A 288358-nucleotide genomic window follows, 5' to 3' on the forward strand; every position below is an offset into this window, starting at 1 on the left:
CCAGAGAGCAAGAGCAGGTACGTGAAAAGGAAGCGCTGGAGCTAAAAATCAAGTTGCAAGAACTACAAAATCAGGGATCGGCCGGATCCACCGCCAGCGTTGTGCGAGAAGTAACCCACACATTACCCGTTACACCTCATCGATGGCTCGCACCTTTCGACGAAAGGCGTGACGACTTAGACGCGTACTTGATGCGTTTTGAGCGATTAGCAACAGGACAGCGTTGGCAGAAAGACCAATGGGCGACAGCACTTAGCGTATGCTTGAACGGCGACGCGTTGGGAGTCTTTGCAAGGCTGACTCCAGAGGACTCCGCCGATTACGATAAGGTCAAAAAGGCGCTTCTGCAGAGGTTCCGTCTGACAACGGAAGGGTTTCGGGAGAAGTTCAGCAGCGGAAAACCAATGGACGGAGAAACCGGCACTCAGTTTGCGGCGCGCCTGAGCAGTTTGTTTGATCGCTGGGTTGACATGTCCGAAGTAAAACACGACTATGACAGCCTACGAGATCTACTGCTAGTAGAGCAGTTCATGAAGGGTTGCCAACCGAAGTTAGCCATGTTCCTGCGGGAAAGGAAGGCAGGCTCCTTGACAGATCTAGCCGAACTCGCAGATCGATTTTTAGAAGCTCAGTGCCAGAACCACCTGGGGAAGAGTGGAGGAGATGATGAGGATGCAGTTGAGGAACCCCGACGTGGAACGGTCACAAAGCAAGCGCGTGAAAGGAAAGAAGCACGAGGTCCAAAAAGGTGCTTTCTATGCAACAGAATAGGACATATTGCGCCCGATTGCCAGTGGCGGCCGGGAAGACAAATAAACGTTACGTGCTACGTATGCGGCAGGGAGGGACACAAGGCAAGAGACTGCCCCGAGAAGGTGACGACACTGTCGCAATCATCATGTATGGTAGCACCAAGATGTGAAGAGAAACACCCGGCGGAAGCGCGGGAGAACGACAGGTACGTGGAGCTGAGGAACGGCGTAAAGGTGCCGATAGTGAATGCTTGTGTGTCCCCTGACACACAGTTTCGGGTAAAAGGCATGCCCGTGGCAACAGGGAGGCTGGGAAGGCACGATGTGACTGTCCTGCGCGATACAGGGAGTGACACAGTCATCGTAAGAAGGGCACTGGTGAAGGAAGAGGATATGACTGGAAAGTTCAGCCCCGTTCAACTTGCAGATGGAATTATGAGAAATTTACCGGAGGCAATAATTTTCGTGAGTACTCCATTTTACATTGGACATCTTACGGCGAAGTGCATGGAAACGCCACTGTACGATTTGATAATCGGGAATGTCCCGAATGCACGAGGACCAGAGAATAGGCAGCAGAGGTACACTCATCGTCGAATTGCGGCTTGGCAGAAGAATAGCCGGGGTTGGAGCAAGACGCATTTGCTTTCTGCCAACCACTTCAAAAGACGCGACGACAGGGGTTCTTCGTGGTCTTCGTGGAGAGAAGAACAAAAAGGAAGGCCTGCAGATATACCGTGGAGGAATGGTGAATGGAGACGGAAGCCGTACCGATGTCAAAGAGCCAGCGGCAGTAGGGTGGCGTCGACGTATCTGTTAGGAAATCGGGCAGAACAATGGAAATAAGAGAGTCCGTAGCAAGAAAGGGCTAATTGCATAGCAAACTGTGGTTGAGAATGTATTCAGTGGGAAGAGTTTTTCGGGAATGGGCCCCGAAGTGTGGCGGCATTCTATGTGTTTCGGTAAAGTTGTAATTGTACACGGTAGTGTTGTGAAAGTCTGGTACTGTTATGCGATGAGTCCAGCGTATAACTTTTGGTTTGCATTTCATGGTGCCTTGGTAGTATTTCTTGCATTGAGTGCATAAGTGGAGAGAGATCACTTCGGAGAGGCAATTTGATGGACGGGTACGTGAGTCAAGTGAAGAACCGTGAAAGTTTTGCGTTTGTGTGCGCGCGTGTAATAATTCCACAGAGATGTACTGTGCATGATGGCGAAGTGGAAATCATGGGAGGCACAGTGGCGAATATGTGTATACCGGACGCATGAAGTCGGTTTATGCTGGAATGTTTGTCGCTAAATATGTATGTCGGGATGATGGTGGAATATGAGAAAGGAAGACATAATGTCGGTGTAGACCATTTGAGCCGCATGTGAAGAGCGGATTGTTACCGTAGGGTTTTGCCTTTGACCGTATTTTCAATATACGGTTACATCTGTGGAAATGAAAAAGCCAAAGGTAGTGTGCTTGTTGTTGTTGCTATGCGCGGTGATGTAGTAGCGCAGTGATTTGTGTTCGCATCTGCTCTGTACCCCTTAGTCGCTGTGTATGTAACCGAGCGTATATAACTATGGTTGATATGGCATGTGGTTATGATACGTTTGTATTACATCTCTTCTGTCGGTGTCTTAGTGTTGGTTAAATTGCGAGTGTGGATTTTTGCGGAGTGTGGAATTTGTGTCAGGTATTATCCGCAAAACTTTTGTCTGCCCTGTTTTTGGGTTTTGGAATATTATGTTATAATATTCTTAGCGATGGGGTCGTGTCACAGGGCAACCAGTTGTTGTGCGAGTTTGCGTTTAAACATGTTTCGGTTCTCCGTTTTTGCGAGTTAATTTAGACAAGAGTTAGAACGGGCACTTGTTCGGCTGGCCATGACAGTTCGGGGATTCCAGAATTTACTACCTCCAGATGTTTTGTAAGACGCGTTGGAGGGACAGTCCGAGTAAAGAAACCGGACACTTCAACGCAACTATGTGTGCGTACTCCGGGTTGTTCTCGACCCCCTGCGGCGAGGCCAGGCATGGCATTTTTGGGTCGGTCGCACCGTTTACAGTAACCCGATACCACGTGTTTTTCGTCCAGAATCTTTTGGCTCCCAAATTCTGGGAATTGTCTCCAGACTTTGTCTTTTGGAAAGTGGAAAAAATACATTATCGTTTTTTATGTTAAGGGGCCAGTCGTGTTGGGTGGCAGGGGCGTGGTGACCCTTTTTCCCGCCCAAGAAAAGAGGGATACCCCGTGAAATAAGTTTTGGAAGCCCCGTTTAACGAGGTTATATAAGGAGAGAGTTGGAAGAAATTGGGGGGGTCCGGTAGTCGATTTGGGAAGGAGAAGAAAGACAACGCGAACGGGGTAGCAGCGGTTTTCCCGCCGGGGAAGTTTGGGAAGAGTGGCGGCGACACTAAGTTCTGTTTCAAGTAACGGTGTCGACGATCGGTTTGTAGTATCGAATGCAGGGTGCTGCATAGAAAGTGGTTGATTGATGTGAAGTGTGCAAGAGTTGTGTGCCACGGTGTGACGTCGAGGGAAACGCAGAAGACAAGCCGCCGCAACAAGAAGACGTCTCAGGCTCTTCGAAGTTTCTTCGGACTTCCCCACCCCTATACAGCTAAGTGATTTCTACGAGACTGGCGTAGTGCAATTTTGTCGAGTAGTCTGAGTAGTGGTTTTGATTGTAAATGTAAGAAGCCGGGATACATTTTGTGCATTTTGGTTGGTGCCTGGGTGACGAGTGTGATTTTAGGATCATTGAGCAGAGAGTATCGTCGGGAAAGTTGTAGGATCGCAGAGGTGGAATGTTTTAGCGTGTGATATACCTTCATTTCTGTGTTTGTTGTGAAGTATTCAGTAAAACTGCAAGTTTCATTGTTTGTTGAAAATGAGTATGGGTTCATTCATTACCGCACTGGCCACAGTCCCTCCACTAGCCGGGTCCGAATCTATACATTGATCACTGGTGTAGGTTTATTCCACTCATTTAGACTCGAACCCGTGACAATTAACTGGCGTCCGCGACAGGACTCGGCAGTAGCAGTGGAGAACTGAGTACGTGCGTGGGTGAGTGGGCTGATTGTGAGACTCGGAGTTGAGTGTGCGAAAAACGTTAGAGTAATGGATCTGCACGAGTTACTTGCGATCGGAAAGGAGTTAGGCCTTGAGGGCGGTGCTTTGAAAGAATGGATAGAGGTAGAGCAAAGGGAGCGCAGAGCGCGAGAAAGAGAGCTGTTAAAGGAGCAGATGGTTGCCAGAGAGCAAGAGCAGGTACGTGAAAAGGAAGCGCTGGAGCTAAAAATCAAGTTGCAAGAACTACAAAATCAGGGATCGGCCGGATCCACCGCCAGCGTTGTGCGAGAAGTAACCCACACATTACCCGTTACACCTCATCGATGGCTCGCACCTTTCGACGAAAGGCGTGACGACTTAGACGCGTACTTGATGCGTTTTGAGCGATTAGCAACAGGACAGCGTTGGCAGAAAGACCAATGGGCGACAGCACTTAGCGTATGCTTGAACGGCGACGCGTTGGGAGTCTTTGCAAGGCTGACTCCAGAGGACTCCGCCGATTACGATAAGGTCAAAAAGGCGCTTCTGCAGAGGTTCCGTCTGACAACGGAAGGGTTTCGGGAGAAGTTCAGCAGCGGAAAACCCATGGACGGAGAAACCGGCACTCAGTTTGCGGCGCGCCTGAGCAGTTTGTTTGATCGCTGGGTTGACATGTCCGAAGTAAAACACGACTATGACAGCCTACGAGATCTACTGCTAGTAGAGCAGTTCATGAAGGGTTGCCAACCGAAGTTAGCCATGTTCCTGCGGGAAAGGAAGGCAGGCTCCTTGACAGATCTAGCCGAACTCGCAGATCGATTTTTAGAAGCTCAGTGCCAGAACCACCTGGGGAAGAGTGGAGGAGATGATGAGGATGCAGTTGAGGAACCCCGACGTGGAACGGTCACAAAGCAAGCGCGTGAAAGGAAAGAAGCACGAGGTCCAAAAAGGTGCTTTCTATGCAACAGAATAGGACATATTGCGCCCGATTGCCAGTGGCGGCCGGGAAGACAAATAAACGTTACGTGCTACGTATGCGGCAGGGAGGGACACAAGGCAAGAGACTGCCCCGAGAAGGTGACGACACTGTCGCAATCATCATGTATGGTAGCACCAAGATGTGAAGAGAAACACCCGGCGGAAGCGCGGGAGAACGACAGGTACGTGGAGCTGAGGAACGGCGTAAAGGTGCCGATAGTGAATGCTTGTGTGTCCCCTGACACACAGTTTCGGGTAAAAGGCATGCCCGTGGCAACAGGGAGGCTGGGAAGGCACGATGTGACTGTCCTGCGCGATACAGGGAGTGACACAGTCATCGTAAGAAGGGCACTGGTGAAGGAAGAGGATATGACTGGAAAGTTCAGCCCCGTTCAACTTGCAGATGGAATTATGAGAAATTTACCGGAGGCAATAATTTTCGTGAGTACTCCATTTTACATTGGACATCTTACGGCGAAGTGCATGGAAACGCCACTGTACGATTTGATAATCGGGAATGTCCCGAATGCACGAGGACCAGAGAATAGGCAGCAGAGGTACACTCATCGTCCAATTGCGGCTTGGCAGAAGAATAGCCGGGGTTGGAGCAAGACGCATTTGCTTTCTGCCAACCACTTCAAAAGACGCGACGACAGGGGTTCTTCGTGGTCTTCGTGGAGAGAAGAACAAAAAGGAAGGCCTGCAGATATACCGTGGAGGAATGGTGAATGGAGACGGAAGCCGTACCGATGTCAAAGAGCCAGCGGCAGTAGGGTGGCGTCGACGTATCTGTTAGGAAATCGGGCAGAACAATGGAAATAAGAGAGTCCGTAGCAAGAAAGGGCTAATTGCATAGCAAACTGTGGTTGAGAATGTATTCAGTGGGAAGAGTTTTTCGGTAATGGGCCCCGAAGTGTGGCGGCATTCTATGTGTTTCGGTAAAGTTGTAATTGTACACGGTAGTGTTGTGAAAGTCTGGTACTGTTATGCGATGAGTCCAGCGTATAACTTTTGGTTTGCATTTCATGGTGCCTTGGTAGTATTTCTTGCATTGAGTGCATAAGTGGAGAGAGATCACTTCGGAGAGGCAATTTGATGGACGGGTACGTGAGTCAAGTGAAGAACCGTGAAAGTTTTGCGTTTGTGTGCGCGCGTGTAATAATTCCACAGAGATGTACTGTGCATGATGGCGAAGTGGAAATCATGGGAGGCACAGTGGCGAATATGTGTATACCGGACGCATGAAGTCGGTTTATGCTGGAATGTTTGTCGCTAAATATGTATGTCGGGATGATGGTGGAATATGAGAAAGGAAGACATAATGTCGGTGTAGACCATTTGAGCCGCATGTGAAGAGCGGATTGTTACCGTAGGGTTTTGCCTTTGACCGTATTTTCAATATACGGTTACATCTGTGGAAATGAAAAAGCCAAAGGTAGTGTGCTTGTTGTTGTTGCTATGCGCGGTGATGTAGTAGCGCAGTGATTTGTGTTCGCATCTGCTCTGTACCCCTTAGTCGCTGTGTATGTAACCGAGCGTATATAACTATGGTTGATATGGCATGTGGTTATGATACGTTTGTATTACATCTCTTCTGTCGGTGTCTTAGTGTTGGTTAAATTGCGAGTGTGGATTTTTGCGGAGTGTGGAATTTGTGTCAGGTATTATCCGCAAAACTTTTGTCTGCCCTGTTTTTGGGTTTTGGAATATTATGTTATAATATTCTTAGCGATGGGGTCGTGTCACAGGGCAACCAGTTGTTGTGCGAGTTTGCGTTTAAACATGTTTCGGTTCTCCGTTTTTGCGAGTTAATTTAGACAAGAGTTAGAACGGGCACTTGTTCGGCTGGCCATGACAGTTCGGGGATTCCAGAATTTACTACCTCCAGATGTTTTGTAAGACGCGTTGGAGGGACAGTCCGAGTAAAGAAACCGGACACTTCAACGCAACTATGTGTGCGTACTCCGGGTTGTTCTCGACCCCCTGCGGCGAGGCCAGGCATGGCATTTTTGGGTCGGTCGCACCGTTTACAGTAACCCGATACCACGTGTTTTTCGTCCAGAATCTTTTGGCTCCCAAATTCTGGGAATTGTCTCCAGACTTTGTCTTTTGGAAAGTGGAAAAAATACATTATCGTTTTTTATGTTAAGGGGCCAGTCGTGTTGGGTGGCAGGGGCGTGGTGACCCTTTTTCCCGCCCAAGAAAAGAGGGATACCCCGTGAAATAAGTTTTGGAAGCCCCGTTTAACGAGGTTATATAAGGAGAGAGTTGGAAGAAATTGGGGGGGTCCGGTAGTCGATTTGGGAAGGAGAAGAAAGACAACGCGAACGGGGTAGCAGCGGTTTTCCCGCCGGGGAAGTTTGGGAAGAGTGGCGGCGACACTAAGTTCTGTTTCAAGTAACGGTGTCGACGATCGGTTTGTAGTATCGAATGCAGGGTGCTGCATAGAAAGTGGTTGATTGATGTGAAGTGTGCAAGAGTTGTGTGCCACGGTGTGACGTCGAGGGAAACGCAGAAGACAAGCCGCCGCAACAAGAAGACGTCTCAGGCTCTTCGAAGTTTCTTCGGACTTCCCCACCCCTATACAGCTAAGTGATTTCTACGAGACTGGCGTAGTGCAATTTTGTCGAGTAGTCTGAGTAGTGGTTTTGATTGTAAATGTAAGAAGCCGGGATACATTTTGTGCATTTTGGTTGGTGCCTGGGTGACGAGTGTGATTTTAGGATCATTGAGCAGAGAGTATCGTCGGGAAAGTTGTAGGATTGCAGAGGTGGAATGTTTTAGCGTGTGATATACCTTCATTTCTGTGTTTGTTGTGAAGTATTCAGTAAAACTGCAAGTTTCATTGTTTGTTGAAAATGAGTATGGGTTCATTCATTACCGCACTGGCCACAGTCCCTCCACTAGCCGGGTCCGAATCTATACATTGATCACTGGTGTAGGTTTATTCCACTCATTTAGACTCGAACCCGTGACAATTAACTGGCGTCCGCGACAGGACTCGGCAGTAGCAGTGGAGAACTGAGTACGTGCGTGGGTGAGTGGGCTGATTGTGAGACTCGGAGTTGAGTGTGCGAAAAACGTTAGAGTAATGGATCTGCACGAGTTACTTGCGATCGGAAAGGAGTTAGGCCTTGAGGGCGGTGCTTTGAAAGAATGGATAGAGGTAGAGCAAAGGGAGCGCAGAGCGCGAGAAAGAGAGCTGTTAAAGGAGCAGATGGTTGCCAGAGAGCAAGAGCAGGTACGTGAAAAGGAAGCGCTGGAGCTAAAAATCAAGTTGCAAGAACTACAAAATCAGGGATCGGCCGGATCCACCGCCAGCGTTGTGCGAGAAGTAACCCACACATTACCCGTTACACCTCATCGATGGCTCGCACCTTTCGACGAAAGGCGTGACGACTTAGACGCGTACTTGATGCGTTTTGAGCGATTAGCAACAGGACAGCGTTGGCAGAAAGACCAATGGGCGACAGCACTTAGCGTATGCTTGAACGGCGACGCGTTGGGAGTCTTTGCAAGGCTGACTCCAGAGGACTCCGCCGATTACGATAAGGTCAAAAAGGCGCTTCTGCAGAGGTTCCGTCTGACAACGGAAGGGTTTCGGGAGAAGTTCAGCAGCGGAAAACCAATGGACGGAGAAACCGGCACTCAGTTTGCGGCGCGCCTGAGCAGTTTGTTTGATCGCTGGGTTGACATGTCCGAAGTAAAACACGACTATGACAGCCTACGAGATCTACTGCTAGTAGAGCAGTTCATGAAGGGTTGCCAACCGAAGTTAGCCATGTTCCTGCGGGAAAGGAAGGCAGGCTCCTTGACAGATCTAGCCGAACTCGCAGATCGATTTTTAGAAGCTCAGTGCCAGAACCACCTGGGGAAGAGTGGAGGAGATGATGAGGATGCAGTTGAGGAACCCCGACGTGGAACGGTCACAAAGCAAGCGCGTGAAAGGAAAGAAGCACGAGGTCCAAAAAGGTGCTTTCTATGCAACAGAATAGGACATATTGCGCCCGATTGCCAGTGGCGGCCGGGAAGACAAATAAACGTTACGTGCTACGTATGCGGCAGGGAGGGACACAAGGCAAGAGACTGCCCCGAGAAGGTGACGACACTGTCGCAATCATCATGTATGGTAGCACCAAGATGTGAAGAGAAACACCCGGCGGAAGCGCGGGAGAACGACAGGTACGTGGAGCTGAGGAACGGCGTAAAGGTGCCGATAGTGAATGCTTGTGTGTCCCCTGACACACAGTTTCGGGTAAAAGGCATGCCCGTGGCAACAGGGAGGCTGGGAAGGCACGATGTGACTGTCCTGCGCGATACAGGGAGTGACACAGTCATCGTAAGAAGGGCACTGGTGAAGGAAGAGGATATGACTGGAAAGTTCAGCCCCGTTCAACTTGCAGATGGAATTATGAGAAATTTACCGGAGGCAATAATTTTCGTGAGTACTCCATTTTACATTGGACATCTTACGGCGAAGTGCATGGAAACGCCACTGTACGATTTGATAATCGGGAATGTCCCGAATGCACGAGGACCAGAGAATAGGCAGCAGAGGTACACTCATCGTCCAATTGCGGCTTGGCAGAAGAATAGCCGGGGTTGGAGCAAGACGCATTTGCTTTCTGCCAACCACTTCAAAAGACGCGACGACAGGGGTTCTTCGTGGTCTTCGTGGAGAGAAGAACAAAAAGGAAGGCCTGCAGATATACCGTGGAGGAATGGTGAATGGAGACGGAAGCCGTACCGATGTCAAAGAGCCAGCGGCAGTAGGGTGGCGTCGACGTATCTGTTAGGAAATCGGGCAGAACAATGGAAATAAGAGAGTCCGTAGCAAGAAAGGGCTAATTGCATAGCAAACTGTGGTTGAGAATGTATTCAGTGGGAAGAGTTTTTCGGTAATGGGCCCCGAAGTGTGGCGGCATTCTATGTGTTTCGGTAAAGTTGTAATTGTACACGGTAGTGTTGTGAAAGTCTGGTACTGTTATGCGATGAGTCCAGCGTATAACTTTTGGTTTGCATTTCATGGTGCCTTGGTAGTATTTCTTGCATTGAGTGCATAAGTGGAGAGAGATCACTTCGGAGAGGCAATTTGATGGACGGGTACGTGAGTCAAGTGAAGAACCGTGAAAGTTTTGCGTTTGTGTGCGCGCGTGTAATAATTCCACAGAGATGTACTGTGCATGATGGCGAAGTGGAAATCATGGGAGGCACAGTGGCGAATATGTGTATACCGGACGCATGAAGTCGGTTTATGCTGGAATGTTTGTCGCTAAATATGTATGTCGGGATGATGGTGGAATATGAGAAAGGAAGACATAATGTCGGTGTAGACCATTTGAGCCGCATGTGAAGAGCGGATTGTTACCGTAGGGTTTTGCCTTTGACCGTATTTTCAATATACGGTTACATCTGTGGAAATGAAAAAGCCAAAGGTAGTGTGCTTGTTGTTGTTGCTATGCGCGGTGATGTAGTAGCGCAGTGATTTGTGTTCGCATCTGCTCTGTACCCCTTAGTCGCTGTGTATGTAACCGAGCGTATATAACTATGGTTGATATGGCATGTGGTTATGATACGTTTGTATTACATCTCTTCTGTCGGTGTCTTAGTGTTGGTTAAATTGCGAGTGTGGATTTTTGCGGAGTGTGGAATTTGTGTCAGGTATTATCCGCAAAACTTTTGTCTGCCCTGTTTTTGGGTTTTGGAATATTATGTTATAATATTCTTAGCGATGGGGTCGTGTCACAGGGCAACCAGTTGTTGTGCGAGTTTGCGTTTAAACATGTTTCGGTTCTCCGTTTTTGCGAGTTAATTTAGACAAGAGTTAGAACGGGCACTTGTTCGGCTGGCCATGACAGTTCGGGGATTCCAGAATTTACTACCTCCAGATGTTTTGTAAGACGCGTTGGAGGGACAGTCCGAGTAAAGAAACCGGACACTTCAACGCAACTATGTGTGCGTACTCCGGGTTGTTCTCGACCCCCTGCGGCGAGGCCAGGCATGGCATTTTTGGGTCGGTCGCACCGTTTACAGTAACCCGATACCACGTGTTTTTCGTCCAGAATCTTTTGGCTCCCAAATTCTGGGAATTGTCTCCAGACTTTGTCTTTTGGAAAGTGGAAAAAATACATTATCGTTTTTTATGTTAAGGGGCCAGTCGTGTTGGGTGGCAGGGGCGTGGTGACCCTTTTTCCCGCCCAAGAAAAGAGGGATACCCCGTGAAATAAGTTTTGGAAGCCCCGTTTAACGAGGTTATATAAGGAGAGAGTTGGAAGAAATTGGGGGGGTCCGGTAGTCGATTTGGGAAGGAGAAGAAAGACAACGCGAACGGGGTAGCAGCGGTTTTCCCGCCGGGGAAGTTTGGGAAGAGTGGCGGCGACACTAAGTTCTGTTTCAAGTAACGGTGTCGACGATCGGTTTGTAGTATCGAATGCAGGGTGCTGCATAGAAAGTGGTTGATTGATGTGAAGTGTGCAAGAGTTGTGTGCCACGGTGTGACGTCGAGGGAAACGCAGAAGACAAGCCGCCGCAACAAGAAGACGTCTCAGGCTCTTCGAAGTTTCTTCGGACTTCCCCACCCCTATACAGCTAAGTGATTTCTACGAGACTGGCGTAGTGCAATTTTGTCGAGTAGTCTGAGTAGTGGTTTTGATTGTAAATGTAAGAAGCCGGGATACATTTTGTGCATTTTGGTTGGTGCCTGGGTGACGAGTGTGATTTTAGGATCATTGAGCAGAGAGTATCGTCGGGAAAGTTGTAGGATCGCAGAGGTGGAATGTTTTAGCGTGTGATATACCTTCATTTCTGTGTTTGTTGTGAAGTATTCAGTAAAACTGCAAGTTTCATTGTTTGTTGAAAATGAGTCTGGGTTCATTCATTACCGCACTGGCCACAGTCCCTCCACTAGTCGGGTCCGAATCTATACATTGATCACGGGTGTAGGTTTATTCCACTCATTTAGACTCGAACCCGTGACAAAGTACATGTTACAAAAAGAATAACTATCCCACCAAATCGCTACGAAACTCCATAATTACTGCTCCATACAATCAACAATCAGTTAGAGGGCAAAGCACTACTCATATATATAGCAATGACACAAAGCTCTGCACTATCAACCCAATTGATGGTGTTACCATTCATCTATCAGAATACCTCTCTAATATGTTGGGTTTTGCACCACTTAGAACCTTTGCAAGCATTGCGAATGGAAACACGCACCTCAGGCTGACACCCTTATTCCATCATTTTATAGTTTATTGCGACATTATCGAATCATCACATTTAGGTGCAAAGAAGTTTCACATATTAAAATTAGTCCCATACTCTGCAAAGGAAGACAATATCATTCATTATGCATTCCAAAACATACAATATTTTAAGCTATTGCATAATGAAATAAATTTCATTTCAATGAAGTTGTGTGACGACTCTGGTCGACCTCTCCACTTCAAAGGTCCAGGCAAAACAGCTTTAGCTCTACACTTTAGACATGTTTCTTAAAGAAATCCCAGAAATCCACTATGGGAATGGATTTGGTGGCCTTACGCCACACTCAGGACCAATGTTTCAAAGGGGTAGTGGATTCTTTAAATCATTGCACAAGTTTGCATTACCACTCCTGCACCGAGCACAACCATATGTTACTAAGATCGCAGTGAATGCTGCAAAAAATCTCGCACGGAAACTATCAGATGGACAACATTTGAAAGAAGCTATTAGAAACAGTGCATCTGAGCTTAAAGCACAAGTCTTAAAAGATTTCGCCGGAGACGGCAGACGAAGAAAAAGAAGAAGAAAAGATGTCTGTGACAAGCAACCCGATTGGAGTGCGGAATAAATATTTTCGTCAATGCAGTTGTCCATTGTTTGACTAGGAAAAAGGAGCCGTCCAAGGCTTGCAGTGGGGGCCAAGATATGGCAACACGGGAAATAAGGCAAGATAACTGATTGCGGTGTGTCGTTCGCGACAACTTTTACAATCGCATTCGGGTTCGGTGCCTGGGAGATAATACGAAGCCTTCGCGAAAAGCGGAAATAAGAGTCATATAAGTGGTCTGGCAAGCCCTGAAAAAATAAAACAAAGGAGATGGTGATACTTGTATTCAGTCGCAAACATGTCACTGGTCAATGTATCCACGCCCAGTCCGAACTGGTTTTGAAGGGAGAGTGTGAGCTACTTCAAACCCCGCCAACTCAAATCTATAGAATCATGTGAGAATCAATTGTTCTACCCTATATCGACAATTACCGGCGGTGAATCTACAACTGAATGGAATATAAGCAATCTTTCTGATCTCTATCTTGATGTTTCTAGCATGTACATTAAACTAACTATGCAGATATTGAGAAGTGATGGAAGTGATCCATATACAAGAACTGCAGATGGTGTAGTCAATGATGTTGTATTCCCTGTGAATAACTTGGGAACTGCAATGTTTAAGTATATTAATGTATATATCAATCAGCGATTAGTATCGTCAAATTGTCTGAATTCCTATCGATGTATGCTTGACACTTTGCTCCACACAAATACTCATTTTCAGAAAACAGTAGATGATTGTGGTTTGTATATTTATGATTCAGGTGAATATGCTGCAAGTGATCCAAATTCCAAAGTTGCTAAAGCACTCATTTCTGAAACAAGTGGTGGTAAACTATTCGAAGTTGTCATGCGTGTTAATACATATTTGACAGATCAAATTCAGCTATTATTACCGGGATTGGATGTCAGGGTATCAGCCGTGCACGCTAGCGATACGCATCCCTTATTGACTGGTCCAGGAGAAACACACCAACATCAAATCAAGATACACAATGCAGTATTGTCATTACGTAGAGTCAAAGTCACTAATTCGACTTTCCTCTCTCACCAGTCTATATTAAGGTACTCGGGCACCAAATTTTTTTTTCGTTTGCAAATCATGAAATGAATTATATTTTGATCCGAAATGATATATACACATATAGACATCACTCCAGAGCTGAGAAAAGTTCAGATTTAATTCTGAATTTTTTTTAATGAACAAATTACAATTCAAATTAATGCTGATGCTATGCGCAATAACAGAAAAACTATGGAGTCAATCCCCGTGAAATTTACTAGGACGGTGGCTAAAGACTAGTTCTGTGCAGTGAACTAAAATAATGTTCATCATGCAAAAAATAAATTTTTGGTGAATTTTCATTTGTTTTGCAGATAAATTTAGGAAGGTCATTCTAATGGAAGTGACTACCACTCATGAACGCATGAGTAAAATTTGAAGATTTTAGTTCATTGCACAGACCTAGGACGTCTTAACAAGTATGCAAAAAATTATTGCATTGCGGCAAAAACTTTTCTAGATATGTGGTTTACCGTGATGTAAACGTGCCAAAAATCCACAACAAAGATAATTCAAATTTAATACTTCATAGTGAGATAACACACCAAAAAATATGTTTATGTTCTTAAAATTCACCACATTTGTAGTGGTACCCTCCCGGTACTCGTCATTCTCGTATTTCTTCTTTCTTTTTGCCCGTAGGATCTTCCTAGCCTTCTTAGCCAACGGAATCGAGCAACGGAAACTGGTTGACAGTCTTTCATCATCCAACTTCCTATACCCCATGCTAGTGTAATAACCCGGACTCATTCCTAGAAACTCAAACACACGTAACAGTCCCATAAATCCATCGTTGAACTGAACGACAGTATCAGCCACAGCAAATTCCAGGATTTCTCGGCCCAGAAACGTGCTTTTTGGCACCCGCTGCCACAGTACTCCATTGAAACATTCGTTGTTGTTCTGGGTCTTCCCATGCAGGCACTTAGAAAGCAAGTCATCCTTGCACAGCTCCATGTATGTTGGCTTCACCTTGTTGATAATGTCCTGGGGGAGCCCAGCCTTTTCTTTGAACTTCCCAGGTTTTCCGTCAGCGATGCACTTCTGGTAGCGACACCAGCTGTCCTGCCCTTTGGGACACTGGCCATGCATTGGCTTGTCTATTGATGAACAACAGTGAAAGAAGGATGCTATAACAGCACTCTTCATGCCAGTCAGGTTGTTGGGGTTGCTGCGAATGGCGATCCCATAATAGTTCTGGAGCCGATCGATGAGGGAATCAGTCAGCTTCCCTTTTCCTCCAAGCCCAGCTACATTCTTCTTCAGTTTGCGAAGCCTTGCTCCCACTCTCTTTTGCACATGTCGAATGCATTCAAGCTTCTTCACTGTAGTCTTCTTGTAGATATCTTTGACCTTCAGGAAAGTTTTAGAGTCCCCGTCTCCGTAGTACTCGGTGTACATCAGACCCCTATTGTCCACAGACCGTTCAAATATTCTATACACTCCAACTGGCTCCATATTCGGTGCTGAACCATTATAATTGGACGAACAGACGTGATCTTTTAGCAGGTCATAGTCTACAGAGTCCTTTGCCATTTTCCCCATCTTCTTGCAGACTTGGCAGAACGACGACAAGGCCTCAACGTCAAGCACCTTGTCAGTATCGACAGATATCACGCTGACACATCCATTTAGTGATGTATGGCCTCTTTTCTGCCAGGTCCCATCAACAGAAACACCACACTTGGTGGTGTCACCATCAACTTCATCCTTCAGTGATTTCACATCTTCACATGCACGAAGCATCGACTCTTATGCTGCACGAACTGTTGCACTTTTCACCTTCTTCACATGCGACCCATACGACTTCTTGCTCAACGGGGGTGGAATGTTCATTGTGGCGCAGAAACGTCGAGCACCGCTTCTTCCCTTTCCAATTTGTCGCATGACGTAGACAAACCGTGTGTTTACATGAGCAGCTTTGCCGACCTTCCTCGATGTCATGAATGAGGTCTCACTGCCACAGCTGTCACAAGTGAGGTACAACTTCGAGGACAGCCCTTCCTTGCAGGTTTCACTGAGCCGCAATCCGGTAGAACCGCAGTTTACACAAGCCACTGCTTCGAATGCCTCTTCCAACAGCCTGATGTCCATTATGCGAAAGCCGGAAAGTGCGGTCTCTGAAGACTGGCTGGCAGTACGCAACGCACCTTTCAATTTCGATGAGCTCGCGGTGGCTGCACAATCCGGCATTGCAAGAACATGCTGCAACTTCGGCACTTTGTTGCAAGTCACATAGCCATTACCCATAAATTTGCGTTTTCTGGGTCTTCCGCTCCTGCACTTGGCCATTTCACGTCACTGCACGATAATAAAATCACTTACTGGAGCAATGCAACTCGGTTATGATACGAAACGTGGAACATCCAACGCAGAATGTTCGACTTGCAAACGTGAAGAAAACAACGTGGCGCAGTTTCGGACGGTTTCGGAGGACAAAGACTGTTGCCAGACGTATGTTCGATCGCAGTTCATACAACTATAAGCATTTGGCAGAGTTCGCGACCGCAAAATATGCAACTTCTGGTGCTACTTCCGGTATGTGAGGTGTTTGATAGGAGCAATAAAACACCCTGTAACTTCCTTTCTACGCATAGTACAACAATATTTCTTGCGTGAGAACGAAGCGTAAAGATCATAGTTTCGGTTTCGGAATAGAACCAAAGTTCGATTTTTTTCAGAAAATATTGAAATTTTTGGGTGCCCGAGTAAAACATCCAGCATGCTATACTATGCGAGGTTTAGAGAGCAAAATTAAGACATTAACTGCCGGCTCGGTGGATGGAGTTTTTGATAATCTATACACTGACCGCATTCCAGATCGAGTCTCAATGGTTATGACAGGAACTGGAGCCTATCAGGTTGACTTCAAGTTGAGTCCATTCAATTTGAACATTTCAATGTGAGTTCAGTAACGCTAACTATTGACGGACATAGAAACAACTCTCATACGATTGGGACAATGATCTATGCAGAGGGACCTATTATGAATTCCTATCTGAACTGAATTATAGAAGCGTCGAGCTACGTTATCAGAATTATAAAACTAATTCATTCATATTGCATTGGGATCTCAGTGCAGACGAGTCTGTGGGTGGTTATTTTAATCCCATACGTAAGGGAAATTGTAGAATTGAACTTAAATTTGCAAAACCATTGCCTCACGCGGTGTCGATTATACTTATAAGTGAGAGCCCCAAGATATTGACCGTCAATGCCGACCTTGCAGTTCACTTGGATTAAATCATGGACGTTCTAGACCTTGAATTATTGTTTTCAATGAATCCTCAAACTGTGACAATGTATCAAGGAACCTACGCTGTCGACAGAGTTTCGCCACTTCAAGAAGAAGGTTTCATTGTCATTAATACGCATCCACACGACGGCCCGGGAGAGCATTGGTTGTTGTACATGATGGATCGCAATGATAGATTCATCTATGTGGACAGCTTTGGTCTACCACCAATTGAAGAAGAATTGCTAGATCTACCTGTTCACGAATATTGTGACAAGTGTATACAGAGTCTCTACAGCTCCCACTGCGGTCTCTTTGTTTCCGTATTTGCTTCCCGTTTTTGCAAGAATTATTCACTCAAAAGCATTATGTCATTATTTGACAATAACGTTGTACATAACGATCGCAAGGTAATAAAAATGACTGAAGAGGAATACCTCGTTTAAAAATTGTTTTATTCGTTCATTGTACAAGCTCTTTGAAGATAATCCTCCAGACTCACTAGCTTGCGAGAGCCGTCTTCATTTCGCTGGACGATGTAGTGCGAATATTGAATGGAATAATTCTGAAGTATTGGTCTTATCAAACCGGCATTTATAAGGGCCGGTGAAATCTGTTCGCCATCGCGATAGCGTCTTAACAAGTCACATTTCACAGCGACAAACTTTTGCAGTCTTCCTTAGTTCTCCACGTCTTGTTCTGAGTTGGTACGGTGAACTTCGCAAGATGAGTTTGAAGTCACTTTCAGGTCCGTTGCAGTTCAAGTATGAGTTTAATTTCAAAAGGTCATTGTACATCATCCACTGTATTGTCAATTGAAATCTCTCAGCCGAGTTCATGCTGATTCCGAGTTGGGGTGGCATTCAAGATATGGCCTGATATTACGATCTAGCCAGTCTGATGATTTTGTTGAAATCAATCCACCGCAGCGACATCTTCTCAGATGGTCACCATTTTGTATAAAGAAGCGTCTGGGTGGTGTCTTCAATGTTTGAACAATGAGCAAATCGCCTGTCAGTAGGCACTCGTAATCTAAAACAAAAAATCTCCTAGAGTAAGTGGAATAAAGATAAGAAAGCCGTAAACTCACAGTCCTCCAGGGAGAGTGAATAGCACACGTCTGTTTCCATTGTTGACAATAGAGAGAATGCGATGGAAAGGATGCTTATTGGTTATCTGTAGTATGCCATTGGTTATCGATTTTCTATACACAATTTTCGAGTCCGCCCACACTTGCTATAAAATAGTGGCCGATGGCTTGTTTTTCCCACCAAGTTCTGCTGCCCTGGTTGCTTGTTTAATTTGTGCTGCTGTTGAAATCTTTGAAGAGTAAGTCTGCTTCTTGCGTATTATTCCTATTTTAATTTATGGAATATTTGTTCTAGTGCCTCGCTGTGGAATCTGTGGGCACGATTGTGTTGAGGAGGTAATTCGTCGTATGGAGGAGGAGGAAGCTAACGTTCCAAATTTAGATCCTGCTTTGTTTGACGAAGAGCGGAGTTTAGAATTTGATTAGGTTTTGATGGATGGAGTTTTTGATAATACGCCGGCAGATGCCGTGCAAAATCCGGATACTCCAGAGCCTGTTGTGAACGATCTCGCGGAACACGTTTCGGTGGCTCATCCTGGTGTTAACGTACCATACTTCCCATTCTTTGAATCCGCTGCGGCCTTTGAAGGGTACCTTGGACGTTACGTCCTGTTGGCGTCACCGTATGACGACTTTGTCGAGGATCCATTCGAATACCTGGTACATTACCAGCACGATATAGTTTCTACATTACAACAGCACCCCATACCTTTTAAATTTTATATGAAAGTATTGATGGTGAAGCAAGTTGGCGATTCGATGAGCAGCCACTTTGCTTTTCTAAGTGCCGTGTCGCGAGAAATTCATAGTCTCGCGGATATAATGGTTGCGCTAAATGAAATGATTAGCGAGTTAGCGCACAACCTTGAAAATTATCAGGCTGAAGGTAGCGGTTATGTCTCCTGAGACGTATCCGAAATCGAATTGAATGTAAGCGTGATTGAAAAAAAGAAGATTGTATGTGACACTGTAATTCCTGCCGAATTGAAAAAAAAAAAGAAAGAAAACATTCACAAATGTAAGATGCCTCGACAACGAGTGTTTCAAATACAACACTTTAGCTATATTGCATCCTCAAAAAGCGCATGGAAATGATTACAAAACACATCGCAAGTATCTGGTTGATCTCGATTCGAATCCATTGGCACGAGTCAGATGGTGGCCCGACGGTCCGGTATCGTATTAGGAGATTGCAGAACTTGAAGAACGGAACCAAATTGAAGTGTATGTGTACTCATATCAGGATGGAAGTATCCACACTGCTCGTGTTCCGCGTCTCACATTTAACGATAAAGTGCAACTATTGGAATTTGATAATCACTTTTTTGGGATAATGAACTTCAGTACCTTGTTTGGACGCAAAGAAATGTTTTTTTTGTGAAAAGTGTACGAGGGGATTTAAAAAAACAGGAAAACCTAGTGTCACATAGGAGAGTGTGCAGGAATTTTGAGGAGCTTTTGTTGGAGTTCCCTGAGCCAGGTAAGAATGTTCTAAAATTAGACAAGTTTGGTCACATGTTTGCATTTCTATATATTATCGGACTCGATACAGAGTCTGTCCTCGACCCTAATACGAATGTGAAAAGTGCTGCGCAGAAGCATGTTATGAGTTCCTTCTGCTGCATTCTAATCAGAACCTATGATTCGAAAATACTCGCAAATGAAAAATATTTAAGCCCAGATGCCGCTTCCAGATGTGTCGACTGCCTGTTACGTTTTCATAGCAAGGTGGTCGATATCAGTCGCTGCCTCCATTAAACTAACAGACGAAGAAGCTCGTAAACATGTCGCTGCAATGCACTGCGAGTATTGTGGTGTGTTGTTTCGTGTTTATAGGGAAAAGGTGCGTCATCACGATCACAGTCGTGAAAGCAGTGTCAGCAACTTTTTGGCTACCATTTGTAATGAATGTAACACCAGTTGCAGCAATCATGGCAAAATTCCTGTGCTCATCCACAACCTTCAGTACGACATCAGCTCCTTGTTGCATTGCTTCATGCTTTGAAGTGGAAACACCCACCCAAGCTCATCGCGACGAGCTCGGAGAAGATTCGGAATTTCGAATACGGCAATCTCATATTCAGGGACACCACTCAATTTTTAATAGTTCCCTTTCTTGCTTGGTGGATAGTTTGAAGGTGTCGGAAGGAATTGAGGCATTTAAGTGCCTACAGCAGGTGTATGGTAATGACTTTGCACGTTTAACCAGGAAAGGTGTGTACCCTTATTCCTGGATCAAAAGCTTTCAAGTCTACAATGAAGAATGCCTGCCAACAAAGGATGGTTTTTATGATGATTTGAATGGAACACACATCAGCGACGATGACTATGCTTTTGCTCGGGAAACATATGATCATTTTGATTGCAAGTCATTAAAAGATTATACTTTGATCTATTTGGAATGTGATGTCCTACTCCAGTTAGATGTTATGCAGCATTTTAGATAGCTTTCTATGAAGACATATGTATTGGAAGTGCTGCACTTTGTCAGTCTACCCGGATTCAGTTGGCAGGCTGCACTCAAGTATACAAAGGCCGAGATTGAGCTGCTTACAGATGAAGATATGTATCGAACCATCGAGTCTTCTATTAGAGGTGGTATTTGCCAACAAGGGTCGAGGTATGCTGCTGCCAGTAACAAATATTGTGCAAACTTTCATCCAGAGAAACCACCTAGTTATATCTCCTATTGGGATGCAAACAGTCTGTATGCCAGTTGTCAAACTTTGCCATTGACTATTGGAAGATTCGAGTGGGTGTCCGAATCTGAATTTTCGAGTTTGGATATCATTAACCATCCTCAGGATGCAGAGTATGGCTACATTTACGTGTGCGACCTCGTCTACCCGCCGGAGCTACACCAGAAGGTTAGGTATTTCCCACTAGCTCCAATGAAGCAAAAGGTTGACGAGAGCTGGTTGTCGGAGTATCAGTTGGCTCTAAAAGACCAATTGAATTACAAACCTGCAGCACAGGGAAAGTTACTTCTCACTTGTAATGATAAAACAGAGTATGTTGTACATTACCGTTTGCTGAGTCTATATTGCAAGTTAGGTATGCGGGTGGGCAAAATTCATAGTGTTGAAATTTCGTCAGGGTACGGTCTTTGGCCCGTACATTGAAATGAACATTAAGCGACACATTGCAGCGCAAACGGACTTTGAGAAGCAGATAGCTATCCATAGATAGCTAGCCAAAGATATAGCTCCTCAAACGAGTGCATTCGATTTGAAATTTTGTCGGAGAATTGTGTGTTGTATGAGATGAAGAAAACGAAGGTAAAGCGTAACTTTCCATTGCAGATTGGTTTTTGTATTTTAGATTATAGTAAGTTGGTAATGTATGAATTTGTCTATTGCACTCTATTGGAAAAATTGAATTGCCCTATCACCATCATGTATTCGAATACCGATTCTATCATTGGTGTGTTTCATACGTCAGAGTATGAAGAGGAAATAAAAAAGATTGCAGATGATCACCTCGATCTTTTATCCTATCCCCCTGATCATCCACTCTATAGCAATAAAAATAAAGGGGCATTGTTCCGCTTCAAGGATGAGACTGGAGGTAGGATAATTGAAGAGGTGGTGGCTCTGAAAGCAAAAATGTATTCTATCTGATTGAGTGACGACAGTCAAATTGCTAGAGCGAAAGGTGTTAAGAAAAGTATTGCTCGTAGGGAATTGCATCACGATGTATATAAAGATGTTTTGTTTAATAGTGTGAAGGTAAGTCATCCACAAAGGACCATATGTAGTAAGCGCCAATGCACGTATACAGTAGAAACAAGTGAGCTTGCACTCATGATGTTAAGAGGTACCTCTTTAATGCAATTGAGTCCTACCCATATGGAAGCTGTGAAATTGGTAGTGAGTAAGTATGTTCTTTATTATCTGTATTGTGTTTCTTCTGTTACAGGTGGTGAAGGTTTTTCGGCTGGGTTTCCTCCTTCACCTGATTGGCATCACAACTGGCACAATTCCCAGCACTATTGGCTTTACAATTGGCAACTTGATTGGCATTACAATTGGCATTAATAAATATATTTTCACTCGTATTTTCTGTGTATGACCCTTCTTTGCATGTCTCTGCATGTTATAATCGCGCGGACAACCCTCCGCTTACGCGCCGCGCGGGGGAAAATACGCGCAGGGCTCAAGGCAGGGCCCAGGGCTCCATGTTGTAGTTTAACATTGTTGTAGTTTCTCATCGTATACATACCACTTACCGCTCTGTGAGTTTCTGCAACATCGATAAAATTCACGGCTGCAATAATAATATCGCCTTCAAAATCTCCCTTCACATTGTGCTAAAGGTTGAATGTGAACCAGCCGATTCCGAAACCGCTAGAAAAAGTGTTCACAGACGGCGTCTTGCAACACTGTGCCACGTTGTTTCTCTGGTGTGTGCACTCTGTGCATTTGCTTTGTTCGTTGTTACGTTTTCGTGCTCTTTGTCGTGTTCAGATGCGGGTGTGCGCCGTGTTGTGCGGGACTTTTTAAGCGGGACAAACTGCGGGCGCTAGTCAAATACAAGGAAGATAAGATGACAGCGGTTTTGCCTGCAAGCCTGATCGACCAGTTCGAGCCAACTGACATAAAGGACTTTACACCTCTGTCCTGTCTGCGCACTGGATTGGAGAAATGGAGCAGGGGTTCTAGTTAGTTTTTCGTAGTTTTCATGCTGCACAGTATGTTTTTTCTTTCTTATTTCTGTTATCCAAGTACTTGACAGTTTTAAGCGCATTCGTTGGGTAGAGGAGATGTTGTCGTGCACCAGTGTCATCCATTGAACTGCTGATGTCTTATGATTTCTTCTTTGCTACTGTTTCAGATGCATTAAACAAGTATATAGACAGTGTTGTGCAAGATGAGAAAGAAAAAGCAACAATGAAAGGTTCGTTCCGTGCACAGCATGTGTGGGATGCTAAATGTCCTCAATAAAAAAATCTAATGTAAATACTTCAAATATGTGCACTGTATGCTTTCACATCATCCCAAGGTGCTCTGCTGCTGCTGCGGTGTCAAGTCACGGGCATGCTATTATTGAGACGCATATCTGTTACGGGAAACGTGAGACCCCACAAAATATCGGGCCTACGTGGATGTGGGATCCTACATCAATATGGGTGTGGGATCTCACATGAATATCAGACGTGGAATCCAACATGGATATGAGATCCCACGTCACTATGAGATATGAGATCCCACATCAATATGAGATCCCATATCAATATGCGATGTGGGATCTTACACCAGAATCCCACATCGAAGTTTTGTGGGATTTTTCAACAGGGTAACCAAACTGTGAGCAATAAAATCGTTAGCAACGCGAACTTCGCTCCGTGTATTTCCAATAAGACATGGCAGTGGAGCACAGTTGCATCGCCCTACCACTTTGGGTGCCACTCGCGCAGAAACAAACGACCCTTGGTACGCCTAGCGGTAGTTAGATGCAACTGTGCCATGACTGCCACATTGACGTCTGCATAGGAAAATCGGGACGCACGAATAACAACGTTTACATAGATAACTTTTTTTGTTGCGCAGAGTTTGGCTACTACGATTTTATTGTTCGTTTTCATATGAGAAATACGTCATCCCGGGCCACCGGAAGTTCATGCGGTAAGCATGCAAACGCCATACGTGCAAAAGTGTTGGGCTACTTTATTTGGGCCCACCCTGTACATGTTGTCTCGTGCTCGTGAGATTTTCATTAGCCAAACTGAAAATTTTGCAACCCATCCGTATTATCATGTTATCTTAACCCCCCCTCCCCGCCCCCGAAAAAAAGAGAAATAAATATTCACTTATCATTTTCTTGTCAGACTACATGCGCCGAATCATACTGTGCCATTCCGGCATTCACTAGCGTCCTTTATCCATGCCGCGAAAATTATTTTAATAATGCGAATTAATATTGATTCGTAGTTTTATGTCGCAGGCAACTGCAAAATTGCTTTAGTCCAGCTTAAGCTTATCTCAATCTCGCGCTGCCATATTTCACCCTCCTACCATCACTACATCGAGACTTATGCGTAACGCGTTACTAGCAATTACGTTACTTGCAATCAATTACTTTTTGAGTAATGTTTCGAGTAATCAGTTACTTTACTGTCAAAGTAATTTTTCGAGTAGTGAATTATTTTTCGGAGTAATCGATTACTCAGTAATTTATTACTTTTCCGGCAGAGATTGACTTATCTTTCAGATGCTATGCCCCAAGTCAAGCCACTTGTGCCATCAGCATTTTGGGGATCGTTCTACTATACAGGGTGTCCCGGAAAACGTGTCATTGAATTATAATAAAAAAACTACGCTACCTAGAATCATGCAGTCAACAGCATTTGTTCTTATTAGGTTTTTGCCACATCCTAATGTGAATGTCATGTACTCAAATTTTAATTATGTAAATATTTGCGAACTCAACTCGGAAATTTGCCAAGTAAAGGTCACTTTTTTACCCCACCAATACGAAGAGCGTGCCGAATTCACTCAAATTCATGATAATTCACAGTGATATTCACGAGCTATCCCATCGGAAAAAATAGCCGAATATCATGCTTTTCGGAGCACCGGACCATAGCGCGCGATGACATTTTGAGCGCAATCGCTCTCAGTGCGACGAAAGGAGGTTCCGACGCCAGCCCACAGAGTGATTGTAGAAAAAGTAACAGTTTCTAAAACTGGGAGAGGGAAAGCATTATCAAAGCGAAAGTAGGACGTGATAAGCCGTGCCTGTTTTATCTCTTTCTGCGATGTCGGGGAGGGCTGGGTTTCCAACCTCCTTTCGTCGGACTGACAAAGATTGCGCTGAAAAATACATCTTGCGCTATTCTGTGCGACCTCCGTAGAGCATGATGTTCGGCTATTATTCCCGAAGGGACAGCTCCTGAATATCCCTGTCAATTATCATGAATTTGACTAAATTAGACAAGCTCTTCACACTGGCGGGGTAAAAAAGTGACCTTTACTAGGCAAATTTCCGACTTAAGCTCGCAAATATTTACATAATTAAACTTACGTTACACGACATTCACATGAGGAGGTGGCAAAAACCTAGTAACAACAAATGCCATTGACCGCATGATTCTAGGTGGTGTAGTTTTTTATTATAATTCAATGACACGTTTTCTGGGACACCCTGTGTAGCAAGCGTAGGTCATCTATAAGGCTCTGGAATTTCAGGGTCTCTCTCCCTAATCTCTTCCTACACAAGTGTGGTGGTACCTGAAGCTTTGGAGGCTTTGTGACTCACCGGGAAGTTCGTCTTCCACGACCGCGTCAACGTCTTCCCGGGCGATAAATACAGTAGACTAGATCTACTTGACCTGCATGTCTTTGTTTTTCGGGTTATTTGAGCTGTTCAACTCTTGCCTTTTTATTATTTTCTTTTTTTTTCTGATGCACACAAAGACGGGTATAATTTGAATGCAAAGTAACGACCGGAGTAACTGGCTACTTTTCTAATCGTTACTCAATTATATTTGAAGTCGAGTAATTGGTAATGGTAGTCAATTATTTTTTTCGAGTAACGGGCACAAGTCTGACTACATCTGATTGCTGGGGCCATGCAACTTTTGATATTCGGACGGTGCGTCTAACGATGGCGTGCTTGAATCGCAAGGTGCACCGCACGAGCAAGCGAGTTGTTTGCAACCGATGTCACGTGATGCGTGATGTCACGTAACGACGGCATAGAGAATTTCGTATTTTCTTGCCTTCTAAACGATTCGCTTGTGAACGACGATGTCGGCAATGTGTCGGTGCACGAGCGGTTGCTCGGACCCAGTCGTTTGGCCTGTCGATTAGCCGAGAGCATTCAACGGAGATGGCTGCAAGTTACTTCGCGTGGCTGCTATCGAGGCCAACGCGGTCGGAACCTATGTACAGGTCGCGGGATAATGCGTTTGAACTCGACGAGACATCTTTTATTGAGCTGTTCTGTTTGTCGAAGTCCGCAGCGCGGGAGCTATGTGAGGATGTACGTCCATACTTGAGCGCATGGTCGCAGATGCTTACCAGCTTGTCTCCGGAAACAAAAGTTGGCATATTTCCGTCCCTTTATTGCCGCAACTTGTGCTAAGTAGTACTGCCGATATCAGTTGTGCGTTATGGGTTCACTATTTCCTAAATGTTCCTTCTCGTTGACAAATAGGTGCTATGTGCCTTAAATTTTTTCGGAAGCGGTTCCTACCAGCGACCTGTCGGGAACCACATGCGGATCGCTATATCCCAAGGAATAGTCAGTAAATGCCTGCATCAAGTTACAGAAGCTATCCAGACGCACGTTGTCGAGAGGTGGATATGGTACCCAGTTGATGTGGTGGGCCTTCAGGACATCAAGGAGGGCTTTTATGAACGGAATCGATTCCCTGGTGTTGTGGGTGCCATTGACTGCATCCATGTTGCCATAGTGGCGCCTCCAAAGGACTTGTTCCTCATCTGAAAGGGCTACCACACTCTAAACGTGCAGTTGGTGAGTAAGCCTCCAACACGAAATAGGAGCAAATGGCAGAACTACTGCTACTTTATTGAACACGGATTACAGCAAAGTTGAAGAGGTTCAATAGTCTCCTCCCGTTTTCGGACTGGGTATCTGGAAACAAAACAATGTAGGTCAGTAATGAGATATTAGTGGAGACGTGGAAAGACCGCATTTCGTTGGTTAAGCACCTAACGCAGTTAGAAACTATAGTCGAGATGCACTAATTCGGACGACACGAACGGTATAGACTACAGTCGTTCACATCGAGTCATCACACTGTGACTTTGCATATCAGTGACTTCCCTCAATCCTCTCACAGGTATGCGATACGGATCTCAAGATATGGAGCATTAACGCGAAATACCCAGGGAGAACCCATGACGCACATATCTGGCGGAACAGGGCCCTCAGGAGGGCATTTCCTGCCGGGATGATACTACAGACAGGGTGCTGGCTCATAGGCAGGTTTACACTTATATATAATACTTGCACTTATTTTTAACATAACTAAAAGGGGGATGTGAATTATGTTTTTCCATACGGTATATACGGTGCGGCTAAAAGTTTTTTTATGTACCAACTTGCTCCAATCTCCGCCTTAACTCAGGAAATTTTATGGCCGTGAGTGCGCACGTACTCACGGCTTCTTGGTTTTGCTGCCTTATTTGCATGCGATTCGCGATGGCCTGCACAAGAGAGCGTATGCGCGTTTATAAAGAATTTACTATGTGATAAGAGGGTTTCTGAGGCTATCTCCGACCTTTCTAAAACCGTTAATTAAAGCTTAGTTAACATTTTTTTAATTATTTGTTAGACATGCGCGTACTCGCTTAATATAAACTGAAAGCACCTTCTTTATGTAACATAACAGAGCAGTTAATCATTTCTTCCCTTCTAAGGAACTTCCTGACCCAGGCAACAGCGGATATCCACAGGAGCCGTGGCTTATGGTGCCATACCCCTCACCTAGCGGGACTGACGGGGACATCGCACGGTACAATCGAGTACACCGGTCGGCAATAAGCGTTATAAAGAGGTGCAACGGCGCACTGAAGGCTCGGTCAGATGCCTTCTGAGACACAGGGCACTCCACTACCGCCTTACGTTTCCTTCAAAGATGAAAGCCCAGTGCAAAGCCAGTCAAGTGTATAAGGGGGAAAAAATTAGCAGGAGCTCTTTGGCTGCACGTATAGCCTATGTTCGTAAGTCAAACGTCGCCATGCCAGTACTGGACAGCTGTTTCGGCCTCCTTGGCCCTCATCAGGCAGTCAACGTTTGAGCGGATGGCGTGCTGCTGATGGGGCCCAAAAAGGCCGAAACAAATAAATAAATAATTGAGGGTTTACGTCGCGAGACCACTGAGATCGTGAGCGACGCCGCAGCGGTCGGTCTGTGGATTGCCTTTACCCACCTGAGGGTTCTTTAACGTGCGATGAAAGCTCACCATATGGCACGCCGTATTTAACGACCCTCGCGGAAGACGCCGTGTCGTCTAAGCAACTTGTACCTTGCCACCAAGTTGCTGGCGTCCTCGGCAGGGTTCGAACCCGCGATCTCGGGATCAGAGGGCGAACACGCTACCGACTGAGCCACCAAGGCCGACAACAGTCATTATTACGGTATATTTAATAGGTATTAATTACACTACCGAAACCCTACACGGTATGATATGTTCTTTGTACGCCAAAACCTGGAATGGTGAATGAACCTGGAATGAATTTGGAACCTCATGATGATCCAAAGCGGCAAAATGAATTATTTCTCTCGAATAGTCTTTGTGAAAAAACGAAAAAATCGAGAAAATGTGGGCCTGAATTCGAGTATTTCGCTTTTGCCGTTTTTGCACGCGTATATCCCCTTTAGTTTTAAAAGGTATTATTCTGCAATTTTTTTACGCTTTAGCATGTTTACTGCGCAACAGCCCGAGCCCAAATTTTGGCGCGCAGATGCAACGCTCTGTGAAATAAAAAATGATGAACATGCTCTAGAGCGCAGTTTTGTTTCAACTTTGACGCGTGATTTCTCTCGCTGTAGATGTTCCTCATTACCGCATTTGGTATCAGTTTACTCAGCTTGTAATGTTCTTTTATTTGATATATCTATCGCAGTTGTACCTTCTACCGGTATCTACTGAAATCGACAAGCGTTTAAGCATATTTCGAGAAAACAATGATTTTGCCCGTCAGCTTCTCAAAAAGACTTTTGATTTCATTTATTTTTTGCCAGGACATGGCCTGATCTTAGATCTTTCAGCTGATATAAAAAAAAATAAAAATCTGCTTCAAAGGGTGCGCACTGGATCCTAAAGGGTTCTGTCTATCTGTCATGATGATGATGATGATTAGGAGTTTAATGGCGCTTTGACAACAAAGATCATAATGCGCCATAAACTGAGGTACGGTTGAGACAGTGGTGATGTTATGGTTATTTAAGAGTAAACACGATGACTAATAAAAGATGAGTGTATACGTGTAAGACTACAAAAGGCTAATAACGCCAACGTCTCTCAAGAAATCAAAGACGCTCGTAAAAGGGACGAGAGCCTCGTCACCAAGCAATAGGGCTGGGTGAAGAGGTAAAAAGTGTTTATAAAATTCCTTGAAGTGATGTTTGCGATGTATTTCATGATGTGTACATGTGATGAGTATGTGTACAACAGACAGGAGCTGACCACAGTGCGCACACGGGGGTGGCTCCTCTCCCCGAAGTAAGAACCCATGTGTAAGGAACGTATGGCCTATACGTAACCTTGCTCGTAAAGTGCACAACAGGCGGTTTTCCAGCCGGTCTCCTGTATCATGAATGTGAGGTTTAACCAAGTGGAGCTTGTTATTTGTCTCTGCGTTCCAAAAGGCTTGCCACAATCTGTGCAGTGATTTCTTGAGTGCCGATCTCATATCTTGCACGGACATCTCAAAAGGCGTGATGTCATTTTGGAGAGCAGCTGCAGCTGCTTGATCTGCCAACTCATTGCCTTTGATGCCTACGTGGCTGGGCACCCAGCATAGGATGAAGGAGTACCCCTTTGTTCTTATCAAACTGGCTAAAGATCTTGCTCGCTTCACAAGAAAGTTCTTTGTTGAGTGCTGACTACAAATTGCGTTAATGGAACTCAAGGAGTCTGTATATATAACAGAGGACTTTATGAAATCTTGAAGGATGTAGTTGAGAGCCAAGATAATCGCGTAAACCTCGGCAGTAAAAATTGATGCAAATGTTTTTATACGATGAGACCTTGTGTGCGCGCCACAAATCATGGCACAAGTCACTCCTGCACTAGACTTGAACCCATCTGTGTAAATTTCAGTATGGTTATCAAAGCTGTCTTTCAAGTGTACAAACTCTGATGAGACACTGTCTTGTTTCTTGTACTTTGCCAAAGCGGTGTCAGACCTTGGAGGTGGTTCCCAGGGTGGGAGCTTTCTCCTACACTCTACAACTTGTAGGCCACAGGGAGAGAAACCGTGGCAATCAAACTCTGATGCAATCAATTCGCTTAAACAGCTGTTTAAAGCGTGTGTGCTTGACGCAAGTCGAGGCTGGATTTTGGGGTAGACTACATATTCTAACTGCGTACGACGTACCGAGGTAAGAACGCCGTCTTTTCAAGGAGCATTCCTTTGATTCAACATATAGACTCTGTACTGGAGACGTTCGGAAGGCGCCAAGCACGAGCCTGAGCCCCTGGTGATGGACAGGGTCCAGGGCTTTCAACACCGACTCGCGAGCAGAGCCGTAGACAAAGGACCCATAATCAAGTTTCGAGCGAATACATGCAGTATACACTTGGTGCAGTGTTTCCTGGTCTGCACCTCAAGATCTGTGAGAAATGATTTTTGGAATGTTTAGTGACTTGACACACTTTATCTTTAGGTTTTGGACATGAGCCTTGAAGGTCAGCTTCGAGTCGAAAGTGATGCCAAGAAATTTGGCTACTGGTTGAACAAGGATGTCTTGTCGGTTAAGCTGCAGCGTAGGTGGTGAAAACAGTCCTTTCTTAGGACTTCTTTTCTTAGCTGAAAATGTAAATCCATTTGATGAAGACCACTTGGCCATATCGTTAATGGCAACCTGCATCTGTCGTTCGCATACTGACAGGATCGCGGAGCAACAAGATATTTGAATGCCATCCACGTACAAGGAGAAAGATATGGAGGGCAGGATGACATTGGTCACAGAGTTGATTTTCACAATAAATAAAACAACACTGAGAACGGATCCCTGCTGGACACCATTCTCTTGTACGAAGGGGCGGGATAGAGTGGTTCCCAGTCGCACTCTAAAGGATCTGTGCAGGAGGAAGTTTGAAATGCATCTAAGGAGTCTGCCCTCCACGCCAAAAGAGTAGACATCCTGCAGAATACCGTGTCGCCGCGCAGCGTCATACGCTTTCTCTAAATCAAAGAAAACGGATAGGCAATGTTGTCTTCTGACGAAGGCTTCACGGATAGTGGTTTCTAGCCGAACAAGGTGATCCATAGTGGAGCACCCTCCTCGAAAATCAGATTGAAATTCAGAAAGGCAACTATTTTCTTCCAAATGATGAACCAGCCGGTTATTGACCATTCGCTCAAGCGTCTTCCCAATACAACTCGTAAGGGCGATAGGTCTGTAACTGGCTGGATTCGATGCTTCCTTTCTTGGCTTGAGAAGGGGAATGACAGTCTTCCATAATAATGGTAACGTTCCCTCTGCCCAAACACGGTTAAAGAAAAGGAGCAACAATTTTTTTGAGTCATCAGACAAGTGGCACAGCATAGAGTAGGTTACTGTGTCTGGGCCCGGGGCAGTGGCTTTAGCAGCGAATAGGGATCGCCGAAGCTCCACCATCGTGAATCGCTGATTGTACACGTACTCATCACCACCACTCATTGGAATTTTTCGCTTCTCAGCGTTTCGTTTTACTCTAAGAAATTCAGGAGTGTAATGGGATGAACCAGAGATGCGTTCAAAATGTTGTCCGAGCGCATCCGCCTGTCCTTGTAGGCTTCCGCACACCTGCCTGTTGACTTCTAAAAGAGGGATTGTATAACTGCGGTGTTCTCCTCTGATTTTGCGAAGTCTGTCCCACACTACTTTGGAGGGGGTACTGGGAGATAGAGAAGGCACGAAGTTGTGCCAAGATGACCGCTTTGCTTATTTCCGCGTCCATCTGGCCTTGGCTCTCGCCTTTTTAACAAAAGAAGATTTTGTGATGTGGGGTACCTCCGAAATGTACCCCACGCACGATTTTCAAGTTTACGGGTTTCCTTGCACTCGCTGTTCCACCATGGCTTCGGTCGTTTCGGTAGACGACCGGAAGTCTGGGGAATGGATTGTGTTGCTGCATCGAGGATGACGTTGATAATTACATTGTTGGCCTCTTCAATCGTCATCCTCTCCACAGGGATTAACGACAGGTCACATTTTTTAGAGAAAGCATTCCAGTCAGCATGTTGGAGCTTCCATCTAGGGGGCATGCTGTCAGACTATTGACTGCACACATATATTTCAGGATTACTGGAAAGTGATCGCTCCCAAGTGGGTTTTCTTCCACGCTCCATTCTATATCTTGATAGAGACATGGACTGCAAAGTGATAAATCTAAGACCGAGAAAGACTTGAACAGTGGACGTACGTAGGTGCTCCTGTATTTAAAAGACAGATGGAGGTTGATAACAAGACCCTTTCCAACATTTTCCCTCGGCCGTCGGTTCTTGTACTGCCCACAGCGGATTGTGGGCATTAAAGTCGCCTAAGAGTATAAATGGAGTTGGAGGTTGGCTGATTAAGTGTTCTATATCCCTCTGTGCAAAATTTCCTGATAGTGGTACTTGTCGAAGAGACCGTTCATTACGTCTAAGTTAGAAAGTAAACCACGGCAGTTCCACTGGAGGAAGTGGTTCATAATGGTCACACTAAAAAGGAGGAAAAGGAGGAAAAGAAAGCGCAGCAGTTGGTGACACCTACTAGAAAAGACTGTACCATTTAGGGGGGTTGGACCCTTCGCGGGGGTTGTTTCTGTTGGTCATTCCCTTTGAAACCCCTTCCTCGTCCTTTTTCTCGTTTTTCCTTCCCTTGTGAAGGAATGCTGGGGAGCCTCGACGATGACCTGTGCGACATGCAGTCGTCATCGTCGACCTCCATACTTTGGGTGCCTTTTTGGGAAGGGCCTTTTACGACCCCGTCCCAAACTGACTGTATGCCATCGACCTTAGAGGAGGCCGTGGCTGTTTCTTTGTGGCCAGTTGAACGGCTGGCCTCCGTCACGGCAGAAGGCATCGGAGTGTCTCCAGCCTTCTCAGGTTGGGGAGTGTAGAGTGGAGACTCAGAACCCAAAAAACAGGTCTGTGTCTCCACGGACTTCCTCGGTGGGGCCACTCCCCTACGCACCACGTCGGAAAAACTTCCTTTCTTTCTGAACTCGAGCTGTGCTCGTGCATCTTTGTAGTTTAAGTTCTGTTCTGTTTTCATTTTCAATATTTCTTTTTCTTCTTTCCATCGTGGGCAGGACTGAGAATAGACCGGGTGCCCCCCCCCCCCCCCACAGTTAGCACAGTGGAAGTCTTTTGTGCACGACTCGGGAGTATGTTTTTTGCCAGCACATCTGGGACACACCAACTGTCCTCGACAGACTTGGGAGCTGTGCCCAAACCGCTGGCATTTGAAACAGCGACGAGGATTACGAATAAACGGCCTCACATGGCAATTGACATAACCGGCTTTGATGGTAGAAGGAAGTGTGTGCAGCTTAAATGACAGGATGATGTGCTTTGTCGGGATCTCCTTGCCATCTCTCTGCATAATTATCCGTTTGGCAGAGACGACGCCTTGCTCTTTCAATCGCTCTTCGATTTCAGATTCGCTGCACTCGATTAACTCTTCGTCGGAAATGACTCCCTTAACATTGTTCAGAGTTCGGTGGGTTGTAACTGAAACAGCTATCTCCCCGATGTTCTTTAGAGATTGCAGTGCTGTACTTTGTTGTTTATTGTTGACCTCTACCTGAATGTCTCCTGAGCTCTGTTTCTTGGCCTGAAACGACTTTACTATTACGTGTTCGAGTGCCCTAGCAATAAGAAAAGGAGATACTTTAGATAGTTGTTTAGTCTCGTCATCTGAGTGAAGAATCAGGAACTTGGCAAAGCCAAGGTTCCGGATAACTTAGGTCAGTGAAATTCATCGTTTGTACTTCGGTGCGGCTCCTCTTCGGGCGCCGATCGGGTTTTTTTAGGTGATTGCGTCCATAGAAAATCATGAATTACATTCGGTGCAGACATCCTGCCGCCCACCACGGAGCCCAACCAGGGGACCGCACACCACGCAGTAGCAGGTACCTCTGCATGATACCCAAGTGCAGCTTTCTGGAGAGTGAAAAGAACTGCCGAAGGTTGACCCTTGGCGCCAAAGAAGGTGAAAAGAGGAAGGGAGCGAGGAGGAGAGAGGATAAGGAGAAAGCAATGAAAAGTGAGATGGCGACTGGCTGAATAGTCCTGGCCGGGCCTTCCAGGACCACCCGTCTATATGGGAAGCAGGGGCCAAAGCAGTGTGTTGTTTTCCCGGAGGGGCCCCGAAGGGTCAAAACCAACCTCCTAGTCCACTCAACTGCCAGGATCCCCCTTTCGCCAGACACGGGAAAGCCACGCACAGCTACACGTGGGGGTCTCCCTCCTGCGGCGAGCCAACCGTGAGTGCAGGAGGGGGCTACTGCGGCTGCTGCCGGGCGATGGGGGGCGCCAAGTTCCCGACGCCGGGTGTCTATCTGTCAACGAAGCATCGCTGGTGTGTGAACACGACTATCTTTGTCATCACTGTTTCAAGTTCTATTATGGTGAGCTATCTATGGTGAGCTCACCATAGTTCTATGGTGCTTCCATCGTTCAAGCTCTCTCTCAACAATCTTCTTCTTCGTCGTGTGCGAGTCAGGCGACATCCGTTGATCAACCGCGTCTAATCCAGCTTGATGCAACTGATGACGTAAACTGTAGTGTTGTTGCCGCAAATATTGATGTTACGCCTTTGAAGACCCTTGGTGCAGTGAAGCAACAGCTACGAAAATTGTACGTCAGAAGAAAGAAGGCGGAGATCCAACAGCAGATGTCACAGAAAGTTAAAGCAGCCTATGACGTTGAGACATCTGAGCAGGTCGAGTGCAACGTCTGCTCCCACTGGGTAGAGGGCTCCCGTATAGCCTGTAGCGATCACCGCATCTTCAGCACACGAGTCATCACCATCAATACCTCCTGCGCACCTGCCCCCGCGGCGCGAGGTTTCGTTTTCGACTGCATCGCCATTCCCTGTCATTAAACCGTCATACACCGTAGAGCTCACTCGTCTCTTTCATAGCCTCTACAACTGGTGACCGGAGATGTACTACCTTCACCACCTGCGCCGCTACCTCTCCTGCCATCAACGCCATGGCCTGCAGAGGTGACCACCCCGCTCTACCGGCGGCGGTGGAGCGGGGTTTGAGCTTCAGAAATGCACTTCGTATCAAGATCGGTGCCGACCGTACACGCTGCTTTCTAGTTCCCTCAGCAAGGAAGATATTCAGCGCTTGGTCCCAGAATCCGTGAAGCATATGATTGGAAAAGCGCGCAAGCTGAAGGATAAGGCAGGAGTCTGGGCTGTTCCGGACACTTACGAGGGAAAAAAAGGCTAGAAAGGAATATGTGGACGATGCCTTGAAATACTACACAGACGACGACTATACATGCTCTGTGCAAAGCCCGAACATGAAGGACGTGCTCACGGTGGTGATCAACGACGAAAAGGTCCAAGTTGTCAGGCGTTACACGACGCGAACAGTGCGTGAAGCGTACCAACTTTTCAAAGATGATAACCCAGGTACAAGTCTCCGCCTCGCGAAATTTTACAGGCTACGTCCAAAGTGGGTGAAAATAGATACTCGACAGGACGTTTGTTCTTGCATTTACTGCGCAAACTTCCGAGTTATGTGTGTGTACCGTACAAAATAGTGGTCGTTCTACAATAACAGCCCAGGAAATCAAGTCATATATGATGTGCGAAGTGAATAATGCATCTTGTTTTCTTAGGCTTTGTCAGTGTTGTCCAGGAGAAGATGGTTTATCTCTTGATAAAGTCGGCATTGACATGGACGATGATGTGAAAGTTGCGGCCACGGCAAAAGTGCGTGCGACGAGATCGGTGGAATAATCAAGCACCATGCCACGACACATAACTTGCGTTCACGTGAGCAAGACGCCATCCTAGGATCACAAGATATGATAACATGCTTGCCAAAATACCTAAAGCACGTCCATTTCCTGCATCTACGCGCAGAGGGCCTGATTTCTGGGCTACCTGGTCAACCTGGGATACAAGGTTCGCATGTGTGGCAAAGCAAGACACGGACTGAAAGGAGACGGACAGGACGGAAACTGGAAGCCGAGAAACATTCATAGCTCGTACCGCGGACAGTGAATGCAGAAAAGTGACATTTTCATAGAAACTCAGTGAAATCATTTCATTTGTCACTGCCATTGCGAAATGCTGCCTCTGATTTCGCAGTCTTGTAAATACGTCTATATCAATTACCACTTTTGATTACACAATGTTGATTACACAATTTTCTTTTACGACATCGACAGAGCGCCGACACTCCGCGGTACCGCCAGCCCCACTCCGACGCTACGCGCGCGGAGTACGGCCACGCTTTAACGCGCTAATCGCCAGTGCACACCTTTTGAAGCACATTTTTTTATATCAGCTGAAAGAAGATCACGGGTTATGTCCTGGCAAAAAAATTAAATGAAATTAAAAGGGGCCTTTTTGAGAAACTGACGCGCAAAATCCTTGTTTTCTCGAAATATGCTTAAACGTTTGTCGATTTCAGTAGATGCCGGTAGAAGGTACAACTGCGATAGATATATCAAATAAAAGAACATTAAGAGCTGAGTAAACTGATACCAAGTGACATCTACAGCCAGGGAACTCACGCGTCGAAGTTGGAACAAAACTGCGCTCTAGAGCATGTTCACCATTTTTTATATGAGAGAGCGTTGCACCTGCGCGCCAAAATTTGCGCTCGGGCTATTGGTCAGTAGGCATGGTCAAGCGTAAAAAAACTGCAGAACAGTACCTTTTAAAACTCGGGAGATATGCGCGTGCAAAAACGGCAGAAACGAAATACTCGAATTCAGGTCCATATTTTCTCGATTGTTTTTTTTTTTTTTTGCACAAGAACTACTCGGTAGCAATAATTCATTGTGCCGCTTTTGATCATCATGTGCGCTGAGCTTCTAAATATAAAAAAAATAATGAAAATCCAGGAGGTCGACGGGACCTCCCTGCCTGAACTGACGTGAAACCGGCCAGCTTCAAAATATTCATCTTGCGCATCTAGACACTGCTTCCATCGCTGTGGCAACACCTTGATGCATTTGGCGTAGACGTGGGCTCCTGTCGTAGCCACTGCAGGACATCTCCGCCTGTTGGTTTCGAGGAGGGCTTCATCTGTGCTGAGCGCATTTCCTCCAAGGTGCTCTTTATGGTGCTCAAACAAATGGTAATCGCTTTAGGGATCCGTCGGGGCTGTAAAAGGCATGGGGCAAAATCTTCCAGCGCATTTTGGCTAGGGCAGCTACCGTCAAATTCGCCGTGTCAAGCTTTGCATTGTTATGACTACGAATGACTGTTCAGCACAGCATCCCAGGTCTACACTCTAAATACTGTGACGGACATGTGCCAGTTAAAAAAGTTCCCTCAGAAAGTGCAGCCGGTACACAGCCGTAACCGTCTGGAAGCAGCCCTAACGGTTATCAAATAGTAAGCACAGCGATCCTCATCGCCAAATTTCAACAGGTGGAAAGCCGTCACGTTGGTATGAAACGGCTTTGTGCCCGCTGAATAATATGTGTGCCTCCTGAACCTTGTACTCGTGTGCTTGTTGAATAATGCGTGTGCCGGCTGAATATGTGTGCCTTCGTTGCATGGAGGAAGGAAACACAGGAGCGGCCCTTCCAATTTTTTGCCATTGGGACGGGCGTGCCAGCTTCGCACTGCATGCTGGGATGCTCCTGTCTACCATGTGACCGCTCACGTGACCCCAAGAGCATGCGCAGGCCAGCTCCCAAAGCAGACGACGGGAGTCGTGGTTGTCTTGCAGTTCAGATATCTGCATTGTGATGAACGCCGCGCGTCCATCTTTATTTGTGTGTGTTCGAAGATTTACTCTTGGTTTAGCCTTATACTACAGGACCGGCCAGGTTCTGCAGGGCAACCACGCAGGACTAGAAACATTATTCGCGGTAGCGATGTTTGTGAGACGACGTGGCCTCGCGTTGTGTGTTGCCGAAGTGGTAAAGCATGCCAGTAATCAAATTTGTACAACGATGGAGGAAAGCAATTGAGTCTGCAGCTGTAGCACAGCGCAGGCTTGCAAAGGAAGGGTTCAAGATGACCCTCTCACAGACAGGGGTACGCCGAAACAGCCGGTCAAGTACGGGCTTACAGGAAACGTTATTCCCGTGGGAGAGCTGCTTTCTGTTGAACGACAGCCGCAACCGCGGTTAGAACACGTTGACAAAACGTTGTTTCCGCAGTGGTGCTCACATTTTAAGAGTAAATGACTTTGGAAAAGCGTAAAGCACGAAAAGCAGCGAGAGCAACAAAGCGCTGCCAAACCGAAACTTTAGAGAGGATCACGTGGTGGACAGGAAGTAATGGCGGTTTTGACAGGAACGACCGCCAGAGGGGTCCCACGGAAATCTGCTCGAAACGACCGCTCCTCTGTTTCCTTCCTCCATGCTTCGTTGGAGCGTACTACGTTGTTCCGCGCTCCGCAGGTGTGGAGTGACATGGCACAACGTATTCTCCCGCAGTACGTTCCTTCCCGCTTCCCGTTTTCTTGCAGCTTTCTGCGTTGCAACCTCGGTTTTGAGAAGGATGACACCTTGCTTTTTAAGCACAGGTCTAATGTTTGCTTATGGTAAGCCAACCTAGCTGTGACGCATCGTACGCCGCCTGCGTTTTACTCGTGTTTAACAATCGAAGTACATTCTGTTGCAGACGGTGGACGCATTGCAAATGGCGGGAGGAGAGGATCGGCTGCATCGGTGAAGCGACGATGTACATTACAAGCGAGGTTAATTGTATTCTTTCATTATAGGCGACCGTGGGACTGTATCGATTGCGAGGAGGTGAGTTACAAAATGGAGTACTATTCCAGCATTAACGTTGGAGCAGTACCAGCGTGATATTCACTTCGGTTTCTCTACAGGTTGTTTGCTGTCTCAACGGTCACACATATGCGTGCAAGATTGCAACTGCCTCTCCCACGGAATTGGTGTCTGTTGCCACTTGTTGGACAATTCTTCCTCGGCCATTTCGTTTGAGGAACCGTCGTGTTCGTCACTAAGGATCTCCATTGAGCTTTCAGTGCCAGCCTGTTCGAAGTTTCGAAGATTGTGTGTTCGGCGTTTGGAGGACTGCCTGGTGCATCGGATCATCGGACGGGTTGTGTGTCCGTCCAATGCGTGCTCCATATGTGTGTGTTGGGATTAGTGAACCGTGTATGCTTTCCATTCGGCAAACGATGATGTACTGGATGCAATTTAAAGGCATGTGCAAGTCAATAAAATTTGGTGTTTCATGTTCGATGTGCTTGGAGCATTTTCTTCCTTTCTTCTTTTTTTTTTTTTTTTTGCGAAACGTGGAGGTAATTTTTCTGTTAGGGAACTCGAGAGGCGCAATGTGTTTCGCGTATTAGTGGGTGTGCTGCCACTTACAAGGCACGGGTTTCGTTTCTTTGCTCTGTATTCTTAGCGTGTGAATTTCTTGTACTCAAACCAAATGATATCAGTCGAAGTATACACGGAGGGGCAGATTGGAGGGAACCATAACATGCCACCCATCTCGAAGCGGGATCCCCGGTGTTGATACAATTCGAAGAACCCCTGTCTGACTCCACAGGCCATAACCACAACAAGTGTCGGGTTTAACTCGGTTGCGTTACAGCGGTCTGGCTGGACGAGGTGGGTGGCTTCGGTGTGTTTGTGGTTCGCTCCGTTTTCTTTTCTTTCCGTTTGTGTACAACGCTTTGGATCTCTGTACCACGTGACATTTCTTCTCTCCCTTGTGTCTTATGTAGACCAACTGTTGAGCTCTCGCTCTCGTCTGTCTGAACATGTAACTCAAGGTGAAATACAGGAACGTTTTTTCACCTCTCCACGAGGTTTATCTATCTGACGAGTCAGTTTTCTTAATCATTCTGATGAGGTCAGAATAGTGAAAAAACGCCTTCCAAGGATTGTTGGATATACGCTTGCTGATGGACGTCTACCATGCGGACATATGCGTCAGCACCAGCCTCGAGCCACACCGTCCTTGGATGAGACTTTACGCTTGACACTGTCGCCGGAAGACCGTGCGCCGTCTCGAAGCAGCGTCGGATACACCGTATCTCGCCTACAAGCAACAACGGCAGATATAGGATACATCGAGAAGCTTCGACGTCTCCGGCACCTGTCCTTCCACTCCGTGAACGGCGTTCGAGGAACTACGTGAACGACAGCCTACATCGCCATGGCCGGGAAGGACACAGGTGAGCACTTTGCAATCCAAGAGGGAGATAACTCGGACATAGCGGCTGCGGCGCAGTCCGTAGATGAACAGGACGCTAAGCCGAAACGTAGAGTAGCCCTCTCGCAAAAGGCTCAGCAGAACTACGAGCTCGAAAGAGATGAGCATCATGCGAAACTAGATAAAGCTTGGGAAGAAACAGCGCTCGAGCTGGAGAAGATCTGTATACCAGAGGCGTCGTATCAAGAAGTCGGGAGACTGAGCAACTCCTACAAACGGTACAAGCTTCACGCTGAAAGGTTCTCCTCCTTCCTAACAAAGACGAATGTGAAGCAGAGCTTAACGGAACGAGACGTTCAAAAAGCAATCGATAAGGATCGGGACGATCTTGTGCGAGATATAATCACCGAAATTGAACACCGGCTCGACAGCCAGCGAGAGACGGGCTCTCGGCGCTCCGATGGTTCTGTTCATTCATCCTTGTCGTCACGAAGTTCCACCCATTCCAGTTTGGACTCATCAGTAAGCTCCGCAGCGACTAGAGCTAGAGCCGTTGCCGAAGCAGCTCGCGCTCGCACGTCTTACAGTCAACAGGAGACTGCGATGAAACTGGAGAAAGCTCGTATAGAGGCCAACCTAGAAGTACTTCAAAGAGAGAAAGAAGCTGCTGTCGCGGAAGCGCAAGCCAAGGTTCTTGAGGCGGCACTTGAACAATACGACCCACGGCTTACAGAAGTCAAATTCGTCGACACGTCGGAAAGGACTAGGGAGTACGTTTTACGTCACGGAGTACCCCAGAGCACGCACGCATTTCCTGGAGACAGTCATCGATGGCACGGTGTAAGGGGTGAACAGACGGCTGCCGCGGCACCTGGCGCGTCACATTATGACAATGTCTCTCGCGCTTCCGCTGGGAGACTTTCTGAGGGGTGTGCAGTTGGTCTGGGGGGAGAATCAGAACCAACTGCACTCCAGAATCCCCTACCCATTATGGGTGACGTCGCCAGGTACTTACTTCGCCGGGAGCTGGTTACTACGGGTCTCTCGAAGTTCAGCGACCGTCCGGAAGACTATAGGTCGTGGAAATCGGCATTTCGTAACGCTACTAAAGACATTGGAATATCGGCCACAGAAGAGATGGATCTCCTGGTGAAGTGGCTGGGAACCGAATCGTCCGTGTACGCTAGAAGGCTAAGAGCTGTACACATCGGAAACCCGGATATGGGACTTCAGGCGATCTGTGAACGATTAGAAGAGGCCTACGGTAGCCCGGAGGCAATCGAAAACGCGCTAATAGACAGGCTTGAAACGTTTCCGAGGAGACAAGGTAGTGACCGAGAGAAACTGAGGGAGCTGGGAGATTTACTCCAAGAACTCGAGTCAGCAAAGGCAGATCCACACTTGCCTGGGCTCTCCTACCTGGACACGTCACGTGGGGTCAACCCCATTGCAGCGAAACTTCCTCTACATTTGCAAGAAAAATGGATCGCTCTAGGATCGAAATACAAGCGGGAACACCGTGTGTCTTTCCCACCATTCTCTGTCTTCTCAGACTTCGTCCGAACCACGGCGAAGACAAAGAATGATCCAAGTTTCATAATCGGGCCCTCAAGCGATAACACAGGCAAGAAGGACAAGACATCCTCGTCGACAACGCAATCCTCTAAGAAATCGTCTGTATCGGTGCACAGGACCACGATTACCTCTCAAGAAGACAGCTCAGCGAGTCAAGTGGAAAGAACTCCAAAGAACCCGGAAGGAATGTGCCCCTTGCACAGGAAGCCACATATACTCAGCAAGTGTAGGGCATTCCGTCAGAAAACTCTCGCCGAGCGAAAGCGCTTGCTGTCAGAGTTCGGCGCATGCTTCAAATGCTGTTGCGATGACGCACAACGCGAAGAGCTGCGACTCAACGATACATTGCACTGAGTGCAATAGCGACCACCACATTACGGCACTTCATCCAGAGAACGTTACCTCGCAAGCTCGACGCACCGCGGTAGTCCCGTTGGCTGAGGAAGACGGTTTCAGCCGAGCGTCCGCAAAGGTTACATCAAGCTGCACGGAAGTGTGTGGAGATGCCACTTCGAGAGTATCCTGCTCAAAAATATGTCTCGTCAAAGTGTACCCAGAAGCTCAGCCAGAACAAGCAGTTCGGATGTATGCGATCATTGACGACCAAAGCAATAAGTCATTGGCCAGACCCGAATTCTTCGAATGCTTCAACATTCACGGGTGCGAGTATCCATACACGCTAAGGACGTGCGCCGGGGTGGTTGAGACGTTGGGACGACGAGCTACCGGCTATGTTGTTGAGGGCATCGACAGTGGCATACGTCTGCCTCTACCAACGTTGACGGAGTGCGACCAGATTCCTAATGACAGGAATGAGATTCCAACACCGGACGCTGCTCGCAGACATCCTCATCTCAAGGCACTGGCAAATGTCATTCCGCCACTCGACCCCAATGCACAAATCCTACTGCTCTTAGGAAGGGATCTCGTTCAGGCGCACAAAGTGCGTCAGCAGCGCAACGGTCCCAACCACGCTCCTTTCGCCCAGAAGCTGGACCTCGGGTGGGTCATAGTTGGGGACGTCTGTATCGAACGATTGCGCACTCCACAGGTCTGTACCTTCGCCACAACCGTGTTGCAAAACGGTCGTCCTTCCTACTTCACGCCCTGCATCAACCACATGATTGTGAAAGAAAAGCCCTGCGTTGAGCATTCTGCAAAAGAAGTCGTCCAGTCTTCCCCGCCGCTAAGCAACGACCTAACTGATCCCCTGTTCCAGATCACAAGAGATGACGAGAAGCTTGCTCCGTCGATAGAAGACAAAGAATTCCTGAGCTTGATGGACGGAGAGTTCCACAGGGACACGTTAAACAACTGGGTAGCCCCTTTGCCTTTTCGTATGCCCCGACGTGAGCTCCCTGACAACCGAGAACAGGCGTTTTATCGGTTCGCTTCGTTACGTCGCACTCTGGAAAGGAATGCGGAAACGAAGAAGCACTTCGTTGCCTTCATGCAGGATATGCTCGAAAACGGCCACGCTGAGCCAGCACCGCCAAGAAAGGAAGCCAAGGAATATTGGTACCTCCCCAGCTTCGGTATTTACCACCCGCAGAAACCGGGCCAAATCCGGGTAGTTTTCGATTCAAGTACCAAGTACCAAGGTGTTTCGCTCAACGACTTGCTCCTTTCGGGACCGGACATGACAAATAGCCTGATCGGTGTGATTCTCCGTTTTAGAAAAGAGGCTGTGGCGGTAACGGCTGACATCCAGCGAATGTTTTATTCCTTCTTCGTACGTGAAGAAGACAGAGACTACCTGCACTTCTTGTGGTTCCGAGACAACGACACCAGCAAGGATGTCATTGAATACAGGATGTGTGTACATGCGTTTGGCAACACATGCTCTCCCGCTATTGCAACCTACGGCTTAAGGCGCACCGCACAGGAGGGAGAGCAGGACTTTGGTGCGGACGTTCGACACTTTATCGAGAGAGACTTCTACGTCGACGACGGCCTCAGGTCCTTACCGACCGAAGAGGAGGCTATTGATTTACTCAAAAGGACACAACACATGCTGAAAGGAGCAAACCTGCGGCTTCACAAGATAGCCTCTAACTCTGTGGAGGTCATGGGCGCCTTCCCATCCGATGACTACGCCAAGGGCCTTAAAGACATGGACTTCGACGGAGGTCACGTACCGATGCAACGGAGCCTTGGACTAAACTGGGACGTAAAGGCAGATACGTTCACCTTCAAAGTGCCCGTAAAAGACACCCCGAATACACGACGCGGCGTACTATCCACTGTGAACAGCCTATACGACCCCCTAGGATTCACAGCCCCAGTGACAGTACAAGGTAGGCTGTTGCTGAGAGATATTTCTTCAGAAACGTCGGATTGGGATGCCCCTCTCGACCTGAATGACAACTGGCTAACGTGGCGAGACTCCTTACATCATCTTGAACGGCTCAAGATACCACGCCAGTACACTGCAATCTCTCTCTCCGACGCCCGTCGACGGGAAATCTGTGTATTCTGCGATGCCTCCGAAAAGGCAATCGCCGCTGTGGCGTACATCAGAGTCACAGATGCTGATGGAATGCAACACGTCGGTTTTGTGTTCGGAAAAGCAAAGCTAGCACCACGCCCCGAGCAGACCATTCCAAGACTTGAGTTATGTGCCGCAGTGCTCGCCGTCGATATCGCCGAGTTAGTCGTCAGCGAGATCGATGCTCACATCGATGACATTAAATTCTACACGGACAGCAAAGTTGTGCTCGGATACATCTTCAATCAATCGAGGCGTTTCTACGTCTATGTCAGCAACCGTGTGAATCGCATACGAAGATCTACGAAGCCCGAACAATGGCATTACGTTCCTACCGGTCAGAACCCTGCAGATCACGCCACTAGACCTGTGGCTGCAGATGCTTTGGCTGGCACGACTTGGTTGACAGGACCGAAATTTCTTCGGGAATGTACGGACGCGCAGAGGGAGGGCACAGCCTTCCCGCTTTTTGAACCAGATCAGGACAAGGAAATCCGTCCTCAAGTGTCTGTCTCGGCAACTCGCGTAGGAAATCAACAACTGGGGGCTCATCGCTTCGAGCGCTTTTCGACATGGACATCCTTACTGCGGGCCGTGGCATGCCTGGTGCATATCGCTCGTTCCTTTCATAACCCTTTGGCTGATTGTCACGGATGGCATTACTGCAGCAAACCTCGAAGCGCGGATGAGCTGAACGAGGCGAAGAAAGTAATCCTTCGTTGCGTCCAACACGAAGAATTTCCAGAAGCCGTCACATGTCCCCGTGCGGACGCAGCTCAACAAAGTCGCATTTCGCCCAGCAACCCTTTGTGTGAGCTCGACCCGTTCGTCGACAATCAGGGCCTGTTGAGAGTTCGTGGACGCCTATGGAACTCCGACCTCGACGAAGCGGAAAAGCATCCAGTCATCGTTCCGGGTCGCCATCATGTAGGCTTATTGCTGATACGGCACTATCATGGAAAAGTTAAACATCAAGGGCGACACTTCACCGAAGGAGCTATTAGAGCTGCCGGGTTTTGGATTATCGGCGGAAAAAGATGCATCGGCGCCATGATTCATCATTGTATCACATGCCGCAAACTTCGAAGAAAATTGGAGCATCAGAAGATGGCCGACTTGCCTGAAGATAGGCTAAGCGCGGACCCTCCGTTCACCTACGTGGGACTGGACGTTTTCGGCCCTTGGATGGTCGCCTCACGTCGCACAAGGGGCGGTCTCGCCCACAACAAAAGGTGGGCAGTCTTATTCACGTGCATGGCCATTCGTGCAGTGCACATAGAGGTCATTGAGTCAATGGATACGTCAAGCTTCATTAACGCCCTGCGAAGATTCCTTGCGCTCAGAGGCCCAGTGAAACAGCTCCGTTCAGACAGGGGCACGAACTTCGTTGGTGCCTGCTCTGAGCTCAAAATGTCGGCTGTTGGCTTCGAACTTCGTAAAGTTCAACGCTTCTTGAGCGAGCAAGGCTGCACCTGGATTTTCAATACACCTCATTCCTCCCACATGGGTGGCGTGTGGGAACGCATGATAGGCATGGCTCGCCGGATCCTGGATTCAATGCTTCTGAACGACGGCTCTCCTCGCTTCTCCCATGAGGTCTTGACCACATTCCTAGCAGAAGTGACCGCCATTATAAACGGAAGACCATTGGTTCCAGTCTCCTCGGATCCCGAATGTCCCTCAGTGCTCTCCCCTGCAATGATCCTGACGCAGAAACCTACGTCGTCAACAGCACCTCCAGGAGATTTTAAAAGTCTTCATGTGAAGCAGTGGAAACAAGTTCAAGCTCTTGCCAACAGCTTCTGGCATCGCTGGAGAACACAGTTCCTGCCCACCCTTCAACGCCGTCGCAAGTGGAAAACCGATCGACCTAACCTTCAAGTTGGCGATCTTGTGCTGCTGAAAGACGTGGGCGCTAGACGCAACGAGTGGCCAATGGGACGAATCACCGCTGTGCGGCGAGGGAATGACGGTAAGGTGCGCAAGGTGCAACTCCAGACAGTTAAAGACGGCAAGAAGAAAACCTTTGAAAACCTTCGCCGGATCAAAGTGACTGAACTCGTTTGTGTGCATGATAGTGCATGATAGTATCTGGTATCCTACGGGACACCAGCCGGGGGAGTGTGCTGCCACTTACAAGGCACGGGTTTCGTTTCTTTGCTCTGTATTCTTAGCGTGTGAATTTCTTGTACTCAAACCAAATGATATCAGTCGAAGTATACACGGAGGGGCAGATTGGAGGGAACCATAACATGCCACCCATCTCGAAGCGGGATCCCCGGTGTTGATACAATTCGAAGAACCCCTGTCTGACTCCACAGGCCATAACCACAACAAGTGTCGGGTTTAACTCGGTTGCGTTACAGCGGTCTGGCTGGACGAGGTGGGTGGCTTCGGTGTGTTTGTGGTTCGCTCCGTTTTCTTTTCTTTCCGTTTGTGTACAACGCTTTGGATCTCTGTACCACGTGACATTTCTTCTCTCCCTTGTGTCTTATGTAGACCAACTGTTGAGCTCTCGCTCTCGTCTGTCTGAACATGTAACTCAAGGTGAAATACAGGAACGTTTTTTCACCTCTCCACGAGGTTTATCTATCTGACGAGTCAGTTTTCTTAATCATTCTGATGAGGTCAGAATAGTGGGTACAAGTAACCCTTCGATACGTCCGGTACACTGTGGCTCCTGGCGTCAGCAGGGATGTCGTACCAGTTGCTCCAGGCGGCACATGGCACCTGCAGCTTTCGTAGGCACCGCGTGCCCCTTGAAGTCATGTGGCACATTTCTTAAAAAATGTGCCAATTGATCAGACGCACTGGGTTTAGAGTGTATTCTTGCGAATCGCGCTTCGCACAGCACCCTTTACCAATAGGGAGTAGTACTGGGCATTAATCGCGAACCCTTGCTGCACGAAGTGCACATGAATTCTACCCCGCATGTTGCAGAATGCAGTTCGAATTGACTTCCCAGCACACCACTGCATCTTGCTTTTCTTTTGCGGAGGCGAGCCTGATGTCCCCATTTTATGCTCATTCTTCTTGTCTATGTGGTGAAGTGATTCATCCAGCTTTCTATCTTTCCTCCTTTCTATCTTATCATCCAGCTTTCATCTAATGATTCATAGAAAAAATTGTCCCCGGCACTGAAGTCGATTCAGCAGCTGCGCAGAGGCTGCCATGCACGCTACCTTCTGGTAAGAAGTGAGGTGATAGGGAGTCCACCTGGCATGGACTTCACACATCAGTAACTACACGTGAATGATTGTCTCCACACTCCCAAAACTAACATTAGGGCTGGGTACGCTGAGCTGCAGTGTCCAGAACTATAACTGGACAGTTCATGGGGTTGGCTTGCACAACACCTGCGGTGATCACCCGCACTCGCTCACCCGCAGTCGGATGAAGTTGTCCATGTCATTCATTCGTCACCGTATCCCGTCCTTCACCAAAATGTCTGCACCATTCGTACAGTCCTCTCGCTTCACACGTTTTGTTCCCATAATCTGCCTGAGATCTTCGCAAAATCACAGCTGGTGTGAAGTTCTCATTCCCAAGGAATTTCATTATTCATTGCTGCTCTACAGCTGCAGACATAGTACTCACCGGCATGACAGCTGCCACTAATCCGTCCTCGTTCGTCGTCCTTCGACATACGGTAGTTTTATTCAATTACATTTACTCACTGATTTTTCACGAGCAAAAGTCTTTTTCAACATTGAAGGCTCTTCTACAGTCTAGAATGCGCTAGAAGATATCGAACCTGCCGCCTGTTTCAAAGTTACTCCCCAGAGTTCTCGATAGGTACCTTTTACAAGCTACATTAGCGCACAACACAACATTCCATCGCGAAGGTACAATTCTACTGTTACAGAAGCTACTGTTCAACGGAAAACGGATGGAAATTACGTTGTTGCTGAAACTGTTCGAAATATTTCCGCGCCGCTGGTAAATCGATATCAGATGTCTACACAGTGTCTGGAGCGACGAAATATTCCTGGAAATAAAATTAACGGTCACACTGTCAAGAGATTATGCATGCCAGTTAGCCTTTCAACTAATCTACTCATTTTAAAATGCCTTGAGGAGCGAAGAGGAGCCGAAGAAGAACGAGTCCATACATTGAAATATATTTGAAATTACGTTACGTCATCCCTTACCTGGCCCGCAAAACGTAAATTCTTCCTCAGCGTAGAATATAGGCTCGGCATCTGTTTGGCCGTTTCGTACGGTGTGGGAATCTCTTTCTTTCCCACCTGAACCGTGACACGTGTCATCATGGTCAGGAAATCCATGCGGTGGAAATTTTTCTCCAGGACTTCACAGAGCGTCTGAATGAAGGATAATCCGTGATTTTCGTCTCTCCACGCGTGCAGACCTGCAACATAGCAGACAACATGTCGAACATCAAATCATTCCGTAGGGAGAGCAACATTTTTACGATCGGCGTAGTGTGAAAGGAGTACGAAAGCGACACCTTTGTGTGGGTAGAAGTTAGTATGTTCCTTAGAAACAAGTCGAGCGATCCTCCCCACGACAACGGGATTGGTCTTCTTTTCAAGGTATCCCTTTACTGCAACCTAAATAGCATATGTGGTACTTGTGGTAATGCAATCCACTCCATGAGTGCTTGCACGCTAATAAACGGTAGTGTCAGTGCGTTCATCTTTTCGTGGCATCTTTTCGTGGCAGGACGCAAAACGATGAATGCTTGATAGGGGAAGAAGTTAAAGCTCGACGTAATCCTAAATATATGGGTATATTTCCTTTACATTTTATTCGCGTGGGTATGCATGTATGTGTGTGGGCAGCTTAGTGGGGAGTTAAAAGAGCATGAAAGTGGCACTTGACATGGCTCGAAACCCTGCCCCCATCTGTCGAGCTGCCTACCAGGAGTCACCACGAAAAATATTTTCGCTGTGCGGTGTATTGTCATTGCGCAATAAAATTTACAAAACATTGCCGGAGGAAGCAGTCGCGGGCGAGAGACACGAGCCCCGCGAGACCTCGAAACTGCTCAGTGCCTTTTTTTGTTGTTGTTCTTGTTGTTGTTTTTTTCTTCTCAGCTCACGCGCCGCCAGGGCTGGGCATAAACCCAAGCAGCACAATGTACTGAAAGTCGAGTGCAATAGGGGTGGACGGGTAGGTGGAAGGCCTTGAACAGACTTGTGAAACTAAAGAACATTCATAAAACGCATACCGGCCACCCCTATTGCACTCGACTTTCAGTACATTGTGCGGCTTGGGAATACATTTTTTTGAGCGCTTAATATAAATACAAAATACTTCCTTGAAAGGGTATTTAAATGCTCCCCATAAATACTTGTTAATATCAGTATTTAAATACCGTAAGTACTACTATAAAATATGTGAGGAAGATGGCATCTGGAATTACAGAAATAATGATTATCATACCAACAAAACTGCAAGCAACAAGAACATTTATTTGTTAGATTATCATTGCGATTTTAATACTAGAAGTTCCCCGAAGCCTCCATATTTTAAGCATCTTTTGTTCAGCCGTACAATCGCATTCGCAAAGGAGAATAGCATCTCCACATGTGCTGATGGCTCGTATTAAATTTGACGAAGGTGCTTCGTACAACAAGGTAATCGGATAGTCGTGACCGTTGTCTGCAACAACAGTGAAAAACCCGCCATCTAAAATGGTTGTCGCATGCGGATGCTGGCGCAAACACAGTATAACTGCGCCCCAAACTCGCCCGTCTTCCCGAAACGTCAAATGTAGGAAATTTTAGGATATGAGTCAGTATATTCTATATTTAGGAGTATTTACAACAATAACTACTCGAAAATTGGTATTTAACCATAGTTATAAATACATGTTTTTGAGACTCTATTGAAATACAAAATATAAATACATGTATCTATATTTTAAATAGCATTTTAATTACAATGTATTTAAATACTGCCCATCCCTGCGCGCCGCTTATACATTCTCTGGTCACGAGCCGGATACGTCGCCCGTGATACGTCACGGTGTCTTCTCCACTGATCTCTATAGTATAGGCTGGATCGCGCATAGGGTGCTCCACAGCGTGGTCACCGGCCTCCATATTGGTGGGCCCAACGCACTCTGTCGTCTACATTTATTTCAAGCGAGGCTGCCCGTATTTTTTAAGATTTACTTTAAACTAAAGGGGATGTCATGCCAGTTTGTTGCAGCTTTGAGTACACTTCACACGGACAGAGAAAGAGGGATAATTTTTCACATGTAAGCTCTTTATTTTGAGGAAAAATCTGTTTATTCGTATCCCATGCATCTGACAACTCGGACTTGTTTGCATTGCTACTTCGCTGGTGCCATTGCGTACTAAAAAGTATGTGTGACTGCTCCTACAAATCTCAAGACCATGTATTTTCTATAAATAAAGCGCTTGTGCTTGCAGGTTCCCCTCACAGTCGCTGAGCTGTGCCGACGAACCGGATGCAGAACCTACGCCAATATGCCAATTTGTTCCACTGTTCTTCTAATCTGTGAGGTACGGTGGAACTAAATAAACTGCTGTGTTAACCTCGTATGTGCAGTCGCTCCTGCAGCGTGTGTGAAAAGTCATGCATGTTCACGCTCTTCGTGCGCAGCGCTTCGAATTTCTGTAATTGAATACGCTGACAGCTGAACAACTGCAAAACACTCGTGACAATAACGTTATTTTAAGACGAGGAATGGGGAGTTTCATCGCCAGGGTCCATACTCCACCCCATTGCTGATGGTGATGTGGTGAATAAAATAATGATCCCGTTCAGAATAAGGATCGAGGTTGTGTGTTCTGTAATACACACAGAGACACTCGTAGAACATAATACGATAACGGAAAAAGTCAAACGAGAACCATACAACACCAAACCACACAATAACGAACGAGCACCGCGAAACACCACACGAAAACCGAACAGAAACGAAAAAATATATATATATATAAAAACGGAAGTACCTCACCATAACAAGCAGTGTGAAATCTTTCTGAGCAAAGATAATGAATTTTACAGGTTGACATTCACCGAATTTTCTTCATGCGTATGCTCCCTGTGCACAACACTTACGGCCCCCTATTCGGAATACAGGCAGCGGAGAAGGAAAAGAAGGCAATTACCATTAAAAACTACAGGAACACGGCTGAAGCACGTTGAATACATCAGAACACTGATTCCTAAGAAAGACGCGTGCTAATCAGCAATGCGGAGCGTTTAAAGCGCAATACATACTCCAAATCAAATTTCTTCCCATTGTTTTTTATGGGAGCAGCCGGCGCCAGTGGGCCCTCCACATGGCGGCCGGTTGCCGCACCTCTCTCCCACGCGCCTCTCTCCTATGCGCAATCCAGCCTTTATACATAGAGATCAGTGGTCTTCTCGTTCACCGATGCGCTCTTTGCATGTGGAGAGAGTTTCTTAGAGGTGCGCGGAACAGAGCCTTGCGCGCCCTCTGTAGGCCACCTGCGCTCATCGTTCTTTCCCAGGAGCTCATTGTATTCGTTGCAGAAGACGTCGCTAGCGAAAAAAAAATAAAACAGGAAATTGAGGTCGCTTCCACGCCCCTCTTAGTTTAACATGTGCGGTGTTATGATATAGAGGAAGGAACGGGTGTCTACGACACCTGTAGTTCCATAAAGCTGAGAACTGTTGCTCATGAGGCGGTGCCCTGAGAGGCGTTCTACAAAAGCTGGAGTCTCGCTGCGAGGTGTAAGAAACACATGATCACTCTCAGTTTCCCAGCAGAATAACATTAGTCTCTTTTATAGCTGATTCTGAATAATAGCTGAGCAGCTGATTGACATCGTATAATTTTTCCATACTTGAAATAAATATAGTTACAATACCGGGGCTTGTGGCGTAGAAGACAAATAAATCAGCATAGCTGGGAAGCGTTTTTGTGAAGCTCCACGCGTCAGTATGAGCTGGACCGTCTTGTCGGACCCCAATGTCCACGTCATCACCGCGGCAAGCCTGGAAAGAAAGCGGAATTCCACATTACTGAAAAGAAAGCACAGAACTCAACCTTCGATACAGTCGTCAGTTTCCAATGTTTTTCACATTTCGGGGTATACTAAATGGTCCCCGAGTAGAAAGTCGATAAGGAATGCAAAAACGATTCCACATGTAAAAATGAATGCGCTAAAAGATCGTAGTTTCTGTAAAATCAAGCTTTAAACACTGGAGTTAATTGGGCCACTACCGCACCAAGCATCAAACGGAGGAACCGTATGCACATACAGAAATGTCGCATGGGCACATGCAATGCGTGACGCCAAAGGCTCAGCCACTACCAGTGCAGAGCGCCGTCTGAAAGTATCACGTTGTTATGCAACACATCGTCAATTATATGCATGAAACGAAATTTCCACGTTGGTATTACAACACGTAAAACAGGAACTGCACACACCACTCGGCGCCTGCGTTATTATTTATGACTTCACTAATCTAATAAGCCCCTCAACTGAATATGGATGTCGGAACTAGGACGACCTTCGCATCCCGAGCGCTCTTTCACTGAGGTTTGCCCTGGAGTTAGAGTGAGCATTTGCGAGATTTCTTCCTCCAATCTTCCGAACATTAGACTGAATGATGATGGTGTACAACTCGAGTTCGCTAGAAGTGTCTGTCACGGTGCGCTGTAAAAATGGCCACGAGACACGCTGACGTCGAGCCACTGCAAAGAACGCTGCCTTTGTAACTTCTGGTGGAAAGCACGAGGCGTACGCCTTTTCGCGATATTTAACGTAGCTACAGAAGTGTCGAAAAAACCTACTGTCTTCAACATATCAACATTGATAACGGTATCATCCTGTGCAATAGTCGACCTTCAGCATGCAATGTGGTGATGTTCTGTAATTAGTGTGTATTATTGAACGCTGCCAAACAACAACCGCCGCATAGGCTGTTTCACCTAATGCCATGCGATGTCAGGCATATGTATTAAGAATTAAGAGGGCAAATACACTGCAGCAGCAATGTATGGAAGTCCAACCTTGTCAGCTGCATTCGAAGGGAATACAGTACGCGTGGGACTCGGTTGTAGTGATTCGGATGGGTTTTAGTACCAGTAATCCCCGCCAGCAGACAGCTGTAAATTCGTTAGATAACCCTTGGTCATGCGCTGCGTACGGTAATGATGAGGTTAGTATGTATTCGCCTGAATTTTTTTTTTTTTTTTTCAGTATCCGAATTCGCCTAATTGCCATGCATAAGTGTGAATATGGTCGCATTATGCTACGACGAAATGTATTTTTACAGTGTATGTGAGATTTTAGGAGTTGTATCTTAACTATTCACTTTAATCAAACCAGTTTCAAACCACTCTCTAAGCATCACATTCGCAAGTTTTAGAAGCAATTCATATGCATGCTACATGACAACCGAAACCTGGGAAGAGACTCATCCATTGGTTCATGACGAAAGGATTTTTCCAGAAACATGTGACGCCTGAAGAGACAACGCGCCGCTGCTTGCTCTCGGACTACCACACTGACCGATGATATCAAGAGAATACAAAACGGGCGAAATCCAACGAGAGAAGACATCGAACCGAAGCTTTCTTTGCTTTACGGCTAAAGCGACAATCCTGACAGAGATGGGCCATGAAATTGCAGGTACAGGAGAGGATGAGGAGATCGACCGCGAAGCACAGAGCTGTGACCAGTATATGGAAATCACCACTCAGGCTAAGCTAAGTGCGAACCGTTATCGGTCTACGCCTGCCCTATCCTCCAAGCCTAATGACGATACAAGACATTCCAGAACCCGATCGTCAGCTCCGCACGTGAACATTGCAAAGCTTCCCGAACTTCAAACTGAGCCCTTTGTGGGAGAGTTATCTTGTTGGCAATCATTCTGGGACCACTTTGAATCGGTGATACGTAACAACCGAACACTTTCCGTCACTGCCCGAAGTTCCAATATGTCCGATCTCTCAGCAAGAGCAAAGCGGAACTCGCCATCAAAGGGTTGACCCTTACGGTTGACAACTATCAAACCGCAATCATCATCCTACGGCAACAGTTTGGCAACAAAGGGTGTATCCTCTGAACACATGGATCACCTTCTATAATTACCCACCATTCATTCCTCTCATGATGTGGTAAAGCCAGCGCAAGTTGTATGAAAGCTTAACCGTAAGGATGAGTAATCTAAAACGTCTACAGGTTCCTGACAGTGCCTACTATATTATAGTCCTCACAGCATTACGGAAAAAGCTCCCGCCCGACCTCGAGCTTGAATGTCACTGTCAGGAACGTCGTAATGAGGTCAGCTCATCAGCACCGTCACCCCCACCAGTTTTCGCCCAAGACCCGTTGCCCCAGCAGAGTTCGACTGGTTCGACTGATCTCATGTCACACCTGGCTTTCCTACGGAAGGAGATTGAATACCGGGAACGAATGATACGCCGCAAGAAGGAAACTGTATCACAATACGATTCTTCTCCTGAACCTTCATCCCGACTTCCTTCCGCCTCTGCCTTGGCGACCCGCATGGATCCTCAAATTCTCAAGTGCGTACTTTGTGGATCCACACAGCATTCCATTCAAGAATGCAAGGCCCCACTCTCCTCCGCAGAAAAGCTTTCGAAGTTGCGGCAGTCCGTGTGTTGTTTTAAGTGCGGCAAACGACAACGTATGGCCAAGGAATGCAGGTCTGCGGCACGGTTATCTTGTACACACTGCAAGGGCCAGCATCTCACGTCTTTTTGTTGCAAGAACGTGCAGACCTCGAGTACTTTCTCCATCGACTCAATCGAGAACGTCGGTTCTGGTGACATCGAAAGTGAGAGCCCCGCCGCAAACAGGCCATTCAACGACACTATGCCACAGTCACATTTCATTGCAGTCAACGTCTCTACTCTTCATGATACTGCATCCGTCCTCCCAGTAACCGCTGGCTCCTCGGTACAGATCCAGAAAAGGGCCAACGTGAAACACCGAAGGCATATACCATGGGTGATTCGATCAAGAACCCAGTGCTCGCCGAGCGTGTGCTCGGGACTGTAAAATGGTGCAACTTGAAGAACGGCTATGGATTCATTAGCCGGAACGATACCTATGAGGATGTCTTCGTTCAGACGAGCATCACTCGCAACAACCCGCAAATACTAAAGCGCAGCTTAGGCGATAGGGAAGTGGTCAAGCTTGACGTCGTTCTTGGAGAGAAAGGTCGCGATGCGGCCAACGTGACTGTGCCCGATGTAGAAGCCGTTCCAGGACATCCGTATGATGCAGGCCGCTGTCGTTTACATCGGTTGGTCTCCAGACCACGTCGCTCGATGTCCCACAGAGGTCCACCACCCTAGGAAACGTAAGACCTTCCCGACTTCAGACGTCTCCTGCCGCAGCGTCGAGGACCCATACTGAGATCTCTTAACCAAGGGTTCTACCGTCGCCCTATAGAGGTCTCTACCCTGTAACACCCTTCATGTTGAACTTCGCAGGGCGTATGAGTAGGAAGAGCATGACAACATCACAGACCAGCAAGTAAGACTCAGACCACAAAGAAGGTACTCTGACATGTATTTTAAACGTCATCGCAGACGATCAACGAGCGAGCATGACAACGTAGACCTATAGGGATAACGAACCACGGCTATGACACAAGACGGTAAGGCCGTCATTTACTCCGCGTCCGCCTCTCAGCAGAGCCTAGCCATTGAGACAGTCGAGGTTAAAGTGGCTACACGGAAGAAACGACTCGGTAGGATGAGGGGGACCCAGAAACGAAGTGGCAGCGTGACCACATTGTGATGTTTCGTTCATTTTATCGTTTGCAGCACACAGGCAGCACAAACAATCTAGCAGTAGGTGGTGTGATGCTGCAACCCTCATCCGGTTTTCAAGCATCTCTTGGCAGGCCACCTCTCGCTCGTGGATTTCCGATGAACCCCCAGGACACGACAGCGCTACTGGAGCATCCAAGGTGGCACTTTCAAGCGGAACAATCATTCGATGGCCCGTCCAGCATTTACGAACACTCTATACTCCAATTTCTGCATAAGCAGTAGCTGTAATATCGTCTACACCACGTCACCATTTTGGGCATTACGTGCATCGATCCCACCATCCTCATTTCGCCGATGGGGAGTATAAGGAACTGAAGAAGAAGAGGGCTGGGGATCACGTGCACCATCTGCGAGCGTGTTCTGTTTCGTTTTCCTACACTGAGCATTTAAGTTTTCTGTTCGCATCAAACGCTCCCTTTGTACAGGTCGGGGAATCATCCTTGTCCTACACATGTCTTCCACTTCTACATCAAAATGAGCATTTGTGACGCACGCAACATAAAACATCCGGTACCGAGGAGCATTGGAAGATGAAAATGCCGAAAGGAAGAAAACATCTTATGGCATGCTCTGTAAGAGAGAGAGGATGCAACACCACATTTCTATGCTTTCAAACCATACTCAGTCACTGCAGAAAAGAAAGAATTGCTAAAATCTGTGTCGATTTTGTAGTTTCCTAGTCTCGAGAATGCTACAGTTTTACAGTGTTGTTCGGAGGTCACAGATATTTTCTCGCTGCTCTCGTTTCCAAAATCACTTGTGGACGCATAACCCCAAATACAATCCCGCTATCAAAGCAGCGATTCACGTCCTCGGTATCCAAGAGAACCTCTGTTTCCACTTAAAGGACCTTGAAGTAACCATGAATGCAATGACACATTTCTTTTGACTATTACATATGAAGGTTACAAAATAGTATCAACAACTTTACTGTAAGATAATTAATGATGAGATTCATCACCAGGAGCGATACTATACCCCATTGGTGATGTGCGGAATGAAATAACGAGCCCCTTCACAATAATGATCGAAGCCCGATTTTGGCCAGGTAGGTTAAAAAGAGCTTTGAGCGCATAGCGTTCGTGGGCTGAATTTTGTCCAGGGACCAAGCAATAGAAGCGATTCTGATAAGGAGAAGAGGCGAGAGTCTAGCGAACTCCAAGAGACCAAGAGAGTCTAGGAGACCCGGAGAGTGCGGTTGGAAAAATGTTTGTATTGCGGGCAACGAAAAACAATGTGCTCCAGATCCTCTAGAGCACCGCAGTGACAATAACTGGGAGAGTCAACTTGTCTCAAGCGATAATACCACTGAGCTGTAAAAGCAACATCGAGTCGCATTCGATGGATTAATGCTGCATCTTGACGAAGGGTGTTTTGTGGCATACGGAAAGCGAGCGTTGGATCAACTCTGCTCGGCATAGAGCGGGAGGGGGAAGAATGGCGGTTGTCAACTAGAGGGAAGCCATGGTTATCACGAGGCATCGCAGGATAGAGCGGCGGTTTCCTCGCTGCTGCGATGAAACCGCTGCTGGTGCAATGCTGGTCCGCTTCCGATACGACAGAGACCTGCCTCGGTGCGCTGTCCGCCAGCTCATTCCACTCGGCACCACAATGGACTGGAACCCACTGGAGAACCAGCGTGCTGCGTACATATTTGGTAAGTCATTCACACATCCGAGAGTAGGGATACAGGATAGTAGGGGAGATGAGCCTCGTATGCCAGCATTTTCAATAGCTTCCAGTGCAGATTTGGAGTCGGTGAAGACAGCCCATTCCCGGAGGTAAAATCAACGATGTCCTACAGAAAGAAAACAATGGCATAGAGTTCTACAGCTGTTGATGAGGTTACATGTGAAACACGTCGCATGTGTACTACGCGAGCGGATGGTATGGCGGATGGTATGGCGGATGTCAACGAGGAGTTGGCGTTTCTGGACGCGCCATCTGTATATGTTGCTGTAGACATAGACAACCTCTCGTCTACCAGAGATAATTTTTTTTTTGCATATCATGGTTTCAGAGCAACTGTGTTTTTCTTTTTATAGGTGCTTGGGCTATCTTGGGCATCGGTGGATATGAAAATAGTGGTAACCTACCCTAAGAAACATCTCTTTGCACATACGCTCGACTGTAGCCCTCTGCAGTTCCCTGTGAGGTAAGGGGAAGCAGTTCTCGCTGATGTGTAACTATGTTGTTCTCCAATGTTCCTGATGTTCTGCGTGCTTCCTAATCTTACTCTAAGTGGGAGCCTCTTCAAATTTTTTGTCAACAAAGTACTGTAAATACAGTAGGTAGAGGGCTCGAACTGTTTTCCAATCACACGCTTGTCGTGTGGTTAACGAAATCGAACTTTTTTGCAGATGCTGCTGTGAAAGTCAGTAGGCAAGTGTGATGTAGAACACAGGGATGCCAGAAGCTTGCTAGAGAACCGCACAACATGCACGAGCAGCAGACAAAATATTCTTCAAAAGGTACAGAACGAGCATTTCTGTGCTTAGTCGTTTTGAAACATTCATGGTATTGTATGGAGAACAGTGTGACCATGTCATTCCGCCATACGTCACCCAAACAGCTATCTGGCAATGTTGCAAGATTTACTATAAGGTTTATTCACTGACGTCACCTCAGCGCCATACTAAAGGTCCAGCAATGTTACGCCCTTGCATTCGTTTGCTGCCATATACTTTTTACGTGACTATTAGCGTCGAAAACGTGGAAATCGCTTGGATATGCTACAAATCACAAAAGAACAAGTTTCACACACCAGATGTACGGTGAGTATAATATGGGTAACGGCTTGGATGGGACCTACTATATGGTGGCCGACAGTGGCGGTCTCTTCCGGATGACGTCATGTGAATAGAGCTTATAATTTGACGTGGTGATAGAGCTCTTGCTTTGTAATGCCTTTTATAATATAGTATACACAATGTTTATCGTTACCCTGTACATAATTTTTGTATCGAAGTCGTGAGAGCAGCGCAGATGTTGTTTTTACATAATGCAATGACGGAAGTGCTGCGCCAATCATGGAGTGCTTCGCAGTCGCATGCTGGACCAATCGAGGACGCACCCGTCACGAGAAAACGCCTGTCGCATTGATGTATTAACGACTGCGCTCTTCAGTTTGTTTTCTCCGGTTCAGGGACATGTTGCCAATGTACACCACCTCGCTTGCATTTTGCTTATATGTTCATCGCTATCCGAACTGAGAGGCACGAGGTGATTTCCACGCTTAGACTGATTTTCGATTCCCAGGGTAGCTTGCCGTCTCTGTATAGGTATTGCTTAAACTAATTTACGACTGCCACTGTAACTTGCTACCCTTGAGAATTGCTCAGCCCTTAGGCAAAGAAACACATTGCGTATGTGGACACGAAGTTCGCCCCCACTATGCACAGGTTCCTCAGAAGCAGGTCAGGCTTGTGAGTCACCAATCTCACTCCTCTATGTTGAATTGAAAAATTTCCAAGACACAGCGAAAATGAAATTAACTTGGGGAGCGGTCATTCCACATTTTAAATTAGTAACTGTACAGACCCGGAGCCCTGTGATGGTGGATCGTGAAACTCCGCTGAAACGCTAGTTTTTCCTGGGCGAATGGTTGTGACAGAGGGCTTCGAGGCACTTCCATCACTGATAATGACAAACTGTAGGAAGAGACGCGACCAGCAGTATGCGGTTTGTCATCATAGAATATAGTTAACTCTTTAATTAGGGAATTTTGAACAAAAGCAAGATAGTAGAACTGGAAACAATCCTCGTTGAAAGCTATTCTGTCCCTTGAAAATAATCAGCCCGTGTTGTATGAGCTGAATTCGGTATGCAAACGAGCCAAAATCAAAATGGCGCACATCATCTACGACGACAGACGCTAATGTGGACTGGAGAGCTGTTTATCTGGCTAGCTGATCGGCACCTACTCCAAATCGTGTGGCCCGCAGAAATCAGCGCTGGGCTTCCTATCTTCTCGGTCAAAGCGGTTTTAGGGATGGGTATTTTAGCTCTTGTATCTTTCGGGCTTTGTTAAACGTGAAATGGAACGAGACGAGACTCTTATTCCTGAGATCCATAATTAAAAAATTGGTTCATAAATCATAGGGAATTAGTCACCGTGTAGTTGTGTATTTCTTTCGAGAGAAAGTCCACCTAGCCGTATAACTCAGTTGCAAAAGCGGCATCCATGCTGCTTTTTTTTTTCTTTTTTTCAACTAAAAGTTCTCTAAAGGATAAAATTAATTACCCCATATACAGCTTATTTTCACAGCGACAGCTATTAGAGTCTCGTTTCCCTGGGGTCCCGGCATCGTCCACATGAGGTAGTCACGCACAGATTTTCAGCTGTTGCTGCAATTCGTGTTGTGTGACTCTAACGGTTCTGTGATTTTTGTACGTGCAGCATCTTTTATTTATGGGTCTACCAGATCAGTGTTGATACCATTTTTGCTCTTATGTGGGCGTAGACAAGCATTCCGTGAAAGAGTGTGCATAGCCAGTAAATAAACTAGTTAGAACTAGCAGGCTACATGATGCTTCCTGGCGTGTTTTGTTCTATTTTCTATCCACAGTGAGTCACTGGAGGCAGCGCTCCAGCACCAACAATCGCTCATCGGAAAAAAAGGAATGAGGTGGCCTTCCAACACCCTGCTGCCAATTCAACACTCATCAGTCAAAACACAAGACACCTGTTTGGCAGCAAAGTCAATCCAGTTTTTGACTGAGTTTTGTACCATATACTTTGTGTGTGGTTTGCTGTGAATAAATGTTGATGCTCAGATCCTTGTTTGCTATCAATACTATCACATTTCTGCATGAATGCATGCCAGGATGGTAGCAATGCTAGTCATGGTCTAACGTAGTCTAAGGTTGGCTAAAGTAAGGTACAGGAAATGTATAATCCTAGGCCTGTCGCCTGAATGAAGGGAAAAAATTGGTCTAGCTGTAGACTTCATGTATAATACACGGTTAAGTGTCTGACCCTGTTCCAGACATCAGGTCAAAAGAATGTCTAAATCTCGGCTAGGAGCATATACCTTGATGTCTAAGGCTAGATGGATAGGTGGCGTAACGCTAGACGTGTTATTTGACGTCTAGTGGACGGATAATTGACATTTGGTCTAGTGCCTAGACATTCTATAAACATTCCTTATCTCTTTTTTTAGACTTAATTCAAACGTCTACTAGCCCACAATGTGCTCCCTGGGTACCTGCTATCACCAGGACAAACACCATGTGCAGTCCGTTTGGCTTTTCATCGTCCGGTTCCTCCCCGTACGCATTGTGCGTCCTCTTAACGTCGAACATTCTTCCAGGATATCGAAATTTTTTTCACCATGAGTGTTGTCATTGGATTGTCTTAGAAAGCATAATGCAACATTTGTAAAAACAAAGAGGGCCAAGTATATTGCAGATGACATTCATGATATCTGCCACAGCAATCCGAGACAAGACCGACTTACTGCAACGCTGTCTCCTGTTACAGCTGCCACTGCCTCTCGCAGTGTTGCCAGGTCACTTAGACAGAAATTGACGAAGTCGGCATCAGAAAATTCAGTAGAATTCAGTAGATGCACTAAAAACGAGGTCGAAACGCTCCACGACGGCCAAACTAGTGGGCCATATGATAAATAAACATGAACTATCACGATATGAAAGAACTGAAGTTCTGAGGCTCGAACAACATAGAAAGGACTGGTAATCCAGAAGATGTGGGTTGGAGTCCTACAGCTGGCTTAAAATGCTGCTGGCAGTTCGCAGTTCAAATGCTACTGCTGGCAGTAAAATGTACTTTTTATATCGTGTACATAGCAAGCACACACTTGCATATTGTCATTCCATCACGTACCCTCGCTCATATTGTCGGGGATTAAGAGGGAGCAACTCAGCGGGACAATCGAGAGGTTTATTCTGACCAGCAAGAAGAAGCAGGCACGCGCGATCATTCAGATGCGAGCACGATCAGGGCATCGTCTTCATTATCTTCACGACATTACCCCCCCCCCCCCCTCCTTCGGAAGGCTGGGCTGGGGGTTCGGCCGGCCGGACGAAAGGCTTCATACGCAATACGTGAACAACTTCTGTTCCACGTGAGCGGCGGTCATGCGGCGGTACAAGGGGTGTGACCTCATAGTTGAGAGGGGAGAGCTGCGTAGTCACGCGATACGGGCCAACGTAGCCCTTCAAGAGTTTCGTGGAACGGGCAGGAAGACGAGTTGGTGTCCACAGGAGAACTTCATCTCCGACGCTGTATTCCACAGCGCGGTGGCGGGCGTCATACCGGGAACGGTCTTCGTCTTGCGAAGCGAATGTGCGTAGGCGAGCCAACTGACGAGCTTCTTCAGCGTTAGCGACGGCGTCGTCCACCAGGACAGGCGGAACGGCCTCGGGAAGAGAAGGCAGCAGGGTATCTAACAGAGTTGTAGGTTGCCTGGAGTAGAGAAGATAGTAGGGGCTATAGCCGATAGTGCGCTGTCGTGCGGTGTTGTAGGCATAAGTGACGTATGGTAACACCATGTCCCAGTTGGCGTGGTCGCAGGAGACGTACATCGAGACCATATCGGCGAGTGTGTGGTTGAAGCGCTCAGTTAAACCATTCGTTTGTGGGTGGTAGGACGTCGTGAGGGCATGGACCGTGTTGCAGGCGTCAAGGAGGGAACGAACGACAGCGGACAAGAAAGGGGTACCGCGGTCACTGAGAAGGGTACGAGGCGCACCGTGTCGACGGACTATGCGGTGGAGGAAAAAGTGGGAGACCTTGTCCGCAGTGTCTACAGGGACGGCTTTGGTCTCGACGTATCGTGTCAAATGATCTACAGCAACCAATATCCACCGGTTTCCACGAATAGAAGGCGGGAAGGGTCCCAGAAAGTCAATGCCGAGCCGGCCAAACGGTTGAGACGGGCAAGTGGTTGGAGGTGCGCGGGAGGGAGTCCAGTAGGGTGCTTGCGCCGTTGGCAGGGTGCGCAAGAGCGAACGTGTTTCCAGACGGAGCGTTACATGCCGCGCCAGAAAAAGCGATCGGCGAGTCGAGAATATGTCTTGAGAAACCCGAGGTGTCCAGCAGTTGGGTCATCATGGCACGTGCGGATGATGTCAGTTTGCAGAGATGCCGGCACAACAAGCAGCCAACGGTTGCCGTCGGGGCGATAGTTCTTGCGATAGAGAATGGAGTCGTGCAAGGTGTACAGCTTGGCTTTTCGCTGGAGGCGTCGTGGTGCCGGTCGATCTGTGTCCTCTAGCACTTGTATGAGAGGGAGGAGAAGAGGATCGCGACGCTGTTCAATGTCAAGGACCACAGTGGAGAGAGGGCAAGTCGTGTACAGAGCGGAGGTGACGGAATCGTCATGGGTATCTGGATGTAGGCGAGAAAGAGCGTCCGCGTCGGAGTGTTGTCGGCCAGACTTGTAGGAAATAGTAATGTCGTATTCTTGCAGCTTGAGCATCCAGCGGCCAAGGCGGCCTCCGGGATCTTTCAGATTGGAGAGCCAACATAGGGAATGGTGATCTGTCACGACACTAAAAGGTCTTCCGTAGATATAGGGACGAAATTTGGAGATTGCCCAAACAACGGCCAAGCATTCTTTCTCGGTGGTCGAATAGTTACGCTGTGGTCGAGAGAGAGTACGGCTGGCGTAGGCGATGACACGTTCCACACCGTTAACTTTTTGGACGAGGACAGCCCCCAATCCCGTGTCGCTAGCGTCGGTATGGAGTTCAGTCCAGGCACCTTCAGCGAAAAACCCCAGTCCGTCGTAAGATGTTGCTTGAGGACGAGTAACGAGTGGTCTGCAGCCTCCGTCCAATGATATCGGGCGTCTTTCTTGAGCAGGCTGTACAGCGGTTCGGCGATGTCAGCGAAGTGAGGTATGGAACGGCGGAAGTATGAGCATAATCCAAGGAAGGCGTGCAACTGTTTAAGTGACGTGGGACATGGAAACTTCTGGACGGCTTCGACTTTCTTGGGGTCTGGATGTATACCGTGGCGGTCGACGACATGTCCCAAAACGGTGATGCGGCGACTACTAAAGAGGCACTTCTTCGAGTTTAGCTGGAGGCCCGCACAGCGGAATCGGGAGAGGACCTCAAGCAACCGGTCCACATGATCCCGAAATGTGGAAGAGAAGATAACAACATCGTCTAGGTAGCAAAGACACGTGTGCCACTTGAGGCCCTGGAGGATGGTATCCATCATTCTTTCGAAAGTTGCAGGCGCACAGTCCGAACGGCATTACCGTGAACTGAAATAGACCGTCCGGGGTGATAAATGCTGTCTTTTCACGGTCAGGTCGCGCAACTGGGATCTGCCAGTAGCCACTCCGTAGATCTAAAGAAGGACTCTAAAGGACTCGGACCCGTTCAAACAGTCCAGAAGGTCATCGATACGTGGAAGGGGTACACGTCTTTCTTCGTAATTTTGTTCAGTTTGCGGAAATCGATACAGAATCGCCAGGTGCCGTCTTTTTTCTTCACTAGGACAACTGGCGAGGACCAAGGGCTCGACGATGGTTGCACTACGTCACGTTAGCATATCAGAGACATGCGTCTGGATTATGTTGCGTTCCGACGACGAGACTCTGTATGGACGGCAGTGAATCGGGGCGGAGTCTCCCGTGTTTATAGTATGTTCGACGGTGTGTGTGACGGGGCATGGTGTACTGGCACGAAGCCGAATTGGGGACAAAGCGTTTGGAGGCAGCAGGGTGTCCTCCCGTGCACATAATCGAACGGTCTCTTTCCTGTCATCGGGGAAGAGTGGTTCGCTGGGTAGCTCGTCCCAGGTGATGGTGCCGGTGGCGCAATCGACTAGAGCTCGAGTGTCGTATAAGAAGTCAGTACCAAGTATCATGTCAGAACCTCACGTCAGAATGAAGACGATGCCCTGATCGTGCTCGCATCTGAATGATCGCGCGTGCCTGCTTCTTCTTGCTGGTCAGAATAAACCTCTCGATTGTCCCGCTGAGTTGCTCCCTCTTAATCCCCGACAATATATACATGCACATTCAGTTTCTACTAAGTCACAGTTAAGTTACAGCAGTTCTTGTCTCCTATCATTCGCTCCGTGTGCAGCAGTCCAGTGATATGTTCGTCGAAAGCTGTTGACCTCAGAATATATCCGTTCCACGCACGCGCTCGAATGCGGCAAGCAGAGGAGGTTAACAACGAAACTTCCTACCGATCGAAGCTCGTCGGAACTTGTGATGTTTCCTATGTTACCGGGTATCCCGTGGAATACGCATACTTCTGCAATGCCTTTGCTATAAATTGGTTTACTTCGGCAGCCGCTCGCGTTTTTAAAGGTGTCTGTTTGCAGGTGGCATATAACGCGCAGACACCTCACTATGTCAAAACGACATGATTTTCTCGGTCGTCGCAGGCTACAATTAGAGGTGTGCGCCACGCTGCCGGACAATTTTTGCTCGCCGCCGACGCCGGTCCGCTGATCGGCGCACCGCTCTCAGTGAACGAAATTCTAATTTTCTTCTGCGGATTTTACAAGTCAGCAGGGTGAAAACATGAGTTCCTGGGAATAATATTGTGACTCTCTCATAGACCGTCCAGTTATTATGGCGAACTGGAGCTCCAGCTGTCAGCAGCAATGAAACAGCAATTGTATTTGCACCACCGCCAGCAAAATATGATAGCAATTTCGAGAAGCGTTTTGGCAGACACGGAGTAAAGGTTGGGAGAAAGAACACAAACATGCTAGTGTGAAGTCTCCCTCACCAATGCCCAAAGCACGTTCGCCATTTCTCGTGACACTTTAGGCTAGGTTGGGTTGGGTTAGCCAAACCAAATTTGAAGCTGAACTCACACAGATTCCAGCGGTGTCGGAAGAAAAAAAGAAAAACTCCTTACATCAAGAGCCAACTTCATCACAGACTGAACATCGCAATCATCATATTCGTACGAGAACATTCCCACCATCTGAGTCAGTGACGCGCTTCAGGGAGAAACCCCAATGGCCGATTTCAGGTATACATCGCATTCAACAAGGTGTTACAAAAAATGTCGTTTCTGATTCAGATAGCCTAATAAAAAAAAAGTACGGGTTTAGGAAGCAGACAGTTCGTGGGCGCTAGGCCGGAATAACCACCTAAAACGACTGTATCAAGAAATAATGCTACACCAGGTTGATTTTCACATTTCTGAATTGGTTTATACATGAGTCAGCTGCGGACCTAAGGGGGAGGGTGCATGGCTTGGTCCCCATATATTTCTACCAATAAATAGCGCTTCAATTGGCTTTACGTAGCGCATGTGTACAGCATGTTGTCCACTGTCGGAGCCCTACATCCAGAGGAAAAATCCTTTATCCTCTATCGCACAGAATACACGTAAAGGAAAAAACGAAAGAAAATATGGGTTTCACCGAATGAAGTGAGCCATGAATCTCAAGGCGACGATAAGCATAGCCCCAGCGGTCAGTCGGGGTGCATGGGATTCCGTGTCATGAGGCTTCTTTGCTTCTTTCTTTCTTTTTTTTTTATTGTTCATCTGCACGAGGCATACGATTTGTCGGATATCCTTCATAGCCTTTATCTTGACTGTCAGCAGGGTAGACTTCTCAGAGGAGGTAAATGTGTAATTTGACAAAAGCCCTGAGTACAAAATGCACTTTTATGTGCATGGAGATTAAATGCGCCGCCAATGTGCGTCCAAGAAATAGAGGTAAAAAATCGCTGAGTAACTGCCGACGCAGAAACGGGGGATGTGTCTCGAAGATTCCAGTATATCGCGTTGCCTAAGGCTGGAAGGAGTAAATGTTATTAAGATAGCCTAATAAACTTGATATTTGAGAAACAGACATTTAGCGGACTATTCCAGAGTCCCACTTTTACCAACAGCGGTAGTGGTTCTTCTTTTAGCTCATTTCTCTCAGCTCTCTCTTCACGTTAGGGTTTCTGTATAGCGATCGGAAACTGTAACAACATATTTCTGCCAATTCCTATTAAATCGCACACGCTGGAAGCATTTATGTGCGACGCGTCCAGCATAAATACAAATACTGATATGAAAATGCGGCTCGGTGACCTACGAAGTGTCTGAAATAAATTTGAGGACAGATGTTGAGCGCACCGCGCTAGCTACCAAGTAGTTAATCTGCTTTGGGGGCTGATTCACTCTTGTAACAGAGACGGCGCATGTAGCACTAGCTTGAACGACGGTTTGACAAAATAATGCAACTAGTTTTCACTGTTTTGAATTGTTGTTATATCTTTTGTTGAACTGATTTCCCTGCACTTCGAAACATTGGTGGCATAAATAACCATTTTGTGCCTCGAGTAAAGCCTGAATTATGTTTCGTATCAATGAAAAAAGAATCTCACATAGAGCCGAACGCAGTCAGTAAAGATATTATTTGACTAAAGTGACTTAAAGATGCTCGTTTATGAACATTGCGATGGCCGGCATCGTGCCTCCAAGAAAGATAGAAAATGCATCCTACCGCATAACAACGATTACTGCCGACGCAGAAAAGAGACGCCTCTCGAAGGTTCCAGTACATCGCCCGTTTCCAAAAGTGCACGGATTTGACCACCTTGGACCAGTATAGCTAGTCCAGGGCCGGATTGAATTTATGTATTAAAAAGGATTCCTTCATTTAACCATCGCTATCGCTCTTGAATACGGATTGTAATATGGCAATAGGGAGTTTCTCGATTGCATGCTCTGGAAGGGCCATGTGCCTAGACAGCGGAAGCTCCGCTTTTGTTTTGGTGTTGGACTTGCGGTTCTTGAAGCGAATTATGAATGTTGTGCAGGTTTGTGAAACGTATTGAGCTTGGCATATGGTGCAATGTGGAAGGTATATTACGTTTTGAGTCCCGCAATCAAAAGCACCATTCATATGGAATTTGAAGTTCGTGGTGGTGCTGGTAACGCCCCGCGCTGACAACATGAGGGGACAAATTTTGCATCGGGGTTTTTTGCAAGGCCTGCAGCCAAGGAATTATTTTTGTTCCCTCGTGACTTTTGAGTTCACCAGTACATCCCGTAAGTTTCGCGGTCATCTATAAACAATCTTGAGAGCCTCTGGGAAGACTTCCCGCAGATGTTCGGATTGGTGCAGAATATTGACATGGCGTTTCAGAATGGATCCGATGCCAGCTACATTTTGGTTGTAGGTTAAGGTTAAGCTCGGTGCCCAGTACTCATCGGTTTTTGATGAAGCTGTGGGCCGTTTGGGACCTAAACGGCGAGCTTTTTCAATTGCGTCATTAACGACATCGGGAGGGTAGTTGCGATCGGTGAATGCGTACCGTAGATCTCCTTCGAGATCGCTGTCCTCTGTGCAGATACGCCGGTATCTGCATGCTTGACTATAAGGTAGAGAGTTTGCAGTGACGGAGGTATCAGCTATTAAAGTGTAAATATTGATGACTGTCACTTGGTTTTCGGTACACCTTAGTTTCCAGTGACTGGTCTCTGACTGTGACGTCCAGAAAGTTCGTAGCTGTGGCTGAATATTGGTGGGTGAAATAAATGCTGAGGTGCGCGTTGCTGAAGTCTCGAATGAATTCCAGTAGTGTTCCCACCTCCAAAACCCCCACCCACGTGTGAAACACACTCGACATGACCCCGCACACAGAATTTATGACCTCCCTTCTGCGATCTCAACGCTCTGTGATTTTTCTTCCCCCACCGCTGTCCAAGCACACGAAAGTGAGTGTTCTCTGCTTGACCAGCTCCTTATATCTTTTCACTCGAAAAAAGAACGAAACGTCGCGCCTATGTAATTTCTAAATTAATTAAATGAAGTCATCTCAAAATATTCCTTTGGTGGTGCTCTGTGCGAACTTATTTCATTTGTGTATTAATACGGCGCCGTCTGAATCTTCAAGACCTTCGAGAATGTGTTTGCCAACGGCACCTGTACCTCCTCGCACCAGAGTGTCCACAACTAATGAACCTTGGAATAGGAGCAACATTGAAATCATCGGAACTTCTCTGCTCTAGCATCTACATGCCAGGTTTGGCAACACTCACCATGCTTCCTTGTTCCTAATAAGAGATCAAGCTTGCATATTCGATACTATTCCTATGATAAATCAGCTTCCTTCCCACGTCACTACGATTTTTTCTTTACGTTGGGACTCATGACCTTGAGGATTCACATCCCATTGAATGTTTCGAGGAGTACAAGATTGTGATCGATCATATCTATACTGCAAGACCATGGACAGCAAAGTTAATCGCGACCGTGCCTCCTCGCTTCCTCAATCGTCATCCAAGCTGCCCTGACTGGGTGCGCAATGCGCGGTTCAATATTGACACCCATCAGCTCAACAGAATGATCCTTTGGCTCGCTGCAAACGACGAAAGAGTTGGCGGCCTGGTTCATCGTTTCTATGACCCCCTCGACCCCCTTCAAGTTCTCGCAGCCGACGGACTGCACCTCAGCCCGCTCAGAACCGACATAATGTCATCGCAACTGTCGCACATAACACCTCTGATAGAAGCGCGATATTCTTCATATAGATGCAGACATCCGGTATTCCCAATGGGTTCACGAACACTAAGACCCTGCTGGTACCCAAAACAACCAGGACTACATGAAATGCAAGAGCGTAGACAAGACCACGGCCGCTCTGGATATGCAACCGAAACGGTAGAATAACCCACAACCCTGTCACAACTAGACCCCACACACCGTCTATGAAAGAAAATAAATTCGGAGCCTTCCTGGCATCCAGGAAGTTATCTGACAAAATCATGCGCTACGAGAGCCATTTCAGTTTCATCTCCAAACATATACAGAACAAATTAATTCCAAAAGGAGCGCGACTCTCATCCAGGCTGCCTTTTGCTAACTTCAGGGCAACTCATCTATCCGAGTGGGAAGCTGTCTTAGAGGATGCGTCGCTCGCCCTTCTCTCTCCTGCATCACGCCACTGTGAAGAAGATCAATTCACCGACCTATGAAAAAAGCAACACGAAATTGCTTCACGTCTGACGTCTACAGAGAAACGCGCATGGAAACGGGCCGTGAAGGACAGAAAAATGGAACGCGATCTTCCGTCGGCACACCAGGGAGCTGTGCAGTCACCTTAAGACCCGACTAAGGTCATTATTGAACCAAATTTGGCAGGCATTTCTTACAGTGCCCCCAAATCCATGGTAAATCTATCATCAGTAAGGCTAACAAAAATCGAGGAACGCCTTCTATCAAAAGAACTCTCTACTGTCCAAGTACAACTGAACTGAGTACGACTGAACTGAGAACCAAGTACAAAGGACTGAACGAATTCCAGCTGAACACAGATCTTGAAAACTCTGCCCGTAAACTGCGCTTGAGACTCTATACAGACGGCTTCCCCTTTCAATACAGGTTTCAGCTGGTCACCCCCTGAACACAGGGACCGCCATCTCGATAGTTACATCCAGGCTGTGCAAAAGGATGTCCTCAAAGTAACGTACATATATCTATAGGTCGAGGGGAGTACAAAAAATCAAACGGCCACGCAGTTTTACAGTTGTTGAAGGAAAAAGACGCGGACAACATATTTTAGGGAAGTTAGGAAGACTAGTTCATTTAATGGGCTGAAATGGGCTGAAAATGGGTTAAAAGTCAAATGAAAAAAAGGGTAGACGTTTCGACAGTGGCACTGTCTTCATCAGGACAAAAGGTGCACAGGCGGTTACAGATTGGTTAGGTTTGTTTGGTACGTGGACGTCATAACCGGTACAAAGCACGCCACAGGTTGTTGTCGGTGAGTGAAGTCCGGGTGGTGATGTCATTCTCCTTTGCTCCCTGTCCGTTTTCAGGGAAAATTTCTGGGCAATGTGAGTGCTCCTTCAGACTTTGTTGAAAAAAAGAAAACGAACGAAAGCAAAGAAAAAAAAGACAGAAAGAAACAAAAAGAAAGAAGCTCAACTAGGCGGCCAGATTTCTTACGTTGAAAGTCCTCCGAGATCTTCGTTAATGCTTGATTGGAATTTGTAAATGAGAGAAGATTCGCGTTGTTCCCTGCACCGGTCTGAGCTAAAATTTGACTGGAGAATGAAAAGTGATACATTATTTAGTAAATGACCTGGTTGTTTGAAATGACCAGAGACCGGGAGGTTTGGCTTTTTTGTAACGTCAGACCGGTGATTGTTCAACCTGATCCGAAATGATGTTTTGGTCTGCACTTCGTATTGTGCTTGGCACATGTCGCACTGAATGACATAAATGACTACTACAACCTCACCTGCACATGCGTTATCCCAAAAGTCCCATAATGTTGTTAATATATCGTCTCACACACATACCAATTCGGAGGTCTCACTACTTAGCCGTGGCCTCTCATTCTGCTCCAATAACAGTAAAATAACATCATCTGGATCTAGATAATTTCGCCCGTCGTCTACTTCTGAAGGTATACTTTCATGATAAGCCTAAGTCGGATCCCACCTTTTCAACTTTACACCAGAGGCTAACCGTGAAGAACTCTGAACATGTAGCTACGTGCGGTTCGAAAGAATATCCTTACAGCCTAAAATGAATTATCTAAACGGAAATCGTAACCAAATCTAACGCCTGCTGAACAGCGCAGCCTCCCTAATCTTCAGAATCGTAGCAAGTTAGTCATCAAAAAAGCTGACAAGGGTGGTGCAGTCGTGGTAATGGACAAAAACAATTACGTTAACGAGGTTCTTCCACAACTGTCTTGCACGTCATTTAACAAACTCCTCGAGGCTGACCCTACGGAGAAAATTACACAAGATGTTATCCGCAGTCTAAAAGCTCTAAAGGAAAGAAAAATGATAGATACCACCCTGTACGACTATCTACTCCCCAAAAACCCCATGGCAGGTTTTACATGCTCCCTAAAATCCACAAACCTGGAAATCCAGGGCGCCCCATAGTTTCATGCAACGTACAGCTTCCGAGAACATCTGAAGCTTTGTAGACCACCTCCTTAAAGATATACCTCCACAACTACAGTCCTACATTAAGGGTATCAATCACTTTCTTCAAGTATTAAGTAAACGTCAACCTTCTTCTTCCAGTCTGCTGGTCACGCTAGACGTTTCCTCTCGGCATCCTAACATTCCCCACGAAGATGGCATTGCCGCAGCTGAAAGGGCGTTTTCAAAATATTCTGATACCTCCTACCTTCCGTGTGTCCTATCCGCATTTCTCAACCTTATTCTCAAAAGTAACAATTTCGATTTCGACGGTAAGCACTACGTACAAGTCAAAGACACGGCTATGGGTACAAAAATGGCACAAAACTACGCTAATATTTTTATGGAAACTCTAGAGGAGGAATTTCTGTCCAAGCGCGTAAAGAAGCCCACGCTTTATAAGCGGTTCCTCGACGGCATCTTCATGGTGTTGCCACACTCAGAAGATAACCTAATTACATTTATCAATGCCTTTAACACATCCGGCCATCCATTTCACCATTTCGTATTCCGCTTTAACTATTAACTTCTTAGATGCCCAGGTATAGTTAACCAACGGGGTCTTGTTCACAACCTGTTCCGTAGACCTACGGACTCTCAACAGTACCTAGCATTTAAGAGTTATCTCCCGCGTCATACTAAGCTTGCCATCCCTTACAGGCACATCGGGAGAGGCGTAATCGCTCCAGTGACGACGAGCTGGGCAGAAATCTAGCTGAACTTTAGCAAACATTCATCAATCGCCAATTTCCACTTAATTTGGTTGACGACGCACTAAACAGAGCCCGCAAAGCAGATCGCAAAGCCCTGTTCCAAAACCACGAACGCATGTTGGATAATAGTTCCGTAAACCTAATTTGAACATTTAGCAGCGATGTTACAAGCGTTAGCAGTATACTAAACCGTCACCATAGTATCCTTCTCCAATCGGAGCGCATGCGACAAATTTTCCATCAGCCACCGCGCGTAAACACGCGCTAAGTACTAGCTCGTTTTAAATTCAAGTCCCGTGTTCGTCGTGAAGAGGAGCCAGTGAGCGAATTCATCGCCTCGTTTAAACGTCTTACGGAGGGCTGCGAATACAGTACTTTCCAAAATACTATGCTTTAGGGCCGGATTGTATGCGGTATCAACGAGATGGGAATGCAAACTCGTCTTCTCGAAAATCCAGACCTTACGTTCGATATTGCTGTGAAGACTGTGTTAGCCATGGAAACCGCGGATAGAGATTCTAAGGAAATAACAAAGGCAGAAGTGCCTGCTCCGGCTGCATGTGCCATTAAGATAGCACAGTCTGTACGGGACACCTGCTACCGTTGTAACGGGAGGCATTCGCCTGATCGCTGCCGATTTTCAGGCGCGGCTTGTTACCGCTGTAAAAAGACACATTTAGGACATGTAACGCTGATGTGCCCGTCAGCGTGTAACAGTAGGAAAGGGGAGAAACGAGACGGAAGTCGTATAGTTATGAACCAGAAGAGAAGGACGCGCCGGCGCCAGAAGACGGACACGAAAAAGGTTCATAATGTCGATGATAGCGACGAGTCGACTGATGATGTGGTTTATGCCATGTGGTCAGTGTCAGCCCAGGACACCGTGAATCCATTCGTGGTTGAGCTGGAAATTGACGGGAAGCCCGTAAAAATGGAACTGGACACGGGAGCCAGTGCAAGCGTCATGGGCGAACATTTTTGCCGTAGACAGTATCCAAAAGTAAGGATCGAAGGTTCTAGCGTCCTGCCCCGAAGCTATTCAGGAGAGCTCGCATCAGTGGTAGGGAAGGCAGACGTTTTGACGAGATACCGCGACAGGGAGAGCATTTTGCCGTTGTTCATCGTGAAGGGAAAGGGGCCTATGTGGTTAGGTCGAACATGGATGAAGGAACTCCCCGTGCTTTTGCCCCAGTGGTAACAAGTCAGCGGAGTGGTGCAAAACGTAGTAGCTCGACACGCGGCATTGTTCAAAAGTGAACTGGGGAAGTTTCGAGGTGTAGAAGCGAAGGTCGACCTGAAGGAGGAAGCTCGCCCGCGTTCTTTCAAGCCTAGGACGGTGCCATTAGCACCCCAGAAAAAGAGTAGCGCAAGAGCTGCAGAGGCTTCAACGGGAAGGAATTATAACGCCCGTAAGGACAGCTGAGTGAGCCACGCCTATTGTACCGGTATTGAAGCCAGACGGACGGGTGAGGCTCTGTGGAGACTTCAAGGTAACCATCCACCCAGTTACCTTGGTTGAGAAATATCCCGTGGCCAAGGTCGAGGAACTCTTGACAAAGCTTTCTCGCGGGAAGAGGTTCACAAAGTTAGATTTGCGTGATGCTTACTTGCAAATTAAGATACATCCAGAATATTGGAAGTTAATCACCATAAATACACAACTGGGAGTGTTCGAGTACAATAGGTTGCCGTTTGGGGTCAGTTCAGCACCAGCCTTGTTCCAGAGAGAGATAGAAAACTTGCCTCAAGGGCTGAAGCATGTGGTGGTTTATTTAGACGACATCATGGTAACAGGGTTATGTGATGAAGACCATATACGGAACCTGAAGCTCGTTCTGCGTAGGTTGGAACAGGCAGGACTGCGGCTAAAGCTAGCTAAAGAAGCTGAGCCGCAGGTGGAGTACCTTGGACATGTAATTGATGCCGAAGGAGTGAGACCAAATGCTCACAAAGTTGAAGCCGTTATGAAATATGAAGTTGAAAATCCTACAAACAGCGAAAATATTCAATATTTACCACAGGCGTGAACGGCAGCTGCTATGGCCCGCCTCCGAGGCGAACTGGCCATGACATCATACACAGAACATGTTGCCGATTCGCGGACGGGCTTTTGCGAGCAAAGTGTAAAATGTTCAAACAAGCTTGCATACTTTGTCATGAAATATGTGTTAATTTGAATTGGAGACAAGGTTGTAACTAGCCGTTGACACAGAATCCTACGAGAAATGTAATATAACCGTTGACTGACAGCATGGTTACCGGAGCACGTTTTCCGCTTTGGACTTCTTCGTGAGAACATACCTTCGTCAGTGACATTTTACGAGCTGCTGCGTACCGAACGATCAATAGACGCTGTATGTGTCGCATAACCTCTTCCTCCATTGTTGATAATTTGCCTTACGCCATATTTCAAGTGATTTCGACGGGATATATACAACGTCGTTGTTGTCCAAACCGGAACGATGCACCCACGTGGTCCGGCGGGGTGTGTCCTCCTCGTCGTTCACAGTTGACTGAGAGGATTGGATGGCGATGACGTAAGCCCACTTCGAAGGCATATATCCAGCCGACAACGGCAAGCCCTTTCATCACCACCACCACCACCACCACCATATATCCAGCGGTCACACCCTGCTATTTTTGTCTCATAATTGCACCTCCGTTGTACTGAATACGGTTAAAAGTCGATGTGTGTACGATAGTGATGGATCATGAGAACGGCTTTCTGCAGAGTGCTCGGAATTCTCGAAAATCATTTCATGGACCCTTTAAGGAGTTACAAAGCTAACTAGGTCTCATCAACTTTTATCGCAGATTCTTGCCAGGCTTATCAGCAGTTCTGCATCTACTAAATCAACTCCTGGGGTCTGGAGAGTCTTGAGAATGGACTAGTAAGGAAGAAGCTTTGTTCCTACAGAGCAAGGAGCTGGTGACATCAGTACACAACCCAGGCCTTCCGGTTGTGCTCTGTTGCGATGCCTCCCTATACGGCCAAGGGGCGGCACTGAGTCATCGGAACAACTCACGTGAGCAACATCCGATAGCTTTCGCGTCAAGGAGTTCGGCTGCAGCAGAGAAAAATTACAGGCAATTGGAAAAGGACGCCCTGGGTGTCGTTTTTCGAGTGAACAAAATCCGTCAGTATTTATGGGGACGGCCGTTCGAGATAGTAACAGATCACAAACCATTATTGGGACTGCTGGGTCCAGGAAAACCAATTCCCTCGCAAGGCTCGCCCAGACTGTTTCGCTGGGCGTTATTACTTTCAACGTACCAGTACGACCTCGTTTACAAATCCGGGTCTGGTATTGCTCACGCTGACGGGTTGAGTAGAGTGTACCCTTCCCAAGTGAGGGCAGAGAAATTGGAAAACCGGCTGAGATTTTCATGCTGGAAAGAGAGTACTCAGGAATCCTGTCAGCAGTCGTTATGCAGGAAGCAACGACAAGAGACCCTCACCTTCGAAGTGTGCGAGAGGCAGTAAAAAACGGATCAGCGTTACCAATGGACCCATATTTTAACTCTTCTCGAGCTCGGTTCCAGGATCTGAGCCTACATGAAGGGTGCCTGCTGCTAGGATCTCGGGTTGTTGTGCACAGCGAACTTCGGAAGAAGGAGCTTCGTGTCCTACACGAAGGCCACCCGGCTGTTGAGAAGATGAAGGCTGTGGCGAGGAGTCATGTGTGGTGGCCAGGCCTGGACCGTGACGTCGTGGACGTTGTTCGGGCTACCAGGTTTGCCAAGAGCAGCAGCATATGCAAAAACGTACCGAAATGACCGCGTAGCCATTCCCAGAGAAGTCATGGTCACGCCTTCATGTGGATTTCGGCCGTCCATTTAAAGGACGATTTTGTTTTCGTAGCGGTGGACGCTTTTTCCAAGGGGGTGGAGGTGCTGCCCGTGACATCCCCGTCTGCAACAGCATTATTGCTTGCAACACGTGGGATCCCAGACCTCATTGTGTCTGACAACGGTGCAGCATTTTTGAGCAGTGAATACCGCAAGATTTTAAAGCGGAATAACATCAAGCAGCTTCTAATTCCACCATATCATCCTGCGTCAAATGGAGCAGCTGAGAGATTGGTACAAACTGTTAAATCTAAGCTGAAGAAAAGTGCAGCAGGAGATTTTAAAACGCAGATTGCGAGGCTTTACTACGCTACCGTTCGCAACCTCATGCAGTCCCTGAACGTACAACAGCTGAACTTCTGATGGGAAGGAAGTTGAAGACTGCGTTGGACAAGCTTAAACTTGAGTTCCGGAAGAATGTGCAATTCCAGCACCGAAAACAAAAGATATGGCACGACCGTCATTCTTGGAATCTTCCTAAATTGACACCGGGGGACGCGGTCTACGCTCGGAATTTCAGACAAGGGCATGCCTGGGTTGCAGGTGAGGTCACACAGAGGATGAACTCTTCGTCCGTAAATCTGCGACTGGCTAACGGCACGGAGTAGCACCGACACGCAGACTTCGTGTGAGGAAATGCTCGAGAACGGTCCAGATCTCAGTAGCTTTGACACTGGGCTCTGAGCCGCCCCGGCCGGGATCGTCCTGCACTGATCTACGGCCGTCTTGAAACCGTTTGCACCACTCAAACGCTTTGCTGTGGCTAAGAGTATCGTGGCCGTAATGAGCCTGAAGTCTTCTGTGAATTTTAGATAAGTTTACGCCTTCATTCACGAGAAACTTCATGACAATTCGCGGTTCGATGTGCGCGCTCACCTCGTTGTCGGCTATCTTGTCCAGCACGTGTCTGCTGTGTTGCACAAACTTTGCACCACCACGTGGTCAACGCAGAGGCCTGTCGCGTGTGAAAATGACGAAAAAAAAGTAGCGCGAGCCATTTGTACACTCAGGAGACAGAAAGTCCCGGTATGACTTGAACACCCCTCGTATTTGCTTCGTCCTGTGTGCCGCTTATTCATAAGGTGTCATGATGACGTGTGTATACGTGGTCTTTGACGACATTCGAGTTGTTGCTTCTGTGGACGACGTGAAGAATTTGGCAGATATGTGAAGAAACGATGGCAGATATTTTCAATCGGAACACGGAATATACAGTGCACGCTATTTTCCGGAAGGATGGCGAGAAGACCCGTGGGAGCTTCTTTCTGGAAGGTATGTGAACGGAATTTTGTTGTATATAGTTTTTGCTGTATGCGTGTGTGTGTGTGTGTGTGTCTTGTTTCAAAAGAAAAAAATATATGCTTCAATATCTTGTGAATGGAAATTGACACGTTAGAAGTAGATGTACCTTTCAAATTCTAATATTTGTGATACCGTATCTTCAGATTCGCTACGATGCAATTCAGATAGATTGCATGTCGCGTTGAGGCACTGAGGATATCGCCAAGGCCAGCAACGAACGAAAGCGGACAGGAAAACCATCAAAGCGTGAGCCGGAATCGCAACAAACGCGGGATGATGTGAGTGTTTACAAATCTTGAACGGTGTTCTATCGCCACCAAATGTCTGTCCTTCTGTTGCTTTTCACTGGACAACATGCCTGAGGCTGCTGCTCACCAGACTGGTCATCCCTCTGGTTTGACAAGCATTTATCGTTATTTTTTCTTGTTCGAAACGCATACGCATATTTTTGGTCTGCGTTTTGAGTATGGCAATTTATCGTAATGGAATTTTATGGTTTTGCCACTGCGAGGAGTAAATTACTTTCGTAGGTGCAAACATGCTCACTCACTTTGGTAATGACTATTCGGTATTTCGTGTGTTACCTTCTATGACCTCTTTGGCTATCGTACCTGAAATGAATTTTATTTCTAGGTGCATACGTCCAGTGCTTCAAGAGCAGAGCGGAGCAAGGTGAAGAAATCAGAAAGAAAATGAAGAGAGCCGCGACACTGAACGACAAATTAAAGTGTCTGAAAAACTATTTAGGACCTGATGACCTCAATACCAATAAAACGAATTTGAACACGAAGTCGTGCTAAGGGCGCTCTGTGTTGTTCATGCCTTGAGGTCCACGCTGTGGAAAACTCAGGTCATGAGGTAACCGCAGGACCTCAAGCTCTGAGGTAACCCCAGAACCCCAAGCTATGATGTAACCCCAGAACCCAAAGCCCTGAGGTAACGTCAGGGCCTCAAGCTCTGAGGTAACTCCAGAACCTCAAGCTCTGAGGCAACCTCAGGACCTCTGATGTCCCATAATACCTCAAGACCTCAGGCTCTGAAGTAACCTCAGGAATTATTTTCAATTGGGCTTCCCTTTCCCAATTTCAGGAACTGTCACTTTTCTACCGTCACTCTGTGGGCTGGGTCTCCAACCTGATTTGATCAGACTTATGGCGATTGCGCTCAAAAAGTCGTTGCGCGCTATGCTTGGAGTGCTTCCAAGGAGCGTCAATCATATGTTCGGCTATTTTCTTCCGATCGGAGAGCTTTTCAAGATCCATGTTAATTATCATGAATGTGAGGAAACTCGGCACACTCTTCATATTGTTGGAGTAAAAAAGTGACATTTACTTGAGCCATTTCCGAGTTAACTTCGCGAAAATTTACATCACATTCACATCAGGAGGCGGCAACAAACTAGTAAGAACAAATGCCGTCGACCCCATCACTCCAGGTTGAGTAGTTATTATTGTCATCAACATTTTTTATAGTTCAATGGTACGTTATGTGGGATACCCTTGTTGTGACTGACACGACAAACAGGTCAGGAGAGGAAGTAGCCTTTTTAATGTGTCGGTGGTCCTAAAGCCAGGGCCGAACTAACTGCTCTCGCGCCGGTGGCGCGTAGCTTGAACCGACCGCGCGGGACGAGAGTTGGCAATGGTGCTGCCACATCACTCCCCCTCCCCCATAGAAGAGAAGCCTGGGCGATAAGAACGGCGTAGAATGGGGCTCCAGGATACCGTTTTGGGAGGAACGAGAGCAGGGGTAGTAGCCGTTGCGACGCTTTGCGGATGGGTGGGGGTGTCAGGGCCCAGGTCACCTGGCAGGGTGAAAGTGGCCAGTGACGACGCGTCGACGTGGGCCGGTTTGAGACGGTCGAGAGATACTGTGTCCGGGCGGCCCTGAATGGACAGTCGGTACCACTTAGGGTGCCGTTCCAGGACGAGGTAGGGGCCGTCGTAGTGTGGTTGCAATGCGCGTCGGACGGAGTCGCGCCGAACGAAAACTTGCGTTGACGTCGCGAGGTCCGGTGCGACGAACGTATGGCTTCGAAGATGACGGCCGGTCGGGGAGGGCCGGATTCGGGACATGGTCGCACGAAGCTTTGCAAGAAAAGAAGACGCATCCGACAGATCGGGAGAAGCGGCAGGCTCGAAGAATTCAGATGGAAGCCGAAGTGGAGTGCCGTACACAAGCTCCGCGCTGGAGGTACCCAGGTCTTGCTTGAAGGCGGTGCGGATTCCGAGAAGGGCAGTTGGCAGGACATCGGACCAGGATGCGCGGTCTTGAGTACACGAGAGAGCGGCCTTCAGATGACGATGAAAACGTTCGACTAAGCCATTTGCTTGCGGATGGTAAGCGGTAGTTCGTATGCGATGTGTTCCCAGAAGGTGCACGTTCGGGTCACCAGTTGTTGTGACTGACACGACAAACAGGTCAGGAGAGGAAGTAGCCTTTTTAATGTGTCGGTGGTCCTAAAGCCAGGGCCGAACTAACTGCTCTCGCGCCGGTGGCGCGTAGCTTGAACCGACCGCGCGGGACGAGAGTTGGCAATGGTGCTGCCACACCCTGTATATACCGTTTACGGCGAAATCGTGTAGACAGTTCGCGGCAACTTTTTGTGCCAGGGCCCGCCTGTTCTCGCTTGTTTTGCCAGACCTCGTATATTAGTGTGGCGTCTAGTAAGCGCCAGGAATTTGTCAGCAAGCACATTTGTCGCCCAGCCTCGCAACGACCGGGCAATGGATTGCTGAACTATATTTGGTTTTGTCACATCCGCGTCGTTAAGGTGGCCAGAGCCCTCCTCTGGCCGCACGTCGAAGTTCACTGAGTTGAGATGAGTTCACTGAGTTGAGACGACGGTACTCGAAGACGAGCGACTGCAATGCCCTTAGCGTGATCCAATCGTCAAAAACTGCGAGATTCCTTGCACTCGTGTTCGGGTGGAAAAGGTCACGAGATCCACCGCGGGCTCCGACCTAGCAATTTCCTAGAACTAGGCTGTATTACAGTGAAATGACCACCCGAATTCTCCATTAGTCTTACCAATAGCCAGACGGCTGCATACCGCCCACAGTCGATGTAGGTCCGTCGTGTATTATCTTGTGTGCGTCCGCTACTTCAAGTTGTTGACCACGATGTCTTAGAAAGGGTATCGCCGTCGCTGTTCGCGCAATTAAGTACACCGAGGACGATAAAATCATCCTCGCAAGCGCTCGGTGACAGGGAATCGCCGCTCTGTTAAATTTGCCATCACTCAACAGTAGGGATCGGAACCGAAACTGAACCCGAACCGAATCGAACCCTAAACATTTTTCTGCTTGTCCTGAACCGAACCGGAACTGAACAAAAACTGGTATGGTTACCGGTTCGGGAATCGGTTCAGAGGTGAAATACGTAATTGTACTATCGACTGACCTTTTTTTTAATTATTGATTTTTTGTACCATGTCAAATGAGAGTAAAAGTAAGTGACTGTATCGTGAGCTTTTGTTTTTTCTTTGCCGGAACAAATGAGGGCCCTGACCGGGTTCTGCCAAAAAGCTTCCAGCACTTCACTTTTCAATTTCAGCAAACGACCACGGGAGTGCAATACAATAAAATATCAGAGCCCTGCTACTCCCTTCGGATGCCCTGACCATCTTGTGCAACGAAGAGGCAGAGAGTGAAACCGAAACGATGCAAAACTTCGTGCGTTTCCCTAAGAACGCTTCGTCTTGTAAAGTCAAGTGGTCGTGGCGAGGCAGCAGTAGACGCTTCCTGAAACGGTTATTCACCTTTCACACCTTTCTCATACAACCGTGTGCGGTGAGGGTAAGCTCGTTGTCATGTTGCAAAATTACTGTCGATGAACCGGTTGAACCAGGACCGAAAGAAATAACGGTTTCAATCCCTCTAAGTGTCCTGACCTCTGACCGCTCTTCTTTATTTTTATTTTTTGGTTTCTCCCGGAGCCTAACCTGAACCGAATCGATATACCTGAACCGGTTCAAGCTCATAATTTCGGTTCAACGGAGGTAAACCCGAACCGAACCAATATGCCTGAACCCGATCCCGAACCGGACCGAAAAAAATAACGGTTCCTATCACTGCCCACGAGTACGTTGCGCTTGATCAATCCCTCTGCAACTACTACGGTAGCAGTTGCAACTGCAAAACAATTGTTTTGCTCTCCTGTCAGCCGCCACTGGGCGGCTTAACATCAGGCAAACGCCATGCGTTCCGTTTCATGACAGTGAGGGGAAACGTGCATCATCTGCTATAGCAGTACATTTCCACAAATTTCTCGGAGATTATTTCGTTTATCTGAAGGAAGGTTTCAGGGTTGTATGTCTACTGTACTCTTTAGTGCTTTACAGGTCGTATAGCTTGAGCTATGAGAATCGCCTGATGTCCCTTTGAGCGACCCTTGACTTATAAGCAACAAACTATCTCATTGAAACGCATATATAAGTGCGGTAGTAAGTTATGTGCTTAGAAACAGATGTAGTCAGCTTTAAAGGGGCTATAGCATCCATCGCGGTCGATCCCAAGACTGTAGTGCCGTTTTACTCTGCGTGCATAACCGATAACAACGCGGAAGATCCGACGCGAATTGGTGGCGTTCTTCCTGTGCAGTTTGATGTACCACATGGCAAGAGCAGATGATGGATATTGGGAGTATTCTGGAATTCTCTCTTCGGAAACGTCACCCGGACAAAGCCAATCAGAGAGCAGCTGGAGGGATCTTGGTAATCTTGGGGATCGACCGACCGACAGGCGTGCGAGGCGGAATATTTGGCGACGGCGTCTGCATTGTGATCGGCTTGTGCAATGTTGTTTCTGTCGGACGTTTTCGTACAGCCAGAAGCGTAACACCGTGCTTCACGCGGCATGGTCACGTCAGAACTTACACTGGTAAGCGAAAGTCCGCGTATTTACCGAGTACTTTTTCACTAGTATATTGCGGTGCGAACAAAAAGCATAGGACGCCAGAGATAATTCCCTGCGTTAGCGCTCTCATTTGTGTGCCTTGCTTGCGTCATCATAGTTCTAGCTGCAGTAGGATTGCGAATCTTTAAATATCGTTCAATATGTAAGCTGTTCTTCGAAGAAAAAAATTGCCAAGTTGACTGTGAGCACTGTCCAACGTACACACGTACCCGTATGTGATGGTCCATACAAGATTGAGAGTCCGAAGTTGGGGAAGTCGGTACATGACAAGTTCACACCGCCGCAGCCACAAACACAGACAAAAGGCGCACTCAAGACATGACAAACTGCAACTCGCGACTACTTTACTGTTCAATACACACACGCTCTTAAATACCACAGCAGGTACACGTTCCCCAACCCGTTCGACCTACTTTTTGGGATAATAGATTTCCTATTTAATGAGGGTGACGGAGGGAGCGCTGACACATTTTCCCCTTTTTTGTGAATCAGAAAAGCTTAATTTATCTCTCGCTGCGATCGGAGACTACCCAGCAGCACACAATATTGGGCCCATATTGGCTGGTCATTGGCGATACGGGTCCAATATGGGGCCCGTTTCGCCAAGATTTCTCCCATATTGGCTAAAACTGGGCAATATGGGCCCCATATTACGCAGTTAGAAACAATATCGGGAAAATCCTGGCAATATGGGGCCCGTATTGGCCGTGTACAACCCATACTGACTGAAAATACAGAAAGTGGTACGTACCCCTGTTGCACAAATGCCCAAGCAGCACGGCAAGATTGCACGTTGAAGTGCGTGAAATGCCCAGTTCAGTACGTCGTTACTTCGAACAGCTTCCCGCAGATGATACACATTGTCCGAAACGGTCAACATACATGGCAATCCCATTGTAACGTTCACTAGAACTCGACAACTTTCCACGTTGTGGAAGCAGCCGCCATCTTGCTTCGCGATGCCAATGCCAATCTGTCAAGCCGACTGAGAGCAAGCGGATCGTTTGAGCGAAATCACGCGTCCTACAAGTAATGCGCATGCGCGACAGCGGGATCGGGATCGGACGTTTCATACTCGCTAAAATGTCGCTGGTTCCCCTAATGACAACGGAATTGCGGCAAGTCAAGTAAAAAACACAATGTTTGATTGGAAGGGATGGCTCTTGTGTAAAGTTAGGTGCTTTCAAGTTGCTGCAAGCAGCGTGAGTTGCTCTGTCGTATGTCCGTCACCGTCACGAAAGTGTTTCGCTCCTTCGTACTCTCGGAGCGGGTTGGAAACTTTTCGTTCATAGAATATTGCGATCCCAATGAATGGGATCTTTTGCATTGGTGGTTCTGCACTCTTTTGCGTTGGTGGGACTGCTTGTGTCCTTCAGCAAGGCGGGCGCTGTACCCGTTCTCCGTTTTTGGGACGATGCAGTGTTTTTTTGTGTTTGTAATAGTATGCAACGTGAGTCAATGCGATCTGCAGAAATGAAAAAGCAAAAAGAAGAGAGAAATAATATCACTGGTGGACATTAAACTGGATAAGGCTTTATTGTTACATGGTCTCCCCGTTGGTGTTATCACAGATGTATTGACAATATTGGCGCAAAATGGGCTTGCCAATATGGGCAGGCGATATAGGTTGAATATGGAGTCTGGTTGCACTCCCCATATTGGTCCAATATTGGCGTGCTGCTTTGGTAATTTCCATGGAAGTTTTATCAAAGGATCGCAGCGGGATCGAGAGATATATGAAGTTTTTGTGATTCACGGAAAGGGGAAAAACTGTGTCAACGCTCCCTCTATCACGCTCATTCAGGAGGAAATGTGTTATCTCAAAAAGTAGGTCGGACGGGTTGGGGAACGTGTACCTGCTCTGGTATTCAAGAGCGTGTGTGTATTGAACAGTAAGGTAGTCGGAACATAATATGTGCCTAAAGTAGTAATTTCAGGCCATTCCTCACGAGAGTTCCGTCATGAGCGGCTCCGCTGCCGGATGTCGTGATAAAATACGGATCATCCCTGAAATATGTCGCTTGGGAGGGGAATGGCTTGCAAGGGTGTCATTTGGTGTAGAATTTTCATTTACAAACAACAACTTTATTTCGAGTCAGCTTTAAAGGGACGTTTAAAAGGCAATTTATTTTCAAGAAAAAAGCTATGAGTGCCGCAAATATGTCGTTTTTACAATTCAGTTGTACGACCAGACGGACATCTTTTGGATTATAGTATACACATGACTGATTACCTAAAATTCATTAACTGACTCTTTCATTCGGGACTTTCGGGCAAGAGCGAGATAAGAGAACGGGAGGCAATCCTCGTTGAGCTCCGTTTTAACTTTTAAGAATAAAAAGAAACAGTAGATGCTGTGAAATATCGATTGCTTGATTTCGTTATGCAAATCAGCCGAAACCGAAAAATCGCGCCTGAGGAGGGCATCGCCCTCGCCGATGAAGGCTTATCTGGGGCGGAAAGCGGTTTACCTGGCCAGCTGAGCGGCACGTACTCGAATGATCTACATCGCTCCAAATCACGTGGCCCTCTGACGTGAAATAAGCGCTGTACTCTCTGTATTCCCTGTCGCCGTGGTTTCGTTTTCGGTTCATTTGCACGAAAAAATTCGGGGACGAGTATTTGGACGCACTGTCGTGTTCCAGGATTGTTTAAACGTGAAGTGGCTTGCAACTAGGATAGTGTCTCAATCCGCTATCAACTTTTGCTTGAATTCCCCTAATTCAAAAGTTAATGAATCCATTTAGGTAATAGTCACCTTGTAGTTGCACACTTTCTTCAAGCGGGTGTCAGCCTAGGTGTAGGACCAACTCCAGAAATATCTCTCGTCTATGCTGCTCTTTCGCAAAAATTATCAAAAGGCTAGAAAAACACCCTATATTTATTTTGATTACAGAAAACATGAAATTGCTGCTTTAAGGTTCTTCGCCAGGTCTACATTACTCGTCCCCCCTTACACCAAATTTCTGATATCATCGCCAAGCTCAACCTCGAATGACGGCGCTCTCCGCAAATGATTCATTGCAGGCAAGGCAGGGAGTGCAACGGATGTGGAAACTCGTAGCGTTATGTCGCGAAACCCCTAATGAAACCCAGCAGTAGCTGCAGCAATGAAGCAACACTTTCCTGGAGAGAAAGAAAACGACGAGCTTGTCCTGTTGGTGCTTGTCAGTGTTGTCTTTCCTCAATATCAATAGCAGTTATCATCTCGAGATCATCAGCAGCTCATTTGCATCTTACTTTTATGATCAGCAAGTGTCACTGCTTAAGTAGAATGAGCAGCGATGCCATTGTGGTCAACGTGCGGATCATTTTTGTCAACACGTGAGCCAATTGTCACTACAAATCACCCTCTCGCTTATCGCGAAAGAAAAAAAAGCAGAATGCTCTGATAAACAAATTACAGTTAGTCGTGCAAATCCCCTAATGTAGTTCCGAGCTCTATGGTCGAAACTCTTACCTGAACGAAAAACAATTTGGGTTTAGCAGCCAGACCTTTACACTTCCCTGGTTCGAACATGGTATACACTTTGGACAGTTGAATTTCTTGGCCGTCTGAGCAGATTATGTCATCATTCTTCGCATGGCTGAACAGGAACAAGCAGAGGCAGTATGAACTTGAGTGATCCTCGCCAGCCACTGCACCAATAACGAGACGAATAAAGAAGTGAAGAAAAAGAAAGCAAAAGGAGAAAACGAAAGGAAAAAAAACTTACACTTTTTAAGCGTTTTGAGCATCGCCTCCTTTCTTAGGTTATCATGCACATCAACATCAAATCCAAGCTGTCCTCCAAAGAGCGTTCGTATCCTCTCTTTGTCTTTTTTGGTTCCACTTTGTTCAGGATGTCCAGCAATCCCCTGCAAAAAAACAACATTGGCATACCTGTTGAAAGGTGGACTGGAGAGAATGGCATCAAGTGAGATGCAAGAAAATGCCAAAGCCTGATACATCTGAATACCTTGCCGGCTGTGTCTTGGTTTTTTGATCAAGTATAGTCGCGTCCTACACGTATAATTATCTAATCAATAACCAGTACATTTGCATTGACAGTGCTATGTATTGTCGTTGCAGTTTACCAAGCCCAAACACGTGCATGTGTGGACTGTCGCGTTACCCCTGTAGCAGCACTAGTGCCATCGGATGGTGGCAGCTTAGTTTGAACGTGAGCGCGCTGAGCGCGATTAAACCCAGTTGTTAAAACCAGTTGTTCTCCAGCAGTCACGGATACAGTTGTCAGTCCCTTCCTACGCCACATTTGGTGACCAGGACCTGGACATATGCAAACCTTCGTTTGGTTTCATGGAACCTCTCCCGCCGCAAAGTGTTCCCGTCGCTGGCGCACCGCTGCCCGCAAGTTCGACAGCGGGCCCGGCCATTTCGGCCGCCGCCACGCCACAGCTGCGACTTCCCCCTTTCTGGCGACAGAACCCTCGGTCGTGTTTCCGGCAAGTGGAGGCACAATTTGCGCTTCGGCACATACAGACCTAACAGTCGAAGTACTTCCAGGTCCTTGCAGGCTTTCATCCAGAAATTGCGGCAGAGCTGGATTGTGTCCTCGCCTCTGTCTCGCTTACTGAGGCCTATGATGTTCTTACGAGCTCCATATTGGATCGCCTGGAAGTTTCCGAATGTGCCAGGTTTCAGTAGCTACTTTCTGAAGAAGACCTTGGTGACCGTAAGCCTTCACAGCTGCTGCACCGAATGAAGTAGCTGTTCGGAGATTCCGTCAGCCATAGCCAGCAGCCGCTCTTGCGGGAATTATTTCTTCAGCGTTTGCCGCATGAGCATGGTTCTGGCATGATCTGAAGACCTGACCCTAGACAAGCTGGATGCTTTGACAGATCAGATCACAGACTATTTTGTTCCTCGGCATCCGTCGGTGGTGGTAGCGGCAACGCCAGCTCAGCCTTCACGCTTGGTTCGCATAGAGCAGAAGCTTCACGACCTAACGGACGCGTTCCACTCACTCTCTGCGAGTCGCCCCAGACGTCATTGCCGCTCCACTTCTGAACCTCCACCGGCCCGTCGCCAATCGTCCACCCTTTCGCCTCCACCGTCAGAAGATACTCCTTCACGTGCCAACCTTTGTTAGTACCACCACCATTTCCGACATCGAGCACAGCGCTGCATTTCGCCCTGTACCTGGCAGGGAAATTCGCGGGCCGGTCACTGAAGGCGGCCGGCGATCCCGGCCCAACTTCCAGCCGCCTTTTCGTTGTATGTGACCGCGTTGCTGGATACCGCCTCCTGGTCGATACCGGCGTTGAGGTCAGAGCGATCCCAGCGTCTGCTGCAGACCGACGCCCTTCGCCCACCGGCTTTAACCTTCAAGCCGCCGACGGTAGCACAATCAAAACATACGGCCTACGCTCCTTGACGTTGGACCTTGGCCTAAGGAGGTATTTCGGTGGGTCTTCGCTCTTGCGGATGTCTCGCAGCCTGTTCTAGGCGCCGACTTCTTGGCTGCCTTCAACCTGTCGGTTAACGTCCGCCATCGACGCCTTCTTGACAGCACCACAATGCTTGAAGTGAAGGGCCTGTCTCCTCCGGAAGTCCCAACTGGTATCCGCGCGCTGCGCCCAGCTTCCCCGTCTCTTGGACAAGTTTCTGGACATCACCAAGCCCTGCAACTTGAAGGCACCGGTCAAGCACGACGTGACCCATCATATTACCACCACGAGCCCTCCAGTCTTCTCACGCTTCCGCCGCCTCCCCGGTGACCGCCTGGCTATCGCCAAACGCGAGTTTAGGTATCAGTCGGCAGTCCTCCAGCAGCTGGGCCTTCCCGCTCCATATGGTGCCTAAGAAGGATCCAGGAGATTGGAGGCCATGCGGCGACTATAGGTCCCTCAATGCCAGGACCATTCGAGACAGATACCTTCTACCTCACATTCACGATTTTACTGCCAGTCTCGCAGGCTGCACCGCCTTCACGACCCTGGACTTGGTGAAAGCCTATCACCAGATTCCGGTGCACCCGCCTGACATACCTAAGACGGCCGTCAAAGCAACTTTCGGACTCTTTGAATTTGTCAAGATGCCTTTCGGGTTGTGCAATGCTGCACAGAGCTCCCAACACTTCATCAACATCATCCTGCGAGACTTACCTTTCGTCTACGCACATATTGATGGCCTCCTCATTGCAAGCACCTCGCAGGAGGAGCACGTTGTGCATCTCCTTCAGGTATTCGCCCGCCTCCAAGACTACGGCCTTGTCATTAACGTTAAAAAGTGCAATTTCGGCAGAGCGAAGCGAAGTTTCTGCGCCACCATATCGATCAGCACGGCATTCGTCCTCTGGACACCAAGGTGCAGGCCGTCCGTGAATTTCCCCATGCGCAATCAGTACGGCAGTTGCAACAGTTCCTTGGCCTGCTGAATTTTAACCGGAGGTTCATCCCCGGCTGCGCACGCGTTGTCCGACCGCTCACGGGCCTCCTCTGGGCGCCCAAGTCGGCGACCTCCAAGTTGTCCTGGACGATGGAACGTGTGGCCTCATTTGTAGAAGTGAAAGTCGCCCTTGCCAATGCAACACTGCTCGTCTATCCAGTTCCTTCTGCCCCAACCAGCCTCATGGCTGATGCCTCTACCACGGCTACTGGCCCCGTTCTACAGCAGTTCGTTGATCGCATGTGGCAGCCGCTTGGTTTTTTTCTCCCGTCGCCTCAAGACCGCCGCGCCCCACTACAGCACGTTTGGGCGCGAGCTCTTCGCTGTATACGCGGCCGTGAGGCACTTCCGCTACCACCTGGAAGGGCGTGACTTCCACTTTCTGATCGGCAACAAGCCGTTGTCATATGCATTCTGTGGCAACCACTCCGGCTACTGTGAGCGTGAGATCCGTCAGCTTGCTTTTATATCAGAGTTTTGCACCGACATTCGCCATATCGCTGGCGTTGACAACTCGGCAGCTGACACTCTTTCACGCACCAATGCACTTCCCTACTTGCCATTCCCGGTGAACGTCACTGACCTCCTGAACACCCAGGCTTAAGGATTACCTCGTTAATGAATCCTCCCTTGTCGTTCAGAAGGTACACCTTCCAGATTGCGTAGACCCTCTTTTCTGTGACGTGTCAACTGCACATCCTTACCCCTTCGTCCTGAGCTGCTACGCCGCTGGATCTTCAGCAAGCACCACAGACTCGCCCACACCGGCGTGCGCGCTACACAGAAGGCCATTGCAAACCGCTATGTCTGGCCAAATATCAACAAGGACATCTGAAGCTGGACCCGCTCCTGACTTGCTTCCCAGCGAACCAAATTTGAACGCCATATTGAGACGCCTCTCAAAGCGTTCCCCACGCCGAACGGCCGGTTCTGCACCATTCATTTGGACCTATTTGGCCCACATCCCTCTTCGCTCGACTACCGGTATCTCTTCTCCTGCGTGGACTGCTTTACGCACTGGGCAGAGGTTGTACCCATCCCCGACGCGATGTTGGACTCGGACGAGCAATTCTACTCGGTTAGGTTGCCCGTTTCGGCTGCCCTGACATTGTGACCACTGACAGGGGACGCCAGTTCACATCCCGCTGCTTCACGTCTCTTCTGAAAGCTATCGGAGCTAAGCATATGATGAAGACGGCCTACCACCTCGCTGCGCACGGGATGGTCGGGCGGCTGCATCGCCAGCTAGAAGCCGCCTTTCTGTTCCCAGCCTGAGCAGCACTAGAGCGATCGGATGATGGCAGCTCAGTTTGAACGTGAGCGCGCTGAGCGCCATTAAACCAGTTGTTTTCCACAAGTCACGGAGTACAGTTGTCATTACTGAACGATTGAGCTCGCTCTTGCAGTTTATTTTGTGCGTTGCCGTATCAAGATGCCGCTCCGTGGATGAGGTCTAAAGGTAAAGATGCGGCACTTCGTTGGTAATCCTGGGTGGAGAATGGTTACACTTGAATATTCCTAAAACGCATTATGTGAGGGAAAACAGAACAGTATCGAGAAAACTTAACTTGTGGTCATGCGAATATTACTCATTATTCGGGGCTTGACGTCGCAAGACAACTGCGACGGAAATACTCTGGCAACCAATATTTCTCAACTGTACGGTTCATATGCTTTTAACTTTGAAATTATTCCGGTAACACACTTCAAGCCATGCACAAAAGCCATCTGTATCATGGGCGGCGCAGCAGATAATGACAGTGGGAGTTGCTGTTCAATTAAAAACCACAATAGGGATCAATACTGCTGTTGTGCGTTAAGCGCCTTGAAGGAGTCACTTCATTGTAAGTTGTTAAAGGAGCACTAAGATGACCCCCAATTTTTTTCTTGTTTTGATGCAAAGCATTCCCCAATGAATAAAATGAGTTCCGAAAGAACGATGAGCGTAGGTGACCTACAGAGCCGTCATAACCTGTCCAGACATGCCATGGTGACGTCACGCCTGACGTGTCAGGGTGTCCAGAACTGATGGTCACAAGAAGGACGGTGATGCCACCTGGTGTGACATTTTACAACTAGGTAGTCACCTATCCCTGTAACCATCGACCTAGCAATGGTGAGTGGTCGTTCCTGACCAGAATATTCAACATGGTATTGTTGACGTGCAATTAAACTGTTTCTCTCCACTCTATTTCTATTGTTATTTTGATGACCACAGGAAACATGTAAATTGCTCAGGAAGCGATTACTCACTCGCACTGAATCCCTCAGCGCCTCACTGAATGATCCCAATTACTGCGGGCGGTCTGTTCTGTTCCAGCTTGCTGGAATCATATCTCTGGCCTCGAACGAAAAAAAATGGGGTAGTCGAATTGCAAAATGTGCAACTGATGCTGTCTGCAGGGGCGGTGCAGAGGTTGGGGATTGTGGATCAGGTGACCCTTGCATCAAGTCCGGGTCGCCACTGTGGAATGAGCGAGGCGTATGACCGTTCAGGCTGGAACAACTTCGAGAATTGGCTCGATGGTCTTTTATTCACGCACCGGCCGAGTAGCGTCCTTCGTCTTCTTCGCCACACTGCTAATTAATGGTGTTCAGGGCTCATGCATGTTTCCTGATACTGGTGGTCAGTACTTAATACTCAGCCTACATTTTTCTTGGGGGAAACGGGGCAGACGAGTTCACGCCTTTTTCCCAGTGGTCGCCTCTCCCGTCGTCTGCATCCAGCGCCATCTGATGAATAGGGAGATAACCTTGTCCAGCGCACCCAAGATCAGCCGCGCCGCAGCACATGCATATAAGCCCTCACCCTGACGGGAGGAATCACGTGTGACGTGACCTTCTGACGCCATCCACTCAAACGTTGCCTGCCTGCGTACTGCTGATGAGGCCCAAGAAGGCCGAAACAGTTGTCCAGTAATGGCATGGCGATGTTTGAGTTACAGACATATGCATAAAAGCAGCTCTTTAAAATCCATTAACAGTGATGAATTAACAATTAAAGTCTGATAACATCCGTGGTGAAGCTGTTACATGCGTGAAGTATATTGCAGAAAGAAATAAGTGATATGGGAGGCTAGTGGAGGAACTTCATATTGTAGAAAAGCTTGAGCTTCGCAAAAAGAGCGGACGACGCATGACTCCCTTCTGCGTGGTCCGTTCAATATGGAGATACCTCCACTGATTAATTTAGGTATGGCGGCGATGACCAGCTTCGTCGCTTCATTCGAGAGCATCACACCTGTTCCCGACCTGGCAGATCTGCTACATATGTGCTTGTAGCAAGCGTAGTCATCTCCGCATTTTCCTTTTAATAGGTGTGTGAGATAAAATACGCATCAATTGTTTTTAGATTAATAAATCGACAGGAATTGTCTCTTCCAATGAAAAGGCCGTACATGGCGCGGTCGAACCATGGACATGAACTAACCAGCTTCATAGCAAATCACATATACAATATAATGCAAAAAGTACAGCCTCAAACAAAATTGCAAAAAACAGAAGCTTGCATGACAGTGTAACAAAACTGTCAGACACTAATGAATGAGATATGTATGAAAACGGGAGTCCCAGGTTAGAAGTTGTTGGTGTCTTGTCTTATTGTCTCAATTGTAGTATATGTTTATCCCAGTCCCCCTCTACATTCCCGAAAACCTTAGAGCATCGCGCAGGATTTTCTGATACGAAGCCACTTTTTGCAAAAACATGTGAAAAGATAGGGCAGCGGCCTGCATATTAGGGCATCACACCCACCTTTGAATCCCAACATTCCCGCAAGGATAACATCCTAGCAAATCTCTGTATTTGTTTGAACACAGTTGGTACAGCACATTGTTTTTTAATGTTCTTTGGAAAAGATAAATAAACAAATTCACTACTCTGCACGTGTCCTGTCAGCTCTATAGAGCAGCTTCAAATTTCACTAAAAGCCACGTGTGAAACCTAGAAGAAACTAGTGTTGAAGGTCCATATAAGTCCTGGGGCCCTATCCTGGTCAAAGTAATCTACCTCGATTACTTTAAATTTCTTCTGTCATTGGTGCACAATTGAAAAAGGCGTGAATATTAAAAGTGGTTGACACCTTCTATCAACCAATCGCCCCACGTGTTATCTTGGAAAGCGACCCGCCTTATCGGTGTTTCCTCCTGAGAATCCGAAGGCCACACGTGTGATCTGCCCGCCCTGCCTTGTTGCTTCGGTTCTTTGGTGTCGGAAACAGAAAACTCTACCGGCGAAAAAAAAGAATTTCGTGGAAAATGCGCGAAAAGCACGCTCGTAATTTCCTTTTTTGCTGTTTGTCATTTTTCTTGACGTACAGGTGTGCAAGACGGCAATGTTTGTGTGACACCGTGATTGTACTTGGCTGGCGCTGATGGCATGCAACAAAACGATAAAAGCGCGAAGGATCATTGCAAAGCGTCGAACGGACAGTATGACGCGAGCCGTAAACGCGTTTATGAGAAATTGGTTCGTGCTTTAAATCTTGAGCTTTATTTATGAGCATTTCTTTATATTTTTCTGTGTGTTCGTGTGCTCGATATGCGAAATGATAATTCGTATTTCAATATGCTTCTTTTGCTCGTGAGCTGTGGGGGTGGTAATGATACCGCAAATGAGCGTTGATATTTTTACTCAACAAACAGTGAACTTTGATTGATGAGTTTTGCTGTGCACACCGCTACGTTGCAATAACATTGATTGTACGACGTACGGCTCTGACGACGCTTCTAAAAGCCCGCCACTTTCACGCATACGATGCCGCAATCGGCGCAGAGAAACGGTGTTACGCGGTGCTTTTCTATAATTATTAAACAAAAACGAAGAAAGATATGAATATTTTGTTGTGACGAGCACATACAGAATTTATACAATAAACGGAAATGCACATGCGGACCCATCACGAAACCCATCGCCGCTCAAAGTAATCGACTCTCTTTCGCTACATTACTTTTCAGCTTTGAAACTAATATTTTACGTAATTGCTACGTCAAAATGACGTACGGCCACGGTCCGAGATTAGGGCCGAGAGGTTGCGAAGGAAAACTAGGTATAAATTTCAATTGAAACGGGCGGGATTTGAGGGCGGAGTATTTCGTGGCAGCCCCGTCCTACAGCTTGTGACATAAAGTAATCGAGGTCGATTAGTTTTGACGAGGATAGGGCCCCTGGAGAGATACTATAATTATTATTAGATCATATGTCAGGCTTAGGTCCTGGTTGGTAGCAACACAATTGATCAGTATTGAAAATTGGTGCAGGAGGTGGCCAACTGTTACAACTGTAAGAGTATCGCCTGTGGCGATGAACCTCCCCAGTCTCCAAAGTAAAAAATATAGTTGTTGTTGTTACATGGAGGTTCAGTTTATTACTTTAAAGACAGACACATAAGGTACGTGTGTACAGGCACTTGACAGCGCCCGGCCTCGAGTGTTTCGGGCAGGTGTGTGTGCGTGTCTCGAATAACCGCTCACATGATCGGTTGCTATGCGGCGTACGCAGCACCCTTCCCCACCCGTGAAAAGTGGTCAGTGGTGTGACCTGTGTCTCGGTCGGAGCGAATATCAATGTCCATCGGTTTCTGTCGACTCCGATGTGTCATCTGTGGCGTCATGGGCCGCGTTGGACGGGTCGGATGCGTGGGCTGTATAACTTTCGGTAACCGCGATATGTGCGCCGTAGCGTGTCTGCATCTGGTCAAGGTGGCGTGTGACTATACCTTCGGCCGTTTGCACTTGAGCCATGCGACTACCTAGTCCGTCAAACACGATACCAGGCATCCATACCGGTCGATCACATTGTTTGCACACGTAGACAGGTGCTCCACATTTCAAACGACTGTCCACGTCTTGCTGGATTGTCTTTTGGTTTATTAGCGCATCGGCCTTGATGATATCCAAGCGACTACGTTGCAGAAAGTTGAATAACATTTCCGCAGGAGCCTTTCCCCCATGAGCAGCTGATGGTGTCCTTCTGTGGTTATGTAGCCAGCGTTGGAGTCGGATTCCCATATGTCCGTCTGTCAGCTTTTTAAGAGCTTCTTTTACGCTTCTGGCAGCCCATTCTGCAAGTCCGTTTGACTGCGGATGATTAGGACCTGTTCACATGTGGCGAATCCCATTTCCGTTTATGAATTCTTGGAAGGCCGCACCTGTGAATGTGATGCCGTTGTCAGTTAAGATGCACGTTGGTAGTCCGAAGCGGACACATATGTCTTGACGGTCAACGGTCACCTCTGCAGTTGTAGATTTTACCCGGATACCCTCTATCCAGCCAGAATGACTATCCACAACGACTAATATCATTTCCCCTTCAATCGGGCCCGCATAGTCCATGTGTATGCGAGTCCACGGTTCGGCGGACGATGGCCATGCCAGTGGCTCTTGAGGTGGTGGTGATGATGATGCCGCCTGCTGGCACATCGGGCACGAACGTACTCGTTGTTCCACGTCTCGGTCGATTCCCGGCCACCAAATCAGGGTTCTGATGAATGCTTTTGTTGCATTAATTCCCTGGTGTGTGCCGTGAAGCTCTGCGAGCAGAGCGTTTCTTGCTCATTCTGGTATCGCTATGCACTGTCCATGCAGTATCGCGTCTTTTTCAATTGACATTTCACGACGTCTCGGCCAGTATGGTTCTAGATCCAGGTCGCCAGTTTTATAGGCCAGTCGTTCACGATCCTAGCTTTCAGCTTCTGCATAATAGGGTCGTTGAGTGCGATGTCCGCAAACTGCTTCCCCGATCTTGGGCTCGCGTCGAACATGTCGAGGGCATGTATTGCTGTGTCAGTTGTTCTCTTGGGATGCACGCTACACTGAACTGGAAGCCGGGTAAGAGTGTCAGCATTTCCATTGCTTGACCCAGCCATGTACTTCCGTGTATATTGGTAACCAGCCAGTATCAAAGCCCAAGGCTGTATCCTTCCTGCAGCTACAGTCGGAACAGGCTTGTTTTCACCAAGAAGTCCCACCAGTGGCTGATGGTCAATTTTCAGGACGAAGTTTCTTCCTAGTAGGTAATTCTTGAATTTTCTCATCCCAAAAATGATAGCCAGTGCTTCTTTTTACAGGTGCGAATAGTTCTTCTCTCTATCACTTAGTGCTCTTGATCTGAACAGTCCCAGGAAGGAACGTAGTTCCCTCACATTCGTCGGTGGCATAGCCTTAGAAATTGCATATTTTTTTGTTCTGACGGATGCAGTTCATTTCTGTCAATTTTGTCTATGTGACATGGGTCTGTGTGACCCATGTACTTTACCTGTTCCTTGCCGAACTCGCACTTCTCACGTTTCAGAGGGACACCGTACTCCCTGAATACTTGGAATACTTTCTTTAGAGTCTAGGCGAATCGGTCCTTTTTTTTAAGAAATTAAGACAGTAGTGAAAGATAGTTGGGCGTAACGGGCAAACGGGCAATGAGAGTTACGGGCGTCCCTGGGCCGACTTCATCGCGTATTTTTTCCCGCACGGCGCGTGTGCGGAGGGTTGTCCGAGCGCTTACCGGCGGGGGGAGGGCTGCGCGTGCGCCTATCGTAGCGTATTTTTCAGCCTGGGCCGACTTCTATCGCCATTTTTTCACCTGGGCCGACTTCCCTCACATTTTTTTTCCGATACAACAGGTGTGCAGTGGGTGGTTTACATGCAAGTATAGACATGCGAAGGAAAACCATGCACAAAAGTACAACTGAAAATATATTTATTAAGGTCAATAGTGCCAGGAATTATGCTGTGACTCTCTGCGGAGGAGAAAAACCCAGCCCAAAAAACCTGAAGCAGAAGAAACATATCACAATACACGTATCAAAGATTATCTGCGCGTGCGCTTATCGTTGCGTATTTTTCATCCTGGGCCGACTTCTTTGGCAATTTTTCTACCTGCGCCGCCTTCTCTGGCAGTAATATGCACAATACTGCGGCCACACTGGATAATTTGAAAAAGATACATTTTAATATCAACAATCATACTCCCATTAGAGCAACAATAATCTGAAAGACACGTACTTCATTGTGGACAGCAGAGAACATGGAAGACCATGGGACACGAATGACAAGAACGACAAGAACACAAGAGGAAATAAAATCTATAACACCACATTAAACCAAAGAAGATATTCTTAGTCAAAACAACAGAGGACACAATCTAATCTAAACCTCGCGACACAATCTAATCGAACACTATACAGTTTTCGTTCTAAGAGACACTACAAACATTACTTTGTTTTATAAATCCAACAAGAAAATAGATGTGTTAAAAATGAACTTCACCACATAGCACGCTCCTGGCCAACAACCAGCCCTAATGATATCTACCTTGATTTGTTGAAGACGGGTGCCGATAGATGTACGAGCGCGTATGTAATTAATTCTGAACATCAGAGACCCTAGAAGACCACGGAACACGAACGATAAGAACTACACGAACAGAAGATGAAATAAAATCTATACTACTACAAAGTAGATATTCTTAATGTATAATTAACTGTGAACAGAAGAGACCCTGGAAGACCATGGCACACGAACAGCACAAACACAAGAGGAAATAAAATCTATACCACTACAAAGAAGTTATTCTTAATCAAAGCAACAGAGGAGAATAATATATAATTTTAACAATCATAAAATCATCCTCGTCACATAATTTAATCGAACACTATACAATTCTCATTCTGAGAGACACTACAAGCCTTACTTTGTTTTACGAATCCAACACAGAAAATAGATATGTTAAAAATGAACTTCACCACATAGCACGCTCCTAGCCAACAACCAGATCTGATGATATCTGCCCTGATTTGTTGAAGACGGGTGCCGATAGTTGTATGTAATTGATTGTGAACAGCAGAGACCGCGGAACACGAACGACAAGAACGACAAAAACACAAGAGGAAATAAAATCTATACCACTACAAAGAAGTTATTCTTAATCAAAACAACAGAGGAGAATAATCTATCATTTTAACTATCATAAAATCATCCTCGTGACATAATCTAATCGAACACTATACAATTTTCATTCAAAGAGACACTACAAACATTACTTTCTTTTATGAATCCAACACAGAAAATCTATATGTTAAAAATGAACTTCACCAAATAGCACGCTCCTAGCCAACAACCACATCTGATAATATATGCCCTGATTTGTTGAACGCGGGTGCCGATAGATGTATGGAAGATCACAGAACACGAACGACAAGAACGACACGAAGACAAGAGGAAATAAAATATATACCACTACAAAGAAGATATTCTTAATCAATATGATTACAATCAAATTACAAGTTGTATTATAAAAAGTCTAATATTCCTATACGTGAGAACCATCACTGCAATAGCGTGAATATCTGTCATAACATTTCGAGCGCAAAAGGGAATCTAAGTTTCATATTCCAACATTACACAACTTTTAATTAATCAATTTCTTATCAATCTATCAAAATGAGAAATATTACAAATTTAACACTATAGCACAGACTTAACGCTGAAGAACAGAGGAAAACTCTAATCGGCGACACGTAAACAACAAGAGAGGAAAATAATCTATCATTGAACCATCATAAAATCGAATAATATACAATTTTCATTCCAACAAACACTACGAACCTTGATGGAGGTATCAAAGACATAGAAAATATGCACTGTTTTCATCTCGGTTTTCACTCTTTTCCTCAAAGCCGGGAGACTTTATGTCTCTATCTATATGACCAAAACGAAGCAACTCCCATGCTTTATCATTCGAAGGGTTGGGGGCTATATTCCTTCGTCCAGCAAACAGGGCGCTCTAGAGGTAAGATAAGATAGTTCAAAGGCGATATATTTTATTGTGCAGCGCAAATAGATGTCTATATTATTCGCAGGGATCACTATCTTTTCGTATCCTTTCTTTGAAACAGAAATGTTTCATCAAAGTGGTTTACAAGTCGACTAAGTTTGTACAGATGCGATATTGTTATTGAACATGTAGAGAAAGTCCAAATTATTAAATGGTAGCAACAATACTCCATCAAAAACAAGAAACAAATTTAATTACATCAATTTTTGTAATATCTTGCAACAGAAAGTTCTATATAGATGAACCACACAGAAATATCAAATGTGAAATCCAACTCAGAGGTATGAGGCATTCCCATCTTAAAGATTATTTTACTTATATCAATCGAGTGAACAATTGAAACAAATACAAGAGAATAATTATTTCAGGTAGTAACTTCACAACTCATAGAATATCAGTCGAGTGAATACTTGAAACAAAGTCAAACAATAATTCTCACGACAGGTGGACATTATAGCATTATAAACCAGATAATAAAAATTTAATTAATAAAATGAGCATAGACACGTTTTTAATTAAGTGTAGACGTGCACTTGAAAACAGAAGAGACAATTGCTCTACATTGAAAACATGGACAGATTTTGTACTCGCTACCATAGTCATCGGAAATGTGATAAAAAACTGCTTCGAAAAGGAAGAGCCGCGAAACGATTCCATTATCGCTTCATTTCAGTACGTCCTAGACATGGTCGTATTCGGAGATATTGTACAAACTATAGAACTGAAGGTTCAAGAAGTTATATGCCGAATCTACAATACAAGGGCCACTGGGATTGATGGTGGAGTTTTTGAGGTTTGCTAACGAAGAATTGAAATACACTAGGCCAGATGTAGTTGTAATCATTGCAATGGGTATCGGGTTCATCAAGAAAGCAGTCAGATCAAATTATCATATACAAGCTGTCTATATCGCACGATTCATTACGGATTTGTTGAAATTGCACATGTCTGAGATGGAAGGTACATAAAATCTTATCACATGATATGTTCCACTACCATGGCAACGCAATTATTTTCTTCTACCAGTCCCTGCAACGATGTCGAATGAGCAGAAGTTCAATATTGTTGTACAAGGTCTGATGTATCATCACTATTATCAACTCAACGAACATATGAACTGCGGTGGACCACCGGACGATTTCCATCTAATACTGTCTTGTACACCATTCAAGAACATTCATACAAAGAAAGGAAACATCAATAAGAGATTGTGCAAGTTCGTCGCAACAAAGTGCAAGTTACTGAAGCGATACAAATGCGGCGACAACGTATCGATTGCATTAATCAATGCTGGATTCAAGCGACCGATAATAGGACATCATTATGTAATACATTCCGAATTCATCAATCAAGACAACAAACGAAAACTTCAAAGATTGGAATAGGACAATTGTAATTTATCAGAATAAATAAGCATATAACTGAAACAATAAATGTAAACTTTGTCGTCATTATAATGAATTCTACGAATCACAATGAAAAACACTTTGCATTTAGCATGGCTAGACTGAGAACAGTCATCGCTAAGGAAACGAATATTCCACACTGTGTGTAAGAATTCTCATATGGAATCAGAGCTGACCATCAAATAGGTTTTACCCGACTACACTTCGTAGAAGTTCAACATCCGAAAGATAGAATTGCCGGAGAAAGATCGGTCATTGAAATTTAGAGGCATGATACATCAGTCTATGATTACAAGAAAGGATCACTAATCTTTTGTGAAAACTTCTCATATTTCATGAATTAAATTCCACAGTGCATGTATATTTCTCAAACAGTTGCACTAGCTCAGACGTAGTAAAAAAAGAAGAAAAGACGTCTTTGACAAGCAACCCGATTGGAGTGCGGAATAAATATTTTCGTCAACACAGTTGTCCGTTTGTATGACTGGATAGGAAAAATGAGCCGTCCAAGATAGGGCAAAATGGGAAATAAGGCAAGATAACTGATTGCGGTGGGAGAAGTTCAAGCGTTCGCGGCACAGTGTCATCAACTTTTACAATTGTATTCGGGTTCAGTGCCTGCGAGATAATACGAAGCCTAACCAATATACAATGAAGATGAGCGTTATGCATAACACAATGGAAGATATATTATATTAATTATAATATGCAGATCAGCGCAGGTCACACATAAACGTAGATCCAATTCACAAAATATACTCGAGATTTCCTGTAGCAATACAGGAAAACTATCACATTATTTTAGTGTCATAGCATCCGGGCACTACAAACGGAAAGGCGATACTTTAATTTTATAAGTTTTTAGCTCATAACGTTGTAAAACGTAAGCTCCACACTAAAGATCTTTTTTTAGTTTAAATTTTCAAAGTCAAAACTGCACGCTATGTCGTGGATATTAAAAGTTACGAATATTTTCAGAACGAAATTTACTTACAACTCGAAGAAAGGGTCACCCGCGTCGACGAACCCGTTTCCGGAAAAAGCAACACGCTCGCGTGCGGTACCGCGTTAACGCATCGAGCGCAGAATCGCGTTTGGTTTCGGGTACGGCATTGGGGAAACGCGGCCTGCCACGTGTTGCCGAAACGTCTTCGAGGACGGGGGTGACCCTTTCTTCGAGTTTTAAGTAGATTTCGTTCGGAAAATATTCGTAACTTTTAATAGCCACGACATTGAGAATTCGCATTATGTTATAGTGTATATAGAAAATATCAATCCATTCGATTAAATTATCTGTCATCATGAAAGAGTGCTCGTCAAAGTGAGCGAGCTGAAGCTTGCGCATTGTGAAATTACACATTCTACAACACTGACCTTAAATCGACACACCTGTTCAAATTTTAAATAAACTCTTACTTATGTGTGGTAGTCACCACTTCTCCTGAATGTTAATCGATAAATTTTAGCATTTAAGCCACAATCAAATATCTTGTATAATATCTGTGATTAACATACGGATGATACGGGAAATGCACAACTTTTTAATCTATATCTTTAAAAAAAGTGGAAGAAATAGCGTGCAGTTTTGACTTTGAAAATTTAAAGAATAAAAAGACCTTTAGTGTAGAGTTTGCGTTTTACAACGTTATGAGCTCAAAACTTATAAAATTAAAGTATGGCCTTTCCATTTGTAGTGCCCGGATGCTATGACACTAAAATAATATGATAGTTTTTCTGTATGGCTACGGGAAATCTCGAGTATATTTTGTGAATTGGATCTACGTTTATGCGTGACCTGCGCTGATCTGCGTATTATAATTAATATAATATGTATTCCATTGTGTTTATGCATAACGGTCATCTTCATTGTATATTGGTTAAGCATTTCTGATCGCAGTTGTGTGATCCGCTTCTCCCAAAATCTGATTGCCACTTGGAAATTATTTCATATACGTTTGTGTGCCGTGTGTTACGAAGATTACGTGATTAGAAATGTAGACTTTACATGCACATCATACTTGTAAAATCCTCATTTGCATCGCGACATTTGATAATAGATTGGCTTTTCGCGAAGGCTTCGTATTATCTCGCACGCACTGAACCCAAATACACTTGTAAAAGTTGATGACACTGTGCCGCGAACGCTTTCATTTATCCCGCCGCAGTCAGTTATCTTGCCTTATTTCCCGTTTTGCCCTATCTTGGACGGCTCATTTTTCCTATCCAGTCATACAAACGGACAACTGTGTGGACGAAAATATTTATTCCGCACTCCAATCGGGTTGCTTTCAAATACGTATTTTCTTCTTTTTTTACTACATCTGGGCTAGTGCAACTGTTTGAGAAATATACATGCACTGTGGAATTTAATCCATGAAATATGATAAGTTTTCACTAAAGATTAATGATCCGTTATTGTAATCATAAACTGATGTATCATGCCTCTAAATTTCAATGACCGATCCTTCTCCGGCAATTCTATCTTTCGGATGTTGAACTTGTACGGAGTGTAGTCGGGTAAACCCTATTTGATGGTCAGCTCTGATTTTATATGAGAATTCTTACACACAGTGTGGAATATTCGTTTTCTTAGCGATCACTGTTCTCAGTCTAGCCATGCTAAATGCAAAGTGTGTTTCATTGTGATGCGTAGAATTCATTATAATGACGATAAAGTTTACATTTATTGTTTCAGTTATATGCTTGTTTATTCCGACAAATTACAATTGTCCTATTCCAATCTTTGAAGTTTTCGTTTGTTGTCTTGATTGATGAATTCGGAATGTATTACACAATGATGTCTTATTATCGGTCGCTTGAATCCAGCATTGATTAATGCAATCGATAAGTTGTCGCCGCATTTGTATCGCTTCAGTAACTTGCACTTTGTTGCGACGAGCTTGCACAATCTCTTATTGATGTTTCCTTTCTTTGTATGAATGTTCTTGAATGGTGTACAATACATTATTAGATGAAAATCGTCCGGTGGTCCACCGCAGTTGATATGTTTGTTGAGTTTCAATAAGTGATGATACATCAGACCTTGTACAACAATATTGTACTTCTGCTCATTCGACACCGTTGCAGGGACTTGTAGAAGAAAATAATGGCGTTGCCATGGTAGTGGAACGTATCATGTGATAAGATTTTATGTACTTTCCATCTCAGACATGTGCAATTTCAACAAATCCGTAATGGATCGTGCGATATAGACAGCTTGTATATGATAATTTGATCTGACTGCTTTCTGGATGAACGCAATGCCCATTGCAATGATTACAATTACATCTGGTCTAGTGTATTTCAATTCTTCGTTAGCAAACCTCAAAAACTCCGTATTGTATTGTAGTAAGTATCCGTAAGTATTGTAGATTCGGCATATAAGTTCTTGCACCTTCAGTTCTGTAGTTTGTACCATATCTCCGAATACGACCATGTCGAGGACGTATTGAAATGCAGCGATAATGGAATCGTTTCGCGGCTCGTCCTTTTCAAAGCAGTTTTTTATCACATCTTCCCATGACTTATGGTAGCTAGTACAAAATCTGTCCATGTTTTCGATGTAGAGCAATTGTCTCTTCTGTTTTCAAGTGCACGTCTACACTTAATTAAAAGCGGAACCATGCTCATTTTATTGATTAAAATTTTATTATCTAGTTTAGAATGCTATAATATCCACCTGTGGTGAGAATTATTGTTTATTGACTTTGTCTCAAGTATTCACTCGACTGATATTCTATGAGTTGTGAAGTTACTGCCTGAAATAATTATTGTCTTGTATTTGTTTCAATTGTTGACTCGATTGACATGAGTTGCATTCTTCTGAGTTGCATTTCACATTTGATATTTCTGTGTGGTTCATCTATATAGAACTTTCTGTTGCAAGATATTATAAAAATTGATGTAATTAAATTTGTTTCTCGTTTTTGATTGAGTATTGTTGCTACCATTTAATAATTTGTACTTTCTCTACATGTTCAATAACAATATCGCATCTGTACAAACTTAGTCTACTTGTAAACCATTTTGATGAAAGATTTCCGTTTCAAGGAAAGGATACGAAATGATAGTGATCCCCGCGAATAATATCGGCATCTATTTGCGCTGCACAATAAAATATATCGCCTTTGAACTATCTTATCTGACCTCTAGAGCGCCCTGTTTGCTGGACGAAGGAATATAGCTCCCAACCCTTTGAGTGATAAAGCATGGGAGTTGCTTCGTTTTGGTCATATAGATAGAGACATACGTAAAGTCTCCCGGCTTTCAGGAAAAGAGTGAAAACCGAGATGAAAACAGTGCATATTTTCTATGTCTTGGATACCTCCATCAAGGTTCGTAGTGTTTGTTAGGATGAAAATTGTATATTGTTCGATTTTATGATGGTTCAATGATAGATTATTTTCCTCTCTTGTTGTTTACGTGTCGCCGATTAGAGTTTTCCTCTGTTCTCCAGCGTTAAGTCTGTGCTATATTGTTAAATTTGTAATATTTCTCATTTTGATCGATTGATTAGCTATTATTTCTCTATGTGTTCGATGGTGCGCAGGTTCGGCTCTCATTAATTGTAGCTGTTGATTGTGTTGTTTATCGTTATTTCCTTACGTCTATGCTGTTCACTTAATAAGAAATTGATTAATTAAAAGTTGTGTAATGTTGGAATATAAAACTTAGATTACGTATTGCGCTCGAAATGTTATGACAGATATTCGCGCTATTGCAATGATGGTTCTCACGTATAGGAATATTAGACTTTTTATAATACAACTTGTAATTTGATTGTAATCATATTGATTAAGAATATCTTCTTTGTAGTGGTATATATTTTATTTCCTCTTGTCTTCGTGTCGTTCTTGTTGTTCGTGTTCTGTGATCTTCCATACATCTATCGGCACCCGCATTCAACAAATCAGGGCATATATTATCAAATGTGGTTGTTGGCTAGGAGCGTGCTATCTGGTGAAGTTCATTTTAACATATCTATTTTCTGTGTTGGATTCATAAAAGAAAGTAATGTTTGTAGTGTCTCTTAGAATGGAAATTGTATTGTGCTCGATTAGATTATGCCACGAGGATGATTTTATGATAGTTAAAATGATAGATTATTCTCCTCTGTTGTTTTGATTAAGAATAACTTCTTTGTAGTGGTATATATTTTATTTCCTCTTGTGTTCGTGTCGTTCTTGTCGTTCGTGTTCTGCGGTCTCTGCTGTTCAGAATTAATTACATACAACTATCGGCACCCGTCTTCAACAAATCAGGGCAGATATCATCAGATCTGGTTGTTGGCTAGGAGCGTGCTATGTGGTGAAGTTCATTTTTAACATATCTATTTTCTGTGTTGGATTCGTAAAACAAAGTAAGCTTTGTAGTGTCTCTTAGAATGAAAACTGTATAGTGTTCGATTAGATTATGTGACAAGGATGATTTTATGATTGTTAAAATGATAGATTACTCTCCTCTGTTGTTTTGATTAAGAATAACTTCTTTGTAGTGGTATAGATTTTATTTCCTCTTGTGTTCGTGTCGTTCGTATCCCATGGTCTTCCAGGGTCTCTGCTGTTCACAGTTAATTACATACAACTATCAGAACTTCCCGCTGTTGCAATGATGGTTCTCACCTATAGGAATATTAGACTTTTTATAGTACAACTTGTAATTTTGTTTGTAATCATATTGATTAAGAATATTTCCTTTGTAGTGGTATAGATTTTATTTCATCTTCTGTTCGTGTCGTTCTTATCGTTCGTGTTCCGTGGTCTTCTAGGGTCTCTGCTGTTCAGAATTAATTATATACATCTATCGGCACCCGTCTTCAACAAATCAGGGTAGATATCATTAGACCTGGTTGTTGGCTAGGAGCGTGCTATGTGGTGAAGTTCATTTTTAACATATCTATTTTCTTGTTGGATTCATAAAACAAAGTAAGGTTTGCAGTGTCTCTTAGAACGAAAATTGTATAGTGTTCGATTAGACTGTGTCACGAGAATTATTTTACGATAGTTAAAATGATAGATTACTGTCCTCCTCTGTTGTTTTGCTTAAGAATATATTCTTTGGTTAAATGTGGTGTTATAGATTTTATTTCCTCTTGTGTTCGTGTCGTTCTTGTCATTTGTGTCCCATGGTCTTCCAGGTTCGCTGCTGTCCACAATTAAGTACGTATCTTTCAGATTATTGTTGCTATAATGGGAGTATGATTGTTGATATTAAAATGTGTCTTTTTCAAATTATCCAGTGTGGCCGCAGTATTGTACGTATTACTGAATGCGAATGTAGTTTCAGAAAATAAGTTATCTTTCAGGTCGTTGGTGCGGGGCTCCACCGCACACCTGTAGTAACGGAAAAATTGCCAAAGAAGTCGGCCCAAGCTGAAAAATACGCAACGATAAGCGCACGCGCAGATAATCTTTGATACATGTATTGTATTATGTTTCTTCTGGTTCAGGTTTTTTGGCTGGGTTTTTCTCCTCCACACACACTCACAGCACTATTCCTGGCACTATTCACTTTAATAAATATATGTTCACTTGTACTTTTGTGTATGGTTATCCTTCGCATGTCTATACTTGCATGCGAACCACCCACTGCACACCTGTTGTATCGGAAAAAAATTGTGAGGGAAGTCGGCCCAGGTGGAAAAATGGTGATAGAAGTCGGCCTAGGCTGAAAAATATGCTACGATAAGCGCACGCGCAGCCCTCCTCCCACCGGTAAGCGCTCGGACAACCCTCCGCACACGCGCCGTGCGGGAAAAAATACACGGTGATGTCGGCCCAGGCGCGCCCGGAACTCTCATTGCCCGTTACGCCCAACTATCTTTTACTACTGACATTATCCAGGTACACTTGACATCCTGGTATGCCGCGTAGCATAGACTCTATTTTCCTTTGAAACAAGGCGGGCGCCAATGCGATTCCAAAAGGTAGTCTGTTGTAACAGTACAGTCCCATGTGCGTGCTTATAACTGCAATTTTGGTGACTCTTCGTCAAGGGGAACTTGCAAGTATGAATCGCGGAGATCGAGTTTTGAAAACCAATGTCCTCCTCCAAGTGAAGCGAATTAGTCGTCCACCTTTGGCAGCGGGTACAGTTCAGTTGTGCATGCCGGATTAAGTGTAACCTTAAAATCACAACAAATACACACAGAACTGTCCTTCTTCGGCACAGGTACAATTGTCGTCGTCCAGAGTGAGTGGCTGACAGGTGTGATGATTCCTTCACTTGACTGTCTGTCTAGCTCTTCTGCTACTTTGACGCGCAATGCGTAAGGCAGAGATCTTTCTTTGAAGTTATTTGCGTGGTTTCGAGACGCAGGTGAAAATGTACAGGTTCTCCTTTCACCACCCTTACGCCAGGATCAAATAAATCGCTGAAGTCACTTGTGAAGTTCCAGATCGTGGCATCACGCGGTGTTCGCAGGACGTTGATGTTGTGATTCAGAATACTAGGCTTATATAAGGTCCCTTGATACCAAGGCTGGTCCGGAACAACCGACACCGACCACATATAGCTGTCCGTCAACCTCTCTACTCAGATGTTAAACTGGTAGTCTGAGAACACCGAGAACAGGCAAAGTTCCAAGGTAGCACGACAGTTTAATGTCGCATGGCGAAATAAGCGGCCATGCCCTGGCATGCCTCCTGTAGACGTTTTCACTGATCACACAAACTGGAGGTCCTATGTCGAGCTCCATATCGAACACAACTACAAGCCACCTCAATTTGAGCATGATTGGCTTCATCTTACTTGAAGATGCTCCCTTTAGAGTGTACTGCGGTACACTCTAAAGGGACCATCTTCACGTTCAATCAATTCAAGACCAATCTTCCCACTATAACTTTGATTACATTGGTTAATACGACACAGATTGGCTAATACATGTCCGCCCGCTACGGCACCGTGAGAAGAAATGTCCGTGTACACAGCCGTACGTGATTTTTGTTCTGTCGAACCCTGGATGGACTTCGTTCATACTGCTCCTCCTGTTGCCTCTGCTCCCTTTGCGGGCCCCCCGTGTCGGTGGGTTACAACACAAGACTCTTGTGCTATCCTCTCAGTATTGTGTGTCCCTCAAACTCAAGGTAATGTTACCTCTTGCTATATATACATAACCTATGCTCTTTGCCAAGATGGAAAACTTGTTGTTGTAAAGGTATAGTATTAGCTTTCCTTCCACAAAGCCTGTAGTGTTGGTGAGAGACAAGAACGGTCAGAACCATGCGCTTATATCGTTTTGCTTTATGGTACGTTCAGCACCGTCAGTTAGTCGGTTACATGTTTAGTTAGTTGCTCTATAAGACGTGCATCTACTGTGTGACATCAAAAGTACGCATAATACGAAATGGAATAGGCGAATAGTGATTTCACATGAGCAAGCCGCTGCTCAAAATGTGATTTCAAGGAACTGGTTACACTGTGTACTGAACCATTGAACCAACATGTTCCCCTGAATATCATGGCCTGGTCATCTGACCTGATGTATATACGTGCATAAGATGGCCGGTGCCTCTCTACCACCTGTAGACTTCTCCTTCTCGTTGTACTTTGAAGCGTACACCCTCGTTCTTTCCGCTCTCCTTCCTTTCAAAGGAATTTTTCTCACCCCTTACTCTCCTCTCGTTCCAACTTTGTTGTTACAAAAATTGTCTCGTCATGCGTTTGTTGCCAATGTTGCATTGTCACGATGTGTGTTGTGCACATGTGCTATACAATGTGGCAACAAGTTTAACTACAGCACTAACTACACTCACTGTCACTCATTAAATCAGGTTTGGGAGCTTTGCCTGTTGTGTTACCTTAGGTTCGCAGGACTCCAAAATCCTTGGTTTCAAATGGTGACGAAGTGAAGCTTTTCCGCAAATAATGTTGCCTGGCCATGCATACATGTGGTAAGTCTTAGTATCACTATGGTCACTCAATACTGTTGATGCTAATGACGGAGTGACACATATTGTGAAGCGGATGCTGCAGAATGTTGTGTTTGGCTTGTGTACATGCGTGAAATGGTGTGCCGTGAGCCTATATGGTGAGATGCTGAATTGAGTACATTGAAGAAACCTCGAACAACATGGGGGACAGGGTTTATGGCAATAAATCCGCTACTATTAATAAACGACTTACACTCGTTTTTGCACATTTGAACCTTCTTGGATACGCTTTACCTCAAAACTGTTATCCTGGAATGGGGTTATAACAGTAACCTGAAGCGCAAAAATCGCGAATCCTTTTTAATCGCCAAATTCCAGTATTTGAAGGCTCACAGTTTGAACATCCGCGGAGGCCCACTACAATTGTTTAGCCCGTAATATCATTTTTCTCGTAAAATAAAATAAGATAATGTGAAGCAGACAACACATACACACACAAATTGTAAAAGAAAGTCTCATTTTTTCTTTCCATATTTTCTTCATTTGTCTCTCACCTGAGACCGCCTCCGTCTTCACGTTCTCACGGTCCACTGGTCACCTTTGTACTCCGTTGTGTCCTCTTTGTGTCTTTGAACTCTTTTCATTATTAACTGTATTTGCATCCTTTGCATCACTCTGTTACCCCTTAGCGCCAAAACATCCTCGTCAAGTGTGTGCCTGTACAATGTTCATATTTTTGTAACCTGAGGAAGTCAAGTCTCGTGCACGAAAGCCTTGTTTACCATGTATAAATGAATAAGTTACTCCTACCGTTTAATATCACTCTTTGATTAACTCACCACCTGCAACTTGACATCGCCTATTTTTCTGCCTTCAAAAATACAGGGTGGAAAAAATACAGTCGGAAAACATACAGTGTGTTCATTAGTCCTCATACTATTTAGTTGAAATATTTTTGTTTGCACTTCCGTGCAAAAGACTTCTCTGCAATATATTGCTTCAGGTAACTTTGTATTACAGCATGATCAACGTAACTTGGTGCGTTTCAGTTCACTCGAGAAGTGAAGCGGCTTTGACCTCATAATGGCAGAATGGCGAGCTGGTATATAATGTGAAACCATTGACACGGAAGAAAAAGAAAAGACGACACAATCTCCTATCCGTTAAGTTGTCGATCTCATAAGTCTGATATGAATGATGCTTTTGGTGATAGATGGCTACTTTGCCTGGAGCAACCACGAAATAGGCAAGCAAAGTGGTGTAGTGCACTTGTAGGTAAAGTTTGCTAGAGCATGAGGAGAAGACACAAAGACAAGACTGAAGGGACAAACTCTAACCATCAAAATCCCACATTATTCCACAAGAAGGACTCCAGGTATGACAAAGAAGGCGTCAGGTTGACCGACGGATGGCGATTACAGGCCTAGTTACGGGTTATTTCGTCGACCTTCGAAACGACACGTGATGTGTCATACTTTACGCTGTACATACTTCACATTTGAGTGTCAACGGGGACACACATTCGGAGCAAGAAGAGCAAATCGTTGGGTTTGTTGATTGATTGATTTGTTGACGCTCGTCCCGTGTCAACATCCATCTGTCCTCGTCGTCGTTCGGGAACTATTCATCCAAGCAGCACGCCAATATTGGTCCAATATTGCACCCATGTGGGCTGCTAAGATTACCAATATTGGTCCAGTATGAGCTACCGATATGGGACCAATATGGGGTGCAACAAGGTTCCATATTGCGCTAGTACTGGAAGCCTATATTGGCAAGCCCATTCTGCATATATTGTGCCAATATTTTCGTGATAACTCCAACGGTGAGTCCGCGTACTAATAATGCATTATCAGGTATAATATCCACCATTGGTGTTACTTATCTCTTTTTCCCGTTTTTTGTTTATTTCTGAAGATCATCTTATTGATCAACGTTTGGTCGCGTCACAGAAACAACACTGCACCGCCTCAAGAACGAAGAAACATCTCAGCAACTGTTGCTCACACTCACACTGCTTGCAGTAAGTTGAAAGCATCTAGCATTACAGAACAGGTATCCCTTCCTATCAAACATTGTGTTTTTTACTTGACCTGCCGCTATACCGCTATCATTAGAGGAACCAGTGACATCTAAGCCTCAATGAAGCATCCGCTCACTGTCGTGCGCATGCGCATTAGTTGTAGGACGCGTGATTTAGCTCAAGCGATCACGCTCTCAGTCGGTTCGACCGGCATCACGAAGCAAGGTGGCTGCTGTTTGCACCATGTGGAAAGTGCAGTTGTTGAGTTGCAGTGCATGTCACAGTGGGTGCCACATATGTTGACTGTTTCGAACAACGTGTATCATCTGCAGGAAGTTGTTGGATGTAACGACATATTGATTTGGACATTTCACACGCTTCAACGTCCAATCTTGTGTGCTGGTCGGGCACTTGGTGCCACTATGCCAACATGGTTAAGTATTACTCTGTGCATTTTTAATCAATATGGGGTGCACACGGGCGTTATGGGGCCCAGGTATTTTCCTCATATTGGTTCAAACTTGGTAATATGGGGCCCATATTACCGACTTTTCCCCATGTTAGTCCAAACCTGGCAATATTAGGCCTGTGTTGGCAAGTTTGGGACAATAGGGAGGAAATTCTGGCACAACGGGTCCCGTACTGGACCCGTATCGCCAATGCCCAACCAATATAGGTCCATTTTTGTGTGCTGCTTGAGATAGTATGTTATGTTATGTTAAGTTGGGTTGGGTTGGGTTAGGTTAGGTTAGGTTAGGTTCAGTTGGGTTGGGATAGGGGTTATAGTAGTTATGTTGAGGATTTGAAATCTCCGATTTCATTTAAATCCACAAACGTGGCTCGCAGACTTGATTTGGATTTGATTGGTGGCTTGATTATGAGTAGAACTAGGAATGAATAACACATTCACTGAGAGATTTGAATTTGGGTTGAATCACTTTGTTTTGTAGGGATTTAGATCTGGATTGAATCACATTTTCACTCAGAGATTTGGATTTGAAGTTCCCCCTGCGAAATGAGACTTCCACCTCGACCATAATTTGCCATGGAATTCGGCCTACATGCATGAGCGACGTGCACGGTGGCTTCACTGTGCCTCATCCCTTCATAGTTTCTTCAAGTGTACGCATGGGTATGCACGACTGTGGCGCATCGCTTCCTCCGGGTCTGGCTACCCCTGCTATACTGTGTAATGTAACGCTGACCATAAATTCGCTTATACCTCCATATTCTGGCAAATGAACCACTGAGAAAACCTCGATGACTCTTCAGAGGACAATAAGTTGTACTTGGGTGGTATGGCCAGAAAACTGCAACAACACTTTTGCATGCTGCTTATGATAATTCACGGCCAGCGAACAAAAAGAAACGCTATGTCCCATCTTATTCTTCCAACAGTCCACCAATTTCTGCAGTGCTGTGCGATTATGCTGCTCTCCCATCACTTTATTTCACATATTTATTTGCATTCGTTCGTACATCCTGCACAGTAAGAAATGTATCGCCTCCCATGTGCACCGTACCGTTTCCCACAGCACAATATTTGTTCCGCAATCACATTCACATTTCTTTTATGCCACTGTGCCAATCTTAGAGCTCCGCTGAAGCAAATGTCTATATTTCGCCTCTGTTAGGAATTCAATATGTTCTGTAAAAACTCGAGCTTCGAAAACTGTGGTCGATTTTGGAACCGCTCCACAGCAGTTCAGCAGTGTTAGTTCTTCTTCCGGGTTGGCGATAGATTTGAAAGATCCGAATTTACAAAGGGATTTCATTTGGCGTGCTGAAAATAAATCCGGATTTAAATTAATTTCATTTACTCGAATAAATTTAAATCCGAATGTGACGTGGACTTGATTTAGCGTCTTCCGCAAAATGCCGATTTGATTTAAATCCGATCTGCTTCCACAAATCCCCAAGGTTGGCATGCAAGCAGCAAGAATAACACGGAGGGAAGAGTTTACTGCTGACTCTCAACCAACTCCATTTGCTATGCAACACACGTTTAAGCACAAATTAGAAGGTACACGATGGATCGGGAACAGAATATATCGACGCGCGTACAATAACCTTGCATCTGTTTCTACTGCTACATGGCAGCCTCGTTGCTTATATCGGTCACTATCACATTATGCTATTGCGCTTTTCAGAACGCTGAAGAACGCACACACAAAAAGAAATAGGTTCTGAGGTAGTAGAAGGCAATTGCATGCTTTTACATTACACTTACTTGTTCTTAGCTTATGAGATAAGTTGAAGTCGAGGAGGATAGCCATAACATGTCTGCCTGGGTGGCAAGACAATGCAATAAATAAAAAAAAGTGGTTTGTTGGTGACTTGCTTTTCACCCAGCTGTGCTTCACATTATTTTCATTTTATTGAAAACAGCGGTAGCCGTAGCTGACAAACAGCCGCTCGCTGCAGGAATTTGTTGAGGAAATACTTTCCGCACGAGCGACTTAATATATAGTGATACCGCTACTCCAATACTGAAAGAAGTAGCGAATAGGCAGCGCTACTATTAGCGTCGTTTGCACAAAATTGCAGTGACGTAGCTCAAGCGTGCGCGAACCTGCATACATATCTTCTCATTGGTAACATTGAAGGAAACAAAGGACGCTGAGCAGAAAGTTGCCGATACAATGAGCGCTATGTGCAACGCGAGCGCGAGCAGATAACTGGAAGTTGCGTATCGCTTAGAACTACGTCACTACGTCATTCTAGTGCAAACTACGACATTTGTGCGGATGAAAGGGCGAAGTGAAAAACAGACGTTATAAGTTATTCAATTTGATTTCCTCTAAAATATCTCGTGGGGTGGGGAGGAGGTCGGTTATGACGAGCATTATAAATCATGTAACAACAACAAAGTCCAAGGTTAAGTGCTAACCCGTGTATATGAACTTAATCAGGTGTTCTAATTTGCAGTTACATGTAGAGAGGTAATCAGTCAGCTGTGCTCTGATTATGCAAAATAGTACGTACTATACCCTGACTGATCCAAGATCACCCGCCTAGTGTGGTGTTCCGCTACTAATCTTCGGCTATAAGAGGCTGGATAATTTGAGGGGAAAAAGTACAAGCCAACAGAGATTATACATTTCTGGGCATTCCTTGCTGCTTTTTGAAATACACCATGCTTAAAAAAATAATAGAAAGAAAATTAAAAACGGCGAAACACGATGTAAGCCTTCATTTTTATACGACTGTGATATGCAGCAATGTAATCCATGTGGCCAATTACAAAAACGTAAAATGTAAAAATGAAAGCAAGTGTGTCTTTCAGAGTGTTCATCGTGTAATGCAGTCACACATTGTGATATAAATTGATTATTAATTGCCAATGAAGGAAACAATACAAAAAAGCATAGAACCTTGCATTGGGAGAACTGAAATGACAATTGACCAAGTCATTGTGCTGCCGGTCGCACTGTCATAATGTGTGCGTGTCTTTACATTTCATTCGTGCTACATAATTATAGAAGCGTTGATACTTTTTAACATTTCAAGCCTCTCAACAATAGATTTGCTTCAACAAATATGCTCCTGAAAAGCACAAAAATACCTTTTGGTAAAATGTCATACTGGGAATCTTGGTACTGCATCCCACTAGAAGCGCTAAAATGACGGCAAGAAGACGAAACCTCAGACATAGCCCTATCTGTGTGTTTTCGTCTTCTTGTTGTCATTTTAGCGCTTTTAGTGGGGTGCATTTTTTGTGCTCTTTTGTGATTTTTTGTCGGAGTCCAAGTTTGGGTACTTGAGTACTTGATGGAAAAGTACTCGGAAAAAACTACTTTAAATACAGTACAAAGTACACGATTTAGAATGTACTTAAAGTAAAGTACAAGTACACAGAAATGTACTTAAAGTACTAACTGAGTACTCGGTACTTCAAGTACTGCCCATCACTGGTTCCCATTAAGACTTAATGTCACGTTAGTTCACAGTCTAAAAGTCGACCCGCCCCGTGTCGTTTCGAAGGCTCGCGAAATAATTTGTTGCCAGCTTTGTATTAGTCAGATATCGGTCATTCTGCCTCCTGCTTTGATGAATCTCATTTCACGTTCATGTTGTGCTTCCTTTTTGAATTAATGCTTCATATTGTAGGATTTTCCCTTCCTCAATCTTCTCGTGTCTCTTCTCATAGTAAAAAAACGACCTGCAAGTTACGTAACCTGCATCTGACGAACATAAGACAACTTTCATTACTCCTGACGGTCTTCACGAATTCGTTCGACCTGCAAGTTACGTAACCTAGCTGTCTCCAGTACTATCAAATGCCTAAAGGGAATTGGTACAACTGGCAAGCAAACCATCACAAGTTTATTATGCTGGACTTGGAATTCAACTAGTGAATTATGCTCATTACGTAGTATAACAAAAAACGTCGTCTACTAATTTCGTCTCCCTCGGAACATTGCTCAAGACAGCACAGCAAGAACAAAGAAAGAGAAAGACAGTACTTCTTTATACAGGGCTTCCACCTAACGAAAAAAAAACAAACTATATTGTAGTTCTTAGAGCGGCCGGCAATTTGCGCGACTCGAAACGACGGTTTTCGCAATTAACTTTTCCCCTGGTTATTACTATTGTAATTGTGAATGTAGTTTGCAATAGAATTGGATAAATCCCGCACCTACTTTCTGTTTCATTAAAAAACATGACGTTGGCTTGGCAAATGTCGCAGCTGAATTGGAAAAATTCGATTTCTTGCGAATTAAGTTCGTTCAAAGTTCTCGGAACACATGACGACATCTCCCCCAAGGTAAATAGCGTTGACCGCATAGTGTCCAGTAAAGTAGATTTTCGAATGCGATTTTTTTTTCACGTTATGTGAACCACACTTAGAATCGCAAACCAAATGAAACAGATATAATTCAAATCAAAAATAGATGTAACACACATCGGAAAGCATAGAGCAGGTAAAAGAGATCTGCCCCAAATTATCTGATCTGCACATTTTATTTTATTTGGCGTTTTATTTTTTTTATTTTTTGGTAGCGTACGGCACTCCTATGTCACAACTATTGCGTGATAAACGTTTCGTGATAATGACTGACACTTTAGCAACGGGAAAGTAAAATATCTTACTAAGAAGTCGAAGATGACACATTTTCCGACCTTTCGAGCTCCATTCTCATTTGGCATGTCGTACCACAAGCCATCCTCCGGATGTTGTTCAGGTATTCTGACGACGCCCGAGCCTCTTCTTATCACTCCTGAGTCCACTTGGATCGAACAGGTCGATACCCTAACGGAATAAATAGAAACCACAATTCATTGTCGACAAGTGCAGTGTAGGTTATATTGTCAGCTCAAAATATTAGCTCGTATACGCTTAGCAGTTGCGCATTAATATTTAATTACAAGGTTCAGGTTCACCGAGTTGATCTTGTGAGGCTGGAACACAGGAAGGACAAATACATCCTTTTTGGACGATACTTTTGCTCGAGAAAAATCAGCGGGGAAATGTAAAGTTGAATAAAACCTCCTGAGGACAAAGAGCAATCCTTCTTGAGTCTGTGGGACGTGCAGCACTGCAGCAGGCGAGAAACAGCGTGTATCGTGGCGGCGAACAGTGTGTCTGTAGCCATGAAACAGCAATGTAATCAAGTTCCTTGTGAAAGAAAACGTCAAACCAGCTGAGCTTTTGCCAAGATAAGAGTCACAGTACCGGGAAGAAACAACGTCAAGACGAAGAGTCTTAAGTCTTACCGCTACTCATGGTATGGCAGAAAATTCATCAAGGAGGAAATCGACAACTGGCTTAAGTTAGGTTTTGGTCGCAAATCAGAGTCTCATTACGCTTCCCCATTTTTCCTTATTGATCAACCATTTTGTCCGTCAACGCCCCGTAGACTTGTTGTTGACTACCGCAAGCTAAATGGGAAAAACCACCAAAAGAGTATATAGTATGCGTCAAACTCACGATACTGGTGACAGAGTAGAGAAAGGAAAATGCTTTTCCACTATGGACATAAAGAAAGGTTACTTAAACATCCAAATAAGGAAATCTGACGAACATAAGACAACTTTCATTACACCTGACGGTCTTCACGAATTCGTTCGAATGCCTTTTGATCCAACTGACGCTCCTGCCACTTGGCAAGCAGTACTGGATGAAGCATTTCATCCCCTCAAAAGTAGTAATGACTGGACACAGACTGTCGCCAACGCACATCTTGGTCTAAACACGATTTAATTATCAATTAGAGCTAATTGGGACCCCCACATTAATCAGCACCCTCCAGGGTGTTACCACACTAATTGGGGAGCATCTAACTGTCCAGACCTAGCTGTGCGTTGGCGGCAACCTGTGTCCAGAAGAAAGAAAAAATAGATAGAGATAGAGTGGATGGAAACAATTTATTCGAAAATCAACGAAGTCGTGGCGAAGAAACCAGTCCGGAACGCCCGAGTGACCAGCGCCCGCCATGTTGGTAGTTGGCGACAGGTGGCTACCTAGTTGCATATGTATCACACCAGATGGCGTCACCATCATAGCTCTATGCGAGAAAGACAGACTATGGCAACAACTATTCCATTGACGGCTTTGAAAGCCAGCTGGCTTGTAGAATGGGTCCTCCTGAACGACCACAAAGGTTTCAAGGATTCCAGCTGTCACGTAAAGTAGAATTAAAGAATCGCAAAGTCGCAAGAAAAAGTTCAGATAGCCAGAGCGATCTAGGTCACTAAAAGTTGAAATTTCCCAAAAATTGTTCTTTCAGCACATTTTCCGAACTAAGCCGTCTGTTTCAGCGCCATAATAATGCGTGCAACTGGAGCAATGCACCCGGCCGATTATTTCAAGCGTACTATGGTTTTCGTGCTTACCGAAAACTTTGACCCTGCATAAAATGACAGGGGCTCAATAGTCCCCAGCAGAACTTTGGGAAATGTCTATTAATACCATAGGGTATCCCCGATAATTGTTTGGTCCAGAAGTGCGGAGGGTCGAGCAGGACCTTTGGGTCGTTTGGCGTGGAATGACAGGAATTGAACACAAAACTTCTATCCTTATTTACATCAAGCAAACGGTCTTGTGGAAAGCATAATGAAGTAAACATGACATGAAAGACAAAGGGACGGACGAACATACAGGACGGGCGTCACTTTCAACTTCACTGACACAAAAGGTAGGCCAAAAAGAAAGGAAAATACAAACAGATCTCACAGGTTCAAGTACTCGAGTAATATTTTTTTAAACCTTAATCAAGGAAAAAATGTGAAACGATATGAAGCCCACCTGTAAGGAATTGTAATTTACTGTAATTGTAAGCTTCTTGACACAATGATCAAAAATACAGTAAGCTTCAATAATATCTGAAGTAGTCTGCGATCTAGATTTCCTTAAAATAGTGGTGCTTTCAAAGTCATGTTTACATCTGCTACAGTGACCCGCTAAGGTCCCAGAAGGCGCACCTTTTAAGGTACACTGGCGAATGTTAACACATCCAGCTGTCTATCCAATATACACTTTTTTTACATGAGAGTGGGATTGGATATACCACACCAGTTATATAAGGAATAAACTGCTGAGTATGCTTGATATCACAGACACTACCCCGATCATTTTTCTTCCTGTAGGAGCAAAGCCCACGTTGCTTATTTGGGGCTGAAAAGGCCGTAGGGACAAAATATCTTTTGGCATCCTGTTTAATATTGTGTGTCACACGGTGAACGTACGGCATTTCAACCGGTTTCCCCGGGGGTCTACCTTCGTTTCTTTTTTCACTTCGAAGGATATATGACAAGAGCTGCTCTACAATTTCCACACTAGTGAAGATCCACAAAAACAAAAAAAAATTCCTTAACATTTTCCTCGCTGTGAAGCACCACTGAGGGCCATCGTCACTGAAAAGGGAACCTGGCAAAAGAACGTATCTCGGTTTCTACAAAGGCATCTAAACATTATTGCTCTGGATGATCATTTTTTAATGCGTTTACTTCATTATGCATTCGCACCAACTAGCCCAATTGCTCGTCGTGTTGCAGTTCCTTTGCATGTGGAAAGGTCTGTAGCGACCATAAAGAATATTCTAAAAAATATTCCTTTGAGAATTCTTTAAAATGAGACCAATACATCGCAAACACCACTTCTTTCATAAAGACTTCTACATAAGGTTCTACAGGATTTTCAACACGTTTCCTTCTCTTTAGATTTGAACCTCTATCGAAAACGAGATTCAGGTTGGTGTAATCGTTGAGGACATGTTGCGACTTCAGAGCACTGAAACGCTACAGGACATACGTGCAAGAGCACGCGAAAACCTCTGAAAAAAGCTCTGTCCTATCAGGAGATACGTTACGACTGTGGTCGAAACCCATCGCAGTTCTCTCCGGGTGACTTAGTTTGGATAGTATCATTTTCAACTTCACCTTTGGATCCTATGTACAGGGGCAAGGTATTCAAAGCTATTGCCACTCATCCCCATGACATTTGTACTCTTCAAAGTCTGGATGAAGGAATAACAAAAACAGTTCATGTTACACTGATTAAACTGTTCAAGGATCAACCAGACAGGGATCCTAACATACCCTTCCATGATATAGGCACCGACGAGAATCTCTCTGTTTATCGTGACAATTCTTCAGAATCCGAAGAAACACATAGTCCACCTTACAAAGTAAAGTATGGACGTGTTACCAAACAGAGAGTACAATTACGTGCGTTCTATGTCGTTTGGCTTTGTTCATTCTTCGTGTAAGCGTTTTAAAGTGCACACATTCCATAGGGACGCCTTGGCGAATGTCGTTCATTCATGGACAGGGGACGCTCCGGCCCATAAATGGCTTTGTACTTCGTTTCTTTCAATGTATCCAGTATCTGCAATATTACTTTTTGTGGTCATACATATTCCTTCGCTGTTGAGTTTTTTCGGGTAGTCCCATACATTTTAGTTATTCGCACACATAGCCGCACTCAGATACACTTTTACATTGTTGCCGTTTGGTGTTTTCCTTTTACTAACCTCTTCAGATCAACATATTGCGCATTTCGAATTTAGTGTCACTTCTTCACAGTATTTCACATCAACTTCGCATCATTCATTGCGCATGCATTACATGTGACTATGCTATTCATGCTATACTGTGCCATGTCATGTGCCATTAACATATCATCTTGAGTATTAATTCCACTGTACTTGAATGTTAGCAAATTCACAATGTGTTTAGAATCAGGATATTCTACTTCTTCTTTTGAAGCTGGATTAATAAACGCCCTTAAATCTAAGTCGTTTTGCATATCAGGAAAAAAGATGCTGTCTGCTTCTGCCAAAGGCCCTGGCATGAATCATGTTCTTTCTTTCTTTTTTTTTTCTCTTCTTAATATCATGTTTCAGAATGACTTCGACTTTGACCTGTTAAACCTCTGCATAGCCGCTCTTGTTACGTTTCATTTTTCCTCACTGTAATAACGGGATGAGGACATTTCATTTTTGTTTGAGGTAGGCCTATGAGAACCAACTGTACATTCGGCCTATCCTTCATTGTCATGAGCCAGCACTGGCGCCGCTACATGCATATAAACGCCCGCCACCTCCTGCTGTGCCTTCTTCATCGTACGAGATTCATCAACATATGTCCTTACTCAGGCATGTTGCATCCTTGCTTTGCCTCACTCGGCCTTTCATCACCCACATCGTTAGGTATATTTGTTTACGCATTTTCTCTTTGTATGTATCATACCAGAGTGCTAGTAAACTGTCTGTGTGTTATCCAAATGCCGTATTCCTGAATGTAATTTTGAGTTTTGTAGATAGCCAAGGACACCTGGACAGTCACCAATACCTTATCTGCATTTTTCGCCCCTTTCCCTCGATCTGTCTTGCCTCACCTTGCAAACAAAACAGAGTGGGCACAAAGATTCACAAACAAGCAATCAAGCACAACCTCTTTACAAAAGAGAAAAGGTATTGTGGTGGCGAGACTACAACGAGACTAACTGGGTCACCTTTCACAAAGTAGGTCAAGAAGTCTATGATGTAATGTGACTGAGACGTTGCTAATAGTACGTGGGGTGCTAGCGAGTTGACAAGATTACAACGTAACCCGTGAGCGGTAACATTTACAGAAGGTTAATTCTTTCTTTTCGTGAAGAGGAGCCCACAATGTTGGCAAGCAACATATGAGAAATTGATGTTCTGGGCCTGGAACACATAGAAAGGACAAATACATACAAACCCTCAAAGTGCCTAATAATGAAAGATGGAAATCCCTGAAAAGGTTAGCCAGGCTGTAGGACTCGAACCCACATCTTCTTCTAATCCACATATTATGGTAATGCAGAAGATGTGGGTTCGAATCCTACAGCTGGCTCACTTTTTCAGTGACTTCCACCTTTCATCATTAAGCAACATGTTTTTTTTTTATTGCCGGCATTTTTAAATGTGATTACCACTGTTGGCGTGTTTGCGAATTCTTCCAGTAATACAATGGAGAGTTTGAGTTATGCACCAATGAGGTTCCAGATGAGGTTCCAAAGGTATTCTATACACGCAGAACTTCCTGCAAGCTGTGAACTAGGCAGAATTATGATATAGTGTTGACACCGGCATAAAGAACAGTAAAAGAGCATAAAATTGACAGTTCGGGGTTCATTCAAGTCCTGTAATTAGAGTAAAAGTAACAACGTTCACACGTCAGCTGCTTTTAAATAAACTAGCGTAGCAGACTGGACAGAAGCTCATTAAGATGCAGCTGACGGGTGATTGCTAGCGTTTTCACTCTGAACATCGAGCTCGTATGAACCCTGAAACGACAATTTTATGGGTGTGTTATTGTTGTTTATACTTGTGTAAATCATACATTTAAGTAAAATGCCAACCTCTCCCATCTGGGCCATCTTTAGTAGAAAGATGAGAAAGAACAACGGGCTATGTGTGGCTACGCTGCACAGAATACACTGTACAGACACCGTGCGCGCGACCAAATTTTTGCCAAGGCACGTGAGAAACCATGGGACAACTATGGGGGGACGCTGGTTATCCGTAAAGGGGAAGGAAAAGAAGCAGAACAAATGACGTTACTTAGTTCGGTTCGTGATTTTTCAGTTCGGTAGTCACCTTGCTTGAGGCAGGGGAAATGGCGTGTTACTGCGAAGTGTAGAAGGAACCAATAATATTTACTAATGGCGCCCTTCTACGTTCGCCGAGAACAACGCTGAAGCCGGTCCAGGATTGGCGGAAATATATTAGATAGTTTTAGTAGACCGTTACGCAGCGAACGGAAGGAACGCTATTCTCAACGTGAGCAAGATTGCGTGCTCGGAAATGGAAACGTGACTTCCGCGTTTCACGTTGGAACGATCGGCTCATCTTTTTGCGTCCCGTACTCTACGTTGTTTTCGTTGCACAAAACTACATGGCTGCCTGCAACACCTCGTCGACTGTGTCCGAGGTTAAGGCTACGAGACTGCGCTTCAGTACGAGGGACTACATCTTCTTCATATAAGAAGCGGTATACCTTGTACCATTCGAAAACACGAACTTCTGGTCTCTGGATGCTGCCAACCAAGTCCCGCTGAGCAGCAGTGTCCGCCATAACGGCGGCTGATAGCGATGAACTGACCGGCAGGGGGTATCCGTTCTTCTTTTGTTTGTTGGTGGAACAACCAATTAATTTTCAAAAGCAAAGCAAACAAAAACAGAGCACGAAAACGTAGTTATATTAGGCAATTCGTTCAGAAAGAGATGCCCAGACAACTTGGGAAGGGTAGTTCATGTTATCGCCGTTGGATGGCAACACAGTTAACCATTCGTAGCGTTGCCTGACGAACTGTTAAAACTCTCTTGCTATCCATTTCACGGTAGAAAGCTACGTACTCTGCGTTAATGTTAACACCCTGCCAGGTAGCTTGTCGGCCCTTGCCGAACCTAGTGGCATAGGTTTCATAGATTGACTTCAGGATGCGACCGTCCCCTCGAAGGGGTACTTCGGAACGATCGGTGAAAAAAATTGCTGCACTTCGTAGTTGGTGCATAACATCCACAGTATACCTGCCATCAGTTTTGCTTCTTTCTCGTGAGACGAATTATGCCTCAAATAAGTGAGCAATGAAACCGAAACAGGAAAGTGGAGAGGAGTTTTAAAAACTTTACGTCAACCTGCATGGAGCGGGCAAGTAGTATACCACGCCAGTCGTCGCCGCTGTGTTACATTCCCGGAACAAATCAACAAACGCAGATTGGGGATCGGATCGCTCAGACGCAGATGGAAAGAAACAACGATCATCTGCTTCTCTAAGAGTCAGAAAACAACGCACGAATTGTATTACTAAAGGGCAGATTACATGCGACGAACTTTTACGACGAACTCATCGCGGCAGGACAAGTGCGCCGGAACGACACGGGATGTTCGCGGGCTGCGTTACATGCAGCGAAGAAGCAGCAGATGCCGTTGCGCGTTCGTTGCGGGCCTGTCAGTGCGTCCAGATAAAAGAAACACGTTGTGGTCAAAGATGAAATGAACAAGCTAGCTTTGGAGACTATTATTCCTGCTTTCTAATAATCAAACTAAGCAATAAAGGTGTTTAACGTTCATGAAAAACGATTTGTAGTCTTTTTGGGCACGGTCATAGCATTTACGCGCCTATTTCGTGGAACGCGTGCGGAGGTATAGCGTGGTCTGGCTACACTGCGCGGGGAGACACACGTAGGAGAAAGAGCCGCTGCCCAGATTGATATGGGGGTCCTCTGGTGGCTTCTTGTTTTGAAGAAAAAACTATTGCTCGTGAAGTTGAGAGAGCTTGGGAAAAAGGAGGAAAGGAACAGGAAATCCTGGGTGCATCCCATATGGCAGGCAAGAAAAAATTCTAGACGCGCCGCCCTTGATGTCGTTGCTGGTGCTGGGCCTGGTGAAGAACGCGCAAAGACGATGACGACTACGTAGGGCGAGCAGAAGCCGGAAGTCGTGGCCAATATTGAGCCTGAATTGACTGTTTTCCTGGCGTTTCCTGCTGACCGATCCCGGGAGCGTCGGACGCCGAGCTAAATTTTCTGCCCTGGCTAGATCGACTGCCGGCGACATATTTTTAAGGCCGGGCGTCGAGCGAACGACGCAGGGCGAAGTTCGCCGACTGTTCGTCGCATATTCGCCCTTAATGCACGGCGACTTCATCCGAGTACAGAAGAAGTACTTCCATGGACGTTCGGTGGGAGCGAGACTTTTTCAAATTTCGAAAGTCGTTTTTGTGATTACACCTTCGTTTTCAAGTGAGATATTTCACAACTGTGCTCAGTTCGTGTAAATTATGGTGGAAACACCGCAAGCATGAAATTCATTTGGTTCCGAAGTCTCCCTTTAAAGGAGGTGAGAACTCTTGTCTGCAGCTACTGGTGTAAGCGGATGTTATATTGTTACTCTACGCTTCGTAATTTTATTTACAATTTCTTGTTCAACACTTCTCCTTTGTAACTGGTGCGATGTTTATACAAAAACGCACTTTTATTGGACACGGGTGAGAAGCACCGCCATCTAGTTACCTCTATCCATTGTTACGTCATTTTCAGAATTGCAGCACTCAACCAGACGCCAACTCAGAGGTACGCAAAACGCCGTCTGCTTTAGGTCAGTGAGCAGCCTTGAAGCAGCGAGAAAAAGTGACGAACATGGGCAAGTTGGTAGGATATCGCAAGAAATGTTTATGGACAGAAAATGTGGGACCGGGCAATATACTCTTGCTCCTCATTCGTTTTGCATGCCTTGTTTTGTACGATGTGGTGCTTAGTGCTTTATCTAACTGACAGATCGTCCAGTGCAATTCGTCGCTCTCCATCTGACTCCGATGACGACGACGACAACAGCGCACACCATTGGCATTTTGTGTACGAAGCACGCGAGTACCAAAACACGCACTCTGCGATCGAAGCCTAAAATACGAAACAACAACAACAAATTCACTGCGACATTATGAATGGGGAGTTTCATCAGCAGAAGCGATACTCTAACCCATAGCTGCAGCTAATATGGATCATTAAATATTGAGGCGTTTCACAATAAGGATCAAGTCATAATGGTATTCAGAAAGGTGAAGATAGCTTTGAGGGCAGAGCGTTGGTGGGCTGCATGTGGCCAGGGACCAAACAATTTTCTTGAGAGAGGTGGGGGGAGAGAGTCCAGCTCGTTAAAGGACACGGAGAGTACGGTTCGCGAGGGTTGGTAGTGTGGGTAATCGATCAGAATGTGCTCTGGATCTTCTACAGCACCACAGAGACAGCAATGGGGAGAGTCAACCTGTCTCAAGCGGTAACGCCACTGCGCTGTGAAAGCCACATCGTGGCGCATTCGATGAACTAAAACGCCATCTTGACGAGAGGTATGTCGGGGCAAGGTGAGCGCTGGATCAACACAGCTTAGCAGAGTTCGGTGACTCCACAATGTAAAAGCCTGCGTTCGCCAAGCTGGGCTGCATATAAGCCATCTTGCCAGCTGGGGGTAGGATGGCAGCGGTCCACTGGCAGGAAGCCAGGGCAGTCACCAGACGTCGAAGTACAGGACGACGATCTCCTCTCAGCAGCGTAATACGCGTCCGCATCCGAGACGAGAGAGATGCTTCTGCGGCGCTGTCGGCCTGTCGATTCCTTTCGGCACCACACTAGGCTGGAACCCACTGGAGAACCAGGCTTTGCAGTGCTTCGTAAACATGGTTGCAAGACATTAGCTCATCTAGCACCATCGGTGCGGATGAGCCTCGGATGCCAGAATTTTCGATTGCTTGCAGTACAGATACGACTCATTACCACGGAATAAAATCAACGATGTGCTGAAGACGGAAAAGTATGCCATATAGTTCCGCAGCTGTTGATGATGTTTCATGCGGAAGGCGACGTCCTTCCACTACGCCTTACAACGGGATGACGATTGCCGAGGCGGACATGAGGGGGAGCCTCATCTCTTCGTCGTTCCAGCAGGTCCGACAGACGTACGAAAGTGGACGGCACAAGCAGAGAACAAGGGCCGTCCGGCAGTGTGACGTCCTCAGCTATGAAGCAGTGAGAGTCTGGTGTGACTTCTGCGCTACTCGATAGAAACCGCCTTCAGGACAGTACCAAATTTTCCTGAGGGGTGGGTGACGGGGAATGTGCGCAGTCGTAGGAAATGTGGAGCCGTTTCACGCCCACGGACACCCTCCACCGGGAGTTCACCAGCTTCAGCAACGACTTGCCGTGTATCAGCCATTCTGGGAACTCCAAGGCAGCGACGAAGGCTTCGGGGAAAGAGGGTCCGAAGGGTATTTAATGACGTTGTGGAAATCCTGTACAAAATTTGAAGGCTGTAAAGCACACTCGCTCTCAACAAAGCCGCGTGAACGGCTGGAATGGAGTACCGATTACGGCCCCATCCTAAGTCAGAATGATGTTGAATGGCAGCAAGCCATCGCTGCACTTCGGTTTCAAGCTGCTTAACGTGGTGAGCTCAGCGCAGGTCTAAGCCCATGATCACACCAGGGAAGCGAACGTACAGTTTCGAGGTTCCTTACACCAAGCCAAAGAGGGAAATTTGTTATAGCGTTTCCGGTGAAAGCGAGCTCGACGCACTTCTCGAGCGAAAGTCCATCCCAAGTCGCGTGAGGTACGTATGGACATTATTTAAGGCTAGCTGCAAATGATGCTGAATGGCTGTTCGTGACTTGCCTACTGTCAAAAGGGCAATGAATGCTACTTTGCGAGGAATTATCGATTCTATGCCCGACATAACCACATTAAAAAGTGTAGGACTCAGAATGCTTCATGGTGGTACGCCTTGATGATCCGGATGCTTAGGGCTTTGGCCGTGGGATACGCGCACAGCGACAGTTTGGTCCCTGAGGAAATCTTGGAGCCAGCTGAAGAGTCGACCATGTACTCCAAAAAAGCGCAAGGCGTGCAGCACACAAATGTGCTAGACGGCATGATAGACGCGCTTCATGTCTAGGGAAACTGATACAAGGATCCGCCAATGTCCACGAGCATAGCATGTTGTACTGTGGAAACGAGGCCAGCACTGGATCCATGGAGCTTCGGTGGCGACGAAAGCCTGCCATTTCGTGAGGGAACCCACCTTGATTTTTGAGCCACCAGTCGAGATGATGCAACCATTTTCTCCATCAGTTTTTCCACACAGTTTGTCACGTTCACAGGGCGAAAACAGGACAGGGCATCTGGGAGTTTGCCCGGTTTCAAGATGGGAACAACTAATGCCTCCTTCCAGGTAGATGGTAGGTATCATGCTGCCAACACAATGCAATGCAATTATAAAAACCAAGGAAAGCTTTAGTGACTGCCCGTCAAAGTTTCGCTGTGCGGCATAGGTGATTTTTTCTGGTTTCGTGGGCGAGGCCACATTCATCAGTTTCGATGCAGTATTTAGCTCGATTAGAGTGAAATTGCGGACCGTGACCTCCGGTGGACGAGGCCAGCCTTTGTCAATTTCGGTCCTCAAGCTCTGAACAAAACTGGTGTGTACCGCTGTCGCCGAGGCTGCCGCCGGTGTAGTTAGTACGACGGAGAAATCTGTTTCTAGCGTGTTTTCGTCACTACCCTTAAAGTAGCCCGTGCCGCGAGGATCCTTTCTTTTTCGTTTTATGGTGGTGGTCGGGGGCATCCTACAGAGACGTCCTACAGATCTTTGTGGCCGGGTCAAACAGTGAAAGGTGCGGACAAAAATTACACCAACGCTACCGGTCTTATTTCTCACAATACTGGTGTTATACTTTGGCTTTCATCCGGATGTATTACGAGCCGTTCTTTCTACGCGTCGTCGTAATGCACGAAGGAGGCTAATTGCTGGAGAATGATCGACGAGGCCTGTTACCCTTTTAGATAGGATCATCACATCCTGAATGGCGCAACGAATGGCTTGCGAGCTTCCCTCTGCCGGTGTGCACAGATGTTCGGAGGCCGGTTCGCAAGAGTGTTCAGTTCGTGAAAGAAACCTGTCCAGTAGTGGGTGAGAGAGGAAGTTTGTCGTGCCAAATATATAGAGGAAAGTGGTCACTACCTCGGGTGTCGACATCGGTAGCCCACGACAAGTGGCGACTTATGTCCGCTGAGCACCACGAAAGACTCAATACATCGAATGCCGTTGGTGATCGCATATAAGTTGACTATGGGTTGTTACGTACGCACATGTGAGCATTCTCCATTGCTTCCAACAACCTCCTTCCCCATCCGTCCGCCTGTCCGTTCTACAGCTTCCCGAGGCCCTATGATGAGCATTGAAGTCACTCAGCACGAGAGCTGGCGATTCCAGTGAATTGAATATGTTTCAAGGTCAGTCAACGGGACCTGTGCCGCAGGACGTAAAGAGATGCTGGCGACTGTTAATAGCATCTGCCCAAGTTTGATACTGCAGATGATATAATCATAAGAGCGATGACAAACTGACCTTATGGGTTCAGCAACGAGGTCATTACGAACATACAGCAAAAAAAAGAAAATAAAAACAAGAAGAAGAACAAATGCTTACGCACGTTGAAAAACAGTGGCTGACCGACCGTCTGCGGAAATTATCAATAGCCCAGATAGCCGTGATTGCATTGGTTGGATACTGACCTATAGGATTCATCACAAAAGTCGGGCTAGTTGATAGAGTTCATAGGCACCCAAATGAACGGCGTTTTGCTAAAGCCATTTACTGCGCATATTTTTCTTGCCATAACTCCTTGACTTACAGTTCAGTTGAATTTTTCCTCTTGGAGCACTGTTTACGATCCGGTTTCAAAAAATGCCATCCTAAATTGTTAGCGAAATCGTGAAATGCTGCATATTTTGCATTTTTGACGGCTGCTGTACGCGCAAAGCTTTAAATCAACCGACTGAAATTCCGGTGAGTATGTAGGATGGACCTTGATCCGTAAAAAGAAGGCAACCTTATTATTCTTCGAGCTTCCAAAACGTCGCTGCCGCCTTGCAAGGGAGACGCGCTTGCAATCCGCCTACCGTTAAAATGCCATTTACTCGACAGCAGAAACATTTCGTGGTATACCAGAGGACGCAATAACTTATTTCACAAAGCTTCTGTCACAAGTTTGTTGTGTGAATTTTTATTTAAACCTCCCTTGCGAGTTAATTTAGGGAAGAGTTCTTGCAAAAAGCTCTGATTACGTTGGCCATGACAGCTCCGATACCGACAAATGTATTATTTGCACATTTCTTTTTTCAGATTCCTTAGAGGGACAGTCCTGTTGTGCGCCCTCAGGGTTTTTTTTTACCCCTTCGGCGAGACTAGGCACAGGACATTTGTGGATGCTTCGTACCGTACCGGTAACGCGATGCCACGTGCCTGGCTGACCTTTCCTTTTTGACTGCCTCTTTTTTTTTGTAATAAACATGCCTCCCCCCCACGTGTTTTTCTTCGAGAATTTTGTGGCTCCCTACTGTTGGGAATTGTCTTCGCGCTCTGACGTTTGGAAGGTTAAAAGTAAATTATTGCTTTTTACGTAAAGCGGGCTGCCAGTGTTTTGTGGCAGGGGCTTGGTGACCCTTTTTCCCGCCCAAGAAAAACAGGATGCTCCTGACGTAACTTGTGGGAGCCCCGTTGAGCAACCTAGTCCGACGTGCCTTGGGCTCCGCACGTCGACAATATGCCTGCACTTGCTCAACCTCTAGGGTTTGCGCCGAGATGACAAGGGGCGTCATTAACGTCCATGCTTGATGAACGAAGGGCATCCGCGATGTCTGCCGCCATCTCGGCAGCCGAGAGGCCGTTCCTGGTAGTCGATGAACATACGGCGCAAAGGGCCGACAATATGTAGTCGTCGCAACTTGATGTCGTTGTTTTGGAGTGAAGTTGTGAAAACCAATAAAGTTGGGAAAGTGATCATTTCCCCTAGCGTCCATGCCCGCCTATGGCTAGCACCTGGATACATCCTTCGAGCAAAGCGAAAGATCCAGACAGTCTGCAAGGAAACATCGGTCGAGAAACGTACAAGACCCGTCATTCAGAAGATGAAGTTGAATATCCTCTATCATGTCCGCCCAGATCTTGGTGCATGTGTCCACCTTCCTGTTACCCTATGATGGATGGTGCGCATTGACCTGTGCAACTATAACGAATGGGGCAGGGAGACAGACCATGCGCACTTTGCACTCTGTTTCGTGAAATGGGTCACGTTGAGAATGAGCCAATGTTGAGGTCAGTTCGTTTCTAACGGAAAGCTTAGCTCGAGACGGAGATGCGATGTTTCCTGTAAGTCCGTAGTCTTGACTGGCATATGCTGCGCAAATAGCCAGAACAGGTGTTTGATACCGAAGCACAACTGCTTTCAAGTAATGTATATTTTTCCGCAAGCGACGCGCGTCCCACTGTATATATATACGCTTGCTGAATTGCTCGGCAAAAAGAGACTGCTTGCCGCCAGAAAAGCTCTGACTTCATGCAATTGGGCAGCACCCAGGAATACGACGATGACAGCCTTCAAGGCAACACAAGTGCGGCAACAGTGCGCTGAACTTGACGTCGCTGCCCTTCAATGTGAAGGGAGCTCACCTACCCGGACACTGTCGGCCGCTGCACAGGCCGTTACAGCTGATGACGGTTAACAGAGTGGTTCATACGGGCTAGGCAAGGGTGCTTATACGTATGATAAACCAGGGCAGCTGTCCACAAGCAGTCCGTGTCCGAACTCAGTGGAGCTGCTGAGTCATATACACCGCTGTACCGCTGCTGACTATTGGTGAGAAGTACCATCTGGAAAGTGTAACGCCCTTAGAAGCATGGGTGCGCGTCGAAGGAAGTGCGGAAGGAAGCGAAGGAGGTCCAGGCCCGGACGGGGCAGGTGGGACGCGAGTAACCGCTGTCGAGCTAAAAGACCTTGTCAAAACGGAATGTTGGTGACGCCGATTGGCTATTTGCTCATAGAGACACCGTCAGTCCGAAGCTACATGAAGGCCTCCGCAGTTTGCTCCCATTTGTTACCGGTTCACAGTGCACATTGTTAGAAGAAAGGGTATATGAAAGGTATAAAAACTGTATAAATCAAGTCTAAAGTACCATATTTATACGTCGTTACCACTGTCTATACACTAATTAAACCACGTGTAAGGTATAGATCACTCAGGCTATACCTTCCACGGCAGCCGATGGTATAATACGGTACTTCTATATTACGTTTATACTTCAGCATTTTGTATAACTTTTCTTCCGCAACGTGAGAGGACACTACATTAATTAATTAACGACATTAATTTGTATCGGGGACAATATAAACTCACTTAAGCAGTATGTATTACGAAACATAGTCGTTAATACAGCCTATTATTTGTTCCCAAAATAAGTAGGTGTACATGTCCTCACTTCTTAAGTGGCTTCCATGGCGAAGAGTGTTTTTCCACCATGTGCTTTGTGCCGCATTGTGCTGTATACGTATCTGTTCTCCAGCAAATACGAACTGCTCCTGAAAATATTTTTCCTAATATCTCTTGGTGGTGCTTCTCGGTTTCCAATTTGATGCTAATTACTACTTCATTCCTTTTCTCTCCGATTCACATCCACGCTGTGTAAGTTTCTGTGCGAGTGTGTATGTCCAGGCGTTTTCTTGTTTCCTTGTTTGTTGTTGGTGGGGCAAGCTGGATTGGGAAGCCGCCACTCGGATATGACGGTGAAATAAATAGAAGCTTAGCGTTTTCAGCAATTATACTGTGGAGCAGATTGTCTTTATCCACAGGAGTCCTGACCGGCGATAATGAAATGTCCCAAGAGGGAGATGTGCGTGACCTCACGGTGCAGGACAGTCCCGGTAGAAGGCTGGCAGGCGCAGTGGCGCGCACTAGCAGAGGCACATCTTCACACTCGTCCACGAGCTGCCACATCACTACCCCCCCCCCCACTTCCTTAAGACGGCGATCGGTGTAGAGTTAACAGTTAAGCTCCGCGTCAGTACTTGAAGATCCGAAAGAGGGGCGACGCGTGGAATAGGGACGGCTGGGTTAGCGTGTTTGCCTTGTGGTGCTTACTACGGTGCGGACGAAGGCTAGCCGGGCGTGTTCTTGGTGCGCGCCGAAGCGGGATGCAGGCGAGTAGGCCGAACAGCGTGCAGAGATGGGACGACAGATCCGGGCCCTGTTCGTGAGCGCTGGGCTCGTAGTGTTGTCTCCGAGGAGGCTGCGGGGAGGAGCATCGTGAAGCACGGAGAGACTGCGAGTAAAACTCATAGTCGCATCCGCGCGTGTCCCTGGTCGAACGTTAGTCCCAGGGCCTCTTAACCGCTTCTGAGTGTGGCGCGGAGTGAAAGCGTCATCGTGATATGCCAGGTCGTTGAATGCTGAGCGAGGAGCATCACCGCCTAGCGAGTCCTCAGAGGAACAAGACACCATACCTTCAGTTATGGCTTCCGGAGTGATTCGCTGGTTGATGGAAAATTTGGGATGGGGAAGGGCCAAATTACCCCGAACGTGGGATTCTTTGTTCGGTTCACCAAATGTAGAGGACGATGGTCTTCCTGGCCGGCGATGATGAAATGTCCCAGCGGGCGGATGTGCGTGGTCTCACCTAGGACGGTGCGGGTAGAACTGGCGGGCAGGCGCAGAGGCGCACGTCACCAGAAGGACATTTTTATCGTCGTCCATAAGCTGTCACAATACCACAAGGCCTTCAAAATATGCCGTCAAGCAGGTATATGTTTACACTCTAAGGTGCAAATGATATACGTTCACGGAAGCATAAACATAGTATACCTTCAGGAACGCGCACTGTTTATGTCTCAAAAGGTATCCGCTCTGGAACGAGCCGTTTATGCCCTAAAGGGTACACATTTTTCTAGCAGTTCAGTCCGATCGCATGAACAGTTCTCCTATATATGCAGTCCATATATAATGGATGCAGCTGAACCCCTTCAGTTAGAACCGATGTTAACAAACCGCTGGCAGTTGAAACACTGTACGGGAGCCCCAACATACCCTTGCACTGCGTAATCGGTGAAACCACTTTTCACACTGTGAGGGATTTTAACGTTCTCTTGAAGATGAGAATAACAGACCTAAGGGGGATGAATATATTCTGACGATCTTCCGTGGAGAAAGCTGAGACCTGCCGTCGGGCCGAAAACAACCCGGGAGCCCTCAAGGTAGGGTGCCATTTATTCGTCCGCATATGGCACAGCGACGACGCTGATCTTCCCGATGTTTTCGCTGCATAGGACTTAGCGATGCTCGCTTGCGGACCTACGCCCGTGATTGTGTCCAGGCCAAGCATATTGATAACAGCACCCTGAGATGACACGAACACACACATATTGCCGTACTTGTTGAAACGACGTTTCCGTATAAGATCCTACGCGGCGGCGCAGACGCAACATGCAGACGTCCGTCCTGTGCATGCGTTTGGTTTGACGCCTCAGAAGGATGTCCCAACATGCATGCGTGCGTGTGGCTTCCGAGCGATTCTTCTTATTGATCACCAGGCTAAAGGGATTCACATCAAGGTTGTCGTCGTTCAGTATTTAACGCCAAACATACCTGTCAGGAAGACCAGTCAACAGGAGGATGGTCTTGCTGGCGCCTTGAGGCCTTAACGTCCCCGCTCTCTTGGGAGCGAGGGTCTATCGGAGGCAGACTGCGATGGCACTTCAATGCCTTCCGCCTTCGAGCAGCAGAGACAGGTTTTGAGTCTGTGCCACACAGGCTGTCCAGGACTTGCCACACACGATAAAATAACCTATTCCAGAAGGTCCTCTGTGGTTGTAATTCACGGAGATAGAAAGCACACGTGCATGTCGCACCAGAGGAGGACATTTATTTGATGATGGTCATTGGCACGAGGGTAGAAGACGGAAAACCAAACATTACCATACGCATAGATGAACACTACGACAACACTTCCCCGAAAAACAAACACGCTATTCCAATTATTCCAATGTTTTCAAGGAAGTAGTATCGATAAGTCGTGCGATGATGCAGGCTTGCAGGGCAACGGCGGAGGGGTGCCGGTCTTGTGTAAATCTTTTTTTCTTTCTTTTTTTTTCACTACCAGGTAAAGAAGTGTTTCGGTGAAGCTTTGTGAAAGCAATGCTCAAGGGTTATGCTACCAAATACGGTCTGTCTCACATTTTTAGCGGGAACACTTCAGTAAGCATTTTGGGGGCTGAATTTCACACGTCCCACGTCTGCTACACAACAGTGTTACACTGATTAAATGATTAGTTTCGCAAAAAAACTGCAAGAGTGCTCCCTTTTTTTTTCGGGCAAATGGTCGTGACCACAAGAGTCGATCAAGCATCAGCGGGAATTGCCATGAAACTGCTTGCGAATCACACTGAAGATATTTCATTGAAGGTTACGAATATCAACTTCAAGAAGCAGCCACAGAGCGAAATAGAAAAAAAAAAAAAACCACAACCTGTTTCCAAGAAATTTGGGATTGTAGAGAACAACGCCATGGACGTTTGGCGGGGAAAGTTGCTTTTTTTTACTCAACGCATATTTTTTATGACAAAGTCGCGACAGAAGCACTGATACCATCATGGCATGCGGGTTATGCGGCCAAGCGGACATCCTGCAGGGCACTTTATGCAAATACTGAAGGACTAACTAGGTAAAATGTATTAATTTTCTCATTAAAGGGACTATGAAATTTCCCGAACCCCCATACTTTTTTTCGATGGAAACTGTTCTTCCCGCAGAGAAACTAATATGCCACAAATTTTTCCGGACGAAATCGCTCCACTCTGCGAGGAGCGCGCGCTGGAAATGTCTCTTCCGCGTTCCTCCTCTCCCGCGCATATTTCCCTGCCGATGGTGTAACTGTACGGACCGCTCTTCGGTTCCCCGTTACGTCACCGGTGTTGCACAATGGCAAGTAATGCCGCGAGCTCGCGCTGTGGCTGCCGCCACTGCCGAAATCTGCCGATCATGGAAATGGCTGCTGTCATGGAGATTTCCACTCCCGATGAACGCATACGCGGGATCCTACGGCGCATGCTCCTGGCGGGATTCCTCGGCTCGGCAACACGTCACGATGACGTGTTGCTGAGCCGGCCGTGGTCGCGTCAAGTTACCCGTTGTGTCTCCGCTCGGCAGCTCGTCACGGCGCGGCGCCAGCTGTCCTCCCTTCGCCGCTCCGTTTAAATTCGCTCCCGAGAAATCCGCTCGCGTGACGAAAGTAAAATTTCGGTTCTAGACTCAGAAAAATGTCTTCTTTCGAACGAAACGAAGAAAAAAATCGTTTCATAGTCCCTTTAATATTGACACTATCTGGGAAATACGAGATAGGAGAATTGGGACCAGTTATTATTCAAATCAAGTAAACGTCTTTTAATATATAAATTGCCAAATTCTACTATGCAGATGAGCCGAAACCAGAACTACGCACCGTTTGAGAGCAGAAATAGCTTCAGTCATTTTTTCAGATATGTGTCAAACAAAAGATCACGTTGTTTATAGTTATTATATAACTTTATTTTCTTTATTCATTGCACATAAGTGCACTTTCTGGTTACGAGCTTATAACTATGTAAAAATTATATCGTGAGATTGCCTCTGCTGTTACTATGCTCCTTCCGCCATGTGTCTTTCACAAGAAAACGAATACAGTAGACACATGGTAATAAATGAATGCCATAATCGCGTTGCAACGCTTACAGAATATATAATTTCACTCACTCTTTTTCGATGCTGACTGCTCCTGCCTGTTGCTGTAGACATTCGTGTCCCTCGAACCCTGCAACTGATATCACAAGAATGATGAATTACATGGGTGTCTTTGATATATCGACATAATAAATAGTATGTAATATTCACAATAATATAGTCCATGTTGATATTGCAATCAATCTTGCAAGATTTCAGTGAAAGGCAATGTCTTGCTTGACCAATTTGTTCTCTTACTCTAGCCATGTATAGAAGCTCATGTGCTAAAGGGCAATAAAAGCTCCTGCACCATGAACTGGCACAGGGAACACCGACATAGAGAAGAAGACAAGAAGATAGGTGCTAGACTTCCAGCAATATAATTTATTGACAACATTGCGCTGTCTTTTAGAAAACAGCTAGTAAGTCATTCACATCCATGTCAGTAAAGCTCCAATGAGATGCAATTCGGATTGAACATAATTTCCTATATTTCTACTGACGCTTTTGCGCTTGTGTTGATGCCGGCGTCGGTGAATCAGTTTCTATATTCTCTGATCCAAACTGTGCGGCTTCGATCCCTGTCGAGGACACTAGCAACTTGCTGGTATGATAAAACTTGCTTAGACACGCAATCTATCACAACGGATCGCTTGAAAGAAACCCCATGGGGACAAATTCATCCACAGACCGACAATTGTGGCGTCGCTGATGGCCGTAGTTGCCTTGGGACGTATCGCCACGTCGACTGTTTCTTAAACCTCAAATGTCAATTGAGTGAGTAAGTTGTGGGACAAAGTTTAACCTCCAAGATATTGGTTTTAGTCCAACTTAAAGGGGTTTTAAGGGAGAAACCATTGCCAACCTCGCAGAGAAATTGTCTTGTAAACACTGAGTAATATGCGCTATACATCTACATCAAGACGCTGTGTTTTCGAGATCCCGCGTTACTAGGTTATTGCACTTCGAAGGTCACGCGGTTTGCGAGCCCCTCTGTCACGTTCAACTCTTCACCTCCTCGCTTCTTTCTGGAGTGACGTCTTATAGTGGATAACGTTTTACGTTCCCATGACCACGGAGGCGGACGTAAAAGGAGCCAAACTATGGTGGGCTAGAAGGACTGGTGTTGTTCGGCGGTTGTCATATGTACACGCCGATGTTCCCGCCGAGAGATGGAGCCAAGCACCCTGCACCGCCATTTCAAACAACCAGGTGGCACTGTCTTCGTCAGGACAAAAGGTGCGTAGCTGGTTACACATTACTTTAATAGGTTTGGTACATGACGTCATAATCGGTACGGCAGGCCACAGGCGTCTGTCAGTGAGTCAGATTCGGGAAGACTACAGAAGGTCAAGCCCCGGTGTGATGTCATTCGCCGTAGGTCACTGTCCGGTTTGGGGAAAATTCCGGGGCAGGGTGGGCGCTGCTTCAAACTTTCCTAAAAAAAAAGAGAGAGACAGAAAACAAACGAAAAGGAAGAAAGTGTAGCTCATCTAGGCGGCCAGATTTACTACCGTTGAAATTGCTCCCAGATCGTCGTTAATGGTTGATTGGAATTTGTAAATGAGGTAGGATTCGCGTTTTTCCCTGCACCGATCTGAGCTAAAATTTGACTGCAGAATGAAAAGTGACACATTATTTAGTGAATGATCTAGTTGTTTGAAATGGCGAGAGACCGGGAGGTTTGGCTTTTTTGTAAAGTCAGATCGGTGGTTGTTGAACCTGATCCGAAATTATATTTTAGTCTGACCTACGTATTGTGCTTGGCACATGCCGCACTGTATGACATAAATGATGTTAGATGAATAGACGTCGATGTCACCGTTAATTTTGACGGAAAAATTGGAATTAGTGCTTTTAAGTACTTGGGTGCTTTGCATTAATTTGCATATTTGGCACCTGCGACCATTGCACGGGTGGCAGCCGTTTCCTGGATGCGCTGCTTGCACTGTTAAAAAAGACCGTAAATTTACGGAACGCCGCCCACGGAACCAGAGCTTCTCTTTTTCAGTGCTGCTCCAATTCCGTAGCGGCACATGAACCGTTGCTATCCCGTCGTCTTTTCCAGGAATGAGTAGAGCAATATCGCTGAAAATGAAATATTTTGTTCAGACCACGTCACGATTATACTAGCAGAAATATGGAAGACGATACATGTCTTCAGCGAAGCACATATTTACCGTTTTTAAACGATCCAACAGTGATATCGCAATATTCGGGCCTAACTTTTTGCTCGGATGAATGTGGCAGGCTCAAGGACGCCGGCGTCTCGCCGTCAGCGAGTGCGCAGCGCGGAGCAATACAGCATTGTCACCTGAGCCGCTAACTGGAAGCCCGCGAAATTCTTTCCTCGTAGACGCATGAGACGCTCCGTGAAGTTTTAAGTGTTTGGAAGTGCATCTAGTGTTTGGTCTTTGGCCGACTGTACCCCCGCAAAGCAAAGGTGAGTTCAAAACCTGTTTCGTTGTTCCACCACTATACCAAGTCAAATACGAGCACCAGTAAGCATGGTTGCAAAAATTGTTTCGTTGCATACGCGTCTCAGCAACGGTGTGCGACAGCAGAAAAGCAGTGTCTGTGTGTGTCACTGTGTGTAGATCATGAGTAGAAACGTAAAGAGTTGCCTAACGTTCAGTCGTGCGGGGGAGGCTACTGAAATAATTTGTGTTTTGCTGTGATCTCGCACAAATTGATAAATGGTGTGACTCTATCCCCCCCCCCCCCTTGGAGCTGGAATAAACGGAATTCCTCTGTTGTGGAATGTTCACCTGAAAGTGTCCCAATCTCCAAAGTGGATATCATTCCGATATGGCCTGTTATACTTTCCATTGAAATCTGTTGCATTTGCACTATAGGAAGGCCTCCTGTTTGCAAAATTCCGATCCTCTACAGTTTGCAATTCATCAAAGAGGTCACATTTCACAGTCTTTCCAAACAAATGTACCTTTCGCTAGTCTTAGCGGCGTCAAAATTTTCACCAGTAACGGTTTCATGCTCGCACAGCTGAAGGCTGTTTACAAATGGATCCCTTTTTTGCACTCTCTTGGTAGGTGATAGACGGGTGCACTTTGTTGCTGCAGAAATTTTCTTCTCGTCGAGCTCTTTTCGGCCATCTGCTATCACATGAAGATTTTTCAAGTGGTGTTCCTTGTACCATAGAGGGACGTAATGCTGCTTCCAAGAACTATAGAACCAATTCCTCCATGAGTCATCCTGACGAAACGCCAACACATTCAACACAAAAAGTATTGTCTTGAGAGTTTTGTTCTGTGGCTTCTTGCAGCTAGCCGTGTGGACAGTGAAGAAGCAGATATTGCACGCTGAAAACATCCCCTCATCAGAGATGCATCGTGCACTGTGAGTTGACAGTCCCTTCTTGTGTGCTTCGACAATCACTATTCTTGGGACTCAACATACAACAGGACACTATCTTGTGGTCTCCGAGACGAGTACAACCTGCGCTATGGGAAACCGGTACACATCTTTCTGGAAACTGGCCCTGAGGTGATGCCAATTTTTCGCATAACACCATCAAGCTTTCTACCAGACCTCAGACTATACTATCTTGAATCTCAGAGACAAGTGTATATTGTTGTGTGCGACCCTCAGAGTTAATGGACAGTCATCCATATTCAGCTTGTGAAGTAATAAACTCTGTTGTTGTCTCCCTCAGAATATCGATGCTCAGCCATGATTATGGAGGTATGTATAGTCTGTTTAACCAAATTTTCGCAAAATATATACGCTACTTCCGGTTTTGCTTAATAAGTTTGTTTTCTGACACAGAAAGTTCCATATGAGAGGTACATATCTTTCCCTGTGCATGTTACAGTTGTTGCTATATGTGTGTGGTTTTCAGAGCTTGCTCAATGCTGCTTCTTTTTCTCTTTCTTTCTTGTTTACTAGACGTTTCTGAGGATCAGGAGTGGAGATCACAAAACGACAAACTTTGTGTCAGTAACATGTCTTGAGGAGCTAATCAGAGTTGCTGTGGGTCATGGAATTTGTCAGGAGGGCAACATACAGGTACGCCACTTTTTTTATAACGTTTATAACGCTCGTATGAGCTTCAATTGCATTGTTGTTCTAAAAATCTTTGTAACACCAGTTATTTCTTTCTAGGTGTATTTAATGGATGAGTTATCACTTCGCTCTATGGTTGCTGGTGCCAGGAAATGCCTCGATGACATTTTCATTGTTAAAAATGGACTGTGGAAACAAGGTATAGTGCATACATCTCCAGATGCCACTTTGTCCTCTTGCTTGGGGCTTTAAGTGCCATTTTTTGTTTTGCTTTCCTGTTTAGATCAGTCAACATGTGTGAGTGCACCTTCACCAATCCCACAAATGCCTCTGCTCTCACGAATTTATTACCCTTGGGAGAGCGTCAGCAAGACAGTACTTGATGCATTGGAAGCAGACAATGTTCTGCTTCCCTCTCAAGGACAGGAAGTGGCACACATGGCAGCGTCATGGCCCTGCATGTCCATTGAAGGTGGGAGGCACTCCTGATATTTATTCACAGGCATATTTGCTGTTTGCATGGCTTACCTGGATAGAGTACATCAGATATAAAAAAATGTTGTGACATGCATTGAAATGCTGTAGGAGAGCATATCACATTCTGGTAAAATATAGCATTTTGGAACTCATGTGATGTAGTAGAGTAACAAAAAACTGGTTTGGAAGTTTAGATGGTGCTCTAGCTTAGATTATCTGCGGGCCTGTCTTGCAAGAACCCTCCTTATATTATACTACATATTTACTCGGATGGTACGATACATACTGCAGTAAATACAGTAGGCGATGTAACACATACGTATAGCAGAGGCCATATCAACTGCTAACCTTTCAGAGGCATTCATATGCTGCACATATGGTGGTGTCTCTGCCATGCTGAACTATGCTCATAAGCATGTTTCACGGATAAAAAAAAATCCTATCTATGTGCTCAGAAATTTGTTGTGCAACTTGTAGTAGTGAGCGTGTAGTATTCTTCATAAACTTATTTGGAATAGTTGGTAGAGAAATGGAGTGATTGTCCTGATCATTACACCATGTGAAACTAAGAATATTTCATGCAATTATTTTGAATACTCATAAGGAAATTGTATTAATTGGTTGTGATTTTAGGCACCTGGTTGGTATCATTGAGAACGAAGGGAGCCAGCAGGCATAAAAAAATCAAGAGGGCTACATACATAAATGCGTGAGGTAATGAGGGCCGCAGATGAATATAGCAAGAAGTGGGAACATGTAAGTTGTAAATGCTTCCTACGAGCATATTACATTTCTTTATTCATCAAATAATTTAATTTGTTGTGGAAGTATTATGACTAGACCTCGGATGTTTAGGCACTAAAAAAGCTGGTTTTAGGCACCTATAATAGGCACAAAACATGCCGATTTAGGCACTAAAAGCGCAGTTTTAGGCTCAATAAAATTGAGCATTTCGCCCATGGTAGCAACCAGGGGCGCTGCCAAGACTTTTCTGAGTGGGGCGAATCCGCATCCACGCCGTGTACAGGGTGTGGCAAGGCACCGATTTTGCCCTCAAATGTCGTCGAAATGAAATAATTTCCGCGGCCAGGAGGGTAACGGGCCCCCGGGAGGGTAGGTCCTTTTCCGCTACGGGCTCTTTCGTCTGTATTCAACTTTATTTAACATGAATCTCAATAAACTTCAGTGAACTTGAAAACAGCAGCGGAATAGCTGAAGTAGGAAAGTCACGGAACAGCTAAAGCATAAACAAGCACTCATCAGCCGTAGTTGTAGAAGCAATATGAAACAATCACCATTTCCAGATTTGCCGGCGTAAAGCTCCGGCGCTTGTCACCAAGCACGAGCTTGTAGGCTGAAAAGGTGCGCTCCACATCCACTGAGGTCAGCGGTGCGAATTTCAATGTGGGAATGTCTGAAGGCCGGATATCCTCTGGCACAGCTGAGCCAGTCCCAGCTAATACCGCAGCCACTGACTCCATCGTTTTGAACCCCGGGTTTCTCTGCAGGACATACTCAAGCTTTCGCACAACCCTGTCCTTCACAGGACCTCCTGGTACGTTGTGGACTCGCTCCAGTAAGGGCTGACACTATAGCAACCGCGTCGCACAAAGCTTGGCCGGATCTTTCTAGACGCATGATGCTGTCGGCGATGAAAGTGTAATTCGCAGAAATGTGCACCAGTTCAGCAGGGATCGCGGTTCTGGAGCTTCGCCCAGGGTATATTTGCCGCTACAAGTGCCGTGCACAAGTCAGCGTGCAGTTCACTCCTCTTTCCGTCCGCGACGCAATCCTGAAGAAAGCTTTGGCGGGACGTCGACGGGAGGTCCTTTGCGCAATTGAACTTGTGTGCGGCTGTAGCAACGTGTTGCTCTAGATGAGACTTTTTCTCGCATGGGACCTGGAAATTATGGGCTAATTACGCTAGGCAGCGGTAAGCCCTACACAACAGAACTAACGGACCTAGCAGGCCGCGTGGGGCGCCGAGGAGAAAGCAAACCGTGTACTTGTTTACCACACGGCTGACAGAACACCACATCTCCGTTAGTGGTATAGCACTCAAAGCTAGCTCTCCACGAATTAACGAGACTTCGCCTGGACGCCTTTATTTTCGGCATGGTGTAACACTTGCGACGGTCCGTGCAGCCCGCGATCTCACGTTTTGTGGATGCGTCTACTCGCCAGGATGACCGGCGTCGATGGCACGCGCGGCGTCCGCTATAGTTTCGCTTTGGCCTCTGGCTCTTCTCTCGCTTATCGTGCATGTATTGCTGCCACGTGTCGTGCGGGAGGCTTATGAATACGTAAATATGTTATTTTCGGCACGGGCAAAAATGGTGCAATGTAAGGCAAAGACGGATCAGCGCGTTCTGTCTTCCTTTATTGGAAAGAAAGGGAAAACAGGAAAATGAAACGACACAAAAGGTCAATTTAGGCTTTTTACGAGAGAAAAATGACGTTTTAGGCATAAACGCCGAAATAGGCGCTAACGTCAAAATAGGCATTTATAGGCACGATAGGATCATTTATATGAAGTCCCTATCACGTAAATCGTGCTCTAGTATCGAAAAGGCAGCAACATGTGCAATAGAAAAAAATAGGTATTTACCTGAAGATCCGAGGTCTAATTATGACTAAGGAGGCTCAGTAATACTTCCTTTTCTTTTCAGCTCATGTGATACATAGCGGTCAAATGTTCCACCACCAAAGTCATGCACAAGTTATTTGTAGTCTTTTCAGTAATTTCCAAAATAAAGGGTTATTATTGAAAAGCTATCCTCTCTGGACACACAAAACATGAGTATTGAACAATTAACAATGAAACAAAATCTCTGCACATCACACATTGATCATAAGGACTGTAAAGGAAAACAACAGGAAACCAGCTAGCATCATGGTCGACAGCATTTATCCCTGTTTTAAAGCGGAATCATCGTTTCATTACTGCACAGGGCGCCGTCATTATAATTAGTGAATTGCTGCCGTAATGAAGAGGCACATCACGAGTACAGTGTCCTATACTTACTGATATATAGCAGTACCTTGCCCAAACGGCACTTCAGCAGTGATGATGTACTATTTACTGAGTGGTAGCCGTTGGCAGTTCACAACAGACTCAACACCGTTTTTCTCAGTTACGGGTGCATTCCTGTATATTCGCCGTCTACCATCAGAGCCGTAACGGAAGACTATGGGAACTTGGCTGGCATCAACGGATAGCAGCATTCGGTCCCGTTTTGAAACGGAATATTTTCTTACAGTGTGGCTAACCTTAGAGCTAACTAGATTGTCGTGCAGGTTGCGCGCTCGTCTGTAGGTTACCCGCTGTGGCTGAGGGAAAATTTTTCCCTCAGCCAGAAGGATACTATGGTGACGGTTTAGTATACTGGTTAACGCTTGGAATATTGCTGCTAAATGTTAAGATGAGGTTTACGGAACCATTATCTAACATGCGTTTGTGGTTTTGGAACATGGCTTTGCGATCTGCTTTTCGGGTTTTGTTTAGTGCGTCGTCAACTTAGTTGGGTGAAAAGTGACGACCGATGAATGTGTTGGCTCAACTAGAATAATCACGGACACAGCCGTTTTGGTTGGTAGCCAGAGCCGAGCTGGCTGGGCTGCAGTTTAATATCGCGCGCCGCGATTCCGGGTGCGCTGTCGATGGCGGTAGTGGTGCGGCTACAGCGCCCCCCTCCTAGGGAGTCGCAGTAAAGCGACGACTGGTGACTATGCGCTTGGACCATGTTACATGCGGACGGGAAGGGCTCGAATGGACTGGCGACGGGTCTCCAGGCTGACTGGTGGGAAGCGGGGCGGAGGGACCAAGCGATGCGACGGCCGGCAAGGTGGAGGCGTCGATGAAGGCAGGTTTTAGACGGTGGAGGGAAACGGTGTCTTCCCTGCCGTTGACGAGAAGCGTGAAGTAGGCTGGGGTTCTCCGTATGACGGGATAGGGCCCGGAGTAAGGTGGCTGCAACGGTTTTTTGGACACCGTCGCAGCGGACGAAGACGTGCGAGCAGCGGTCAAGGTCGGGGTGATGGAAGGCGTTGGAGAGCGACTGGAACGGGGAGAGGTTGGGCGGAGAGCGTCTATGGTGTGCCGGAGCCGGGACAAGTAGTCGGCGGGAGCCAGGAGCGGCAGGGTAGGCGAGGCTTCAAGGAGGTCAGCGGGAAGGCGTAGGAAGGCACAATAAACAAGATATCCAGGATAAACAGGAGTGGTGCAGCCGAGGTCGGGCTTGAAGGATGTTCGGATGCCCAGCAGTACGAGGGCAGAGCTTCTGGCCAGGGGGTATGCTGGGCGGCGCGGAGGACGACCTTCAGCTGCCGATGGAGCCGCTCAACGAGGCCGTTGGATGCGGGATGATAGGCAGTTGTGCGGGAACGCTTCGTACCAAGAGTCCGCATGAGGTTGGTAAAGAGGGCTGACTCGAACTGAGGACATCTGTCAGTGGTGATGACAGAGGGTACCCCGAAGCGTGATATCCACGCACTGATGAGCGCTTGGGCGATGGTGGGGGTGATAGCATCGATGATGAGGACGGCTTCCGGCCAGCGCGTGTATTGGTCGACGATGGTGAGAATGTACCGGAAACCGCTGGCCAATGGTAGGGGGCCAACAAGGCCTATATGTATGTGGTCGAAGCGGCTCGACGGGAGTGGGAAAGCAGAAGGAGCCAAGCGAGTGTGACGTTGGACCTTGTTCCGCTGGCAGGATAGGTAGGTCTGGACCCAGCGTTTGATGTCCCTCTTCATGTGGGGCCAGACATAACGCTGGGTAATGAGCCGCTGAGTAGCGACGATGCCTGGATGGCAAAGGCGGTGGAACAAGGCGAAGACGGCACGCCGAAAGGGAACGGGGACAAAAAGACGAGGGCGGCCCTGGGACGTGTCGCAGTCGACAGCCGTCGTGGTACCAGGGAGGTGGACGGCCTCGATCTTCAAGGATGTTGAGGTTGAAGCGCGAAAGGCGGCGAGTTCAGGGTCAACAAGCTGTGCCTGAGCCAGGGTGTCCAGCGAGAGTGGTTCATGGGTGGAAGTGCGCTCGGCTTGCGTGAGCGAGCTCAGGCGACTGAGGGCGTCAGGAACAGTGTTTGCGGCGCCGCTGATATGCTGGATGTCGGTGGTAAACTCTGATATGAAGGAGAGATGCTGGACTTCACGGGGGGTGTACCCAGAACCAGAGGACGACAAGGCGTACGTCAGGGGCTTATGATCCGTAAAGAGTGTAAATGGTCGGCCTTCAAGAAAATGGCGAAAATGTTTGATTGCGAGGTAGATGGGATATCTATCGGGGACTGTGGCACGGTTGAGAGCACGATAGTCTCCACATGGTCGCCAGTCGCCTGTCTTCTTCGGCACCATGTGGAGTGGCGACGCCCATGTACTCGAGGAAGGGCGGTAGGTGCCGAGTTGAAGCATGTGATCAAACTCCGCTTTGGCTACCTTGTACTTCTCGGCTGCGAGTCGGCGTGGGCGGAAATGAACAGGTGGGCCCTGGGTGATCACATGGTTCACGTCTTCATGCTGCGCCGGTTTCGTCCAGTCAGGTGGGCGAGAAAGAGCAGGGTACCCCTTAAGGATGGACGCTGGAGAAGAGTCGGGGGCAGTGAATGACAACAGGTGCGATGGAGGAGCAGGTAGCTGAAGAGCGTGGACAGTGAGAGATGTGGTGCTGTCTATGAGGCGCTTTCGGGACACATCAACAAGGATTTTGTAGTGTCTCAAAAAGTCAGCGCCGAGGATGACCTGGGTAACGTCGGCCTCGAGGAAAAGCCAGCGGAAATTTCGCCGGAGGCCGATGTTTAGAGTAAGTGACTGTTGGCCGTAGACTGGGATTGTTGACGCGAGGGTGAAACAGTGCTCTCGAGATTTGCGGTAAGAACGGGGAGCGGGGATGACGCTGATCTCGGCACCTGTGTCGATCAGGAACCGCGTCCCAGATACGCGGTCAACAATGTAAAAGAGGCGGCTGTCTTCGAGGCCGTGTCGACCAGCCGCCACTAGTGGTGGGCCGGGGAGTACAAGTGACAAGTACTGCTGAGAGTCTGCTGAGTCCACAGACTCTCAGCAGTACTTGTCATTCCATAGTTGTCATCCTCGCCACACGAAACTGGCCATTCCCTACAGTCAAGCTCTTCGGTATAGGAGAATCTGCTCGAATGACGACGATCTGGACAGAAATTTAGAACAGCTGCAACAAACCTTTGTCGGTCGTCAGTATCCACCCGATCTAGTTCAAGATGCTCTCAACAGAGCTCGCAAGGCAAACCGTCTAAGCTTACTCGAGAAAAGACAAAACCAATCAGAAAGTAATGCTGTGAACTTAACTGTAACATTCGCCGGAAATATCCCAAACATTAACAACATACTTAGCCGCCACCACAGTATCCTTCTCCAGTCAGAACGCACGAAAAACATATTTCCTAATCCACCACGTGTCGCTTACAGACGTACACGTAACTTACAAGATAGCTTGGTCCGCTCTAAAGTAGGCGAACCCACTAGCCCTCCGGCGGGCTGTCATCCATGTAATGGCAGGAGATGCCAGATTTGCAAGTTAATGCAGACCACACAAACGGTCAGAAGTACGAATTCCAACTTTACCGTCAAGATCAACGCAGACGTAGACTGTAACTCATGCAACGTTATCTATGTAATCCAATGCAACACATGCCGGGCCCAATACGTGGGTCAGACAAAAACTTCTTTCCGAATTAGATTCAACAATCACCGATCGGATGTTACCAAGAAACCTAACCTTCCAGTCTCACGCCATTTCAAACAACCAGAACATTCAATCAACGAAGCCTCAGTTTTTATTCTCCAATCGAACTTTACCTCCGACCGCTCTCGGGAACAACGGGAATCTTACCTAATTTACAAATTCCGATCGGCCATTAACGAGGACCCTGGCATGCTGTCAACAATAAGAAGTTTAACAACCTAGATAAGACCCTGTTGCCTTTTCTCGTTTCAGCCAGATCAAAATCCCCACTGACCCACAAGGACGATGACCCCGCTCCTGGACCTGACACAAAAGCGCTCTGGAATTTCCCCAATTGACAACCGCCAGGTGGCGGGAATTTCCCCCAAACGACCACGTCATTCTCAAGCCCCTTATCAGCCTCGTGGCCACATTTAGCTCTTTTGTCCCGAAGAAGGCGGAGCTTCCGCCGTAACGTAGACATCCTCCCTAACTTTTATGATTTTTAAGTTTTAATAAACCCCTTTTTTCTTACTTCCCCTACTTTCGTCTTCTGTCTCCGATTTATTTCAACTATAATTACGTAGCCGTCCGATCCAACTCCAACTTTTCAAGATATATATATATATATATATATATATATGATGAGGGGGGAAAAGCCATTAAAGAAACCAATAAATAACACTAGACGTGTTCGGAATTCAAAATTACAGATTAACATGGCTTCTATGGCTACACGCAGAGAAACAGATATTCATGGAACTATGCGACAGCACCAGAGGACACGTGTTTCGCCATGTTTGCGGCTCGTCAGCTCTGGGTAGCTGCGCATCGTTCGGAATTGGCAAACCAGGGGTCGCCCTGCGAGGGATATACACTTGGAGGGTGACTGAGCACTCCTCAATATATATATATATATATATATATATATATATATATATATATATATATTTGTAAGTCAAATGTCGCCATGCCAGTACTGGGCAGCTTACAGGCATATGATATACGTGCAGCCAAAGAGCTCCGGCTATTTGTTTCCCTAGTATACTTCACTGGATTTGCACTGGGCTTTCAGTGTTGACTTAGCTCACTCCGACGTGTTACGTGACCTTCAGACGCCATCCTGTCAAACGTTGCCTGCCTGCGTACTGCTGATGAGGCTCAGGAAGGCCGAAACGGCTGTCCAGTACTGCCATCGCTACGTTTGACTTACAAACATATGCTATACATGCAGCCAAAGAGCTCCGGCAATGGTTTTCCCTAGTATACTTCACTATCTTTACACTGGGCTTTCAGTGTTGACTTAGCTCACTCCGACGGAAGGAATCACGTGTTACGTAACCTTCTGACACCATCCTGTCAAACGTTACCTGCCTGCGTGCTGCTGATGAGGCCCAAGAAGGCCGAAACGGCTGGCCAGTACTGCCATCGCTTCGTTTGACTTACAAACATATGTTATACGTGCAGCCAAAGAGCTCCGGCAATGTATTCCCCTAGTATACTTCACTGTCTTTGCACTGGGCTTTCAGTGGTGACTTAGCTCACTCTGACGGAAGGAATCACGTATTACATGACCTTCTCACGCCATCCTGTCAAATGTTGCCTGCCTGCGTGCTGCTGATGAGGCCCAAGAAGGACGGAAAAGCTGTACTGTAGTGGCATGGCGACGTTTCACATACAAACATATGTTACACGTGCAGCCAAAGAGCTCCGGCTATATTTTTCTCTAGTACACTTCACTGGCCTTGTACTGGGCTTTCAGTGGGGATTTTAGCTCACCCTGACGGAAGGAATCACGTGTTTCGTGACCTTCTGGGGTCATCCTGTCAAACGTTGCCTTCCTGCGTACTGCTGATGAGGCCCAAGAAGGCCGAAACAGCTGTCCAGTACTGGCATGGCTACGTTTGAGTTACAAACATGTGCTATACGTGCAGCCAAAGGGTTCCGGCTATTTTTTCCCCTGGTATACTTCACTGGCTTTGCACTGGGCCTTCTGTGGTAATTTAGCTCACCCTGACGGAAGGAATCATGTGTTACGTGAGCTTCTGACGCCATCCTGTCAAACATTGCCAGCCTGCGTACTGCTGATGAGAACCAAAAAGGCCGAAACAGCTGGAAGAATACGCGGTGCCATGTCACTCCTCACGGGCGGAGAACGGAGCAACGTAATACGCTCACAAAACGCACACATATTCAGCCGGCACACGCATTATTCAACAAGTACACGGCTCATGAGGCACACATATTATTCAGCGGGCACAGCCGTTACATGCCGACGTGACGGCTTTGTGCCAGCTGAAATTTGTCGATGGAGAGCGCTGTGCTTGCTATTTGATAGCAAGCTGTTTACCGCGGCGTTTACGGCTTGATGGTTACGGCTGTGTACCGGTTGTACTGACTGAGGGAACGTTTTTAACGGGCACGTGTTCGTCACATGATTCAGAGTGTAGCGTCCCACGCAAGCGCTGCATTGTCTGCTCATCAGGGAGGAGGCGCCACGCGGACAAAGGAAGCAGGAATAGGGCAATCCAGTTGTGTAGCTCTAAAGGACGAATATGTGATTAAGCAGTCGCGCCAAACATTTCCCTGTACACGTGAGCAGTAAAAATCAAACAAGTCAGAAACATGTGAAGTGGAGGAGGAGTGTACGCATAATCGGTGTGGGTTGATTGGGCGTGGTTTGAAAAGTGAATGTTGTTCTGCTTACTGGTAGTGTAATTCTGTCGTGACACATTGTCTTGGTGTTGTGGATTAACTGATACCCTACTGTGAGCTCGGACAGAGCGAGGCATGCAGTTTTATTTTTGACATGTTTCACTACGGTTTCAGATAGATTCACGTTGCGAATGCAGTGTGCCGAAAATTACCGTCCTCTATGTAAAATGCTGTCCATCTTATTAGGGTTCCTTTAGGTGCATCTCTCTGGCACTGCGCGTACGAAGAAAGATTTTGGGAACGGAACAGGACTACACCCATACGTCGGCGTGGACGCTATTTGGAGTTGTTCACTCATTGCTCCTTTCTCTCGCTAAAGGCAATATCTGACTACCGAAAACATCAATGTCGACAATAGCAGTAGCGTCTCAGCCACGCACTTTCTGATAAAAGCAGTTTTATGGGACATATAAAAAGAAAACGTTCGGGGCTGTGAACCGGTTCTAGAACTGTTCGATTTTTGGAGTGGCCGAACCGGGACGAAATGCAAGCAACCCGAACCCGAGCCGAACCCGTATTTTTTGTGGTACTGCATTCTGGTTATATCTGAAAAATGACTACTTCACAGGGGAGCACCTGTGGGTAAAGCATGTGGCAGGGCGAAAAAAAATTTATATCTTCGATGGGCTAGAGTTCGCGTCAAAGGACCATTTGACGAACCGCACACGAAAGCTGCAGTTTCGGAGAATCTGTCAAAGCCCTATCTATACATCTTTTCTAAGCGATCCGATGAACTGCCCAGGCACAAAGGTTGTGTCATGGACAGGATGTAGTGTTCGCTTTGACTCAAGCGAGAATTCCGGAACTTGCGTCTAAGCTGAAATGTGATGTAGCTACGCAGATAACCGTGGGCTCTACCATCACAAACCCACAGAAAGGCGCAGTAGAGGCACACGAACAGCCTAGACAAGCAGAAGGTGAAGAATGTAGATCTAACAGCTTTGAAGGGAGTGATGCTCAGGGCGAGCAGGACAATATTCTAACTCCTGAAGCTTCGAGTTGAGGTAAAGCCATCTGAGAAACGAAGTGACGTAAGTCGCGGTAAATGAGGGATGTTCAGAGCGAAAAGGAAAACATCGCCCTGTGTCCTACTGCCGCTATTTTGGGCCGAGATAGACAGACTCTGTTAACTCAAGCTCATCTTCAGAAGGCTGCTGAAAAAGAGTTAAAAGAGTGCTCCAGCTCTGCTGAAAAAGAGCCGGTAACAAAAGCTCTGTCGATTACTCTACGCTTGAGGGCAATGAGGGTAGCGTCCTCAGCGTTCAGTTGGAGGATTCACAAGTGTACCGCAATGTCACAGATTTGGACAGAAGGGGTACGGATGTTTACGGTACTACTAATAAAGATGAATCGCACACAGGGCTGCAAAGGAATCGAGCTATCAGATTTGCTTGATAAGATCAGTGTCTCTAGCTGGACCGAAAGATAGTGAATCTTGGAGGGTAGTCGCAAAGCTGGATCCTGCAGCAAGGCTTCCTCCGTCCAGAGCGTCGTTCTAGAGCAGTTCATGTTTTCTCTGGTAGGTCTAAAATTAGGCTCGACGCGTCTAGTTGCCATCGGCAGTTCAGCCGTCATTTAACGTTGGTGAACAAAACTATAATGCTTTGTTTCCAACGGAAGGCTGGAAAAAGAGAAAAAGGGGGTAGGCCAGCCGATACTCCTGTGGCTAGCGCCGACAGTACAGGACTTAGCAAGGGTTTGTCATAACATGATTTTGGGTCATTACTAAACGGGGCACCCAATTTTCTGGATGACTCCATCTCAACTCAGGCAGGGTGGTCCGGACACCGTCACCGATTTCCTTTGAAAACGTAATGTTGTACTGCAACACGCGTGCACAGAGGAGCAATAAATATTTTGTCTCTGTATGTGTTGTGGCCCTCCAGAAGGTTGTATGATGTACCTGAAAGTTGTATGATGCTACGTCGTCTATGGTTTCACAAAAGGAAATAACTGCACAGAGAACTTAAACATCTGTCGTGTTTTCTGCGTCCGTGATGGCTAAGAATAGCAAAAGTGTGAGGTTACAACGTCTGTAAGTTCGGTTTGGACGCAAGCAAATTGCGCCGAATTTCATGACGTGAAAACCAGGTTAGTAGTACACCGAGGTCAACCAACCTGCCAAATCAAGGTAGCTTATACCTGTAAGATTCTACCTAACAAGGTCATTGAGCCGCCGACCACGATATCTGGGTCTGGCGGACGCGTGCCAGAGAGACGGAAATATAGGGCATACGCGTGCCATTGCTAATTAATGTCTACCTTGATCTGCTCTAACTACACAATAATGTGTATTACAGAAACTTGGTTCGATGAGTCTATTTCTACCTTAGATTACTTTACTCCAGCCCACACATTTTTCGGGCTTGATCGTGATTATTATTTTGCTGGCCAGCGATATGGCGGATATGTACTGATCGCCGTTCATGCATCCTTAAGAACACGCTGTAGACATGATTGAGAGACGTACGATGAGTGTGTCTGGGTTCAAGTGAACTCCCGTCATGGCCCGGATATTCTTGTAGGTAATTACTACTTGCCATTGGTGCTTTCAGGCATCACTTTTGTAACCTTCAGGGTATGCTAGACTTCTCGAAATTTCGTGTGCACGTATACGGGGACCAGCTCCCGTGGCATAGTGGTCAGGATTATCGCTTTCCGCGCCGAGACTGTGAGGTGACACGGGTTCGAATCCTGACATCGGCTGTGCTGTCTGAGGCTTTCCCCGGGTTTTCCGAAGACTTTTTAGATGAATGTTAGCACAGTTCCCCTTGAAGTCCGCCCAGTCCCCCACTCCTTGCTGCTGTTCGCTCTCCATCTGTCCACGTCTGTACGTCGCTCATAACCACAGTTGCTTCGCGGCGCTAGCACGGCATTTAAAAAAAACGTATACGGGAATTTTAATATATCAGGAATTGACTGGGATACTGTCTATTTGTCCAGTTCCTGCGCTAACACATCCTGGAAGGCTAAACTTTGATCAATTTTGCCCATCTTAATGGTCTCAAACAGTTCAGCCGTATTTGTAATAGTGCTGGAACTGTCCTCGACCTTGCTCTTGTTAGATCACCAATTTGGGGTACTGTGAGGCGGTACAGCCACTGTCGCGTATTGAGAAATTCCACGTGCCTTTTGTTATTTCTTTTTTATTCCCGTCTTCGTGCGTTCCATTCACTAGTCAGTCCTGGTTTTCTTTTTCATGTGGGATTATTTAAACATCTATAAATTACATTCACGAGCGTAACTGTGCCTCTGTGTTCAGTGAAACGTTTGTTGAATCGGCTTTAAACAAACTCACTGACATTGTCGTAAGCGGTACGGAGGCTTTCGTTCCCGATAGTATATCTCGTCCTTCTAAATACCCTCAATGGTTTTCCAGGGAACTTAAATATCAATTACGCCAGAAGCTTCACTGTCATCATTTAAGACGGAAATTTGTGACTTTCCACAGGAATTTATATGCGGGAGGTCGGCAGAGACCAATCTGTGTACATTCATGCAGGGTGCAGGGTGTAGATCTTGCAGCACGAACTGCATACAATCGATCACCGCCCATTTACCATAGGCAAGGTGCTGGGCGCATGGTCCAGTCCCGCTCATACACGCCAAGGTATGCGTCACCTTTGGGACTTCCTGTCATCAACAGGCCTCCCCACCCTGCTTTGATTACCGGACCCCTTATCATCTCCATCATCATCTCTCATCACGTACAAGTGGCACTGGGGCAGCGCCTAGCCTGCTGGCCGGCATCAGCCCCATCTCATCATCGTATCTCTATGTGTGTGTGTGCGTGTATTTGATTCTGGCCAAGTGGATACAGTTTATTATGCTATGTCAAAAGCGTTCGACAAGGTGAGCCATCTATCGTTGTTATACAAGCTCTCGGACTATGGCTTATCTTCTGCATATTGCGAATGGTTCGAAAGTTAACTCCGTGATCGGTTGAATCATGCTCGTGTCTCTAGTTGTTTCTCTGGTTGTTATTGGTCCTTTAGTGGTGTACCTTAGGGAAGCAATCTAGGACCCTTATTGTTTTCTATTTTTGTTCAAGATATTGAAGATATCGAAGCGCTCCAATATCTTAATGCATGCTGGTGATATTAACATTTTTCGGCACGCTAGTTGCCTTGGTGATTGCGCACGATTACAACCAGATGTTCTGTCAATTTGACAATGGTGGTGGTGGTTATAGTGAAAGAGCTTGCCATATTCACAATGGCGTTTGTGAATGGTCCTTCCTTAAACCAATAGAAGACAAAGTTGATTTCTTTTTCTCGAAAACGTGATCCGCAGTGTTAATACTATCAACTCACTCATGTCACTATATCTAGTGTGGATGTTATACGTGACCTTGGCGTACTGTTAGAAAACGCTGTACGGTTTTGTCAGCATGTGTGCTCTATTTCTAATGCTTCCCTGCGTGTCCTTGGTTTCATATTAAGGATCATGATTTCCGGGAACCCTATTTGTGTCATTAGGTCCCGTACATCCTTGATACGCAGTAAGTTGGAATCGTCTTCAGTTATATGTGGAATTCTTGGCTCAGGCTTCTTCTACTGAGAGAGTGCACAAGAAGTTTACTGCTACCTTGTATGATAAATACTTTGAACATGCTTGTTTTTTTTTTAAATTACGTCACTGTACTTGATATGATTAACATGTCTACTTTGTCTTCAAGAAAGACACTTCGAGACTTTTTCTTTTTGGTGTGAATTAATTCATAACGTTATTGATTCTCCCATTCAATGTTTGTTTTTATGCGCCAAGTAGCGTTCCTGTCAGACTGTTTACCCGTCTGTGCATTTGAATTCTGGCCCTTCGCATTGTATATTCAACGTAAATATAACGCGTCCTCCCGTGACAGTGATATTTTTTCCACCTGTCTTGTTTTTCAACGTGGATTATTTAGCTTGGTGCATTAGGCCCTTGGTTCATGACCCTTGGTTTTTGTTCTTACATTGCTGTAAGCTGTATTTGAATTTTCACAACGCACTATCTAGTAGGGTTTTCCGTTGATGGGCACTCTTAAATAAATAAACGTAAATAAATACCGCCGTTGTTTGGTAACTGTAGCATGCGTTTTTGGTATTCATAATTTAAATGCCGTGTATGCTCAGAAAGGGGCTAGTGCCCCTTTTAACCTCACATGAAATTAGGGTATCTTGTTGGCTTGGCATGCTGCTTGTCTACCCTTGAACATTAGCACTCCTTTGCGTTTTAAAACGCGCCTTTTTAACCACTTAGAGTTTGCGGTATTAAATGCATAGCATGGCAGTTCATGTTCGGTGTCCCTCCCTTTATTTTTTGTCGGAAACAAAGTCGTTGTTGAGTAAGGCTACTGATCGCTGGCAAGTACATGTAGCTCACTATATTAGTAATTGGAAAGCTTTTGTTTCTTCCTACCGGGACACTGTCCTCTGCTCTCCTAGTATTTATTCACACAGAATGCAAGAAGCATTACAGAAATGTTTCTCTGTTATGACTATAGCCTATCAACCGAATAGAAACGAAAGTGCGCTTTACTTACAAAATGTCATCCCTGTGTGTCGTAATTGCAGAATGCTGTTTTAAAAACGATTAGTGGGTAAAGTGGATGTGAGGCAAATGGGGAGGTCGTTCCAATCATGATATGTGGGAGGAACAAAGAGATCAGTGGTAGGTTTAACATGGGTTTAACATCTGTTACTTCTACCTGTTTTTTTTTTTTTTTTTCAATGTTCAGTAGTAGACGTGCGGGAGGTGCATGTGGTAGGATGAAGGACTTGAGTGTGCCGTGAATTTTTGTGGTGCATATCCTATGGAAAAAGCAGTAGCGTGAATTTATCTGGTGCACGGTGATAATAGGTGGCACTAGCCATCAAAACATATACTTTCTTGACCAAGGACTTTGCTGACTCCTCCACTTTACAAATATCTCGTGATTGGAACTATCTGTTGAATAGCTTGGTACGCATTTTCTGAAAAATAATCTCAAAGTGATATTTATGATTATATGACTGCGGCACGGTTATTTTGCAACCAAGCATGTTGTTTTTCTACAACAATTTTAGGCCACACCTGCAATGACAAACACTCTGTAACGTCATTGCGTCTTCACTTCACACAGTCACTCCATACAAAATCATCAATATCTATCAAGATGTAAATCAATATACGTACTATCTATACATGAGCGATTTAAGGTCTTTATGACCAGCATAAGACGTTAAGATATTTCCTCGCCTTTATTGGGAAGTGCTCAGCTATTATAAAGGTCATATTTACTACCGCCGCCATACTGAATGTGTAATGTGTGCAGTGGAATGTGCATGTGGAGCTGCATTTCAATGTTAACAGATGTTGTACTACATGTCCTGTATTTTCTTTCTTACAGGAGTGTACCGTGTATCAGCCCTGGAGAGGTAGCAAGCTGAGGAACACAGCAACAACCTACAAGGAAGTAATGGGTACTGCTTGGAAAACAGCAGAAGCGTAAAGGACCGTTTTAATTGGTAAGCACGTACACTTAATGTATGAGACACTGTAAATCTCAAATATTGTTTTGATCCCTGCATATCGAACAGAGTTTCAACCTTTCCAAACTTGCAATCAGGCTTTCGGATTTTTTCACCCTTTCTCTGTATGTACAATTATGGTCGATACTGTGCTCTATGACTTCTGTCACACTTTATTGCATGACTTGCAAATGCATTGGAGGAAGACACACACAATTACATATCCTACAGTAGTGTCCCCACATGTGTGGGAATCAGTGCTTTTCACGCTTCAACCAAACGCCGTCTCTCTGGTGACTGTGAAAATTACGGGAAGGATCTGGCAACATAGCTGCCATTAAAATTCATGTAAATTTTACGGCTTCATTTTTCTTACGACACCGTAATTTTAGCCGGTGAAAAACAGCATTCAGGCTACATCAAAATTATCGTAAATTTAACGGGGCATTACTTCTCCCAAAATGGCTGTTACTTTAATGAGAAAAGTCTGGCAACACAGCTGTCATTAGGATATACGAAAATTATACGGTAATTTTCTTCAGTGTGGTTTCATCCTGATCCTGCGTTACGATGTAGTTTCTGCATATCTGGTTGGAGCGGAAATCTGTTCTTTATCCCGAGAAGTGAAATGATCACGAAACGCAAATCCCACTGCATTCATTCCTCGAGTGCATTAAGCATGAACTGCATTTCGAGAGGACAAAGGTACAAATGCTTGCTTATATCCGTGTGCAGGTTGGGACTAAAGTTTGCGGAACATGCACGCAGCGTGCATCTTCCGCGCGACAGCCTAGCGGCCGCCGTAAGCGGGTGTGTCCACTATTTCGGAGGGGCGGAAGCGTGCACTGCTGGCAACACACAGCGGTAGCTTCCACTTCCCAGGCTAAGCCAAGCCACACCGGAACCACCACTGTGTGTCGCTGACAACGCACACTTTCACCCCTCCGAGACAGTGAACTCTCCCGCTTCCGGCAGTCGCCAGGGTGTCGCACCGAAGAGAAAGGAAAAGCACGTCGCTCGCGTGTTCCGTAAACCTTTGTCCGAACCTGTGCAACCCAATTGCGTGTACAATTCGACGTGTGTTCACTTCATTCATACTTGAGTATTTATGCAGCCGTCGACGCATGACGAAAGTGACACGGCACGTATCGCTTAGAGGCATAGTAATGTGCAACATATTTGAGAATCATAAGGCATTGAGAGATACAGACTGATAATAGTGAGCAGTATACCATGTGCTCTCGCAATGCCCCATGTTCAGTTTGTTAGGAAGGTTTATTTGCATGTACAGCTGTTCCAGATATTCAGAAACGGGAATACACACAATTACTTCTCAAAGGAAAAGGTTGCTTGCTCGTTATCTGCTGTTCCCCATGCAGAAAATAAAATATTTCTCAAACCCCGAAGCTTCTGTTCGGCTGTCAGTAGAAATGGTGCCCTCTCATCCCGGAATTTGCTCGCAAAACTGTCCCACGGATGGTGACATGCGATTTAAGCAATTCACTTACTAGTGGAGTCAGGCGGCGAGGCGTCAGGAGATGCGGTTATATCTGTGTCGTTATCCTCAGGTGTATCCAATGCCCTCATTGCGTGAGTAAATGGCTGCAGTTCCAGATGAGCATCGGTGGTAATGTGCTCCTCATTTCTGCGTAGTTCTTCTGTGCTGCTTGTGGCACTCTCGTTCTCCGATAATGTCTGTGATGCTGATAATATTTAAAAAACGAAATCAATATACGCTCCCGATGAATCTAAGGACAGCAAAGGTACACAGTGTAACATCGCCCTTGAGAGTGACCTTATTCTATCTTGCTACGTGCCCCAATACGCTAAAACAGTTTGTCCTCGCGCAAGGGAGAGTGAAGAGCTTGTAGAAACCACGTGGCCAAGTGTCTGTCCACTCACAAAGCAGAAATCAAGGGGACATTTGAAGGCTGTCGTGGGTGTGCCGCGAATCTCACCCTGTGAAGATAGTTCAAGATACGGTCTTGTTTGCGAAGGTGATGAATGACGTCGCTTCACGGCCAGTAGGGAAGAGAGAAAGCCCGAGGAGGCTGCGCCGTCAGCTAGACAATTTGCATTCTCGTAACCGTAGGCTTTTTGTGCAAGTTTGGAAGTGTTCGTGCAAGCTCGTCGGCCCAGACATGCCCCAGTGATAGCGGTTACAGGGTTTCCAACATGCGTTCTGTTGTACCGTCAAGTTATATTTTTAAGACTTACTATTGGCCTAGGCATCAGTAGGGGCACTAAGTCATCCACTGACGTCACAAACAAAAATGAATTCACCGTCGTAACAAAACGCATTCGCTAATAAGATTTTGTGAACTAAGGTTTCTTACATCCTGTGAAGATTCCAGCCATGATGATGATGATGATGAGAACAGCGGTCACAATTTCGAAGAGTAGAGACCTGCAATGCAAAGACAGAACAGAGAACAAAATAAAACATTTCACCTGCATCTCAGACTATCTAAAATACCATACGATAGTCTGTTCTGGGGGTTAAATTTATAAATCAGGGCGTAGTTTTTCAGTGTACGGGTGACATTTCCTTCAGTACGAGACGACACTAAATCAACGGACACGATGGGGAACTCAAATTAACAGAATGGAATATTTATGATGAAAGATTGAAGTCACTGAAAAGGTTAGCCAGCTGTAGGACTGGAACCCACATCTTCTGTATTACCGGTCCAGGGTTCTACCAATTGAGCTAAGCTAACTCACCACCCGTGCGACTTCAAAGGGCGCGTCATCTAAAAGGACAAATCAACCACTCTCTCATCCCTCTTCCACTCGTGCATTTTTCTCACTCATACATACATTCATACGACGGGAACGACACCATCGGCAGCTGTTGAACATGAGAGAACCGATGTTCTGAGGCTGGAACACATACGAGGAGTGTTCAAGTCAAACCGGGACTTTTCATTTTTTGCAAAACTAAAATGAACTTACATGCGAGAAATTATTTTTATTTTTCAACGTAATCTTCAGCTGCACTAATGCGCTTGTCCCAGTGTTTCACGAGGCCTTGGAATCCAGCAGGGTAGAAATCTTTACCAGCGCTTGGCAGCCATGATCGAACCGTATTCTTGACCTCGTCGACGCAGCTGAAGTGGGGCCCCCAAGGAACGCCTTCAGTGGCCCGAGGAGATGGAAATCGATCGGGACGAGGTCTAGACTGTATCCTAGATCTTGGAGGCTTTCCGTATGTCGAACGTAAAAAGGACATCCTCACCATTGGATCCCGAAAGTGCCAAAGAGCGGAGAGCGGGAGCTCAAGTGGAGAGCTTGGACGAAGGTACAGACAAGCGGTTGGAGCACTACTGTACCTCTCGGACAGAACAAGGCCGGAACTGGCGTTCGCAACTGCCTACACGAGCCAATTGAGCTACCCGAGCGAGGAGCACTGGAGTGGAATAAAACACATCATTCGCAACGTGAAGCAAACAATCAGGGGCTGTTTTACCGCCGAAGCGCAAACAGCGCTCATGCTTTTTGCGACGCGGATCGGGCTGGAGACAAGAAGGACCGAAAGTCTTTCAGCGGATACGCAATCACGTTGGCAGGTTCTGCTATCTCATCGAGCAGCAAAAATCAGCAAACTGCAGCGCTGTCAACGGTCGAAGCAGAATACATGGCAATGCGTCAGGCAGCAAGGGAGGTGCTATAGCTTCAGCATTTCGAGAAGAAATGGGCCCTAAGAACTCACACGGATATCGCAAATGTTGTTCGCACACAACCAGGCAGCAACCTCTCTTAGAACCAACCAGATGGCATCAGAACGGAGCAAGCATATTGAGATCAAGGAGCAGTAATTACTAATATACGGACTAAATAATTAGATGATGGCATATCTTATATCAATTTTATATCGAGTGTTTTTGTGAATCAAAGTTAAACAAGATATCATTGTAGCGTGACTGACGGTCGGCTCGACGAGGATGTTGCCAATATACCAGGGTCTTCGTTAATGGCGGACTGGAATTTGTAGATAGGGTAAGATTACCGTTGTCCCCGTGACCGACCAGAAGCAAAGTTTCATTGAAGAAGAAAAATTGAAACTTCGTTAATTGAATGAGCTGAAATAACGCGAAACTGGGGGATTTTTTTTTTTCGCACGACTGATCGGTGGTTAGTTCTAAAAGACGATTTCGTCTGGCTTGGCAGGCGTTACACCGAGTTAAGTAGACAACATTGGAGGAGCTGTAGTCTAGATGTGCATTGATTTTGACGGAAATGCTAGTGTATGCTCTTAACTGATTGAGCCCTTTACATTAGTTTGCAAATCTGACATCTACTGCCGTTGCATGAATGGCAGTCAGTTTGTGAATTTTCGGGTTCTGTTACTTGAGAGCGAACTAAGCTATCTTCTAAGCTGCGTTTAGTTGGTTAAGATACCTTCCCATGATATCATCGCTTGAACAGATTTTCCTATATCGTAGAGCCTGGCAGTAGGGGATAGTCAATTTTGTGTGTCGTGGGTGGCAACTGTTGAATGACAAATACTGGTGAATCCTTAGGCTCACGATAAAGATCAGCAGTAAAGCAGCATCAGTTATTTTATCTTGCACATTCAGGAAGTTAGCTGTGATTGCTGGGCAGGAATCGGTGAACTTTATAGAGGGACGCAACAGGTTGAAATTCCGTATAAATTCTAGCAGGTGGTCTTCTGAGTGTGGTCAGATCATAAATGTCACCAAGATAGCGCTTGTAAAGAGAATGCTTTAGTTCGCGTTCATTCGAGAACTTTTCTTCCAAAGCTCCCACGAATAGAATTACATAATTAGGTGCCATTAGGGTATTCATAGCTGCCGTTGATATGTAAGTATTGTTTGCCGTTGTATTCGAAGTTGTTATTAATTTCAGAATCAATTTTAGTAGCGTAGACAGGACACATGAATCACATGGAGTTTCCGAGTATTCTGAAAAGACAGCCTCTGCGACCGAAATGGCGTCTTCGTGCGGGCATGCCCAAGAATTAGGGACAAAACGTAAAGCAGGCTTCACCTAAAACAGCTCCCATAGAGCCTGTGTATTTTGGAACGAAAAGGGCGTGCTACATATTCTGCTGGCAGCGCTTTGCATTCGTTCTCTAATGGCATGTTACCTCTGCCAAGACGAAACTTTTGAGCATTTTTTTGAGCATGAATAGTGGCATCTTCAAGGTTCCATTCGGGTTCCAAATTTTGAACATGTAAAGGAGCCTTCAATCGCCGCACGAACGCGTAGCGGCGAAGCCTACGTTCAAGGCCACGCGCAACCACAGGTTTGGGAAATGGCTCGCCGCAGAAGAGACTACAACAGATAAAGAAGACACATAACAAATAACAATACGAGGAGCAAAGATTTGTGTGTTACTTCACGTGGTAAGGGTATATGATATAAAAAGCTAAAAACTTGACAGCTGTTAGGAAAAGTAACATCGTTGAGCAAACGTGTGTACATTATGGCTGTTACGAAGTCTGTTGGTATCTGCTAAACTGTGAAAAATCAAACAAAACACAAAATAAAGGTGTGGTCGGAGTGAACGGCACAACAAAAACAACAATAAATGATGACAATGAGATGGGGTGTTTCACCGCGGAGGTGCGCACCCTACCCCACTGCACGTGGAGCATTATGTGAAGATGATGAACGAAGGATGAAAACACAAGAAAGAACTAAAATGAACGGCAGCAAATAGATCAACGACAGCTTAAGACGAGACATGTACTACTTTGCATTGGAAAATGTGATATCTGAGGTTCTACGATGTGCTAGGGTTTCAAACCAAGTTTATCGAGGATAGGTTAATAATTATAGACACCAATGCGTCGGTCATAGAGAATGTACAATGACTCCAAGGGATTCGATGCTGTCATTCGGTCAATCTCTTATCTTTGAAAATTACTGAAGCTAATTATGTATACCATTTCAGTTAGCCATCGAACACTGATGCGACCGGCTAGGAAAGATATCCGAGAGGCCAGGTATGTTAGGCGCCCAAACGGCACGTCCGGGGCTCTCATAAATTTTGAATAACAACTATGGCACCTAACAAAGGACAACCTGTATATCCTCATGTGTTTCCATACTGACTCCCGGAAGAATTCGAGGCTCGTTCGAGTAGACCGAATATAAAATCGTGTTTATGAAATAGCGCAAAAAAAAAAAAAACTAACAAATTGGACTCGGTTGCAAAATTTTAGACATACAAAAATAAAATATTTGACTAAAATTGGCGGGCTAAAGTGTGCCTAACGAACCATCAGTTTGCTTATAGAAACAAGGTATTCTGAGGCACGATAGGTCTATAAGTTGAGTGAATGTTGGCGTGGATATGTCGCGGTGACGTAGATGGTGTCGTCTAGACGCAAAAAATGCTGGAGGCTTGAAGGCTCGGCAGTGCAGAGAACCTACGGATACGCATGTAAGATGAGGGAAGTAGGACAATCATGCACGCACACGCATGACGCTGAACTATAAAACCGATCTGTATATTCCGAAACTCCGAGTGGCTGAACACACCGTTTGTATAGGCTGCCAGTTTCGTTTCTTCTTTCTCGCTCTCTCCTTTTTCCTTTTTCTTTTCTTTTTTTTTTTAGGGGGGGGGGGGAGACAATTTATGATACAGCTATAGGATGTCAGGCTTCCTCGCGAACGCAGGAGCCTCTCTCTAGGGAGGAAAGCGCAATTGTAAAAGGCGGTCACGTGTTCCGTTTGTATTATAACACATTGCTCTGCTCTCTTTTGATCACAATAATGCTCGTTGCCTTGTCAATATCATCTGCATTTTTTAGATGCTGTAGATATGTCGTTCACCTCGAAACTGCAAAAAAAGTTAAGAAGTCATGACTTCTGTTGTTTGAGTTTCATTTGCGATTTTGTGGCGACTTTCTGTTCTATCTATCAAAGTCTATCAAAATAAGCACAATTTCTGACAACGAAAAAAAAAAAAAAACGTATCGTGCTGCGTTCCTGTCTTTTATTTTCCATACTGAATACAGCTAACGCCGTAGTGGCTCAAATCTATCCCTATTGCAGCCTAATGCCGCGTGCTTTTCGACAGCCGTACTCCTGGCTTTTCTTTTCGTCAGTGGAGAGGGTTCTAGCGGGTGTGCTGTCTCATCAGCGTATTTCTTCTGAAGATTTACTATCTTGATCCAGCCGTCGTACATGCTCGCGCTTTCAGCAGACTGCTTGGGACAGTGTTGTTCGCTGTCGCGTCTTTTTTCATTCGATCATCTTTGTTTCCGTAGGTGTGAAGAAAAATTTATTGACTAGTTGATAAGCAACTGCGTGCACCACGTACAAGTCAGTTGTGTAGCATCGATTGCTAGTACGTATGAGTTGAATAAATATGAATGAAGCAGGATGAACATTTGATTTACACATAAGAGTTAGTGACGTCTTCATGTTGGGAAAAACTTCGCATGGTTGCATATGGGATCACAATGTCCTCCTTTTAACGTTGAAGCCAAAATAATCGGGGGCACTCCAAACGACGTTACTCAGTCTGTGACGCAACATTTGCCTCAGCTTGCCGTCGTCAGGATCTTTGGACGTCGTTCCCGATTTCCGTTCTTAGCTCACACTGCGTCATAGAGTCCACATCTAACATGCGTGACATGCCCTGGTTGAGTTCAACACTTATATGTGGCCTCTTTCCTCTTGGATGCCATCTTCTTCCCAGTACATGACGTCACGTTTCTGATATCTCCTAGCCTGTAGCGCAGATGAATTTTCTTCTATCCTTTAACATATTTTAGCCCATTCCATGCTTCGTCCCATTTGTTTGTTCGCCGATGATGTAGGTTCTCTAAGGCACAATTTTTCTTTTTTAGTCCTTGGCTAGAAGGCCATCCTAGTCAGCGCTGCTGCATGTGGCTCATCGCGGCGTGATGCGAAAAAACATGTATATACGGGGTCACGCTCTACTGTCCGTACCCCTTGCATTTGTTTCCCAGATCTAGAAACATAGTTAGGACGTTTAACGTCTCCTGACGCAGATCTTTCCCTGCAGTATCTTGCTCAATTCTTTTACAACACCTCTGAAAAGACCCCATAACTATGCTAGTTCATCTCTGGTGTCCGAGGGCAGGGCTGGGGTCGCAAGGCGTGGTAGACTCTCAAGAAGTAAATCGTCATTCTTCCCTGTTAATGATGTGAATTTAGCAACTTCCGTTTTGCTGTCAGTGAGCAGTCTGACGTTCGCACCAGATCCGTTTATAATCTCTGCCAGCTTTCTCACGGACGTGTAATATATTCCTTGTATATTCCCATACAGATTATCGCATACCCTTTTAGCAATTATTCGTTCTATGGCAGTCTGAAGACAGTGACAGTCTGAAGACAGACTATGGCAGTTCGTTCTATGGCAGTTACAGGCAGTCTGAAGACATATAGGAAGACCCATCTGTTCGTACTCCCGTCGTAGACTCCCAGAATTCTCAGCCGCAGAAAATAGGGGCACAAAAGCTCTTGCATACAGGAACAATAGCAAGAACGCGCAAGAGCGCAGAGCGAATAAGCTTTGGCAACGTCCTAGCATACTTCCTACTCAAGACAAGACCGCAGTGCTATCAGGTCCAGTAGATATCTTGATGAACAAGGAATGATTTCATTAGATGAAGTATGCAAGGAAAAAAAAAAGTCACTAAAATCAAAGGAAACAATAAGTGGGTCGTTACTTTTGTGCACGGGTTTCGTTGATAGCTGCTGTAATCCCCCTCGCCTTTCTGTCTGTCATGTGGTTAACGCGGAAGCCGTGATGAAGCGGGCAACTCAACACGATACAGATAAAATAATAATTCCGCGCTTGATGCCCCGGTACGAGTACATCATGAGCCGTGCAGCAGTGGCCGGTCTGCAACCGCTGTAAGAAAAAAAGAAAAGAAAAAAAAAACAAAGAGAGAGAGAGAGAGAGAGAGAAACTTCAGTAGTCGAGTGGCATCGGCGAGTCCCGCAAAAGAAGCTGATTATCGCTCTTATCTCTTATCGCTCTCAAAGCATGTACGCGGAAGGTGGACGGTTGTTTTCTGTGAGACGTACAGACTCATGTATTTATTTCCCCTGTTGATCATGGAGGCAATACAAACGGGAGGTTAGCATTTCGTAGCATAATGTTAACATAGCAGCATACAACCACATGAAAAAAATGTGCAGATACGTGGAGGTAAATAAACAAGTACATGAAACATTTTGGTCAACTGGAGGAAATAATGACAACACGTACAAAGTGGAAATTGAAAAACGGCAATGCAGCGCAATGGTCATGCCAGCCAGACGCGTGAGCCTTCCTCCTTCATCTCCCCCTCTTCATCCCTTCCCCCAGCAAAGTGCCGCCAGTGTAGGCATGCAGATCGCTCCAATTTCCACGTCACCCCTCCGCACGCAATGGTCGCTTAAGCATTTCTTAAATTGTTTGGCATCGGTAATCGAACGCATATAAGCACTTGAATTAAGGATCCTCTTAGGTATTATTATGATAATCAATTTTGTGAAACGAACACTCACAAGTTATTGTTCGGCCAGTGGAAAGCAGACGCAGATGTACGGCAACATGAAAAACTTAGTGCGGCACCCCCCATTGTTCTCTATGGAACCCCGCTTCATTGTCCCTGATGTTTTGCACATGAAGATACGAATAGTCGAGCAGCTTCTTGAAAACCTGCTATGGAAATGCAGGACGTAGACACTGCTAATAGTGTGCGCGATCCAAAAGGAAAAGACACGTCCGTGAGAAAGCTGGCAGAGATTATAAACGGATCTGGTGCGAACGTCAGACTGCTCACTGACAGCAAAACGGAAGTTGCTAAATTCACATCATTAACAGGGAAGAATGACGATTTACTTCTTGAGAGTCTACCACGCCTTGCGACCCCAGCCCTGCCCTCGGACACCAGAGATGAACTAGCATAGTTATGGGGTCTTTTCAGAGGTGTTGTAAAAGAATTGAGCAAGATACTGCAGGGAAAGATCTGCGTCAGGAGACGTTAAACGTCCTAACTATATTTCTAGATCTGGGAAACAAATGCAAGGGGTACGGACAGTAGAGCGTGACCCCGTATATACATGTTTTTCGCATCACGCCGCGATGAGCCACATGCAGCAGCGCTGACTAGGATGGCCTTCTAGACAAGGACTAAAAAAGGAAAATTGTGTCTTAGAGAACCTACATCATCGGCGAACAAACAAATGGGACGAAGCATGGGATGGGCTAAAATATGTTAAAGGATAGAAGAATTCATCTGCGCTACAAGCTAGGAGATATCAGAAACGTGACGTCATGTACTGGGAAGAAGATGGCATCCAAGAGGAAAGAGGCCACGTATAAGTGTCGAACTCAACCAGCGCGTGTCACGCAGGTTAGATGTGGACTCTATGACGCGAGGTGAGCTAAGAACGGAAATTGGGAACGACGTCCAAAGATCCAGACGACGGCAAGCTGAGGCAAATGTTGCATCACAGCTTGAGTAACGTGGTTTGGAGTGCCCCCGATTGCTTTGGCTTCAACGTTAAAAGGAGGACATTGTGATCGCATATGCAGGCAGGCGAAGTTTTTCCCAACATGAAGACGTCACTAACTCTTATGTGTAAATCAAATGTTCATCGTGCTTCATTCGTATCTATTCAACTCATACGTATTAGCAATCGATGCTACACAACGGACTTTTACGTGGTGCACGCAGTTGCTTATCAACTGGTCAATAAACTTTTCTGCACACCTACAGAAACAAAATAGAGAAACCGACACTGAAGATATTTTCTGTTTTTTCTGAAGATGTTTCTGTATTTTGTTTATGTGATCTAGAGGAGTTGACTCCCGTCTTCGTATACGCTTCACCTACAGAAACAAAGATGATCGAATGAAAGAAGCCGCGATAGCGAACAACACAGTCCCAAGCAGCCTGCTGAAAGCGCGAGCAGCAAGATTGTAAATCTTCAGAAGAACTACGCTGATAAGACAGCACACCTGCTAGAACCCTCTCCACTGACGAAAAGAAAAGCCAGGAGTACGGCTGTCGAAAAGCACGCGGCATTAGGCTGCAGTAGGGATAGATTTGAGCCACTACGGCTTTTGCTGTATTAAGTATGGAAAATAAAAGACAGGAAAGTAGAACGATATAGTTTCTTTACTTTTCTATTTTTTTTCGATGTCTGAAATTGTGCTTATTTTGAGAGATTTTGAGAGATGACGACAACAGAAAGTCGCCAGATAATCGCAAATCAAACAGCAGCATCAATCAACGGCAGAAAGTCGTGATTTCTTAACTTTTTTTGTAGTTTCGAGGTGAACGACATATCTACAGTGTCTAAATAATGCAGACGACATCGACAAGGCAACGAGCATCATTGTGGTCAAAAGAGAGCAGAGTAATGTGTTGTAATACAAACCGACCACGTGACCGCCTTTGCGCTTTCCTCCCTAGAGAGAGGCTCCTGCGTTCGCGAGGAAGCCTGACATCCTATAGCTGTATCATAAATTGTCTTCAGGTATTAATAAGCCCCCACGCCCCCCCCCCCCCCCCGCAAAAAAAAAAAACGAAAGGAAAAAGGAGAAAGCGAGAAAGAAGAAACGAAACCGGCAGTCTATACAAACGGTGTGTTCATCCACTCGGAGTTTCGGAATATATAGATCGGTTTTATAGTTCAGCGTCATGCGCGTGTGTGTGCATGGTTGTCCTACTTCCCTCATCTTACATGCGTATCCGTAGGTTCTCTGCACTGCCGAGCCTTCAGCCTTCAGCATTTTTTTCGTCTAGAGGACACCGTGACATATCCACGCCAACGTTCACTCAACTTATAGATCTATAGTGCCTCAAAATATCTTGTTTCTACAATCAAACTGATTGTTGGTTCGTTAGTCAATTTTAGTCAAATCTTTTATTTGTGTATGTCTCAAATTTTGCAACCATGTCATTTTTTTCGTTTCCTTTTTTTGTGCGCTATTTCATAAATACGATTGTGCATTCGGTCTACTCGAACGAGCCTCGAATTCTTCCGGGAGTCAGTATGGAAACACATGAGGATATACAGGTTGTCCTTTGTTAGGTGCCACAGTTGTTATTAAAAATTTATGAGAGCCCCGGACGTGCCGTTTGTGCGCCTAACATACCTGGCCTTTCGGATACCTTTCCTAGCCGGTCTCATCAGTGTTCGATGGCTAACTAAAATGGTATACTTAATGAGCTTCACTAATTTTCAGATATAAGAGATTGACCGAATGACAACATTGAATCCCTTGGAGTCATTGACATTCTTTATGACCGACGCATTGGTGTCTATAATTATGAACCTATCCTCGATAAACTTGATTTGACAACCCTAGCACATCGTAGAACCTCAGATATCACATTTTCCTGTGCAAAGTAGTACATGTCGCTTAAGCTGTTGTTGGTCCATTTTCTGCTGTTCATTTTAGTTATTTCTTGTGTTTTCATCCCCCCTTCACCATCTTCACATAATGTTCCACGTGCAGTGGCGTAGGCTAAGCACCTCCGCGGTGAAACACCCCATCTCATCGTCATCATTTATTGTTGTCTTTGTTGTGCCGTTCACTCCGACCACACCTTTATTTTATGTTTTGTTTGATTTCTCACAGTTTAGCAGGTACCAACAGACTTCGTAACAGCCATAATGTACACACGTTTGCTCAACAATTTGACCGTTTTGAAGACCGTTTAACAGGGTTTCCCCCTCACGGTCCCTTATCTCAAGTGTGTTCCTGATTTTGTGTAGCACTAATAAACAAATAAAACAAATAAATAAATAAATAAAACAAAGGAAAAAAAAAAAAAGCAATGTTAGTTCTGGTAACAGCTGTCAAGTTTTTAGCTTTTTATATCCTATACCCTTACCACGTGAAGTATCACACAAATCTTTACTCCCCGTATTGTTATTTCTTATTTGTCTTCTTTATCTGTTTTGGTCTCTTCTGCGGCGAGCCATTTCCCAAACCTGTGGTTGCGCGTGGCCTTGAACGTAGGCTTCGCCGCTACGCGATCGTGCTGCGATTGAAGGCTCCTTTACATGTTCAAAATTTGGAACCCGAATGGAACCTTGAAGATGCCACTATTCATGCTCAAAAAAATGCTCAAAAGTTTCGTCTTGGCAGAGGTAACATGCCATTAGAGAACGAATGCAAAGCGCTGCCAGCAGAATATGTAGCACGCCCTTTTCGTTCCAAAATACACAGGCTCTATGGGAGCTGTTTTAGGTGAAGCCTGCTTTACGTTTTGTCCCTAATTCTTGGGCATGGGATATTAGTATAGAGGGATACTCTATACTAATATCCCACATCGGGCCATTCAGTTAACGAAGTTTCAATTTTCCTTCTTCAATCAAACTTTGTTTCCGACTGATCAAGGGAACAACGCGAATCTTGCCTTATCTACAAATTCCAGTCCACCATAAACGGTGATCCTGGTATATTTTCAACAATAAGACTTTAACTGCTTCGGCAAGGTACAGCTTCCTTTTTTATTTTTCGTTTTTTTTTCAGCTGGACTCATGACACCCTTCCGACCCCAAGGACGATCACATCACGCCTGGACTTTACACAACAACAATCCCGAGGTTGACCTTCTGACGACGGCCAGGCGGAGTGAACCCCGACTGTGACGTCACGCTACACACCTCAAAAGCTTCAAGACACCTTGCTAATTTCTTAGTCCTTTGACCATACCTCTTAGGCACCTTTCTAATAGTTTAAACTCGAATAAATGTAAGTCACCCCCTTTTTTACTTCCCCTACTTGATTTGTTTGCCTTTCAATCCTTCATAACTGTATTTACTTCGCGGCCTTCTGAACTTTTATTCTTCGTCATACACTATACAGGGTCTCTCAGCTAAATGTGACCATATATTTTAAAAATATATCTATCACTTTTTCCGCGATGAAATCAATTGCAATATAGCATATGCTGAAGGGCACTTCCTATGAGGGCATTAGCAGACTCCTAAGGCAATGTCTTAATTAACTTTCAATAATTAACTATTTAATTATAAAAGCTACGAAGTTGCTCCAGTGAGAACATCTGATCTCTTCGGTCACCAGATACCAAAGCCGTTTTCAGAACAAAAATTCGTTCGATAGATTTGTCCTGACGAAGACAGTGCCACTGTCGAAACGTCGAGCATTCTTTTTTTTAATCTATGTGTTAAATTGCCCATTAAATAAATAAGTTTTTGTTAACGTTCCTGTAATCTGTAGTCCAAGACTTATAATTTCACTTTTATATATATATATATATCATGCAACAGCAAATCGAAGCCAAATCTAACGCCGGCTGAGCAGCGCAGCCTTTCTGACCTTCGGGACCGCAGTGACATAGTCGTTAAAAAAGGTGATAAAGGTGATGCAATCTTAGTAATGGACAAACAAAACTACATTAACGAAGGCATCCGGCAATTATTGTGCGCATCCTTCTACAAACTCCTCGAGGCTGGCACTACAGAGGAAATTACGGCTCATATTATCCGCAGTCTAAAAGATCTAAAAGCAAGTAAAAAGATAGATTCCACCCTATACGATTATATACTCCCCAAAGACCCCGCAGCGGGCAGGTTTTATATGCTCCCCAAAATCCATAAACCTGGAAATCCAGGGCGCCCAATAGTTTCATGCAACGGTACAGCTACCGAGAACATTTCAAGCTTTATTGACCACCTTCTTAAAGATATACCTCCTAAACTACCATCCTACATTAAGGACACCAATCACTTTCTTCAAATTTTAAGTGAATGTCAGCCTCCTCCTTCCAGTTTGCTAGTCACGCTAGACGTTTCCTCTCTATATACTAATATCCCCCACGAGGATGGCATTGCTGCAGCGGAAAGGTCATTTTCAAAATAGTCTGATACCTCATACGATCCTTGTGTCCTATGCACATTTCTCAATCTTATTCTCAAAAATAACAAGTTCAAATTTGACGGTAAGCACTACTTGCAAGTTCATGGCACGGCTATGGGTACAAAAATGGCACCTAACTATGCAAATATTTTTATGGGAGCTCTAGAGGAGGAATTTCTGTCTAAGCGCCTGAAGAAGTCCACGCTTTACAAGCGGTTCCTCGACGACATCTTCATGGTGTGGCCACACTCAGAAGATGACCTAATCACATTTATCAGCGACTTTAACAAAGCACATCCGGCCATCAAGTTCACCCATTCTTATTCCCCTTTAACTGTTAACTTTCTCGATGTCCAAGTAAAGTTAACCAACGGGGTCGTGTCCACCAACCTGTTCCGTAAACCTACAGACTCTCAACAGTATCTAGCATTTAACAGTTGTCACCCGCGTCATACTAAACTTGCCATCCCTTACAGCCAAGCACTTCGATACAGGCGCATCTGTTCCAGTGACGATGACTTGGACAGAAATCTAGCTGAACTTAGGGAAAAATACATCGGTCGTCAATTTCCACCTAGCTTAGTTGACGACGCTCTAAACAAAGCCCGCAAAGCAGATCGCAAAGCCCTGTTCCAAAACCACAAACGCGTGTTAGATAATGGTTCCGTAAACCTCGTCTTAGCATTTAGCAGCAATATTCCCAGCGTTAACAATATACTAAGCCGTCACCATAGTATCCTTCTCCAATCGTAGCGCATGGGACAAATTTTCCCTCAGCCACCGCGGGTAACTTACAGGCGCGCGCGCAACCTGCACGATAATCGCTTACAGGATTTATCGCTTACAGACAGATCGCTTACAGATGTATCGCTTCACAGGTTCATCTGACACGCACTTATCAAGAGGATTCTGATGAACATTCTGTGACTTCGGCAACATGTGCTAACGTGCAGTCACCTGACTTCCTGGCTCTGATATTTAAGGATCTTCACGTCGACAGCCTTTGGGGATTTGGAGCCGGCACTCGTTGTGATATGTCGGTTGACTTTGCTCTGCTCTCACAGGTTAGTAATTTTATTCCAATTACGTGTATGCGTTGGGTACACATACTGCCGGCTCCAAACCAACCAGTTGCATCTCCAGCCAAACGTAGAAATTACCTTATATCATGCACATTGCTGTTGCTGCTGCTTACGTTTAACGACTTGTTTGTCTTGATCTCTGCTCCCCACTGTATTTGGCTTTCTCTCTGTCTCTCTGCGATGCTTATGAAGAGAGCAACTTCCATGATGTTTCATTATTTCTGTACGAGGCTACTATTATTATCCGGAGACATTGAGCTTAACCCGGGACCCATTGACGTTGAAAGGTTGGATAAGATTCAATCTGCTATAGACTCTTTAACTTCTGGTGCAGCTAAAAACCAACGTGAGAACACACTTAAGTTACGTGATACTGCAAAGAATATCACAGAACTTTCAGAACGGATTGAGAAGTTAGAAGTCATCGCTGATACCATTAACACTATAAAGCAGGACGTTACCGAAATACGCATGGAGGTGAATGAGTTCCACGCGGTCTTCCCAAGTGTTCAAAAAGAAGTCAAACAGTGTTTGCTAAACGTTGATAATCTTGAGAATCGAATGAGACGAAACAACCTAGTGTTCAGAGGCATCCCAGAACACTCTGTAGAGGCCTGGTCCGACACCGAAAACATTCTGCGTAATTTCGTTGAAGAACATCTTGGCCTATCACTGGGCGATGTAGAAAGAGTGCACAGACTTGGCGCAAAAAAGGACAATTATCATCGCCCAATTATTGTTAAGTTCTGTAACTATAAACAACGACAAACCATACTACAGAATGCACCCAAACTTAGAAATGTCAATGAACCAAGGGTATGGATAGAAGAAGATTATTCGCAACGTATGCGACAAATACGAAAATTGCTGTGGGATTTTGGAAAACCTTATCGTGACGGTGGCAAAAAAATACGTCTTGTTTTTGATAAGTTGTATATCGATGGTCAGTTATATATGTATGACGAAACTAGTTCCAAAATAAGTATTGTGAATCGTGATAGCTGCACCAAAGGGGGCCGTGAACAGGCAACAGCCAAATGACGTTGCAACGTTGATGCACCGGCCAGTTCTCAACTTGTAGCCCTTGTTTTTAATTTCCGTAGTCTGTTATCTGTTGAAGAAGTTGTTGCAGCGATTGCTGATGCTTGTGGTGGCGATATCATTGCTGGCACCGAAACATGGCTTGATAAAAATATTTATGACCACAATCTATTACTCAGTAATAAATTACGTGTTTATCGGAAAGATAGGATTGGTAGGCGTGGAGGAGGTGTTATCATTGCAGTTCGCAACAATCTGACTTCCCACCCAAGCAGCGCAACCCAAGCAGCAAAATGCACTGAAAGTCGAGTGCAATAGGGGTGGACGGGTAGATCAAAGGCCTTGAACAGATTCATGAAACTACAGAACATTGATAAGACACATACCGTCCACTCCTAATGCACTCAACTTCCAGTACATTGTGCTGCTTGGGAATTTACTGAAAGCCGGGTGCAACAGGGGTGGACGGTATGTGTCTTATCAATGTTCTTCAGTTTCACGAGTTTGTTCAAGGCCTTCCACCTACCCGTCCACCCCTATTGCACTCGACCTTCAGTACGTTTTGCTGCTTGGGCAGCTTGTACACTGCGATAGTGAATTAGAAATAGTTTTTGTTAAAGTTAGAGTGCTACACTCTTATGTTATCGTAGGTTGCTGTTATCGCCCCCCTGATGCTAGCCCTCACTTTATAGATGACTTGTGTATCTGTGTTCAGGATATTTTTCGACGGTTTCCTAACAATTCTGTTGTCTTGGCTGGAGATTTTAATTTTCCCGGTATTAACTGGCACTTTAAAAGACCGGACCCTTCACATCACAATCAAGCCGAAAGTACGGCTATGTTGCACTTTTGTGAAGAGTTTGGTTTTTCGCAAGCAGTGTTAGATAATACCCGCGGTGACGCCGTTTTCGATATTTTCCTTATAAACACTCCTGAAAAGATTACGCAAGTTGACGTTCTAGAAGAAGTCAGTGATCATAGAGCCGTAGCAGTAACCATGCGCTTTGAGGTATCAAGGAGAAGAGACACCCGGAAATATATTTATGACTACAATGGGGCCAATGTGGAAGGTATGAATAGTTATCTAGAAGAATTTTATATGAGACTCTCTCATACATGGGCACGGAATCCGGTTAATGTTAACTGGTTATTGTTTAGAGATGCTATGCTTGACTGCGCTAAGAAGTTTATTCCGAAAATTATCGTTAAGTCATCTGACAAAAATCCATGGTTCAACTCTAAGCTTAAAAAATTGTTGAATAAAAAAAAGAGAGTATACCGTGAGGCAAAATATCGTGGCACGGAGTCTCAGTGGTCCTTGTATTTCAAAGTAGCCCGTGAATACAAATATGCCATAAGAAATGCCAAACACAGGTTTTATAATCACGACCTTTGTAGATTGTTGTCCTCGAATCCGAAGAAATTTTGGTCTGTTGTTAAGGCAGAGGTGGGTGAGAGTAGGCCTGTAGTTGTCGATACGCAGGGCGTGTCCCTCGCGGATGATAATGCAGTGGACGGATTAACTGAGTTCTTTTCATCAGTGTTTACTAGAGAGGCGCTTCCTTGCCCACCCGTACAAATATGCATTCGTGATACCATGCAAGATCCGATCATTGTCTCTACAGACGGCATATGTAAAATTATAAATGACTTGCCTCTCTCGTCGTCTCCGGGTTGCGATGGTATCTCCACTAAGTTTTTAAAAATGACTAAGCATGTGGCCAGTAGGAACCTTGCGATTATATTTCAGCAGTCACTTGACACTGCAGCGATACCTGGAGACTGGAAGCATTCGGTTGTCGTTCCCATACCGAAGGTCCCCTCCCCAACAATTGAGTGCTTTCGGCCAATCTCGCTCACTTGCGTCTCATGCAAGGTGCTTGAACACATTATATTTTCTGTTGTTATGAAGCATTTGGTTGCCCACGGCTTCTTTTATGTAAACCAGCATGGCTTCAGAAGTGGGTTCTCCTGCGAGGGTCAACTGTTTGAATTTGTCACTGACATTTTTAATAACCTTAACTTAGGCATACAAACTGATGCAATATTTATAGACTTGGCTAAGGCATTCGACCTTGTCCCACACCAACGATTGATTAACAAGATAAAATCTCTTGGCCTTCACCATACAATTGTAAACTGGATTGGTTCTTTCTTACAAGGAACAACACAGAGAGTTAAGTGGGGTACGGCTATGTCCAACGTTTCCGAAGTAGTCTCTGGCGTACCACAGGGGTCAGTCCGGGCCCTTTGTTATTTTTGATCTATATTAATGACCTGCCAAATTCAATACAATCCAGCATTAGGTTTTATGCTGATGATATCGTCCTTTACCGTCCTATTAGAGATAACTTCCATCATTTAATTTTGCAGTCTGATTTAACGAACATTAAAAGTTGGTGTACTGTATGGCAGATGGAGGTTAATGTAGAAAAAAGTAAATTTATGACCTTCTCCAGGGCGAAGACGCAATACTGTAATACCTACGTATTTGGTGATTGTAATCTGGAGAGGGTCATGATATATAAGTACCTGGGGGTTCATCTGGCTCATAACTTGTCGTGGTCACATCACATTAATGAAATTTCTCACAAAGCAACTCATACTCTGGGGTTTACGACATGTATTGCGCTTGGCATCTACAGATGTTAGATTAATGGCCTACAACAGTTTGGTCCGAAGTAAATTGGAATATGCGTCCATTATTTGGAATCCCTCCCAGAAGTATTTAATTGAACAAATCGAGGCCGTTCAAAACAAGGCAGTCCGTTTTATCTTTAAAAAATATGACTGGACCAGCATTACCGAATTCAAGCAATCAAAGTGCTTCCCACTTCTTGCTAACAGAAGGAAGGTTAAAAGGCTGGTGAACATTTTTCGGCTTTTCCTCAATGGCTCTTCGTATATTGAAACAGCCCACCACTTATCGGCCCGTCTTGACCACCATCACAAGCTTAAGACGACATTTGGCATGACAGACTATTTTTATAATTCCCCGCTTCAGACAGGCATCCGTGATTGGAATTCTTTGCCTGAAGAGGTTGTCATGAATAATAACATTGATATTTTTACTAGGGCCTCTGAGAGATTGTACTTAGAGTAGGTAACAGCTTTATGGTTGTGCTTTCTTGTGATTGTCGTGTTTTTTTATATGTATCCTTTTCCTATTGTTTCCCCCCTTATGTAATGCCATAGCAATGGCACTTAAGGTATATAAATAAATAAATAAATAAATAAATAAATAAATAATCTAGTTAGTTCTAAGGTTAATAAAGCAGCGCATCCAGGAAACGGCTGTCACCCGTGCGATGGTCGCAGGTGTCAAATGTGCAAATTAATGCAAAGCACCCAATTACTTAAAAGTACTAATTCCAATTTTTCAGTCAAAATTAATGATGACTTCGACTGTAATTCATCTAACGTCATTTATGCCATTCAGTGCGGCATGTGCCAAGCACAATACGTAGGTCAGACTAAAACATCATTTCGGATCAGGTTCAACAACCACCGATCTGACGTTACAAAAAAGCCAAACCTCCCGGTCTCTCGCCATTTCAAACAACCAGGTCATTCACTAAATAATGTGTCACTTTTTATTCTCCAGTCAAATTTTAGCTCAGATCGGTGCATGGAACAACGCGAATCTTATCTCATTTACAAATTCCAATCAACCATTAACGAAGATCTGGGAGCACCTTCAACGGTAAGAAATCTGGCCGCCTAGATGAGCTACACTTTCTTCCGTTTCGTTTCATTTCTGCTTTTCTTTCTTTATTCTCTCTCTTTTTTTCAGCAAAGTTTGAAGCAGCGCTCACCCCGCCCGGAATTTTCCCCAAAGCCTACAGTGACCTACGGCGAATGATATCACCACCCGGACTTGACCTTCTGGAATATTCCCGAATCTGCCTCACTGACAAACGGCTGTAGCATGCCCGTACCGATTATGACGTCATGTACCAAACCTATTTAAGTAATGTGTAACCAGCTATGCATCTTTTGTCCTGACGAAGACAGTGCCACTGTCGAAACGTCGATCCTTGCCCATTTTACTCTTTATCGTCTCCCTATGTAATAAACTAGTGTTTGTAACTTCCCTAAAATCTGTTTCCGCGTCTTTTTTGAACTTATATATATATATATATATATATATTTATAGATACTCATTGAACGATGCGACAGCACCCGAGGACACGTGTTTCGCCGTGTTTGCGGCTCGTCGGCCCTGGGTAGCTGCGCATCGTTCGGGATTGGCAAACCAGGGGTCACTCAGCGAGCGATATACACCTGGGAGGGTGACCGAGCACTCCTCAATGCCACAGTGCAAGCCAGTGAATTATAAAGAGGGGGGAAAAGCCATTAAAAAAATAGGTAAATGATGCTAGACGTGTTTGAAATTCAAACTTATGGCTAAGTTTGAATTTCTCGTCATTTCAACTAGCCTAGTCATTCAATAAATGACGTCGCCCTTTTTATTCTTCAATCAAACTTTAGCTCCGATAGAGGCAGGGAACAACGCGAGTCTTACCTCATTTACAAATTCCAATCAATCATTAACGAAGACCCCGGTGTACTTTCAACAGTAAGGGATCTGGTCGCCTAAATGGGATATACTTCCCATTTTCTTCCGTTTATGTTTCCTTTTTTTTCAGCTATGGGCTCAGTCCAGCTCACCCTGAGCTGGCTCCCCAAGAAAGATGACATCACCACCCAGACTTGACCTTGCCGAATGTTCCAGAATATGACTCACGGACAACTGCCAGGTAGCATACTTGCACCGATTGTGACGTCACTCACGAAATCTATTTAAGCAATATGCAAGCCTTGCACCTCTTTGTCCTGACGAAGAGAGTGCCACTGTCGAAACGTCGACCATTCTTTTTTAATCTATGTGTGAAATTACCCATTAAATAAATTAGTTTTTGTTCAAGGGATTGAAAACCGAAAAATAACCCCCCTATTTTTGCCCACTGTCGTGCACAACATCGTTGTTTGATAAGACACAGAAAGCATTACTTCTCAATTCGGCATATTTTTTTACATATAAATATTTTGAAGATTGCCGGAACATGGACGGTGGTGCCAGCGAACGGCAAAAAGAGCAACTTGGGTTTCGGATCCAGGGCTCCCAGGGATTGGTCAACCCTTACCACGTGAGAGTTAATTTTGTAGAGAACAAAGCTCACGCACATTGTCTTACCGCTAAACGCCATTTTAAAAATGACACAAACTTCTATTGTTTATACGTTAATAAAGCAGTAAGCTACTTCGCCGCTACGAGCTACGATCCGCCGCGCCATCTGCAAGGCCATCTGTGTTATCGCGTTTATTGTTTACGTCGTGGGTGATCATGTTGGTCGCGCGAAGCAGGAAGTATAAGTGAATGACATTTTCGTGGCTGTTGTGTCAATTATTCGAGAGACCTACATATGCCTGGTGTAGTTTTGGTGTTGGGGCAAAAATCATGTTCGCTCACCATCGGCGGCAGGCGTTTTCTACCACAAGATTCAACAGGAGCGGGCGCGAAAACGAATGTGGTTCGAAACACTCGGTTTTAGATGTAGCAGCAGTATTACTAGCTTGTTTCAAGGGTACAAGAATAGTTCCTGTTGAGGTGTAGTTATGACTTTATGACTAAGGAACACTAATTAATTTTCTAGAGATGCATCGTCTACACTTGAATGCCTAATAAACAGCGAACGTTCATTGTCTTTGAAGCCCCATTACTGGAATTGTTCAATGTGTGTCAGAGCTGTAGTGAGCCATGCGAGGTTACCACATCATATTTGTAAGGAAATGAGCTTTGACGGGGCTTGCCCCCGAGCGTCACAGTGAACGGACACATCAGCCAGCATACACTTCGTAGAACGTCACCGTCCACGCTCTGTTTATTGTACACTATATACACTCGTCCCAAGGACGCAGCATTTGGGAGACCTCAGTTCCCCGAAACGGGAAGGGCGCCTGTCAGCTATTGGTCTGGGAATGGCGTCCACCCACACGCCCGGCCAACAGGGTCCTTTCGCAGGCCATCTCGGCCGACTCAATCCCAAAATTCGCGGTCACCCCCAGCCGGCGCGCTCCGCCGCTATACTCATCCGCTATGCGGGAAGCGGCCTTACAGGATGTGAATTCAATGGGAAACGGCGTTTATGCCAATTAACAGCTAAAGAGAATACAAATATTAAGATGCCATCGTCTAATACAGAAGAACACAATGCGAAGAACCCTGGATACATGAGAGGCGCTAGCAGAATATAAACCTAGTGCACCCTGGCCAAATGAATTTTCATGCATTGCGCCGTTTTTTGCACAGGGCCCAGGTTTAGACTGCGATTTGGGACAACGACAGTCAAATTCTAGAAATGTCATCGCCTATTTTTAGTCAGTACGTCCTCCAGGCCACACACCAACCACGGCACGACGTGTGAGTGTTAATCCTGATGCACCCAGGGCCTTCAAAGTTGCATCAAAGTTGCAAAGCCCCTCCTAGGCTCTCGAGGGACCAAATCCCAGTATTATCGTAATACGCATGCACTGAGACTGTAGGCCGGTATGAAGGAATTCGAAAGGCGGACGGTCATTTTTTCCGGATCTCCAACAGAAAAATCAACTTTGCGTTGAGTGAGTAATGTACAAATGATACCGTTTTGTACTTTATATCGCTTTTATATTAAACTTTATAAAATTGTCCATTTGAGTGCCGTTTTGGAAGCGATTTTGTCAAACGCGACCTCTCAGGGTGCAACAAGGGAACAAGGTATGGGCTTCAAACCCCGTGATCTTACTTTCACATCTACATTCTCACAAAATCAGCTTAGGACATCTTTAATATTATTTTTATATCAAATGATATTAAGCCTCAAGGTTGATGAAATTGGCCATTTGGCCATTTCGAGTGCCGTTTTAGAGGCGATTTTGTCAAACGCGACCTCTCAGGGTGCAACAGGGGAACAAGATACGGGGTTCAAACCCCGTGATCTTACTTTCACATATACATATTACAAAGTCAGCTTAGGACCCTGGGTGGGTGGATTGCTTGGTCCCTCGCCCAATCCAGCTCAGCAACGCTCTGCGCTCAAAGCTCTTCTGACATTTCTGTACACCATCGGACTTCGATCGTTATTGTGTTATTGTGAAGGGGCTCGTTATTTTATTCCCCCCATCCCAACCAGCAACGGGGTAGAGTATCGCCTGTGGCGATGAAAGTCCCCACACACCAAGGTCGAAAATAAAGTTGTTGTTGTTCAGCTTAGGACGTCTTTAATATTATTTTTATATCAAATGATATTAAGTCCCGAAGTTGATGAAATTGGCCAATTGGCAATTTCGAGTGCCGTTTTAGAGGCGATTTTGTCAAACGCGACCTCTCAGGGTGCAACAGGGGAACAAGATACAGGATTCAAACCCCGTGATCTTACTTTCACATATACATATTGCAAAATCAGCTTAGGACATGTTTAATATTATTGTCATATCAAATGATAATAAGTCCCGAAGTTGATGAAATTGGCCAATTGGCAATTTCGAGTGCCGTTTTAGAGGCGATTTTGTCAAACGCGACCTCTCAGGGTGCAACAGGGGAACAAGATACAGGATTCAAACCCCGTGATCTTACTTTCACATATACATATTGCAAAATCAGCTTAGGACATGTTTAATATTATTGTCATATCAAATGATAATAAGTCCCGAAGTTGATGAAATTGGCCAATTGGCAATTTCGAGTGCCGTTTTAGAGGCGATTTTGTCAAACGCGACCTCTCAGGGTGCAACAGGGGAACAAGATACGGGGTTCAAACCCCGTGATCTTACTTTCACATATACATATTACAAAGTCAGCTTAGGACATATTTAATATTATTTTTATATCAAATGATATTAAGCCTCAAGGTTGATCAAATTGGCCATTTGGCCATTTCGAGTGCCGTTTTGGAGGCGATTTTGTCAAACGCGACCTCTCAGGGTACAACAGGGGAACAAGGTACGGGCTTCAAACCCCGTGATCTTACTTTCACACATACATACTACAAAATCACCTTAGCGCATGCTTAATATTATGGTTATATCAAATGATGAAACCCCGAATTTTATGAAGTGCGCCATTTCGAGTGCCGTTTTTGAAGCGATTTTGTCAAACGCGACCTCTCAGGGTGCAACAGATAAACAACGTACGGGCTTGAAACCCCGTTATCTTACTTTCACATATACGTATTACAGAATCAGCTTAGGACATCTTTAATATCATTGTCATATCAAATGATATTAAGTCCCGAAGTTAATGAAATTGGCCAATTGGCAATTTTGAGTGCCGTTTTGGACGTTCTTTTTCAAGCGCGACCTCTCAGGGTGCAACAGGGGAACAAGGTACGGGGTTCAAACCCCCTGATCTTGCTTTCACATATACATATTACAAAATTAGCTTAAGACATGTTTAATATTAGTGTCATATCAAATGGTATTAAGTCCCGAAGTTAATGAAATCGGCCAATTGGCAATTTCGAGTGCCGTTTTGGAGGCGTCTTTGTCAAACGCGACCTCACAGGGTGCAACAGGGGAACAAGGTACGGGCTTGAAACCCCGTGGTCTTACTTTCACATATACATATACAAACATATATACATATTACAAAATCAGCTTATGACATCTTTAATATTACTGTCATATCAAATGATATTAAGTCCAGAAGTTGATGAAATTGACCAATTGGCAATTTCGAGTGCCGTTCAGGAAGCGATTTTGTCAAACGCGACCTCTCAGTGTGCAACAGGGGAACAAGGTACGGGCTTCCAGTACAATCGCAATAGCATAAGCCGTGCGAATAGGTATGTGACTTTGGAACTATGATACAAGGGGTATCGAGCGTTTTAAAGGGCTCTGCTGCCGCATTTTCCGAATTTTGCGGTAGCCTCTGTTACATTCCCGGTAGAAGGCCATCGCACAAGCCATTGATGACATGTCATTGGCAGCATATGATACAAGGGGTCTCGCCCGTTTTGAAGGGCTATGCTGCATCCTTTTCCGATATTTGCGGTCGCCTGTGTTATGTTCTCGGTAGAATGGCATAGTATAAGTTATTGATAATAAGTATTTTGCAGCATGGCATAAGGGGATTTGCTCGTTTAAGAGGGCTCCGCTGCCACGTTTTCCGAATTTCGCGATCGCTTGTGTTATAACTCCAGCAGAATAGCACTGCACAAGCCACTGATAACTTTCTTTCTTTCGCTCCTTGATACAGGGAGTGTCGCCAGATTTAAAAGGCCTTGCTGCCGCTGTATGCGAATTTTGCGGTTCCCTCTTGCGCAATCCCGGTAGAAAGGCATAGCATAAGCCGTCATGAATATGTCTTTGGTACCATGATACAAGGGGTTTCGTACGTTTCAAAGGATTCTGCTGCTGCCTTTTGCGAATTTCGTTTCTATAGCAATCCCAGTAAAAGAGCATCATAAGCCGTTGATAGTATTTGTTTGGAACCATGATTAAAGAGGTTTCGCCCGTTCTAAAGGGCTCAGCTGCGGTCTTTTACGGATTTTGCGGTGGCCTCCGTTACAATCCCGGCGGGGAGGGCAATAGCATAAGTCGTCTCGAATATGCCTTGGCACCACGATATAAAGGGTTTCGCCCGTTTTAAAGGGCTCTGCCGGCGCCTTTTCCAAATTTTGCGGTCACCACAGTCAAAATCACACTACATGGGCCTTGCATAAGTCGTTGATAATGGCTTCGCTATGCAGAATACACCAGTGACTCTTTGTGGTGTATTCCTTGGATGCCCCTGCCATCATCGGGGTCGCAGAAAGGTCGCTTTTTCCTTTTCTCAAAGAAGTTGGCAGGTGATGCAATGTTTCAGAAGCAAACTGTGGGTCATTTCTTGCAGATATAGACGTGTAAGCGAATCATGGACTTCTCTGTGCGTGATGCACTTCGATAAAAATTGGTTGATTACCATGAACAGTGAAATACAAACGGCTTCGTAACGGATATGTATTTTCATCTATGATGTTTTTTCCTCAAAATTTAGCACTAGTGCTCGCAGGAGTCTGCTGCCGTGTGAATGTTCGGACTGCCGGCGATTTGCCGTGCAAGTTCACTTTTGTGCCCCGTATCTTGGCAAGCTTTTTCTTGCCATATCGTCGCGGCTCTCTCATGCTGAATTCAAATGGCAGGTATCAGCTTTTAGTCCATTGCGCAACTCGTATCAGCACCGAAAAGCAACGACAATTCCTTCTTTGTCATTGTTGTTGCGGCTGGCACTATCATCAATACGCATAGAGCCAAGATGTGATAAGGTGTCTGCGTGATTTCGAGACTCGAAAACTACTATCCAATGCCTCGCAACAATGGGCATCCGAGGTCCTCTCATGTGCATTGTTGCTGACGTGCTTGAAACTTACAAGGAGCTGCTTGACCTGGGCCACTGCATAGTATTACAGTGGGTACCTGGTCATATCGGCGTAACCGGCAATGAAGAGGCCGACCGGGCGGCCCTGCGGGGTCATCATATAGCTTCAGCCCACTCTATCATCTTGCCCAAAGGTGATCGTCAGGACCTCGTCCGTGCTCTCTCTGCAGACAAGACAAGATCACAGTGGCTGCATGACATTACACAATACTCTCTGCTCCACGCAGCGGATCCTTCTCTTTCACTGTCGCTTCCTCATCGCCTTCCGCGACACTACGCATTCCTTCTTCACCGCATGCGGCTGAATGTTGCTTTTACGCCAGTTATGAGGCAGCGTCTTGGCCGTGCGCCCTCGGACCTTTGTGCAGCATGCAGTGTGCGTGCAGACCTGCACCATCTACTTATGGACTGCCCGGACTACCAGCGGGAGCGTGAGATCTTGCTGCACGAACTGCATGCGATCGATCATCGCCCATTTACCATAGGCAAGGTGCTGGGCCCATGGTCCAGTCCCGCTGATACACGCCAAGGTCTGCGTCACCTTTGGGACTTCCTGTCATCAACAGGCCTCTCCACCCTACTTTGATTACCGGACCCCTTATCATCTGCATCATCATCTCTCATCACGTACAAGTGGCACTGAGGCAGCGCCCAGCCTGCTGGCCGGCATCAGCCCCATATCATCACTGTATCTGTATGTGTGTGTGTGTGATTTCGAGTGGAGCGAACCATATGGATACATATCTATGGGTATATGCATGGTGGCCAAGCTGTATCAGGAAATCTCATGAATTACGGGGGTGGGGGTGGAAAAATTCAGGGGGAGTGTACACCTCCCTGGGGGGTGGGGGTAATGAAACCCATGGAAAGGACCACAATCATAGCAAAGTACCTCAGCGTAAACAGCTGAGCGGTATAGTTATAAGGCATTCGCATATACAATTCATCAATGAAAAAGTGCACTTGACACACCAACAGAAACAAATGAGCTTCTTTTCGAAATGAGCCGCTGAAAATTTGAAAGGCGTTTCAAGTTTTCTGTACATAGTTCTTCACGAACGATTATCCCAACGTGCAGGAGCACTGAAATTGTCGGTTTACACACTGTATTGTTGATTTTGCTTGCATTTTCAATGTGAAAAAGAAAAAAAAATATCAGGGAAAGAGAAATAATTAAAAATTTTCACACAATGACCCTCGTGCATAACTAGCCACCTCTTTTTTTTTTTCGCTTTATCTCTGCGCCACTCTGTGCTCCATATAGTTTTTCGCGCATGATATCCGGAGACAAGAAGAAATTGACGTTGACGGGCTGCTGGCGATGCTGCAAGCCCATGCACTTAGTGTAATAATTCAAATACTGCCATCCTCTGCACTTGTCTCCACTATTACTTCTCAATTATCATATTAGTTACCATGTAGCTTATCAAAATGTACGTTCAGACCAGATCGCTGTAACTGCTTGTTGAGGTTCATGAGTCACAAGAACTGCTCGAACTTCCTAACGTCGACAGGAGTAGCACTACATCGAGCAAGAGTAAAAACAATGTCTGAAAATCTGGTTTCATTCCGAATTCTTCATTTTGTGGGAGGGCGGGGGGGGGGGGGGGGGGGGGGGCTTTATTCTGTTTAGTGGTCAAGAGCCCTCGGGGCAGAGAATAGCTGACTGCAAGCCATGCACATGCGGCCCGCGTGTGTGAGGGCCCTGATTACCCTGATGTAGGCATTGCTTCATCTTAAGCGAGAAATAAATAATGTACTCGAGGGCGCGTAGCACTTGGTTATCTCCAAATCTGCTAATGAAAAACTTTATTTTTGACGTTGGAGGGGGGGGGGTATGTTTAATCCAAAGTAAAAAAAAAAGAGAAGGGAAAGGTTAGCAACGGTGTGGGCTTGCTATTCCCTAAAGCTTTAAAGCAAACAAAAGCACACAAACACAAACAGCTGGGAAAATTACGAAAAAAATTCAGAAGAAACCACTCCGTCACTAATCGTTGAGCATAGGACGCATCAGAGAATGCCCAGGAGTTTAGATTCCCGAAGGAATCGTGTCAGCGCAGACGTGACTTCAGCGTGCTGCGTAGGGCCAAGTCGCACCGCGAGGGAAAGGTCTCGGTAGCCTAGATGAGCAAGGCTGCGCCGGAGACTCGATCCGTGATCTTCGTACCGCTGGCAGGCAATGAGGATGTGTCGCACATCGGCTTCTATGTTGCACGTTGGGCAAAGAGATGATGTGTGCTGATTTATCTTAAACAGGAGGAGAGGAGTTCGTGCCACATTCGGCCGCAGCCGATGAAGCAACGATTCCTCGATGCGCGGGATCCGTACAACTGGTTATTGGAAACCTAAAATAAACATTGGAGATCAAGTTGGAAGGTATAGGATGGTATTGAAACCGCGTTATTGTTGTTTCCTTTCAAGCTGATCTAAACTCGCTGATTGCTATGCAATTTATTTTTGGAGCACCTTACATTTTTCACGCATAACTATACTACTGACATCTGTCGACGTCTGTAGGCCGCTAATAGCCGCAGTTACTTCGCGGTGCTAACATACAATAAAAAATGAATACAACAAGATCCGTACGGTGCATCCGATGCACCCTACATTTGTAGTTGTAAGGGACGAATGTCGCCTCGGTAGAAACATTTTCACCCGCTGGATCACGTCACGGAAATGTTTCCTTTGCAGGTTGCGGCACACGTGCATTGTCACTTAAGATACGATAACACACCACCGACCGCGTTTCAGAATGAACCCCCAGAAAAACGGTTATTTTCATGTTATTTTGGTTTTGCCACTGATTTTCCTTTCCCACATTTCAGCCAATCAAATTTTCCTACCTGCGGAAGGCAAAAACTGACATGGGACCTTAGGTTAGAAACTGCAACATTTGTTGAAATTGTCTGTTCTACTGTGAAGTAGGGTAGGGTCCTGTGGCTACCACAGGGAAACATCCCATGTCATCATCACTTCTTCATTTATTGTTGTTGTTGTCTGTTCTTGTGTTGTTGTAAATTGGCATGTAATCTATCCGTCTGCGACTATACCTACAAGTATGGGTAAATAGTATTGTAAATACACTAAAATTAAATTCACTCAGTGTTCTCTACTTCTTCACCGCCTCGTGTGTCGGTGGTGACCTTCTGTATACCTACCCACTGCTGGGATTTGGGAATATACACGCCTTCGATTCTGAATGTATTTAATTCTGCACCAACGAAGTTTCGTTTTTGATCAAATCATTGCCACTCGCAGACGCCACCACTCGCATCGCCACAGCAGTCGCAGACTCCAAATTGTCCATATCTTCCATTTCATTTAGTAATAACTCTGGATATAAACGTGATATCGAAGATGTCATTATTTAATTACGTAGTCTGTATATCCATGCTTAATAGCTATGTGTCCGCGGCTCATATCTGTTTCCCTTGCTACAGAGTTCCGTAGCAGCGTTTGGTCAAATCGTTAATTTTCAAGCGACCAAAGAACAAACAGGAGACAAAGTCACCTACAAGTCGCTCTGTTGTTTCGTGTTTGTTCTTTGGTCGCTTGTGGTCGCGCCAACCAGCCAGATCTATATACTTCAGACATTTCGCCAAATCGCCGCCCAGGTGGCACTCACTGCTGCCAAATTGTCAGTTTGCTCTATTTTAGCTCGTAATAACTCTTGATACCAACTTGATACTGACGGTATCATCATAAAATTACGTAGTCTGTGCATCATCTGCGGACCGTAGCTGTTGTCCTTGCTGCATCCCAGAGGTGGGGAAATTACTTTTATTTTGTAATGTATTACCATTACTCATTACTTGTATAAAAACTAATGCATTACATTACTCATTACTTTTTGGATATTAGTAATGCATTAGTAATGTGATTACTTTAACGAAGTAATGGCATTACTCTGGCATTACATTTACGTTTTAGGGCATAAACCTCAAAGGTGCTAATGCATAAGTTTTTTCCTTGCTTTTTTGCTATAGGCAATCTCCACCCGAGTATCCCCAAATCGGTGCCACTAAATCCCCGCAGGAGCGAGTCCGATAGGCAAAAGCTATAGATAAGATTTATTGCAGATTATGCCTTTTCTAGCATTATGGAGCCGGCGGATGAGGCCCAGCCTACAGTTCAGTCCTGGCAGAAAAACTACCTCTGACAGCACAAGAGCAGCTAACACGGTACCTCACCAAAACAGTGAATCCCTACAGCAATTGTTACGTATTACCCTCATAGAGGCTATGTTTCTATTTCATTGATTTTCGATTACTCCAAATGCGCACAAGAGAAAATAGGTGATATCATCATGTAGACACTTGTGACACACACCGCCGACTGTTGAACTCTTGCAGAATTCCCCAGGCTGCGCTTTCTCTTTCCTTGTTGCCCTGTGCTCATTGTTAAAGGCGGGTTGAAGAAAACCTGGATGTTCCCAATCTTCACGTGGTGCAGTGAACATTCGACAAAAGTAATGAGTAATGCCACCCTGCATTACTCAGTCGAAATGTAATGCATTACCATTACTACTCATTACTTGCTGGCAAAACGTAATTCATTACCATTACTCATTACTGAAAAGTAATGTATTACCGGTAATGCATTGATAAAGTAATGCATAATAATGATTATGCTAAGGTAATGCATTACTTTGTAATCCATTACTCCCCACCTCTGCTGCACCCTTCGCATTTAGTCTGTTTGTCGTCCAGAAGGCTATCACAGGCGCCAACCTGCCAATTTCATCCGGCAATCTCCCGATATCTGCAAAGTCTCGTGCTCGTTCCCACAGTTATACATCACGTCTTATTTTTTATCTTATGGGAAAGCTCCCGGGCGTGTTATCGGTGTTGTTATCAGGTCGGGGCGCGAAAAGGGAATTGTTCGCCTGAGATATGTCCTCCTCTCCCTGCCCAAATCTGTTCCTCCTCACGTAATCACGCACCACCCTGTAAGCTTAGCTTCCTTGCGTAGTCCTCTGCTATCAGGTCAAGCTGGGTTTCAGTGGGGGTGTCCCGGAATGCTGCTCTTGTGAAACAATTCCTCACATATTGGTCCTAAATTTGTAGAAATCCCCTATCTCGGATGCAACTGTCATTTCTCTTCATTGCTCTTCCGATCCTGCCTTCTCAGAGATTAGTGTGGTTCACCATACACTGGATGGGCACTGCCTTTCTCTACTCATGCTTTCGGATTTTTGTTCTGTTGAATAAATCTTCACTTGAGTTTGCAGCCATCACGCTGTCTACTGTGTTTGCCCCTCATCTATATTGACGTGCTATAAAGGTATAGCACATCAACATGCCGACAACCTACCAACTACCACCAAACAACCTTGCCTAGTCCTACTTTTGGATAGAAACTACACGATGTGGTAACATCCACATAAATAAAGTTTTAGTCGACGGAGATTTGCTGTTTTTGTACAACCTTCATTGAACATTTCTTTTGTCTCACTTAGCGTGCCTGAAGAAATGTTCTCATCTTCATCAAGATGACAGGTCATTGTTTGATCTGCAGCATTATTGTTCCTGTAATATTTTCACCAATAGAGAATACAAAAGTGAACAAATGGTAAAATATAACTAGCCTGTTAAATTCAAAAGCAAAAGACAAAACTGTTTCTACGTATCTCGTTTATTTTGTTGCAGGTTTTACAACTCTATCAAGTACGTCAAAACATTAGAGGGCAGGAAGTCCTACTCTGTTTCCTAAATCCCTGGACAATAAAAAAGAAATATATAGTTTGAGTTGTGACAAAACGTTGGTTCTGCTCTTATATTTCAATTAAATGTTACGATGCATTTGTAGTGTACACTGGAGCCAGTTTCAATTTGTAGGGCTGTCAAAAGTACTTTACAAAAGTACATCTGAATTAATTGACATTTGGAAACGTGGTCACTAAGAAGTATACTGAAGGTTATGAACACAGTTCAGCTGAATGACACTGGTGAACATTATCTTACTTACTCTTCACATGTACAGTTGAGACATGAGTATAGCCTACAAATGCATCTATGCTCACAGGTTACTTAACCCTCCAGGAACAAACTAGTAATTATAATATGCTGCGACAACAAAGAAAAAGCGATGAGAAAAACTTGCAGCAAGCACGAAATGAAAATATGCTGAAATCAACATTTCTATAAGTCTGCGCACTGTTGGGAAAGCATCCCTAATTGCATGCGTGACGCAGAACGAGATCCAGTGGAGTACTTTCTATTATATTTTCTCGGAGCACCCCATATCCTCCTTGTGAATGGAAGACAGGTGGTATAACGGGATTTCCTCCAGAAATAAGGGTTTTCCGTCCAGTTTGCCATTCAAGTTTGCCGCCTGAAGTTCGGAAAAATGCTATGCCATACTACCTAGAACATAAGAAAGGTGTTGCAGCCCTAACCTAACTTAATTTGTAACAAAAATGCAGCACTTTTTTTGTTTTGGAGATAACCGGACGCGTAATCAAATGGACGGTAACTGGACGCTTAATCAAACGGACGCTTGTTGGTGGCTGTCAACATCGTCGTAGCGCCGCCGCCTCTATAAATCCTCATCTATAAATTTATAGAGGAGGCGTTGGTCGTAGTGTCGAAATTTTCCCTTTTATTTAAAGTTAGATACAATGACAAAGTGAGAATACTTGTATCCTTAAATCGTCCGCCTGAATTGTGGAAAAATGCTATGCCACACTTATTTTAACCTCATTCTAGAACATAAGAAAGGTGTTGCGGTGCTAACCTAATTTGTAACAAAAATGCATCACGTTTTTATTTTGGTGCTAATGGGGCCGTTAACAAAATGGATGCTTATCATGTGGTCTGGTCTACAGGATAGTCACTGCATTAGTACCACGTGTTTGCTGCTTAGTAGAAAGTAGCTTTGCATTGTCAGTAAGAACTACACATTGAAACTGCCCATTTTCTTTAAGGGGACCAAGCAAAAATGGAGAAGTTACGGACGCAATTAGCAGGACAAGAAAGTGGTTGTGTCGACCACGTCGAACAGGGGAGTTCTGACCATGCCGAAGTTGAGCGTTCCGGCCACGCCGCGGAGGATTCAGGGGACAGCTTTGCCGCCAGTCAGAAAAAGGTTAAGGCTGTTGATTTGTACTACACACAGTGAAAATGTATTCATTTTGCACTGCACATACATATTTGCTTTTTCTTCTTCTTTTACTGTATGTGTGAACTGTACAGCTTGCAGCTCATGATCATTGTTGTCTCAAGACTTAAACCCGTCAACTCATTTTGGGACACAATGCATACCCACATCAAACTTGTCCAGTGAAGTGGAGGATAGCTGACACTTTCCTTATATAGAAGTTGTTGCTGGCACAGATATTTTCCTTCACCTGTCCCGGTCTTCCCGTCCATTTTAGTCCAAGTGCCATAGTCATATTCCAAGCACCATTCAGTTGAATCCAGGTGCCATCTGAATTAATCCATAGCTGTTTTAAGAACTATAACTGTATTCTCACTGCAGGAACGTCATCGCAGAACGGTCTGGTGGAAGGAAAATTTAAAAACAGAAGCAAAACTACAGGTGAAATGATGTTCTGCCACGTCTTATGCTGAGCATTCGCAGTTTGCCTAGGCATTGGAAGTTAAGGCAGAAGCAGAGGGAACGACACCATTGGTGCTGTGGTCTGCTACAGAATCTCCCGACTGAGCTGCAGCACATTCCGCATGGTTACAATAGCACGAAAAGATGTAAATGGCGAATATCCTTTGACTGGGCTGTTTGATATTGCGTGCGGTTAGGAGACTGCATGAAGACATGAAGCACGTAACAGACAACACAATTGGTTATGTCGTCTGCTGCGGAATATTTTGTTACTCAGCTGCAGGTCATGTGTTTCTGTGCTGTTCTAACAGCAGGAAATATGCTATAGCTGAGTCACAAGATATTCCGCAGCAGATGGCAGGAAATGCTATCTGCTACATACGTCACCTCTTTCCGTGCTCTTCTAATCGTTGGTAATATCCTGCAGCTCAGTCACATGATATTCTTTCGCACATGACAAGGCAAATGGTATTGCGTACTATGTCCATAATGTGTGTTTGCACTCTGCTAACCGAATCGTGCAGATCAGATACAGGATACTCCTTAGCAGACGACATGGCCAATGGCGTCGTGTGCTATACTTTCGCTCCGACTCCCGATATATCGGTGCCGTGCAAATGCTCAACAAAGGACGCAGCAGGGCTTCAGTCCCGTTAGCTGAATTGTACTTTTCCTTCCACTACCCGTGTATTCACACAAGCGATGTTTCCTGCAGAAGCGGAAGACACGAAAAACGTCATAGCTTTTTGAGTGTGAGCGCTCAATGTCCAGTGTCAACGGACACTGCTAACCGTGGAACTATCCTGCAACACAGCCATAAGATATTCTTTAGCAGATGACAGGAAAGATGCTGATGGTGTTGTCTGCTACGTGCGCAGTTCCACACTGTGTGAATGCTGAACATAACATAGGATGGAGCTTCGTCTCTATGAGCTGTCAGCTTTTTCTTCTTCAGACATATGTCGGCACAGTTCCCTTAGAAGTCGGCCCAGGACGTACATTCCCCCAGGGCGTGAGTCGTGACGTTGCCGACATACGTGAGGCCGACAACGGCAAGCCCTATCACCACCACCACCAGCTTTTTCTTCCACTAGAACCTTCCGCGAGGATGTCACTCGTCTGTATACATAGTACATGTCTGTAGAACATTCTACGGTGATGTCACTCACTCTGATACAGGATCAGATTGCCGTAAAACACCATATATTGATTCAGATTAATTCAGATTCAATTTAACAGCACCTGGAGTACTTTAGATGTCACTTGGACTAATATGGATGGGAAAACTGTAATCTTTGCACAGGTGTTAGGCCCTAATTTGGTATTTTGAATTTCATATAGAGGGCACCCTGCTGCTCGCACAAGAAGGAAGTTAAGCGCCTCAAGAAGGACAATGCCCTTCTGGAGGCCCGTCTTGGAGAGTCTGAAAACCTGGACGGTGAATATGGTGCAAAATGAGCCAATGACTTGACATAATGTGCTAGCCCAAGTGTTTTTTGGATGCACAGGTTAACCAATCAATACATATAACATGGCTGAAATGTACATTGCAGCATGACCACAATATTCCTTTTCCCTTTTGATGCAGCCGCGTCCAAACTAGTCAAAAAGCTAGATCGGCTCCTAAGCAAGGTGCAGGTGCATGGAGATGCTTCACTATCCGGTGAGGTGAGTATACCTTTTTTTATTAGGCACAACTCTCGGCTATTGCTTTCAGTATTACTGTGGGATGGCCGCACCTGCGATTCCTTGTGTGGTGTGGGGAGTTGTACGTTTTTTTTCTCTCTTCTCATTGTGTTTTTTGTTTGTATGTTTTGTTTTCACAGTGGTGTGGGCCAACGGTGACATCCTAGCTTAAAAAGTCTCAGGGTGTGGGTTGGATTCCCACCGCTGGCTACCCTTTTCGATTCCTGCTTTCTGTTAATTGGATTACTGTTCCTCACGTCAGCAACCACCACTTGGCAGTTGTCATTCATACTTTGTTTGGTATGTTTTCTTTTCATCTTTTTCATGTTCCGTGAAGATACTGGCTAGCACAGTACAGCTCGCAGTTATTACAGAGTGATAATTGGTTGTCACTGTACAGGGAAAACGTCACTGATCTATCTAGAAGGCACTTGGTAGAAATGGCATTTCATATCCCAATGGTTGGGTTACCCGGCTTCACTCTTGTCTCTTTTCTTCTTTTTTCCTTGTGCGTGTGCCTGAGATAGTTGAACGTTTGGGAGCAATGCACTCATATTCAGGTACATACAGGGTATGAGGCTCAGACAACATTGGTAGGCTATACCGGAGGAACTGTTCTTTGTGCTCTCTGCCCTGTGATTGACAGTACGCGCTGGTTTCAGACACCTGGTGCTTAATTTCTGTTCACGCCCATTTATGTTTGATCTTTCAGGAGGACCTAGGAAATGGTGTCCTCATCAACAGGGATGTCCTTGGCCGTCTGCACAGTACATTTAAGAATTATGCATGCAAATACGCACGCAATCTCACTCGTGCCCTATTTCATACTGAGGAATTGAAGAATAGGTCGCTGTATGGAAGGAAGTCTAATGTAAAGAAGGAAGCAGAAGTCAAGCTCGCACTAGACGGCACACGGCTAGAGGCTATACTGAGTAGGTACCCTCTTTTATTCGTATTTGTAGGGAATGAAGTGTAGTTCACACGTACAGGGTATGCATTCCAGGAAACATGTCATCGAGTTATATTTCAATACGCCACCGAGAACCACGCAGTGAACAGCATTTGTCCTTCCTTGGTTTTTGGCACCTGCTGATGTGAATCTCATCTAACTTAAGTTTTATTATGCTAATTGTTACAAATTTGAAAATTTGTCAATTAAAGGCCGTTTCTTTTATCCCGCCAGTCTATTACTGTCTATTAAGTGCATGCCGAATTTACTGAAGTTTATGACAGGGACATTGAGCAACTATCCCATCAGAAAAAATAGCAAACATCGTGCTTTTCAGAGCCCCCAGAGTGTAGTGCTCGGCAACTTTTTGCGTTCATGCAGTCGGACAATAGGACGCTGTCTTACGCCAGCCCACAAAGAGATAGTAGGTGTGACTGTTGTTCAAACTGGGGAAGAGAAAGCAGTATTCCAGCAGAATCCAGATGCAATAAGCTATTGCTGTTTCATTCGTTTCTACTGTCCCTCTGTGGGCTGGGTGTAGCAACTTCCTTTTGTCTAGCTGACAACGAAGGCACACCAAAACTTGGCCAGCATTATGCTCTCGGTGCACTAAAAAGCATGTTAATTGCTTATTTTTTTCGGTGGGACAGCTCCTCAATATCTGTGTCAATTAGCATGACTTGAGTCAATTCAGTACGTGCTTCGCATTGGTGAGGTAAAAAAGCGACCTTTCCTTGACAAATTTTCGTGTTTACTTCATAATATACATGAAGCACATACATAATTAGCATAATAAAACTCGAGTTAGTTTACATTTACATAAGGAGGAGAAAGGATGTAGCACAAACATTCTGCTGACCATGTGATTCTAGGTGGCATATTTTATTAGTAATTGAATGGGGTGTTTTGTGGAACATCTTGCATAAGGTAGAGCAATGTTAAGTGCTTACTGTACCATGACCCCCAGTGCTGAAACTGGCTGGTAACAATCATCATTGCCAGCTATCATGCTGGCTTGGCACATGCAGATATGGTGGAGTAATGGCCTTTGGACGAACCGGATTGAGCTTTGTAAAATCCCAATTGCTTTGTTCAGCTTTCTACTGGCTAAACTGATTTAAATGGACATGCTTCCTGTACAGCGTTGTTCATAGTGTTGTGGGTCCGCAGCCTTCAGCCACTTACTACTGGGAATTACAGCCTTGTGACTCCATGTTGTTAAGTGGTTTTTGTTTGTTCCAGACTACACGTCCAGTAAGTATGGGGCATCAGTTGCTGCTATAAAGAGGAGCTTCGCCCCTATGCTGCTTGAGCAGAGTGACTCACAACAGTGATTTTGTACATAAAATGTAAATAAATCTGAGTGTGTTTTACTTTACAACCTCATCACTGTTGCATGTTCCTCAGGGCTATGCAGTCAAACACCAAGCATCACAAATAAAGACAACGTATACGTGCCGTATATACATCGAACAAGAAATGTATAGAACTCGGACAGCTACTCAATACAATCTCTATACAGTTTCTTTACAGTTCCTAACTGCTTTGCATAGGATTTGTACCCACCCGCCTGTATCCAGATTCTATAGAAACTAGTCACCAATTATCTACAAAAAATATATTCAGAGTACATAAAAACTCTAAAGTATTCCTATAGAAATTCAATCTGCTTTATCTAGGCATTTCTATACGACTCCTATAGGATCTAGTTAAATATTTTTGTAAGGGTATGTGCTTCTTCTGGGCAGCCTTCTGATTGCTGGTGGCAAATTTAAAGGGAAATTTATGAAATGGAATATAGCCATATGTGCGTGAAAGCCACTCCAAGTCTGTGGATACTAAGAAGGAAATTTCGCTATTGTACAAAAAATATTAATGGCATATAAAACATTAAATCAACCTGGTTTAGAGTATGCATCTGCAAACTGGGATCTCTGTACATCCACGCTATCTGAAAAAAAAAAAAAAATAGAAAAAGTGCAAAGGTCTACTGCCCTGCTTATCTTGTCCAAGTTTCGAAGGTCTTATTCGGTTAAAATGTATGTTGTGACAAATAAATTTAGATTGGGTTGCACACAGGCGCAAAGTAAATAAACTGAAACTGAATACGTAGTCAGTTAAACCCAAACTTTAGGAATACATTGTTAAATTTTGCACACGTTCGACGCGAATTAATTCTCCAAAACCGTCATTTATTTATTTATCAAAAATGTTTATTATTTGAGATCAATTATTACTTAATGAATAATAAAAACAATTATTAATTATTATTATTATTAATTATTGACAATTATTAACCCCGACAAGAGGGTCGGGGTTCGTTAGCGAACCACGTGGTACTCACGGCCCTTCTCCTGTACCAAGTCAGCTTCCGAAAAGATTCTCCCGTCTCGGGCGTGTCAGAAACTGCGGTCGAGACCGGAACTGAGCCGTGGCTGACAACCGCAAAAGAGTACGTTTATTTTTTCTCGCCGAACCCGACCGGAACCGTGAACATTTTTTCTTTCCCCTTGTACGAACCGGAACTGAACAACAAAAATATTATTCGGTAACCGGTTCACCAGATGGTAAAATTGCCTAGTTGGGAATCTTGCCGAATTCAAAGAGCAGACAGATTGATAAACCAAGAAGTGGTGTGTCCATGCACCTCCTACAGCATCACCTTCGAAAGGTTCACGACATCCCGTACATTTGGAGACCCGACGTGGAAAAATAATAAGTAGAATTTAAATAAAGATGCGCTACACTTTGCATTGTTGGCTCGACTACTTGCATTCATTCAGCGTCGCAGAGTGAAGGCGACGTAAATTTTAATAGTTCACAGAGTGACGTCCGCAGGCAACGCGGACCTCAAGCGACTACGGGAAAGAAGTTGGCGTGACCTGACCCAGACTACGGAGGAAGGAAACACAAGTGCGGCGCCCTCTTTTCAACAGGGAGCAATGTGTCGGCCTGTGCATGGGACTCTGCGATTGCCTATCGACCACGTGGCCACTTTTTGCTCTCTTCTTGTTCTTTCTTTTTTTTCTTCTTTAGAAATGAACGATAACCTTTTCCAATGGAGTTCAATGGCCTGTACGTCAGTTCCCAGTGGAAACCGGGAGGTAGCCGGCTTCGAATCCCGATGCCGACTGTGCTGTCTGGGGTTTTTCCTTGGGTTTCGTCGGACGCTTTCAGACATATGTCGGCACAGTTCCAGGACGCACGTTCCCCAGGGCGAGCCGGCAATGTCGAGCCCTTTGACCGTCACTTTTCGGTGCAGTAAAAGACTTTCTGCTGTGAGCTGCATCATTCTTTGTATCTATGAGCTGTAGAGGAGAGGGAGAAAGAAGGAAGAAGCCATCGCAGGAACCTGATTCTGAGTCGCATGAGTTTCAATATTCGAGATGGCCATTTTCTCGGCTTCTGTTACCCTCTTCGCTATGAAACTTTCAATGCAGGTTCACATTAGGTGCAAATAACTGTGTTTTTCTTTAATTTGCATAACCTGGGATGACCTGGGATAAGGTGCGGTACAGGTTTCCAAAATATCTGACTGCTCGTTACGTGAGAACGTAGAGACGCAGTGCGCTGGAAGCTCTTGAAGGTTCTAAGGTTTTATACTCGACTATCCTTGTCACACAGCAGGGAATTGGTAAAACGTCGTCGCGGGCGGGACGAGTTCGACGTTGAAGGATTGGCAAATTAAGAACCGCTTGTACACAGGAAAGAAAATGTACAAGGAAGGAGCCACAACCGGTACAAATGAGTATCTGTATCCAAAGTAAAATATTATAAACAAGATGACGGGCATGGTGTTTCTTAACTCATAAAATAACGTTCAGCTCAGTAAACAAGATCTGTACGGATAGACAAGGAAATGCTGTAAAAAAGAGGTGCTGTAAATAGTGCTGGCAAGCTGGTGTATTACTGCGCACTAAACCCGTGACAACGAGTACAGACAAATTCTGGTTACACAGCAACAAGTTTAATATGTATAAAGAAAATTTATTACATTAACTTGATGACATGTTCAGTGTAAGCAATAAATAACGGCGGTATATACAAAGAAACCAGTTATGACACACAATGAATAACAGAGGTAGATAAAAAGAGACAACAAGTTTAACAAGAGATAACAAGTTTAATGGACAGCAGACCTTATGGCAGACCTACTGGCACAATTCCCTCGTGTGGGCTATTTCAATTCACTCCCTGAAGAGGCTTCGCAAGGATTGCTTCCTCTTCGCAAAGAATAGGAGCTTCGGGGTAATATGTTCCATAACGATACCCCCACCCCCCACCCCTCAGGGGAATATGAATTGGCAATTGTTGCATTCGCGGCCGTGTCCAACAAGTTCCGTAGAGATACAGGCTCATCTCAATCCTCAGCTCTACAAGCAGTGGTGTAGCCACGGGGGCTAGGGGGTGCTGGTGCCCCTACCTGGCCCTGCTAACCCACGCAAATCGGGCAAATAGAAAACAACTAATATATATTGGGGGGGGGGGGGGTCCAGCGTGACGATCGCAAAACTTCTTGCCGCTACCGGCCTCTATCGAGGCAGCATACTTGACTACTTTCGAAACAATAAGCTTTCTAGCTACTTCAAATATTCTGTATTTTCACCTTTCGTCTTGCTCTGTGCACCAGGGTGAGTGTGTGGGCTTACCAAGAATGGCGCAGATTGGGTTCTTGCATCGAGGTCCGCCCCCTACCTTGGTGGTCTAGCTACGCCACTGCCTACAACTTTGCCCTAGAATCACTAAATAGGGAACAGAGTAACGACACTAATCACGCATCTTGGGTCCAGCGTCGCCCAGCAATGGGACTCCAACCCCCCTGGTGGAGAACAGCGCACAGTCGAGCCAGCTCGCACCTCAGGAAAGCGGTTTTGGATGGAGGGGACTCAACATGAATGGAGCGTTCTCGGAAGGAGAGACCACATGACAGGATCGCCTAATCGAGGACGGCGGTCTGGGGGCGGAAAAGGAATGCCATACTCTGTTCCCTATTTAGGGAATCTAGTTTGCCCTAAAAAGCACATGCCACTCTCCAAAAATGGGGACACAAGATACAATGGATTTGCAGCAGGAAGCGAGTGGGTTACGGTGATTGATATTTGCCTCTGAATGCAGACGGAAAAGGTATGGGGAAAGTCGGTTTATCTTGAGAACAACAGCGAGTGGTACTGTATGATGATGTGGAATGGCAACAGTCCCAGTGACAGCTTCCTCGTTACCAACACGCTCGAGAGAAGAATAGGACGGAAGAACGCTGTGCATTAAAATGGGAGTCGCACCTGCAGTCTGAACACGTAGTAGGAGCGCCACTTTCCCCCACCTTCCGGCACTCCTGCGATAAAACGCAGACAGATTTTTCTTTTAGCTGCAGCTGCTCACGTGACAAGATCCAGACACAGAAGAGCAATAAAGCTTCTTAAGCTTATTAATAAAAGTTCTCGTAGTGTGCAACAGGATCTTTGATCTGGATGCCCTCTAGGAATCGATCAACTACCTCACAGAGACTGTAAAAGAATGAGCAAGGTCGACGTCAATGTGTGACTCAATGGGAGTGGCGATTGGTTTGCTCCATCACGTGAGTAATCGAGGAAAGTGATCGGGCAGCACTTCCAAGGTCCCTCTGCTCTACTAGAGCTCGACTGTTAATGCAGTAGCATTAGTGAGCCGACTTGAGAGAAATTCGTGTGTCTCTGCGCCGGAAACTCAGCTGACGATGCCGACAGCGTCACGGAAACCTACTCATTATAGTTCATGGTTCTTGTAACAAAAAAGAAAAAAAAGTGAGTAGTGGCATATGGCACTTACTCCTCCTGCGAATTAAGCTCCCCTAAAGCCCTCCCCCCTCTCAAGCACCGTAAAAGGATTTCCAAGAGGAACGGTGAACGGTTACACTGCTGTACGATCTTTGAACTCATGCGCTTATTTATTTCCCCCTAGGCCGTAAGGCAATACAGAGGGACCCGAACGTCTGTCCTATTTTTCGAACGGAGGCTGCGAACAAGTGGCCACTCGCGGAGCCCAGGGCTCCCTGTCCTATTCGTTTCGGTCTGGATCTGTCTGCTAACGTCGTAATGTCGTCCTTCGGGTACAGATGTATTCACAGATAGTGGCCTCACGCGTGTGGTATAACGAATCGTGTCCAATCAAGGAAAGGGCCCCAGTCAGACAGGACATTAGTAGCAGTTGCATTCGAGGAGTGTTGCAATGTACATCAAAGTGCTGCGAATTCGTTGCATCAATAAGAATTATTTAATGAGTGATTGTGCAGGTGCTCTTTGGAGCAATATACAGGGTGTCCCCGAAAACGTGTCATTGAATTATAATAAAAAAGTACAACACCTAGAGCCATGCGGTCAACGGCATTTGTTCTTGCCGGGTTTTTCTACCTCCTGATGTGCATGTCACGTAACCTAAGTTTAATTATGTAAATTTTTGGGAGCTTAAGTTTGAAATTTGCCAAGTAAATGTCACTTTTTACCCTACCAACGTGAAGAACGTGTCTCATTTACTCAAATTAATGATAATTGACAGGGATATCCAGGAGCTATCACATCGGTAGCAATCATCATGCCGAACATCATGCTCTACAATGTTCCGGCAGGATAGCGCAAAGTGAATTTTTCAGTGGAATCTTTGTCGGTTCGACGAAAGGATTTTAGAAACCCAGCTCAACCGCGGCATCGCAGAAAAAGATACCACAGGCATGGCTTATCGCGTCCAACTTTCGCTAGAGTAGTACAGCTTGGGACAAAAGTTTACGGAACACGGCACTGGCACATTTCTTCATCGGAGCGGCCCCCTGTTAGATATTACGAAGAGATCGAACAAGGAACGGGTGACCGGATATTCTGTTAATCTCTCAGTATGTGTGTTTGCTCCTTTTGGGTGCTATTGTGTCGTTCCAACAGCGAAATGCGACACCCCCGTGTTCCGTAAACTTTTGTCCCAAGCTGCACTTGCCGTCTCCTAATTTTTGGAACTGCTTCTTTTTCTACTATCACTCTGTGGGCTGGCTTTAGAACCTCCTTTCGTCGGAGTGTGAGCGAATGCGCTCAAAAAGCCATCGCATGTTATAGCCCGGTGCTCGGAAAAAGACGCTGTTGGACTATTTTTTTCGATGGGATAGCTCATGAACATCACTGTCAATTGTCATGAATTTGTGTGAATTCTGCTCGCGCTTTATATTGGTGGGGTAAAAAAGTGACCTTCACTTGGCAAATTTCCGAGTTCAGTTTGCAAATATTTACATAATTAAACTTACAATATATGACAATCACATGAGGTGGTGGCAAAATCCGAATAAAACAAAAGCCGTTAACCGCATGATTCTAGGTGGAGTAGTTTATTATTATTATTATTATTATTATTATTATTATTATTATTATTATTATTATTATTATTATTATTATTATTATTATTATTATTATTATTATTATTATTATTATTATTATTATTATTATTATTATTATTATTATTATTATTATTATTATTATTATTATTATTATTATTATTATTATTATTATTATTATTATTATTATTATTATTATTATTATTATTATTATTATTATTATTATTATTATTATTATTATTATTATTATTATTATTATTATTATTATTATTATTATTATTATTATTATTATTATTATTATTATTATTATTATTATTATTATTATTATTATTATTATTATTATTATTATTATTATTATTATTATTATTATTATTATTATTATTATTATTATTATTATTATTATTATTATTATTATTATTATTATTATTATTATTATTATTATTATTATTATTATTATTATTATTATTATTATTATTATTATTATTATTATTATTATTATTATTATTATTATTATTATTATTATTATTATTATTTCGTTTTTGGAAACACATGCGTCTTTCCAAAAACGAAAACAGTCTATGCGCTTTAAACACTAACGATGGGGTATCTTCTAACCCAACCTCGATGTCTCAGCTCTTCGCTACACATTTTTCTTCAATATATAAATGCGGTAATGCACAGCCAATTGCGAATTCGAGCTCCGTGTCGAACGCATCTTATCACCTTCCTTGTATAGCAGTGTCCCACGAGGAGGTCATCGCAGCTATTCGGAAGCTAAAACCTACTTTGACCCCAGGGGCCGACAAAATTCCTGCAGTATTCGTTAAGGCCTACGGTGACCTCCTTGCACCCGTCCTCCTTCATGTATTCAACCTGTCTCTACGTGACTCTGTGTTCCCCACCTGTTGGAAAACTTCGGTTGTAGTACCAGTCCACAAGTCTGGCGATCCTTTAAATGTGTCAAACTATCGTCCTGTCAGTCTACTGTGCGCGTTCTCAAAAGTGTTTGAGCAGGTAATCTATGATCGCACGTTTTCTTTTCTCAAGTCGCAGATATGTGAACAACAACATGGTTTTATGCCAGGCAGATCCACTGTCACCAATCTTGTATCGTTTATGTCCGTTGTGGCTCCTTGCGTCTCAGCACGAGGACAAGTAGATTCAATTTATTTCGACATTTCAAAAGCATTTGACATGATGGACCATAGTATTTTACTTCACAAACTTCATATGACTGGTCTCGGAAACGCCCTCATTGCTTTCTTCCTTTCGTTTCTGAGTAGCAGATGCTGTATCGTAAAGGTGCACGGTGCCTTTTCTTCTCCTTACTTTCCTCCTTCAGGTGTTCCTCAAGGCTCAATTTTGGGGCCGCTTCTTTTCAATGTCTTTATCAATGACTTAGCTGGGCATATTCGTCATTCTCATGTTCTTCAGTACGCCGATGACGTGAAAATATTTAAAGTTATCCACGACCCAAATGACGTTCATAAGCTACAAACTGACGTTTCCTCTGTGGTTGAATGGTGCTCTAAAAATGGGATGACTATTAATCCATTGAAGACGAAACATGTGACTTACTCAAGAAAAACTAACATAATATGCAATACATACATGTGTTCTGATGCCATCAAGCGTGTCGATGTACTGAAGGATTTGGGGGTCGTTTTCGACTCCCAGCTGCGTTTTCATGATCATGTCTCTGACGTTCGGTCTTCAGCTCTCAAAATTCTTGGCTTGCTCACATATACATGCAAAATCTTTTCCACACACTCTGTATTTCTTCACCTGTATCGTTCCTTAATTTTACCGCGACTAGAATACGCGTCTCCAGTGTGGAACTCTCTTTCCTGCACTGACTCGTCACGGATTGAATCTGTCCAGAAGAAATTTCTACGCATTGTACATAGCGTATTCTTAAGAAAAAGCCCTCACTTTAGAATGTATGTGTATACTGAGATAATGTCATTTCTTAACCTCCAACCACTCTCAACGCGACGCCGTTTTCATGATATTATGCTCTGTTATAAGATCTTACACAGTTTTCTCGATACACCATCTCTATTACATCAGCTTCATATCGCCGTACCTGTCAATGTAACCCGACACACGAATATATTGTACTTATCCCATCATATGCCTGCAAATCCGATCGTACGTATTCAACAAATGACAAACGTAATTCACCCCTCTGTTGATATCTTTACCTCCCATTCAAACGTTTTTAAAACTCTCCTCTTGCGTTCACTCACTAACACATGAAGTTGTACAGTTTTTTTCCCCTTTTAGTACTATGTACTGTATATCTCCATGTCTGTATTATATGTATCACTGTGAATGTCTTCCCGTTACGCTCCTCTTCCTGAATATGTTATGTTATGTTTCGCCTAATCTGTATATGTATGTATATATATATGTGTGTATATATTTGTAAATACTATATTGTCTGCGTGCGCCAACACCAAGGCTTCGGCTGTTCTTGGGCACATTAATAAAGTTATTATTATTATTATTATTATTATTATTATTATTATTATTATTATTATTATTATTATTATTATTATTATGACATGATGGACCATACTATTTTACTTCACAAACTTCATATGACTGATCTCGGAAACGCCCTCATTGCTTTCTTCCTTTCGTTTCTGAGTAACAGATGCTGTGTCGTAAAGGTGCACGGTGCCTTTTCTTCTCCTTACTTTCCCCCTTCAGGTGTTCCTCAAGGCTCAATTCTGGGGTCGCTCCTTTTCAATGTATTTATTAATGATTTAGCTGGGCACATTCGTCATTCTCATGCATGTTCTTCAGTACGCCGATGACGTGAAGATATTTAAAGTTATCCACGACCCAAATGACGTTCATAAGGTACAAACTGACGTTTCTTCTGTAATTGAATGGTGCTCTAAAAATGGGATGACTATTAATCCATTGAAGACGAAACATGTGACTTACTCAAGAAAAACTAACATAATATGCAATACATACATGTGTTCCGATGCCACCAAGCGTGTCGATGTACTGAAGGGTTTGGGGGTAATTTTCGACTCCCAGCTGCGTTTTCATGATCATGTCTCTTACGTTCGGTCTTCAGCTCTCAAAATTCTTGGCTTGCTCACATATACATGCAAAATCTTTTCCACACACTCTGTATTTCTTCACCTGTATCGTTCCTTAATTTTACCGCGGCTGGAATACGCGTCTCCAGTGTGGAACTCTCTTTCCTGCACTGAGTCGTCACGGATTGAATCTGTCCAGAAGAAATTTCTACACATTGTACATAGCGTATTCTTAAGAAAAAGCCCTCACTTTAGAATGTATGTCTATACTGAGATAATGTCATTTCTTAACCTCCAACCACTCTCAACGCGACGCCGTTTTCATGATATTATGCTCTGTTATAAGATCTTACACAGTTTTCTCGATACACCATCTCTATTACATCAGCTTCATATTGCCGTACCTGTCAATGTAACCCGACACACGAATATATTATACTTATCCCACCATATGCCTGCAAATCCGATCGTACGTATTCAACAAATGACGAACGCAATTCACCCTTCTGTTGATATCTTTAACTCCCATTCAAACATTTTTAAAACTCCTCTTGCGTTCACTCAGTAACATGTGAAGCTGTACAGTTTTTTTTTCCCCCTTTTAGTACTATGTACTGTATATCTCCAAGTCTGTATTGTATGTATCACTGTGAATATCTTCCAGTTACGCTCCTCTTCCTGAATATGTTATGTTTCGTCTAACTTGTATATGTGTGTATATATATGTGTGTGTATATATATTTGTAAATACTGTATTGTCTGCGTGCGCCAACACCAAGGCTTCGGCTGTTCTTGGGCACATTAATAAATGTATTATTATTATTATTATTATTATTATTATTATTATTATTATTATTATTATTATTATTATTATTCAATGGCACTTTGGTGGGACACCCTCTATGCATTTGGCGTTACGCATTCGTTGCTGCCAGTGGTGGATCCAAGGGAATCCTACAATGTCGGTTTATACACTGCGGTTCTTCACCAGCACTATGTGCATAGGAAAAAAAAGAAAACGTTCCTCCCCCAAATATATTCCGCGGCACCCACTCTTTTCCTAATATTTAAAAGATGGAGGGACTTTAACGAGGATCCCTCTTGTTTTGCTGTCTTCCTTTAGCCGAAAAGTCCCCAATTAAACGGTTCATTATTGTATTGTAAGTAATTGGTCATCATCCACTTACATACGCTCTTCTAGGGATTTCCGCGTGGCCGTAGAACTGAACCGCAAAAACAGAATCTGTGCTGGACTCTTTAGCGTGTTGATAAAATTTTGTAAAGGTAGAAAATAAACGCCTTCTACGATTTTGTTGAAAATAAGCCCGATGAACTGTCCGCAACTGGTACGTATGTGATCTACCGATTGAGAAACACAAGTATTGGCCATTCAAATCAAGTAAAGTTTGCAACAATGAGGATATACTCTATGGCTTCCGCTTTTGAGGGGGGGGGGGGGCATGACTTGTTTAGTTTCGGTATTCGCAATTCGGTATTTCAGCGCGTTTATTGCTTTCTCTTCCTCTGATTTTGTACACTTTTACTTCTCATGGCCTATAGTAGGTACCGTTTTTATCCTTGTAAATTGCAGTACGTTGCGTCGCTAACTTCACTTTACCTCAAAAGATCATTTCAATCACTAAGTTTTCCCGTATATCAATCACCCACTAAGACTGACCAGCTTTTCAATGATGTCCATTCCGGCAGAAGAATCAGAGCAGGAGCTTACTTTGACCAGAGGCGTGCTTCAAATGGCGATGAACGGTTAACGACAATCATTGTTTACAGTTTTGTTCCACTGTGCGGGGTCGTCCTTGGAACAGAAGCGACGCAGTTTCGCTCAAGGCGAAGTCGCTGTTTCGTAACCTGATCTATGTATACTGCGCCGACCGATGTTGCTCGGTATCGTATTCCTCTGGCATGGAAGCCAAATACGTAGTACCACGCGATGAGATTCAGCTGAGATTGTGCGAAACAGTGTTGCGGATTTAAATCCGGACTTAAATCCATCAAAGGGCTCGTGGATTTGATTTGGGATTTGATTTACGAGGAAAATATGGCGAGGATTTGGATTTGGATTGAATCACATTTTTCACAGATGATTTGGATTTGGACTGGAACACATTTTTGACAGATGATTTGGATTGAATCACAATTTTGGCAGATGATTTGGCTTTGGACTGAATTACGTTTCTTTCTTTTTGGGCGTGTATTTGGTCAAGCTTCTTAAGGGAAATGGCTGGATTCTGACTGCTGCGAAATTTGACGTTGCCGGGCAGGCAGATTCTTTGTCAGTCGTATCTGAGGCCATCTCTATAATTACGTTTTTACAAGACATTTGGCTGAATTGCATTTCACATATGTTTGCACATGACGCAATGCAACTCTTAATGAGGAGAAGGTTCAAAATACGTTTGGATTTGGGATGGCTTGCCTTGCATCCCGCCATCTCGGTTCCCAATGTCCCGCCGAAAGTTCCGTTTCGTTCAAAAAGAAACCCCATGATTTTTTGATTGGTGAAATAGTCTACGGACACTGTCTCTAGACTGCTTCCAGCTTAAGAGGTGGTCTGTGTGTCAGACGGACCACCTCTGAGGCCTATATACATCTTTCCTTCCGAGCACTAAGGGTACGTCATGCAATACTCTCACACATAATCACACGGGCAGTTCGACGTTTAATTCACAATAGTATCACAGCTTTCTATGATTTCTTAGAAATGGAACGTATTGGAGAAAGCGCACCACTGGGTCGCCGAGCTCAGGCAAAGTACGTTCGAGAAAAGGACTACCATACACGCATTTTGTCAAAGGCGGGGGAAAAGGCGGGGTAGATCACTTTATTCCAGTGTTATCAAAGCACATGAGAGATTCCCTTCATTCTAAAATCGGTACCTTATAACGTACCTTATATCGAGCTGTACCTGGTAAATATCAGGTATATCAGTGCTTTTCCGCAGTTGCTTTATGAGGTACTGGGCTAGACAAAGGATCTCGCTTTGTTTGTATGATGTACAAGCATATTTATGGGGTAAACGGTGAGTCTATGAGGTACCGTGACTTGTACCGTATAAAGCAGTACCTCATGCGGAAAATATTATTGTGCTTTCCGCAGCTTTCTGCACTTCTTGCGTTCAAGTAACGCCCCAAAGGGTTCGATGCAGTCAGATAATGCATGTATACATCGCACGGACTCGGAGATAAAGATTAGCCGTTGATTTACAACTATGATTGTTTCATTCAAGGCAGATGATAAAACGTTTCCTGTCTATGTCGCCAACTAAAGAGCCTCAACCGTGGTACTTTTGTTTAAATTGTCTGCGTTTGTTTCAAGTATATTACGAACACCGGCTAGACAGTGAGTAAGGAAAATGCCGTTCTGTATATGTGATGATATTGCTTATTGTGTATTTACATTGATAAAATAGAAAGAGGTTGAACTCTCTCCGTGTGCTCGTGAAGGAGGCAGGTTTTCTTTTGGCCAACATGAAAACTAAAAGAAAAAGAACATTCCGGAACAGATAAGCTGTTGAAGAACCGACAAGCCACACCTTCCAGTGGTTTCATGAGGTCAGGCGGGTCAGTTTCTTATTTTTTTGTATCTTGCCACATATCTAGCGAATCGAACCTTTGATACCTACGGAAGAAACATGCGTTATAAGTGCAGCCGCGTCCGCGTGTGAAGGTTATTTGTGATCAGGTACCCGCCGTCTTCGCACGGTTCAGTTGACGGGTTAAGGGACATGGAAAGGCCGGGAAGGTGTACCTGCTCATGGTAAGTTGCTCTTTAACGTTGTTCATTTCCGCTACAACTACGCGCATGCCGTTTCCCAAAACGTGCATGTATAGGGTGAGCGTAGTGAACAGTAGCTTGCCAGAGTGCGTATGCGATTGTATTGAGGGTTGTAACAACCTAGAAGCGTTCCACTATTTCAGGCTTGTCTAGTGCTGAAGGTTATCGTCCCAGTTGTAGCGCTGAAATATTTTTCGATGTAGATACAGTGGCGCGTACACTTTCCTTAACCAGCGGAGCGCGTGTCATCGGGCGCTGATGGACAGCTGGAAACGAGATTGGGATGATCCACTATCCCGTTGAAGGGAGGGTCGGTACGCACAACGGAGATGTCGAAACACGAACTCATCCGCTGTGCGTACCGACCCTCCCTTCAAGAGGATTGTGGATCATCCCAACCTCGCTTCCAGCTGCCTATATCAGCGCCCAATGACACGCGCCCCGCTGGTTAAGACAAGTCTGCGCGCCAGTGTACCTCCCGTCAGTCAATTAACGAACACTACACCCCATCGCATGACCACCTCGAATGGATTCTTTCGAATCCAGCTCTCCGGGTGAGGAATAAAATTATAATTCTATACTGGAGCGAAATCTAATCGCCTTGATACATTGCTTTGCTGGAAAGTCAGGCACCAAAAGTAGCCAGTCAGCAAAACACCCATGGGTCATGTTGACGTCTTCACTGAACGGCGTAGCGATGTAGTTTGTCATGTCAGTAATGTAGTTTGTCAACACTAATTATTCATACGATCGAAATAAATCAAGCGAAGTGATCGGCTTTGCTGTGCTTTTACTGCTCAAGCCGACAGTGTAGTTTTCTCTCTAATATCTAAACTTCATTTGTTTCTCAGCTGCTACTGGAATTCGACGTCAGATTCCGCAAAATCTTTGATCAAGCAATGGTGGAAATGACCAACATCCTGGCGGCTTTTTCAGCCATGAAGGAAAAAGAATCGCCGACGTTCGTCGATGTGGACGTATTCTTACGTCCAAAAAAATTCGAAGTATGACCTGATATCAACTATATGTGGACTGCTTCCTGTGTTTGAGGCAATCCTTTTGGAAGGCACAAACACGAACTAATTGCGGCATTCCTCTCCAGACCGTCCCCGAAGAGGTAGTCTCTCCGGGACCGAAACTCTTTTTCGGGCAGGAGAGCCTTGTTTGGTGTAGTGACGGAGAGGCTGTGCAGCTGGAACCGTCGGGCATGCTTGAGTTTGCTGCTTGACAGTTTACTGCGTAAAAAACTTGACATACCCAGCTGCTTTTGGCCAGTTGTTAGGCCTGCTGCAAATGTATGTTGTGGGCGACAACGAATTCCCGAAGGCGTACAGAAAGCCACCGCTTTCGCAGCTGCTGAAATCGCCGAAGGTCAAATAATGAGCGGTTCAGTATTTAGATCGCCTTTTGTCTTTGTCCCGCATGTGCTTGCAACACGTTGGTCACCTTCGCGTATGTTACGGATGCACACTTTGGCGAGTGTGTATTACCACTACCGATGCCAAAGCGTAAACGCACAATACATGATGCGCGTCGTGCATTTTGCTGTCCGTGCGATAGGTCACGTACAGATTATGTCACCACAAACATGTTGCTCTCCGCTGTGTGTGGACTGTATACTTCTTGGACAACTGTACCCCTTAGACGGGCGTACCTGTTGTAATATGCCCGACACAAGAACCATACAAGGACCTTAGTTTCTATTCCAGGCCCTTGCCCGAGTTCTAACTAACTTCTTCTTCGCTTCTTCTTCTTCTGACCCGTCGGCACCTACATAGAAGCCATATCTTCAAACCCGGTCCTCACGATTCCTGATTTCCGTATACCTTCCGAACTCCATACGGACGCATCACAATACGGGAGTGGCGCAGTTTTGTATCAGCGTGACGGATCTATGCCCTCGCAGCAGCAACTGTCTGTGATCGGCTATCACTCGTACACTTTCAACGAAGCCGAAATCAACTACTGCACCACAGAGAAGGAGCTACTAGCCGTGGTTCAGGCGGTGCGCTACTTTCGCACCTATCTTGAAGGCAGACCGTTCCAACTTTGCGTCGATCACAAGCCGATTGTGGGCATTCTCGCCACGGCTGAACTGAGAGACAGACTTGAAAGGTGGGCTTTGGAACTTCGATACTTTGACATCAGAATCCAATACAAGGAAGGAAAGACCCTGACCGACGCAGACGCACTGTCAAGGCTTGCACTGGATGGAGTGATAGCAACCTTGTTTGAGGACTCCCTCATGTGAGAGGGCACAGAACAATTGAAACTGGTCAGTGGACGTTATGATACGCCCCAACGTTACGAACGAAGATTCTTCAATTGTATCATGACAGCCCTGAATCGGGCGGACACGACGGTGTATCGCGTACATACAGGAAGTTATGTCAACGTTTCGTGTGGCCAAAAATGAAACAGGATGTCAGAGACTATGTTCGGTCCTGCAAGATATGCCAAATACACAAAGCCCAATATCACCGACGACCAGACATGATGGTCCTGCCTCACCATTCGACGGTACCGTTCGAAGTGGTTCATTTAAATTTTGCCGAGCTCCGAAAGAAGTCGGAGGGGGTAAAAAGGACTCAGTCATTCTTGCTGACCCTCGACGGGTTCACACAAATCGTGTGCACACGCGCGGGAGGTGAGGACACCAACAGCGCCATCAAGCTGCTTGAGAGAAATATATTCGCGCCCACAAAGGTCATTGTCTGCGACAATGGATTGGGCTTTGCCTCCAAACGCATACAAGCGTCGGCTCGAGAAAGAGAGATGCGAATTGCGTTTGCAGCACCCTACCATCCTGCCGTCAACGGTATGGCAGAGTTTGCAATAAGGGACATAAAGCAGTACATCCATATGTATCACGACTTTCCTGGAGGATGGCGTCCCTGCCTGGAAGCAGCCACCCACCATCATAATCGGTCACATAACACCACAATTGGCTGCACACCTTACTTCGCTTTTCATCGGTCAACGCCCCTCCTCCGAGCGGACCACGATCTGGGAATTGCTGACGGCTTAAGGCTCACAGAAAAACGCAAGGACCCACAAGAAGAACGCAGATACCGACTCACTGTGAAGAAGTACTTCGACAGACGACACAATACGAACAACCCCCACGTTCAAGTCGGAGACAAAGTTTTGGTCCATAAGGGATTACCCGATCCTCGTTCAACACTTCTATGTCCCTTTACTGTGGTCCAAACGGCCACTAAACAGGGTGTCTTGAAGACGATTGGTTACCTCGACGAAGCAGATCGCATTCAGTTGGCCTTTGTTGCAAATATTTGCAAGTACCATCCCAGAAGGGATGAACTTTAGTTGCCCCCGGCCTATGTAGGGTGCCGACGGGTCTGAAGAAGAAGAAGCGAAGAAGAAGTTAGTTAGAACTCGGGCAAGGGCCTGGAATAAAAACTAAGGTTCTTGTGTCAAGCATATTACACCTGTTAGACGGGCGTACCTCTTAGACGGCTGCACCTCTTAGACAGATGTACCTCTTAGACCACCGTACCTGTTAGACGGCAGTACCTTTTAGACGGGTGGTGGTGGTGGTGGTGGTGGTGATGGTGAAAGGGCTTGCCGTTGTCGGCCTCACGTATGTGGGCAACCTTAGACGGGCGTACCTGTTATACGGCAGTATCTCTTAGACTGGCGTACCACTCAGACGGCTGTACATCTTAGACGGTTGTACTCTTTAGACGACGGTACCTCTAAAATGGCTGTACCTGTTAGACGGCAGTACCTCTTGGACAGACGTACCTGTTAGACGGCACTACCTCTTACACGGCTGTACCTCTTATACGGGTGTACCTGCTAGACGGCTGTACCCTTTATAGGGGGTAGCTGTTAAACGGCAGTACCTTAAAAGTGCTGTACCTTTTAGGCGCTTTCGTACCGCATAAAATAAAGGGTACGTTTTTGCAAAAATGTACCTTATAAAAGGGGTTTTTAAGAGGTACAGATTTTAGAGTGTACAATTCGATAAGGCTCCAACACGAGGTAGAGCGTGCAGTGTGGCACGGTTGAGTGCTGTAAGAATATATGTTGTTGTTGATGATGTACCTCCTCTGTAAAAATACACTGTATAAGTAGTAATTTTCGCCAAATTCGCGAGCGCTCTTTCCTTCGCGATATTTAAAATTAAGCGAAATATTCGAACGAAATATGTAAGAAATTTTACCCAGGAAGCTGAGGCGACCTATGTACGGGATTTCTTACGCTGTTACGCTGCGTTGAATGGCAGTCGTACCTGCTCGATGAGGTGACAGGAATGACGGGGGACAGGGCAATTCGGCAATCACCCAGACACCAACCGAGTAAGAGTAAGGACCCCTTAACCTCAGCCCTCTCAGTCAGAAGGACTGAAAAGAAAGAAAAATGCAGCGGCTTGATACCCAGTTGTGGAACCTTTTGTTAACTTCTTCCTGGATTTTTACGGTGGAAGGCCTCTAAGACGTCTGGTACAGGGTCAACGCACCGCGGTACCGCGATTTCAAGGTTCACCGAACATTTGCCTCATCCCCCTCGTGACATCGTTCATATTACTCACAAACGTTCTTCATGACGACTTAAAACAGCACAACAAAAAGAATTGCTTCAGGGATGGTCGAAGTTACGTTCGTAACTCAACGTCGTTCGCAGCGTAAATTCGACCATCTCTGAAGATTTCTTTTTTTTCATGTGCTGCTTTGAGTCGTCATGAAGAAAAAATGGAACCCGAGAAAGGGACAGAGGAGGGACGACACGACACGTTCTCGAACGTCGAGAACGTGTCGTGTCGTCCCTCCTCTGTCCCTTTCTCGGGTTCCATTTTTTCACCATGTACCAGCTGGCCTGCACCCTTGCCCTTTTGCCGTCATGAAGAGTGTTTCTGGATAAAATTAACAATTTCACGACTGGGCATATATGGGATGCGCGCTGTCAAATTGACGAATTTTCCGTAGACAGCCCTCACAAAAAGACTGCTGGGGGCGTTGCCCTAAATCGCAATACGATGTACTCGCTATGACAAGAAAGGGCATTTCGAGGCGAACACGATGCTGTAGATTACTTTGGGGACTTACCGGGGGACGAGTTGTGAGGTTCCCGAAACGTACCATATTTTACGAAGGAGGCAACTTTGCGATTTTTTATCTCCTCAAAGGCAAACATTGGGGTCTGCGGAACTTTTGATGCAGTGTTACCCAACCTAGATAATAAGTGGAAAAACATTCAGCTGAATATGTCGAATAGTTATGAGGATATGTGGCCCCAAACAGCGCAGTGGTCGAAACGCCCACATCTGAATGATAATTCATTTAAAAAAATAACCACTAATTATTTTCAACTACTTTCAGCGCCAATATGCCTCCTAGGGACAAGGCTTTAACGTATGTTTGAAATAACTTGGACAGGTCAACCGGACCACCGTGCCTGATCCGACGTGAAATCACCCAAACGAAGGAAAAACGAATGGAAGGAAGCGAAACTCTAAACGGTTTATAACACCGTCACATCGTCCTTATCACATTGTACAATGATTAAAACACGACCTGAGAAAGCACATAGCGTCGAGGGTGGTGCCCCCCCCCTCCCCCGGAGCGAACTTTTGTGACGATACTGGCTGCCAAACTCAATGTCCGTTCAGCTTCTGAAACGAAAGTCAGAAACTATCTGTACTGTACGTGCAAACAAGAGCGTTCCTCTGCCACCTCCCACCCTAAAAGTGTCATTTCCTTACGGAGGGATGAAGGCCTGTTCTGACATATAGCAGTGCGCTGGTATAACGCTGTAAAACAGCGCGGAAAGCGCCAACTGTTATTCGAAGGTTGACACTTGCAAAGCCGCTCTTGTCGGTAGGTCGTTTCTGGTCTCTCCCATCATGTAACCTCTGGGATTCGACGGCATGCGGAAGAACAAGTTCGATCAACTGACTGACCGAAAAATTACCAGACATTTTGAATGACGAACTTGGCGGTTCCGTGAAATGCGGAAGCAAAACAGCTCCAAAGCGGCGGCATCGCTCAAGGAGCTCGTCCTTGGCCAACATGAATGTAGAGCTAATATTAGCGCTGACAAAGTTGACACATGCTCAACTCAGGCAAGCCGTAATTTTTAGCAGTTCGGAGCACTGCAAGAAGGAAATTGTCGTGCATTTTTCTACTGCCTCGATTCCCGAGATTTTCCGGGACAAGTCCTGGGATTTCGGGATGTCCCGGTTGACAACCTCACCCAGAATACATCGCAGTTAGGTAGGGCATATGTAAGTAAATCACGGCATAATAGCATTCAGACACAAGTGTCACAATTACACCCACTGACCTAGGTGGCTCAGTCGGTAGCATATGTTTGCCTTCTGATCCTGAGATCGCGGGTTCGAATGCGACCGAGGAAGCCAACAATTCGGTGGTAGGGTACAAGTTGCTTAGACACGCCGCCTTCTTCGAGGGACGTTAAATACGAGGTGCTGTGTGATAAGCTTTCGTCACACGTTAATAAACCCTCAAGTGGGCAAAAGCAGTCCACAGACCGACCGCCGTGGCGTCGCTCATGATCTCAGTTGTATCGTGACGTAACTCCCCCCACCCCATTTATTAAAAGCTATAAAACCGGCAAACTCAGTTAACATGGTGCGGTTCCATTCGTTGATTGAAAGGGAGATGAAGAGAGATGGAATAACAACAGCAATCTGTACAAACACTGAAGTGCCAACACTAAACTGTGCAAAAGCTCTGTTTCGTAAGAGGTGCATAGTTCGGTTCGAGCAGATTGCGTTACATAACAACATTAGTGTGAGATAACGCTTATTGATGATGGATCTGAGGTCTGTTGATATACAGGGTGCGAGACGAAGAGTGTCATTTGGGGTTTATAAGAAAACGGTAGGACGGAAAAATATGCGGTCAACGGCTCCCATGTGGCAGTTAAGTTTGCCGTCTTAAAAATACTTTTGTCGAATTTCAATTGCAATAAATTGAAATTTCTTAATTGAACTCTGAAATATGCCTATTCAGCATGACGTTTTCTTTACAGAATCGGGAAGCCCGTGGCGAACTTAGTCGAATACACCAGAAGCCGAAATCTCTAATGCTACTGCAAGTGCAAAGTGCAAGTGCGCACGAAAACGGCCTGAAAAATGCGATGAGAGGAGGATATACCACTGCCGAGTTGATAGACAGAACACTGCAAAAAACAAGGGGAAAGGGAAAGGGAGAGACCTCGCGGTAATAATCTCAGGCTACATGGGCACGTTTTTTTATTCAACCCGAGTAACTTGCGAGTTTGGTGTGACGTAGCAACACGTGACCCTGGAGTAGCCAACCTTCGCCGGTAATTTTCGAACGGTCGGAGTCGTTCTGTGCTCAAAATGGCGGACGTTTGAAATTTCGATTTGCTCGAAATTGTAACGTGTATTCAGGAAGAGGAATGGGGAAAACAATATGTTTCTGTTTTCTCTGGAATTCGGGATGACATCGGGTGCTATTAGCACCTAGGTGTTGTTACTTGCTGTGCAGCAAGCAATCCTCAGTGAAAGTTGTATGTACCTGGTGGTCAAGCCTGCATTCCTCGGGAATTCCTGGAGTGTGTAGTTCGTTATCAGGATCACTGGGTTTGAAAAAATAGTGAAAGCGTTTGAAAGTTAAATACCGCATATCCGAGTGAAAGAGGGTCATACAGTGAAGCTAAAAACATAAGAGTAATAAGATTGTGTGGTGTAGAATGTTTTGTTATATGCTTTCAAATAACACAACCTCAAGCTCTTCTAGAGCATGCAGGAGAACCGCGGCTTGCTCAGCCTAACGGATTTGGCGGTTGCCAACTTGTGAAATGTAGTAAGCGTCTATATATATAGTCAGCTTAGCGCACCTCGGTATGGTTAGCTCAGGTTAGGTAAGAGCACATTTTCCATTATTTTTTATATTTTTCTTTCTTTCCTTTTTTTTTTTTTTTTTTTTTTGAGGGAGGGTGTGAGATAGTCTGCAGTAGAATGTTCCGCCAAAGTGTCTTTGCCTCTTAAGCCCACATGGCGGATCACGTTGAAGAAATCGGCGATACAAGTTATTTTTTATGTGTTTCACACTGCCATATGACGTTGATTCTGTAACCAACTGTTAGAATTCTGCAACAAATTCTGTAACTGTTTATCAGCTCATTTCCTTTCGTTAGAAAAAGTCTGTGGTCGATATCTCTGTTGCAAAATAAACTGCTGTACATAAATGTTTTATGGTCCTCTGATTGCAAAACAGGCCGCCGAAAATGCAGTCACGCCAGGGAAATTGCCAACAGTGAACTGAGACTAACCTGAATAAGAAAATGCAAACACCAACATTAACAAATTGGTTAGTAAACTAACCAACATGCTGTGGCAGCGCGTCCACCCTGTTAAGCATAAACGTCGTTAAAATGTGACTTTCATTCGCTAAAACAACTTATACCCTAGTCAGACAGCATTTCAAATGTCAATTGCGAGAAATGGCCTTCGGCCTCTCAAATGACCTTTGTTCGGGGGCGCCTGCCAGACAGAGGGGAAAGGAGTGCTCCTCAACTGACTGCCCTCACCGGCTCCCTTTTTCGGTTTCGGTTTCCCTGTCTGCTGTGGAAATTTGAAGTTGGTCTTTGCGCCACAAATCAAGATGCAGAAGCCATATGCACTTCTCTAAATAGGATCTAAATACGTTTACACAGTTTCACTCCATTATCCGCATTTTATAGGTTTTCCTACATTCAGCTGCGAAGGTAGCGAGGGTACAATGGCATAACACTGTTGTCGAGATTGCTCCTTTCTGCTCCTCAAATGTCGTTGGGGGCCTCCTTTCGCGTTGATGGTCATTTCTTAGAAAGGTCCTTTGAGCTGCCGTCTGACACGGCTGTCAGTGGTCATTTTTTGCAAATGAAAATTCCCCGAAGTCCTTCGAGCATGCCGTCTGACTGGGGTATTAGTCTGGTATGGAAGACAATATCAATGCCATCTTACCAATCAATCAAGCATTATCTATGTTTCGAGGCAGTGCCAAGCGGAATATATTGGCCCTCGAAAATACTCACACTGTATGAATAAGAACCACATGCTGTATACATAGCCTACAGTATTGCAAAATACTTTCAATTCTAGTTGAATAAAAACAAGCCTTATTTAACGCAGACGTGTGTACGCTGTGCACTCTCTGAAAGTGCACTACATTTCTGATTCAACCTTCTATCTTGGTACTAATCTTCTACTAGGTGACAGAGATAACACCGGAAAATTATCCTAAACGAAAAGTTTTCAAGCTTTCGGTTGTGACCAAGCAAAAGAGTGCCGACTGTCGTGTGTCGCAGACGACGAGGCCACATGCGCGCGCGTGTGGGCGTGTTTTCTTATTCAGCTGTGGCAACTCCGAGTGACTCAAAGTGGGTGAAAAGTAGCCAGGGCAGAGGAAATGAGGTCATAACTCTGCCCCGAAAATTAGCCAGGGTTAACCCTGGTAGCAACCCTTCTCCACTCTGCTCCAAAGAAGGGTAAGCTTGGGCTGTGACGTCACACAAATGCGCGTGTGGCCTTGTCGTCTGTTACTACACTCTTTCGCTTGGTCATTACAGGCTTTTGAAAGGTTTTCGTCTAGAGGTAGTTTAGAAAAAAATTTCCTGTGTTATCTATGTGACCTACGGGAAGATTACTAACAAGATAAAAGGTTGAATCAGAATTGTGAGCACTTTCAAAGCCTGCACAGCGTACATGGGTCTGCATGAAATAGGGCGTTCTTTTTAATAAACTGGAATGGCAAGTGTTTTGCCATACTGTATGCTCAGATTATATAGCAAGTGGTCCTTATTCATATGGGGTGGTTATTTTTTAGGGCCGCGATATTCCCGGTAACGAAATTCCTGATTCTCCCAGAAATCCACGGCCTCGAAACATACAGGGTGTTCAAAATTAAGCTTTCACTAGCACTTTATAAATAGGCAAAAAAAAGAATACTGGTGCTATTTTTCTGTTCCTTGAGTAAAAAACAGGTGCTACATAATTAGCAGCACCTGTTTCTTACAGAAATAGCGTAAAGTTATCATCCGGTTTCCTGTCATCGCTGTGTTTGCGTAGCGCTCGTGAAAGCTTAATTTTCAACGCCCTGTAGATAATGCTCGACTGCTTCGTAAGATGATATGTTCTGTTTAAAAAGCGGATAGTGCTGATTAACCTCTTACCTTCACGAGTCTTTAATATCCGTCCAAGTTGTTTTGGTGAATGACAGCCACAATTTAACCCCGTTATGCTTAGCAGTGCGGACGCGCCGGCACAGCATGTTAGTTATCTTATTAGCATATTCGTTCAAGTTGGGTGTTTACAGTTTTTATCCAGGTCACGCTGAGTTCGCTGTTGGCAATTTTTCTGGCGTGTCTGCATTTTCGGCGGCTAATTTTTAGTCGGAGGACCACAAAACACTTATGTCCACTAGTTTAGCAGAGATATCGACTACTGATTTTTCTAGCGGACCACGAAACTTTTATATAATTTAATTGCATTATTGCAGAATTGCTACAGTGAATGAAGTTCTTATGGTTGTGTGCAGCACATAAAAATTAACTTGTATCGCCGATTCCTTCAACGTAATCCACGATGTCGGCTTAGGAGACAAAGACGGCGGCACAGTCTGGTGCCGACGAGAATACCTCGCCCCCCCCCCCCCCCAAAAAAAAAGAAATCAAGAAAAAAAAAGAAAGAAAACGTCTCCTGACCTAACCTGGGCAAACCTCACCGAGGTGCGTTAAAGCTCAGCTACGCCGATTTTCGAGAGTTACAGAATGGAATGGTACTCACACGATGTGTTCATAAGGGAACACTGCTTATGTATGCAAAATAGTTATCCCAAACTCCTCGCGGTTTTCCGAAAAAGTGAATTTTTAGTTTCGCTGACATCCCGTCTGGTGGGCCGCAAACGCTGTGTCGACGACACATTCGTGGTCTGCCCGCGCTCCGGCTTGGCATGACTTTTGGCTTGGTTTCTTCCGCCAAGCCGGCCAGTTTCTTCTGCCGAGCCGTCTGCTGCGCAGATTCACATTGGGGGAGTGATAAACAGTTCGCTATTAGGGAGCCAGTATATTTCTGGACTTCACTAAACCCACGAGGAACGTGAGTTTTGCTTCCTTCGACTGCAAAGCATTTGCTAGGCCAGTACAGACTTCCTGGTGTGACTCGTGTTCTGTGCTGCGTGCCGAGAATCTGTGAGCGTTTTGCTCCCGTCTGCAAGAATACTTCAGCATGCAGTTCCAATGTTTCAAACCACAATTTTCCGAAAGGCGAAAGATAAATCTATTGACTGCAACAATCGGTTACAACTCCGACTGGGTGCCACCTTCGAAAGGAGCGATTTGATCTGTTCATCTGGCTTATACGAATGTTACGGAAGCAATGCGCAACTTGTTTCACAAGAAGCCGAAGATGTCTCGTCCGGGATGCTGTGCCAACCTTATCCGCAGCAGGAGATTGCAGGGGCAGGACTAGGCAGCAGATAAAGGTAAGACGCGTAATATGTTAGACAAGTCAGTCATGCGGTGCAAATTGCATCACGTAGAAGAGAAAAATATGCTATCTGTCGGTTACTGCTTCATCCTTTAGAGATTACGCCCCAGCGGGTGTATTCTCAGTACAGATTTGGAATTGCCTTATTTGTTAAATGATTTCGCAGGCATGCTGGCACCACCGAAAAGCTTGCACTCCACGTCTCAACTATCACCGTCTGGGTTTCAAGCTGAAGGCTGTCACCAGTGCCAACCAGACGCCCCTTCAAAGTTCTTCTGTTTTTGTTGACGGAACAGTGACACCTGGTACTGAGATATTTAATTTTCTGATTAATCAAGTGCATTCCATCACTTGTGCTCGACTTCTTGTGTTCGTATACCCTTGCTGTTGCTCGCTAGCTTAGAGCTTAGAGCAACCATGCCTGAGGTGGCAGCGCTTTCAGAGTACATTTAAAGGACAACGGAAACGAAATTTGTTCATTGCAAAAAAGGGACCGAACAAGGTGTAAATATTAAGTAGAATTATGGTGCCACTAGTATTTTGCGAGTACGCTGTACGGATGGGCATATTTTTGACGATTACGAGCGCGCTGGGCCGCCCACCCGACACGATCGCCCATGGAGCGCGCCCGCTGCCGCAAAGCATTGCGGGAAAATCTGAGGAGCGCGTGACGTCAAATATCTCTCGAGCTCCATGTGCGGCTGCCCGGTGAACGGGGTAAACACGGCGAATCCCGAATAACGCCTGAAGATGTTCGATTCGGAGATCTCGTGGAAGTCTGAAGGAGATATATCCTATGAGAGATGGGTTCGTACATGCTTCTTCGTCTCCGTTTTTTCCCCGTAGCGGGAATCAGACGTACGCCGAAACGACAAGTGGAAGTAAAGATTTGTGCCTTCCGCTTTCGTGAAAATACAGAAGGGGCCGCTCCTTCTTTCAGCCTGATGTACTTCGTTGACAAGCCAAGGCTAATGAGCACCTGTGGATTTGTTTTGAACCATTCGTCAACAATACGTCTGCGCACTCCTTGTCTTGTTGCACCTGTCTGCAAGTAGGCATAGACGGATTCGCGGTGAGAATAAGATTCCTACCTTTCGGAAACAATTGAAACATGACAGTCATGAAAAAAGTCAGACATCGGCGGAATTTGAACTTCGCATCTCTCGATTGCCAGTCGAGCGCCAATGGCCAATACGGCCACGGAAACAACCACAGACCGATGGAGCGTGTTTGTTCTGAAACATATCCCGGCCAAACGCAACGTAAGACAGCCAGCAATGTAAGCAGCAAAACTCTCACCTAGAGAGAATGAGATCACACTTCGGATGGATTTGGGGGGCCAGCCTCGCTAGTGTTGTATTTGTAATAAACGTCAGTCGATGTTTGACGCTATGTTTGTGCTGTCTATCCCTGTGTCGTTCGTGCAAGGAACACTATGTCCTCGCGTTGCTGAAAGGAAGTCGGCAACATGCTGTAGCACAGCCAGGAAAGTTTTCACAAGCATGTACAATTTTTCTTGTCGCGAAAATCAACCTCCGATCGCAAAACAACCGCGAAATGAAAGCCAGGAACTCCAACAGGGGAGACAACGTGCGTCACTTCCGTGGTCTGCTACGGCGGCGCGGCGACGCTCACCAGGGGCTCAGATTGCTCCGCGGCCGAATTTTATATCGCGATTGTGGCGGCATTTCAACTAATATACGTAAATCTAAGTCGAATTCCGGGTTGTTCTGGTACACATCGCAATATGAGGCAAACAGCTTTGCAGCTTATTTTCGCTTCCGTCGTCCTTTAAGCAGTATCATCGTATCATATGCACGGCAGCAAATCTTGTGTATTTTGAGTAAGGTATAAATTCAATGTTGGCTCAGCTGTTGTATTTTGGTCACAAATAAGGTGTTTTTCCAGAGCGCTCGAGAGCAGTTCCAGCAGTTTCATGTGTGCAACAGCACATACTTTTTCTCAGTTTTGACTAAGGTAAATCGAAATCTTCCAGTTGATGTCTTTTGGTCATAAATTATGTTTTTCGAGACATTCAAACATCATCATGTGTACAACACTGCATACTTTTTCTGAGGTGAAGTAAGGTAAATCTGTCCGCCGTGGTGTTCTGGCAGTGCAGCAGAAGCTTGTGTTGCATTCAAGTGGTATCATGTATACAAAAACTTGTTTTATGCCTTTCTGTAGCTGCTGTACTAATATTGTGAGTACAGAGACATTCCTGCAGAACATATCGGAGCATCATGTGTGCTATTGTTTGTATCATCTGCAGCAGTATATTGATAATGTTAATTATTCAATGATATGCTAACATTTACATTCTTACTTCCAGGTAACCTGTCACGCAGATGCCCTACCCCTTGGTATGCATAGTTCAAGATTGTACCGAAACAATCCACCTGGAGCATTATTCTTCAATTGGCAGTGGCATTACTATCACAACACACCACATACTGCATGTGTATGGTGCGTGTACAATGCATCAAACCTATTCTCAGGTACAGACGAGCTGGTACGCAATTACAACATGAAACAACTGACACAGAGACCGTAAAGTCATACCTTTTCCTCCGCACCTCGGGTTTCATGTTATTATCCTCACATGCAGCTGAATTCGCCTGTGCTGTGCAGCATGAGCAAAAGCCTATATTGTTTGTGGTCACATGACACGGAACACAAATACAGTGAAACCTTCCTATGTTGGACACCCGCGGTGCAGCCGAAGCGTCTCCTACTTATAGAGGTGTCCGAGTTACAGAATATGATGGCAACAAAAAATGGAAGAGATCACAGCTGTGAGAAATGTCCCCCTTCTTCAATTTAAGGTCCTTAGTGGTACCTGGTGGTGGTGCCTGGTAGTGGTACCTCTACCCACTCTTCACTGATAATTATTACTGATTTTAGTATATTCAATTCCGTTCAGATTCTACTCAATGGCATTACCTCTGGAGCTTTTCGAGCAGCAAGGACTTGTCTCTGAAGCGTCAGCCCACTTCTGATAGCTTTGGTGCAATGCTCGTTCAAAGGCTCTAGACAAACTGAAGACAAGTGCTCACATAAAGAATTACAATGTAGACTGACAGCACTTGTTTTTGGACTCTAAAAACTAAAGCAACAAAATGCTGTGACCAGAATAGGGGAAAAAATGGGCAAAAGTCAAGGCCATTGGCTCATTTTGGGTCTTTTTGGTGCAAAGATGGGCCGATATTGAGGTAATTTGGCCAGGGTTTTGTCCGACTTTGCAGGGAAAACCCTATCCTACTTCCAAGATAGGGAGGTGTCCGACATCGAGAATTTCGTCCCCATGTAGTTTCAATGGGAGCCTGCCCATGCAATGAAATCGTGGGGAGTTGTCCGAGGTAGGGAGGTGTCAGACTTTGGAGGTTTTACTGTACTATAGAGCATTCTACATCATGTAATCTAACAGTTGTTCACGTTTGGATATTTTAACCATGGAATTTACCCTGCATGCACCATACCATGTCCAAACACGAACAACTGCTAGAGAGCAGCATGTACTGTTTCCGTATAGCACTTATGGCTTGCGTCCTGTGATCGAGAACAGTGATGTCTTTTTTTCTGCTACAACCAGTAAACTACAGTAAAGATTTAGAAATACTGTGTCATACCATAAAGCACTATGGGAAATGGCAGTTTGAAAAACTGGAGAAGACTGTCATTAGAATGGGGGACATGTTCTACGGTGAAATTTTTTACAGTGTGTGCTGTACCACGTAATGCACTGCAGGCCTACCACAGTATGGTAACGCTCTGAATATTAATTTGCTCAAAAAAGGAATGTGTGCGTTTCTTGTACTAACTTCCCCTTATGCAAGGTTGTAGAAAAATGTTTTCAGCTAATGGGGAGGGAGAGGACGTCATTCTGGAGTCTCGTTGACCTACAATGTGTCGTGTGTGAAGGTCATTTTGAAGAGTGTAGGTGGTAAAAGACTGTGTTCCCACATTCTTGGCAGTGTTGACTAATAACCATAATGAACTAGGAGAGAGAGAGTGAGTACATTTGTTGCTTGATATATTTGTGTCATAGCAAAGTATGTAGAGATACATCTGTCTCAACATGCAGGTGCCAAAACTGCTTTTTGTGCCTAAAATATGACAAATAGTTGTCTGTTCAACACCACTAATCATGTGCCGGCCTCCATGACCTGTCTGTGACATTCCAAAGTGATTAACATGTCCCATAGATGTGTGCAATGCTGAAGATGATTGTGTACCTTCTATGAATTCTTGTTTCAAGAAAAGTACTGTGTGATTTGCTAACAGCACCTAGCTGTACCTTCACAATTCTACATAAAAATATGTCAAGTTTCCGGAAGGAAACATCATGAAGGTCCATAGCGAAAAACCCTGAGACGAGGGATAGGAAGGGACATACACAATGTCTCAACATAGCGTGTTTATGTCCCTTCTTGTATCTCCTCTTCAGGTTTCGCCATCATGGACACTATCACCAGCTCGCTTGCTGTTGAACCGTTCTTTCAACGATAACGGTCACTTTCATGGACTGGATGGCAGCCAACATGCTGTCAATAAAAAGAATAATGGAAGGAGCTAAATATGATCCTTAGGCTGTACGTGGTCATTGCTTTCTGACAAATGGTGACTTAGAATTTCAGGACAGTGCCTGCAGTGGTAGTATTCTTGTGTTCTCACCCTTGACGCCCATTGTGTGTCATCGGTCACCTGTAATCTGCTAATATGCACATAGCTAAAACAAAGTATATTTGTATTTCTTTGAATACAATTGGTACAGCACATTATTTTTTACATGTTCTATGGAAAATATAAATAAAAGATTCTCTACTCTGCAAGTCTCCTGTCAGCTCTACAAAGCAGCTTCGAACTTCACTAGAAGCCACGTGTGAAACCTGGACCAAACTAGTGGTGAGGGTCCATATAGGTCATAGATAGATACTATTATTATTATTATTAGATCATAGGTCAGTCTTAGGTCCTGGTTGGTAGCAACGCATTTGAATCTTATTAAAAATTGGTGCAGGAGGTGACCAACATAACTAAATACACCAACTGACTCTCACAAATTTTGTGGTGTTATACTTTTGAAACAACATTAATACGCCGCAGTGGTCTTTTCTCCTTTGTTCCTTTTAACCTAGAAATATTAGGTCTTCGGCATCACCAGCCTTAGTTGCTGAGCATGCAGTTATTTACGTTGAGCACTGCAGTTTCATATTTGTTTCTCTGGACAAGCAAGCCCGCTTCCCCATTTTGATAAGAGTCAGCTTTGACAAGGAAACCATTTGGACTATTGTGTATTTTGCTATGAAGTGCACCGTACAAGGCAGAGGACACCATCAACCATTTACACCAAGGTTATTAAATTTGTGATAAAGTACATATACCTTTTGTCACTGACTAATTTGGTGGCAAAGTTACTTGAGTGGCAGTTGTGGAATTTTAAGCACATGTTTAAAAAAAATAGGATATGGGAAGTGCCGACTGGTTGAACATGTGGAGTACCCAATATAATAATTGGGGGTTTACGTCGCGAGACAACTGAGTGTGGAATACACAGCACAGTGTAATGTTCCTTATTCTGGCAATGTTAGCATGGTTCAAGAAGTGGGAAATGTTGCACTACCCTTAATAACATCTGTTAGATACACATACAGATTACACATACCCTGATCTGAAGACACTATGCCTAACTCAAAAGCAATATGAGATCGACCCGTACGTGTTTATTTGCGAAACTATTATGAATGAAATATGGCCTGTGTGGTATAGAACAATGCGCACTCTCAAGTAAACATGCAAAAAATACGTATAAGGGCTCTCGACCTACATGCCGCGATGCGCTCTACGAGATAAACAACACACTACAAAACTACATCCAACACTTTTTGTGCGGGGCAACTCTATTGCACTCTAAGAAATTTTTCTAAAAAACGGAAGAATTACCCGACTCGTTACTGTAAAATTTTACGGGTCGCTTACGTTATCTTAATTTAACGGAACTTTCCGGGAATAGCGCACTTTCGGCCATTTTCGACGCTCCGCGCCGCTGTTTACCAATTGGGATCAGCGTAGAAACGCCGACGAACACCGGCAAAGCAGCAACACTGTGTCGGCTCATCTATGAACAACTGGCGAAATAGGAACGCGTGGTTTTGTTTGTGCTTCCCGCTGCTACATCTTCTGCTTTTTTTGTCTTCAAAGGTAAGCATGACTCTGTATTGTTAACATGAGCATAAAGTAGCGATGTCTGAGGTATTGTTTACTGCATTTTACAGGTTGCAATATCCAACCGAAGTGTATGCGTTTGTGTTATGCTCCTTCCCGCGCGAAGTTAACATTTCGCAGAACATTAATTTGCCTTGTGTAGAGCAGAACACTTCGATTTGCTGGTTCGTAGCTCATTTTATCGCGACATACTAGGAATACGCAGTTTTCTAACTCTATAATAGGTTGTGACTAGAATGAGTAGGTTTTGGTTTACGTTAGCGTGCTTCTTCGCCGTCTAATTGCCCTGTAACGTTATTTGAACACTTCCGCGTTTGGCAAGAGATACGTTATTGGTTTTTACGTTTTCAGTGTCGTTGAGCGGGGGGTTCAGTTTCGGCTGTACAAACTGCCGCGCGAGCAGTCCCGCCTTTTTGTTGATTTCAGTTTTAGTTCAGTTAGTTTGACCTGTTCCAAGGAATAATCATTGTGTAGTAGAGCTGTACACGGACCGTGGGTCGGCTGGACCGGGGTCGGGCCGTCTATTCAGTGCGCTGTTGGCCGGGCCGACATCGATTTTGGTTGGCCCACCCTGCTTGACTGGCCCGACAGGGCCATGTCAAGCAGGTAATTACTCACGACGAAGAATGATCACGCAATGTACGCATGTTTGCTCTTGTATTTTTTGTTGTTGTTTGTTTGTTTAGGGGACGCTTGTTTTTGAAAGAATAAGTTGTCAGAGCCGCATAGACGTCATTTTTGCATGCCTACGTTTGGTGCGGTGGGGTCCAAGTTTTGTGAGTGTTTTTGCCCTCGTTGAGATTTAGACCTTCGGCGAACGCGGCCCTTCCGACGCAAGTATACGCTTTTGAGTTATTTTTCTGTGCCGTGTCGCAGGTTTTATCGTCGTTAAACGCTGTACCTCGACTGTTTACGCGCGGTTACCGTCAACTGGGATGACCGTCACAGCAAAATTGCCTTGTCATTGAAAGGTATTTGGGGTATTTCAGCTGCATATTCCCAGACGGAACATATTGTCCCTCGGATATCCGAGATTGATCCTTACGTCCGTGTCCGAGGCGGGATACCCGCAGGACGTCCTTCGGAGCTCAGCCCACGGACAACGGATTTTCGTTAGCCCACGGACGTCCCTAAATGGATGTAGAAATTTCGTGATCCGTGGGACGTCCTTCTATGGGCATTTGAACAGATCTTAATTCATTGACACAGTCAAAATTTGAAAGTCGATGTCCATGTACACTGCTTGCAGGATGAAAAGGGGGAAAGGAACGCTCTTCTTGTTGTGCATTGTAACCAATAGTAACGCAGTACAATGTGCTGCAATGGTGTCCATATTTGCAGTATGTGAACTGCGATAATAAAATCAAAAATAGTTTTCTAACATGAATTATAAACAAAAAAGTACTTCAAATAACTTTATCGGAACCGAAAGCATCAATATTTTTTAACAATTATTTTGGCTAGATACGAAACCCGAGCCGATCGAACGGCTGCATCTGCATGGCTGAATCAGTCTAGTCCGGCGCCATCTTTGTTTTTGTGAGCTCGGCGTTTGCACGTGAGATAACCGTTTTCTTCGCACGCGTCCGCTTTCTCAAAATGTGTTGTATGAGGTGGATTGCGAAGCAGCAGTGGGATATTTTCCCTGAATGGGCTATAGCAGATCCTAGAGTAGGAGCGTGTCTTCTCACAGAATCGAGACAATCAAAAGGCATCGAAAGGTGTCCTCGTTGTGGATAGAAGAAGAACCTGCGGTTGAGGACCAAATTTCGGTAAGCTTATATGAATTTCGTGTCTTACCGACACCAGTGTGGGGGCTGCAATTAAAATAATCTCTCGTCCTGGTGTTTCAGCGTTGAAGACGACGAATACGTTGGGGGAACCGGGGCGAGCAGTAACACGCGGGCAAGCAGTATACCTGCTCGAAGAGGACGACTCAAGTTGCAGTGCAGGCCGCGACTTTTACTTAATGTGTGTGAGCCTGTGCCTTTGTTGTCATTAACCAAGGAACTTCTCTGACACAATTCGTGAGAAAAGAACGATGCACACTGCACAGCAGCTAGCTAGGTGAGTATGAAATTTTAGGGTTTAACGAGGCATGGTTTAGTAGTTATCAGGTGTCGACTCATAATGGTCACATCGGCTAACTTTGCCTTAGTCGTATGCTTTCAAACTCGCGCAATGATTCGCCTTTTAAATTTGCAATCTTTCACGTTTTTCTCTACGTAACACATACTGAGTCACAACCTGGTCACTATATATCTAGGTATAGCGCAATTCGCTGTTTCTATTCGCTATGCAATATGCGTAAGTTATACTGTGCTATTTCTCTGTTGAAAAACAGTCTGGTGAAACTGGCACACACCACGTTGGATGCATTACAGGAATTCATGACTACCTGTGCACATGGTAATCATGTGCTAAGGTCATGTACTGAGAATGTGACTTCAGTCAGATCATTGCGTACTTCTAAACCCTGCATACATCAGAACTGCTTCACCTCAGGAGGTTGATTATAAACATTGTGTTTAATTTTATGTGATACCACAAGTGCTGTTTTTGCAGTTCTGACCTACGTGTAAGCAAATATTTTGTGTGAGATAGTATAGAACTACCACACGGCTACTTAATTAAAATGCATTGATTAAACTTTCTTAACTGCAATAATTAATTAAATTGGAGGTTTTCGTGCAGTACTGAGATCAGCAGAATGTCGGGAAATTCTTGTTCAAAGGACCACGTGACACGAATTATTTATGGTCAGATTTTTCTTTTACAATGCCGAAAGCAAGGCAAAACTGTGGAAGAAGTGCAGGCACTGCACTACCATTTCTGTTCGAGAGCCAAATGCTTCAACTAAAATATGCGCCAGATTGGTGTGACAGCTGACAGTGATAAACGTTGCTCTATTGGCTGCGGTCCACATACGTAGCTATGCCATGGGGGGTCAAACTGCAATCAGCTCGATTAAACAGCCATTTCAAATTTTGCATTTCATCATTTCCATCATAATTTTTGCAAGTTTCATCACAACACAATACTATTTGATGTACGTGGTTGTTGTACTTCAATCACTTGTGTACGTGTTCGACAGAGCCCAAGTAAATTAGTTGCAGAATTTCTGAAAAATTGGCTCTCTTTAAACAAGGACTGCCTCTGTTTATGCTATCACGGATTTGCTGAAAAAGCTTGAAATATAAAATAATGAAGAAATTTCATTTTAATTTCGCATCTAGTGGTATATATATCACAAAACAGCAAGTCTGCCTGGAGTTCACATGCACACACTGCATCAGTGGTCTCATTATAGCTTTTAGATAAACCGCAACTGAAGGAAAGTAGTTTTCTTAATTGAACTATGTTAAATAAAATAACCCTGATAATAAAAATTAGAAATTTCAGATTTTCATCGTATGGTCAGTTCTTGTATAGCTAGAAGTCTGTAGTTTTGTGACTAATGGGGCAGGACTGCATATTTCACACTAATATTTCAGTTAAACATTTTATAATGAAAAATATAATTTTTAGTACTACGGTGTCTGTCAGCATCAGCCTCACCGGTTTGATTTCAAGAAAAAAAAGATTGTCCGGAGCGTGCCTCTGCTAGATTCTACCTTGCAGGAAAATATTATAAATTTCATCCGATATTCAAGGTGCAGTTTTTGAGATACTCATATACCATTCGTATTCGGAAATTTCAATATTTACACGTCCCTATTAGTCTCGTAGTACACTGTTGGCATTAATGCAGCAAAATGGTATTCATACATTGCAAGTGTTTAGGAAAATAAATAGTCTTGCTTTTTTTATAATAGGTTATTGGAGAAGTTGAAGGTGAAACTGCCGTCCAATATAGAACGTGCTACAACGTGGCGTACACGGCATAATGCCCACGAACGTTTCTTAGTGTCCAATAATTTTTGCATGTATCAATGCTTTTAAGAGTAATTATTTTCCCCGTACTGAGCTGGATTGGAATTCTCTACTGCGTCGTTCTGAAATCTGAAAATCTGAGAGAGAGTTGGACAGCATTTTGTCTTGATATTCCTTGCTTTGCTGTAACTCCTGCTAGGGTCAGAGGGCCTCTAGTATATGATATAGCAAATAAATAGAACCTTATGTTACCTGGCATTTTGCACGCATCCCTTACTTGGTTACTTCACACAAAGCTGGGCTTTTGTGACTCTCTCTAATGTGGCAGTAGGATGTAAATTTCATGCGTAGTGACCATCGAATAGTTCTAAGGGAATTTTGGGAAACTAACTTCACGGTTAGCTGTGCTATACCCTTAAGCTCTCGGTCCCAGATTGACTAACACAGGAACTGTGTTCTCTGCATTGTTCAGTCGACTGTTGTCTTTCAGATCGGGGAGAAGCAGATTCCGAAGGGGATTAGCCGATGAGGCTTCGCTAAGGATCCTGGCCATTTCACTCAGATTCACTCCAAACAAGAGCTCCTAATTGTATTCCCCAGGAGCAACAAGGGAGGTCATGTCTGAACATGCACGTCAGGACCAGAAAGCAGTTTCAGCAGGGCAGCACAGGACAAGATGCTGAGGACACAGTGACCACCCTGCAACTGAAGTCTTGCCTGTGTCCCATGTGATGAACAGTTGTCTACCCGTAGTTTTCTACATTACATACTACCTGCCGGTGGAACCCCCCAGCTCTTATGTACAGGTATCCACACAGTTAGCTAATCTCCGGCTCCTGTGGCTTTGCCCCGATAAGCGGCCAACTAACGGCTGACGACGCAAACACTAGTGAACTCGTCCAGAGGTGGCGGGATTTTTCTTCTACTGCATTCCTGTGCGCACTCGTGCTATAAGACAAAAACATACACGCGCGCAACACAATAGCAGAAAAAAGATAAGAAGTCTGCAATCTTCATCTTTTTTCTTTGTGTGTGTGTCTCATACCTTCGTTTGTTAGCGTGAGTTTGGCCCACCCCTGGACGAGCTCACTTGTGTTTGCGTCTTCAGCCGCTAGTTCGGCACTTATCGGAACAAAGCCACGGGAGCGGGAGATGGGTTAACTGTACAGATACCTGTACATAAAAAGATTTAGGACATTTAGCAAAAGCTCGGTATACCTGAGCAAAGCTCCCAGTATTTTTACAACTTTGCACAGCTGAGAATTTAATTACTTTTACAGCTGTCATATCTTAGTACTTGCATTTCCGTCAAGTAAATCTTGGTCACTGTTGCAAACGCCCTTGCCAAACACAAGTGCCATGTTTTCCGGTCCATAAAATAGTCTTATTCAGTGCCGGATTTAGGGGAGGGCTGACGGGGCACTTGTCCCGGGGCCCCCACCAAAAAGCCCCCACAACTGTAATTCCGGCACTGGTCTTATTACTGATGTGAGGCGACGGAGACAGTAGTCAGTAATTTAGATAGACTACCTTTTATACCTTAGATATTTTGGATTTACCTCAAGTACAAACAGTTTTGCTTTTAGGCTGCATCAGAGCGCTCGTTTGTGTTCCTATTGACCTTTTGATGGGCTTGCTGGTGGTTAACGAATTTACACTCAGCCTTCTGTGCTGCTGTGCGCACAAAGGTCATGTGCCATTACGACATTATGTACAGCTTCTATAAAGATTTTCCAATTTTGGAATATGTCCTGTACGCCTTAGCAAGCCTCACACAAATTTCGTAAGTTTTAGTGCTTCACGTTGCTTATAGTTTAGTTAGTCGTGTTTACAACTATTCATCTCGATTGGTTGTGTTTGTTACATTCATTTTAGCGGTGAACATGCAGATCCAATTGAGTAACAAGCAATCTGTTTTGCATGCTGTTTTTTCATACCTATTGAAAAAATCTTTGCCAAACAAGAGCATCGTGTACTATACAAGTTCGGTCGTCTGAGAGATGCATCTTTTCCAAATTTTCTTGTTGTCCTTTCTGTGTTCTATTCTTTTCCAAGGTGACAATGGGGAATTGTGTGGCCACAGGCTGCAGCTTTTAGACAACTGTGTCCAATTATTTTGGTCCATAAAAAGGCACAATATATGTGCCTTTTTGTTACCTCAGTGGGTTTTATGCCCTTACAGTTTAGTTTTTATACATGTGTATGTACTATTAGCATTGACCTAAAGCTACAGTTTTACCGATGCCTTCAGGGCAAATCAGAGGACTCTTTTTTTATGATAGTGAGCTTATCGATGATCTCGCCGGTGCCCTAGGTTCACCCTGTACGCAAATATATGTATTGCCGGGCCCATCTTGATATATATCTCAATTTTTTTTGTTTTCTAATTTACATCTTATATACGTTCTTCGCAATATTTTGCTACCTTGCCTTACATTTGCTGTTGATGTGTGAGGTTATTTTGCTTCCATCTACTGGAAGGTTTTAAGAATAAACCTAGTTATTCTTACATTTGCATCCAGTGTGGCAAGTGGTTTCATAGTGAACACGTGCTCTAGTTGCACGAACGGATATAATTAGTAATAAAAATCAATAAAAACCCTCGGAGTAGCCACGTCCGTGGCTCGTCCTTGATCGGACGTATTTCGGAATGTCCGAGAGGTGGCCACTCGGACGTCCTTAGGACGTCAGGCGGAAAATAGCTGATATCCCAGGGACATCCGCATGTCCGGCTTCGGATATCCTGTGGGCAACCCTGGGCTTTTTATTTCCGTCTGGGTTCAGAAAAGTGGAATGATATGCGCTCTCCTTGCATGCTGACTCAGGCCAAGCCTGGTCGGGCTCTATTCGCTGCGTTATCGGACCTGACCGGGCCAGATAGTTGAGGCAAACACGGGCCGGGTCGGGCTCGATTCGCTGTGTCACTGTGCTGAGGCGAACCACATCAAAACAGGATGGTGCGGGTCCAGGTTCCGTGCGGAGCTCTACTATACTGCAACAACCTTTGAACTGCATTTTAAATACTTTTTTCTCTTGTGTTGCGGTGTTGACTGGCTCTGTAGAACCCACGTGATTCACTTTGCTGGCTTGACTGTGCCGCGGGCATACAGGGCAGGGTGTGCGCTTCCTCGCAATATATGCCCTAATTTTCTGTTTCGTTATTTGCGATGGGAAATCAGAACTTTTAGGTTTTGATAAACTTGCTTGCAGAAGCTCGGCTTCCTTTGTTATCCTAACTTGCAAGGTGCCAAGCCTGTGTTACATTTTTGCCGTTGCTTTCCGCAGTACAAGGCCGTCCAAGGTATGTGTGAGCTGTCTGCAGATATCAAATCAAGACTGAATCAACTTCTCCCAGACCTTTCGAGAGAAAAGGAAGCCCTGCTACATCAATGCCTATGGGACTTGGGAGTTCGCAGCACTGGTGATGTTACATATGTTCAAGAGAGGGAATTATCAACTATCCTAAACCCCATCCAAAGCAGGAAATTTTTGCACCTCTGGAATGATTGTAAGCAGGTGTACCATTCAGTGCATAGGTTGTCCAAAACAGAAGTGCTTCACTTGTACATTACTTAGCAATTTGCATTTGCAAATGATGTTGCAAGGTTACAAAGCCTGTATCTTTGAAATGCAGCTGTGGTAAATTTTGATTGCTGCTGTAGCACTATATTATTGTGCATTAACATGAAAATGTTTGATCACAATTACCTTGTGAGGTAAAGCTTGAAATTATAATTATATAAAGTATACGTTCAACTAACATTTGTGGCAAGAATGTTTTTGTATCCTTTGCATATTTATACAGCTGAGTAGGAAACATTTCATTTACTTTACGTTGAACTTCCGGTTGACAGCACTGCTCTAACTGTGTCACAACCTCCGGGCAACAACCCAGAGTCACAACTTCTGGAGAACGCACGACCGCCAGTGCCACAACGTGTCAGTGCTGACTGGCCAACAACATTTTCAATACCGTTTCATCGTGCAAACTCTGGCTTCCTGAGTGATTTGGAACAGAAAAAGCGCCCGAAAAAGAAACATCTGCTGGAATTTGTGCGGCTGGTGTGCAGTGACATTCACAATATTTGTGCCAGGACAGGACGAGCAGCCCTTGCTGAAGTTGCCAGGCGGATTGTGGAGGCGCACCCAGTCTCACTGTCAGATACTCTAGGTGGAGCTGTTGTTGGCTCAGGGTATGACTCTTTGCGTGCAAAACTTGAGAACAGACTCGACAACCTAAATCGTGGCTCTGCGGAGGCAGTGCCGGTGGCACGTGCATCACACAGAAAACGTGTAGCCAGTGACAAGTGTGGTTGTATTGAATGGAACTGCTCCCCACCAGCAGGTGAGACTGCTGAAACACAAGAAGACAAAAGAGCTGAACTGGAAGAAATGTTTGCCATCGAAAATGCAAGCCTTAGCCGTGCAATAGACATGATGCAGCAGACTTATTTTCTACAAAGGGAACACATCAATCAAGGACTATCAGTTTCTCAGGTCCAAGACAAATGGCCGTGGTTGTTAACGACTGAATGCCTACTCAATCATTTCAAGAGGCTCACTGGTATTGATTGTAAAGAACGATTTAGTAATGCTATGTCTCTGAAGGTAAAGGCTGTACTTCAGTTCCTAACGACAAGTCAAAATGAAGAGGTGCAGAAGATCATGCAGTCTGTCAGTCAAGCCTTTCATGAATCTCAAACTCATTACGGAGACCCCGTAGGGATGCTTCTTGGGACCATAGCAAGCTGGAATGAGGACTCATCCTACCTCATTGTGGAGCTTGGGGTGAGATCATTATTTGAAGCACAGTTGCATGATTCTTTACGCAATGAAATTCAATACTGGAAAGGGATGCTCCTGCTTCTTGCGTTAGTCTAGAGAATAGATTAAGGTGTTTGCTTTGTTTTGCTTGCCCAAGCTGGTTTCGGCACTGTTGAGGCTACGTGTACTGTCACCTTCTGTGTTTCCTTTCTCATTTACTATCGAGTTGGCTTTAGATCCAATTGAGCATGTGTTCCAGTGAGGCATACGTTCTCATCTGCAGTCAACGCATTCAGCTCTGTTTTACTTACGTCTGCAAGCTAATTTTTCTGCCAAGCTGAGCCCTGCGTCTAGCAGTGTGCTGCTAAAATTTTGAATGAATTAACCTTCGTTCCCAGTAACACAAACTGCCACACAATCTGCCGATTGCCAATTCTTGGCTGGCGTGGTCAATTTTGCCATTCCCATTTATGTTTTTTTTTTTTTTTTTCCAGACCGATGTGCTTATCCAAGATGCTCCTCTTCCCCTGACAGCAGTGATTGTGTGTGCTGGTAGGTGTCATACAATCTTTGGCTGTGGCGCGTTAGGGATATTTGTCTTATGATGTTCTGAAATGAAATTTGTCCGTAAGACCCGTCCTCCAGGTAACAATAAAAGATTACATTTTTATTATAAGTTTTAGCACCAACTGTACAATTCGCTTGCTACAGTAATAGTCCTATCGGTACTGCAATAGGAGACCGCCAAAGAAGGTCATGACTTACGACTGGGCGGGGTGTTATGAGTGAAAGGCTTGTAATTCCCATCACAGTTCACAATTGAAAATACTATACTGTCAGTCAGTCTGAACCTACGAACGCATTTTCAGTGTCGAAGGATCTCTTGGAGTTGATCATGTTTCCTCTTCTGACAGGGAGCCCCTACACTTGCCGTACCTTCATGGTTGCAGCTGATCAGCAGATTGTGATGACTGCTATCTCTGATTTTACAAATGCACTCTGCGCCCTGATGGCTCTGTACTTCGTGTTCAACATCGCCTACCCTCGCCAGGCAGAAGCTACACTTGACTTCCTTCAGAGGTAAAATAATGTCAAATCACAAAATAAAGTTGCAAAAGTAACAGTTCAATAGCGCACATGTCTCTTGATTTTCGCCATGGTAACGTATGGGACTGCACAGGGCATGATTGTGGTGTAACCAATTTACGTCATTTTATACGTGAAAGAGTTTCCTGCAATTTTTCTCGAGAGCTTCTTGGGGTCTCAGTATAAATAGACATCTGTGATGTCACAAAAAGAAGGAAAGCAATAAGGCCCGAAGAAATAGAAAAAAAAAAGTTTTTGTAAAGACTAAGTGACTCAACAGAAAAAGTAGGGCTGGTTGGTACAACTCCATTTTTAGCGGCAAGAATAAGGACACTCGGTTAGACACTGAATAGGAAAGAACAGGTCGCAACTTTCAACGACTTTTACTGGAATGAGCGAACATAAAACCAAATACAATCTTCTCATCCGTACCCTCCCCCTCTTCTGGCTGATTGGCGCAGTGTGCGGCGCTCAGGTATGGAAGAAGAGGGGGAGGGTACAGATGAGAAGATTGTATTTGGTTTTATGTTCGCTCATTCCAGTAAAAGTCGTTGAAAGTTGCGACCTGTTCTTTCCTATTCAGTGTCTAACCGAGTGTCTTCATACTTGTCGCTAAAAATGGACTAAGTGACTAGCTGACAGCTTTGTTTGGCTGCACGTACTGTGTTTTTCCACGTTGCCCTTTGTTCTCACTTGCTTTCGGTATGACTCTCCACACGTTCGTTCCCAGCCCTGCTCTAGCAATAACCCCTAAGGACTTGCAGTTGTTTACCCACACCTCAGGTCGTGCACTAACATTTTTCTTCTTGTACACATTCCTTTTGACACGTCATCAACCTAGCCTTTAAATACGATACCCACGAAAAGGGTGGTGCCCCTAAGAAGAACAGTTTGTGTCCGAAGTAATAGCGGCTCCCCACTGAGGCTTTCTCTCATTTAGTGTTCAGTATTTTACATTATCGTTGTAAAGTAACTAAGCTACTTATCTCTCTTTTATACTTTTGATTTTTTTACTGTGATTCTCCTTTTGCTGTCATAGTACTCATCACAAGCTGCAATCGGCTTATTAAAGATGTATTTCGTACAAGTTGTACTTCATCAGCATTTGCTTTGCAGGTGCTTCCTCCAGATAAATCCTGAAAGAGGAACAAAAGCCAAAAGCAAGAGGCGTGGACCTGGAGTTGTGACGCAAAAAGCGCTTTCATTTGTGGAAAAAATCAAGCAATATGAGGCTACGAGCTGGGTGTTTTGTTGAGACAACAACCTGTATGCATAAGTTTTTATTCCGACAGTCATTCCAATTACAAGCTGTAAGCGGAGACCATCACCACGCAGATGCTATGTCGGCTTACTTGGCTAAGACAGAAGCAGCAACTCTTCAAATGACCCCGATGCAAGAAATTTCCCAATGAAGAAAATAAAATACATATTCATTTGTTGTTTCAGAAATAGGTTCCGTGTGGTTTCTGATCGGGTACAGGACAGCAAACTAGCGCAATCATTCCAGAAACATGCTCCAGTCCCAGTGTAACACCTTTTATGTACATGTAATTCCATGTTTCACTGGAAGCATTCCATGGAAGACACTGTACAGGATGTCTGTTTTTATTGGAAGCTGGACACTTCACAAACACAGCAATGAAAGAAAATTGGCAATGTTTTTGTGGTACTTGTACCTTTAGCAGGGGGTATTTTTCTGTTGTCCCTGTTGGTAACACACATACCACAAAAGTAGTGTCACCCAGGGAACACATGGTAGTCAACTAGACGTCCAGACCTGTTCTAGCCCTAGACTTTAGGGATAGTGCCCAAACTAGACGTTGACTAGACGTCTAAAAGTCTTACCATTATTTAGACGTCTAAAATTAGTGATTTACTAGACATCTTGTAGACATTTAGTAATTGACGTCTAATTGTAGACGTCTTGTAGCTGGCCTTGTATGTACCACATATTAGAAATCATCAAGATTTTTGTTTTATTAGCTTTTTAAGAGGTGTGAACACATTCACACATCAAATACAGTCACTATATTATAAGAGGTGGTTCTAAGCTTAGCTTTCAGGCTTACAAAACTGAAGTTCAATTGTTACAAAACATATGCAGGAAACTGAATTACTTGATGGCAGAGTTAACATAATTGTGGTGTTCAAGTTGTCCATGAACCGGCCCTGGTGAGTGAGTCTGTTCGCCTTCTGATCCCGAGATCGCTGGTTCGAACCCGGCCAAAAACAGCAGCAACTTAGTGCCAGGATACAGGTTGCTTAGACATGCCATCTTCCACAAGGGACATTAAATACGGTGTGTTGTGTGGTGAGCTTTCATTGCACATTTAAGGACACTCAGGTGGGCAATCCACAGACCGACTGCTGTGGCGTCGCTCATGATCTCAGTTGTCTCGCAATGTAAACCCCAATTGTTATTAAGTCTTCCATGCTGGTATTTGTCCACAAGAGTCGTCACAAGAAATCTAAAAAATGTAGCCAAATGCAGAAAGAGAACTGGAATTAGGAGGGCCATCCAAAAATAAGTTTCCCGATATTTGTTATTCAAAGGAAACACCACTAGGACAAACTGAATGGTGTAGTAGTTGGGTGTGACATCCCGGCACTGCAGATGTTGGTTAATGGAGTGCCGTTCACCTAATGTGTCAGGCATTCAAGCATGGATGTAATATTTCCGAGTATGTCTGACTATCCTAGAACGGAAGAGTTATCCTATTTTTCGTTAAAGAATAAAAGAGTGAAAGAGTACTTTAGAGAATATCCACTGACAGTTAACACCTGTTTATACAAAACACTTTACAGGCATTGAAATGGTGTGTCCTCTATACAGGGTCGTGAAAATCTGCACAACGAACAGTACAGTGGGAGATCAGCTATAACACCACGAAACGACGTTTCTTTTCTGAAATTCCGAGAATTGTTAACGGAGACTGGCGGGTCACTGGTACTGCACTCTGATACTAATGAGAACAAATTTCCTTCAGCATGGGCAACAAAAGTTATGCGAGATGGGGGCCACATTTGCTCGGTAACGTTTGTAAAGAGCAACGAATGAATGCAGCTTGCATTTTCCTTCAATGGTATCAAGACGGTCAAGATGAATTTCTTGGAACAATTTTTATTAATGAAACCTGGATGCATTATGCAAGTGCTGAGACAAAATACCATAGGAAGTCATGGTGGGTGCCCGGTGAAAGCATTCTGAAGGAGGTCAAACTCGCGTTTTCGTCTGGAAAGGCTATGCCGACAATGTTTTAGGACTATCATTGTGTGCAACTTGTAGATTATCTCACATGCACAATGACAGTAAATGCAGATGTACTGCGAGATCCTGGGAAAGCGTCAAACTACAATGAAACAAAAACGCACAGGACTTGGAAGGGTGCAGTACAACCACGTCAACGCTGTCTGCACTCGTCTTGAAAGACTCGGGATTTGTTCCAGAAATTCATCTGGAAATTTGCCAAAGAGAGAAAAAGTACACAAGCGAGCTGGTACAACGTTGAAATAGGAAGCATCACCTTGAGCATGAGGAGAATGAAGTATACAGGAGACACACAAACGTGAGTTTCCTTTTCGTGGGCTTCCTGTATACTTCGTTCTCCTCGTGCTCAAGGTGATGATTCCTACTTCAATGAAAATTTGCCCAATCTGCTGTTCCATCTTCCTCTCAAAGCACCCCTCGGCAGTCACCAATTTGCAAGTGATCATGAAACACAAATTGATCAGGTGAAATGCAAAGTGAATGCCTCATTTTGTAAACAGGGCATAGCATGGCACAGACAACGTATTGAATACTTGGTATCACAGTATCAAAAATGTTCAGCTAAATAAGGTGACTGTGTTAGGGAGTAACGTTGAGCTCTAATCTGTACATAAATTTTTTCAATGTTGTCCTATGGGTTTATTATTTTGATCACAGCAGAGGAACTTTTGTTGGATGATCCTCATACATGAAGGAAATTCCTTATTCTCTTACTTTCCATCACACGTGTGTGGAGCAGCAAGTACAATCTGTTTGCAAATGATCATACTGAGGTAATAAAACTGGACTCTGCAACAACCTTCAGAAACTATGCAAGGAATGGACCACATTAACTTTGTCCAATTATATTATGACCAAATGGATAGTATGTAGTCTTTCATGTTATGTGAGTTGTATGCCCATATATTGTAACAAAAGATCAGTCAAATGAAGGCAGTCTGACTGAGGTATGTAGATAATTTAAATAATGTCCATACATATGATGATCCGAGTGTTTTTGGCTCACTGACATGCATATACACTGACAGCATCCACAACTAGAAGACATTACCAGAATCTAAGTGCTGTGAAGTAATATTTTATTTTACTGAATATATATCTTTTTTTCTTAACGGAAGCCCGCATTTGTTCGGGGCAATGTTTTTTGAACTAGCGTTCCTGATGGCGTTACCGTTGCTGGTAAATGTAAATTTTGTACGAAGTAACTCCCCTGCACCAACACCTTAGCACCAACCGCTACACCAACTTAAAGAAATCAGCAACTAAATTATTGAATCACTGAAACGTCAATAAAAAAGTCGACGCCGACGAATCGTGCAGCGCAGCACTATAAACCATAGCTCCACAAACACAGAAGCACTTTGCACATACTGTGGGCAGCAGATAGCAGATGTTGCTGCACATAACATTTTCCCACAAGCTACACAGCTGCAGCAGTAAAATGGAATCTGACGTGACTCAGGGATTTCAGAACCCTTCAAAAAACCTTGAAACTGCCCATGGTATCTCTTTGAAACCACTGAACAGGCAATGCGCTACATATTAGGCACACCTGTAGCTCAGTAGCAAAGGCACTGATAAAATGTTTGCAAAAAGAACAGCGATTTTCAACACATACATCACAAAATACGACACTCGTCGCTGCAACAACGATGGCGATTGCATAATGATGATGATGTTGGTGTAACTTCCGCTGGATTGGCATATGTGTTATTTAACATTTAACCTCCACCACCCAATTATAATGAACGGCCACGGAAATTAAAGATATTACAAAAAATAAGTACTCAATAAGCACGAGCTAAAGCAATGGCAATGACGCCTGCCCGTCTACCCAATCACCATCCATCATCCATCCATCCAACCAGTTCGAACCAGTTCAGTTTCAACGGTTGAAACTTCAAACTTTCCGGACGCGCAACGGGTAGCAGTTGGAGTCTTCGCGGCTGCATTCCACTGGTTGTTATACGAAAATCTTTCGAAGTTCTAATCTCCCGCGCGTTTTGTCTTGCAATTTTTGAGCATAGCGAGAACGTACGCCGTGCTGTCCAGTGATAAAAGCTGTTGAGCACAGCAGAGCTCCCAGAGTACTGTGGTGGACAACGTTTCTTTGTTCTCTGGCTTTCCAAGTTTAAGGGGTGAGTTCACTCTTCATTAAAGTATGTGCCTGTTTCTGTGCACCAAATCGCATGTAGTAGAGATGCGTGGCATAATATTGGAATATCGTTTCCTTTATTCGTATCACCGATTGAAGCATATTGGAAGTGTGGGTTGACCTGACTGCACTTGCATTCAAAGTAGTGATTAACGTTGTATGTTCGGCAGTACAACGTTTCATTAAGTGCCTTGGTTCGTCTTTGTGCTAAAACAAATACGGTATCACTAATTAACCATCGAGATTAACGAGTTTTCGATGACTGTTGAAGTCTTGAGTAAACGAAAGTCGACAGTTATGGTTTGCAGGGCGGACATGCCGGAACATAAATGCTGGTTAGTTCATTGTCATGTCAGCCCGACTTCGGTTGTTGCATTTTTCGCTGGTAGTGAAACTACACACTGAAAATTTTGCGCAAGTACTTTTGTTTGCATATCATGGTTTCATAGCAACTGGGTTTTTCTTTTTATAGGTGCTTGGACTATCTTGCATCGGTGGATATGAAAATAGTGGTAACCTACCCTACGAAACAGCTGTTTGCACATAAGCTTAACAGTTCCCTGTGAGGTGAGGGGAAGCAGTTGTCACTGACGTGTGACTGTGTTGTCCTCCAATGTTCCTGATGTTCGATGTGCCCCCTAATCTTACTCTGGAGGGTGCCTCTTTAAATTTTTTGTCAACAAAGTATTGCAAATATAGTTGGTGGAAGACTCTAACTGCTTTCCATTTACATGGTTGTCTTGTGGTTAACGAAATCGAACTTTTTTTCAGATGCTGTGAAAGTCAGCAGGGAAGTGCGATGTAGAAGAAACGACTGCCAGAAGCTTGCTAAGGAACCGCACAACCTGTGTGGGCAGCAGACAAAATATTCATCAAACGGTACAAAACTAGTATTTTTGTGCTTGGTCGTTTTGAGACATCCTTGGTATTGTATGGAGAACAGCGTGACTATGTCATTCCGTCTTACTTCACCCAAACAGCTATCTGGTAGTAGTGCAAGATTTGAGTTCGTAAAAGGTTTATTCACTGAAGTCACCTCAGCGCCATACTATAGGTCCCGCAATGTTTAGTCCTTGCATTTGTTTGCTGCATTATGCTTTTTAGGTGACTATTAACACCAAAAATATGGAAATTGCTCAGACATTCTACAAATCACAGAGCAACAAGTTTTAAACACCAGATATACGGTGAGTATAATGTGGGTAACAGCTTGACTGAAGTCTACAATAGGGCCGATGGCAGCAAATCTGCCTGCTAGCGACAGTGGCGGTCTCCTGCGGATGACGTCATGTGAATAAACTTGTATACTACTTGTACGTACTTATAATATTTGACGTGGTGATACAGCTCTTGCTTTGTATTGTCTTTTATAATATACACAGTGTTTATTTTTATCCTGTACAGAAGTTTTGCACCAAAGTTATGAGAGCAGCACAGATGTTGTTTTAGCGTAATGGAGTGATGGAAGTGCTGCGCCAATCATGGAGTGCTTAGCAGTCGCCTGCTCGACCAGGTAAGGTCGTGTGTCACGAGAAAACGCCTGTCACATTGATGTATTTTCACAGCGAAAGCTGTTACATCCTCATTTCCCTGAGATCCTGGCAGCGTCCGCTAGAGCCCTGTGCAGATAAGATTTTTAGCATCCGCGTACATCTTATCCGATCCGCACCGTTGCATACACAACCGTTTAGATCCGCAAGTTTCGAAGGACGCGTAAACACAGCCGGAAGAATGTTGGTATAATTTCGGATGCCTCCATGCTCTCATGGAAGGACTCATGGCGACAAGCGAAGGTAAACCTTTCAACAAACGCGATATGGAGAGACTTCTGGAACGCTTCCTCACCGGTGCTCGTGTGGACGCCAAAATGCCTTCTCTCCCGTCTTGGCCGTGCATGGTCAAAGGTGAACCCGGACATGTGCTCGCTGTCGGTGCGCAATACAAATAAATTGCTAGTAGAAAAATTACAGCATGCGGTATATCTGCATCCGACCTCGAGCCATCCGATCCGCACACCGCAGAAAGTGATAAATTCTCATCCGAATCCGCAAGTATCTTACGGATATCCGCTTCCATCCGCGGATGGTGCAGGGCTCTAGCGTCCACATCAGGTAGTGACGCGCAAACAGATTTTCAGCTGTTGCTGCAATTTGTGTTGTGTAGCTGTAACAGTTCTGTGATTTTTGTACGTGCAGCTTCTTTTCTTTGTGTCTCTCAGATCAGTGTTGATACAGCTTTTGCTCTTATGTGGCCAGACAAGCATCCCGTGAAAGAGTGTGCATAGCCACTAAACAAACTAGTTAGAACTAGCAGGCTACATAATGCTTTCTGACATGTTTTGTTCTATTTTCTAGCCACAGTGAGTCATTGGAGGCAGTGCTGCAGCACCAACAATCACTCATTAGAAGAAAGGAATGAGGTGGCCATCAACACCCTGCTGCCAGTTCAACACTCCTCAGTCAAAACACAAGATGCCTGCTTGGCGGCAAAGTCAATCCAGTTTTAGACAAGAGTTTTGTACCGTAGACTTCGTGTGTGGTTTACTGCAAATAAATGTTTATGCTGAGATCCGTGTTGCTATCAATTATATCATATTTCTGCATGAATGCATGCCAGGACGGTAGCAGGACTAGTCATGGTCTAAAGTAGGTCTAAAGGTGGCTAAAGTAAGGTACAGGAAATGTATAACCCTAGACCTGTCGCCTGAATGGAGGGATAAAATTGGTCTAGCTGTAGACTTCATGTCTAATACATGGTTAAGTGTCTGACCCTGTTCCAGACATCCAGGTCAAAAGAGTGTCTAAATCACGGCTAGGTACATAGACATCGGATGTCTAGGGCTAGATGGCTAGGTGGCGTAACGTTAGACGTGTTATTTGACGTCTAGTGGAGGGATACTAGACATTTGGTCTAATTGCCTAGACATTCTATAGACATTCCTTATCTCTTTTTTTAGACGTCATTTAGACGTTTACTAGCCCACCATGTGCTCCCTGGGCAGTCTTTCTTTTATAGCTCTGTCCGTGAAGTGTTCTGTTTTCAATAAAAATGGACACACTGTTACACAATCAAAACAAGCTTTCCGTAAATGTAACAGATAAACCTGTTACAACAACAGGTTCCGTCGTTGGGTTAAAACTGGCATTCTGTAAAAGCAACAGATGAACCTGTTATATCAACAGCCTTCTGTTCTTGAGATAAAACAGGTCCTCCATTAAGCTAACAGGTGAGCCTGTCAGCTCAACAGCCGTGCGTTATTTAAAAAAACGTGAACCTCTGTAAAATAACAGCAGGATATGTTATATCGACAGACACCGTAATGCTTATTTAACGAAACACCCGTATTGCACAACGGAATGTCTGGGGTATAGATTTCCGGTAATTTTCCGTTGAAACAACAGAGAAATTTTTCTCAGTGTGAGCACTTTCATATAACCCACGAATGGTTCAACGAGTGCAGTTCGAGTGGTCACGATACATTCCTACGTCGTTCATTGCAGACGCGCTATGATGCTGCACAATATATGTATCTCGTGTAACAAGCCTGGCAATCGCACGATGTGCATGGGCAGAAATACGGCCTTCTTTCTTTGAAGACCAGTCCTCTGCAGGTATATGCTCAAACGATCACCAAGTCACACGTTGTTGCTCAATCGCTGCCATTCCTGCACTTGTAGTAAAAGCAGCAAACGGGTTGACGTGAATGGCAGCTGAACGGTTGAACTGCGAAGTTCTCGAGCACATAATCATAATTTCACGCCGAAAATCATGTTGAGGTGAGTTCGCGGTTGTTGTTTCCATCGTTCAATAGTTCTCGGGATTACCTCGGACGAAACGCTCATCGTAGCCGGCGGCCATAACTGGATTTCCTCGCAAACGGGAGAAGACGCCAGGGAAGTCAGAGAAAACCTCAGCTTTCATCCAATCAAACGCACGATTCTCTATCTACGTAGATGGAGCAGGTTTATCCCATCTACGTCACAAAAATGGCTGCGCCCATGGCTTGTTTTGGTTTCTTTGATGAATTAATTTTCGTAATAAGAAGACAAAATTGAGAAACGAAGGTGCGTTTCGGGGGCAGTTGGATGTGCTCGTTCTGAATATCACAGCCGTTTCAACACATCGGGAAATCGGCGTAGCTGACCTTTAACCTAACTTGACGCTTCACACATTCCACAGGATGACAACTTCCAAATGCGTTAGGCTCAGCAAGGCCGAGGATGTCCTGCTCAAGAAGTGCCTCAGGTTGTGTTATTCAAACGCGTACAGAAAAGGTTCTAGACCACACTATTTTATTACATTGATATTTTTAGTTTCCGTATATTGCCACGTATCATCTTTGAAGCGACCACACAGAACAGCAGCAACAGGCAACGAGGCGTCGAACGACGGGCTCAAATCCACCACACGCTGCGCTGATTAGCGAGTGCTCCTTCCAGAAGCATCTGCTCATTCGCTCCCATCAATCTCAAGGACGGGCCGACGACATTGGAGAAGCCTGTGTATTTCCTCCTCTCCACCGACGCGTGTTTTCTACAATGTTCACCGTTGTGTATACAGGGTTATTCTAGCAAACGTTACACATTTCGATCGTACTATATAAATAGAAGACTGGGTTTGGCCCATCCAAACTTTGTAGGCTGATAGCCACTTGTCTGAAGTTTCATTCAAATTTTTTGTAAGAGATATGGTCATGTAGAAAGAAAATTGAAAATCAAACAAAATCTCGCCCCATGCATTTTCAATGGCCTATTCGGCACAAGCACCGCCAATTTTTCTTGTGTCAGCTTCACATTCATATCACTTCACACAGGTAGCGCTGCCTACAACGATGTTACATGCCGATTCTGATGTTATGCACCAATCCTCTTGTTCCAGTCTTGTTCTGTATACTGGTGCCACCTGTGTGTGGTGCAATGAAAATGAAGCGCACACAGGAGAAGATGGCGGCTTGTGAGTGAGATAGGCCATAGAAAATGCATAAAGTGGAATTTCGCTTGATTTTTAATTCTTCTTCTAGAGGACCATAACGTTCACGAAAAATTCCAACAAAACTTCAGGCAAATGGCTGCCAGTACGCAAAGTTTGAGGTTGGATAAACCACGTCTTCTATTTTTACGATGCGATAAAAATGTGTAACGTTTGCTAGACTAACCCTGTAGAAGCTTGTGAGCTCCCAGTCGGAGCATTCTTTACCTTAGTTCTGTTTAAGAATTATGGCTCTGGTGTTAGCCAGCTAAGCAGCTAGAATAATGCGTTCGCCGTTTATACGCCGTCTCGCTCCTCTGTTTTCATCCGTGACAATATGACCCTTTTTCACTGGCATATGCGATATGTAGCTTTCAAACTCTTTCACTAATTTTTAAAACCCAATGGTCCCGATAACGAACTACACTTTCGAGGAATTCTCGAGGAATGCAGGTTTGGCATACATGCAAGTTATACTGGGGATTGCTTGCCACACAGCAAGTATCAAACACCTAAGTGGCACTAGCACACGATTTCATGACGAATTCCAGAGAAAACAGAAACATATTGTTGTTCCCATTCCGCACACATTACAATTTGGCGCAAATCGGAAATTCAACTTCCGCGACCTTGAGCGCAGAATGACTCCGACCGTTCGAAAATTTGCAGCTAAGGGTGGCAGGGTCACGTGATGCTACGTCACACTTAACTCGCGAGGTTACTCGGGCTGAATAAAAAAAAAAAAAAAACGCATCCTGACGTCATAACCCTAGGTTACCCTGCTTTGGAGCATAGTGCAGAAAGGTTGTTACCAGGGGGTTCCAGGCCAAATTACCCAAAGGTCGTGCTCGACCCCGCTCAGTTTTGCTTCCAAAAGTTGTCATGGACTCTTTATTGCAAATAAGGATATTTTCCTGGGATTTACTGGACAATGTTGAACCGTTTTCGATTTAGGCGGGGTCAAATTTTGTCAGAATCGCGAAAACCACGCTACGAAGAGAGTTACGTTGTCAGCAGGGTTTTGCGTCTAGGTAGACTTTAGTGAGATAGAATGAAAAAGCATGGTCCTAACATTCTGCCAATATCAAGTTTTTCCCTCGTGTTTCATTTTTCAGTGATCGTTCGTGTTTCATCAACGCGGCCGCCGACAAAAACAGCAACCGCGCACATCTCTAGTCGCAGTGTCTCCGTGTTTCGCCGATGTTGGTTGACCAGAACGATCAAAGAGCAAGTGTATTCGCGGGTTTGCCCTTGAGTAATAGTCACTCTGGCCATGTACTGTTCCCCGATAAAATATTAACCTACGAACGGTCTAGCCGGTTCGCAATTGAAATGATGTGTTGAGCTGACACCTGAAGAACACTTTCGAGCGCTGTCGCGCTTTCAAATACAGTGACTAAGAAGACAGGATTCGTAACGGCACAAGTATTTCCCGTGACTGTGTAACCTTCGGTGACCGCCGGCATGCAAAGAAAATGCTCATTCGTGAAATTGCACGCACTCGTGGGGCTCGGTCGCTTGCGGAAGGAGACTGTGTACGCGTTTCGCAAGTTCGAACTTGGTTTGGTTGCACTTTATCCAACGAACGAAACGTCCTGTACGCAGGATCAATACGTGGGTTTTTGAGGGCATTCCTTTATGAAGAGGGGAGTGAAGTCGTGTAGATCACATAAACAAAATACAGAAACCGACACTCAAGATTTTTGTTTAAATTTAATTTGTACAAGCTTTCGCGTGGAGGTCCACGCTTCCTCAGGAAGCGCGACCTGAGGAGGCGTGGACCTCCATGCGAAAGCTTGTACAGACTAAACCTAAACAAAAATCTTCAGTGTACGTTTCTGTATTTTGGTTTAGGGCATTCCTTAGGTAGGCGTCACCATTTGAAACTTGGCTTCACCCAATACTTCCGTGTACAGCGGGCAAGCCCACTTCAACGAACGCTTATTGTTGCGGAATTGTATGTTTGTAAATATTGCGGAACTTTTCGATTCATTTATTTGTGTTGCGCGAAAGTCAACTTCAACCTGACATCATAGACATTGTTTAGTAATAAATAAGGTTAGATCAGTGCGGCTGTGGCAGCTCCAATCTCCCTCCCAACCTCATTATCGAAGCAACTTTGTGGGCAAAGCAAGCTGCCATGCCATGGCCCTATTAATCTAACCTAACTTCCCTAAACTAACCTAAGACATCATAGACTTTGTTTAGTGATAACTTATTAGTGCCGCTACTGCAGCTTGCCTCGCCCTCCCGACTTCATTATCGAAGCGGATTTTGGGGCAAAGCAAGCTGCCATGGCACAATTAATCTAACCTAACTTCAGTAAACTAACCCAAGACATCATCAACTTGGTTAGCACCAAAAATGGAGAAAAATCAGCAAAATCACGCTAGACAGCGAGGAAACAAACATTTCAGCAACGCTCAGCGTTCCTTGAAGTGGGCTTGCCCGCAATACACAAAAGTGTAAGGTGAAGCCAACTTTCGAATGGTGACGCCTACTAAAGGAATGCCATTTTTGAGTCAATACGTTGCATCAATAAATGTGTATTTCGCCTGTCAAAAATGGCTTAGTCATTTTGGAATAACGGGCGCCATGCATGAAAACCAGTGGAAGGTGATGGTAGCCAGGACCAGCCGAAAGGGGAGCCAGAAGGTGATTCGTTCACTGTGATCGAATCATTCGCGATTGACGCATCACTAATTCGGACCACAAGATGCACCACATACCAAAAATAGTTTTGCCGAACATCTTGCAAAGTTATAAATGGAATAATTAACTTACAGTCTACGGGTAATCCTTGGTAGAGGTCCTTGTCTCTGCAACGCAACGCAACTCAACACGGCAGAAGTGGCGCGTTCACACTGCAGGCACAATGACTCGTATTTCTGACACGCCCGAGAGGGGAGAACCGTTCGGAGGCTGTCTTGGTACAGGAAAAGGACAGAAGTTTCTCGGAGGCTCTTTTAGTTCAGGAGAATGGGCGGTGGGATCACGTGGTTCGGTTATACCGCCCACTCGTTGGAAGAGAGTCACGTGGCTTGGGCGCGCAAGTTGTGAACATCCCGCACCCGATCTGGAGAAGCTCTCATGCTGTAACCGCTCTAGAATAATGCTCGAAGTAAAGTCGCGCATTTGAAGTTCGCGCTTCGAAGTCAAGCGATTGTGTTCCGAAGAGAGGGCCGGGTTTGTTAGCGTACCACCTGGTATTCACTGCGCTTCTCCTGTACCAAGTCAGCTTCCGAAAAGATTCTCCAGTCTCGGGCGTGTCAGAAACTGCGGTCAAGACCGGAACTGAGCCGTGGCTGAAAACCGCAAAAAATATGTTTTTTTTTCTTGCCGAACCGAACCGGAACCGTACACATTTTTTCTTTCCCCTCGTACGAACCCGAACTGAACGGAAAAAAAAATTATTTGGTAACCGGTTCGCCAGATGGTAAAACTGCCTAGCTGGGAATCTTTCCGAATTCAAAGAGCAGACAGATTGATAAACCAAGAAGTGGTGTGTCCATGAACCTCCTACAGCATCACCTCCGAAAAGTTCACGACATCCCGTACATTTGGCGACTCGACGTGTAAAAAAAAAATACGTATAATTTAAATAAAGATGCGCTACACTTTGCATTGTTGGCTCGGCTACTTGCATTCATTCAGCGTCGCAGAGTGAAGGCGACGTAAATTTTAATAGTTCACAGAGTGACGTCCGCAAGCAACGCAGTCCTCAAGCGACTACGGGAAAGAGGTTGGCGTGACCTGACCCAGACCACGGAGGAAGGAAACACACGTGCGGCTCCCTCTTTTCAACAGGGAGCAATGTGTCGGATTGCGCATGGGACTCTGGGAAAGCCTATCGACCACGTGGCCACTTTCTTCTCTCTTCTTGTTCTTTTTTTTTTCTTAGAAATGGACGATAACCTTTTCCAATGGGGTTCAATGGCATGCTAGCTGTACGTCATTTCCAAGTCGAAACCGGGAGGTAGCGGGGTTCAAATCCCGATGCCGACTGTGCTGCCTGGGGTTTCCCCTTGGTTTCCCCTTGGTTTCCGTCGGACGCTTTCAGACATATGTCGGCACAGTTCACTTACAAGTCGGTCCAGGACGCATGTTCCCAAGGGCCTCAGTCGTGACGTTCCCCACATATGTGGGGCCGGCAATGCTGAGCCCTTTCAACGTCACCACCGCGCCATTGCCCAACACTTTTTGTTGCAGTAAAAGATTTTCTGCAGTGAGCTGCATGTTTCTTTGTATCTATGAGGTGTAGAGGAGAGGCAGTAAAAGGAAGAAAGAAGGAAGAAGCCACCGCCGGAACCAGATATGAATTCTGAATCGCATGAGTTTCGATATTCGCGGTGGCCATTTTCTCGGCTTCTGTTACCCTCTCCGCTTTGAAACTTTCAATGCAGGTTCACATTAGGTGCAAAAAACTGTGCTTTTGTTCAATTTGCATAACCTGGGATGACGTGGGATACACGGTACAGGTTTCCAAAATCAGAGTACGGTGAGATAGCATAGCACACCATTATCAGACTGCTCGTTACGTGAGAACGTAGAGACGCAGTGCGCTGGAAGCTCTTGAAGGTTCTTAGGTTTTATGCTCGACAGTATTTCCCACACAGCAGGGGATAACCTCGTCATGGGCGGGACGAGTTCAATTTTGAAGAATAGGCAAACTAAGAACCGCTTCTACACAGCAAAGAAAATGTACAAGGAAGGAGCCACATCCGGTACAAATGAGTATCCGGATACAAAGTAAAATATTTCCCTCGCTACTATTTCGATAACAAGATTGAGATGACGGGCATGGTGTTTCCTTTCGACACAAAATAACGTTCAGTTCAGTAAACAAGATCTGTACGGATAGACACGGAAATGCTGTAAAAAAGAGTTGCTGTAAATAGTGCTGGCAAGCTGGTGTATGACTGCGTACTAAACCCTTCACAGGGAGTGCAGACAAATTCTGGTTGCGCAGCAACAAGTTTAATATGTATAAAGAAAATTTATTTCATTAACTTGATGACATGTTCAGTGTAAGCAATGAATAACGGTGGTATATACAGAGAAACCAGTTAATAACACACAACGAATAACAGAGATGGGTAGAAATCCAGCGAACCGGTAGAGATGTAGGAAGGGAGTTGCCTCAGGACAGAAGCCGCCGATATTTCGAACAGAGTCTGTTCTTCTTCTGGGCCCAGAACAAGAACAGTCTCTGTTCGAAATATCGGCGGCTTTGTCCTGAGGCAACTCCCTTCCTACAATGAATAACAGAGGCTTCGCAAGGATTGCTTCCTCTTCCCAAAGAATAAGAGTTTCGGGGGAATATGTTCCACAACGATATCCCCCGGGGGGAATATGAGTTGGCAATTGTCGCATTCGCGGACGTGTCCAACGAGTTCCCTAGAGATACAGGTTTTCGGGGGTCCAGCGTCACGATCGCAAAACTTCTTGCCGCTACCGGCCTCTATCGAGGCAGCATACTTGACTACTTTTGAAACAATAAGCTTTCTAGCTACTCAATTTCCAGCTACAAATCTCGTGAAGAGGCCTCACAGCTCATGACAACCCATATGTGAACGCATATTCTGTATTTTGATCTCTCATCTCGCTTTGTGCACCAGGGTGAGTGTGTGGGCTTACCCAGCATCGGCGCAGATCGGGTTTTTGCATCGAGGTCCGCCCCCTACCTTGGTGGTCTAGCTACGCCACTGCCTACAACTTTGCCCTAGAGTCACTAAATAGGGAACAGAGTAACGACACTAAGCCCGCCATCTTGGGTCCGGCGTCGCCCAGCAATGGGACTCCAACCTCCCTGGTGGAGAACAGCGCACAGTCGAGCCAGCTCGCACCTCAGGAAAACGGTTTTGGATGGAGGGGACTCAACATGAATGGCGCGTTCTCGGAAGGAGAGACCACGTGACAGGATCGCCTAATCGAGGACACCGGACGGCGGTCCGGGGGCGGAAAAGGAATGTCATACTCTGTTCCCTATTGAGGCAATCTAGTTTGCCCTACAAAGCGCATGCCACTCTCCAAAAATGGGGACACAAGATACAATGGATTTGCAGCAGGAAACGAGTGGGTTATGGTGATTGATATTTGCCTCTGAATGCAGACGAAAAAGGTCTGGGGAGAGTCTGTTTATCTTGAGAACGACAGCGAGTGGTACAGTATGATGATGTGGAATGGCAACAGTCCCAGTGACAGCTTCCTCGTTACCAACACGCTCAAGAGAAGAATAGGACGGAAAAACACTGTGCATTAAAATGGAGGTCGCACCTGCAGTCTGAACACTTAGTGGGAGCGCCACTTTCCCCCACCTTCCGGCACTCTTGCGATAAAGTGCAGATTGATTTTTCTTTCAGCTGCAGCTGCTCACGTGACAAGATCCAGGCACAGAAGAGAAATAAAGTTTCTTAAGCTGATTAATAAAAGCTCTCGTAGTGTGCAACAGGGTCTTTGATCTGGATGCCCTCTGGGAATCCATCAAGTACCTCACAGACACTGTAATAGACAAGGTCGACGTCAATGTATGACTCAATGGGAGTGGCGATTGGCTTGCTCGATCACGTGAGTAATCAGGAAAAGGGATCGGGCAGCTCTTCCAAGGTCCCTCTGCTCTACTAGAGCTCGATTGTTAATGCAGTAGCTTTAGTGAGACACCTTCAGAGAAATTTGTGTGTCTCTGCGCCCGAAACTCAGCTGATGATCCCGACAGCGTCATGAAAACGTACTGATTATAGTTCATGGTCCCTGTAACAAAAAAGAGTAAAGTGAGTAGTGGCATATGGCACTTACTGCTCCTGCGAATGAAGCTCGTCTAAAGCCCCCCCCCCCCTCTAAAGCACAGTAAAAGGATTTGCAGGAGGAACGGTGAACGGTTACACTGCTGTGCGATCTTTGAACTCATTCGCTTATTTATTTCCCCTTAGGCCGTAAGGCAATACAGAGGGACCCGAACCTCTGTCCTACTTTTCGAACGGAGGCAGCGAACAAGTGGCCACTCGCGGAGCCCAGCGCTCCTTGTCCGATTTGTTTCGGTTTGGGTCTGTCTGCTAACGTCGTAATGTCGTCCTCCGGGTACAGATCTATTCACAGATAGTGGCCTCACGCGTGTGGTATAACGAATCGTGTCCAATCAAGAAAACGACCCGAGTCAGACAGGACATTGGTAGCAGTTTGTTCGAGGAGTGTTGCAATGTACAGCAAAGTGCTGCGAATTCGATGCATCAATAAGAATTATTTAATGAGTGTTTGCGCAGGTGTTCTTTGGAGCAATATACAGGGTGTCTCCGAAAACGTATCATTGAATTATAATTTAAAAAAAAGTATAACACCTAGAGCCATGCGCACAGACGAGACAGCTCGCACCTCAGGAAAACGGTTTTGGATGGAGGGGACTCAACATGGATGGCGCGTTCTCGGAAGGAGAGATCACGTGACAGGATCGCCTAATCGAGGACACCGGATGGCGGTCCGGGGGCGGAAAAGGAATGCCATACTCTGTTCCCTATTGAGGGAATCTAGTTTGCCCTACAAAGTGCATGCCACTCTCCAAAAATGGGGACGCAAAATACAATGGATTTGCAGCAGCAAACGAGTGGGTTACGGTGATTGATATTTGCCTCTGAATGCAGACGAAAAATGTCTGGGGAGAGTCTGTTTATCTTGAGGACGATAGCGAGTGGTACAGTGTGATGATGTGGAATGGCAACAGTCCCAGTGACAGCTTCCTCGTTACCAACACGCTCAAGAGAAGAATAGGACGGAAGAACACTGTGCATTAAAAGAGGGGTCGCACCTGCAGTCTGAACACTTTGTAGGAGCGCCACTTTCCCCCACCTTCCGGCACTCTTGCGATAAAGCGCAGATAGATTTTTCTTTTAGCTACAGCTGCTCACGTAACAAGATCCAGGCACAGAAGAGAAATCAAGCTTCTTAAGCTTATTAATAAAATCTCTCGTAGTGTGCAACAGGGTCTTTGATCTGGATGCCCTCTGGGAATCCATCAACTACCTCACAGACACTGTAAAAGACGAGGTCGACGTCAATGTGTGACGCACTGGGAGTGGCGATTGGCTTGCTCGATCACGTGACCAATCGGGGAAAGGGATCGGGCAGCACTTGCAAAGTCCCTCTGCTGTACTAGAGCTTGATTGTTAATGCAGTAGCACTAGTGAGTCACCTTCAGAGAAATTTGTGTGTCTCTGCGCCCGAAACTCAGCTCATGATGCCGACAGCGTCATGGAAACCTACTCATTATAGTTCATGGTCCCTGTAACAAAAAAGAAAAAAAAAAAACAGTGAGTAGTGGCATATGGCACTTACTGCTCCTGAGAATGAAGACCCTCTAAAGCACCGTAAAAGGATTTCCAGGAGGAACAGTGAACGGTTACACTGCTGTGCGATCTTTGAACTCATTCGCTTATTTATTTCCACCTCGGCAATCTTTCCCACCTTCCCAATCTCCAAATATTGAACAGACTTGCTCACGGTTGTGCAAGAAAACTTGCTCCGGAAGCGCTTCGAATCTGCCATTAGAATTCAAGATACGTATGCGATGTATATGGGGAAAGTGTTTTCCTTCCTGTTGTTCTTCGAAAGTGTTGTGTCTGTGTTTTTCTCTTGTGTTGACATATGGGTAGAGGGGACAACATAAGTCGGCCGTGAAGCCGATTCTCCTCCAAGTGCGATTTTATAGGGTGTTTTCACATAACGCCAGACGAACGCGTTTGGCCGCGATGGTGTTGGTCACTTTTTCGGCGCAGCTGCCGAGATAATATAGCATTTGCTCGAAAAGGAAGCTTTGAATGGTGTTTTGAAATCCGCTCTCGTCCGTTCCCTTCTTTTACCCCGAAGACACTTCGTCGTTGTCGTTCTCACATTTTCTTTTATGAAAACTATGGTTGTGACATTGAAAAAAAGCGCAGTTTGTAATATTTCAATGACGCTAGCACGAAATGTGACCACCAGTGGGAGGAGCTTACGAGCATGCCACGTCACTGCCACGTCACAATGTGACGTATAGGTGAAAATTCCCTATATCCCGTTCCGTTGTACGAGACACGAATGCGGTGACTTCATGTGTTAAGTACTGCAAGAAAAGAACACACAAGAAAGGGGTCTGTACCACATTCTACTTGGCTAATTCCAGCGAATTGAGACCAAGCAAGGAACCTGACGATCTGCAATTTTTGAAAAAATTCAGGGGACGGGAAATGATGAAAAATGCGCCTAAATTTAAGCTGGAATCTTCAGCAGTTTTCGAGGGAAAGGGGAGAAAGAAACTCGTCGAAATGTGACCCAGTCATTTTGAGCTACTTTGAGGGCTCATCAAATGAGCACTGTGCAGTTGTAAGAGCCACAATATTTTTCACCTGCTCAGTACTACATGGACAACACTGTATCTTATTTCTACCCATTTGCATCTGAAACTTCTCAAGTCTCAAGAAAACGTGAAAGAGGACATTTTTCGGAGCCTTCCTGTACTGACGCCGTTTATCGGAGAACAATGAAATATATACCATTCGTCTCGTAATTGCATGTCCTACCTGTTGTTAATATTTGCATTGTTCTAGAGTTAATCTGCTAGAAGCAAATTGTAAGAATTCCATGGGCGGAATCGCGATTCTGCTGTATTTCGGCAGGTGCCAGCAAAAAATGGCCACCAGAAAGTTGCTGCGATTTTTTGTATGTTGCGAAGAAACCCTTTCCTAACACAGAGAAGAAAAATTGAGATTCGTATTTGATTTTCGGTGACGCTACAATTTTTTTAGAGCGACAATGTGCACGCGCGCTGCGCGCTGCCCCTGGGCGGTACTTTCCCACAGCTGGTCGGCGTTACGGTCGCCAAGGGCGGACGTCATTCAGAGAAATGAAGTTAAAAACGCGGTTATGGCTCATATCCGTATCGCTGACACCATCGATACACCATCGATACAACCCGGTATATGTTTAAGAAGTCACAGAAGTTGGTCGCGGAAAAAGATGTGTGGGCATTGCCTGATCCGTACCAGCTCAGTGCTCAGAAGGAAGATGAATTGGCGGCAGCAACGAGCTTTTATATGGTGGCTGAGCTGGGCTGCACGTTCAGAGCCCAAGATCAAGAGACATCGTGCACGTTAAAGAATGTTAAGAAGACCAGAAACTCACAAAAGCTAAGAACTACATCACTTGTTGAATCCGTGAAGCCTACAGAAAATTTAGGAACAGGTATCCAGACATAAAGCTTAGCTTGAGCAAATTTTAGTCCATCCGCCCCAAGTGGGTTAGTATTAACTCGTGCAGTGAGGAATGCATATATCCACGTACTGTGCAAACTTCGAGCTCAAGGGAAGGGGTCATCAGCATGTGCATCTGTGATGGAAACTCCGAGGAATGTCTTTCTGTGGATTGCGAACGGTGTCCAGGTCCAGAAGCACTTACCGAAGAAAGTATGGGCATCCAAAATGACCAAGAAATTGATTTCGGGAGGACAGAAAAATGGGAGGACAGAGGGTTACTGAGGAGGACATTACGTGCGCGCGACATCATTGCAGTAATTAGAAAGTGGGTGCTCCGATATCAGACTGGACCACATCAGGAAGGTCCAGAGCGAAGCAATTCGAAGGTGTCACGAGCACGACCTACTTAATAAGAGAGCGACCAGTTCACTTGACCCCCGTCCCAGCGCCGGCTTTTTTGTTTCACATGTTTGCCGCAGGAGCATTGGTGGCGCTAGCGACATTCCCTACTTCAGTGGGGTTATAGTGCTTATGAGGTAACTTTCTTCGCATCCGCGTCAGTTATTTGTTCCCTTTTTTCGACAAACATGTAGTAATCTTTACGCACCAACCCGTCACGAAGACTGTCAGTTCACATGGGCATGGTTTATTCCGTAGAGCCCTTTTTGCAGGGCAAGATGCCCCCTCGCGCGAAAAGCGAAAAGGTGTGCTGTCATCTGAGATATTTCTCTAAAAGCTTACAGTCCAACTGATATGACTTTTATGCTACCTCTTAATATTGTTAACATTATTTCCTTTTCGTTTTGAGCGAGTAGAAAAGATTTGCAACAACAATTCACTTTGGAGACGCCGAATCAGACCCACTTGTACAGTGATGGCATCAACTTTAAATTCATTTTAAATTTAAATAACGGCTTATAGAAGCGTATCGCCACAGGAAGAGCAGCAGGAACTGCTGTTAGCCTATGGTCCAGGGTTGCGTGATCTAATGAATATTTCAGTGACGATACTTCCTGTCTCGGTTCAAATGTTAATTGGTGTTGGTGAAACCGGACCTTAGTCCATCACTCAAGGACTGAAACTGAAGTGAATATCAGTTCGGTTACGGTTCAGTGTCAGAACTCTGAAAGCGGTTTCGGTGACAGTTACGTGGTTCGCCGTTTTAATGCTTGCGGTTACCGGTAACCAAACAGTTGAACCGGTACTTTTTCGGTTTTCTCTAGGATGTATCCGCAGGCCGCGTGGATGTCGCAAAATGAGCTACAAGTGCACACGGGTAAAAATGAACAGATAAGTCGCAGGAAATTTTATTCGAGAAGCTTAACCGCCTCTTTGCATGGCTAACCTTGCCTTTTTATATATATAAACAAGCCCCCTCCCCGATTAGCAGGACTGCACTGCAACTATATATTAGCGAAAACGTTTTCAACTGTTTCCCCTTTACTTTGAGGAGAAGTGTAGCCATTATATGACGAAGAGATCTAGTTCAACAGAAGCACGTTCAACAACACTAATCAGAGTTGTAAAGCAATATAAATATCGCATCCAAAGTTGATCGCGTTCACGCTTGAACAGATTCTTGCGATCCGGTAACTGAAATCACATGATTCTGTTCAGGATACGGTTTCAGTTAATTGCGAATGGTGAATTGCAGATATGGATCTGGAAGAAATTTGGGTTCCAAGCGGTCTTCGGTTGCGTCCCGGTTTCAGTCCATGCGCGCACTTCCACGTGACAGAGCATGATTGGTTCCGGTGCTGGATCGCCAATGAACTGATTGGGTCTTTACAGCGATACCTGTATAGGGGTGGGGGTGATAGGGGGGAAAGGACCAACTTCTAAGGGAACTGTGCCGACATGCATGTGTCTGAAAGCGTCTGACGAAAACCCAGGAAAAAATTCAGATAGCACAGCCGGCTCTGGGACTCGAACTCGCGTACCTCCCAGGCTCGACCAGGTATGGGCCATGGGGGAACTTGTTTTGCAAGGACGGCGTGGTATCAAATCAAGTACCTTGTGCTGTGTACCAATACGAGATGCGCTGGTGTCACGCGCTGGTGTCACGCACTGCATATGCTTGTGCCATACCATACCATAGCACGAGAAAACAAAATAAACAGTACCCCTGTGAAGTATGCCCCGACAAAACGAGTACAGCAGTCGATATTGTACATTACAAACCAATATACACGTCGAAAAGATATATACACGAGTCAATACGAACACCCTGTCGTCACATGTCCCAATACGGCGTCCCGCTGTTTTAGGGAATGTGGGCAGCGCGCCAAGCGGACGTTTCACCGGTGAGAGGAGGAAAGGGCGAGGAGGCTCAGCGGACAGCCGCCCCATAGGGATTTGGGAAAGTGGCCTGGTCGCTCTGTTATTAAGTAGGTCGTGGTCACGAGTTCGTGTCGGAATGAGAGGAGGGAACCTACAGCCGTGATCAATGTACAGATTCGGACCCGGCGAGTGGAGGGACTGTGGCCAGTGCGGTAATGAATGAGCCCAGACTCATTTTCAATAAACAATGAAACTTGCACTTTTACTGAACGACAAATAGAATAATGAAGATATAGTGCACGCTAAATGATGATGATGATGATGATGATGATAATTGGAGGTTTTTGGCGCAAAAGCACGCTAAATCATTCCCCCTCTGCGATCCTACAACCCTGCCTAACGACCCTCTCCACTTAATGAACTTGAAATCACACTCGTCACCCAGGGGGCCACCAAAATGCACACAATGTATCTCTGCTTCTTAATATCACAATCAAAACCACTACTCAGAATACTCGACAAAATTGCACTACGCCAGTCTCATCGCAATCACTTAGCTGTATAGGGGTGGAGAAGTCCGAAGAAACTTCGAAGAGCCTGAGAGGTGTTCTTGTGGCGGCAGCGTGTCTTCTGCGTTTCCCTCGACGTCACACCGTGGCACACAACTCTTGCACACTTCACATCAATCAACCACTTTCTATGCAGCAACCTGCATTCGATACTACAAACCGATCATCGACACCGTTACTTGAAACAGAAACTAGTGTCGCCGCCTCTCTTCCCAAACTTCCCCGGCGGGAAAACCGCTGCTACCCCGTTCGCGTTGTCTTTCTTCGCCTTCCCAAATCGACTACCGGACTCCCCCAATTTCTTCCAACTATCTCCTTATATAACCTCGTTAAACGGGGCTTCCAAAACTTATTTCACGGGGTATCCCTCTTTTCTTGGGCGGGAAAAAGGGTCACCACGCCCCTGCCATCCAACACGACTTGCCACTTAACATAAAAAACGATAATGTATTTTTCACTTTCCAAAAGACAGAGTCTGGAGACAATTCCCAGAATCTGGGTCCAAAAGATTCTGGACGAAAAACATGTGGCATCGGGTTACCGTAACCGGTGCGACCGACCCAACAATGCCATGTCTGGCCTCGCCGCAGGGGGTCGAGAACAACCCGGAGTAGATACACATAGTTGCGTCGAAGTGTCCGGTTTCTTTACTCGGACTGTCCCTCCAACGCGTCTTACAAAACATCTGGAGGCAGTAAATTGTGGAATCCCCGAGCCGTCATGGCCAGCCGAACAAGTGCCCGTCCTAACTCTTGTCTAAATTAACTCGCAAAAAAAGGAGAACTCGCACTACAACAGGTTGCCCTGTGAGAGACCTGATGATGATGAGGTGGGCCGCCCTTGTGGGTCACAGTGCGCACATTTGGAACGAACGGATGAGGGAGTGATGTCGGGGGAAGCACCATCAGATATTCGACCCGTGGAGAGCAACAAACACGAAGAATGTGGATCGGGTGGGCAGAGTTCGACCAATTCACGATGTGCCTTAATAAGCATTACATCACGTACGGTGTTATAATACATGAAATACTGCCAATCTGATCATTACATAAGCTATACAAATACATCCACGCAACCAACAATACGATACATCATATAAATACACGAGATCATAGGCGCCGACTGCGGGGGGGGGGGGGGCGCGGGGGCCCTTGCCCCCCTGGAACATGAACTAGGGGGGGGCGCCGCCTCCCCCGGGAAGTCCCGCTAAGAGACTGACACCAACCTTTGGGGCTCGGCGCGCCAGGGTCAAAAGAGCGAAGAGGCACCAACCCCAAAAATGCATCTTGCAATTTGTAAAATATGTATCCGCCCACCATACTCATTATCACAGTAGAAGGTGAGGCGAAGAAACACAGAGGATGGCACAACACATAGACTGAATTTCGCCCAAAGCAATCAGGTCAATGAAACGAAGCAGTCGAAAAGGTACCAGCAGCTGCGAGGTGTAACGGTAGGATCTCCGGAACGCATATCCGTAGGGAGCGGGTTCAACTCCCGCTGCTCCATTTCGTTGACCATGTTCATTATACTGCGCGCATTTCGGGTCAAACACCGAGGATTCAATGCATTTTGTTCCTTTTGCACTCAGTTTTCAAAGGCGTAATGCCTTCAGTTGTGCACATGTTCACTGTTTACGTTCTCTCTGTTTTCTCTTCTTCTTTTTTTTCTCTGTTCCTCCTTCCTTTTACTGCTATACCAGTTCTGCATACATCATAGGATCCGCCGGAGTGTGTGATTCTTCAACTTTAGTTTTGTGTTCATCATTTTTCTTTTCCTTTTCTTTCCTTCTTTTTGTTTTCTTTTGCTTTCTTCTTTTCTTTGCCTTTTTCTTCCCCCTTTCACTTTTTTGTTGGAATAACAAGCCGACATCCATCTGGCTTTCCTTTCTTTTTTTTTCTTAATAAACATATCCCCCCCCCCCCCCTCCGCCAGAGTACTTACTTCGCGGTGCGCCCTTGCCCCCCCTGGGAAAATGAAAACTCTCCGCCTCTGCACGAGATATTACAGAAATAGCGTTATTAGAGGGATATCACCATTACGGCCCACCCCTGATGTTCACCCTGTCGCACTTGTGAAGCGGCTCAAAAAGTGCACGTGGCGGAAGGCCCGTGAGAAGAAATTATGAATGCTATGCGGTGCCTTCTGTTTTCAATTCTGCGCTCTCCGGGAAAGCCTGATGATTGAGGCTTCTTAACACGCGATGTTCTTTTCCACACAAACCGATTGATGCCTGTATTTGACGAGCAACTGTTATCTTCACCTAAACTGATGTGGACGCGTGTGTCAACTTTTGTGCTGGGATCAGTGACCGGGTTCCTCGGATCATGTCAGTTGAAGAACCAAGAGTTCCAAGCCCGTTCCAAGCCAAGAAGGAATCGCTCACTTCTTCAGTGATTGTTGACCTGAGGACGTTTTACGCACGCTTTCAGAAACGTCAGGTGAACTCTGTTGGGGAAGACAATGTTATTATGATGTTAGTGCGGGGTTTTTAAAGCACCGAATAGGTTTAATGTGGCATAAAATCGGGCGCTCGGATGTTTTTGGATATACCTTGATCATTGCGTAAAAACAGGCTGCAGAGTAAATATTCGTTACATCATACTCATACTGCTGCACGCCCTAAGATTGCATGCCCCGGTTGCAACTGCTTTCCAACGTCGCATGTAATGGAACTACCACAGCGGAACAGAAACTCGACTCCCTCCCCTCGTTTTTCAAGGTCTCTGTGCCCTCGGTGACTTGTCAACGTGCCAGAATTAAATGTGGGGGATGCTGCTTTCGCGAGGAAGTCAAGCAATAAAAAATATCTAGAAAAACGAGTCATCCCGCCTTCGTTCGTTTATTGCGAAACAATATATGCAAAGCAAGCGAACTTCGGACGTGTAACCTCGCGAAACTGTTAAACCTTCTGGGCTAGACGCTCGTTGAAATTCTTCCCCCAAAAAGGTGATTGTGCCTGTGAACAAGTGCACTTCCCACTTGTGGCTAACATAGAACGGAAGAGTTACCATGTTGCCGGACTATTCGGCGGGGCGCTGTTCGCGGACAAGACGAATTGTGTGTCTTGGGCCGACTTCGTCCTGATCTGCGTCAATGTTTGCTTTTTGGGCCAGATGAAACATCACCGAAAGGGTGACGACGAACTAAGAAAAAGTGATAATGGTACTGTTTTGTGTTATAAATCGACCTCACCCAGACACCTACTGTACTGCCGTCGGTGAAGACGATGTGCCTTCAAGAATTTTCTGAAGAAGCTGACAATGCCAATGTTGCTTCAGTTACCAAAATATCGCATTGCGATACCGATGCCCGTTACTTGATTAGAAAGTGTCAAAATGCGGATAGCGTTATTTATTTTCTTTCTTTATTAGTGCGGACATCGTTAACAAAAAAGTAACGTAATACTTTGCCCGATACCTCTGTTGGAAATGCGAAGGAGATGCAACAGCGAAATTACGTGAATAGCCCATTTGCTTAATAGCAGATTGGGAGAAGACACTTTCGCACAAAGTGGACAGTGCGGTTGTCATGTAGCTCCGACACTTTGCTTGGCATTTATCAATAGCGAGTTCTGAAAGTTTTATTCTGTCATCACGTCAGACCGTGGTTTCTCCGGCAGCGGACAGAGTTCGATAGGTATTACGTTAGTTGTAGGTTCATATATGTACCGTGGAGTACATTTAGCAAGGAAACCTGTCCCATGTTGACAATACCACAGCATATGTGAGCGTGACTCAGTGCCGCACTCCAGTTTTGCATTGGAACCCATAGCGCACTGTGAAGCACCTGACATGTGTTCGTTGGCTTCAACTGTTGTATTTAGCCCACCGTGGTTATTTCCTCCAGATTCAAAGAAAACAAAAAGGAATTGTTCGTTTATTTTTCTTAACTGTCTTACTTTCCTGCTCTTTGTTCGTTTTCTTTTCTTTTTTTTGCTTCTTCTACCGAACGTGTGATTGGTATATTTCCCGTTACACAGGCGTGTCCACATGCTTCTTGTCGAGCGCTAGGCGGAGCAGTGACAAGTTAATAAGAGCAAAAGATATCGTTGGCCACGAAAAGCTGGGGCACTAACGGTAAAGCATACAACGTTGTCGGTAACGATACGGAGACGGCCTTACCATATTTTTTTTAACGGAAATAAGTTTCCGATACCGATTTAGGAAAGTATCATGATGCTCGCTTTGACTCGCATTTGAAGTTTTGCAGCTGTGTCGAGCGGAGGAAAATCGACGTTCGGGCTGCAATGTTGCCAGGCACATTGCAGAATACGTACCTTTTGGTATCATACTTCTCAGAACTACAAATTAAGTAATTACGAATGAACTACAGATTAACCCGCTCACATCTTTCCCTGAGACGGACGCTGCGGGCTGTCCGGGTTTCCAGATGTAGGTATTACTATGCCAACTGAGAAAAGTCATATGAGCTATTGTGAAGATTGAACAACTTTTACAAGTCACCTTGTGGATACAAGAGTGGGGCACAGTTCCCCTTTCCCCCCTCTTGGTACGGCCATGTGTCCAAGCGCAATAAGTTGGAATTTAGACATTCTCCGCCTTTTTTTTTCCCACGAATATTGCAACTGTTTTCAGCAGGACCAGCACACAAGGATCGGGATGTGCATGTTTTCCCAACAGCAATAGAGGGTGAAGGAAAGACAGATTTAGAGTTTTTTTTTTAGATCATTGTCGTTTCCACTTTCTTTTTTCGCCATCACCAGTTTTCGTCACCAGGTTAGCATGTCCTACTTCCCTAGTAGTTCGCTAGATTTCTACCTGTCTACGTTATATAGAGAGAAAGTTATACATTGAGAAGTTCCAATTTCTCGCGTGTGATCCCATGTTACGGCAGAAGTTCTCGGTAGGTCAAAGCCATTGACCTCACAATTTTCAGGAGAGTAGATTTTCAATTTATTTTTGTGACACATTTAGGTATAGGTACAAACAAGCTGTATATACTCGCTGGATATAAGCAAATGGTGTTGTATACTGGTGCATGTCTGCTCTGGATCATGGTTAAAGTAGCTGTGTACCATGCATGTAAACAATTACAACAATCAAATTTCCGAGCAAAAACAAAGTGCACCCTTTGGTGTGCTGTCGCCTTTGCATCATCTAAAAAAAAGGAAAAAGAAAGAAAGAAACGACACAAAACGGGAGGAAGCAGTAACATCATAAAAGGTCTGGTTTGATCCATTTCCGAGAAGGTGGCCCTTCCTCTTACATTGTGTGGATAGTCACCCTACCCTACTTGACTTCCATTCCAAAGAGCATATTTCCGTTTAAATTTTGTTGAGTGCCTGGTACCAAACAACTACATGTGCGAGTATACTTGAAAATAAATATTATATTTTATTCAATCTGCACAAAATGTTTCTAGTCACAGGTGCTCAAATGTTTTTATTCAGTTACAGAACGGACCATGGAGCTAAGCAGACATTTTCGTGGTAAGATCGTCCCTGAACATCGCCACTTAAAAAACAAAATGAAGAACGCGCACATAGGACCCGAGAATACGAACAAGACGAGAATACATACAAACGACAAGAAAAGCACTGAAAAAAAAAAACATTACAGAAACGAGGCTACACAGGTCACACGTCACAACGGTAAAACGTGTGACCTGTGTAGCCTCGCTTCCCTTCTCCCTTCTACTTTCTCCCTTTCATTTTCCTGCGGTTGCAGATTAACCTTTAGTTGGTAGTCAGTGCCTGTGCTTGTCTGACCCTTCTTGCCCTCATCGTTGTGCTGTATCGATTGAGCACGTATCAGCTCGTCCAAATCTCTGCATCCTTAGTTGGTGATTGCTTTTCACTTTCCAGCAGATCTGAAAAAGTCCAAGCATTGCACAAGATGAGGTGGTACCCATAACTAGCTAACAAGACTTGGTACTTTAGCCCCAGCACTGTATAGCACTACCTTGATCATTCTGTTTGAGCAGTAAGTTGCTGAACTGTGTTTATGTCATTCTTCAACCCAGCAAAAGTACTTACGTTTCCGACGCGTGTGTCCTATGTCTTCCCGTCCTTCATCCATAAGCAGCAGCTCCCAACGCTCGTTCTTGCATTTGATTATGCCTTTTAGAGCAACCTTTCGGACGCACTCCAGGGTGTTTTCCATCCCTTGTTGCGGTTTGTGGCCACAAAGCCTCGCAAGTTCATTGAAGAACTAAACACAAGAAAGGGGCCTAAGTAGGGGAACACACCACTTTACAAAGAGGGTGAAAAAAGGAAAAAATTACGCTATTTCTGTGACAGCTGTGTTACAAACACCACCGCCTCCTGTAACAACCACGGCTAAGATCCTTGCTTATAGCAAAAAGATAGACGTCTGGCAGAACGGATAAGGCAAATATCAATCTCCACAAATTTTGGAGAAAAACATATGACTTCTTGGTCGGCCACGGGTGCTATGGCATCTCGGACGCTCCCCTTTTGCATGCCGCACCCAGAGTTGTACGTAACTCGTTACAAGTCACTCGTTACCCAGTAACCAGTTACTTTTTCGGTAACGAATAACGACCTAGTTACTTTTCTAAACCAATAAGGTATTGTCTAACCAATAACGTATTCAGTTACAAAAATCAATAACTCGTTACTCACGTTACTCGTTCCTTTCCTTCGTTTACGGTCGGCTTCAACATGGACGACATGGTCGGTTAGTGTGTGGAAATTCCCGTGATCTCGTACGCTTTTAAAACGAGGTGACCTGACCTGGATATTTAGCTCCTGGGAGCCTCTGGTTGACACTCATTCTTTTGTTGGGTCCTAAGGTTACTGGCATGACAAATGTCGCAACACTTCCCGGTCATGTCATTGACCATGAAAGCATTCTTGGAAAAATACCCTGGATTTGTTTGTGGGTGTGGGTGTTATCTCCCAGCAGCTGCCAATGGATATACTAGAGTAACTAAGCTCGCCGAATCTCGGATCCTGAGATGGCATTGCCATTCTCTGCTGATTCACCGTGTTGTGGTAAATTGGGTCCACCCGACATGGACCACAAAATCCCGGGTATATTATATGCAGCTCGCGCGTGTCATTGGCCTAGCAGCGTATCCAGTAGTCCCTGTATTTTCGCTCCCACGTCCACACTTGTGGGCTCCAGTGAGGATCATTCGTTGGATTATAAGATGTCACAGATGATAATCACGTGAGTGTGGCCTGGGTTGGACGAGACCGTCAGGGTGAAGGCGACAGAAGGTGACGGGAATGTAGTATTTTAGTGTCTTCTCTGCCTTCCCAAATGAAAATGACCGTGTTTATCCCACTCGTCGCATTCGAATTTGAAGAAGCGCGCTAAGGTAAGCGTCCACAACATTTTAGTTAGCTGTAGCAGTTACCGTATCGAGGATTACATGTTAAAGGCACTGCTTTCCACGAATCAATCGCATACCTCGTGGAGCCAATGCCGTGCTGTGAGTAGGACCGATAACCTTGGCTGATTTCATGGCTTACAACGAGGGGGGGGGGCGGTTATGTTTACTAAAAGAAAGGAAAGGTTACCCATGCAAAGAGCTAGCTTATACAACGGCTTGTAGACATTCTTGTAGCATTTATTAGTATTATCAGAACATATCAGATATATCACACATTTATCAGAACATCAACGCACAATATCGCGCTGACGTCGTGCAGCCTCCTAACAGTGGTGCCAAAATAAGGGGATAAAAGCAGCTGTTGACCTTGAATTTACAGAACAAAAAAAGGAGAGTCAGCCTCGCTACTAATCAGAGGCATGCACCACATGAATCAAACAAAGGTGGCTGTATTTGATGCAACTGTGGGAGCTAACTTGCAGTCAACCACACACAAGGAAGTCCAGTGTTCAACTGTTTATTCTGAGGCACGTAGCGCGTGCCCTCCGTTGCGGTAGTCGTCGTCGTTGGTCCCCACGGCACTCCCCTTCCCAGACACAGCGGCAGCTGTGGTAATGCCAGCAGAGGCTATGAGCAATTGGTGTATATAGGGGAGTATGGCCAAGAGGACTAAGCATGATGTGGTCCAGGAAGGCAAGTGCGGGGCTCAAGGAGTCGTGAAAATGAATGCGTGCTGGCTCGATGAGTGGCATGAAAGGCCCTTGGCGATGTGCGCCAGAAGGTATGCGGGGCTGTGAAGTGAGGAGGGAAGCCGTGTTTGCTGCGCGTGGGTGGCGTTGTTCGCCGCGCTGGTGAGCTGCCGAGACGTCAGCTGCAGGCAGGGCGACGGCGGCTGCCGTGACGAGCGCGACCGCTCGGCGAGCACGAGGCTCTGGTGTCACGGCCGGCAGGTGATGGTAATGCTGGGTGTCTTGCATGCGTGTCTTGCCCGATGACATGGGTCTGACGACGATGACTGCCGAAGGTGGAACTTGCGCATGGTGTTGGTGTGCCGTGCGGTGAGTGGCCTCTGTTGCCGGGTGAACAAAGGCAGCTTCCTCCTGGGAATGACGTTAAGTGAGCCTGGGAAGCGCGGTGATGGAGAATTCAGGGTGGTAAGAAGGCCGAATAGTCCGAGGTGTTCGAATGTTCGGGTCACCAACGATGGGAGCTAACTAGCAGTCAACCACATAGTAGGAAGCCCAGAGATCAACTGTTTATTCTGCGGCACGTAGCGCGTGCCCTCCGTTGCGCTAGTCGTCGTCGTTGGTCCCCACACAACCATGGCTTTCCACAGCAATTTTTCACTCTTGTCACGGAGGCTGTTTCGAGCAAACGCACCAAAACTAACCGATGGCCTTTTCGAGTACCAGCTATTCTTCAAAGCGAATTCCATGGAAATTGTCAGACCAAACGAAGCACGTGTCAATTTTGACATGGTTGTGGCTCTGTAATAGCGTGGTAACGTAAGAGTAACTCGTTAGTATCGAGTAACGGGAACGCGTTCCTTTTGTTACTTTGGTAACGGGTAACGTATTTAGTTCCTTTTTTTCGTGGTAACGTGTAATGCTATGTAGTTCGTTTTTTTTTTCGGAAACATGTACAAGTGTGGCTGCACCCAATCCCCCCCCCCCTCCCAACAAAAAGAAAACAGCTTGTAAGGAAAAATACAATGAGAAATTTACACTCCCTTCCGTCATTTTCCTGAGAAAAAGTTACTAAAATAAGAGTGAGGCTATACGACCTACAGGGCTACCAACAATTTCTGCCACTACGAAATGCCAAATTTGATTATCGAAAGTGACATGGCAATGACAAAGTAACAGTTCTTCTTGATACCTGTTTTGTTAGCCACAGCATTCACACACGTTAACCCTGCAGTAGTTAAAAGGCACAGAATTCACAGACCCTCACAGAGTCTGTCCGGTACGGGTAAGTCTGTTTGCTGGTTGCCAATGGGAGTCTCACAATAGCTGCGGTTCATTCCCAAGCAGCACACAATATTGGGCCCATATTGGCTGGGACCCGTTTGGGACCCAGCCAATCCAGACCCGTCCAATATGGGACCCGTTTCGCCAATATGGGGAATATCCTGGCAATATGAGCCCCATGTTGCCCACTGTGAGCCAATATTCGGAAAATCTTGGCAATATGGGCCCCATATTGCCCGCGTACACCCCATATTGACTGAACAGAAAATGGTACGTACCCGTGTTGCACAAATGCCCAAGCAGCACGGCAAGATTGAACGTCGAAGCCTGTGAAATCCCCAATTCACTATATCGTTACATTCAACAACTTCCCGCAGATGATACACATTGTTCGAAACAGTCAACGTACGTGGCAATCCCAATGTAACGTTCGCTAGAATTCGGCAACCCAACATTCCACGTCTTGAAAGTCGCCGCCATCTTCCTTCGCGATGCCAATGCCAATCGGTCGAGCCGACTGAGAGCAATGAGGTTGTTTGAGCAAAATCACGCGTCCTACAACTAATGCGCATGCGCGACAGCCCGAACGGAAGTTTCATAGGGCTAAAATGTCGCTGGGTGTTGTAATGATAACGAAATTGCGGCAGGTCAAGTAAAAAACACAGTGTTTCATAGGAAGGGATGGCTATTCTGTAAAGTGTTTCGCTGCTCTGTATTCTAGGAGTGGGTTGGGAATTGTTAGTCCACAGAATATTGCGGTCGCAATGAAGGCTTCTGAGGGATCTTTGGCACCTTTGAACGCGCGGCCGATGACAAGGTCGTCGGGGCAGTACCGCTTGCGGTGCTGTTCCGGGAAGATCTTTTCTTGATCTTTGGCATTGCCAGTTCTGTGGGACTGCCTGCCTAGCATTAGTCGGTCCTGCCCTTCGTTTTAAGGGCGAGGGCAGTAGTATTTTTGAAGTGTGACGTGGGCAAGCTCTCGCTTGTCCCATCCTACAGTTGGCAATACGATTGCTTGTGTCTTTCAGCAAGGCGGCCGTAGCACCTGTTCTTCGTGTTTATGGGCAATGCCGTGTTTCTTTTTTCGTTTTTTTTTTGCAGTCATGTGAACGTGGATCAATTACATCCGTAGAAATAAAAAAAGCAAAAATCAGACAAACGTAATATCAGTGGTGAGTATTATACAGCATAATGCTTTATTATTACACGGACGGGGCCCGTTGGTGTTATCACAGAAATATTGGCAATATTGGCTCAAAATGGGCTTGCCAATATGGACAGCCCATATCGGTCCAATATGGAGCCTGGTTGCACTCCTCATATTGATCCAATATTGGTAGCCCATATTGGACCAATATTGGCAATCTTGGGAGCCCACATGGGTCCAATATTGGACCAATATTGGCGTGCTGCTTGGGTGGTTGCACTCCCCATATTTGTCCAATACTGGCAGCCCATATTGGACCAATGATGGCAATCTTGGCAGCCCACATCGGTCCAATATTGGACCAATATTGGAGTGCTGCTTGGGTTGTTTCATGGTAGCCGCGATCCGGATATCTATAAGCTCTTCATCTGCATTGAACTTTTCAGCTTCTTTTATCAGAGGTAGGTAGGATGCTGTCGACAAACTCTTCTCCCAGTCCTTACCCACCTCACCAACGTGATTTGAAATACATGAGGAGTGAGGGGCAATGTGAAGTGGGTTTGAGGATGTTCTAGGCGGTCGAAACATACGCATAATGCAGAGTCCTTTGCTTGTCTTGGCAAATATATGCACAGGAATTAGCTGCGTAACCAGGCCGAGCCTGACTCTCGGAAACATGTCTGTCGGCCCGGGCCCGGCAGGTCCCGCGGAGCCGGCGTAAATTTTCGGCCCGTGCTCGGCCCGATTCGGAGCACACAGCCAATAACAAGCCCGGTTCGGCCCGCGGGCCGGGTCTGTGGCCCGCTCTCATGCAGGGCTCTAGTCTCCTGTGCTCATCACGATTGACCCCAGACTCTAATTTATGCAGCAAAATATTATTCGGTGGCCATTTAGAGTGAGAAAGAGAGTATTTTTTGCACTGTAAGACTGTTTTTACAGTCCCTCTGATCATCGTTCGGTATTCAAGAATTCTCTACTTCTGTATGATGTGTTGCTCCGGAAAGACACCTGGTTTCTTTGTAAGGTAAGGGATTATTCCACTGCCACTGCATAGAATATTCTTTGATGAGGATGAACACGCAAATGAGCTGTTTCAGCACCACCAGCATTATTTGTACACCAACAGCATTTAGAAAGCGGATACTTGAGTGATGCCTCGGTTGTACCCACCAGTTCAGCTGCAGTCAGCTGTAGCGCTTCATCAAAGCAAAAGCTATTGACAGCGTGCAGGCATCCGAAGCCAGTATTACAAAGCTGTCCCATGCAGCGTTCATGCAAAATACACATTAAAATACACAGGTAAATAATCTGGTAGATACCTGAAAACACCTGACAATGTGATGCGAACAGGCCATCTAAGAAGGTCATGCGAACAGGCGTGGCACGGCTTTTATTCTCAGCAGTTACGATGCACGCTACTCAGGTCACAACCTTGCCCTACCCTACATAACTTGCTCACTGCCTTACTTGAACTTGCTGCATCTACACTTCAGAAGTTTTTAATAAGTCCTGAGCAATGTACTTATATCGTCAGTTCTCATTACATCGCTTAAGAATGGGTATCGCTCCATAATCATCGAAACTACCTTGGCATATAATGCCCTACTGAGAAATCTGCGAGAGAACGTGTTCTCAAAAATCGCAGTAACAGCAACATCTGACAATGCAACAAAAAGCCAAGGAAAACAAAATTAATATTAAAGAATTACGCAAACAGAACAGCAGTTGCTGAGAGTGGGCGTCTACAGAGATACGTATGTGCTGACAGGTACCACGATTCCTTAGTAATCGTTCTGGTCAGGAGACTGCCAAAACGTTTCCTCAGGGGCATTTCCCTTGACAAGTAGCTATTAAGGGCACAGCTTGAGTGTCAGTAGAGTCCAAGTTGGCACAAATTCGTACTACACCATACGCACATGTTCAGTCTATTTGCAATACAAAAGGCACATTTAAAGCGGCACTAAATGCAAAAACAACTTACTGTCAAATAAGAGTCCGTGTTTCAATTTGTACGATACAAGCAGATTAATTAATTCACAGAGCGGTACAGCATATAAGAAAAACGCAATGGAAACAGCTGGCTTTGGTGGCAACGAATGATATCCCCTGGAGGAAAAGATTGGAGGCATCCAATGAGACAGCAGGAAAATCGCGCGCATACTTATCGTGGGCATCTGGATTTGGAACGCGTCCGAACGTAGTGTTCCGTATATGCGCGGCATGATGCGCACTACTGCATTTTTCAATACCGATTCACTGGAGTGACGTCAGTCCGCTCCGCAACGCGCACTACGTTTTGCGCCGGGACTGCTCCTTGACGTGGCACGCGCAGTACGGATTGAAAACATCCATGCACGAGCTCAAACGATGTACACTGCTTAGCGCCGAAGCAAGAAAGAGTCCGGTATAATTTTGATTGTAACTCCGTAACGGAATTGAAGTTTTGAATTATGATAACAAGTACGAAACTAACATAGTGTGTAACATAATCTGAAGTGAACTTATTTATAAATTTTATTGCCACTTTAACACGTGGGACACATGGTCTAGAAGGCATTCACAAGAACACCGATTTGAATCGGCAGCAAACAAGCCTCTCCTCTCTCTCTCTTTTTTTCTGTAGAGTATGTGTTCTCGTTACGCAACAAATCTTTGCTCATACCACCATATTAAAGGAACCTGTTAACAGCTGATTACCACATTTTACTCCATCGCGCATTTCTCTTTTACAATCGGAGTGTTAGTGGGGAACATTTTCTCAGATGTGTGCGAATCCACGTTTGGGACAACGGTTCTTGGGTTAGCATTTCCCATAGTTAAATTTTGTCCTTCAGTAAGTCGCTTGAAACATTGCACGAGAGGAAATAAAGAAACTACGCAGCAATTTGAATGAATCATGAACTAAATTAACCAATCGTTATCACCACCTGAATCAAAGATCTCGACGCACTCAAAAGAACCGTTCTACACAGCTTTAAACCCGCAGCTACACACGCGCGCTATGTTCATGTTGCGAACAGCAGCTAGATGCAGCATCTTTTCATTAGATGCCTCTGTTTGTTGCACACATACACAGCGTTTTTCCACAAGCTACACAGCTGCAACCAAAAAGAAGAGTGATGTGACCCAGCTGGCACCCTAACCGTTGAAACATCCCATTATATATCTCCCTCACATCACTCTGAACAGGTAAACCGCAGGCAGTTCTACTCCTCAACAACGTCGCGTGACGATCCGGTTTCGCGAAGCACTGATGAAACGGGAATTTCCAACACAACACAGAGAAAAATTACGCAGAGAAAGCGCGAAAGGTGCCAAAAAATGCGGATGCCATCAGGCATATTTCGACGAAATATCAGTGTACCCGGTTGTGGGACCTTGCAAGCAATACGTTCCGTAAGGTTCAGCGGTGAAACTAACAATGTGACGGCAACGAGGGTAGCCGGTACCCTCAGTCCCTAGGTACCCTGGATGACTTTGACACTTTATGCGCTTCATACCGCTTTCAACATTGTCACACAGAGTCCCACACGGTCCGCCAAGTATACAACGATGCAGTGACAGACGGGGGAAGTGTGTGGCGGCATTGCCAGCGCCATCACATCAAGGCGCGAATAATAAATAGCCTTGCCTCGCTCAGCCCGAGCTCTCGCTCTGACCTGGCAATTCCTCCGCCATGTTGTTGTCTGGTCTCGTTAGTGTTCAGTAGCACTACAGTGGTGACCCGAACAATACCTTGGACAATACCTGACGGACCTGGACATGGCAGTCGTCAATTCCTCCGGCTTCTCGGAACTGCCCGCTCCGCCTGTTTCCCAGGTCAGCTTCGAAAGCTCCGCCCACGCCTTGTCTCAGCAGGTTCGTCACCTTACCCAGCTGGTCGCAAACCTTTTATGCCGGCCAAGATCACCAACTTCCTGCCGCGCTGACCATCGCGCAGATTCCCCATCGGTTCCTGCGCGTTCCTGCTCCCGAACTTCCAGCAGACTTTGTCGCTACCACCACCGTTTCGGCGCCGATGCACGACGCTGCCTCCTACCTTGCTCGTGGTCGCGACAGCCGAAAACCTTTTCCACGACAAGCGCGCCCGAGTCCACCAGCAGCCGCCTTTTCCACATCATTGACCGTACCACCGGGATGCGCTTCCTCGTTGATACGGGCGCGGAAGTAAGCGTCATACCCGCCGACAAATTTTCACGCCGACCCCGACAGCAATGCTTCAGCCTATAAGAGCCGCCAACGCCTCTACCATACCCGTTTACGGCCAACGGTCTCTAACCCTCAACATCGGGCTCCGAAGAGATTTTAGGTGGCTTTTTCTTGTCGCCGACGTCACCCAACCAATCCTCGGAGCAGACTTTCTCAACAGTTTCAAGCTGCTCGTTGACGTCAACGGCAGGCGCCTCATTGATCGCTCAACGTCCCTGTCAGTCTGCGGCCTTAACCTCCCCGCACCACCATCCCGCGTACTATCTTGCACTGCGCCGGACGTCCCCTTCGCCTCTATCCTGAAGGATTTCCCTGCGTTGACTCAACCACCCGACTGGACGAAACCGTCGACGAAACACGACGTTGTTCACCACGTTTCCACCCGTTGCCCACCAGTTCACTTTCGCCCGCGGCGCCTCGCACCCGAAAAGTTCCGCGTGGCAAAGGCAGAATTTGACCACATGCTTGAACTTGGTATCATCAGGCCATCATCCAGTACGTGGGCTTCGCCGCTGCACATGGTGCCAAAGAAGACCGGGGACTGGCGCCCGTGCGGCGACTATCGCGCATTGAACAAAGCAACCATCAAGGCATCAAAGCAACCATCACATCAAGGCGCGAATAATAAATAGCCTTGCCTCGCTCAGCCCGAGCTCTCGCTCTGACCTGGCAATTCCTCCGCCATGTTGTTGTCTGGTCTCGTTAGTGTTCAGTAGCACTACAAGTGGATGCAGGGCAATTTTAGGATATGAGGTAGTACCCAGGCAGCACAGCGCGACGACCCAACGTCGGTGCGCCGGCGGCTCCCGACCCGACCGGGTCGGCTCCCGACCATGGTCCGGCATACGGTTTGCAACACGGGGATGTTAATGGTCCGTTATCGGCAGCCTGTATCGTACCCCAACGATTTCCCGGGCTGCAGCCAATGCACACTTGCGGGTACCTCCTACCCCCCAAACAAAAGTTAATTTGCGCGATTTTTAAAAACAAAATCAATATGTCATTGTAGAAAACTCTTTATTGCATCATAGTCACAAAATACATGGGTTCTTTAATGCATCACTTCACCAGCAATGAAAGAAAAAGTGTTACATTGGAAGTATATACCCACCAGTCCAGCATATATACTGTTTACTTCACAAATATTCACTTAACACAGGTTATATGGGACAGAGATAGAAGTTTGAACTCGTTGCCAGTTAAGTAAGACTGTTGAAAGATGGAAGCCACTGAAAAGGTTAGTCAGAAGATAATTGTAGGCCGGTTCCACGTTAGCTCAGACAGGGAGTTCCCATGGACCTTCCGAATTTTCATGAGTTTTCATATATATTTAGACGCTCATCGCAGATGATGATCAACATTGGTAAAATTAATCATTCGAATACTTTCCGTGCAAAAAATCGAGAAATCCAGCCCTGAATTCGATTGTTGCAATTTTGCCGAGTTTGCACTTGTATACATCCTAAGTTCTACAAGATATCGTAGTGCATTTTTTGTGTGCTTTAGTATACCTACCTGCCAGCACTCCGAGCGCAAATTTAGGCGCACAGGTGCAGCACTGTATCATATGAAAAGCGGCGAACATGCTCTGTCGCGCAGTTTTGTTCAAACTTCGACGCTTCTTGCTCTGGCTGTCGATATCTCGGACACGTTCATACGCAGTGGGGCCGCGTTTTAACGCGCTAATCAGCAGTATACGCCTTTGGAGAAGAAGTTTTTGCGTTAGATGAAAGGCCTAACACCGGGCCATATCCTAGCAAAATATATACGAAATCAAGTGGGACCTTTTTGAGAAATACACGCGCAAAATCCATGTTTATTTCGAAATATGCCTAAACATTTGCCTATTTCAGCACATGCCGCTAGGAAGTATATGCAGGATAGATATATCAGATGAAAGAGCATTAAAAGATGAGTGAGCTGATACCAAGTATTGCGATCAGGGACATCTATAGCCAGAGATATCAGGCGTTGAAATTAGGACAAAAATGTGCGCGGGAGGGCATGTTCGCCATTTCTTATAGCACATAGCGTTGCACCTGTGCGCTAAAATTTGCTCTCTGACAGCTGGCCTGTAGGCATAATAAAGCAGCATCAAAAAATTTCACAACAGTATCTCTTAACACTCGGGAGGTATACGCGTACAAACACGGCAAAACTGAAACATCAAAATTCAGGGCCGGATTTTCTCGATTTTTTGCACAAAAGCTATTCGGCAAAAATGTTGATCATAATATACGATAAGCTTACAAATATAAAAAATATTGAAGACCCAGGAGGTCGATGGGACCTCTCTGCCTGAACTGACGTGAAACCGTCCGGTAACTAAATTTCAAACGCAGTTACACGTAATAAAACGTAATGAAAATTGACGTGAAGTTAAGCTAGTTTAGAAATGTAACAGGTTATCTTCAAGTTATTTTCTACTCAATATATATACTTTTCAGGTCTTGACCTGTCTATATGGTTAATTTAGACCTTGCTGTCACAATGGGCGATTCAAGACGTTTCAAAATAGTATTGATATACAAAAATGATATCAATATCTGCTACGACAAAAGAAGCATACATTTACGGGCCTCTTTAGGGAGGGATTTGATGATTTTGATCTCGTAATAAGGCACATGAAAAAGGAGCACAAAGCAAGTTTATGCTCTACGAGTTGTCCCCAACATACATATCGTAGAACTGTGCCAAGTTTTAATCCTGCTACTCAATGCCCTCTATCATTATCAATACACTTCTTATCGTTCATACACTTCTTACCTGAGCTTCCTAATGCTCGGCTAAAACATAATTTGTAACATTCACCATGTAACAACGGGAGTTAGTCGCGCCGTGCACGTGCCATCTTTCATCCCAAGTCATGGAGGAAGGACTCAGCCTGCGATGTTTGTAGACCAGGATCGAACAAAAGGAACTTTGAACTTTCTTCAAGTTACTTTGACGAACTTAACCCCCCACCCCCGAAAGAAAAAGGGAAAGGAATGAGCTCCTCAAGAAGTTACTGGAGCCCAAAAGCAAAGAGCTATGCAAAAAGTTACTGAAAATAGCTAAGCCGAGTAGCCTAGTTACGGTATCGAGTTACTCCCAACAACATGGAACACGTGAACAACTTGAGAATCCGTACTACATGTGTCATGATCGTTCTATACCTTCTTTAAGAAAATAAAAGAAATATTTGCGCACCTTTGCTAATACGAGGACAACATACACACAATTCGGGAACCACAATCTAAGAAAAAAAGGTGTGAGAAGGTGGTAACTTCCTTAGTTACCTCCTAAGCCAACATGATAAGGGGTGTAAAAAGGTGGTAAAAGAAATTATCATCCATCCAAATTACAACAAAAAGGTGTACGCCCCCCTCTCTCACCGAATCAGAAGCGGTAACCCTATCATTCGTGACAGAGAGTGAGGTAGCAAGTAGAACTTTGCAACCTTTTAGGCACAACGTATGCGACAGGTATTACCTCCTAAAAGGTCCACCCTTTCTTCAGAGAGTGCAGTATGGCACATATAGTGTGACTCGTACCCTTGTCTTTAGGAGAAATATTAATGTATCAAGAAGATGCCTTTTCTTAGGGCTTTCTTGCTACGAAGGCCTCTTATTATGGATACCTGAAGTCCTTTTAAAAGAAAAACAACACAGCATACCAGACTGTATTCCTTTCAAGCAAGCATCACAGCGCGATAGGTTCATAGTGTTGTAACCCAAGTGCGGGGTGGATTCTGAAAGTGGAAGATAGCTCGAGGTCAGAGTTACACTGAGAAAAGTACAGTCAAACTCCTTTACAACGAAACTCAGGGGACAGCAAAAAAATTGCAGTAAAGGTATTTTCGTTAAAAAGGATGTCCATTATTGGACCTATAGGGCTCCAGCGGGACCGCAACAAAAATTTGCTGTAGTGGTATTTTTGTTAAAAAGGTGTTCGCTATAAAGGAGTTTGACTGTACACAACACCATATGATGCACACGTTGTTGAATACAGACCTAATAGCAAAACTTACAGTTTTCAGCATGACATGACGAGATCCGCTAGAAAATTCTTGACCATCATCACTGGCTCTGAGGCAGAGAGCTGGTGGTGGGCACTTCGGTGATACCTTCATCAAGGCATTGATTCCTTTAAGCACGCTCTGGTAGTGGTCCAGCATGACATTCTGAATGAAAGATCAGGATAGCTTTCATTCACTCACAGTTTCAAAGAAATTGACATATCATGCATCATCACATTACGCAAACGGATTAAAGCGGAATAATTTATTCACTTCGGAGGTTCCTTTTTTTCTTTTCTTTTTATTTAGAATGACTCCAAAAACGAACCTTGAGCTGAAGTCCTCCAGCATTCCAGTTTTGTACGCACGCAGGAGATGAAAAGCACAGCTGCAGCACGCAGTCGTCCTGAGAAATGATTACATTTCGTTTGATGTCAAATACACAATACATACGGTTCCACCCTTCACTGAACCATATTTTCACCAAAACGGAGTCCATTATCCTAAGAGCAACGCATAAACCACAATGGATCACTGAAATCGAAACTATGCGATGCTAAGTTTCAAGAGAAGCCTTCTAGAACGGTGTCACTCATGTTGAAAAGCATCTATGAGTAACATTTATCAATGCGAGGAATACCACAAAAAGGAATAGCACTTACCACTCGATGAATCGCTTAAAAATGTTGGAATTCCTCAAAAGTTTCGGGAGCACGGCCGGATACATTCGTTTCTCGCAGCGAGAGCGACGGGGACTCCGACAGTGCAAACACGGCTGGATGATCGAGGAACATCATTGGCCAGATTCGAAACTGTTGGTTACGGGATTGCATCACTCGGCGCCTGACTGTCTGGGAAGAGAAATCCGTTGCTGCACCTTGGTCATGTGACTGATTATCGTGAAGTGATCAGATCAGCATCGGGGAGCGATCCTATATTTTGGTCACATGACCAAGGTCAGTCCAGACCGGGAAATGACCAGGGCAGCATCGGGGAGCGATCCTATATTATTGTTCACATGACCAAAAGGAGACCAGAGCGTGAAATGATCAGGGCACGGTCGGGGGACTACCTTATCTTCTCTTATGTTCTACCTCCTCAGTTCCCACACCGCTGGGAACCAGTCGGGCACTATCGCCCGTTCAGGAGCCGAAGCCCCCATTGCGTTCCCATTCTTTTCCCGAGGGTTTGTACTGCCTGGGTATATTTTGTATTCAGAAGTATTTAAAAAGTATTTACACGAATAAATACCCGGAAATTGGTATTTAAATATAATTATAAATACATTTATCTAGGCTGTATTTCAATTCAAAATATAAATGCATGCATTTATATTTTAAATATTATTTTAACTACGATGTATTTAAATACTGCCCATCCCTGATATACAGGGTGTCCACGCTAAATGTGAACATATTTTTTAAAACTATATCAATCACTTTTTTCGAGATGAAATCAGTTGCAATATAGCATATGCTGAAGGGCACTCCCTAGTGGGGCATTAACAGACTCCTAAGGCAATGTCTTAATTAACTTTCAATAATTAACTTTTTAATTATAAAAGCTACGAAGTTGCTCCAATGAGAACATCTGATATCTTCGGTCACCAGATACCAAAACCGTTTTCAGACCAAAAATCCGTTCGGTAGATCGTCCGCAAAAGATTCGTGAAGGAACGCCATTTTTTTTTCTTTATTTGGTTTATTAGAGAGTTTTAGTGTACCGTGCGCTATCGCTTTTGCGAACGTAAGGGATAGCGTTGGTGGTCCTGCGCGCTGCACGAAGCTCTCTTTCTCTTATGGGCGTGCGCAGAACCATCAACGCTATCTCTTACGTACGCAAAGGTGATAGCGTACGACGTACTAAAACCCTATAGTGCGCATCTTCAAAGAAGCGGCTTTCCTTTACCGCCAGTGTGAGAGAGTGAAAGAGCACAGTGCCGCCTCATGCGTCGAAGATTAGCTTTAACTTGCGGAAACAAAACAAAAACACATATATATCGGGTGACTCTATCGCGACTGCCCTTATCTTGGGCTGCATTTTCTGTTTTCTTTTAATCTTTTTCCAGGACGTAACAGGCGATAGTGTGCTCTTTCATCCTCTCGTATTCGGGGCGAAGGAAAGACGCGTCTCTAGAGATGCGCAGTGAATAAAATAAAGAAAAAATGGCGTTCCTTCACGAATTTTTTGCGGACGATCGATCGAACCGATTTTTGTTATGAAAACGGCTTTGCTATCTGGTGACCGAGGAGATCAGATGTTCTCATTGGAGCAGCTTCGTAGCTTTTATAATTAAAAAGTTAATTATTGAAAGTTAATTAAGACATTGCCTTAGGAGTGTGTTAATGCCCCCCTAAGGAGTGCCCTTCAGCATATGCTATATTGCAATTGATTTCATCTCAGAAAAAGTGATTGATATATTTAAAAAATATATGTTCACTACTTAGCGTGGACACCCTGTATATATATATATATATATATATATATATATATATAAAGAGGGGGAAAAGCCATTAAAAAATAAGTAAATGATGCTAGACGTGTTTGAAATTCAAACTTACAGGTTAAAATGGCTTCTATGGCTGCACGTAGAGAAACAGACACTCATTGAACGATGCGACAGCACCAGAGGACACGTGTTTCGCCGTGTTTGCGGCTCGTCGGCCCTGGGTAGCTGCGCATCGTTCGGGATTGGCAAACCAGGGGTCACTCAGCGAGCGATATACACCTGGGAGGGTGACGGAGCACTCCTCAATGCCACAGTGCAAGCCAGTGAATTATAAAGAGGGGGAAAAGCCATTAAAAAAATAAGTAAATGATGCTAGACGTGTTTGAAATTCAAACTTACAGGTTAAAATGGCTTCTATGGCTGCACGTAGAGAAACAGATACTCATTGAACGATGCGACAGCACCAGAGGACACGTGTTTCGCCGTGTTTGCGGCTCGTCGGCCCTGGGTAGCTGCGCATCGTTCGGGATTGGCAAACCAGGGGTCACTCAGCGAGCGATATACACCTGGGAGGGTGACGGAGCACTCCTTAATGCCACAGTGCAAGCCAGTGAATTATAAAGAGGGGGAAAAGCCATTAAAAAAATAAGTAAATGATGCTAGACGTGTTTGAAATTCAAACTTACAGGTTAAAATGGCTTCTATGGCTGCACGTAGAGAAACAGATACTCATTGAACGATGCGACAGCACCAGAGGACACGTGTTTCGCCGTGTTTGCGGCTCGTCGGCCCTGGGTAGCTGCGCATCGTTCGGGATTGGCAAACCAGGGGTCACTCAGCGAGCGATATACACCTGGGAGGGTGACGGAGCACTCCTCAATGCCACAGTGCAAGCCAGTGAATTATAAAGAGGGGGAAAAGCCATTAAAAAAATAAGTAAATGATGCTAGACGTGTTTGAAATTCAAATTTACAGGTTAAAATGGCTTCTATGGCTGCACGTAGAGAAACAGATACTCATTGAACGATGCGACAGCACCAGAGGACACGTGTTTCGCCGTGTTTGCGGCTCGTCGGCCCTGGGTAGCTGCGCATCGTTCGGGATTGGCAAACAAGGGGTCACTGAGCGAGCGATATACACCTGGGAGGGTGACGGAGCACTCCTCAATGCCACAGTGCAAGCCAGCGAATTATAAAGAGGGGGAAAAGCCATTACAAAAATAAGTAAATGATGCTAGACGTGTTTGAAATTCAAACTTACAGGTTAAAATGGCTTCTATGGCTGCACGTAGAGAAACAGATACTCATTGAACGATGCGACAGCACCAGAGGACACGTGTTTCGCCGTGTTTGCGGCTCGTCGGCCCTGGGTAGCTGCGCATCGTTCGGGATTGGCAAACCAGGGGTCACTCAGCGAGTGATATACACCTGGGAGGGTGACGGAGCACTCCTCAATGCCACAGTGCAAGCCAGTGAATTATAAAGAGGGGGAAAAGCCATTAAAAAAATAAGTAAATGATGCTAGACGTGTTTGAAATTCAAACTTACAGGTTAAAATGGCTTCTATGGCTGCACGTAGGGAAACAGATACTCATTGAACGATGCGACAGCACTAGAGGACACGTGTTTCGCCGTGTTTGCAGCTCGTCGGCCCTGGGTAGCTGCGCATCGTTCGGGATTGGCAAACCAGGGGTCACTCAGCGAGCGATATACACCTGGGAGGGTGACGGAGCACTCCTCAATGCCACAGTGCAAGCCAGTGAATTATAAAGAGGGGGAAAAGCCATTAAAAAAATAAGTAAATGATGCTAGACGTGTTTGAAATTCCAACTTACAGGTTAAAATGGCTTCTATGGCTGCACGTAGAGAAACAGATACTCATTGAACGATGCGACAGCACCAGAGGACACGTGTTTCGCCGTGTTTGCGGCTCGTCGGCCCTGGGTAGCTGCGCATCGTTCGGGATTGGCAAACCAGGGGTCACTCAGTGAGCGATATACACCTGGGAGGGTGACGGAGCACTCCTCAATGCCACAGTGCAAGCCAGTGAATTATAAAGAGGGGGAAAAGCCATTAAAAAAATAAGTAAATGATGCTAGACGTGTTTGAAATTCAAACTTACAGGTTAAAATGGCTTCTATGGCTGCACGTAGAGAAACAGATACTCATTGAACGATGCGACAGCACCAGAGGACACGTGTTTCGCCGTGTTTGCGGCTCGTCGGCCCTGGGTAGCTGCGCCAGGCTCCAACAGCTCCCCATAGAGCCCATAGTTTGAGATAATTCACACAACACTGGGCACACGACCAATGAGAGTGCAACGTTGTAGAAATTATGCAATGCCAGTCGGCCAATCAGGAGCCTTAACTTTGGCTGACCTTTCGACCGGTTCTGGCTACCATCGACTTCTACCGGATTTCACGAGTACCGCCGTTACCCGATATTCATAATAACTGAAGCTTCTTTTGGCTAAAAGAAATATTTATTTGACACAAAGCACTGATTCAAAGATCTGATACATGGGTGCACTGTGAATACAAAGTCCACTGCGTTGCTGACGCACTGTAACTAAGTTCGAACTTGAAGCAAAACGAACACAGCTCTCGAAATCCGACGGGGCCCGCGCTTGTTCTTCACTCTCCAACCGCTCCAACTCACGAAGCATTCCAGTTCCGGAGTTGATAGACTGTTCGTTAGATAATAGTCGTGTCCAGGAACAGCACAACACACGTTGAATCACATCGACGCATGAATAAACCAGCGAACACTTCTTGAAACTGTTCTGCCGATTGACATCACCGAAACACGGAACACGAGAGGACGCCTTGCAGGCCGATTTTATGATGAGCATCTTCTTTCGTTGTTTGCAGAGCGGAAAAGGCGCTTGTGTGGCACGTAATCGTAATCCTGTCTTTGTTGTCAGGCCTCAAAATCCGACGGCGCCCGAACGCGTTCTTCACGCTCCAACCGCACCAGCCCACGAAGCATTCCAGTTCCGTAGTTGATAGACTGTACGTGGGATAATAGTCGTGTCCAGGAACACCACAACACGCGTAGAATCACAAACTGTTCTGCCGATTGACATCACCGAAACATGGAACACAGGAGGACGAACGGACGCCGTGCCGACCTATGCGAGCTATTTCGAAACTATGCTGAAACGGCCGCCGGGACGCTGCACACACATGCGCGCGTACAAAATGCGATTTCAAAACGTTGTCGACCAATCGGAGCGCGCACGCAGCCTGGGCCAATGAGCTTGCAACGTTGTAGATTGGCGCAGTGGTACATACTCTACAGCCGCATCCTCGGTTACCTGAGGAGGACTGGCTGCGCGTCGTTCGGGATTGGCAAACCAGGGGTCACTCAGCGAGCGATATACACCTGGGAGGGTGACGGAGCACTCCTCAATGCCACAGTGCAAGCCAGTGAATTATAAAGAGGGGGAAAAGCCATTAAAAAAATAAGTAAATGATGCTAGACGTGTTTGAAATTCAAACTTACAGGTTAAAATGGCTTCTATGGCTGCACGTAGAGAAACAGATACTCATTGAACGATGCGACAGCACCAGAGGACACGTGTTTCGCCGTGTTTCCGGCTCGTCGGCCCTGGGTAGCTGCGCATCGTTCGGGATTGGCAAACCAGGGGTCACTCAGCGAGCGATATACACCTGGGAGGGTGACGGAGCACTCCTCAATGCCACAGTGCAAGCCAGTGAATTATAAAGAGGGGGAAAAGCCATTAAAAAAATAAGTAAATGATGCTAGACGTGTTTGAAATTCCAACTTACAGGTTAAAATGGCTTCTATGGCTGCACGTAGAGAAACAGATACTCATTGAACGATGCGACAGCACCAGAGGACACGTGTTTCGCCGTGTTTGCGGCTCGTCGGCCCTGGGTAGCTGCGCATCGTTCGGGATTGGCAAACCAGGGGTCACTCAGTGAGCGATATACACCTGGGAGGGTGACGGAGCACTCCTCAATGCCACAGTGCAAGCCAGTGAATTATAAAGAGGGGGAAAAGCCATTAAAAAAATAAGTAAATGATGCTAGACGTGTTTCAAATTCAAACTTACAGGTTAAAATGGCTTCTATGGCTGCACGTAGAGAAACAGATACTCATTGAACGATGCGACAGCACCAGAGGACACGTGTTTCGCCGTGTTTGCGGCTCGTCAGCTCTGGGAAGCTGCGCATCGTTCGGAATTGGCAAACCAGGGGTCACTCAACGAGCGATATACACCTGGGAGGGTGACTGAACACTCCTCAATGCTACAGTGGAAGCCAGTGAATTGTACTGAGGGGGAAAAAGCCATTAAAGAAACAAGTAAATGACACTAGACGTGTTTTTAATTCAAAGTTATAGATTCAGGGGGAACGCTACGGCTTCGTGACGTCTTCTTCTTTCACTAGATGGAGCGCGGGAAAAAAGTTTATGCTTTGCTTTTTTTTTTTGTAACCCTCATTGCTCTCCGTTATGGAAGTGACGGTTTCCTCCTCGTAAGGGCGGAGCCGTCGAGAGCACGCGGGCTTCGGCCTGACCTTGAGCTATGATTCACGTATGGTTTGCTCCTATAGTTGTGGGTGCTTTGTGTTTAGCGGCGGCGCGTGTTCGAGATGTGGCGTGTGGCTCAGGTGCTTCGATCGTCTCGGCTGGCTTGTCATCGCTTCGCAGATTTGCTGACAGTTTCGCGAATGGCTTGAAGTGATAATCCATTTGGACTTGCTTACAGAATGAGGGACGCTAATTGGGGATGCGGAACTGAGCGAAACCGAGCGACCAACTTGTGTCTGATTTTTCGTTCTTCGCAATTTGGGTGGTAACATTGTGTACATTTACTGCATGCGGATTAGGCGGTACAAATCTATCAATTAGCTATGCGTGGCGTATTGCAGAGAAAGCACAGGATTCTCTACCTGTCTGCTGCAGTCCCAGTTGGTGAGCAGCGATAAAGGTAGGAAGGGACATAGTCGCTGGCCATGTCTCCTGTCTATGTTGGTATCCTGCTTTCTCTTCTACTGCCCACGAGTTGGAGATAGCGAATTTGGGAACCAAGCAACCACTACATTCTGACTATGGCTGGACACGCAGTACATGCTGCACAGCGGCGCATTATCGCAATGATTTCACGTGCCATGCGCCTCACCTCATTCTGAGTGTGCGTGCCTGTTTAAGAATAGTGGAACACAAAACAAACAAATAAAAATGAAATGATGAAACGAAGCGGTCTTCTTGCTTGACACATACACTCACGCATACACGTAATAATGGAATGACGATGGAATGAGAAGTTCATGGAATGTGTGAACGTTTTCAAGTGCACTGGAAAATAAGTGAACACGAAGTAATCTTGTTCTTCCGTACTGTTTTTGCGCTAATGAAGCGCATCAATGGTTCATTAAGGAGGTTGAAGAGGATAAAAAAATAAGCCCACTTCGCATATGTAGCCACAAAGGTCAGAATGGAAGAACAACAGGCGCCTGCGAGAGATTTGTTCTGTTCCCGCGGACAGCCTCTGCTTTCAACAATGCATTTTGGAACAGTGTACAGGGTGACCTCTTTTATTCCATACATATTTTAATATTATTAACTAATACTAATCGATTTTTTTACATAGGTGCACACGCCACCGCGTAAGTCACATGACAGAGGTAGGGTTGCCACCCTTCGTAGTGAAAAATACCGGCTGAGGGAGAGGAGGTGGAATACGGGAAAGGAGGACATGTTCGCGGGAATGGGAAAGTGGGTGAGGGGTGGAGAGTATTCAGAGAGAGAGAGCAAGAAGGAACTGGAGTTGGGTCTGTGCTCCAGATTTATTCAAGCTGTATTGAAATGTTGAGAGGAAAAGCCAGTAAAAGCCCCTATGAAAGGCGTTGAGCCACAAATACCGGCAAAAGGCTGCCGGTATCATCTTCCTACGGCAAGCGAGCAAATAACCGGCTGTGCCGGTATAATACCGGCCTGGTGGCAACCCTAGACAGAGGGCGAGCCCGTGAGCACAGTTACCAAAAGTTCGTCAATTACCTTTCTGATTAGCCTTCTCTGTTTCTTCGTTTTTTTCGTTTGTAATAATGCGACATATAGTCATTTCAGCCAGGCTTCAGGAACTTGCTTATAATGCAAGATGCTCCGGTGCGGGTCTAGAGCACTGCACGGGCCCGGACTTACCCGAAAACCTGGCCCGGCCAGGCCCGTCGGCCGGTCCTGTCCGGGCTTGGTGTTTTTTAGGTGGGCCTGGGCCGGGCTCGGGCTCCAGCCACCGAGCCCGGGCCGGGAACGGGTTTGACAACGCCATACATGGTCGGACGTGTACGCGAACTTATTTCACGAGACTGGACACCTGAATTTTTACTTTACTTTTTTTCCCCATTGGGTATGGGATATGAGGTATTCGCATCTGAGAACTATCACTTTCTTACATGTGATCATGCTGATTTCGTGAACTGTTCTTGATTTCACGCGTGCACTAACACACATTTGGAGACGACTGGTGTGGGGTCCTGCACGAGCGTCAGTTAGGTTAGGTGTTGAGACATATTTCGTTTTCGTGAGGGTCCGGCACGAGGGCCAGTAAGGTTAAGTGTTCCGACATATTTCGTTTTTATGAGAGTCCGGCAAGAGGGTCGGTTAGGCTAGGTGTTCTGACATATATATTTGGTTCTTGTGAAAGTTCAAGAAACAGGAACTAACACCGAAGCATGTGCCATAGAGCTGCGATGAGTCTCTTTTGAACCACAATGTACATACGCCCACGCGCCGCTGCGTTCCCAAGCAAGCAAGCACCAAGCACAGAGCGGCTTGCCGGTAGAGAAACACAGCCGCTGCTGCGTTCGAGTGTACCTCCTGGACTTCCCACCAATTAGCTATGTCCTTTTCCTTGCTGCGCTGTGCTCTTTAGTAAATCTAGTACGCCTCCGAACCTCGAGAACAGATAGAGCAGAGGCGGGCTGGAACTCGGCCTGAGCATGGAAACAATCGGGTACGGGCTGGGCCCGGACCCGGGCTGGAATGGGATGCCTGTCGATCCTCAAACGGGCCCTGACGACGGAAGTGGCCCTATGAGCTCAGAGGAATCTGAGATGCAGGGGAGAGGTGCAGGCGACCTGGTCCTTTCACCCTCCCTATCTGGCACTACTAACGTACGGCAACACAGTCAGCAGCGGGACGAGGCACCGACGTCTGGAAAAGGCGACACCTCGGAAGGTGTTCACGCATCCACATCAACAGATAAGGCGAACACCAGCCACATTGAGATTGAAAGAAAGAAGGGAACCAAGAGAGCAGCCTTGGTTGTTGACCTGCCACTGATGCTGAAAGAATACGGAGATGTAGCCTTGACCCACCAGCAAAACTGTCTAATTTGTGTTGAGATACAGTTGTATAAAGAAGTCAGAGTTGGACTTATCGCCACTCTGGAGTATCGTTGTTCCAAGTCACCTCTGTGCAGTTTCACTCACTTCGGGCGGACGGAAAAAATGACCGTCACAAACGACAGCATAAATCTTGATTTTGTTAGAGGGTGCCTTTCCATCGGGATCAGGTACACGCAGGCGCAAGAACTAACAGCATCAGTCGGCCTCCCATTCCTTTCGCATAAGCTCTACCAGAAATGTGAGAACAAAGTTGGGGAAAACATTCAATCAGCGACATTAGACTCCATGCTCTACTGCTAACACTCTACTGCTAACATCAAAGCCCTAAAAGGTCTTGGCAGATCCACAATAAGACGGCATGCACAAGAGAACACTGCAATATCGCCTGCTGCGGTCAGTAGCCTGCGCCATCAACTGAAGAACGGCCCATACCACGTATTTGGTATCCACAGCGGCTGTCCAAGCGAGCACTGCCTCGTCAAGAGAGGCGATGCTGTGGAACTTGAAAGCAGAACGGAAAAGGGCGATCTTCTTCTGAGGTCCAACATGATGACTGAAATCCAGAAAGCAATAGACGTACTCGCAGACAGATCCGATATGCTACTCCTCGACGCAACAAGTAATGCCGCTGAGACCTACATGAGCATGGTGGCGCGTACAGTCGGTGGCAAACGCGTTGACTATGCAAAGGGTAAAAGTTACGGTAACAGATGTCGCGTCGCAGCACTGAGCATACAACATGAGAGGTGCAAGATGGCAAGACTTCTATCTGCGCAAGTTCGTCGTGAAAAGTCCATCATCCGCTCTGAAGAAACTAATAATATCAAGACAAAAGCGCAATGAACGAAAATGCAAAAGAGCGTTGCGGTTCGACAGGGCTCCAATATCGAGAACACCCAAATTCGCAAGCACCGTTGGAGACAAGGACTGTGGAGGACAGTCTCAAAAACCTGATCTGGACAGGACAATTTTTATTGAGAAAGCCAAAGACTTTGTGCGTGGCATACAGTTGACCAGCCAGGAAGCTGACAGTCTGCAGAAGTCTACACTAGAACAGAACAAGTCTGATCTGTGGTACTCACAAAGAAAGATGAGTGTTGCGTCCTCACGGGAGAAAAGCTCACAACGGGTGGTAACATACTTAACGACTTTATTCCGTCTTTCATGCAAGAACTTGTGACCGACGTAGTCACGTCAAGATACAGGCAAGAACTGAGCTCCTCTACGCGGATCATGCATTCTTTAAAGGGACTCTGACCAG

At 45.4% G+C, this 288358-nt stretch overlaps 2 protein-coding genes and 5 long non-coding RNA genes across 9 annotated transcripts; 5 read left to right on the forward strand and 2 right to left on the reverse strand.

The window, feature by feature from the left end:
• Positions 1-26487: 26487 nt before the first annotated feature.
• LOC135379032 (caspase-3-like) lies at positions 26488-205767 on the reverse strand. Its single transcript, XM_064612279.1, has 10 exons — positions 205675-205767; positions 158325-158395; positions 157497-157691; positions 135607-135670; positions 116120-116279; positions 86224-86365; positions 85968-86146; positions 51890-52016; positions 48209-48426; positions 26488-26584 (listed from the first exon to the last, which is right to left on the reverse strand). The coding sequence occupies exons 1-10, from the start codon at positions 205722-205724 to the stop codon at positions 26552-26554; spliced, it is 1239 nt and encodes a 412-aa protein (XP_064468349.1). The 5' UTR covers positions 205725-205767; the 3' UTR covers positions 26488-26551.
• LOC135379033 (uncharacterized) lies at positions 153817-169791 on the forward strand. Its single transcript, XR_010418678.1, has 3 exons — positions 153817-153995; positions 155868-155985; positions 169475-169791. It is a non-coding gene; the product is annotated as an uncharacterized LOC135379033 (long non-coding RNA).
• Positions 171753-186220, forward strand: LOC135376116 (uncharacterized). The gene is made up of 3 exons (XR_010417549.1): positions 171753-171888; positions 177597-177707; positions 186169-186220. It is a non-coding gene; the product is annotated as an uncharacterized LOC135376116 (long non-coding RNA).
• LOC135376121 (uncharacterized) lies at positions 192491-193516 on the forward strand. The gene is made up of 3 exons (XR_010417550.1): positions 192491-192571; positions 192730-192889; positions 193302-193516. It is a non-coding gene; the product is annotated as an uncharacterized LOC135376121 (long non-coding RNA).
• A 27234-nt stretch (positions 205768-233001) lies between the features above and the next one.
• On the forward strand, positions 233002-236422 carry LOC135394332 (uncharacterized). Its single transcript, XM_064625029.1, has 5 exons — positions 233002-233033; positions 233172-234105; positions 234576-234633; positions 234996-235161; positions 236284-236422. The coding sequence occupies exons 1-5, from the start codon at positions 233002-233004 to the stop codon at positions 236420-236422; spliced, it is 1329 nt and encodes a 442-aa protein (XP_064481099.1).
• A 704-nt stretch (positions 236423-237126) lies between these two features.
• On the reverse strand, positions 237127-240349 carry LOC135379031 (uncharacterized). The gene is made up of 2 exons (XR_010418677.1): positions 240054-240349; positions 237127-237635 (listed from the first exon to the last, which is right to left on the reverse strand). It is a non-coding gene; the product is annotated as an uncharacterized LOC135379031 (long non-coding RNA).
• LOC135379030 (uncharacterized) lies at positions 239918-243156 on the forward strand. Of its 3 annotated transcripts, none has more exons than XR_010418675.1 (4): positions 239918-240573; positions 241063-241157; positions 241362-242103; positions 242945-243156. It is a non-coding gene; the product is annotated as an uncharacterized LOC135379030 (long non-coding RNA). The 3 variants fall into 3 exon arrangements; XR_010418676.1 differs by having other exon boundaries at positions 239925-240573; positions 241362-241469; positions 241995-243156; XR_010418674.1 differs by having other exon boundaries at positions 239924-240573; positions 241362-243156.
• Positions 243157-288358: the final 45202 nt, after the last annotated feature.

Source organism: Ornithodoros turicata, chromosome 1 (assembly GCF_037126465.1).
Source record: "Ornithodoros turicata isolate Travis chromosome 1, ASM3712646v1, whole genome shotgun sequence".
NCBI lineage: Eukaryota > Metazoa > Arthropoda > Arachnida > Ixodida > Argasidae > Ornithodoros > Ornithodoros turicata.

Excerpts from the sequence above, each read along its gene's own strand:
- LOC135379032 (XM_064612279.1), bottom strand. The coding sequence starts at position 205,724 with ATGATTGTCGTTAACCGTTCATCGCCATTTGAAGCACGCCTCTGGTCA. Across the intron at positions 135,671-157,496 it reads CTCGCCGCCTGACTCCACTA|TTGCAGGGTTCGAGGGACAC; the intron begins GTAAGTGAATTG and ends TTGTGATATCAG. Across the intron at positions 52,017-85,967 it reads CCAAATTGTTTTTCGTTCAG|GCTTGCCGCGGTGATGACGT; the intron begins GTAAGAGTTTCG and ends CTTTCTTTCCAG.
- LOC135394332 (XM_064625029.1), top strand. The coding sequence starts at position 233,002 with ATGAAAATGTTTGATCACAATTACCTTGTGAG. Across the intron at positions 233,034-233,171 it reads GATCACAATTACCTTGTGAG|CACTGCTCTAACTGTGTCAC; the intron begins GTAAAGCTTGAA and ends TCCGGTTGACAG. Across the intron at positions 234,634-234,995 it reads AGCAGTGATTGTGTGTGCTG|GGAGCCCCTACACTTGCCGT; the intron begins GTAGGTGTCATA and ends CTCTTCTGACAG.